The 288,358-nt window shown below is 40.9% G+C and overlaps 6 protein-coding genes across 25 annotated transcripts; 2 read left to right on the top strand and 4 right to left on the bottom strand.

Annotated features, from left to right (window-relative positions):
- Window positions 1-41,148: 41,148 nt before the first annotated feature.
- On the top strand, window positions 41,149-68,883 carry CLDN14 (claudin 14). Of its 8 annotated transcripts, XM_074816863.1 has the most exons (6): window positions 41,149-41,584; window positions 44,126-44,310; window positions 64,573-64,659; window positions 65,979-66,084; window positions 67,198-67,262; window positions 67,390-68,883. In XM_074816863.1, the coding sequence occupies exon 6, from the start codon at window positions 67,498-67,500 to the stop codon at window positions 68,206-68,208; it is 711 nt and encodes a 236-aa protein (XP_074672964.1). In that variant the 5' UTR covers window positions 41,149-41,584; window positions 44,126-44,310; window positions 64,573-64,659; window positions 65,979-66,084; window positions 67,198-67,262; window positions 67,390-67,497; the 3' UTR covers window positions 68,209-68,883. The 8 variants fall into 8 exon arrangements, with proteins under 8 accessions (XP_074672964.1, XP_074672961.1, XP_074672957.1 ...); XM_074816860.1 differs by having other exon boundaries at window positions 41,149-41,372; window positions 66,203-68,883; XM_074816856.1 differs by having other exon boundaries at window positions 66,203-68,883.
- A 25,262-nt stretch (window positions 68,884-94,145) lies between these two features.
- On the bottom strand, window positions 94,146-115,613 carry CHAF1B (chromatin assembly factor 1 subunit B). Of its 3 annotated transcripts, none has more exons than XM_074814331.1 (14): window positions 115,564-115,613; window positions 114,611-114,741; window positions 109,811-109,943; window positions 109,578-109,695; window positions 107,942-108,045; window positions 105,645-105,741; window positions 103,864-103,948; window positions 102,742-102,835; window positions 102,042-102,111; window positions 101,861-101,952; window positions 100,219-100,378; window positions 98,637-99,059; window positions 97,167-97,258; window positions 94,146-96,658 (listed from the first exon to the last, which is right to left on the bottom strand). In XM_074814331.1, the coding sequence occupies exons 2-14, from the start codon at window positions 114,734-114,736 to the stop codon at window positions 96,537-96,539; spliced, it is 1,716 nt and encodes a 571-aa protein (XP_074670432.1). In that variant the 5' UTR covers window positions 114,737-114,741; window positions 115,564-115,613; the 3' UTR covers window positions 94,146-96,536. The 3 variants fall into 3 exon arrangements, with proteins under 3 accessions (XP_074670432.1, XP_074670433.1, XP_074670434.1); XM_074814332.1 differs by lacking the exon at window positions 115,564-115,613 and adding an exon at window positions 115,477-115,546; XM_074814333.1 differs by lacking the exon at window positions 115,564-115,613 and adding an exon at window positions 114,865-114,901.
- A 2,300-nt stretch (window positions 115,614-117,913) lies between these two features.
- Window positions 117,914-148,588, bottom strand: MORC3 (MORC family CW-type zinc finger 3). The gene is made up of 17 exons (XM_074814330.1): window positions 148,447-148,588; window positions 143,418-143,490; window positions 139,601-139,733; window positions 138,263-138,477; window positions 137,841-137,988; window positions 134,796-134,943; window positions 133,711-133,842; window positions 133,329-133,448; window positions 132,803-132,900; window positions 128,410-128,514; window positions 128,177-128,299; window positions 127,967-128,041; window positions 127,087-127,129; window positions 125,622-125,809; window positions 124,202-125,033; window positions 123,581-123,744; window positions 117,914-120,429 (listed from the first exon to the last, which is right to left on the bottom strand). The coding sequence occupies exons 1-17, from the start codon at window positions 148,483-148,485 to the stop codon at window positions 120,276-120,278; spliced, it is 2,790 nt and encodes a 929-aa protein (XP_074670431.1). The 5' UTR covers window positions 148,486-148,588; the 3' UTR covers window positions 117,914-120,275.
- A 3,229-nt stretch (window positions 148,589-151,817) lies between these two features.
- DOP1B (DOP1 leucine zipper like protein B) lies at window positions 151,818-207,620 on the bottom strand. 7 transcript variants are annotated; one of them, XM_074814319.1, is made up of 38 exons: window positions 207,372-207,620; window positions 206,653-206,748; window positions 203,686-203,860; window positions 193,098-193,279; window positions 192,829-192,999; window positions 190,234-190,423; window positions 189,274-189,372; window positions 188,426-188,549; window positions 187,608-187,708; window positions 187,039-187,153; window positions 184,400-184,520; window positions 183,780-183,899; window positions 183,073-183,178; window positions 182,392-182,583; window positions 180,832-181,525; window positions 179,021-179,292; window positions 178,038-178,190; window positions 176,921-177,021; window positions 176,043-176,233; window positions 172,727-174,341; window positions 172,040-172,151; window positions 170,450-170,635; window positions 169,292-169,417; window positions 168,543-168,677; window positions 167,820-167,875; window positions 166,892-166,996; window positions 166,739-166,805; window positions 165,477-165,618; window positions 165,013-165,095; window positions 164,675-164,784; window positions 158,577-158,723; window positions 158,095-158,156; window positions 157,042-157,170; window positions 156,392-156,528; window positions 155,985-156,040; window positions 155,405-155,554; window positions 154,821-154,950; window positions 151,818-154,127 (listed from the first exon to the last, which is right to left on the bottom strand). In XM_074814319.1, the coding sequence occupies exons 3-38, from the start codon at window positions 203,821-203,823 to the stop codon at window positions 153,870-153,872; spliced, it is 6,876 nt and encodes a 2,291-aa protein (XP_074670420.1). In that variant the 5' UTR covers window positions 203,824-203,860; window positions 206,653-206,748; window positions 207,372-207,620; the 3' UTR covers window positions 151,818-153,869. The 7 variants fall into 7 exon arrangements, 6 of the variants coding, with proteins under 6 accessions (XP_074670420.1, XP_074670421.1, XP_074670419.1 ...); XM_074814320.1 differs by lacking the exon at window positions 207,372-207,620 and having other exon boundaries at window positions 179,021-179,289; window positions 206,653-206,921; XM_074814318.1 differs by lacking the exon at window positions 207,372-207,620 and having other exon boundaries at window positions 206,653-206,920.
- Window positions 207,621-213,227: 5,607 nt separating this feature from the next.
- LOC141919211 (carbonyl reductase [NADPH] 1-like) lies at window positions 213,228-221,288 on the bottom strand. 2 transcript variants are annotated; one of them, XM_074814328.1, is made up of 4 exons: window positions 221,172-221,288; window positions 219,893-220,212; window positions 216,638-216,745; window positions 213,228-214,496 (listed from the first exon to the last, which is right to left on the bottom strand). In XM_074814328.1, exons 2-4 carry the CDS (start codon window positions 220,176-220,178, stop codon window positions 214,060-214,062), a joined length of 831 nt encoding a protein of 276 aa, XP_074670429.1. In that variant the 5' UTR covers window positions 220,179-220,212; window positions 221,172-221,288; the 3' UTR covers window positions 213,228-214,059. The 2 variants fall into 2 exon arrangements, with proteins under 2 accessions (XP_074670429.1, XP_074670430.1); XM_074814329.1 differs by having other exon boundaries at window positions 221,156-221,282.
- Window positions 221,289-221,346: 58 nt separating this feature from the next.
- On the top strand, window positions 221,347-233,228 carry SETD4 (SET domain containing 4). 4 transcript variants are annotated; one of them, XM_074814324.1, is made up of 11 exons: window positions 221,347-221,873; window positions 222,383-222,485; window positions 222,949-223,044; window positions 223,997-224,034; window positions 225,568-225,656; window positions 226,180-226,609; window positions 227,332-227,506; window positions 228,165-228,246; window positions 228,489-228,569; window positions 229,574-229,697; window positions 230,623-233,228. In XM_074814324.1, exons 2-11 carry the CDS (start codon window positions 222,416-222,418, stop codon window positions 230,755-230,757), a joined length of 1,320 nt encoding a protein of 439 aa, XP_074670425.1. In that variant the 5' UTR covers window positions 221,347-221,873; window positions 222,383-222,415; the 3' UTR covers window positions 230,758-233,228. The 4 variants fall into 4 exon arrangements, with proteins under 4 accessions (XP_074670425.1, XP_074670428.1, XP_074670426.1 ...); XM_074814325.1 differs by having other exon boundaries at window positions 221,354-221,495; XM_074814326.1 differs by having other exon boundaries at window positions 221,369-221,390.
- Window positions 233,229-288,358: the final 55,130 nt, after the last annotated feature.

The raw sequence follows: 288,358 nt of genomic DNA, 5'->3' as shown, positions 1-288,358 counted from the left end.
AAGGCAGATGGAGAGGTCTGCATTTGCAGAGCAAGAATAGCACAGACAGTCCAAGATTCACCACACTGCACCAGCAAAAAGAACCTGAAGCCTGGCAGAGCAGCCCCACAGCCCCACCACTCCATAGCCAAAATTCTGTGTTTAAACATATTGCACTTATTCTGTTATACTGAGATAGATGGCAGAGATTTTCTCCAGGGGAAAAAAAATATTTAAAAAATAGATAACTCTAGAAGCTAGCCAACAAATTTCTGCTCCATCAGCTGAATACATTTGAAAGTCAACACACTTGGGCTTTGTTGGAGTTAATTCCAACACTTAGGATTTAAGTGCAAATCCCCCTCCCTCACCCATAAATACACACATTTAAATGTGTTCGAGTGTTTCAAGTCATCTCAAATTCCATGGCATCCACAGAAAAAAAGCCAGTCTAAAGTCAACAAAGCCCACAATGACGTTGTAAAAAGTGGTGCTATTGGGAATTCATTTCTGTTTTCTATGTTATATCCACCCCTGTTTGCACGATTGTTAACTGTGAAAACAGTCTTAAAGTTAAATTTGGTTTATCTTTGTTAATCATCATAAGCAGAAATACAGTTTTTCAGATTCAGTAGAGCTCGTCAGGCTAAACAGCTTATGAAAAGCTCTGAAAGAGTTAAATTTGACATAAAACAAGTATTTTGGGTATTTAAGCATGGGTTTTTATCAAAATTTACAATGATTGAAATCCAGATAGTAGCAGCAGACATGAATAAAACCCCAGAACTGCTAAAACCAATGGTAATTTGTCTATTAACTGGAGCAGGATTTTACATGCTGTATCTGCTCCCGCTTCAACATCTTCCATCCAACCTACTAGTTTTATTTCAGTCATATCCCTATTGAATATGGGACAGTTAGCCCACCTCTTTTTCTCTTATAAAGCACATACACAACCTTTGTTACCACAGAATAAGTAATTCATAGACCAGGGCTACTTTCCCACCCTCCTTCCAACCTTCATGCAGAGCAGCAGAGCTCTGAATGGCTTGGTGACTTTCCAAAAACTGCAAAGGGTGACTAAACGAGCAAGAAGGTAAACCTGAGTTCCTCCAAAACATACGTTAGTGCCTGAAACCCCTTTCTTGCCGATCCAGTTCTTGGTGGCTGCACAGTGAACAGATGCCTCAGATAATGCAGGGATGATGCCTGGACCTGAGCCGCATGGCACCCACTTGGAGGTGCAGTAACCAAGCCTGGGCGTCCCAGGGATGGGGGCATGGTGCAGAGCCCAGCCTTGGAGCAGCCTACCGGAGGAGTTGAGTTAAAGTGATGAGACCAACATGGGTTGGGACGAGGAGTGGTACAGCTGTATGTGACTGGTAGAGTTCAAAACACAAACCTCCACAATTGGGTTGCTGTTACTGTCAGCATTTACTATGGGAGGACCAGGGGACCCACCAAAATGACTGATACAGGTCCTATAGTAAAGGTCATGGGATTCTTCAGTCTGATGTTTTAGGGACTCTGACAACCACATGTGGATATTGGAAAATAACCCTCTTCACTTTTGCCCCCGTATATTTAAACAGCCCACTCATCACCAACAGACTTGAACAACTTCCTCTCTACCTGCCCTTTCCTTCCCTTTCCACCTCCTCCCCCTTCATACAAGGGAGTCCAGCTCCACCTGTGTACACAGTTGTATAATTTTTCCCAGGTTAAATATCCTGGAGTTTTACATCTGTTCCTGACATTCCCAGTACTGGGCACCGACAGAGAGAATACTGGGATGGCTAATGATCATTCCCTCAGACATTTTGTTAGATCATTTTGAGTGCAATACTGAGATGATACTTTCAGGTTTAGTACTCTGCTCCTTTTAATAGCTTGCCTCATACAGTCCAAACAAGTTTAGTATTAAAATAAAATAATTATAGTAAAAAAAGAAGCATAGAGGCATTGCCACAAAACTATCTGTTCTAATATCATCAAGAGAGGAAATGCTGCATTTAAAATAATACTTTATACAGTCTGACATTACTGAACAGTCAGGCTTGCCTGCTGAAGCAGGTAGGGCTATTGTTAGAGAATTTTCTTTAAATAAATAAAGATTTTTTTTCAGCTTGTGTGAATGAGCTGAGTCATATTTAGTGGCTTATCTGGTTTATGCCTGAGTTCTTTCAGGACTTGGGTAGAGGCCAGAAGAGAAATAGAGTTATGCCACACTCTTATTTTGTTGAGCATGGCCTTTGTCTAAGAAAAACAATTCTCCACCCTTCTCAGTAAGCACTGAAGTTTTAAATTGTCGTCTTTACATATCTCATGAAACGTTCATCATGTATTTGTATGAAAGCTGAGCTGAAAGAGCACGCCTTCAAACAGATGCTACCAAGAGTCCAGTGTTGTCTTCAGTTTCCATTAAAACCAGAGACTTTGTTTCATTTTCAATTACTGTGCAGAATTGTACATACTCTCCTCTTTTTTATCATCAGAGCTCAGGAAGAAAATAAGAGGTGAAAATATGCTGGCAGCTATAGGATGCCCCAAAATGCTTGACTGCTCCTGCAGGATGGTGCAACTTAAGTCCTGCTTTATAACAGTGAAGCAATTTCCTTGCTAGCATGACCCATTCAGCTGAATTCAGTCTCTCTTGTCTTTGTCAGCACTGGGAAAATAATTCAGATTAAGTGGAGTGTGACTTTGAAATAGCATAGCTAAGCTGGTGCCTTTCGCCCTGTGTGTACATGGGTACGTCAGTCTTGGGTTGGAAGCAAATGGCTCAGTCCTAGGTGGAGGCGAGGGGGACTGTGCAGCGTCTGAGGCGTGGCAGCTCGGCAGGACTGACCTCAGCAGCAGGAACCTCCTCCAGCGATTTCTGTTAGCTTTTGGGAGCTTTGTCCCACATTCGGGTCCTCACACAGAGCCGCCTGCACTCGCCCTCCATCACCAGGTGAGGAAGGAGAGGGTGGCTGACTTGTCCCTCCTATACCACACGCCTGCCTGTGCAGAAAGTGGTCAAGCGCCTTCCCACCACTCAGTGACAGGCATTCATCATCCTGCACTGCAGGTTTGTCCCTTCAGGACAGGCTACGGGAGCACAGCTTGCCATGTGTTTCAGTCTGGCCTGCCCCAAAACATCAGCTATATTATAAGCATCAATACTCTTTCATTTTTTTTTAAAGAAAATAAAAGTGTTTTTATCTAATATATGGGATACTTTTTTCCTCCTGCTGAAGAGGACTAGGATTTGAAGTCACAAAAATACTTAAACATGCTCCAAGTTTTAAATACCACAGGGGATTTATTCAGCACTCAGACGTGTTAATGGATGAGTTTAAATATGTGCCTAAGCACACTGGGGCCTAAACCAGCATATTTTAATTTTATTTCTATTTTTATGAAATTTCTTTAAATACCCATGCAAATAACTCGATGAAACTTGACTTCATTGGAAAAACATTTACTGGAAATTATTCCTTAATTAAAATCTGAAACCATAATTTTTCATCTGCAGATGATGTGCAAGTTTTTTCCAGTGTGAATTTGATGTGGTACAGAATTTTAGGCACAGAGAAGAGAAGGAGGGGGAAAGGCTGGGCAGTCATCTGGAAACTTTAAGGAAATATGACAGAGGCAAGGGAAACCAGCAAGCATGTATAACAAATACTATAGAAAGATATCCACAGGTTTTAATCAACAATTTCTGGGAAGACAATTCCTGGGAAAAATAATTGTTTTGTTGCTTCACACTGAAATTTCTGAACAGATTCAGCAAGGGCTTTTTCAATATAAACTGTCCTTGGAAATTAGAGTTTCAAAATAGATACAGCACAGCGAGCAGCTGGGAAGGAACTCAGTTGATTTCTGTGAGGTGCAGGGCTTGAAATGCTGACTCTGGTTTAACGTCTTGCAGCCCCTGCCTCCTCCACCCTGCCCGGCTATTTCCTGGCTGCCGCTCTCCTGCTTGAATTGGAGCCCAACAAAGCAGACTGTCACAACAATTGTACCTCAAAACCTACATATTTCTCAAAACTGTATTGCACTCTTCCAGGTAACCAGCTTCTTTACTGCCCTGAGCTACAAATGCTGAAGTAGATGTGAAGTATAATTTGATTACCAGACTACAAGAGAGATATGAGGTGCAGTTTTCTGCGTGTTTAAAAGAAGATTCAGAGCAAAGAGTTCCCACCTGTACACTGGGGAAACGCCCATGACACAGCTGAAAAAAAAATAATTACAGGATGAAATCTCTTCACATGCAGACAGTACACTGCCAGTGTCTGACATACCCACAGATGAGTGTTTTGCACCACTTGATAGTGCAAGATATCAGCACCAACTGCCACATTCCTGGTACAGGTGAGATGTTACTTATGGAAAGTATTTAACCCTCCTCTCCAGTGCTTACCTTCAGTGATACAGCAGGAAAAAGGGACCTGCCCTTACAGGTTTTATTACTGCAACTGCCCTGACATCTGCCGGGAGCAGCAGCAGGCACTGGGGTTTGCTGCCGCCGGCAGTGGGTGTGAGCAGAGCCTCACAGCAGCACTGCAGCCAGTCCGGGACAACAAACTCACGTACGAGCTCTGTTTAATACTTCTCCAACAGAGTCACTGCAGAGCTGAACCTAGACCCATAAACACACTTCAGGGGTTAACATCTGCAGAAAACTCAGAGTTTATGGTTAGAGGTGTTTTGGGGTAGGTTAAGGCTTGCCACTTCACAAAATCCTCACACTGCCCTTTTCAAAGCTTGGTGGCGGAGCTGTCATCAACCACAAAAGCCAGCCAAAGAGCACCAGCACTGAGGATACGTTTGCGCACATCATTTTCCCATACTTGGAAAATATGCCGGTGGGGAATTGCTCATGCCAGTACCAAACATGATGGATGCTGTCCCTGGGGCTGCAATCACACCCGGCGCCCCACCAGTGGGAGGTACCCCCGTTTTAGGGCCAGCGCCTCTGAGCTCAGAGGGTCCTTCCTCCTGAAAGGCGAGAGGCATACCTACCCCACACGAGGATGTGTGAGGATTAGCTCTCTGTAAAAACAGATGTCTCCTCTGTGAATTGCAATTTATATTGTGCGAGAGGCCTCGCCCAGGTCAGAGTATTGCTGCCGCCAGCCCTGTGCAAACACACGGGCTGACAGACGGTCTGTGACAAAGGGCTCCCGGCCCGAAAGTGTTGGGACAGGTGATGGAGACAAACACGCGGCTGGGAGAGTGAGAGGAGGAAGGTGATGTATGGAAATACAAAAGTAGCGGGATGTCTTTGTGCTTAATAGCTGCCAAGTACTCCACTAGGGCTATTCGTCCCAAATAAAAAGTCTGTGAACTCTGCAAAAATGAAAGCTAAATACTGTAATTGCAATACAAGAAGCCAGAGACACATACTTATAAGAGAAAATAACATTTAAAGATATTTTTAAACTTTAAGCTATTTTTAAATAACATTTAAACCTTTTAATTTAAAGACAGATGTTTTGGGGAAAAAAAAAAATCCATGTGGACTTTAGCAAATCCTGGGTACTTGCCCTCTACTCTTCTGTGTCCTGGTGGGAGAGCAGAAACTTTGTGAGGACAAAGATCAAACTGTCTGTGAGAGGGCAGCAAATCCCATACAGAAACATCTTCCTCCTTCCCTGAGGTTGCAGATACCTTTCCTTTATCTTTCTAGACAGGATGTGTTGTGGGACCAATGAGGCCAATGAAGAAACTGTCCTCTCCACCATAGCCCAGCAGCAGCACACCACAGGATTTTTCCACAGAAAATACCAATAGGATCAGCACAGAGTTGCCAATTCCCACAGCCTTTGAGGGAGCCAAGGATATTGTGATTCTGAAAGGAAGTTTGCAGCAAGGAGGAAACTAGGGTTATGGAAGAGGGCCAAGGGAGAAGCCTTACAGAGCACATCCTCTAAGGGATTGATTTGAAGACTGTGGGGTTTATGATGGATTTCCCCATGAATCCTTATGCTCCATGTGGCTGGAGGGGCAGATGCAAGCCCTGTACAGTCCACTTCTAGTCCATGCAGAGGGAGCTCTTAACTGAGAAACTGAGAGTTGAATAGGGCAAAAGTTACTTAGAAAGTTTCTTGTGAGAAACAGCAGTGAGACCAAGTAGTTGAGGGATGTGTTGCAGTTAAAATAATACAATTATTCCCTTTCTTCTTTCATTCCACCATTTATTAATCTTTTCTTTCTCCAGTCCCACAGGCCAGTTCTCCTCTTGTGTAGGAAATGAGACTCAGGAAGGGCACCACTGAATTCAGTGATTTGTCTGGATTCCATGCCATAAATGCTGTATTTGATTATTTCTCATTCAATGAATTTCAGTGCAGGAGAAAGTAATAATCTCTTTCGTCTTCTGAAAAAGTACTTGAAATAATCATTCATTTATCTTAATCGGGGTTTTTTTAAATCTTTCCAGAAGAGAGCTTACTTAGAAAAATATTTCTTTTACTTCTTACCTGTGATCATTACTTATGTTTAATGCAACAGCTAATCCCCCATGTCTAATAATTTATGTTCAGTCAAGTTGCCTTTACAGTCATAAGAAAGATTTCTATTGAGTCCAGTGAGAAAAGGCGTTGGACCCCTAATCTACCAGAGACCCTGGCCAAATTGCTGTAGCCTCTACAAAGACCAGAAACAAAGTGAAGAAGATGGGACCTAAAGAAAAAGAGGGAAAGAAAGTAAGTGAGGGAAGGAGGGATGGAGAGAAATTTCCAATGGTGTTTCTGTGGGTCAATGTCAATACTCACACTGGCTCTGTCTGCAGGAACATGCCTTTAAGCAATTGAGCTGAGCTCTGCCTTGGCGTAGGATCAAGCCTCACAGATCTCCATCCAAATCTCCCATCCTATTCTGTGCTAAGCCTGATCTGACAGCAGGTGAGATCCTAGTGTTAACAGTCCACTTCCCCTGCAGTTTCTATCTCCATGGCGAATGACTCACAAGTTCTCCCAGCGGTCTTTGCAAGTAGAAGAAACAAATGCACGGTTGGTTTTTTTAATAGAATACTTTTAAAACAACAGGTACTTAAAACAAATCAAAGGCTACAGCTGTGCATAAAACTGCTACTTGTAAACATTTTCATTCATTATCTAAGTGAATCTAACTATGCAGAACCATTATAACATTTTCTTCTTTTGCCTTGTACAAAGAAGAACATTGGGTGGGATTTCAGTTCTAAATCAAACTGGACTTTTTCACAAATTGTGAAATGGGAGGAAGGAAGAAGAGATGCAAGAAAAAAAGGGGGGGAAAAAAAAGCCAGAATCATTGACCTTTTACTGAACTGCTCAAATCACATTCACTCAGAATAATGTCACACAGAGATGCCCCTGGGTGGTCTTGCTTCTAAAGACACAGCAAGATGTCTGTCTGTTGCATTTTACTGTATTAAGCTTGGGGAAATGAAATATATCTGGAGGTGTGAAGTTGCTTTGCTTGCAGCCATATCCACTGGGCTTTAGGAGCACTTGGGCCCGACACTTGGGAGTTTTCAGTCTTAAACTGTGAAGGCAAAGTCCCACCACTAATGCTGGGGGGTTTAGCTTCATGATTTCACACATTAGGCCAGTCTCCATAAAAGCAAATTCCCTTGCATGAGATGGGGGGCTATCTGAGCTTGCATGTTGCGAGTCTTTTACAGGAGGGTTGGGTTGCATATCTTGCACATAATTCAAGAAGAAACAAAATCTAACTGATGCAGGTATGCAATTTCTGCTGCCTAAGGCCTATTGAAGAGCAAAACTGGAACATGGAAATCCCCAGGGGAACTTGCACACTAATCTATGGTCCCCACTCATATCGTAAGTGCTGCTATTTTCCTTCTCACCAGAGACCTGTTTCTGAAATGAAAAACAGCATTCTGGAAAGCAAGTGTCACTGTCTCACATGTAGAGCTTTGCATATGGAAATCCCATATTTTGGGATCAGCTCTTATACAAACACACAAGCAAAGTGTTTTGACAGAAAAAAGGATGCTTAATATGCTATTCACTTATTAGAAATGTAGGTAGCTATGTCTCTAGTACACTTGATTCCAGATATGCAAAACAATCACTTTCAAAATGGCAGGTGTCAAGTCCAGTCACAGCCTTGTTTTAACATATTTAACACAGGCTTATGGGTACATCACCTCCCTTTTGCCCACTTACACTCCAGATCTCTAAGTGCAAGTAAATTAACATTTTAAAACAAGAAACAGCTATGTGAACTTGTCTGTGTGATGCTACTCTTCATAAGCCTAATTTTTCTAGAATGGGAAGAACAAGCAATGGTCAGTCTGGAAAAATCAATGGATTTTACGCTGAGTGCTGCCTGGGCCAGAAGTCAGTGCTCATTCATCATACTGTAAGTTTCTCTCTCCAACAGGCTGAGGGAAAAAACCATAGGGGTGGTAAATCAAAAGGATCCAATTCACATTACCAGAAAATTTCGGGTATAATTTGCACTAAAAATCTGTGGTGAGCATGGTTCAGTAGCTTTTTACATCTTACAAGCACTTCAGATACCAAAAATCCTCAGTTAGCAGAGCTCCAAAAAGAAAAAGTTCTTCTCTCTTACATACATTTGAGCAACTGAGCAGGTCAGACTGCAAAACAACAATAGGGATTGTGGGAACAGCAATGGGTGTGAGGGCTAATTTTTCTTCCCATGAAAGTTCATTAAAATGAAAGCCAAAGCAGTTGGTCTCCACTGAACTTCATCTTTGGGTTATATGTTTATATGAACAGGCTGTCCCTTTTTGCAATACCCTCTTCTCACCTTCTCCTTTTGTTATCTTGTTTTTTCTCCCCCCCCCCCCCCCCTTTGATTGTCCCTGTTGGCTACAGCTCCAGGCTCTCACTGCTCCTGGTCTTGGGGTACAGGGCAGCACTGGCCAGGATGAGATGGACGAGCTCTGTGCTTCCCGAACCAGTGGCGGTCTGCAAGACATCCTAATGTGTCAGACGCTGGCAAACCCTCTCTCCTGCCACAGCACGGCCTTCCCACACTAGCAAGTGAAATAGGTCTGAGACTGAGAAACACTGAAAGAGGTGTCCTTCTAACATCTTTTCCAGCCTTGTGTTTGGCCAGCTGGCCAAGATAATAATTCAAAAGTGGGCAGTTACTGAAATATTTGCTACAGAGGTTAGGATACACTTAAGTCCACTGCCTGGTTTCCTGATAGGAAGAAGCAAACGCGTATTTGGTGTCATGGCTCCTGCTCTGAAGGAAAAGGAGAGGAAGAAGAGAGACTGTGACAGAGCCAGGCAGAGAGGCTCAATGTTAAACTGTCAGCCCGTTCAGACTTTCAGCATTGCACTGCCTCTTCATGGTGAAAACTTTCACATTTAGACCAGGAACCTTTTATCTGGAGAGCTAATTTCTTTTGTTTGAAATGCCCAGGAAGCCTTACAGCAAAGTGTTTTCACAGGGTTCCCTCCAAGTTTTTACTTTGGTCTTAAGAAGATTTCACCTACAAGTGCTTTCCTTTTCTGATAGATCCAAACAAGGCTCCCCACTTTCTATGAAGATTAATTTAGATTTTCTATTGCGGAGGCATCCACCCCCCAGCCACGTGATTCCCCTCCTTTTGAAAACTAGGTAAAGCCTGTAAAGAGGCAGCTGTGTTTCAAGCTCTTTGAACAGTGTCTCTTATAGAAGAGGAGAATAGATAAGCTGTCTTGCAAACACTGTTAGTAGAGACCAGTAATCAGTGTAGAAGAAGTCTGCACTGGGAATGAATGTATCAATTTACCTCAGGCTGTGCACTTCAGAGATGGGCTTTGCCCTAGATTGGGTACATTTTAAGCTTAGCCTGTAACTAAAATTAAACCACTTTGTTATGACAGGGGTTTGTTTCTAAATTGCAGATTTTCCTCTTTGTATGAAAAGGCACACTGATGACACTCTAAACCTGCCTCTTTGGGGGTTTTGCATCATGAATACATACATTAGGCACACATGCACTTTTTGCTTATATATATATGCACATGTAGATATAGCTATCTATAAATAAATTAAATGAAACGCAATTAAAAACTTGATTTCTCCCCATGCACATAAGCTGGCTATAAAACAGTCATTAAAAATCACACTTTATACAATACATTGATTTCTTAATTTGCACATTCCTATCAGCACTAAGGAAGGAATTCCTGGGAGCTGTAAAGCATCTTTATTTGCATTACACCAATGTTTGCATCTTTTTAGTTTTTTACTCCAGTGCTTGTCAGGTTAAAACCTTAAATTTGTTATATATAAAGCTAAAAGCAGAAGATTGAAAAGTGCTCTCTGCTAATCTAACCCTGTGCAGACTGAGTTAAGATGAGCACTCTAAGAAAGTTAACTAAAAAAATTAAACTCCTGTGATTCCTGCAGAATTGGTGTCTCAACCACTAGCTGGAAACAAAGTCAAGTTGCCTATAGTTGTCTTTCAGAAAAAAAGATTTCACATCCTGGAGGAAGTTAAGCACATCCAGTTCTGGGAGTGCATGGTGAGACACTGAGATGAGGCAACAACTCCATGCGCTTTTTGTTCCATAAAAGAAGGGAAAGCTGAAATATAGGAACAAAACCTTCAAGAAAATAATGGAGATCTTGGCTACATAAAAGATCAATAATTCAAAGCAACTAGCCTGACACTTCAGTTGAAGACCTCTGGAACTTCACTATGGAGGAGGCTTTAAATTTCTTTAAATCAGATATACAAAAAAAAGTGTCCCAAATCTATTCTAATGAAAGGGAAAATGTTCATAAGGATCATCTTCAGACTAAATGGCAAATCAAAAAATTGCTTTGCAGCAGATGCAAATGACTGCAAGGATGGAAAGTAAAGAGCAGAGAGCTGGGGATGAGCCTCTTTAACCAAGTAACAAGCGATAGAACAAGAGGTAATGGCCTCAAATTGCACCAGGGAAGGTTTAGACTGGATATTAGGAAGCATTTTTTTACAGAACGGGTTGTTAGGCTTTGGAATGGGCTGCCCAGGGAGGTGGTGGAGTCCCCATCCCTGGAGGTGTTTAAGAGTCAGGCTGACATAGTGCTTAGGGATATGGTGTAGTTGGGATCTGTCAGTGTTAGGTTAACGGTTGGACTAGATGATCTTCAAGGTCTTTTCCAACCTAGATGATTCTGTGATTCTGTGTGATTCTGTGATTCTCTGAAAAAAGGCTGAGAACTGTGTTCTAAATAAGAAAGTGTAAGCATAAAGTGAGAATTTCCAAGAGTCAAGCTGAGGTAAATTTGTTTGGAAAAAAAAGCAAGTAGCAAAAGATTAATCCAGAATATCTACAAAAAAATCACAAGAAAATCCCTTAAGAACAAGTCAGGCATTAAAGATCATTCATTTGAGATTCAGATGAACTTGAATGTCTTGTTTCATCTTCTGAGAAATGTGCTGTTGTTGATAATGAGAGGCCACATGGGAAGGTGATTATAAAAATGGAATTAACCACCACATTGAAAATTAAATTGCAATTCCAGTGGAAGAAATTTTATTAAATTGATCAAATTAAGAAGTGGGACCACAAAAAAAGGGGGTTGTATTAGTGGCATATGTATTAGAGAAGAGGTGGCAGACCAGGGCATCTTTGAGTCCATTGGTCTAATCTCAATAACACACAAGAGAACAAATGCTGAAAAAAAGAAAATTTAAAAGGAAAGGGCAACAGGATATAAAAATGTGTGACAGAGGTTTATTGAAGAGAGAATTTCAGACATTTTAAACTCTTTGATAACTGATTTTCTAGACAAGAGAAATCTATTATATCTACTCTGTCTGGCCTTTGTAAGGTATCAAACATGCTGACACATGGGTAATCTTTAGAAAGATGGGGATGAATTCAACTATTGAAAGGAAATAAAGAACTATCTGCCAGAGAGGCAAAACCAGGTTGTTATGAAAGCAAGCCAGTTGGGAAACTACTAGGATAATTCTTCAAAGATGGATCTAATATTAATGCGAATAAACTATTTCACAGAAAGTATGAACTTCACCAAAAAGTCAGTATGCGTTGCCAATACATAGAAGGGGCAGAATATCCAGGAAGAAATAGAGCAATGAAACTGCATTAGTAGTACAGAGCAAAACATCTTGTATTGTGGGAGCAGTTTTCTTTTCATTGAATACTGACAGATAAGGAGAAGATACTGTTGCTGAGCAATAGAGAGGGAAAAATATTTTCTTTTATTATTAGCCAAATAACAGAGTTTTATAGCAAAATTACACTCATGATATACGTCAGATGTCTAAAGCATCTTCTAAGAAATAGGCAAGTTTCTGGGAAAGATTTGACATATTTAGTTTCACAACACTTCTGAGAGTTAAGGAAAATATTCCCAACTTCCACAGCAGGACCTGAGGGATGTTCAGCAAGTTCAGGTAGCACCACTGTAAACACTCAAGGCCTGTATGTACTGCCTGTGTGACATAAACTAGATCAGTGCTTCAGATTTAAGAGCTCTTAACAGCCATACAATTGTCCATCACTATCACTGTCACTCCAATGGGGAACTGGGATAAGTCTGTTCTAGAGGAAAAGATAATTTTTCTTTTCTTTTTTTCCCCAAGTGTATGCTTTGGAAAGGCAGTATGCAACTACTGAAGCAGATACTCCCCCATGTGAACAACAAAGCTGAGCAGGTTCCCCATATCATATGAGAAGTTGCTGCTGCAGTTGTGGGTTGCAGAAAGACCCAGTGCTCAGGAAGGCTCCCACCTCCAATAAATCTGTGCTTGCAATTCTGTAACGTTTCAGCAGATGAGGACACAGTTTAGTGATTCAAGCAGTTTAGCAGATTTAAGATCCTCTGGATCAGATTAGAACTGGACCATCTCAACCCCATGAAGATGAACCTGATGAAACATACAGAAATAAACATAGATAGTTTAATATAGGTATGGCTGGGGTTATAGAAGATCCTCTTCCATTCCATGTTCCAGGAGAGAAGAAAGATCTTTGATCTAAGTGATGTCTGTTTTTCAGTCATGCAGATGATGTTTTGTTTTCCACCACAAACACTTCAGTGATACAGTCTGGCGTGGAATCCTTCAGGAGCTAGAAAACACTCTGAAAGTGCTATTTTTAGAGAGTCTGAAACAGTCTTTGCTCTTAGTTCTTTCCACAGGCCAGAGAAATCACTAATTGCAACAAAAGAGCAGACCTGTGTGCAAATCTGGCAATGGAGTACAGGAAGAATCATCAAGGTGACTCAGATTAGTCCTTCTCTGCTTCTGTTATGTTAAAATCAAATTTACCACTGCTTTAAAGAGAAGCATTCAAACTACTGCTTTTGCTTCTGAAAAATCTAACTTTTCCTCTCTGTGTTAGACCTGATTGCAATGTCTGATTCTAGACTGGGAAAGAGCTTCATGGCAGAAAGCCTAAATTTCTTGTAGGCTTAGACTATGGAGCCCTACCAATCCACAAATGTGTTCCAGCTATGCTAATTAGTCTATTAATAACATGCCTTGATAGGGACAATCTGGATTCATTCCAGAGTAATTACTCTTATGTATAAACTTCAGGGTGATTAAAAGATTACACATTTATTTTAAATAATAATTTGAGAGTGCTCTTTGTAATGGTTATACTCAACACAAGGATCATTTGTATTTATGTTGCTGAAAATGGTATCTTAAAAGGACCAGCACTTCATTTAAACACTTCATCACAATAACAGCAATAATGAAGCCTCTAAACTGCTCTCTCACTCTCTCTCTTTCATCCCTTCCACCACAAAATAAAATAGAATGGGACAACTAGGAAGATAAATAAGCTGACCCAGCATACAAGTTCTAGCAGAAAATACACAATATATGAGGTTGCAGCAATGGCCCCAAAGAAAACGTTACAGCTTTTCCCAGAAAAGTTCCCCTGCCATATCCACATTAAGCCCTCAGCCTTCCACGCCTGATCTGGAAAGATTCAAAAACACACACAAAAGATGTAATTTACTGAAATATAACAAAACTGAAAAAGGGAATGATGCATAGATTTATTGCAAGAGAAGAAATACTGAAAACATTTGGCATGCTTTTCAATTCAACTGAAAAGGGAGGCGTTTTTGATAAACCTGACATTTACCCCTTTCACATTGCATCCCTTAAGACAGAGTTCCAAAATAGCTGAAAACATAGATTTTCTTCGAGAAGTCAAGTAACTTGAAATAAATGAAAATGGAGGGTACTAGCAACCACAAATAATTAAAAAGTGCTTTGGAAATATGCTGATAAGAAATGTTGTTAGTGAAATAAAGGAGGAGTTGAACAAGAAGAGAACAGCATAGACGTAAGTGGTGAAAATATTTGCAAAAGACATCCCACTGATAGAAGTCTGTGGAGACAGTGACCATTTTTATCCCACCAAAGGTTTTCTCACTTCTTTAGCATCTACCACCATAAACTAAGAGTCCTTCCCTGGTTACTTAAAGTGAATACCACAGCACACCAGGATGGGTCCTGGGCATTCTCTAGTTTGTTTTGAAAGTGAAAGCTCCCAGCTCAAGTTGAAACATCCTTCCTTCTAACTTAGGTGATCAGCTGTATTTATAGGGCCAAAACATTGAAACATAAAAAAATACTACTTTTTTTTTTGCAAATATTTGTTTAAGATTGCAAAAAAAAATTGATCAAGAAATCATTGAGGATTCTTTAAGAATTTTTGCCAGCTTCAAAATGCCTGGAAGAGCTTTTGAATTATAGACTATATACTTTCAAGATCTTCCTTGTGTGCTTGTGCTTCAAGTCACTTTTAATATCATGGTGATGACTATCTACAATTTCAAAATCCAAGATCTTTACAAGTTATTTTTAGATTTCATTTGCTTAATGTGTTTTTGTCAAGTATTGTTGCTAAAGAATAATTAAAAAGTAAAACTAAAACAATTTTCAGATTATTGCTCATTCCTACCAGAATAGGCTTTATGAATTAAATCCTTTGGACTTTAATGTTATTCTATATGCCCTCTGAAATTGCCACAGGAACATAATGTAATTAGGTAGAAGATTGTTTTATTTAGATTGAAAATTTCATTGCTCCAGAAGAGGAAGCACTGGTCAAAAAATGTACTTAAATATTAGAATTTTGAAAACACCACCCATAGCATTACTATTACTTAAGCATGTCAACTAGCCTCACTGGAAAGAACAACTCTAAGATAAAGATATACATACCTGCGTTTTGTTGATATCACTGTACACACTGATACACTGAGAGCTTAAACAGCTTAGCATGGTAGAATTAAACGACATAGTAAATTTATTTCCATAAAATTTTTTTTATTTATCAGTTGTGAGTCTTAAAATGTTGGTATTTAAAAAGTGCGGTCATGTAAACTATCATGTGTATTTTGAAGCAGCAACTGGAATCAGACTGTAGAGTCGATCACCACAGAGTGCAATGTAAGAAAACTCAGAAGTATAGGGCTTTTGTTCAATAGAAGTTTTACCACAATTTCAAAGGAAGCAAGGTTAGCATCTGTAAATAACATCCCATGGGTTTGTCCCATGATCCTGCCATTTATAAATCACTGCTTTTTTCTCAAGGTTACGCTTGTTACATCACATTACAACTTAAAGTCTCCTCCCCTGCACTCCTTCCACTGAATCCAGTTACAATTCTTCAACTTGTCTTCAAAGAGCTTCATTGTACTGATCCTTGATATTCCAGATGTGACACCCTTACTGTTCCTTCCCTCTGCCCAGGGCTCCCTCTACCTGCAATGTGCATCTCACAAGAGGTCTACATATATGTTAATGTTAATCCAGAGGCAAGTAGTAGTGGTTGGGAACAGTTTTGCAAGATCACCATACTTCAGCCACCATGATAAATAGACCTACATGAAATCTGATCAACTGGCAATAAGCTACGTATTAGAAGAGGCAAGGAGCACTCAACTCAAAACAAGCAAAGACAAAATTTATTTAGGTTGCAAAATGCATTTGTTTGATCACCCCGTGACTACTGCTTGCATGTTAAAATGTTATCTTCCCCATGCCCCTTTTCTGGCTTTCTCTGTTTTCTAATTGAACTTAAGCTAGGGACACTTTCTTCTCCTGTGTTTTGCACTACTGGTAATAGAATCATAGAATAGTTTGGGTTGAAAGGGACCTTTAAAGGTCATCTAGTCCAACCCCCCCTCCAATAAACAGGGACATCATCAACTAGGTCAAGTTTCTCAGAGCCCCATCCAGCCTGACCTTAAATGTTTCCAGAAATGGGGCATCTACAACCTCTCTGGACAACTTGTTTCTGTGTTTCACCACTCTCATTGTAAAATTTCCATCTCTGAAGGGAAATTCATTGCCACCAACATTGCTGCAGATAAAGGAGAACAGACTAGATATAGTCATTGTGTTGCACTGATCATTCAAACCCCCAAATTTTGGCTGTGGAAAATAATTCCTCATTTTCATTTCTTTCTTCACCCCTTACCAAGTACCCTTTCAGCACAGTGAATTTGGTAATCTCTGTCTGGAGGAATCCAATGCTGCAATAAAAACCAATAAAACAACTGAAGCATGGATATTGGACACATTACTTCTTAGATGTTAAACTGGGAAGGAAATTTCATGGAAGAAAATACAAATAAAATTCTAATTTAATTTCTTAAGGCGAGTTCAGCAACACATATTTGACTGCTAGTCTAGATATACCCAGCGGAAAAGGAAATATGTCCAGCACGCCTTTGATTTTAACAGTTTTTTGCATATGTACCTCGATGTAGCATCAACAGAGAAGGAAGACCAATGTTTTCAATTGGTGATGTAAATTCATATTAGATGTATATTATACAGAGCCTATGTGGAATGGAGTTCACATTTCTTCTTCAGTTTACAGGCACTAGGAGTTTCAGCAAGAAATAGAAGATGATAAATTGTACTGCAGAGTTTTGGTCAGAAATGAGAGGTGTTATCCACTTTCCATCAAAAAGTTAAAATAAAAGAATCAGTGGATACATGAATAAATGATCAAATGGATAACTGATTTCTTAGGAAAGAGTCAACATGGCTTTTACAGTGAGAAGTCATGCCCTTGCAGATCTCTTAGAATTACCTGAGCAACAAATCTGGACAAGGGAGATAGAGTTGCTATATACTGCCTGGATTTTCAAAAGGTTTTCAACAAGATTTTTCCCCAAATATTCTTAGAGAAAATCAAATTGCCATGGGACAAGAGGGGAGGTTGTGGCATGTTTACATTACTGATGAAAAGGTGAGGAACACAGATAAAAAAGAAATTATCTTTTTTTTCAAAGGAGGAAGGTCAAGTGTGGATTTCCTCTGATTTCTGTGATAAGGCCTGTGCTCTTCAGAAATCAGCTGAAAGAGGGGATGAAGAGTAAGGTGGCAAAACTGCCATCAGAGCTAAATTATTCAGGATATTAACAAGCAAAGTCAATTGCAGAGCCCCAGAAGGACCTCACTATATTGAGTAACTGGGCAGTAAAATGGCAGATGAAATTTGATGCAGAGAAATGTAAAGTAACACTCTTGGGAAAAAAGACATGCAAGTTTTGCATATAAAATGATATTTTTCAGACTATCTACTACTATTCAGGGAAAAGATTTCTGAGCTCTGATAGTCAGCTCAGTGCTCAATAGTGTTCAAAAAGCAAGTAGTATAGGAAAAGAGGATGATGACAGAATACCATGTCTCTAGATAAACCCACAATGCACCTGCATCTTGATTACAGGGGTAGTGTTGATTTCTAGCCTCTATTTCCAGTCAGATATTTCAGAACTAGAGATGGCTTGGACAAGGTGAGGGTGATATGGGAGAGTCTCCACATGAGGAGTGACCATAATCTAGTTTCAATGAGCGAGGAGTGGAGATTAGGGGAGAAAATAAAAGAATTAAGTTTACACAAACCATATATAAAATTCTAGGTGATGTCAAGATAGTGAATATGGAACATTATTGATTGCCACTGTAATACAAGGAAAAAAGGGTAAAACCAGCTGGGGTTATAATCAGAACAAGGAGGTATTTCTTCACATGACCTGCAGACAAGCTGTGAAACATGCTGCCATGCGGCTTGGTGGGAGTTCACAAACTAACATGGTTTCAGAGATCTTTTAGACAAATAGCAAAGAAAGTTCATCAAGCACAATGCTGGTGCTACCTTTGACTCAGAAAGTCTCTGAGCTGGAGACTTCCTCAGGCTGTGAGAATGGCCCAAGTAGGTGTCCCTCTGGGATTACCCTGCTGCATTACACTTTCTGGATATCTGCTAGTGGCCATTGACAGAGGCAGGAAACTGGGCTGGACAGGTCTCCAGTCTGCAGTGGCTCTTATGTGCCCATAAACAGGTTTCCTGTGAGAAGGTATGTACATTTAGCAAACAAATACGTGTCCTTCAGATTGCAAAGACACTTGGTCAAACCTGTAAGAGAAAATTCTGATTTCCAGAACTGAATTGAAATTGTTTTTCCCTTCAGCTCAGGCTTTGTTTATAGGAATGCTTTTCCCATTGCTTATAAATTTACTAACTAAATGGACAGACTTGATAGTGTCCAGGAATGTTCTCTCATGTGTACTGTTTACACTGCGCAATTTCAAATAACAGGAATTCCATCCATTATACTGAAAATTAGAATGATGCCCTGGTTAAAGTTAAAAATTAAGGTTTAAGTCAGACATAGTAGGAATAAAAACCAGTATTAAATTTTCATGAAAAAGTAACAGTAAATAATGTCACATTATTTCAAATTGATGTGCAGAATATGTGCAGTTGTATGTGTATGCACTATGCATGTATAAACTTTACAAATTTACACGTGTGAATGACAAGAAAATAATTTAAAGCAAAACAACTACGAATGGATTAAAACTTGCCTCTAACTTAATTATGATTTGGGAGTTACAATTAGATAAGGGATTCATAACACCTGAAAAGACATGAATTGCCATTTCTGTATTTTGAAGCAGCATTTAAAAAAAAACTTCCATTGATCTGGCATTGGTGGCTCTCAAAAGAAGTACAGGGTGCCATAAGGGATTCTAGACCTCATCAAAACTGTTTCTCTAGGGTGATTATTGTTAAAAGATGACTTAGGAGAAGAAAGCTTCTCCCTTTCCTTCAGAACGAAGATTATAAATTCTGTTGCAGTATGGATGTGCCTGAATGCAAATCAAAAGATTTGTAATACACACTTACTACAGAAGCAGATCCACTCCCTGGGTTTAGCAGAGACCAACTATTTCAGGCTGTCTCCCCTGCTCCCCTGTCCTTTTCCGTGAGTGTGTTGAAGATGAGGTATTGCGTTTGATGAAATCCAGGACTGTAGATCAATACACCATGGAATCAAGATATGCCTGGAAAATGTAGTTCCTGCATCTTTAATATACTCTATTTCCTTTTATCCTAACCTTCACACTCCCAGGAGCTTAATAGCTCTTAGTCAGCTTGGTGGTTCCAGTGCCCCTCTTCTTCCTGCTGGCAGACACATGCCTTCCGGCTTGAAATGCCGACGCACGTCGGACAATCTAATTTATAATCCTAAATCTTCTGGAAAGGGCTACAGAGGCCAGACCATACAGGGCTTTCCAAATTAATTCTGAAAGTAAAACAGTATATGCAGCAGGCGGGTAACTTTATCTAGATTTCAGAGATTTAGTTACATGAAAGTGAGAATATAAAAACGCTTTCGCATGTAGCAGAATACTGTTGAACACATTTGGAAAGGATCAAGTCAAGACTACCTAAATCATTCAATAAAATCTGCTACATAAAACATCTAATAAATTGTAATGGCAAGGACTTGTGCAGAGAGGCTGAAATTCCAGCTATGCACTGAAAATAAAAGTTTGGTCACATAGTCACTCTCTTTTCTTTTCTTTGCTGACTTTACTAGCCATTGGGCTGGAAGTGTCCAGTTTCACTGGAACACCACAGAAAATGTTTGGCACCAGTCTCAAAGGAGAAATGATTTGGTATGCTGTGATTTGCTTTATGATTTTGGGGATACTTTATTAATCCCTGAAGTTTCAAATCTCTTAAGACCATGATTAAATAAAAAGAAAAAAACTCCCTTGGTGCAAAGACAACTCCTATCATTAAGAAAAACAATCATAAAACTCGAGTGACAAAGCAATAAGGATTTCATAGTAAATTACAGAGTTAAATAATGATAGTATCTAACATGAAAATAAAACTTACTAATTCAGTTAAGCACTCTGTAATTAAAACTGGAATGCTGCTAATACAATAAGATTTTTGTAATCACATTAGTAAGAATAATAGCCTTATGTTCCATATCTTGTTTCTCAAGTTCAGTACCTATAGGATGCAGTGCAAGAAAACAACCCCACAGAATACATATGAGGAATCTGGAAGCATCTATTTCTGTTACTCTTTGTTCTAGCCAATAGGTATGTTCATTAAATTGCATTTATCTGCATTTTTGCTGCTGATCTGCCTTAAAAACACAACAACCAAGTCTAGGAAGCTATTCAACATACGCAATAGCATGTATTGTGTATTGTCTGAACCAAGCTCTCTTAGAGACAGGATATAAGATACTTGTTATTAGTTTCTAGTTGTCATGATCCAGGAATTAAGTTCAGTTTGGGTGGGTTTTAGAAATTGGACATGTTTTCTCTTAGTAATTATTTTTTTAAAGTAACATTGCCCAATATGTTCTCTTCATTTTAAATGTGACTTGTAACATCCCCATAATTTTAACTACTAATTTAAACTAGTTTCAACAAGCACTGCAGAAGTTAGCATGGAGGAACTGGGAGAAATCTTTGATATATCAGTATAGCCTAAGCAGGAGCAAATGTTTCCTCAGAAACAACTTCCTCTACTCTCAAGACTATTTTTGTCAACACTTTTAATTTTAATGTAGATGATGGCCTTGTGCTGCATTTGGACCTGCTAATTTTTTGCTTATTAATGGCTAATGAACTCAGAGAGGCAACAAGTCTGCATGGTCCATGCAAAATGTGGCACACAAGTTCGGTTCACATGTTATGAGCAAGACAGCTCTGCCTGGACTTGAGTTTCCTGGATACAGCTGCAGTGCTAACCATTTCTTTTCTCTGCAGCTTTGCTCCCTTGAGGCCAGGCCAGTGACAGCTTAAAAATAGGGGTCAGATTGTATCTGTACAGTGGGAGAAACTATACAGTGTAAAAGGACTACACAACAGGTCTCCAGCTTGCTGTTTACACTAGCTCCTCCAAATAAGATGAGAGTGGTACAAAGGTAAGACCACAATTCAGCAAAGTTTCAAGTAAAACCAGCTGCCCAATATGGAGGGAATGTAAAACACAAATTTAAAAAAAATCAAAACAAAACAGGTGGCATGACTACTGCAGCACAACAAGCAAAGGAGCTGAAAGCTACAAACCTGTTCTTTTCTAGGTTGTTCTTGTAGTAAGACTGTGACTTCCATGAGCCAATATTTGACATAGTTTTTAGCTCACTAATGTCTGCTTCTCTTTCAATTGGGGCTCAATTCCAAGCACTCTGATATTACTGAAAATACTTATATCGGCTGTAATGGGGATTTGATTGGAACCAGAAATATTAGATAACAAGCAGGGGTTTGGAGAGCCCTTTAATATAGTAGGAGTACCTGAGCAGAGGGGAAGGAAACAAACCGAAAAGTGATAATAAATTACAACAAGGTCAGAATACTAATCTAATGACATCTGTTTAAAGAAGACAGTAAGAGACAAAGTCTTGCCTTGAGTTTTAAAAAATATATCTGACATAGAGAAGTATATGAAAAAAGTCTGCATCACAAGTAACAAAAATGGATTCATAATTACCCGGAGAAAACTGCACATGCAAGTCCCACATATTTCCAATACATGGATGATCTTGTGCATATTACTTGAAATATTCTTTACAACTGTAATTGTGAAGTATGTTGCAAGCTCACTCCCACCCTCTTGGACTAGAAATGGCAGCATAATTTACTAACAGCACAAGATAGGAAGGGTGCAACCTAAAAAGTACCAGTAATTTAAAACTTTCCTCCACTAAAGCAGAACAGACAGAAAACAGCAACATTCCAGATCCCAGTGACCAACAAATGCTGCAATAAGACATACACAGGGTTGTCATCCAAGGAGGTCAACTTTCTGCTTCCATTGCTGGCAGCAATGTGGCAGGGCACAACCGACCATCAGAACAAAAAAAGTGCTTATGGTACAAAGTCTGGATGGAAGTCTGACATTCCTGAAAGAGCAATAGTGAGGGGAAGGAAGGAGAAAGAAGGTGTAATAGAGTGGGTTACTCTAGGGATGGGGATGAGTGATGTCCAATGTGTGGGGTAGCAAACCTTTTTAAGAAGCCAAGACATAACAGACATGAGTTGCAAAAAGGAAAGAGGAAGAAGAAAAATGTGTTTAACTCAAAGACCACCATTTGTGGAGACTCTTGTAATAAACTCTGACTGACTATTCTCTCTTCTAGGACAAGCCTTCAGGTTCTGGCACCTCATTCTCATGATAAATATTCCAGCAGGAAGAGACACAACCTGAGTATGGTTTAACAGCAACTTGTAGACAATAAAATAGGAAATGGTGCATACATGAGATATTTTTATTATCGTTTTAGTTTTTATAACTTTGCATTCTTTCTTGGATGGCTTATTACTAGTCAAAACCTATTCCCGTACCTCTGTTCTATAATTATTATTATTATTATTAACACCACCACCACCACCACTACTACTACTACTTCAACAATAAAGTATTTTTCTCAGCACATGTTTCAGAAATACCTTCTAGTTTTCCTACATTTGGCACAACACAGCAAGTTGCTTACAAGGAACCTCACAACTCCCGGCCAAGTTTTGAAATATATAATCAGTTGCAAATGTTTTGGGGTGGTTGACTGATGAATGCAGTAACTTTACAATTTATCCCATTTTTTTACCATTAGATATTTTCAAGACAGCAGCACTTTCCCTTTTTTTAGGATTAAAACACCTCAAAAACTTTTGAAAATGATCAAACCAGCTGTTTAACACATTGATCGGTCTGCTCCTCATAATAATAAGTACAGTAATGGTATTACAGTGATGAACTTTCATAAGAACTAACAGAATAGGATAATTTCTATTATAATAAAACACAGTATCAAAATACAGTTACCTGCCACTCTATATTTTATAAAAAAACATTTTCTTTCTTGTATTTTCATTTCAGCTTCTTCCCCTCATAATGATACATGTCATCGTTTCAGGAAAAAGTCAGTGACTCACAGAACTATCCCTACACTGCCCTGGGCCAGAAGGCTTTTCATTCATTCACCCTCTTTTTAGTTCCAAACTTGTTTATCACTTAGAGTTGCTAATTTTTTTTTCCATTCAGCACGTCACCTGTGGTTTACATGAATAATAAAAACAGTCAGAGGCGCATTGGTGAGGACTTGCATATTTTGGAAGGTATATAAAGCCTTGTATGTCAGTACATAAGCCAAGGTCTAAGTAATAAGGAGCTGTTATTATATCAACAGCTTGAGCTAGGCTATTTTGCAACTTCTTCATGCTGTTGGCCCCTGACCACTCTCAGAATGAGTATGGACAAGGAGGACCGCTGGTCTGCTCTGACATAGAAATTCCATAAGAGATTATTCAGACAGTTGCAATTTATTTAGGGGGGTGTGTGTTCAAGAATTTCTTTTGCAGCTTGCCAATGAGGTGTGAAAACCAAAATGGCTCTGAAGAACAAATACGTATTGTTGCATCAATGACTCCGACAAGTGCGTTGTGAGACTGCTTCCATGTCAGGGAAAGAAATACCTGGCAGAATACCTGCAGGAATCATTTATCAGGGACCTACTCCTCCAGTTAGTAAAATTATCACACCTTACTTTGAGGAGTGGAAGTCAGAGATTTTTCTCCTCCATGCGTATTTCAACACCAAATACATCTTTCTCATTTTACAGCATTTAAAATACAATTCTTCCACTTCAGGATCTGAGCATGTTCACAATGCATTAACCTGTATTTTCAGAGTTCTTAAATACTGCAGTAATAAAGCAAAACAAAACCATCCTTCAGGCAAATAATTTTGATTCTGTTCCCTCATGTCCCCAGATAATGTAATTTTAACAGCTTGAGGGTTCTAAAATACAACTACCTATGCATTTTTTAATTTGTATCCCAACGGGCTTTGAAACTGTCATAGGCAGTACACAACCTGAGTCCGCAACATGACATGTGAGTGCACCAGCAGTCTACAGACCAGGTGTTACTTTTGGTGTTGATGCTGACCTGCTGCAGAAAAGGGGGAAAGAACTGTGCTTCACTATGTCTCTGCATCTTTCCCATCTTTTGTCTTATATTTAGACTGCAGACTCTTTAGAGCAAAGGCTGTCTCTTTGAGAAACTACAGATACAGGTTAGAAACAGGAATCTTGGTCTGTTTGGGTTTTTGCATACTACCACAATTTAAAAATAGAAAACATCTATTTCTGAGCCCGGATGATTTTTGCAACAGGTTGCTGTAAACAGATTCCATCATCCTCCTGACTTCCACTCTTTGGCATTCCCAAATTTTATACCTCAATATAGGAACTCAAACTCAGCTAATACGGGCTGTCAAAACTTTATTTACTTCACTGGCACCATGACAGTTCACACTAGCTGAAAACCTGCTTTGCACATTCGAGCTTCCATCCTGTAGATGATGTTCCATAGCTTGCATAGCTAAGATAGGGTTTTCGAAGTTATGCATCTCAACCAGGGCAGGAACAAGCCAGAAACAATTACTCTTATCACACTCTCTTTCCCTGTAAATGTGCTGAAACTCCAAGCTTTTAGACAACAAATCTTACAACGACTTTTGTAACTAAATTTCTGAAAGGTGTAGAAGGAAATGATTTGTACTTTTAATTTATAAATCTAGATTAGTACATGCCTGTCTCAGGTTTTTTGCTACTTATTCTTAAAAAAAGAAAAAAAAAATCTTTACTTGGGGAAAAAACCTTCAGAGGCTTCAAGTTCTTAATTCCCCACCTCAACTTGAAAAAGCTGCACTTGCTTAGTGATGTAAGAGAATACACATTAATATAAGTGCTAAGTCTCAACTGTTCTATAGACTTCAAATTTTGAACATGAAGTACTGAAAGTCTATAGCAAATTCTTCAAGAAATTCCATGACTGCAAGAAGCACTAAAATATGTGTTGAGTAAATTAGAACAAGTATTAAGTAATTGCAAATTGCTAATAGTCATTCAGGAACTAGGAAAGCTAATAAACTGAATACATTTTTCATCAAGTTTTATTTGGTTGTTTCTAATGAAGAACTAAGGAATCAGTACTTCTGTTGAGTACAGCACTGCATGCCCTGTAGCATTAAAAATCTTTCACCACCCACACTGCATTGCAAATGTTTAGGAAAAAAAAAAAAAGGGTTTCAGTAGTTTGGGTTGCCTAAATAAATGCAGTTTAGGGGCAGCAGTAGTGGGGAAGAGCTGATAAAAAGCCCATTCTGGGAAGCTGCCTGCAAGAAAATGGCAAATTTGCACATCATCCTAGTCTATACCAAGGCTCTGTGTGCATTATAAAGGCTGTAGAGAAAATACTTACTGCTGTGCTTTGAGGATATATTATTTAATGGTCTTCCTCCCAAGGGACTGAAAAATATATGGACAGAATTAGCGATAAAGGCTATAGTAATAAGACAAGAGTACACATTTTTGGGTGTGTGCCACTACTCCAGGATGTCACTGGCATCCCAGAGAATATTTGTTGGTCTGTGTGGTCTCACCTCTGCTCCTTCAGACACTCTTCCTGCTGCTGCATGATTTTAGAGATACTCCATTTTCCTCTTCCTCCAGCCTTTGTCTGTCTCTCTCAGCTGTGTCCAGTGACTCTTCCTTCTGGCTGTATCTCTGGAGCCTTCCCATTTCCACCACCATGCATGGTGCTCAGTAGCCTTCTGGAGCCTTGCCTTCCCTCCTTTGTGTACAGCTCAGATCTCCACAGGAGAGCAGTTAAAATGACCATCCATCCATTACTGCAAAATCCTTGGACACCATCTGGGAACCCAAAATTTCCAACTGCTCTCTCACATGGAGAAGATGCTTTGTAGTGGAGATGGTTAAATTTTCTTCAACTGACAAAAACAAAAAGCAAGCCCTAAACATTTTTATTAAAACCAGAAGCATGTTCAGGTCCTGGTATTTCACCAAGACACAAAACATATTTCCACAGGAAATTAATTTTTTTCAAAGTTTCCAGCACCCCCATCCCTTAAATCAGCCCTAAACTTCTTTAGCAGCCACATGAACTCTCTGATAACCTCACTGTGCCGTCACTGTGGAAAAGGCAGATGGAAAAAATTCTGACCGACACAAAGAGGAAAGGATGCTTCTCTACCAGGGGCGTCTAACAGTAATTGTCTGGTTAATCCCCCTCTGTGCCTCTGGAAACCTCCCCCCTTCTCACCGCAGAGCTAAACAGACTCTGCAGCGGTCCTGCTTTGCTCAGAGATACAGTACAGAGCGCGTAAAGACAGCCAAAACACTGTGTGTCTCCAAACGATGGCTATCAAGCCCTTGCAATTTTCTCAAGTCAAAATAAATTTTTACCAACACTTCTCATCGGGTGCAACAGCATCTTTGCTGAAGCTTTTATGAGCATGGTGAAGTTGGGCTTGCAAAGGAACTAGCAGTCAGGAGTGTTATGTGTAACAGTGGTTCTCTACCTCTTTTTACAGCCTAAAATTCACTTGAAAGAGTTGGAAACACTCTGAACCTCACCAAGCTCAGCTTTTTCCATTGTCTGCCATCTCTCTCAGTTTCCATCGCCCTACTTCACCTCCCACTTCTTCTGCAAAAAGCTGGTTTTCATGCAGGGATAACTCACAGGACCAGCACATATCCACGCTCCACCTCTCACCTACAGTTTATCCTGTCTTCCTAGTTTGAAACTACCATTGCTTTTAAAAAGGCTGGGGTTTTTTTCATGTCCTAGATCATTGTAACTAATGTTTGTAATTTCTATTTGGAAAGTTAGGTTCAAGCTTTGATCTTCTTTAAGCATATAACTTAGACAAAGTTGTTCTATTGAACTAAAAGAGACTTACATTCCTGAAGTCAAGCATATGCACAAGCGTTTTAAGAATTATGGCTTCAACCTAAGTCAATCCTAAACCTTACATGAATTTTGGATATTAAAAAGAAAAATGTTTTAAAACCCAAATCTCTAAGGAAAGAAATAAATACTTATATATGTCCACTATGTTATGAAAACTACTGTACTTGAATAAGACAGTCATGAATGTTTTTTAGATTTAAGAAAATAATTTTGAAATAAAATATATCCATACATACATGATTAATGTGGCTTCTCTGCTCTCTTCTGCTCGAATTATTTATATTCCTAGTGAGAGAGGAAAAATTCTTTCCAGCTAAAGAAGCAGCCTCTTTTATGAATAAAAATGAGGGTTTTTTTTACAGAGAAGTGGAAAAAGGGTCTTTCAGTTTGATTTTGTGACATCAGAATAGTATGTTGTAACTCTGAATATGATCTTCTCTCTCTTCTTTCTACCATGTCAAATTTTCATAACAGACTTCAGCAACACTTAGAGACTCCAGTAAGACATTTGGTAAAGTACACACAATAAGTAGGTAGTCATGGACCAAAGAACTTATAAGAAGAAGACAGGGATGGAGATAACACAGACGGAAACAATAAAGTAGCACAATTCAGATAGTAAGCAGCAATCATCCCACACCCATTGCCTTGCCATGGTAACAGAACAATTTCCCAGCATATACATTTATCATAAAGACTCTTACAGATAGCTGTGTTCAGCAAGATTCCAAAAATTCAAGTCAAGAAAACTCTAAGTGGCCAGACGCTTAATGAGCAAAGAAAGAAAACTGGATAGAAGTGTAATCCACATGTCAAGTAGCCACATTGCAAAGTAGACATTAGCCAGGGAAGAAATGTTAAAACAAAAGGGTTTTGTAGGATCAGGTTACTAAAAAGTGGAGAGCTCTTGAGATAACCCAGCCATTTGGGCAAGCTCCAGAAAGTGAGGAAGGCTTCCTCCTGTAGGGTTCCCTCCCTCGCTAGCTCAATATATGGTCCGCTTCTTCAGATTATGGAAGCTTTTGCACTTAAAACAGTGTCTTAAGCCATTGGTGATGTCCTCATTCTCTTCTTGGGACACACTGTAGTAGCTGAAGCTGCTGTGGGTCTCTTGTATTTACATATAAAGTTTGCTAAAGGGTCCTGAGGAGCATTTTGGGGATTGCAGTAATTTTTTTTTTGCTCTCCAGACAAAGTGTCTATTTTATGCTTGTTTGTAGCTGTGGGAGACTGGGCTCTGTGATCCCAAGGGTCCAGTCCAGGTTCCTTTCCACTAGCCAGTCCTCGGAGCTGTTACGAACAGATCAAAGACTACTGATTGCTGCAATAGCATCCTTCTTCACTTTGCCAAGGGATGGAGGTCAAATAGTAAAGACAATAGTTTGCAAAACTAGACTGGTATAGAACATAGGTGTAAGAGCCTTCAACCATTGTGAACAGCCCAGAGATGAGAAAACAAGGTCAAACTGGAAATGGTATAGAGACAGAAAAGGAAGAAGCTAGAGGAGTGTGGATTCAAAGGAGAATAACAAGGATAACAGGTACAGAAAACCATCTTTTTGTTTGCCTACAGATACAGCTCCTCCCTCTGCAACTTCTGACAGCACGCAAGCAAGATTATGTTTTGAAACAGCAGTTTTCTGAATGTCTTCTCAAAAGCAGTCTTTTTCCCCTGCCCAATCCATGCTGAAGATCTCTGGTGACAAATAAAATACTGATAGGATACCAGACACAAGAACACCGCGTATCTAAAAAGTCCATTTGTAAAAGCAGCATAATGAAACTCTCCAGTAAAAATAAACTATTCAAAAATCGTGCCTAAATGCTGCCCAGTGGAGACAAAGATAAGTTTGGATTACGTGTTGCCTTCACCTCCCCCCGGCCCAAAAATCACCATAGGCAAGACAACCTCTGTTCCCAGCTGTGTCCCAGTAGCTGAGCAGACAGAGCGAGGTGGTGCCTCCCTGCTGTGGGCACTGCCCCGAGGCGGCTCTTGGTTTCCAGGAGGCTGCCTTGCAGTGGCTGAAACAACACTGACCAGTCACGGAAGCCAAAGGAGAGGGGAGGGAGGTGCCTTGATGTTTAAGAATTGAACAAATAGTACATTTTTCAGAAACAAAGGTCAGCTGTTTATGGCCTCGCAGTTACCTACTACTACTTCTCCCATCTCCACCTGTGGAGCCAGAGGTTTGAAAGTGGTTTCAAATCATAGTGGATTCTTCATGAATTTTTTAAAAATCACTCTTGGGGCAGGTATCCAATTATCTTTTTTGCCAAAACATTTCAGGAACAGCCTTATAAAGCCCAGTTTGTTCTTAAATTATAACAAAGAGAGCAAGTGATTTGCTTCCATATTGTGAACGTCAGTACTGATCCCACTCAGGGTAATAGGAAACTCCTTTCAATTTAACCTCGCTGGGACACTTGGCCACTATCCTTTAGTACAGGTACACAAGTGAGTCAGTCGTAAGTTACACTGAACAGCGAATCAAATTGTATCGTTTTCCATTGGTGAGTAATACACGGGAAATGTGAAATGTCATTACAGGGCTGGTTAACCATCTGGCAAAAGCTCCTGTATGAACAGTGCAGATGAACTACATTGAAATATTAAGGAAACATCAACTGAAGCTATTTAGCCCCTCCAGAGACCTATAGTTCACGCATGGTGGGCAGGTAATAATGTCCAATTATTCTGGAAACAACTAAACAAGTCACTGTAAAATTATCTCATTTGCACTAGATCCAACATTAAGTATTTTTTTAAATATTCATCATTCATTCCAGGTAACAAAACAAAACAACTAATCAATCTCCAAGGAACTGCCCATAAATCAAAAAGCCATACGGAGAAGCTGGCAATTTTTCATTATTCCAGGAGTAATATTTTAAAGCTGACAAGCCAGCGGGGTGGTCCAGGTCTGTGACATTATCACATCTGTGATGAACAACCAAGCTTTACACAATTACAGTAGTAATTGCTAGAGTTACACTAAAAAGTTATCACAGAACTTGTGGAAAGACTAAGACTTCTTTTTCTTAAATCTGAACTGAATTTACTTAGCAGCCAAGTTATTAAAATCAAGCCTTGGCCAAATTAAAGACATCTTGTTATTGATACACAGAGAAAAAGATTTGGTTTTGCAGACCCTTATGACGATTAATCACAGCTTTTCACAAAAGACTCATCTCCTGAACAGAAGTGTATATTCAGCCTCTGTTTATTTCAGAGCAAGTTGATGTGAAATCGTTAAAAATACTTCAGTGAATGGCAAATCAGGTAGTAAATTTGAGGCTATCCTGCTCACAAGTGGTACACATTAATTGATCACCATGATGGGTCATGATAGCACATAAAAACAAATTTGTCCATCGCTTTACATCCCTTTCTGCTGAGGATGTAGGTCAAGACTATCAATGTCATTTAATTGCCTACTGAAACAGGTAAAACCAGGGTCCATAGAGCTCCTGGTGAGCCATGTTGGATGCTCATCTTAACTCTTAAGCTGCTCCTAACTGCTGCCATAACTGAAGGTATGAGCGAGCAAATCCTGAAAGTCTCTTAAGCACATGGCCCAATTCTGCAGTCTGGGGGTGATTGGTTACATACACATGAGGAAGATTTGAAAGAGAACAGGCAAGGCAAAACCACAGAGCCTAAAAGCCTGGTTTAGCAGAGCAATGGTATTCAAGCATATGGGTCTTCTGGTAGACATGCAATTTATCACCTTTTTAAAAAAAATTTTTTCTTTTTTAAACTCAGAGCAAATACCAGCTGTATATACAGATGGTTTGGGAATGGCTTCTGTTTTGGATAGTTCAGTTTAGGAGAAAACTTCATCCAGGCTTGTGCTGCAGCGTAGTTTGCTGTTTAGAGACATAAGCACAGTCGAGTGCGAAACTGCAGAAAGGAGACTTTGAATGTGGACCCTAAGCACACACAGCATCATACATAAGCAGGAGCACCCCACAAGACAAACCAGCTCCCAGCGGGCATGCAGTATCTCTGTAGGACATGTGTTGATCAGGGTATAGTAACAACGTGTTTAGGAAACACCCTTTGCACTTTCTCGGCAAATGACTTGACTATAGCTAAGTATGGGATGGGGAGGGCACAAAAGTTTGGGTGATACAAAGAGAAGGACTGTCTGAATGTCTGAACTACCCACTGTTTTACCCAGTTTGCTTAGTTCATAAACCAGGGAATGTCACATGTACAAGAGCTCAAGATGACGTCTAGTCACATGGGCAGAAAGACTTGACTAATTTGTCCAAAAGCTTCGGTACCCAGTGCCATGTTTAGATTTGACTCTTAACTAGCTCAAATATTTGTTAACAAAAACTGGGGACAGGGCAAGGAGTGTTACTTCTGTTTGCATTCAGACACACACCAAAAAGCCAGCAAAGTACTGCTTTTGCCTCCGATCTTTTTATTTTGCCCCAGTTCTTTTCACTTTAGCAAGTTTACCATAAGATACAAGTGCTTACTTCCTCCATTTTTGTCCACTTTCTTCCCCTGTTTCTCTCCCGCATTGTCTTTTCCCATCCATTGTCCTCGTTTCGGCTGGGATGGGGTTAATTTTCTTCCTGGTAGCTGGTACAGTGCTGTGGTTTTGATTTAGTGTGATGTTGATAACACACTGCTGTTTCTAAGTAGCGCTTATCCTAAGTTAAGGATTTTTCAGTTTCCCATGCTCTGCCAGCAGGTGCACAAGAAGCTGGGAGAGAGCATGGCCAGGAAAGCTGACCTGAACCAGCCAAAGGGATATTCCATACCATAGGATGTCATGGTCAGTATACAGACTGGGGGAGTCAGCTGGGAAGGGCATCGGTCAGCAGGTGATGAGCAATTGCACTGTGCATCACTTGTCTTCTCTTGGGTTTTATTTCTTTCTTTGCTATATTCCTTTTCATTGCAATTATTATTATTATATTTTATTATTGTTATGTTATATTTTAGTTTAGTTATTAAACTGTTGTTATCTCAGCCCATGAGTTTTACTCTTTTTTTCAATTCTCCTCCTCATCGCACTGGGAGAGGTGAGGAGTGAGCTAGTGCCTGCGTGGTGCTTAGTTGCTGGCTGGAGTTAAACCACGACATCCATTAAAATACAAAGGATTTATATGTTTTCACAACTTATCTCTTTCTTTTAAAATACAAGAACACCAGAGGTTTTAGAAATCAAATTGCTATATATTCAGATGTGGCCACTTGCATAACACAACCTCTATGTTTGGAGTTTATCTTCACTATCCAAGCCTTTAAGCTTTGTTTACATACTCAAATCCCGTTGTGCTTCTCAGGCGTCAGCGACAAACCAGAAATCATTAGGTGGCAATATATCATCAATAGTCAAAAAAGACAACTTACAAACTCACACACTCAAACTTCAGATCTGGTTCCTTCAATCTTCAGCATATTCTAAGAATAAATGCCACAGCACAAGTCCAAGTATTTTAAAGACAGCCTTTAAATCTCCAAATGCTCACAAAGGCATATGGTTCCATTGCCAAGAGCTTTGTACTGCTGAATCTGAGGACTCTCAGAAATACTCTCCAAGTGATTTTTGTTAAACTCTCAAACTGAAAATCTAAGGCTACATCTACATTAGCAATCAAGTGATCTGATAAGAGTGGATTTATAGAGTGAAAAAATGGTGTTGAGTATCTGATGTGCAGATGATACATGCTTCAAGGGAATTTACTTCAGGCTAGTTTCAGGCTGGGCCCATGGACTGAATGTGTAGAAATAACTGGAGAGCATTAAGAGCAACACTGGAACACATTGTCTGGTTTCATTTAATCCAAAAGGAAACCAGTTTGTGTACTCAGAGACTGCTGTGTGCTGTGAGCCAAAGCGTGGTAAGTGGCAATGATCAGGAGATCACTAATATAGCCGCACCCTAATTAAGTGTCAGTCTGATCTATCAGGAAGGTTCAAATTCACATTTCCTAAGACAATTATTAGCAAATGTAATTGGAATAGTTGTATTTATGGCCCTAAAGAAATCGCAGTGATAACAGAACTTGCCTCTGAATTGCCAAAACTTTCTTGTCCCATTCTATGGATACTTTGATCAAAAATAAATTGGAAATTCTGGTATGTCCTTGCAAAATTCCTGTATATATCAAACCTAATGACTGAGGACTAGGGAGGGAATTTGAGCCAAGTCATGGTTCATAACTTGATTTTGAGCCTGTTCCAGTAACACCACCCTGCCTCACGCCAGTTTGATTTAGAGATAGGCTTTGTGCCCAGCATCTAATTTTGTATATAATTACGGATTTAATGTTTGTAATATGGTCTTTGTAAAAGGAGGAACCCTCTGAGGAACCTTCAAACTATGCCAACAGTCTGAATAGCTGCTTAGGTTGAGACTCAAATGCTTAAAAAGAAAGACAGAAAAAGTGAAGACAACAAATCAATACAGGTCAAGCACGCTCACGGTCCTTATCTGCTGCAGTATTGGCCCTTGGTCAGTGCAGGAAGCTGTCCTCTATACAGATGTGTGCACAATGTTTAGATGTGGAAGTGGTGGACTGAGATTAGGATCACAATAAACCAGGCTTGATTTCAGCATGTAATGTGAGGATTATTTGCTATACCTCAGAGGTGTGTTTTCTTTTTGTGACTCCTCCATTGGCATATGGATTGCTGAAAAGCAGGAATTAGACCCTGATAGTCAGCAGGACTGATTCTGCAACTACTTTTGCTCCCCTGTTTCCTTCATCCTCAGCAATCTTTAGCCATGCTGCATAGGCTTGTCCTCAGTAACAAACCGGTATGACTGGCAGGCTTCTGTACAAAATCCACAGAAAACGGACAACTATCAATTTTAGACACAGCAATGCAATGATTATTGCATTGTACCTTCACATGTGCCTACATCCCTTTGTGGAAGATTCCTCTGATGATAAAGCTGGCACTACATTTCAAAATTATTCAATAACCCTTAAGAATAACCCAAACAAGAACTTAATTTTTGCCTCAGAAATTACTCACAGAGTAATTCTGCATAATACTGATCACAAACTGTAACCAGATTGGTATTTGTTAAGATAATATAGAAGGCCATAGTGCTCCAATTCTTAGAACTGAAATTAAGAGCAGTGACAACTTTAGTCTCTCATGTTTCTGGGTGATACAATTTGATTGGTTGTGTATTTAACAGGCACTGCTAACCTTAACAGACCTATTAACTTCTGGGAATGATAACATAACATACTTTATTGACTGGGTACTATTCAGGAAGTAAATCAGAAACTCTTGGTTCTACTTTTCAAATAACCCACAAGGAGATCAAATTATTAAAAAATGTAAATAAGATCTTCACCTACAGATTTTTTCATAGTTTTGATACCCTGAGGCAACTCCTACTGATATAAAAGCTATTTTGCTAATAGTCAGCTAGTAGTCAGGCTGCTACTGCGAGTGGAGAGGGGAAATCAGTGGCTTAGTTACCGCATGACTAAATATGCATCACAGTCTGTAAACCCATGTTGCCTCCCAAAACTCAAAACTGTCGTTACTAAAATATTGCTCAGTTTAGCTGCAAATTATATCCCTCCATATTCTCTGAAGTGCCATTTTTTAAGGAATTATGTTCTATAGCAAAGCCAGCATTCAGATATCATCATCCAAGACAACTTTTAATACTGATGCTCCGCTCCTATCAGGAAAAGAAAATGGATCTTTCTTTAAAATGAAACATTTTTGGTAAAGTCCTTCTCTTCATGTTGCTATGACAAAGACCGGATCTCTTTCACACAACATCTTTTAGAGAAAATTGTTGGTGCACTGTACAAGCACAAGGAAACAGGCCATGCAGCTGAGAAGAGATTTGAACTGAGCCATGTAAATTGTTTCTTAGCTGCAGGATTTGGGATTACTCCTAATTTCTGAGTCTAGAGAGCTCCTTGGCTAGGCTTTTACACCATCCAGTAAGACCAAGGTATACATCAGCCTGTCCTGCACCCCACTTCTAGGGGAAGAAAACTTGGTTATAAGCCAAAGGAGAGTCATGGTGCAGTGCAGCCAAGTCACTGGATTAAGGGTGCTGGGCACTGCATGAAGGCACACAGTACAAACACAATGAGAAAAGAATTTTAGGAGTTGTACCTAATAGGAATGGGATAACTGGATGGGGAGATGTCCGTGTACAACTCTAACCTTTCCCTGAGGAAGAAGAGCCTATGGGGAACAAGCGCAGGAAGGTAAAAGCAGAAGAAATATCAAGCAATATTTATCTCGCAGAGCAGTAAATGCTTGAAGCATACAAGATTGCACAAGAAGGCTGGGCAAATTGAATCCGTGAGACGCTTCCTGCCAGTAGTCTCCTGAACAAAAAGCCACCTCCTTGTGCCTCTCCTCTGGTTTCTGATCATCCTACTGACAACTGCCTGCTCTCCCAGATGCTATGCGGTTTCCGTCTGTGTTCCCCAGCAGCCGCCTCGCAGGACCCTGTGCAGGACTAAGTGTTGCTGAAGCCCAGCAGCTGTTTTGCCCCACTCCCTTCCGATGCTGTTTCCAGCCCCAAAACATAAGGAACCACAAGCAAGGAGAAGACAGTACTGCAAAGACAGCACTCCTTATTCTGCAGTAAGGGCAGAGGAAGAGATTACAGAATCATAGCAACTTTGGCACTTCGCAGGTGGAAAAGGACCTCTACTACTCACTCCCTTTGTGAGAACGCTGATTTAAGAGTTTTGCTTTCACAAGATTTGGTGTTCTCCCTCTCCATGTCTGTTACCAATAAATAAATAAATGTCATGGGGGAAACCTGAGTGAAGCTTTCCTGTTCTTACTTTGAAACCTAGAAGAGCCCAAACTTACTAATTTCAAAAGTTTATTCAAAGCATCTGACCAGCTCAACTACTTGACTACTGTCACCCATATGACTGTGACAATGCAGCATGACCAAGGACAGCTGTGGTCACAGGCCACTAATGGCATGTTATAAAAATCCATTTTTGCAACAAAATATGTCTGGTAACAAAATGTTCAGAGTTTATTACATATATGTGGAAAATAAGGGCTTAAACTATATCCCAAAGGAGTTCTACAAAAGGTTAAGTACTGTTTGGTGGAGAAGATGAGCAAGTCTGCAACAAAACAGAGATCTGAAAGGACATACAAGATCACACATTATCATAGAAAAATTATTTCATTCACCTAATGAGCAGAATGACATTTTTTCCTTCTGTTTTCTCTGTCACAAGATGCTTTTCTTTTAGCTAACTAAAAGTAGCTCTGTATTAATAACTTGATCAAATGCAGGTCAGAGGTGACATTAAGAGATAATGTGCAAGTAATGGCTGGAGCCAGCAGAAAAACAAAAGGATTTGGAAGGAGTTTTAAAAATTTTACCTCAATCATCAGACATTTGTGAAGATTATTTGGCTGTTTTAAAGCAACAGAGAAGTCTCAGAGTGAATGCAGCTATCTCTATTCCTCATTAACTGAAGATTGAAACCTATCTGCTACAAACCCCACTGAGCTTGCTTGCTTTATAACTGGATTCATCATTAAAAAAAACCCCTAAAAACTAACAAAAAAATCCCCCCCCCATTTTTTTGTACACATGTGTGAGAGATCCTGCTTCTTCACCTAGAATTCATGTAAGCAAAGATTTTTCAAATCTTCTTGAACTAACTGAAGTGGTAGCTGACAAGAGCAGATTAAAACAGAGTGCTGCACAAGGCTTGTCAAACGTCCTTTCTAAGTACAATATGGTTGTTCAAAGGAGCATTTCAGGGAGAGCATAAGGTGAGGTTAGTCGTGATGCATCAGCTGTCCATTTTAAAGTAAATTCCTTCGAGCCAGAGGGAGGAAAAGCCTGGGGGCAATAAAGAACTGTTAGCTCCTTACAGGGAGTTAGATCCTGGATGAACATCTGAGAACATGAGTAGAAAGTTTATGGGTGAGATCTGCTCCATTTCTTACCTCTTCCCTGCTGATGGCATTCAACACATTGTCTCTCCCATACGCAGTTACTTCAGAGATTTTTGAGAGCACCTGTTTCCACGTGCATGTGCCCTCTCCCTTCCAAAATTCCACAGGCACAGGTGGCACAGTAGTAGAGAAGGCACTCAACTGGAGCTCTTCGGCAAGCTTACCATGAATAACCCTCTATCCTCAGTCAATGGATCCCACTGCAAACCACATGGTTTCAGCTGATTTTGACTTTTCTGGGCTATCATTAAGATTCAAAACAAATAAACTGAATATATTATGGGAGCCTACTGCTCTCTTGCAGTATCTAAGTCCCTCCAGGAGAACGGTTCCTCTAGCAAGTTCTCCAGTCAAAGATGGGCAAAGAGTTTCTAAGAAAATTTCTTCAAACCCAGAATTCACATTTTTGTGCTTCAGCCATTACAGGAGCCACTGCCCTCCAGTAGCTTTCCTGAGCAGACCCATCACTGTCTGACTTGGAACTCCCCAGGGCTGTGAAATTCCTCCATTCTTCATTTTAACCTTCATTCTTGGCAATAGCTGGAATTGGTTTTCAGAAGCAGAAAATTTAATTTTGGCAGCAACCCAAGGGCAATTCCTGAGAAGTCGGCTGAGCTTGGGGCTCAATGCTATCATCACTTACCAGGGTTTAGTGAGTCCGAGCAGGCAATTTGCCTCGGGTCACAAAAGCATTAGTTCTTTCACACAGTGAAAAATACTACTATGCTTTCTCCTGCTTGACTTTGTCCATTCTTGACCTTACTAACAATTATGATTTATTGTTATAATTATTCGTGTTTCAATATCTGCTGTTTCACAGACATTGTAAGTCAACATCTGTAGCCTATATAGTTCATAGGATTCCCCTGCATGAAAATGCCCCCAAAGGAAAATCATGGCACAGCAACACTAGGAACAAGAAATATAATTGTGTTGTATTGATTGTACAGCAATATGACTGTGCATTGCTGTGGTTAGTAACACACACGTACAAAGGGTTTAAGAGTTCAAAAAAATGAACATATCCGTCTTAAGATGGGCAGAAGAAGGTTTCTATGCCTCATGGAAGGAACCAGTTTTAGTGAGAAATGCTAAGGGATTATTCTTTCCTAATGTCCTCTATGTTTCAGAGTACAGTAAGTTGTATGTTTCTAGAAATAGTTGGTCATATACCTCTGCTGTTTTCTGAAACAAAGCTTTTCAATCCAAATTTAGAGATTTTTTTTTTTTTAAAAAAAAGAGAGTTAGATCATCTGGTCCATCCTCTGCCAGCCTAGAACTGTTCCCCAAGTTTGCTAGTAGTTTGTCCGCTGCACTACTCAGTGAGTCAGGCAGTGGGACCTGGTGCATCACCTTGGGGAGACTCTTGCACAGTTCAGTAAGACTAGTCAGCTAAGAAAATTTTCCTAATATTGTTTTAAGTAACGATGAGATCAATAGGGTGGATATCTGGCTTACCCTAGTAAGAGCTGTTGCTGGGTTCCCTGCTGCATTTCAGTTTTAATTTACATCCTCTAATCTGCTTTACATTGAACAGCACTATGCTTCCCTTAAAAAAAATCTCATGCTAGCCCTGTACATCCATCACAGAATAAATAAAACAGATAAATGCTCAAATACCTGACCTACTTGTTCAGGCTTTGTGAAGGATCTGCCAAACTTACAGTTCAGATGGATATCAAACATCTGAAGGAGGCATTCTCTCTTGCCTCATCACTTACAATGGTTTCTTCCAGATTTTTTTGTCAAATACTAAACCTCAGGAATATTAATATTCTTTGCAAGAGACAGTCCCTTGAAACAGTATAGCAAGTAGATTTTTATAGGTCTGCCAAGACGATGATGATATAGTGGCAGTGGGATTTTTTTATTTTTTAAAAATAAATCAAGAGTGAAATGTCTGTGATTGAGATGGGCCCAGAACATGGGATCAGGAAAGCTCCAACAGCTGTGAGCACGGACGGAGAGGCTGGGTGACTCTGAACCCACATCTGGATTCAATGTTGGGCCGGTTCGTCTCTTTGGATTGATTTGCACCAAATGCATCAGGCCAAAACATCCATGACCTTTCCAGGGAGGCAGGGATAGGGAGCTTAATGGCTAATGCAAAGATCTGCCTTCTGCAGACTTGGCATTTCCTAAAGGATCTTTGCTGGTGACAGCATTCACAAAACAGAGTGAAAATTTATAGCCTCGTGCTCAAGAATAATATTGGATAAGTTGTTTAATAAATGCTTTGTGATGATGCGGCCTGGCAGTAAACAAACAAGTTTCCAGTTCAGATACTGATGTCTGCAACATCCCCAAGGCAATTTAACGTTTCAATCCCATTTTCTTTAGGAAGGGGTGCGCATCTACGAGACTCAGCCAGCCAAAGGCATCACCAGGTCTTTACGCTTCCATCCCACAGCCCCAGCGGCTGATTCCCGAAAGGCGCGAGCACACCAACCGCCCAAGTTTCTTTCCTTGAAAACCGGAGGAGCTTCGCGGCGGGAGAGCTCAGCTCTGGGGCATCTCCCAGCCGCCGGGGAGGGCTGAGCCCCGCAGCCCCGGCCCCGGGGAGCGGCGCTCCGGGGCGCTCCGGGGTGCGGGCAGGGCGGCGGGCGGCCCGCGGGCTCTGCGGCAGGAGCCGGGGGCGCTTGAACCGGCAGAGCACACTGACATCTAGTGGGTATTTGGGAAAGTACTTGGGTGTCTCCTGTGCTTGCAACAACCTAAAAAAAGGTACAAAGAAGCGTTTTGCAGGCTACTCGTTTTCAAGCGTCAGGCTGATGTCTGAAAAGGGCGCTTGAAGCCTGCGCTGAGACACTTGGCTTTACTGGTCCAGGTCAGCAATGCACTGCTGTCTGACAAGACAGCATCCATCCCCAACTTCACATGGCTTTCAGGCCAGATGAAATTCTCATCACATTTCCCTCCTTGCCAGTTCGCCTTTCAAGCCCCCAGCAAGCAGAAGTTGTGAGGTTTTCCATATGGGAAGGGAAAGTGTGATTTTCATTGTTTTGAGGATGCAAACTGTCTTCCAAGATGGGAAGTGTTAACCATGTTTACAAGGAGCCATAGCTCCCAGGGAGTCTTCCAATGTTTTTTGGGTTGGGAGCTGTTATGTTCACCAAAGTCCAATCTTACAACACAGGCCATTTTGTCTTCTCCCACTGCAAGTACATACTTAAGAATTAGGGGTTAGAAGAAAAGAAAACCTTTATTCCTCAAGTACATTCTTCATTATACCCATACTGTTTCATAAGTGCTGATGTGGGATTGACGTTCACCACAGTTTCATGCAGAAGCAGCTCCCAAAGGGAGGAAGATTGCCCTATACCACCAAATGATTTTGCAGCCTTTCTCCTCCTGCTACTCCATTCCCATCACGCCCAGCTATCAGAACACCAAGACCAATGGAGGGTCTGGAGAAGAGTATTTATACTTGCCCAAGGTGTACTGTTTCTGAAACAGCTCTGGCATTAGCAGAGAGAAAGGTGATCCTCTTCCTTGCCCCAGCTCTATTTTGGCCTCAGTTTCCACCTGCTTCCCAGCTGCAGTCACCAAGTCCCCTTTTGGGGCCTGAGAGGGAAAAGACAACTCCAAAGGCTATAGCCAACCCAACATACCTTCCTGCAAAGGGAAGTGGATCCTATAGAAGAATGTAGCAAGAGAAAGAGAAAAGGAAAAATAGAGGTAAAATACTTTCAGTTACATAGTCCTCATATGACTTGCTTCCTTAGTTAGCTACATGCCTCCAAGTTCATATTACAGAAAAACAGGGGCTCTGGTGCTGGGTTTGGGGGGGAGTGGGGTAGAAAAGTCAATTACCCATCCTGGTCTGACACTGAAGGCTGAACTCTCACGCTGTAAAGCATACTACTGTAGGTAAAAAAGGGAGTTCATGCTGTATATTAGACTGAAGGGACCCCATATTAACCAGTCATGCCCAGTTGCACTGTTGTGTCCATCTTGGTGACTACCACTCCAAAACTCACAGGCTCCTTGTCTCTAGGAGACTGTAAATAGTCAGCTGAACTCAATGCTCCCATTCCAGCATTGCATCCTTCACTAAACAGTTAGGCATGCTCTGTTTTCTGTCACCTCTCCTCCCATGACAAATTTAGACAGCTTGGGTCATGTGCTACCAGCTGGTTACTGACACAAGACTTCCTAAGCAAAGGATCTGCCTTCAGCATTTATGTGTGACAAGATGTGTTTCTAATTCCTGCTTTCAAGGTCTCCTTGAGAACTGCCTTCTGGTAGTTATTGGGCTTGTCCTCTCCAGTATCTCCTAGTGATCCATGTCAGACGATATGAGAGAGTCCTGTAGGAAACCAGCTGATGCAGACAGCAGATCAACTCTTCACTTAGCATACAGCAGGACAGACTACTGGGTGAGCATGTCACTCACTGCCTGTGGCTTCCCAGCAGCGGGTGTACCGTTTCCCTTCACGACGCAGTACGTCTCAGCTCTAATCAAGTGTGTGATGGTATTACCCTTTAGCACTTGTAGCCCACCAGGGATTATCACCACGAGCTTCTGTGTTGATGTTTCTGAAGCGTGTAGAGGCAAGTTGCCGGGATGTCAGAGAGCTGTACAGAGAGCGTAAGTCACTGCGGTGGAAAACAGGCACTTCTTGTCTTTCCTATTAAATGCGCGGATGAGAGAGAATGAATAGCAAAGCCTGCTTGTCGTGTTTTTCTAAGCAAGGCATATAAAGCTGAGTATTTGTAGAATGAAATATGTAAGTTTAACCTATGTATCTGTCAGGACTTTTTTAATCAGCCAGGTTTTAAAAAATTCCAGCTCCTGCACCAATTGAGTTTATAAGAGTAGTGTATTTATTTAGTGTTGTTCCAAATGAAGATTCCTCTCCCCCCAAGTTATTAATAAGTGGGAACAAAGCTGGGGAAACATCATGTTTTTAGAAGGTCTGAGACTTCAGGGGTGGGGAGGGGAAGTGATTTAGGACGTTTTATTTTCACCTAAGGAAAAAACAGAGTCTATTCTAGCCTGCTGTGAACACAAGGGGCTGTTTTAACTGTTTGGCATTGTTCCTGTTGTTTGTAACTAAATAGCACTAGCAGATGAAATTTTTTTGATACCTTACTGATCGCTTCTGAACAGCTTCCCTTCCATGACTGCAGAAGTCAACAACAGAAGTTTACACTGAATTTTAGGTCCAGCTGTGAAAGGCTCAGACTTTTTAAAGAAGAAATAAAAAAAGCGTACTATACATCAAAATGAAAATCACGCCAAAGATGTACAAATGTGCAAGGTTTAATTTTGTAGTAATTGTCGCATAGTATTTACATTATTTCTGCACAAACTTTACCTTTTAGAGAGCATTTTCTTGTTCACATCATATGCTGCCAAAGGTCAGTGGAGCCTTTCTAGCTTTTGGATGTCTGCAGAGAGTTCTGACTAGCAGAAACTGTTTGAGGGGAGCCAGAAAACCGGTTCACACACTCCTTCTGAATACATATTGAACACATCTTTGCCAAGCACTAACATAAACAGAGCCAGCCTGTAATAAAGCCCAAGAACTTATTAATTCACAGAGTGCAGAAGCAGGTGCTATGAGTCTGCTACTTCTGCAGTTTTGGTTTGTGCTACTCTTGTGATAGTTTTTCCTACTCTCATTTCACTCTTAGGGCAAAACTTACCTTTCCAATACACAGTGATGAAGTGATCTGTAATTAGCAAGAGAACTGAAGAACTGAGGATATTAAATTCACACTCTCGAGCCACAAAAAACTGCCCACCTTTCTACAGTTATTACAGGAACCAGCAAAGGGGAATAGGGACATCTACCTTATTGAGATCCAGTGGCCTACATTCTTGCTTGAGGGAAGTGCTGATGTAGTAACCTGAACCCCATCCCATTATTTTCCTAGCTCTCTGCCAGTGCAGTCTATTCAATATAACATCTCACTGGTGCAGATGGCTCAGCTCACTGCTTGCATTCATGCAGCAATGCACCTCAGAGCAGTGGTGGCATGGTGAGATATGCACAAACCCTTCTCCATTAGGAGAAGTTTCCATTTTTCCTGCCCAGATGGAATTCCACTTGCAGGTGTGGGATGTTTATTTGCAAGAGAGGGCTAGAGAGTAGTAATGTATACTGTATAAAAGGTCAGGCAAAAAGTCTCATATAAGAAGCAAGCAGGATGAGGGAGGATTTAGATACAGGATGAAAATTGTAAAACTGGCTTTAATATTGCTATTAGGCTTCCATGGGAGGGAGAGAATATGTTAGCAATTTTATATTAGAGGTAAACACAATACAAAAGTAAGCCTCTGAGAGATCACTGTGCCTCTCCTTTCTACTCAGGCTATATTTCTTTTTTAAGTAATAATTGAATTTCCTTCACAAGTGAAGTCCTCAGTACTTAAAGAAAATCAGTACACAATGGCATCTCAGTTCCTGAGCCATATATGTAATTATATGATTGAAATAGCAAATGTCATCAATAAGGCTGCATTTGTCTATCACAATCATTGTCTGTTAGATTGTTGTTCAGTACAAACCTAGGACCTGGATGTTACCTCTCCCATATAGTAATGCAGAGCAATTGGGACTGTGTTTGAAATACAGACTGAAGGTTTGTTCCCCTGAGGGTTATGCCATCACTTTGCTTATGCACCACTTTTTCCACAATAATTTTGAATTTATTGGCCAACTCCTACCAGACTTGAGAAAGCAGAAGCTTCTGAGATATTAAGTTTCTAAGCATTTTATGAAAATGAGCAGCTAGGCAGAGAAAACTGTCTTTATGGATGCTTCCAATGGAAGAAAGGCAGCAACAGAACTCCATTTACTAAACAACACAGAGGCACCACAGGGATGCTCATCACTCCACAGGAAAGAAGTGTTTTTGGCCCACTTCTTACTAAAATACAAGTACCTGCAGCTGACCCTATTACAGGCCAGGTGTCCTCTGTAATGTGGGGCTGGGGCCATCCTGGGAGATAGGAGGGTGTGAGAGGTGCAGAAATCCAGCTTCACAGGAGCCCACCAAGAGCCATACAGGACATTCAAAGGGAGATGGGTGCTGAATGTAGGTGCTAAGTCATACACCAGTTATTTTGCTCCAGAAGAGATTAGCTTTTGGGCAGAGCAGAGAAAAATCTTTTCTGTTTCAGGCTTTTCTGGGAAGAACAAAAAGGAGACATTACCCAGCATAAAAGGACCTGAGAACCAAAACCATACTCACATGAGCTTTCACTCCTGCTATGAAGCAGTTGACTATGCTCAGTTAAGGCAGCCACAGGTGGAAAACTGGGGAACTTCAATACTCCTACTTTAATCGGAGCCCTTACAAGGAGAAGTAAGTAAATGGATAATATTTTACACGTGCTACACCCTCCCTCTGCTAATCCTCCCTCCTCCAAATACAGAAAGACTAAGTCTCAGCCTGCTTCTCCCCACTCTTTTCTGCATCTAAATTCCCAATGAGGCAGAGCTGGGGACTCTCCTCTCCAGCTTAGCAACCCAAAAATGTTGGGCACCTCTCTTTCTCTGCTTGTAGCCTTGACCCAAAACTTTTGAAGTCTCTAAGGTCTGTAACAAAGTTAATAACATTTGAACTTCATTTCTGGTGCCTCCCATGCTGCGCCTAATCTTCCTGCAATATTTAACTATTGAAATTCTTGTTGTGGACTAAAAACACCTGCTGCAAAACTTGATGTTTTCTGTTTGGTATCAAATTTTCAAGATTGTGCTAAATTTTGAAGAAGCGGAACATTTGTTCTTCAGTGTACTTACTCAGGCACACACATAAAAGTGGCATGTGATATGAAATGTATGTGGTTAATATTATTCACAAAGATAATGCTAAGGGAACTATTTAACTGGCTATGGTTACATACCTGGATAAAAGGTGGAAGAGGAAAAAAGGCTTGAACCAGTTACATCCTGAGCAGAAGACTTTAATTCCTTTCATTGTTAATCTTAGAAGAAAGTAAGGGGAAATAAAACCCAAACCACTATTTCTGTTCATTCCCCAAAATATAACACATTATGAGCCTGAGTGAGACTTATTATTCCCCACCCCTCCTTTTGCAGGCAGTAGGTGCTGCCATAAATCCCTGTGTCTGACTGATGAGGTAAAGACAGCTTTTCAACCTTCATTCCATATTGCTTGGCTTTTACAGCTTTAAAAATTGTGTCAATATTGCCTTTGCAGTATAATATTTTGGTAGTTCTCCTTGGGTCTATTCTGAGTTTGCTTAAAGATAAAAGAGACGGTAATTAATTCGTGTGAAAGAAAAGGCAGATCCTTAAATCCTTTCCTGTTGGAAAGCAAACTGAAGTGTGTGCTTAGTAGTGGTGGCAGTTAAGGGGTTTCTCATATTCCTCATTTTCCCGAGAGGAAGAAGATGATTTGTAAAAGCCCTTATTATATAGGAAGATCCACTTATGGTGTTTGAGGACATGAATTCAATCCCAGGCTGTGAGTTTTAGCATTCTCATAGAGATTCTCTTATTAGCACTACTTATCAGCACCATGCTGCTAGAATAAGCTGTTTATAAAGAACTGGCTCGAAGTCTCCATTTGTAATATTCAACAACCAACAAAGTATTGCTATTCACACAAACCCCAGAACGATGTTAAATATTCTTCAGCTGGAACATTATCCTTTTGCTACCCATTAAGCCAGACAGAGAGGCAGGCCTCATAGCAGATTGCCCAGTGCTCTTTCCTATGTCTTATTTTTGGATGCTGTACAAATGCCAGTTGTTGAAAACAGAATTGTTCTGAACAAGAAAATTAGATGCTGAAGGCAAGAGTACCTTTCTCATTGGCTTCAGAAAGAACAGACTATATGAAAAAGCTGCTGCTGGAACCTCACTTGACACAGACCACTTCTATTACCCACTTCTGGTGTGTGTCCAGCAGACTCCAGTTTGTGCTATGGTCCTTAGACACATGCAGACATGTGCTGTGCCTACTGCAGCCTTAAGCTTAGCATTTTTGTTTTGTTGGCAGTGAGGCATTTCTTATAACTGTAACAATCTTTGCTGGTCATTGCATTCAAAGTGATTTTCATTATGAAGCAATGGGATTTGCACTTATTTTGACCAGGTGAGATTCTGCCCATCCTCACAGTGAGTAGCATTTTTATTGGAGAATTCACCATGTGATGCTGTTTCACTTAGTTTTGTAAGTTCTTTGTCTTAGTGTACCAGCTTTTCACTGTCTTTAAAGAAAAGCTCTGCAGTCGTCAGTTTTCTGATGCGGTTGTCTTTTGGGGGAGATCCTTCAAAAAGCAAGGGGTCATGTCTTCTGCCTCAGTCTCTTGAGTTAAATGTTGAGCAGATCCACAAAGACTTAACCTGGTGTTTGGGGTGAATTTCCTACCTGTAATCTATTTGTAAACATTTATATAAAACAAGCCATAGAAAGAAAATACTCAGATTCTGTGCCACTGGCTGCCCTTCTTGTTCCCCTCCCACCACCACCTCATCCCCCTGGCAAAAGCTAATCTGGTCACAGAGTAACTACAAGAAAGATACTATGAGTTTCCACCAGCTGGGAGCTGAAGGTGGATCAACTGCTTGTAAGGCAACTCCACTCACCTCTGTAATATCAATGCACACTCCCTCATGGGAGGCCAACCCAGAAGGTCCCAGCTTTTGCTATGTGACCATACTATTTCAGTTAGCTATTTGTATAGTGCAGTATTGGTCAGTAACAACAATTATGGTAGAAGAAATTTCATCTGCTCCTTGTTGAATTAAAATGAGTTTTTTGAATGGACTGCAAAAGGTGGGTTTAGGACAAATGTGGAACATGACAGTATGCAGTGTATGAAATGCAGATCAGTTCAGTCACAGGACTTACATTAGAGAGTAAAACTCTGCTTTCTTGGACTTCATGGTGGGTCCCTTTGACTATTCACATGAGTAAGACAAGAAGACTTGACTCTCCAAACAAATTGTTTAGATCCAAACCACTTAGAAGATTCTTGAAAGGTTTTTTGAACAAGTTGTTAAGAAAGGTACAGTGTAAAATCAGAAGACAACAGTTATACTGCAGGAGAAATATGCTGGATTTGAACTTTTCTACCACACCAGCCTTATCTAACAGAGATTAGCACTTACTATTTCTTCATTGTCATTTTGCAGGATGGTAAACCACTATTTTTCAGGTTCATACAAGTGCCTAATCAAAACACCTTTCTGATAGGGACTGCAGAAATATATGCTGTTGATTCTGAAGTCTGTCTTTTGCATTTCTCTCTACTCAGTTTGATCCATGGCAGTTGTGATACTTTTGGCTCTGTTAGTTTTCAAGATGTTTCAAATTTAGTATGTCATATGAGGAAAAGACCCTGAGACAGAGGCAAAAAGAGATGTGTGAGGCATGGGGAACAACGGCAAAAAGGAACTGGGGAAGAGGGAGAACATCTTTGCAGGCCAAATATCTTTCACGCATCTTGAGCTCCTACCCTTCATTCCCTGTATCACTGCACATCTCCCTTCCCCACCTCTCTGCTTCAGGAACTTCATCCTCTTCCCTTGTAGCAAGGTCTCTATATGTCCTATCACACTGCCTTTTCACTCCCATACAGTAGCTTTTACTACTCCTTATCCCAGCACTGTTTGCTTCATATCTGAGTTCTACAATCCTCCCCTACGAGGAGCTTTGTTTTCTTTTCGTCACTTCTTCTCAGTATGAGGAGTTGTGTGCCTCTATGTGCTCACCCACAACTTCTTCAGTCAAATCTCAAGATATGTGAAAAAGGAGGAAAAAAAAGATTGAATTTAAGGAAAACAAGAATAAAATTTGCTGCATGTACTGGAGTTTTTATGGAGTATTTGCTGCTTAAATATACAGTGAGAGGTACACTCTGAATATTTCTGCTCAATCCTGTGGTACAAACTATTATGGAAAGGATGTATCTCCTACAGTACTTAACCGTTTTGGAAAAAGTTATCCCCTGTCTTCTGGGATCCTTCCACACACAAAGGACTTCTTGTTTTTTTTCTCAGCATGAAGCAGAGAAGCCAAGTAAACTACTGAACGCTCCACAGTGGGGCTGTGAGTCAGCTCCAGGGAGAATCTAATCAACAACCTGTCATCTTGCCCAAGCTTTAGGAGTATGGGGGAGGTTTCAATTACTTTATCTCTTCTCAGGGAAAGTGCCTATCACCTGGTTTCTGATGCCAAGTACATCACGGGGAGATGGGATACTAAGTTCTTGCTTTTAATTAAACCACATTCCTTTTTGAAGTTGTATTCAGCAACTGAGAATGCCTCTTTCCTGTGCATAAGGTCTGTGTGCTTTAGACTCCCAGATTCCTTGCATGTATAAAATCTTCAAAAATGTCCAGGAGATGTAGGAGATCAAGCCACTGCAATGTAAAAAGATAAAGGCTCCTAAATCTCTTTTGGTGCTTTGGAAAATGTTAACTGCTGTCCCTACTGACCATAGTGAGAGGAAGAAGGAAGAAAGATGGACTGTGATCTATGCCTGGGCCATTTTAAGATTTTACAGCTGAAAGACAAGATCGTTGAAGCCCGTTGTTTAACCGGACCAGAGTCCAGAGGGAGTGCAGAGCACTGGTGTGAAGTGCTTTCTTTGGCATGTCCAACTCAGGAGACAAGTCTCATGAACCAGTTATGGGTTCTGAGTGCCTTTTTGTGGTTAACTCCAGCTTGAGAACGTATTGCTTGCAATAGTCTAACCTGAAGGTGATGAAAGCGTAGTTTGCTCAGCCAAGTTCCACATCCAAATGTAAGGGGCACAATTTCCTGGCTAATTTCAGATGAAATTAGGTGTTCCTGTTGTTATTTTGGTTTCCTGAAACAGAAAGAGCAATGGGAAACTTAGGTCCACATCCATCTTAGCTGCAGGAGGGCCAGTCCTTCCAACAGACATGAAACCACAGCTTCTGCAGACCTGTTGGTTTCTCCCCTTTTGCTACACCCAATTGCTTTCTCCAAGTTGTTCTGCAGAAGAGAGTTCTCTGTATCTGGTTTTCAACTTTCTTCAGACTGCAGACAGCTAGGAAAAGTGTTGCTGAGGCATGGGAAAGAGGGCAGACTAAGACTGCTGGGATAGTGGTGGCCCATAACTCATGCAGTCCTGTCCTACTGGTTCATAGTTTGACATAGCCAACAAACAGGAGGAGGGTGATGAGACTCTGAAGAATTTCACAGTTAAAGGTCTGAGAGAAAATCAAGAAGCATAGGAACTACTTTGCCTGAGTCTATTTATTCTGAGACCTCTGAGATGGCTTATATGGTCAGCCCCTGGTACCAGATAGCCCCATTCAGGAAGACACCTGTTTCTCTGGGCCGAGCCACTCCCACCAGCTGGCTTTCTTCTAGTGTCAGCATAGATCTCTTGCTTGTTGCTGAGGTCCTGCTGGCTCCTACAGGCTGCATGTCATAGATCCCTGATAATGCAGCACATTTCAGCAACTTTCCAAATTGTTGATTGCAGATTGTTGTTGGCAGTTTTTCTCTGAAATGAGCCTTACACGGGTTTTGACACTTACAGAAACAGTCATCGCTCAGACAGTTGAGGGTCACTGCAAGGCAGTGCTGATAGATTTGAAATCTGGCCTATTTCTGGCATTTCAGAGTACTTTGTAAAGCCTTTCACTCAGACCATACTAAATATGGAATATCTTATCAACACACTGTTACACTACAGCTGAGCTCTTGTGCTGGAGATTCAAATAATAACCTTTTTGGGGTTCAGAAGACTTGCCATGTTGAAAAGACAGGTAATATAGAGTAAATGCAAATTAGTAGGTGATTAGTGTGTATCTGTGTTGTGTGTATTAGAAGAGAATGCAATTTGAAAGTGTAAATTCTGGTATTATTAACTTGGTTATTTTCAATTCTGAGCTCTTGCTGGGAAGTCATGTATTGAATGGGTCATAAGAGCGGTTTTGATTTCCCTTTTTTTTTTTTATGTCTGTAAAATTTGCAAATGTTGTGTGCACCCTTATTTACTTTGCAATTATCCTGCAAGAGCAGTGCTTGCTCTCTTGGCCACATTTTTCAATTACTATAATTCTCTTTTGGTAGGCTTCCCAGATAGCGAAAGATGTAGCTGCACAGTCTCAAAATGCAATGGGCAGCCACTGTCACAGTACAAAGCCTTGCTTTCCTCATATCTGCTCACTTGGCTGATATCTGAGACCACATCATGGAGCCTGTCCTGAAGACTTGCTGCTAGGATGTGGTCAGGAAGATTTGGGCTTAAATTCATGCCCACAGGAAACAGGAAATGTGGGAGTCTGATCCAAGCACTCCTCCCAATGTGCTGTGTGACCAAATATTGCTGTACCCCCATTTCTCCTTTTGTATGACATGGGTCATACTATCTACCTTCTTCTGCAAATCTCTCTGAGATCCACAATTGGCTGTAGGGAGGTAGTGAGTAAATATTATTGCACTTACTGGGGTGAACACAGAAAGCCTCCCGTACAGAAGCTGTGCCTCAGTTTTCCTTGGGCTGGGGGAGCAGGTATGTACCCCTGTGTTCACACACCCCATGTGCCCAGCCTGACTTACAGTCTTTCCTTTCTACTGCAGGGCAGGAACCGCCCCAGACACATTAGCTAGCATCCATTCAGTATGCTCTTTTCCACACAGTGGCTATCGAAACGTATTTCTACTCACCTGACAATATCATTTTTAAAATGAGTAAGATTGAAGATTTTATATTACCAAACAAACAATGGTAAAAGCTTTTATTGACCTCTTGCCACTTGCTGGAGGACCTGGAAAAGAGCTACAAATTGCATGTCACTCAGTGAGCCATTATAGATTCTGCATCCCCTCTCATGCAGGTGAGAGTTCTCCCATGCTGCTGACAGCAATGGAGGGATTTGTAACTGGGTCCCTGCCACACAGGGCCAGGGGTCACAGCCAGGAGGCAAAACTGGGTCTTGGCTGTCCCCAGGCTTTGCCAAGCTGTTTGCTCCTGGATAGTCTGGTAATTTTTCTTACCTGCTCAGAGAGGGAAAGAAAGAAAGGCCCTAGTGTAGTGGCCTCTCCTTTAGGACCCAGAAAGTGCCCGATGAGACCCCACTCCCATCGATTTCAGCAGGCACTCAACAACTTACAAGTGACTGTGCCTGTTATGACATGAGCCTTACTTAAAGTTTGGTCTCATCCTCAAGTGCATATTCATTTTGTTTAGCTGGTTAAAAAATGGTGCCATTCTGTTGATTTGCTGTGATTTATACCAGCAACAGGTATAACACTTTCTGTGTATGAGTGTCTTTGGATTTGTGTCCTGAAAGCAGCCAGGGATAAGGAGATGTTTGGTTTATTCTCTCGCAGGTGTGCCTCTCTCTGCAGTTTCTCTCTGCGAATGAGCTCCATAGTAATGAAAATCTACTCAAGCAACATCCTTCCTGAGTTCTTGCTTTTAGAATATTTTTAGTATATTTTTTCCCAAAAAGTGACTTCAGCATCTGGTACTCCCAGGACCAAAGTGGATTGCTCTACAGCTGAAATAGAGCGGTATAATAACAGAGGTTTGAAGTTCAGATTGCTTTCATGGTGTGCCCAGAAGCAAGCCTTGCAACTGTAATTATTGTCAGATAATTTTTCATTTTATTGATTTAAGTTTTTTCCCATATCACTGATTGTCAATAAGGACATTTTTCCCCTGGACCATTGGGTGTAAGGCAAAATAACTTTGCAGTCTAGTAAAACAGTAATAATTGAATGGTGATATACACAGATGTGGCTGGTGAGGTTTCAGGGTTATTTTCTCAGTGGAAGTTACACAATTCCAGAAGTCTGAATTTGTCATTTACTTTTTGTTTCAGGAGTTGCATTATTCAGCCTAAGAATACATAGTTTTTACAAACAGAATCTAATAGAAATAACATGTGTCTTTTTAAAAACAACGTTTGGTAATAAACAGAGACCTCCAGTATTTTAAAGATATATGTAAAGCCTTGGTGCCAGCTACTCAAAAATCATTTAGAGACCAGCAACAGAGGATCAGATTCTGCTGCTGTTCCTCAGCATGAGTTGTTTTTTGCTTCTACTCAAGTCTTTTGAGGGTAATTTGCAATCAGATAAAACTCAGTGTGAGAAAGAGCAGCAGAGCTGGACCCCGAGTCACCTGGCACTTAGCAAAAATTGAAAAATACCAGAGGCACCTGAAATTTTCACTGAAGACTGGTGGTCACCAGCAAATAATTATTATTATTATAGTGGTAACAGTGACTCTTGGCTTCACTGGCCTTTTACTACTTTGAGTAAACAGTCACTTGCCAGATTATTATTATCTTGGCACTTGATGCAAAAACCCCATAGTTTTCCATGTTTCTTAAAGCTGAGTATACACTTACTGAATGAGAGCATTTATTAAACATATGGGGACAGATTCTCAACAGGCATTAAATAACTTACCTCCATTTGCCAAGAACTCTTGCTTGCTATGTTTTATTATGTTGAGAACTGCAGGTTGCATAGGTGGGAAATGGTGGAAAATGTAAATAGGTGGAAATGCAGATTTGCTATGAAAAGCCAAATCGTTTTAATATCTCCTGATATCATGTAGATCTAAACTCTGTGGTGTTGGATTGTCCTCAGAGTTGTATCTGTATTACAAGGTCATGAGCAAGAGAGAGACGTTAAATAGGGAGTGCTGTCCTAATACAGGAAGAAAGGGGCATACAATAAAACTAGGATACAGCAGGTTCAAAATATTTAGGAAAAGTGCTTTACCCTCTGCCACAGGACACTTGATATTAAATGCTTACATATGTTCAAAAGTAATTGGGCAGAATAATGAAAGAAAAAGTCATTAAGGTAAAATACTAAGATAACATTTCAGGGTCAAGAAATCTGTGATCATCAGCTTGCAGGGACAGTATTCTGGAATAGCAATGCTATGTGCTTTTCCTATTTTTTCGCTCTTTCCTAAACCTCAGCTATTGGCACTGTTAGGACAGACTACAGGGGTGGATGAGTCTTTGATCTAAGTCAATACCATTTTTTACATTCCTCCATAAAACATATTTTTTGAGCCAAAGAATGAGAAAAACTTGCACAAAGAGACTGTTGTATATGGAGATACACACTTAAGCTATAAATTGATCTAAACCATAACCTAAATATCCTAAATTAGACATCTTCAGACATAGGATTTGGTGTGATCCCATCACCAGACATTGATGGCACACAGAATTACTAGGTGTAGGGATATCCTGACTTCAGAAATCAGGCTGATTAAAATTAGATGGGGTGTTTGCAGTATCTGGTGAAACTTTGTCCATTCCACAGATAATCTCTTTTGATATTCAGGAGAATGGGGCAAAGCTTGAAGCCCTCCTCAGTTTTCCTTACCTTGGCTCAACTTGTACTGAAACAAGTAGGACTTTCGCCCCCATAAAAGCATTTGGACTTTTTCCAGCAATGATAAATATCAGCAGGCACACCATCCTTCTGGTTGAATAAGGGTCAAAACTAAGATGTTGCAATGAAAGACTTAACTGTGTGACAGGAGTTCAGAGCATGAGTTAAGATGGCATGCCTTCCTCAGCTCAGGTAGACATCACCAAACAAAAAGGGCTGAAGATTGATGTTGCTTAACACTACTTTGTATTAAAATCATCTTGTAGCCTGAATTATGTCTTTCATTTGTTCCTCTCTGAGTTTTTCATCAGCTGAGGTCAGCTGGCATTCACCCTACCGATCACATCCTCTGAAAGTTTATTCTTGTCCACATGAGAGAATAATTTGACATCACCCAGAATTAAAACCTCGACCCAGGATTCATTCAAGTGAACGGTAACTTCAGTAGACACTGAATTCAGGACTGGCAGTTTTCTACCTTTGTTTATTTGTTCCATTTGTGTAGTGAAAGAAACCCAGGTAGGTAAGTCAGAAAACATCTAGGGACAGATTCAGATGTTAGTCACATCAAGGTCACACAGATGTCACCAAGAGGGCCTGTAGGTTTTTATTACCTCCTTTCTCTTTTGCAATAACTACTTTTTCAAACAGTTAACCAGCCATACAGCCCACCACACTGCACTGCTTTATCTATCAGCATCCAGATGAACTACTGCTACTGGCCAATCCTGGAGGATGATTATTCCATAGCATTTATTAAGCCCCAGGAAAAGGAAGGTAACTTTGTGTGTGTGGAAACAGGCTTATATCCATATCCTTAATAAGGCTTTAAAGCAGTTGTGGAGACCCAGAGAGTTCTCATGGAGAATCTGATACATAATGTAAAGAAAACTTGACCCTTTTACCATACCTTGCATCCTGGGACCAAGCAGCTGCTGTGATCTTTACAGGATGCACAATATTCCAGTGATACGTGATAGAATGGTGGACAAATAAAACAGAAAGGGTAGGGATTAGATAGCTTAGGTCCAAAAAGCATTAAAGGGCCCTTGATAACTCCTGGGAACTATTTATTGATTCCCTCTATGCATTGCACATTCCCATTAAGTGATTTCATTTCCTTATTTCTCCTAATCACATCACTTGGTTTAGAAGTCTTTTGCTCTCTGAAACCTGGATGTACACAGATAAGTTCAATTTCTTGTGTGGCTATACTTTTTATTACATGTGAAAAGTTGATACCGTAAAAGTAACTCCTTGGAGCCAGCTGGTCTGGAGCTTTCATCATTACAAATCACTGCATCCAGGAAGCACCGGCTAATTGCTGTGTTAGTCTCAGTCAGACTAACATGTAGCTTTTTCCATCTCTGTAGTGGACATAGATAAAGTCCTTGGAAGATGTGGCTGCCTCTCCAAAATGTATTGCTGCCTTGGAAATAGTAGTAAAAGAGATCACTAATAATAATAATAACAATAATAACCATAACAACCACAACAATAATAATAAGGCAGTGATGTTGTAATGGTCAGATCCTTGAGTCATTATTGTAGAGATTCAATTTGCCATTGTAATAGCAGATACTACAAATAACTTCTACCATAAAAAAACATGTTCCATGCTGGGGTACACTGCTGGGAAACAGCAATTTCATTTTGCAGGGTAGGGAGAGACTGGAGAAAGAGAGAAGGATTGCTGTTCTGGTATTTTTCTTTAAAAATTGAGAAGTGGAAGGTCTTCAAATATTTTAGTTTGACAAAATGGAAAAAAAAGCATTCCTTACTCTAGCTGAATCTCACACCTCATCCTGGGCCATTCAGTGCTTTTACTGCCCTTGCCTTAAGGAGCTGCCAATGCCCTAGGCTTCTCACTAGCCAGCCCGATGGCACCTGGAGAGCAGGAGGTTTCTCTTCCTTCCCTGGGAGTGGGCAGAGAGTCACCTCTGCTGCCTCCCAAAGCCCAGCTGACTGGGAGGGAGAGTGAGGAGGGCACTGCTGCTCCCAGGGACAGGATGATCCTGGCCACCACGCACTCCCCTTGCAGACCTTCCAGCCTGCTCAGGGCAGGACTCGCTGTGGGCTACGGCTCACCCAGACCAGCTTTTGGCACCGCTCACCTCCGAGCCAGGAAAAAAATCTGCAGCTACACTGGAACAAGAAAGAAATGAAAACAGAGATACAGAACATCGGGTCTATTTCCATTGGCTCTGGATGCTAGGCGCAGTGTATTAGCAGCCTCTCGTTCCCGAAAGATCCCTCCTTTGCAGATATTTACAGAGGCATCTGCAGCAGTCAACCGGACGGCACCTAAATGAATGAAAAATAAACCTATGAAATGGTATTTCCCATTCTTTGGAACACAGTAAAAGTGTCTCCTGTGCCTTTCAGCATCTAAAGTAGATACATTCATCAGTGCAGGAAAAGATGCTGGCACGTGGTTTGGGGAGACACATATTCAAAGGAAACAAACCCAGTACTTTCCAAATTAAACACCCTCGTCATTGTACATATTTTTAAAAACCAGGCTACCAGCAGTGTGAATCATTTTCTCCTGTAAGATGCTGAGCCCTTTGGAAGACCTTTGCTTCCACAAGATTTTGTGCTCTTTGTAGCACAAATGATTTGCCCTTGTTTAAGAAGATAATGGTTTCCACTGCAACTCTTAGTCATATTTGTATAAGTGACTTCCTGTGGTTAACACATCTGCTCTAAGTGTAAAGCCATGTGTCATTTAAGGTTAGTAATAAAACACGTCATCACAAACAGGCGTAGACTGTCCAGTCCCTTCTTACTTGCAAAGGGAAGAGGACGATGTACTATGTGAGCAGCTGGTGCCTATTGGCAGTGCACTGTGCTGTGGTTCATCCGGGTTGGACTGAGGGACACTGCCTTTCCTTTGCTTTCAGATCTCACGTTCACCTGATGAGGGGAAAAAAACTGTCTCATTGTGGAGAGCCAGCATTAGTCTTCAGACACCACTTAATCCTGTTTAAGGGGGTTTAAATATTGTATGGGTCTGATAAGGCCCCTCACAAGGGGAGAATTTTCACTTAGAAAGACCAGCTAATAAAAGAGCTCCCACCATCTGTTCATCCCTAGAAAACCAGTCAGCTGTGGGCACAGAAAAAAATTCTTAACTTGAGATGCAAAACAATCTGGATACAAACTGAGAATCACCTGTGCTTTGTTTTAAATGAACAGTTTCTCTTACTTATTATGCTACTTTATGATTCCATATAGACAGAAGGGATTAAATTCCCACTCATGTTCAGAGAATGTGCACACTAGCAGTCATTAGATGTAATTCGTCACCTGTTTAAATCCCATATGCATTGATAGGAAAATTAAATTCAATTTCCTTTCAAGTTTAAATATCTCTAAAGATTCTCCCCAATCCAGGAAAGCACTTAAGCAAGTACTTTACCTTAGGCATGTGAGTGGTTCTAGTGATGTCAAGTGCTTTCCTGGACAGGGCTGTGATCCGTAACAGATGTACACCTGCACCATAGAACAAACACCCAGCAAATGCAGAAAAGTTAAGGCACCAGGGTACTAGAAACACACTTGATTATTTTTGAGGTCCTGTGATTTTGCTTCTGTCTGCGAGATTTTCAGTTGGAAAAAAACCCCAACAAAACCAGGGAAATTAGCTACAGAAAGGCAATGTTTCAAAAGCGCATAGTTCTCTTAGTCTCTTGGGCAAAATTTTACACAATCCAAGTTTCAAAATAATGTTAAGGTTGCAAAATTGAGCAATCATAAAAGTCAGGAAATTTAAAAAGTTAGTACGTGTCTTTCAATGTTAGCTCAGCAATAGCAAATATATGTAGTGGGAGAAGTTTATATTTGCAATTTCTGTGTTAAATATAAACTTTAAAGTATTCTTGTTGACCATTAATAAGCAACATAAACTATATTGGTATTTAATATCTATAAGAGGCATCTTAATCATAAGAATTTCCTGGCCTTGGAATTCAGAGGGCTTGGTTTTGAAATATAAAATGTCACTGTTGTGTTGCTGAGTTATTCTGGCTCTTTTCTCACTTATGGGTGAAAGTCATCACTGGGAAAGAAAAGGAATTTCACCTGTGTTATAACACAATTCTCACATCAGAATAGTTTTGTGACGTTTATGAAATGCTGTGATTTATATAGTTAGGGAACTGACTTAATTTTTTGGGTTTTTTTGAGAAGTAAGAACTTCCGTGGTAAAGAGACCGCAGTGCTTCCCCTTTGCTGGCAAGAGAACTAAACCTCCCAAAACAAATGTGCTTTACCTGAATTAATAATACGGAGGTGTTCCACAAAATGTTTAAAATACAGAATAATCTTTCCAGGCCAGATGTATGACTTTCTCAAGTCTATGTGTCATGGTTTAACTTACTGTGAAAATCTAAATACAGTGTGATGGTAGTGTTTAGATAAGACAGATGTAGAGTGCAGCACAGGCTTGGTATTGAAGAAATGCTGATCCTTATAAATGAGCTGTATTGCGCTCTGGGATTTTCCTGGCTGAGTCTTTCAAAACCCAGGATAGATTAAATCATCACAGCTGGGAAGAAAATATCAAGAGTTAAATAACTACTTTATGAGAGTTGTAAGAGTGTGAAAGTTTTAAGAAGTTAAATAATTACAGCACTCTCTAAGAGTTACAGGAAAGACGAATGAGTTTGTGGCCAATGGTCTCATTTATTCCGATGTTGTCCTGAAAGACAAATGAAAGTGTCAAAGATGTGGGGAGAATTTCACACGTGACCAAAGGTGTATCTATCAAAGCAAATACAGGTCAAAGTGAGGCAGTGAGGAGTCCCCCACACGCTCAGTTCAAAGGAAAGATGACACTTTGAACTCAGTGCTCCCACTGATTTTTATGTTACGTTTAGTGCCCCAGGTCTTGTGCAGTAAGTCATGAGCATCTTAAGCTCTCCGCTAGCCAGCTGTCAGCTTTTTTGTTAATGAAACTAAGCCAGCCTGGGAATAAAATATGGCTCCCATTAAGGTATGCAAGTGTGAGGACCTAAAGCTTTACGCTCCATGAGCATGTCACAAGTCCAAAACTAAGGCAAACACCTAAGGAAGAAGATCTTTGTATAGTGTTTGATTCCAATGTATCATCTCCTTAATTGAACAAACTCTGGGGAAGCTGGTCTCTGCTTATACCAACAGGATTGAGCGAGTTCAGACCCGTTCTCAGATATGTCTTCAGTGCACCCAAATGTTGTGTAAGCAAGAATGGGGATGTTTGACCGATCTGGGGCTGTCAAATGTCTGTCCAGAAATGCACTCACATCGCCTGCTGACCCACTGGGTTCTGCCAAACCTGGGCAGGAGGCACCATGTATGTGTGGAGCCCCCAGGCAGTCCAGGTGCCACCAGTCCCCCCGTGCTGCCCACCTATTCAGCCTAGGTGCAGTCTGTGCAACATACACAGGCATATAGGATGTGCTGCTCGGAAATTGCCCACATTTCTATCTGGGATTCTTCCCACCAGGAACATGGGAACCAAAAAAGGCAAACAAATAAAATAAAAAATGTGAGTGGGCTGCGAATGCCCATACAGCTGCAGGCAGTTGGGATGAAAGTTTATCAGGCCAAGAGGCACGCAGAAGGGAGAGGCGAAGCGTGCCCTGAGTCCATGCACATGGAAATCACAGGGAGACGTTCCGCTGACTCTGGGCAGCTTAGCTCAGATCCAGAGAATGGCCCTCCCTTTCCCCCTCCTCCCTCTGCTTTGTGTCTGCTGAGTGAAGCATGGCAGCCCAGATCTTATTTCAGGTTTTGTGATGGCGCATACTTTCTCCCTTAGATCTTTCAACAAGTGAGCACCAGCCTCTCTGTGTGGGACTGTTAACGCTCCTGGGACTGAGTCTGGAGACAGGGGTTGGGAGGGGAGGGCTGGCTGTGCTGCCAGCCATCGCTCCTGGAAAGCCATCAGCAATCCCAGGAACGAGAGTATAACTGAAGATACAGACACCTAGCAGGTTATGCTACCGGTAACCCAGTAAATTTGATTTCAGTCTTTAATGAAGTAATGGTTCAAATATTCCGAAGGAGTTTCTGAAACCACCTGCACCATAGGATAATGCTGAGATCAGTTTATGTAATGGCTGAAGGGGCAAAGACAGCATAAAGTACAATACATCACAGAGCGTTGCAAGAAATGTGGAATTAAATTAGCTTGAAAACTATTTTAAGCACTATTAAGTAATGTAAATAATGTGAGAGTGGAGAGCAGAAGGGGAAGAGGGAGTGAGCCCAGGTGAGACATGGATAATAAAAAAGATATCATAACTCTCGATAGGTATTTGCAGGGCATACACATTAACGAGGTAATTTGTTTAGGCTGATTCAAGGAAATATGGCTGGGAGAAAGAGTACGAGGATTTGGTTTGGCTCTCGGGGTGTATTTCTAAACTACGAAGTGTAGCAGACTGTAGAGCAGTCTGCCACAGGAAATGTTAGAAACTCCAAGGCTTGAGTCATTTAAAAACTGACTGGGCAAAATCACCCAAGAATAATCTGGAGGGAAACGCTTGTGCAACTGGCAGGCTGTGCAAGCACAACGGTCTCCAGTCATAAATTGTAATAACTCGGATACAATAGGTAGCCAGAAATCTGCACACATGTGAACGGGGGGACAGAGCTCAAAACCTCTGCCTCCCAAGGTCCCAGAAGCCAAACTGTGTCAGTGTAAATTGGTGTATCTCCATTCCCTTCACTGAGTGATGGTGCACTTACTTATGCTAGCTGAGAGCCTGGCCCAAGGGCTTCTGACCTTCAGGCTAAAGTAGTTCAATCATCTCATGGTATTCCCAGGTAATAAATACTCTGATTTAGCTGTTAGGCTTTCATAATCTGACTGGGCAGCGATTAATTTACCAGCTCACGCTTGCAGACAGGAATCCTCCAGTGCACACAGAGCCCCTCGTAAGTTCTGCGTCATTCCGGCTGCAACCCTTTCTGCAGATGTGGTGGCCTTTTAATCTGAGGGCCCGATAAAAGGCCAGCCTACGCACAGACTTCCCCCGGTTCCAGCGGATCATGTTCCAAAGATGGATATGGTTGTTTCCAACACGAGGCTACGAGGAGACCCTCTGATGTTGATTTAGCTACTTTTATTCTGGAAGTAAAAGCATCCACAAAGATACTGGTACACAAACAGTTGGAGTATCAGTTCCCACATCTCCTTATTTTGCACAGATTTGTTTGTGCACCAGTACTATGCATAAATACTGAGATGAACTCTTACCTTGCCTTTTTCTTGTATACTAGCTTACAATAAAATTCTATATTAAGTTTAGAGCAATGGCTTTGTGGTCTCACTGTAAAACATCAGTGTTTCAAACACTGAATTTATCCTCAGTTGAAATTATTTCCATTTTGTACGTGGAGAAGAAAAGCCAAAATTATTGGAAATGTCACCCAATATTTAGTGTTTGACAAGTGGAACCATGTACCTGATTTTCATAGTACTGAGTATTTCATAGCACATTACCTTGTCCCATCTCCCACTGAATTTCTTAATTGTCATGTTTGGTACCCCCTGAAAACGAAATCTGGCACCTGTGATTTGCCCCACACTCCCCAGAAGCTTTGGGAATAGTGTGAATAAAGCATCCTCAACAACAGCCTTGTTCATGTCATTTTTCTGACTAAATGAGGGATGGGCTCTAAAGGAAAAAAGGCTGTTTTATCAGGTACATATAGAGGACTTCATAATGTTTGTGTGTTTGCAGATGAATCTAAATTAAGATGACCCAGACAGGTACTAATAACTCAAGCAGAGTTTCTTCCAAAGCCACAGTCAACATGTAAGAAAAGAGCCCATTATTTCTAGTATGTTAAGCTGACCCATCCAGCAGTGTCCCACAGGCAAACAAACGCCTACTAGCTTCAGTAAACCAATTTCAGTGAAAGGATTGACTTTTTTAAAAGAAATGAAGGTTTATAGTGTATATTTGCTACAGTGCTCTTTTAAGACATTAATACTGTAAATAAAGGGCAGAATTAAGTAGCCACATTGCATGTAGAGTGCACTTTACAAATGTACTATTCATCATATCCTCCTCTATGTTACACTTATATGGAGAAGGCCCTACCACATTGTGGATGTTTATTATCATTCAAAACTAACAACTTTGGCTACATTAAGTAAAAAATGAGATCATGTGAGCTGCTAGTGGTCCAAGCACAAGAGCTTTTGTTCATGTGCCAGACAAATAGTTTTATGCATATACCCCTCTGTCTGAACACATCAATCATTTTAAATAATCACAGTTTAGCTCTCAGATAATTTTGTCCTTTGATTCTTTTTTCCATACCACAGATTTTATGGGTGGACATTGGGACCCAGTTATAGATGTGACAAGTGATTTTAAGTTTCCCAGTTCTTGGAGCTTAAATCTGACTACCATAGAGTAGAGCTGAGCATTCAAAGGTTTCTCAAGCTAAGCATCCAAAACCCAAGCTGCTCGGAATCACAACACTCTTTTGAAAGGTCTAGTCCAGATGAACAGTTTCTGAAATACCTCCATGTACAAGTTTGGAAATATATACAGATACATATGCATGTACATATATACAATCTCTGATTAGTGTCCCTTCGTCCCTTAACCCTCTTGCTTACTCACACCGTGCAAACTGCTTCATGTTGCAGTCCTCGTCCCTGAGGCCTGGGATCAGGCACTGCCTGAAGCACCTTGGTGAGGAGACCCACTCCTTCCAGCTGCCCTTACTGACACCTGTTGACCCCCTATTGCCCTTGAGGGCAATTCATACCAGCGGTGATCTAAACCTCTCTCTGAAGGTACCTACCTCTGCCACTGGCTATCTGGAGGGCTGAGGTGACAAGACTCCAAAATCTGGGGAGTAAAATTATGTGGGATTAAAATGGGGTTTTTTTGCAGGCTCTCTAGTTTTTCTATGTCTGTTGACTTTTACATACTTGAAGGGTGAAATGAGTCTTTTGGTTTGCACCTCTAGAAAAACCCCAAGTAACACACCCCAAAAAGTTAAATATTTCTGTGATAGAAAAAATTTGAGGTCCACTCAAGAATATTTCAAAAAGTGAGATAATTTTAAAGCCATCAGTGATTGGCACAGAGATGATGTGTAACTGCTCTCAGGCAGGAACGAGCCATGAAATTAATGGCAGTACCACTGGCAGCTGACAGCACCCATAGCCAAGACAGACACCTGAAAAGCTGGCACAGGCATATCACCACAGCACTCATGAGAAGGATCCCATCCATGCAGAAGGAAAAAACGAGGCAGCACAAGGCCAGTTACAGGCCAATAGTCCCACACAGGGAAAGTCCTGGAGGCTTTGTGGATCTGGGGAGGTGTTCAGGCTTCTCCTGCACATCTGGCAGAGCAGCAGCTGCACTGCAGTGATCAATGTCAGCATTTGCCACGAAGACTTGTTTCACAGAGAAGGGGTGGGAGTAGGTGTAGGAGCAGCGTTGGTTACGGTGTGCCTTTCAAACTTTTATTGATTTCCTAATCTCTTATTTAAAAACATTAAGAGGGAGGGAGAAAGAAAAGAATTTTGCTGTGAACCCAGAGGGCCTTATTGCCCCTCAGATCTACCCACCCTCATCCACTTACATGGAGGGATCTCTTCTTACTGAATGCAAAGTGCCAGTCAATTTTTTCCCTAAAAACACTTCAGCAGGAGTTAGCAATGAAAGGGCCTGGGGAGGTGAAACAGTTGAACTCATGGTGTTGGAGTAACCTGTCTGTCTGGCAAACGTACTACCTGAGCTTGCCTGAAAGCTCTGATCCAGCTGGCACTTAGACATGGGCCCAACCTTAATAATTCAGGCTGTGTGAGATTAAGCAAGCATGTAAAATGAGTGCATATTTAAGGGCCTGGCTCAGCTGAAGTCCACAATAGGGAGTACTTCAGGCCTGACTCTCCACTGGTTTGCAGCTGGTAAGGATATCTGAAAAGGACATCACCACATCGCGCCACTATGCACTCCCAGTGCGGAGGATGAAATGGCCAGGTTTCCAGCATTTTTGAGAGCGAACTGGTGCAGAATTTGAGAGGCTAAAGTGAAAAAATAGGTTGGTAAGGGTGCACAGAGAAATACTAAAATTATTGAATTAAAATTCATTGGCAGAACCAGGGGACGAGAGGCACCACAGCCATAGTCTGCACAAGAAGAAGCAATTCACAGGTCTGGAGAAAGGGCTTGGAAAGAGCAGAAACAAAATGATAAGACTGGTATGGGTAGGGAAATAGTAAAATGAGAAACAATGAAAGAGACAGCAATAAAACATGCATCTGTCATTTAATCCTGGGTAAATACCCAGATTAGTGACATCAGTTTCTGATGTTAATTTGGAGCTTACTTTGGAGCCATGTCTCCCAAGGCTGACACAGCTGTGATACAGCCCAGTGGAAAGCACAACCAAGGGTTTATCCCAGATATGGCTGTTCCTGTACAACACAGGCATTAGACAAAACTAAAGTTTGTATGGAAAAGTTGTGTTTCCAACCCCTGTGCTCATAAAAATAAAGCTGGCATGAGCTGGCAGAGCAAGGAAATTCAAAAGTTTCAGATTCTTATCACAAATTTTCACATCATTTTACAATCACTCAGTGCTTAGATGGGCTTTGAAGGTCATGAAGGCTAAACACTCACACTGTTTCTTGATCGAGTTATTGGGTCTTGACATTGGGCTCCATCACCCCATGTACAGCGGTAAAGTAACAGCCCTCATCAAGCCAGGTCTGCTGCAGGGGTTCAGTTCAGCTGGCTCAAAGCTCCTCGCCAGTACAAGCCAAACTGCACCAAGGGGATGAAGACAAAAAGATTTATCTGATGTGATAGCCTTGGACAAGAACCCAGGAGGTTGCTGGTGTTGCTGCCAGAGGGGGTGCAAACAGACACCACTGTGGCTAAGAGGGACTTCCTCTGAAAGAAGCAGCTTGCATCTCATGTACTCCGCAACAGACAAGATGTGGGTGTTCGGCTGAGTAAGTCAAAGGCAGAGATGAGACATTTCAGGAGTGTGCTTAGTTTGAGAAAGCCGTCCTTGCCTTCTCTGGCAGGTGTACACTGAGCAGTAATGCTACTGCCTCCCCTTAGAAGTAAGCAGCGATTTTACCAACTTTCATTGTTTTGCCACCCCAGACACTGCCCCACAAAGGCTGGCTCTGGTTCGTTCACTTTCTAAAAAAATATTAACAAACACAATCCATGCGGAAAAAATGGCGGTTTTTTTGTTCTTGATTTTAACTAGGTCAGCCCACAAGAAACATCCAACCCTCCGCTCACCTGATCCCGCTGTTGTGTTCCTTGCCTAACCCGTTAGGAACAAAGCTGTAAGGTGAGATATTTTAACAAGGCCGTTGATGTTCTTGGAGATAAATGTGTTAAGTTACTGCTGGTTTTGCCACTTGCAAGCAGGGAGGGGAAGGCTGGTCCATAGCAGTTAAAATGTTACTGAGCACCAGGGGCAGCTGGCATCTGCTGAGAAAGGCACATGGAAAACATGACGCCAAGCAAGCGGGGCTAATTAACACTGGTTTCTTAAATTAGAAGGCTCTTAATGGCTAATGTTTAAAAATAACACCTTAATGACATCTAAAAATAGCTGCTGCCAAGCCCCAGAGTATTTGGACCTCCATTAAATTGGGAGTCCATTTCCCGTGACTGGTGGTGTAAATCACATTTATCTTTTATATCCTGTTCTGCCTGGGATTAGCTGCAAAGACTGATGCCTGACCTTGAAAGCCTATTTGCAAACATGCAAGAGTAACCTAGAGCACTCCTCTGAATGGTGTGCAATATATGAATATAATGTGCGGGCTGAGTAATTGGATAGAGTATAATCTCAGGGTTGCACTCATCTGCAGACATGCACAGGGAAAAATACTGAGGGAGTGGGGGACTATTAGACTAGGCAGAGACCAGGGATGTGAAAGAAGGTGATGGGGTTAGGGCCTGGGCCTGCGACACAGGAGACCCGATCCCCATTTCCAGTTCAGTCACAGATTTTCTGTGACATCTGTATAGGTGCCTCGTCCTCCTGCTGTGCCCCAAAGCCATGTCTAGATCTCCCTGATCCTGAAGGGGTATTACCAGGAAAATTTCTCTAAGGTGCATGGCATGCTTAGATACAACAATGATATACCTCTCAAGAAACAAATAGTAATATAAAAAGAGAAAATACTTCTTAATTTTCCTTATGCTTAATATCTGAACCAAATCTGAATAATCTGGAACGCAAACATATGTTGAGGACTTCTAGAGCTCTTACCCAAGCATGTGGTGGAAACAGAAATGAAATATCTCCGGCACTGCTGGTGATAACCATTTGCTTACTTCTGCTGTGCTTCTCTGTGTTGTGCTTGGCCCTAACCTGTGTCCTGTCATATCACAATACTCTGTGATAGCTGATACAAAGAGAGAATCCCGTGGCATCTACCTGGAACAATGATTTCCGATGTAAAACCCTCTACATTTGTCTTACTATTTGCAAATTAGGCAAATTACTTCAACAACCACATAAACCCAGTTATTTTCATTTAAGCATTATGTAAAGAGTCTCTAAAAGGCCAGAAAGCCCTAACAGTTGGAAAATGCCTTCCTAAAACTAGCCACAATAAAGGAAAGCTGGTCTTTGATTTTTCTTTTCCCTTCCAGTCAGAGGGCTGGGTACTTCTCTGCATATCCTGTCCAACATCGCATTCCTCCCCATCTTATATCTGCACACAGCAGACACACTCCCAACAAAAGAAAAGGAACATGTGTAAGTATAAGACTCTCAGTCTGCATTGCTGTCCTGCCTAGCCCATATAATCCCTGTGCTTTTCAATTTTTTCCTTTCTTTTGGCATAATGTCCAAGGCAGATTCTGGATTGTTTCAGGAAGAGACGCCCCATCTTGTTGTTATACTCAGAAATCGGTGCCTGCTGCGACATGGTCTGGAGATGAAGACGGGCACTGATGCACACCTCAAGCACTCCCGCCTCATTACTGAGATAAGGGAAATATAAACCAGCTTTTACTTTTCTCCCTTTGCGTTATTTTGTTGTTCCAGTGGTCTTCATTAGTTTGGCCAGGTGGTTTTCCTCCCTTTGCCTGCTAAGGCCCAGTCCTGCAAACACTTATGCTTTCTTCCATGAACATGCGTTCAGCACATGCATGGGTCTTTGCAGAATTGGAGCCTAAATTTGTTTCTGTTTCTGAATTCCAAGTTGGATTTTGATGCAACAGTTATTTTATATATTAAAATATCAGGTTTCTGCCCACACACATAATGCATGATGTATAACAGACCTTGCAAGGCAGCCACTGGAAAAGACCACTTAATCTGCGATTTATACAGAAGGAAGAGTTACTATTCCTTGTTTTTCAGCTAGAATTTATACGTGACCAAACTGTGAAGGTGTTGCTGCTCAGAAGCTCCATGATGTACATCTGGTTTCATGTGCTGTCATTTTGCCCACAACCTAAAATCATAAGCTGAAACTCCACAGAGGCTAATGAAAATTATTCCCCTTTGAATTGCTTTATTAAAACGCAACCTCAAGAAATACTGGCAAGTCAGGAAAGAGACTTTAATCCAATACTTGTTATCCTCTTCCACAGGTTTTAAATCACTCTCTTTGCTCCCTACTTTGAGCAAATACACCCTTATTGTTTCCCTAGTCCTGCCATGACCTTCTGGGAATGTTTTCATCATGTAAAGCAACCTGCAGTTCCCTACTTTATAAATCTCATTCATTCCAAGTGTTAACACTAGCTAATTCTCTGCTTTAGAAAGGAAATCATGTTTGTTTTTTTGAAGAGTCTGCTGGGAAGAGGAATATTTGCATTTAAAATATTTTTTTCCATTTCATAAATTGTCTTTTCTTCCCAGTGGACAACAGAAGACTGTTTATATAAGTGAAGAGGGAAGCTTACTTTCCCATTACTTCCACAAAAGTAAGATTAACAGCGATAACTATGCTAATTATTGCACTAACTGCACTTGGACTGCACCTTACTGGCTGGAGAGGTAATGCATTTGGGTAATAATTAACTCCTTTTTTCCTCAATTACCTTTTATTAGGAGAGCAGAAGGTGTCAAAGTAAAACAGCTGCATATCTTCCAAGAAAAGCTCGTGTTTTCCGAAGCGGAGGTGCTTTATTAAGAGAACTAGGCAGGACAAACATTAACATGGCAAGCTCGGCTGTTCAGTTACTTGGCTTCTCTCTAAGCCTGCTTGGCCTAATTGGGACATTAATTGCTACTATTCTGCCACACTGGTGGCGAACGGCACATGTAGGCACCAATATTATAACAGCTGTGGCCTATATGAAAGGGCTTTGGATGGAATGCGTCTGGCACAGCACCGGCATCTACCAGTGCCAGGTCCACCGCTCCCAGCTGGCGCTGCCCCCTGACCTCCAAGCCGCCCGTGCCATGATGGTAATTTCCTGCGTCCTTTCCGCGCTGGCATGCGTGATTGCTGTCATCGGTATGAAGTGCACACAGTGTGCCAAGGGGACTTCTGCCAAAGCCGCCATCGCAGTCTCCGGGGGGATCGTTTTCATTCTGGCTGGTCTTGTTTGCCTGGTACCTGTTTCTTGGACCACTAACAACGTTGTTACAGAGTTCTACAACCCCATGCTTCCCAGTGGGATGAAGTATGAGATAGGTCAAGCTCTTTACCTTGGCTTCGTCTCTGCATCTTTGACTATCCTCGGTGGTGCTCTGCTGTGCACATCGGGCGAGTGTGGTGGGAACGAGACACCTTACCAGACACAGCCCAGCAGCGTAAGAAGGACTGCTCCCTCCTATAGACCACCAACTGTCTACAAGGGAAACCATGCTTCTTCCCTAACATCTGCTTCCCATAGCGGCTACAGATTAAATGACTATGTGTGAGTTCCCTAAGATTTGCCTGCGGGACACAGCTGCTTTATAATTTCTGTGCATGGCATAAAACAAAGCTAAGATGACTTCTAATTTATAAGGGTTACAATACAAAGTTTACCATTGTTCTTTTCATCCGTTCCTTTCTTTCCCGAGGAAGAAAGAATGCAAACACAAAACTGCTTGCTGCAAAACCAGGAAAACAAATACAAAGGAGGTTGTGATATTCCAGAGACAGCACATACCTGCCTACTTTCAATTAGAGTTTTGCAGGCAGGCAGTTCAAGGGCACTTTTGCTAACAGTAATGGTTTGGTTTGTAGTTTCTGCCCTGCAACAAGCACTAAAGTGGAACTAGCCACAACTTGCTGTTTGAACAGTGTTCCAACAAAGGACGCCGTTTTGCCTAAAACAGAGAACTTTATGGTGAGACACAGCGATTTTCAGCAGTCCTGCTAAGCCTGCTAAGTTTCTCATTTCCGTAATGCATGAATGTTTCATTATGACAAGGTATTAGTTTTGCTTTGACTTAAGTTTTTGTTTGTTTTTTTAATAGTCCCTTGAAATATGAATTCCAATAGCATTATGACAGATGTCTTTGACAGCATGTTATAACCAATATTTTAAATTATACTACAATGTTTTGACCTTATCGAAATAAAATTCTAGCATATTTTTGAAACAAAAATGATGTATCATAATGGAAACAAACCATCTCAGAGGTTCAGAATTGGGTTTTTAAAAATGTCGATAATAGAACAAAACTAGACACTTGATGTTGAACTTTTATTTAAAAAATTTTTTTAAAAAGTAGCAGAATTTGTCACAGAATGGACATTTAGCTCTAGCAGATTTAGCATCCTGTACAATCTATGGATTATATAGATCACAAAAACCATTTCTAGAATCCTATCCCCAAATGCCATGTAATGAAATGTACTCATTTCTTAGGCTCAGTCCTGCCATTTTTTGCTGGGGGTCCTGACTGAAGGTGCATTAGGGTTAGTAAGAACATTTCCATCTAGTCCAGTGGCATTTGGGGAACTTGCATTCGGCCAGGCTCCAGCACACAAGTCAGCCTCCATGCCAGCAAAGGTTATGCTCACGGATCATAACCATTGCCTGTCAGGAGGAATATAAAATCAAAACATTTACTTCTAAAATCCTTGCAAAATGCAATCATTCCACAGTGTGTTCAAACAATTTAAAAACAAACTAATGAACAAAGAACTCCAGCCCTCTCCATTTTATGTTACAGTGAAGTCCGGTGCAACATATAATACAGTATAAAACCATCACAAAAAATAAAAACACTAGATTCCTGTTAACCCCAGAAAGCTATAGGTCACTATAGGACCAACACACTGACATTTAATAGGGTTTAATAAAAAAAATACTTCCATGAACTCTGACACAATTGCACTTGCTATACTTCATTTGGCAAAAAGCCTGTTTGCAATTACGTTATCACCTGGTAACACCTCCAGAGCTGGGATCCTTTCAACATTTCCCCTGGTTTCACTCTGAACCTTCCTTTCTGTGGCTGATCACCTAGTCATTTTTTTTCATGTTGATTTGAATTGTGACAGAGGGTTTTTCAGCATTGATGCAAGTTATTATCATCACTATTAAGAAACAAAATGGCATTTCTAAGCAATTTGCTGAGACCAACAATAACAAAAAGGATCTGGGACCAGGCTTTCGTAATTGATCATTAACAACTGACTATAAACTCATGTTTTATTAACTGTAGGTATTACATTGATGTGAAAAAAAAAAATTGTACAGAAACTTCACTGATGCTGCAAACATCTTAATAACAGACTCTGAGGTGCAAGGAATGGACAGAAACTGCTTTGACAATGGCTTCTTAGAAAAGATGGAGTCAAACTGTTCATAGTCCATTACGGATTTTCTGGGATGCCTTTTTAGGACAAAAAGTAGCTTAATGAAGGTGGTCAATTACGTAGGTTTTTTTCTGTATTTACATTACAATAGATCTAGCCAAGTGATTACAATATCAACTTTGAACAAGGGCTTTGGACAGCCATGAATACTGGAACACAAATCCAAGTGCAGGAAATGGGCTTGTGTCTCATTAGGTAGTATGTTTGCTATATACTGATAAATTAATTCACTTGCCAAGATGTTTGTGTGGTGGGAATACTTATGTGTAGTGCTATTCTTACTGCACACTTTTCCAGCCAAGCAGGATACGTGACAGTAGTAAGAACAGTTTATAAAGTCCTGGCAAAAATACCTGGAAGTGCTCTGATGTCAATAAAGAGAGGGAAATGGTTTCTTTCACAGAGGGCTGTGAACCAGTGGATCTTGTTCCATGCTAAAACTGACATAAATTTCTGCTTCCTTCTTTCTTTTTTTAAGCTGCCATTTGAAACAAAAAGCATATCCATTCTAGCAGCCTTAGAGGTCTGACTGCAGCTCCCCCAGACCGCCGTACATGTTGATAACCCAAGGAGCTCCTCCTCTGCCCCCCTTCTGCCCCACAGGCCGGTGGCCAGACCTTGCTTGCTGCTTGTGTGCTGCCTGCCTTGGCAGCCCTGCACAGGCAGAGCAACGAGGTGTTCCTTGGAGACCTTAGCCAAGGAATGAATCCTGACCGCCCTTCCTTTGCTGAGTAATCCCTTGGTCATCAGTGGCACTGATAAGTGACAGAGTGTCAAGGGAAGGGGATGAGTTTCCTGGACTACCAAGGTGCTGTTTATGGGACTGTGCTCTTTGGGCAGCTATAACTCAGCAGCAGAGGCACAGGGCAGGGCAATGGACTAGGGCTGCCATGTGCCTGATTCTGCCCGTGTGCATTCACTGCGTTTTTGCAGAGTCCTGTGGAGGCAGATTATTTCATTATTTATTTTTTAAATAAGTACAGCCTGCGTTTTGCCTCCAACTTGCTAGAGCTGAGGTCCCAGCCTGCCCTCCCTGTGGAGGCACTGCAGGGAGGTGAGGAGGGGATCCAGGACCGGCAGGAACTCCTTGTAGCAGAACAGGCATTGTTTGTGCATGTGACTGTGGTTACACCGTGTTTTAATCAAATTCAGTGCAACATTCCTGAAGGAGCAGGGGTGGGAGACTTGGCAGGGAGGCGTGGGTGGAGGATGGGATTTGGCATCAAGAGGATACTGTGGTTAGATCTGCAACATCAGGAGGGAGTGGGGACTCTGCTGCAGGATCAGGTAGAGATGGAGGCATCTGAGGTAGGGATGGAGGCTGGGCTCAGAGAGGCTGGAAGCTTCTGAGGCTACAAGGAGATCTTTCAAAGACACGTCTAACCAGGACCACCATGTGGGGATGGGATGAGGTCAAGAATGCTGCTCCCCACCTTGGCATCCTCCCTCAGGGCTGGTGGATTATCCATTCTCCAATCACCTTGGATTTTGTCATCTAAAATATAGCAGGCCTTGATATTATCTCACAGAATATGCCAGATGAGTAACTCTGATCCAGGGCATCACAAACAACCAAATACAAATCCAAAGAAATCAAGAGAAGAAAATATTTTAATCACCTCTAATACTGTTGCTATAAAGTGGCTAATAGACTAAAGGAAGAAAATGTGCCATTCTGTTATTATTGAGCCTGTGGGAATAAAATCATGACCTCCCTCGCAAAACAGTATCCCACCAAATCCCTTCATCTGCAGGAAACGGACCTGTCCAACAAGTTGTGAGAAGAGACTGATCTAATGACATGAATGCTAGGTTGAAGGTCAGCACAGATGTAGACCAAGACGTTTCTCAGGTGCAAGGCAGGTGGGTAGAAAAGGTGATCTACCTTTTGGTTTGATGTACAAGAATACATTGATTTTATGCCCTGAAGGAACAAGCCTGCCATTCTGCACAGCAGAAGTCAAAACACTGTAGTGCTGGAGGAATACATAATCCATCTGTGAGTTTTAATGCTGCTCACACTGGAAGTTATGTTAGATCTAAATTTGGTAGGATACAGCAAGAATGCTCATGTCCCTGCAGACCTGAATCACAGGTTTCAACCGTCGTTGAAGCTTCCACCATAATCCATGAGTTGATTCACTGCTACTGAATGGTGAGGTCCCATTTCCCCTGCCCTTGCTGCCCCAGCTCCCAGCCACCACTTTGCACTTTGGTCCTCTCTGTGGACCAGTTTAACCCCTTGAAAAGGCAGAAAACAACTACATCAAAGAATGGGATAATTTTCTAACATTGACATAGCTAACCTAGCTAGCAGAAAGGTTTGAGGAGAGCGACAAAAGGGATGCCCGGGAGGGCAGGAGCAGTGGGAAAGGAAGAGCAAGGATTGGAGTAAGTGTGTAAGGATTTCCCCTTTTGGCAGCAGGGAGTCGGTCAGCCAGCAGATGGGCACAGCTGCCCCGAAAACCAGAACCTGAGATGCACCATGATGGTCACTGTCACAAAACCAGATAGAGCTACTGGCAGACAGAAGCTCTCTGAGTCGTGAACTAGTTGGTGTTTTTGTTGTTTTTTCCACAATGCCTAGTGCAAGTACTGGAGCAAGGTAACTGATAAACCATAGCAAAACGTAAGTCATTTCTTCGAGATGTGTCTGAGTTAACTAATAAGATGAGGAAATGAACTAAATTCAGTAATTAGAAGTTCTGTTGATCTAAGACAAAAGTTATCAGACCATTCCTTTAATTAGCTGGTATTTAAGGTTCTTCACATCAGTGTATTAAGATTAATGGAAATTCTATGTCCACCTGTAAATATCTACTACTAATTTACTGTTTACTTTGCCATATAACCTGCAAGATGGTTTGTGTATATGCAAGGGTAAGGTGTTTCAAGAAGTCCAGGAGCAGTTTAAAGAAGAGCTGAAAGCTCATCCTTTTTTCCTCCCTAGCTCATCTACTAAAAGATATTATCTCTTCCTCACATGTCTTGCTTTGCTGTGCAGCAAGAGATGTTATTTTTCACTTGTTTTCTTAAGAAATTATTCATATAGCTTAGTCCATGTAGTTCGATTATCCGTATTTCCTACTCTTACCACTAAATCAGCACCTGGTCATGTTGATACCCAGTTTAATTTGTATCCTTTCCTATTCTTCTGTCCATGACATCAGAAGACATGTTTGAACCTAGTGAGGCTTGATCCTGACCAAGCATAAATCAGAGGAGTTCATTACCCCTCTTCCTTCACATTAGATCTAGATGAGGTGTCCCCCTTCACTGAGAAACTTGTCAGTTTGTAAAACAGTTTTCCATACTTTTGGAAAGTATGGATGGAAAGGCATCCACTCAGACATCTGAATGGGCTTAAAATGCTCCACAGAGAAGAAAGCCAAGATACACTGACCTCCCTCTTTTTTCCTTTGAAGAAGGTTTCCTGGTGGAAAAGATGGTTAATTTTATTTTATGCTTTAGCATGAGGAAAATACATTCATTTCAATAGCTCACATGTAAAAGATGTTTGGTAAGCAAACTGTTAGAGTGAATAAAAAGAATGAATCAATGCGCAGATTTAATCTGTTAAGAGCATACGTATATACTTCATATATATGTGTGGATATATAAAATGGTGAAATTCTGGCTCAGTTGACCTTACTGAGGTCAGAATTTCACCCATAAGCTTGTTATTATTGTCAATATTTCCAAGTCTATTATAGAGCTTTTAACTAAAAGGCCTCCAGAGCACAGAGAATGAAAGTCCTGGGAGTTTTGCCCCTGTAAGAGAGACAGCAAGGGAAGACTTGCAATGGCCATTTCACAAAGTGTTTCATATTGAGCAGAGCGATTGTAACCGGTGGCATGTATGAGTGAGTCTTCCCTTCCACTCGAGTCAAGGACAATCAATTTTATTTTTAAAATGTCATAATCACTGGTATTGATCAATGTTCCCTAATGGGGGTGCTCTTGAATCCATACTGGCTTGGGCTATCGCCATTTCCCTGGCAATTCAGGCTCAATTAGGCTGTCTTGATAATGCATGTCAGCTTCATTTAATTGCACTCAGGCCCGCAGTGTGAGAAAAGGGCAAGCTGACGGAGTAATCCCACACTTCCACTTTGCAGTGAGCTGCCTATTTGTTTTATTTGTTCACATTTTAAAGGGCTAAGCACTTGTTATATGGAAAACACAGGAGAGCAAAAGTCAAGAAGTATTAATAAGCCTTGGAAAACAGAGTTAGAACTCAATTGCTTGTGCAAAGAATTGCTGATGGTTTCAGTATTTTGAAAATAAGGTGGATTTTGTTGCTAGGGTGCTAATGAGTAGCATTTGTCTCATGGGAAACAGTAAAAATTGGGTGAAAGCAAATGTCTTCTAACAAACAGCTACATTCTAGGGAAAACAATCTGTTTATTCCTTGGTTGGCTGACGATAACATGGCAGAAGCAACCTCTAAAGGAAGCTGCTAATGAGCTGGGGATCATAGGGTTATGGTTTCTTCCATAATATTTAACATGACTGTTAACAAATGTTAATAAATTAGGAGACAGGGGAAGAGAGGGATGGCAGCAAGCCAGCAAAAAGGAAATAGCCATTAAACACCTAAGATCTCCAATCTGTGAAAGAAGTACATGAGTAGCTCGCATTTCCCACAGCAGAGCAGTTGCGAGCTGAAACAAAGAAATTACATGTGAGTACCAAAGTGCTTGACTGCAGACAGAAGCTCTCTGGCCTTTGCCTCTAGATCTGAAACTAAATATTGGAGGAAGAAAAATGCAGGTATGAGAGAAGTGAGGGAAAAGACCTCCAGTGGGGCTCCCTAGAGCACAGTGCCCCCTTTATAGTGAGGCTATATGTTGCCGGGCCACCTTCCCACCTCCTGGCTGAAGGTTAGGTTTGCTGAAGGAATAAAGATGTCAGAGTAGCGCTTGGAAGGTAAAGTGGACTCACTGCCACAAGTTCCGGATTGTCAGCTCCAAAACTCAATGTATATCTTGGGAATCAGACACCGATCCAATCATAAAAGGCAGACTAAGGTTGCATTTCATTTTGTTTCTTTCTAATTTTGTTATTGCAAGCAGTGGATGCTGCTAATCAAATATCTACTTGATATTTGGGTGAGAGGAGGCAAGGCTCATCCAACAGATTTTGGATGCCTTGATTCCTTGGAGCCAGTGGCTCTGCTGAAGTAACAGCGTAGTCTGTCTGGAGGGACCTGTGCTCCAGCTGTGGGCTGGCGTAAACTGCAGGATCCAGCCAAGCTGAGGCTGTCTTTCGGCTGCCAGCTAGGGGCTTTGGAGAATTGTCCTCAGCATCACACCAGTAAGTGGCAGCACCTCATCTCCATCGCTCTGCAGTCTCACTGTCTTTACCTGCAGAGCTGTGCCCTGCGCCGTCTGACAGGACTATAGTAGCAGAGCATTAGAAAAACAATATGAAAATAAACTCACTTCAGTGCTGGAGATGATGTCATTTCTTGCCTCTGTCTTTCTGTTTTTCATCGATTTCTTAAGTTTTCATTTTCTAGCCATGACAACCTCTCTGTTGTTCCAGGTCTCCTCTGCTCCAGACTCTCCAGGTTGCTTAGCTTATGAGTTTACTTCCCTTCTAGTCTTAAACTTGATGAGGGCAGTGCACATGACTCAGTTTATAGCAAATACTGAAACCACCCAAGACAGGCAGGGAAAAAGAAAGATGTAGGTTTCAGTCTGAGATTTTAGTTTAACTGGGCTGAAAACATTCCAGTAGTCCTACAAAGACATACAACTGGTGCATGAAGACTATAAGATGGTAAAAGTGCTTAAAGAGGCCACCTAGAAGTGCTCTAATGTTGTCAGGTAACATTATCTGACTACTACACAAGGTAATAGACTTATCTGACACAGCTATCTCTCACTTGTGTTCCTCTTCTACAATTTATTTTATTAGAGCTATCTTGTATAGCATTTTTTAAGAAGACAAGAACAGTGCTCTTTATTTATTTGTACAATTTAACTGTGATGTTTTGCTCGGCCAGCCTGGTGATCTGGCAAGCAAAAAGGCCCAATTCTGCAACATTATGGCCGACAGAATTTTGGCCAGAACCAAACGGAAAATACCAAAACTATTAATTTTTACTTTTTACATCCAGTTCTGGTTTTTAATTGCCTAACATATGAATCTGTTGGTTTCATCTGCTTTTTATTCTTGTTTTAATTGCCAATAACACAGCTTTTTTCAGTATTCTTTTCACAATGAACACTTAACAAAAAAAGAGCACACACAAACATTACAAAAATTCTCCAAAGCTCTGTTATGTTTTTTTTAAAGTTCTTTTATATATGTATTTATATATTCATTTATTTGTATGTATATATTTCACCAGCTTTAGTTTTCACATTTGAAATAAATGAAGACCTATAATGCCTAAGAATGCTTTACAAAATTTCCTTAAATTGATCACTGTGTACTCTTATATACCTGTTTATGAAATGTACATGCTACGGGTATGGACTACAAATTATTTTTTGTGTTACAGGTTACTAAAGACGGGCCTCTTTAGACATTCAAATGTAGAAAATGCAAACCCAGATGTTGCACTCCCCCCCGCCCCCCAAGATTTTCATCACCCGCACTTGTTTTGAGTATGTTTGAGTTTTAAAAGTTACATTACACAGCAATTTCAATATAATGAAGCAAAGAGAAAATTCATAACTCCGGTAACATGATCACTGATGTCTATGGGCCACATGCCAGAAACACTAAGGCCAGTAATGCACAATTAAATTTAACTACAATTGGTTATTAGCATAATAAATATACACACATGTATCTGGTGAAATCCTCCTGAAATTAGGACTGGCACTGTCAATGTTGTCTGCTTGTAAAAACACTCTATTTTAGAGTAAGAGCACAGTCTGGAGCAGGGAAGAAGTGTCACACAATTCATTATGCATGACTAAATTAGTGAACTTTTGAACAGCAGCTGTCAGTGGGTACAGAGGGAAATCTGCTTCCATTCAGAGTCAGAAGATGCCCCATTCTGCCTGCAAAGCCCCCGGCTAGAGAGAGCACTCCCCCCACATCTCCTCCAGCCACAGGTGGGTGCCGAATGGTGATGACTGACACCTGAAGCCAGCCGCTCCTTCCTTGTGTTGGGCTTCAACAAAGGAGTGGTGTGGTAAGGACTCCAACTCCAATGTATGACCGAAGGAGAGATGCTCACATCTTCTTGTAGAAACCTCAAAAACTGACTGGGTGAGATGCTCCGTGTATTGGCCAACTTCCACCCCCTGTGAAAGCCAGACATAGCAAAATGTTGAGAATTAAGCCAGACCTGGGTGTGTTGGAAAAGCCTCTTCCTAAATGCATGCCATCTTCACCATCATGCCTGCAAACTACAGGACGTTCTTAGAGGGGCCTTGGCAGCACAAGGGAAAGGTACAGGCTGCTGGCTGCCGTGGGATCGGTGTCACACAAGCCAGAGTCATCTCCTTGGTCCTTGCCTCAGTGATGAAACCCAAAGACAATGAGCTTGTTGTTTAGGCTTGCCAGGGCCTTAAAAGAAATCATTCTAAATGAAAAACAAAAGCTCAGTATGTTTCTGGCAATGTACGTATGGTGGTTTGTACTTTCCTTACAGTAATTGTCAGTGATGTGGTGCACTAGGTTTTGTCATGTGTATTCCTGTTTATTTGAAGGACTGTTTTTTAATGTGCATTTATAATGGCAGGCTTTCTGGGCACCTATAAGTTGGGTATTATCTTTTGCTGTACTTTCTCATAAATCCTTCATGTATGAAAGGAGATGTAATAGGTCATTTTGTACCACGGTTGTAAAATCTTCACGATCTTCTTTAGAGACCTTGTCCCTAGGTATCACAGCCCATGTAAAAGTGATTTGGCACAAAAGCACCGTTACTGTAATTTATTTGGTTTCTGTTGGAACATCATGGATTTAAGTTTTTTTTCTAAATTTTTAAAATGTTTGTATCATTCTCAATTATTTGCACAAGCATAGCAACTATTTGAAAGATTTTTTTTTAATAAAGAAAGATCAAGAAATAAAGTACGGTGAGGCTTTCCTTACAAGAATGTAGAGATAATGTTTGCAAAAGAAAAAAACTAGCCAGAACGAAATCTTACTTAAAATTAAAATGTTTGCTGCTGTCAGATAATGAATATCTGGACTAGCCTTCTGATGACTAGCAAGGGTAAGCAATCAAATGGTTATTAAAATGGAGCATGGTTACTTAATGAAAGGCATAAAGGGACATCGCTCCCTTGGACAAAGGGAACTGGACTCAATAAACCAGAAGAGTCCTTCCCATTTCCTTATCTGACAATTAAAGTTTTAAATACAAAACTTGAGGGAGTATAAAAAAATATTTTCACATAGGGAAGAAAAGGTCTTAGTTTTTCTTAGGGAATGGACAGTGTCTGGAGTGATTTGAGAGAAGGGCACAGATAATGAGAAGAATCAATGGCCACACTAAACGAGCAACAGGGGTTAAGGCCTGTAGATGGAAATTTGTCTGCCAAAAAACAAAGGTGGGCTGAATGTAGTAGAATTTTAGGAAGTACTGGCTAGACTTGTTTCCACACATCACAGTGCAGAGTTCTCTAGATGTTTCTTCTTATTCTAATTGCAACAAATATGAAAGCTGCTAGTCAGTATACAATTTCTGTTCACCACACACTATGCCTAGTGGAAATTAAAGATGGAGGAAGAGAAAAACAAGTAAAGAAAAACTCAAAGAATCAAAAAACTCAAAGAAAACACTTTAAAAAGTTCCAAAACAGTTTCAAACTCAAAATCTTTGTAAATGGAGACCCCGCTGCCCCCAGCCACTACTGAATGCTACCAATATACATCTGAAAAGAAAGTGGCTGTATTGGGTTTGCATGGCAAAGTTTTAGTAGCAGGGGGGCTACAGGGGTGGCTTCTGTGAGAAGCTGCTAGAAGCTTCCTCTGTGTCCAATAGAGCCAATGACAGTGGGCTCCAAGATGGACCCATCGCTGGCCAAGGCTGAGCCCATCAGCAACGGTGGTAGCACCTCTGTGATAACATGTTTAAGAAGGGAAAAAAACCACTGCTGCGCAACAGCAATCAGAAGAGAGGAGTGAGAACATGTGAGAGAAACAACTCTGCAGACACTGAGGTCAGTGAAGGAGGAGGGGGAGGAGGTGCTCCAGGCACCAGAGCAGAGGTTCTCCTGCAGCCCATGGTGAAGAGTGTGGTGAGGCAGGCTGTGCCCCTGCACCCATGGAGGTCACTGGTGGAGCAGATATCTGTGAAGGACCCCACACCGGAGCAGGTGGATGTGCCTGAAGGAGGCTGTGACTGTGCTGGAGCAGGTTTGCTGGCAGGACCTGTGACTCTGTGGAAGGTACCCACACTAGAGCAGTTCATGAATAGCTTTAGCCTGCAGGAAGGACTCATGTTGGAGAAGTTTGTGGAGGACTGTCTCCTGTGGGAGGGACCCCATGATGGAGCAGGGGAAGAGTGTGAGGAGGAAGGAGTGGCAGAGACAATGTGTGATGAACTGACTGCAACCTACCATTCCCAATCCCCCTGCACCGCTTGATGGGAGGAGGTAGAGAAATTGGGAGTGAAGTTGAGCCCAGGAAGAAGGGAGGGTTGGGGGGAAGGTGTTTTAAGATTTGGTTTTACTTCTAATTACCCTACTCTGATTTGATTGGCAATAAACTAATTTCCCCAAGTCGAGTCTGTTTTGCCTGTGATGGTAACTGGTGAGTGATCTCCTTGTCCTTATCTCAACACACGAGCCTTTCGTTATATTTTCTCTCCCATGTCCAGCTGAGGAGGGGCATGATAGAGCAGCTTGGTGGGCACCTGGCATCCAGTCAGGGTCAACCCACCACAGTGGCCAAAAATTTTCACCAGGTTTCTAAGATACCACTGACAAGGTAGAGAAATAGAATACAACAATATCTTTGTCAACTGCTCAAAACTGGGAAATAAAATGAAAAAAATGAAAGAACTGATCAGAGTCATCATTCTAAATATCCTTTAGAAAAATGTGTCATCATGACAACATACAAACTATCCAGTCCTCTAGTTCTAATCTGAGAGGAGCAGCTCAGATATTTTCTTGTAACCATCATTGACTAGTTGACATCACATTTGCATCTACCTACCATAAGTAAGGTGAAATACTTACTGAGCATGGATAGGGCTGGACACAAACACAGCACACATTTGCTCAGTAAGAAATCCAACAAAGTAGATTTCACAGAAGAGAGTTGAGAGGTATTTGACAGGTTATTGGTCAAAGACGTCGCCACAGTTTTGCTGAGGATTTGGTCTGATCTAGTTAATAACAGAAAAATGGGACCACACAAGAACAAAAGTTAAAAGAAATATTCAGACAGGTGATGGAAACTTCCACTTACTTACTCAGCATGGCTGAAGTCAACTACAAGAACCTGAGTACAGAAAGAAAGAAGGGAGCAAAAAGTAGTTGTTGGAACATAACTTCAAGGTCTTTTCATTTCTTCAAACTCGTGTGATGTAAAATCCCAGTTCTTACACTAAATCTGTGTTTGTGAAAGAAGCATCACCATTCTTTGTGTTGCTGCAGTCTAGACTATTTCACAAAAAAGACAACTTTATAATCTACTTTTATACTGTTAATCTGAACAGTCGGCTTGCTCTGAGAAGTCTAAAGAACACTGTCATCACAAGCATATATAGAAGGGAAGTACTGTAATGATTCATGTAAACCTTTAACTGCATAAATACTTTCCCATTCTCTTTGTAGATGCATTACTCAAGGGTAATATTACCAACACTGAAGCAATCTCCAAGACAACAAGTAGGAGCTCTCACTTATATTGGGCATTAATCAAGAACATTTGTTTAAGTTGCTTAAATTTATTCAGATTGTTTGAAAGTTTTATTTTAACAGTTAATGTTTATTTTAACACTCAGCTTCCTATTTTTAATACATATTTTTAAACAGAACACAGTAAATAACCTTATTTCAATGTTTTGTTTACAGAATCACTTATACTGTAAAGATCAGATAAAGATATATCAGATTTGGGTTACATCATGAATGCAAAGTTAGATCATCTTAAGTCCCCTCTCTTGAAAGGAAGTTGAAGAGGAACAACCTGGAAACTATGACAGTGTAGCAAAATATTTTCCTTTCACTGAGAACTGTCAGCTCAGTGAGTCAGCTTTACAATTGTTAGTGTTTCCTATAGTTTTACAGAACTGGTATTTGCTTCCTCTACAATGAGGGAAAATCATCACTTTGCAGCTATAGTTATATAAGTTGCCAGCAGCAGAGAAGTGGGAGTGAGGAAAAGGTATTTCCATCCTCAGTAATACACCAGCATTCATTTAGTGACTTGGACACATAACAAACACTGTACTTCCAGATCCACATTCACCTGTAACTCTTGGTACCGTTACCTGACAGATGCTACACCAGAAATGCTGTTCACCTTACCTGTGCAGTGATGCTCGTTGCAGTTCTCAGGCCATCCAGCCTTTGGAGTCTGGGCAGCATCGTCACTGACCTTCATTTGGGATCTCTTGGCATGTTACTGCAATGTAGAGCCTGTGTCCAGTAGCACACCCGAAGCGCTGGAGTACGCAGTGCAACCACCAGTCTCTGGACTCCAGCCATGACACCTCATGTTCCTCCCACAGCTTAAACTCATCCTATCCCAGAATCCCAAAGCAATCAGGAGTCTTCTGGTTTTTAGTTTGCTACCTCATCGCAGAAGTTACATGGCAGACACAAGCAAGCTGACCCATAAAACCAGAAATGGGCTTTGAACAGAACTTCTGAATGTCTCATTGCTTCAAAGGCTGAAATGGGAGAATACTGGTCATTAGAGAAGCTCACACTTCATGGACACAAGATGTTTCACATTAGCCCTCTCTTCCCCTGGAGGTCTTACAGCCTCTAGGCATACAGCTCAGGCTTTCTCTCAACATGACCAGTCCTGTAGCAACTTCTGTTGACCCAATCTGCTGCAAGGTCTGCTTCTCTTTCCTCAGTCCTGTCTAAAGTTTCCTCTATTCATTCTGCAACAGATTTTGAAGATGTGTCTTGGTCACCTGCATTCTTTGTTTTCTCCTTAGTGAGCTTCATAATTTCCTGAGAGGAAGGGAAAAAACCCGTCCCTTTCAGTCCCAGGCAACATCTCAGCAAGCTGTTCAGTTGCTATATTTAACCATCCTCCAACCCCCCTCTGGTCTTTTGACTCCTTTGTAAGCAAGATGAATATGCACTGACTGAGACTCCTAATATATTCATAGTAACAAGTATGTTATAAATACTGAATATCAGCCTATACATTGTACAGTCATTGGACTAGATGATCTTCAAGGTCTTTTCCAACCTAGATGATTCTGTGATTCCAAAACCTTTACGCCTAGAGTGTGTCTGAAATAAACCATTCACTCTTCCTAAATAAGTAACTGAGTTTTAACCTTTAGAGTCTCTGTGATGTTATAGGGTCATCTCACACACTGTTCAGAGACAAAGAATGAAGCTCATGTTTCTGCATCTTTCAGACACTAGCTACTAAACAGAGCACCAAAAAGGCCCTATTAATTTTAGCACACAAACTTATAATCAGATAATGTAAGGGAAATACCAAACATAGGTCACCAAAGACAAGCAGAAGAAAATGAATTTAAAAAGTCAGTTTGCAGTTAGTTCCTTCCTGACTTCCCTAGCTCCTCTCCACATTCCTTCACCGCTCATTTGACAATAGGTCTGTGTTGTTTGTACAGCTTTTTAATGTTCTGGCTGCAAACTCATTTCACATACTAACTATTATTTTTGATCCATCTTTAGCAGTCAGACATCACCAGGGTTAATACTAGTATTGTTCCTTTATTTATGGTTGATAACCACATATCAAATTGTAAATGTTGAAAATGTATGACCTAGATAAAATCATGTGGTTGAATCCATGCTTGCAGGAAGTTGCTACTGCATTTTAAAATATTATTGAATAACAGTCAATTTTAAGAAAAATATACTATGAAACTCCATATTCATCTGTATCTTAATTCTTCCATTCCCTAGATAATTTGTACTCATTTTCCCATTTAATGGTTCATTATTGTTATCACATCATTAACTAGATAATAAACTCTTTAAAGACAAAAAATTATGGATTTATTGGCTTTTGTAAATTGATATCTTATTCCTCACCAGTGAAGCACCCATTCTACATCTACATGCTAAACACTGTAACAACAGCAGGCAAGCAGTGCTGGTTGGGTAAAAAGAAGCTTGAAAGAAGCAACATTTAAAGTCAGATATTGAGGGTGTTTTGGGGCAGAAAACATTATTCAAAAAAATGTGGATTAATCAGTGCTGCATTTTAACAGAGTGCAAATGAGCAGTGAACAGTTGAAGATTTAATCTAGTTGCTGAAGAGTGAACTGGCCAGATTGTAGCTTTTCTTAAAGAACAAAACTCAGAATAAGCAGATATGATGTTTCTGAAGGAAGCCTGGGTAAAAAGTTTGTCACATGCTCTTTACAAATATCCTCTCTTCTGATGGTTCGAGACATCAAAGACAGACAAGTTAATACTCATAACATTTTTACACCATGGGTAGCGTTCTCTCTCTGTCTCTTTATAAATAAAGATCTGCAAAATACAGAATATAGCTTAAACTTCTTGATAATATGTCTGAACTTTACTGTTACTGCACCCTTATATCTGGATTTGTGTGTGGTCTTTGAAAGACTTCTGTGCATCAGGGGACCTAAAACTTTGCCAAACTCATTCAGCCCATCTCTGTGACAGTTATAACTACTATTATAATGGATAGACAAGGAATTAAAAATCTTGCTGATTGGGTCCAATAGAGTAAAAACAAAATAATCAGCTCCTGTGATAAGAACTGAACAGTGTTCTTTCTTAGATTAGAAAAGCTCCTAAGAAGCCCTGTTGAACGGGTTGTCACATCAGTAGCAAATAGGTCTAGTGTCCTACCCAATAAGAGGTTTAGCATCTAGAGCCCTGATGCCTATTGCATTATATTAATAAATGCCTAATGGCTGCTACATTTGTACACAATGTCTGCACTGTCAGCATTTAACTCATTACTCCCAGGAAATCCTATGAGATACCTGGAATATGGAAGGTATTATCCTGTGCTGTGGTATCTACAGGGATATTTATGCGGCCCGCACCACTGGCAGTCTCACAAGCACTAATAAATTCAGCCTCAGAGCACCCTCAGGAGGGATGCAAGGATTGTTATCCCTGCTTTTTTATGATGAGCACTGAGCAAAGGGGAGAGTTAAATGAACACTGGTAAGTTCACTAGAAAGGTTTTAAAAAGTGTTCAGCCTGTTCAGCACTAACCTATGACACCTGCCCCAGCCCCTTGTGGTGCAGAATGAAGCAGGTTTGTGACTGAACCCTATAACCCCCCACATCAGCCTGAGATGACAGAGCTGACTGTTGACAGCTGGGGCCGAACACAGGGCCTCTGGTGCTGGGCACAAACAACTGCTGCCTGGTGTGGGACACTCACGGACAACTATGCTCAAAAGCTGTAGTTCACACCCAGCACCCATGTGCAGATCAGACACCAGCTGGTGGCAGAGCACCACGACACTTACTTCTGAGTGGGGCTAACACACCCCAAGACCGGGACTGAGGCAGGGATTGAATCTGTATCCCAGCTCAATGCCATCTACAGCGAGCCTGTCTTCCATGTACAAAGGAAAGGAGTATTTCAGCAGAGGATGAGCTGAATTATCTGCTACATCTGATTTAAACTTCAATAGATATTCAATGGCAGCCAACTCCAACTCAAGTTTCATTGGAATGCATGTGGAAAAAGCCACCTACAGCTCCCTATAGGTTAATCAGAGTCCCAAAGGATGTAGCCATTAGCTCCTTTCCTATTTAAGTGCAGTCTGAATTGGGTATTAACTACCTGCTGTGTTTGGCAGATCTCTTATTCCTAAAATAAATAACTGTATGAAAAGTCATAAACTCTATATTGGACTTTTTCATTAAAAAAAAAATCAAAGTAATGTCAGGATTTTAGCAGCCTCACTTATTGCAGTAAATCTGGCTTCCACAGCTGTTCATGTTGTACTGTGTGCTTCAGCCAAGTATAGCTGCAGTCCAACATTTCCTTCTTAAGGTATCCCTTACCCAGAGCAAAGCCAAGTGAATGTTGGACAGGACTAGCATGCTAGAAATTATGAATGTGCTCTTATTAGAGCAGGTTGCATGTTTTACATTAAATATTCATTCAAATAACAATCCAGCAAAATGTTTGTCAAGATGATAGTTACTTTGGCTAAAAGAACACATTTTTCCTCCAGTCTCCACCAAAATTCGTCCATATTTATCACTTCAAGAATCTAAGGACATTAATGAAGATCTTGCTTAAACTTGGCTGAGCTCTTTCACTGGTGCCAGATCCTGTTCTCCTGTTTTATAGCTGTACCATTTCAGAAATTGTTTGGTTCTCACCAGGGACAATCCTTTTACAGGTTCCACTGCAGCTCATAAAAGGGAAAAAAGAACAAGAAAAAAAGAAAAAAGGGAGAAAGTAGCATTTTCTCCTCCTGCCTGTTAAAAACCTGCCTGTGTTGAGCTGGGACCCACAAAGCGCCTCATAAAGTGGTTTGATTTCGGTGTCATGGTTTTCTGTGCAGAACCAAGTTTACCTCCACATATCCCTGCTGCTGTCACCCACCCCACTGTTACCACTACTGGCTTGATGTGCCTTTCTCTATCCCCCTTTCTTCAGTAATCAGCTCTCTGTTCTGGTATGTTCTCTCGGGCATGCCTCCATTCATGCAAGAGCCTCTCTTTCCCTGCCCACAGGTGTCTTCTGTTTTTTTTCCCAACCCTCCTCTGAAGACTCTGCCATTAGCCTTTCCACATTGCCCTTATTCGTGCTGGGGACTCTAAAGGCACTTGTGTTTAGCAGTCATTTGTGAACAGTCTGAAGCAGGCCCTGACCCTGCAGTGGGCTATGCAGGGTTGCAGAGGTCTCCCCCAGCCAGGCAGCTGATGGGGTACATACCAACTGTTGCACATTCTTTAACACAGAGAACAAAAATATGGTTATGACACAGTTCATAAAGTAATTGCTCCACAGGGCTTATCAGAAATGAGGGACTGTAAAAAATTCAGTGTCCTCAGTTACAGAGAAAACATCCTTGTTTCATACTTCCTTTCCTCTTTTTGTTACTATCCCACTGTATGGCTAATGTAGGTTTCCAAAGCCTCGCATCATCCACATGCATCGTACAGCACATTCATCGCTACATCGTGTCACACAGATCAAGTGCTACCACTGTTTGCTTTCTTCCCCTAGAGTCAGGGATGTAAATATGGGCCAAATATGCAATGGGTATCATGTATATAAAGTCAAATCATGAAAGAAAGATTTCCTCTAAAAAACGGAGAACTTCAGTATTCTAGTAGAATTACATACCTTATTCTGACTCAAAAACAGAGCTAGCAAGTTGGTTAAACTAATACAGTTAAAGATTAGCAATATTGCCATCATGTGGCTACTATGAGTCGATGCTCAGGCATGATCCTGAATTTATTAAGCATCAGAAAGCAGACTGCATCTGAATTCTGCTGTTAAAACTAAGAGGGAATATTTAAAGTTGCTTGTTACTCTTCTAGAATATAATTATCTCTTTGTTACAGTAATGATTTATGTAGCAAGAATGAGTGTACAATAGATAAGGTTATATTACTCCCTCCACTGTGACCCTTATCCTCATGGATTTATAGCTCATATTTAAGAATTCACTCCAAAAGTAATCTTGAATTATCGAGTCAGAAATTCTGTAAGTGAAAATCACCTCTTACTGCACAAAGCAAGAAGAAAGACAAAAGGACAAGTAGTCAGTTTAGATGCCCTTCATATTTGAAATGGCTTATAAAGTTTTAATGTTCAAATATTTGAATTACTTTATCTTATGACTGCTAAACCCATTTATTATTTTCAGTAATTTTATTATATTTTCTCTCTCCCCCCCTCCCACTCCATTCTCTACACTACCAATCACAACAAGCTCTTCTAAACTAACTAAAAAACATATAAAGAATTTCCACAGCCTACATCAGAAGAGTTATATTTTGCTTTGTTAGCTAGATAGAAAAATAAAATTCCTTACATTACAGCTACCAAAAAGGAAGTCAAACCATGTCACATGCTAAGATATCTCAGGTCCTGACAGGAATTAATATAAACAGCATGATAGATTTGCAAATTTAGTAGAAATAGAAACTGTGAATACACTTGACAATACTCCTAAGTTGTTGCAAACTTCTAATGTCATTTTGAAAATTGCTTCACTATTTCTGGGAATCCGATGAGTGAAACTGAAACAACAGTGTATTTACTACCAGCACCTACTCCAGCAACTAATACATACCAGGTGCTTGCAAGGTACTCCAATTTTCTTGGTTGAAGAATTCTATCTAGGTACAAAGTGCAATTGTTTTATACATGCACACACCTTCCCACTACAGAGCATTCACCATTCCATGAGATATACTGCAATAATCAATAACTCATCTTTGTTACTGTACTGTCTGCTCTAAATTACACACGTTGTATCTAGAGAAAATAATTGCAGCAGAAGACTGTTTTGTGTTATTACTGCATATGCAAGCAAGAAACATTGATTTAGCTTGTTACTGGCTCCAGACGTTGCCTTCTTGTAATAATCGATCATATAGCAGAGATGCAGCATTTTTATGGGGTCAAAGCTCGAATTTAAAATACTGGAGCACACAGCCAACACATTATCTCTCTTCTACTTACTTGCAGAGTAAATCCATAGCTTTGTTCCTGCCCCTCTATTTATTTGTAAGTATATCCAGCTGGTGCAACCCCACTGGTGCCAAGAAAAGGGAAAACAAAAACATCCACAAGGCTCCTGCAGCTCCCGGCATGCAGGAGGCAGCACTCAGCGATTTAGCTCAAACTACCATTTTAAACTAGTTCGATTAAACAGGCTAAGATCACACAGATAGCCATAGCCATTCCTGTTTCAATCTGGCTTATTTCCATTTCCCTTAGCAAACAACATTTAAGAATACCTTATTTCAGCTTTGCTGAAATCAAAACAAAAATGCCTGCCCAGCTTATTTATTTGCTTTTGCTGGCCAAGTACACAGGAGAAGTTTATACTGAGACAAAAATCTGACATTATTTATCATCATCATTGTTGTGCCTCAGAATCATGTGAAGGAAGAATCTACAGAAGAATTTCAGAGAAATAAGGCCCTTCAAAATTAAGCATTCCTGGTTAATGTAACTGATAGCAAGAAAAACATTTTAACTGGAAAATGTCAAAGGACATGCATATAGTAGGCAAGAGAGTGTATGCATGCATATGTGTACTTGATGCATAGAATGAATCTAACATTGCTACAGACATCCAGTTTTAAATAATTGGAGAGCACAAAGAAACTCCAAACACGGAGACTTTGGCGAGTGAAGACAAACACCAATCAGCCCATACCGAAAAGATACGAACAGCTCCCCTGTTAAAAGACAAAAACAGGTTCTTCTCCTTTCAAGAACACCAGGATCAGGTTTTCGCAGTCCCTGGACAAGCCCCGATTTATGACCAGTTTCCAGACAGAAAGAAATCTGTGAACCTTTTTAATTATTCATGCTCTAAGAGGCAAACCCTCTCGGGTTGCAGGCCAAGAGGCCTCAGGGCCGTGGCTTTCTGGGGTATTCAGCTGAGGGAATAAGCAGCCGGATTCTCAGCAATATCACTTGGCTGAAAGTGGCTGTCAGGCTCAAGAAAAACAGCAGCGTACGCTGGTTTGGCACACATGAAAGGGAACCGGCAGGGAAAAAACTGAACTGCTCCCCGTTTGCACATTCCAGCTCTTCTGCTGGTGTTTGAGCACCTGCAGCCCTGGAGCACTCAGGCAGCAGGGCAGGCAGGGGCAGGCCACGCCAGCGGCAGGCAGGCAGGGAGGAAGGCTCAACGGGTCACAGAAAGATCATTAGACCGCATGGAAGACCTTCTTGTGCACGGAAGGGGGAGGAAGGAGGGCAGAAAGAGCACTGGTGGAGAAAAGACCACTCGGTAAAGGCCTGAGCACCAGGTCAGGGCAACCTTAGCACTTACAAGCTGTCTCTCTGCAAGAAGCAGCTCTGCCAGCTCCCTGAAAGAAAGAGCATTGAGAAAATGGCAGTGCCCCAAAACCCCACATGTGAGGAAGAACAGACCAGCTGTGTGGGGCTCTGGGCTAGTTAGGGAGAATGATAATTGGTACCAAATGTGAGGATTTTGCTTCAGAGCTATTGGCAGTGTAAATGCTGCCAAGGAAGGGCTGAGAGATCTGAGCAAGCCTGTCTGGAACAAGGTGGGGAGTGGGAAAAAATACCTGGTACTGTCTTGCACCTTGAATGCTCTTTGCCTGGTAGATTATTCTCAGTACCAAAATACATGTCATTCTCCCCGTTAAGACTGCCAGGACCTTTAGACGGTTGCTCCCACAGCCAGAGGTTCTGCTGGATGGATGTGCAACAAGCCCCCCATGCTCCTGCAACCTGGGGGTATGTGTCACCTCAACCCAGGACATTGCCTAATCAAAGGTCAATTGCTTGGAGAGTTTGTAGTGCTAGCTCCCGCCAGAAAAGCCTTCAGACTTGCCTGACATGCTGCTGCTGAGTGAAGTAGGAGAGGCTGTGTTCTGTTCCACAGCTAGCAGCGTGCAGAAGACCTCTTGATTGAAGTCAGCCTGTTGTATTTTCCTCCTGAAAGAACTCTTTACTCTAGAAGCCTATTCTCAAGTTTTCTTCTTCATCAGGTGGAAAGGAATCAAAAATAATTTTTTAGGGGAAAAAAACATTAAAAAGATACAAAGATGATGGGAAATGTCTTTAAGTAGACGTGAGTTTCTGCTTAGTTTGCTAAATTTCAGGAAATGCTGTCACCTGCTGGCAGGAGACTGCAAAACTAAGAGTTTTGTGGCAAGAAAAGAGCCTTCCCATTCCAGAGGGAATAAAAAGCACTAATACAACTATAACCCAACCTGGAAAACTGGATACTCTTGGGTAAGAAGGATCCTCATCGGGCTGAGAGTCCTGCATAGGAACTCCCAATGATACCAAACTCCCTCCCTGCCACCTACCACTAATCAGGCTTTCTGCACGCTCGGCTTCCCATCCACTTTTTTCCCAAATGCATTTCTTCTCCTTTAGTTACCAACCCTCAAATATCTCTCCACATCCCAGCTCAAAGAACTTAATCAACACCTGTGACTTTGCCTTTCCCAGACCTCTCCATTTCTACCCACATCCTTCTCCTTTTCAACAACTAAGGCCCTTTTCCCACCTCTCCTGTGGTAAAGAGAAAATTGGGAGGTACCACTGGGTAGGAGCACTGTCTCACATCTGCCTGACCATGATTTCCCTTCTGGACTCAGAATGCACAGGGAGCACTTACAGATTTGAGGCTGCTAGAAATGTCTTTCTGCCTATTGTTCTCAGAGCTCTGTCCTCATCCCAGGGAAATGCAGAGGGATAAGAGTCCAGGTGGTAGCTCAATGCCCTATGGGCATTTCCACTTTGTCCAAACAGGAGCTTAAAGTTAGAAGGCGGCACTTGATGGTGTTACTCATTTGTCAAACGAGATCTGAAGTAGCACATCTCCTATATTTGCCCAGGCATACTTGTATGTTAGTAAAAAACATGATAAAGTCAGAAGCAGACAGGAGATTCTGTTTGTGAGACATACTCATTGATCTAGGAGGGGAGTCAGAAGTGGACTGGTAAAACAACCATTGTTTCCATATAACTCTTCATATTAAAAAGCTTTACCCTCTTTTTCTAGGAGCTTTTAGATACTGACAAAACAGTACTGCTCAACACATCAGTCCACAGCCTCTGCTTATCTTAGAATCATAGAACAGTTTAGGTTGGGAGTGACCTTTAAGGATCAACTAGTCCAACCCCTGCCATGAGCTCTAGTACTTCTGAAAATCTGGCCCTTGTATGCTATGTTTGGGAATGACCTCCCTCCAGTTTCATATGTGCTTGTAATACTGATTTGTCTACATAAATTTCACAATAAAATTTGCTATTGCCATGTAGCAATGATCTACAGCCTTTGAACTGCAACAGGAAAATCATTTATAGCAGCATGAAGAAGAGAGCGGTGTGAAAAGTAGATAGGTTTCATATAGCAAATCCTGTTACCATGTAAATTATGATACCATGCATTATCATGTAACTCTGGTTTGCCTCTTCATGATCCTGCAACTGCTACAGCAGAAAACACACATACAATATAGTTAGTTGGTAGGCCTGTTTTCCTTTATAAGAAAGGTTTATGCAAACATAGAGAATGTGCATACACAATACAGAGATTCTGTTTTGAATCCATAGGCAAATATCAACAAAATTTTGATAAAAAGGCAGTGGTTAAATAATTACAAGATGTATTTGGATAGAAGAAAAATTAACATCAGTAGCACAGGAGCATGATGCCTAGCTGTCTAAAAATTAAACATTATTACACACGAGAAAGTCTTCCCAGGAGCAAGACAGTTGTGAATCCTCCCCCATCTAAAAAGCTGCAAAATCTATTTGAAACCCCTTAGTGCAATTAGCTATATATCCACATCAAACAAGGCTGTCCTAGTTCAGTGGCTCACAGAAGTATTTGGTTTTTAAGGTGGTGTGTGCACGTTTTTGCTGAGGAGCAAGAGATCCTCGTGATTTTAACTAGCAGTAACTCAACAATGGAAAAGACCTATCACTGACTGCGCAGCACTAGCCTGACACATGGCGGAAGCAGCAAGAAGTGCCTTGCCAGGTCAGAATAAAAAATGACACATAAGTTATATGTCTTCTTGCTTTTGCACACAGAACACATTTCATGCATAACAGTTGACTGTATATTGCCCTTACACCTGTCACCCTCCATGGCCACTCTCTCCTAGGTTCCAGCAGCTTTGTGTGACTCTGCCCCCACCTTTTTCATTTCCTTTTAATGGGCTGGAAGACCAGTAACATGGCAGTGCAACCTTTTAAAGCAGATTAGGACAGATAAGATGGTATTGTTATATGGACATGCATGATTGTTTTTTGACTTACGGGTGGGACATACAATTTTCTCTTCCTTTTTGCCAGCTACCATGCAGAGCAGTAGGTGCTAGCACTGCTGGTGGCAGCACCAGGTCCTGGATGTTGAAAGACTTTGTGTACCTGTAGCAAACCATATCACACACAACTTGGTAACTCACGGCAAGACAATCAAAAGCTGGCTGGAGTGTCCACATATGGTCCATGTGCCTTCCAGATCCCTCCCATTACCTCTTCAAAGAGCTTTTCAACAGAAATTATGCTTAAGACATTCTTGGAAAGTTTGGGGCTGCATGTGGCATTTCAGGTTTATCATTTTATATCTCCTAACAGAGGAAAGCTATCATGGTATGGACTTACTTTCCTTAGTCAATTATAAAATGTAATTTCTAAGAAAGCAAACCCTGTTGTTTTAGAAGCTTTTAGAAACAATAGAAACAATTTCTTCCGTAATAACTTACATTTGTGATATAGATTCACCTACAGCTTGTTTTAAAATAAATAACCATTTTCTTTCTACTCCTCGCTGCTGTAGCATTTTTCCCCCATAGCCCCAGGAGGAGGAATCCTGTTAGAAGAGTGACATCCAGCGGTGCCTCTACACTTTGTTTTTAACACAGAAGTCTCACGCTTCGCGCTTCTGCAGTCAGGGCTTTTTCAGCCCTTCACTGAACTTATAAAAAATGGCACATGGTTTAAGGAAACGAACAAACCATTTTTCTGACATGGAAAAATGATTATGCATACAGACAGGCACATACTTAAATAAGAAAGTATGCAGAATGGGGACATAAAGATGATATTTTAAAAGATCTATTATCAAGCCAGAGAAGTACATGTGTAATACATCTAAGGCATGCAAGAAAATCAATCTGAAAAAGGGAGATCACTTGCCTGTAACTTGAACTCTGAGATACACAGCCCACATACATATTTACACTGTGAGACAGAGCAGAAGACTTTATCTGTGCAGTAACCATAGTGCATATGTTTATTCCCCATCTTTCATTATGATTCGTGCTACCTATACAAAATCCATGTGATTCTGAGGAAGATGGGAAGAAATGGCACATGAAGACCACGTATCTCAATGGATTCCCATGACTGGTAACTTCTCCATCTTAAGTGTGAAACCACTTGTTTGTTCAAACTACGCCAAACTGGAAATGGCAGCAGAATCACAAAATGAGTGAGGTTGGACGGGACCTCTGGAGGTCATCTGGTCCAACCGCCCTGCTCAAGCAGTCCCTTGTGCCAGCCTAGAACCTGGGGAAAGGACTTCGTGTGACTTGTTTGTTTTTTCCGGGGATGGGCCTGTGGGACATTGACACACACCAGTACTAAATGTGCTGATGGGAGCAGGACTTGGACACCCCAAATGAAGAATTCCATGGTTCCCTGAATGTGACAGTAATTTGCCGCCTCTTACAGAAGTTAATTCTATGAGTTCAGCTCCCTCTTCTTACTGCTACAAGGTAAAAAGATGTAGATAGGGCATTTTTCCATAATGCTATCTCATCAAAACAGTAGAAGCAGGATAACAGTCCTTAAGACTGGACAAGAACCTTACATAAGGCACCAAACAGAATGTGACTTAAGAAGACAACAGCTACACCACATTCACAGCTGGAGTATGAACTCAGGGTCCATCTGAAGTACAAACAATTCAGCTGGCAATTTAAAAATAACATTTAAGTCAAACCTGGACTACAGGGTACCCTTAAAAGAATTATGTCTATGCAATACATCACCTTATAAAGTAGTCAAGAAAGAACTGAAATAGCACTGGGCATGTTCTGCCTTGGAGCAGTCTAGCACATGACTGAACAAAACATGAATTCACTTTCTATAAACAGTGTGACAATACTTTTTGTGTCTTAAGTATGAATGTCATGTGGGGATGGCCCCTTAGAAACTTTAACAGGGATCACAAAAGGCAGGAATCTACAGTTCTGACTGTCAGTGTTTAAGATAGTAATTTATTATACAAATGATGACATCCATGTAAAGAAAAAGGTAAAAAACCTAGTGCCATATAAATTTGACAAAGTAGTATGGAACAGAATCAACAAAAGAGAAGTAGGAAACCATAGTGACAATAGACAACTAGAACTAAAGGGAAAAAAATTCCTGTTAGGGAAGACAAAAATATCAGGTAGAGTGTTCTGACAGAGCTCATGATGTGAAAATAGTCTCCAAATGGCAGCAGTGAAGGCCACATTAACTTTGCAGCTCCAATTAGATTGTAAGAGAGTGAAAATAAGTTGAGGAACCATATAAACCAATGTGGATGTCACCGGAATGGTTATGGTAGGAAATAAAGATGAATACTCTAGCAATTAATTGCATCTGAAGACTGAAGACCACAGAGACCAGGTATGTCAATAACACTAAAATAATACACCCAACCTACCAGTTTTCAACAGAAAGAGTAGCTTACATTGCAATACACTGTGTAAAAACCAAAAAAAATAGTTAAAAACACCCATCAGGATAGCTTTGCAATTAGTATTTAGAAGTGTAAGTTTGAATTGAAAGGATCCTTTGCAGTGCCCAAAACAAAACACTGCAGTGCTGTACTAAGTGGGTCACTGTCTCACAGAAGGATGAAATACCAATATTATTATAGCTCAAACTGGACAAAACATAAAATAGCAAGTCCAGCAATGCGTGTTAGTTACAGATATCTGCTTTAGCTATCAACTCAAATCTCTACAAAGTTTAGTTTAGATACCTCAGTAAACTTCTGGGGAAAAAACAGTTTTAGATGTGCCTTTGCTTGGTAATTAAATCTTTATATTCCTTACTAGAAAAAAACCCAGCCTTGGGTAAGTCTAATGAAGCTCCATCCTCATCTCAGTGGTTGAAAGCAAAGATGCAGTTAGTTTCCTACAACTCTTTGCTTATTGATTTATGTTGAAATTTAATTGTAGGCAACATACTTCATTTGCCTGAAACACTGACATAGGTATTGTTAATATTTCCTATGAAATTTTTATGCATCACTTGTGAAACATCTGTATTTCTGCTTTTCTACGTATTAGTTCACTTTCTTAGAAACTGGCAGAAAACAAATACTAAGTAAATTACACACCTTAAAAACAACTAAATCCAGGGAAGAATGAAGGTCAAAGAGTTTTAATATGAATTGCAGCTTTACGCTCCTGTGTGCTGTGGAACTTCACATGATAGACTAGCTTGAATCACGAGAGAAAAATTCTCTTTAAAACTTCTGTATGTTATCATCTGCTAGAACAACTATTCACATTTTAAGAATTATCTTACTTCTAAAAATCAAGTCCATGATGTTGAACAAAATGAAGTGGAGAGCTCAGAATACTGTGGCTGAGCATTCTACTTTTGGAGACTAAGCCTGCACACCATAGCAAATCCAGTGTAGTGATTTTCAAGTATTTTGGTCTCATTGTTTTCTATCTGCAGGTCTTAGATAAATTATTAAATGTTAAATGCTTAGTGCAAGTATTAAATGCTAAAAAGAAATCAACTTTTAGAAGTTTAACATAATCTGGATTTGTATTATATTTTATTGGCTAAAGGAGTTAAGAATTGGAGAGACGGGAGAAACTTCTAATGTATATGCTCGAATCCTGATGCCCCAGGAAAATCTCTGCATTTTTTCTAAAAAATACAGAAACTAAACAATTAAGAACTTTCTTCTGCTGTTTAATGCTTGTAACAGGTCAGAGGGTTTCTTCCTTTTGCTTTCTGTTTCTTGCAGTTACAAGTTCTGATTTATATTTCAATCACATAAGTCACATTGTAAGATGCTGTATTCACATCACGTGAACATCAGCTTCCATTCCACATGTACTGGAGAGCATGAATTACTTTGCACATTGCTAAATATATAAGTCAAGATGCTCAAATGAAATGGTTTCTCTTTTTTTTGTGGTCTTAAACCACATCATATCATTATGAATGCATTTAAGTCCTCAGAAATTCTATTCTTTTGCCAGACAGGTTACTTGAAGACATTAATACTTTATAAACAACAACTTTGGGATTCTGATGGAGACTCTTACATTACCGTATGGCTGCTCAATACCCAGACTTCCCTGATTTCCTTAAGCTGGCATTTTTTGAAGAATGTGGTCTTTAAGAAGTAGAAATGCACTTAGAAGTCACTTCACAGCTATTTCCTCTTCTGCAAAGCTACATTCCTGAAATCTGTGTCTTCTACTGCCAGTCTCTTTCTTCATAGCACTACATCAAATACGCATATGGTACTTTAATCAGGAATTGAGGATTTAACATTTGCAGAAAGAAATGCGCTCAGATACAGCTGCATCACCTTCAGACTGTGAAGAGTCTACTAAAAGCTTAGCCTTTATTTGTTTGAATCACAGCTGATTTGATCTTCACCAGATGTAGAAAGAGACATTTCCTCAGTTCTAGGACGTTTTGATGCTGGGGGATTTTGAAGACTGTCATCAGATGGTAACGGCCTCTCTGAAACACACAGATAGGAATATCATTTAAGATAAATAAATCCAGATTAAGAAAGTAAATTGGTTTGCTGAATTCACAAACAATTCGGCACTCGCTGAAAAAAAAAACACCAAAAACCCTGGTTTGAGAGACTCCAACATCTGAAACAATGATGTTCTGAAAGTACAAGGGTCTTTAAAACCCACCTGTAGGACCTGGAGAACATTACATCCAAGTGAATTTACTCTTCTTCATTACAGTGTCAGCTAATGCACCCATTACTATAAAAACTGTAGTGACATATTGTCAAATAAGCACCTGTCCAAGAGCCACCACAGTGAGAACACATTTCATACTGTCAAAAATACCTTTCAAACACACCAAGACAAAGAAGCAGTTTTAGAATCTGCAACTAGGTTTAGGTTTGTGCTTGGTTGTGCTTGTGTTATAAGCTTATAACAGAAGTCTATGATGGAAAGGACTGATTGGCAAAAGACTTTGCTGGATATTAATAGCCACAAAAGCTTACCATGTTCCTGTTCTGAGGAAGGAGGTATAGGAACTGTATCTGTATATGGAGAGGTTGGTGTATCTGGCTTCAGTGGAACCAAGTTTACTCTCCTTTAAAAGAGCAGAAACCATTCAATTGCTTTATAGCCATCATTTCCACAAACAATTTATTTAAAGATTTACTTCAGATAGAATCAGTTAAATTTAAATGTAGTTCAGATATATTTTACTGTGCATTTTTTCTTCTTGTTATATATTGAATAGAGCATTTTTTAGAAGTACTTTAAATACCACTAGCGATCTTTTCCACTAGAAAGTACTTTTGTGTATGTTGTATGTGGCACAATGCTTGATATCCACCTTCAGAGCACAATATCTGGGTCAAGTATTTTAAAATTAAGACTGGCTGCACTTGCTATTCCCTAGCCCCATCCATGTTAACACTTCAGATTCATAAAACTCTAGTGAATTCTTTTGCTCACTGAGGTCCACTAACTATTACTGTACATCTATTTTCTTCTGCTCTCTTCTGGATTGCACTTAAAGTGACAGAGGATTGAACCATAAAAATAGTCTTACAAGTAGCACCATGCATGATACTACAGGATAACACTCATGACCTAATCAGTTGATATGATTAATACAGTTTCTCTCATTCTCAAAAATAAAAAGATTAATTAGTTCCATCAGTCACTCCACCCTCCAGGCAGAAGTCACTTTCAACTACCTACAACCCTTTGACTTGTTAGTTCCAGTACAGATGAACACTGGTGTGTAGAAAGCTGTCATCTCCAAGATTTTTCTCTGCTGTTGTTGATGAAATCCACTACCTTGCCTTCTTATTCACCACTTCCTCCCTAGCCACCTACTAAATAAAACAGTCATACAAGAAGTTAATAGCCTTGTTTTGCTAACAAGGTCTAGATCTCCTCTAATTGCATGGTTGTCTGCTTACTGTTACACACCAGCTCAGGGTCTTCTATTGAAGGTTATTTGACAATCAATACATGGATTACAGGCAATTTCTAAAAATCTTGATCTTCACCTTAGGAAATAACCTCAATCAATGCATTAACTCCCACACTCATGGCTATGCACACTGAGGGTCTGTCTAGAATTGCACTCTTAAAATATTTCTTGTCAGAAGGGGCTTTAAATTGTTCTTGTCAGCTGAAGGCTTCACGTACAGAAGATGGGACCTGAAGACAGACACCCATTGCTGCCCTATGGACAAGGTATAATGGTCAGGTTAACTCTGCTACTGCCTCACATTTCAGACAGAAATATAAAAGCTATCTCCTGAATCCCAAATGTAAATTTTGACCTTTCAGTTGCAGTACAACTGGAACAAAAAGTTTCATGTCAAGACAGCTACCACCAAGACACAGGGCTGGGAATTTATGTCTAAACCTCAACCTTTCAATGTAGCAAAAGCATAGCTTGTCTTGGCCTTCATATTTATGACTGGAAATGGCAACATAAATCTCACCTTGGCGTCATGCTCCATGCTTGTAAAGTGTTGAAAGTAATCCTCCTGGGCTGGTTTACTTTAGTTTGCTGGCTGGCTGGCTGGCTGATTTTCCTCTCATCTGAGGATGAGACTGGAACATTTTTTATGCCAACAGGTGTGGAAGGCAAGTCCTTATTTGCAGCTGTGGGTGTTCTAGGTTGGAGGGTAGGAGTGCTGGGATCAGTGACCCTGCTGGGAGGAGTCCCCTCTGCCAGCCTAGAGCCTGGGGAAATGACTTTGTGCGACTGGCTCTTTTTCACTTTCTTCTCTGTTGCACCAGAAGTCCTGACATTTATCTGTGGCTTCTCCTTGAGTGGCATTCCCAGTTCGTCCTTCTCAAAGGTAACAAATGAACAGTATCCATCGGTGGAAGAAATAGCAAGAAAGGCTCCATCGCTGGACCTATTTGTGATATTTTTTTTTTCCATTAAGAGTAAAGGTCAGAACTTTTCTTCAACCCTCACCCTGTCCATCTATAACACATGCTGTACCTGTCTTTTCCTCCTCCCTTCCCCAAGTACATGTATACCTTTAAATAAAACTGCAGTCAAGTGAAAGACATCCAAATCAAATGAACAAAAGATCTTCAATTATGGCCTTTGCATCTGATTTAATCTCTCTGGTGTTGTCTGTGATCACTTGAATATGCTGCTGCCAGCACCTGCATGCATTTAAGCTGGCACAAAGTATGGTTCAATTGCAGGTACACAAACCTTCAGCCACAGTTTCTGAAATACTGCTGAACTCTCCTCATTCAGACCAGCAGAGCACTTCAAGCTCTCTGACTGCGCTCCTTGTGCTAAGTAGAGGCAATGCTCAGAATCACTGTGGTGCTCACCTGAACAGGCTCTTCATGCTCATTTCACCAAGTAATGTCTATCTCTCTTGATTTTCTGTTCTCTTCCACTCCCCTCCTCCTGACACACAATGGTTTTTTCCCCAGTGACTCAGCATCAATTATAACTTCTGAAAGAGGCCTCCATGTGGTCCTTAGCTTAGGTATACTGGCTAGAAAGGCATGAGAGAAGAAGCCTTGTCCACCAGAGGATTGTATCCTGATTGCAAGACTTGGGTTTAATTTTCCACTCCACTTCTGACTCCCCACATCAAGTCAGATAAATTACTTTGTCCCATATATAAAAAAAACACTAATCAGAATTGTGCAGATAAAGCAGAATTTGGCCAGGATACAGACACCTGAATTCAGAAAGATGACTTCCAAAACCTCCACATATCTTCATTATTACCAGTTACACTGCCTGAACAATAAGTAATTTTCATGGGCATCTAATACATTAGTTTTCACAAAAATTTCCATCTGCTTGTCCCCAGGGTGCTTGCACCTTGTTTCCCAACCAATAAAGAACCATAATTCTCCGGTTTACAGGGCAAAAAAGAGGTGGCTTGCTGTTCAGACACTATGATGACAGTGACCACATGTGTGTCAAAAACAGAACATAAAAAAAATAAACCAAGACACAAGATTTTGTGCAGAACTTCAACATGTAAAAAGGACATTTCCCCCATCACAACAAATCTTAAGAAAGTAACAATCACCTACCACGAAATGTCACTCAGGGTGTGATAATGTATGTTAGAAACATAACCGAAGGGGAAGGACTGCTCAGTATCATAAAAAAGCACAGAATCTTCTGAAGCAACAGCAAACACCAATCGATAGGGCAGATTAAATAGAGCAGATGATTTCTGACTGATTTCATCTAGAATGCAAAGAAGTGAACACATTGAGAATTCTCCCTTGCATTCACTGGAAGGTAATAACTGCACCAGCTTAGTCATGAATCTAAATAAAGATTACATTATCAATCAGTATCAAGATAACGGCTAAGAAGATAGCACTTCTATAAAAAGTAAAGTTTAATGTCAAGCACTAACATTTCTGTTGCCTAAAGTCTGCCCTCTATTGTATTAGCTGTAGAGAAAAATTGGCAGAAGCTTTGTCCATCTGGATTGCTGTTATTTTGTTTTGTAAAGTTTGTCATATATTCTCCAGTTGAAATTTTTCAGCATATTTATATGAACTTTAGTATTGAAGTCCAAACACACACACCTTAGGATACAGTGTAAATCAAGGTCACGACAAATTTATACCACCATGTTATATTCTGTATTACTCAGTCAAAATAATGGATTCAGCTCCATTTGTGTTATCTTGGGTTCAGCTCCTAGCTAGTCTTTCCATTGCAACATTAGCTCTTAGTAAGGGCAGATTATTCCAACTTTCACTGGAAGCTGAGTGCTAGCTAGCTGCTTTCTGAAATTCCTAGCATATAGAGCTCCAGTTCTATGATTATGAAAGCTGTGCACTCAAACTGACAGGCCATTAACATAATGTGAGGTACTCACATTTATAGATTTCTAGACTATCCTAGATTTTCACTTTTCTAGATGTATGTTGCAGAAACTAAACACTCAGTTTAGAGGAGCTACAGAGACCAACAGCAGACACTCATCTCCTTACTCTGGATTACAATGGATCTGAAGATATGATAAAAATACAGAACACAACAGGTAATTTCTAAATCCTGTAAAGAATACTACAAATTGACCCTCTAAAGAAAGGAGCAAAGCTCTGCCTCTTCACCAGAGTAAGACCAGTCTTGTTAAAATATAAACACTCGCAGACCCACTAGGATCACAGTAAGGCTGGATTTCAATCTCCAGGTAAGTTCTCATGCAATTTCATACAATCCCTTCCCCACCTCAGAACTCCTGTTCTGGCCAGCACTGCTTCAGGTGTGGCTTCCTTGAATAAAGATCAACAGTTGTTGCAAACTACACCAACTCTGGTGCTTCTGTGATGTGGGTAGTTGAGACTAACAGCAAATATTTCACTGGGTTGCTCCTTTAGTGCCAAGCCAAGTTTATTTACTTTTACGGGTTTTTTTTTAGGCTTTACTTACTCTTACTCACACAAAACGATTAAAAGTTAAAGAAAGATATTAAATGGTGTTTCTGTAGCCTAAAAGGCCAAATAAGAACATTTATCCGTTATATCAAAAGCTACTCACAAGATACTTAAGGTGAATTCAGGGTTTTAGAATCAGGAAACAGCTTCTAAGATGTGGTACAACACTATCTTAATGGAATGTGAAAAGGCTAGGGCATAAAACAGTCAACAGCCACATTGGCCTTTTCACATATTTGCTGTAAAATCATACTCCCTGAAGGATTTACAGTACCTTTATTAAATGCTCGTCTCAACTCAAAGTAGACTGGGCAGCAGCGAACAGCAAGAGTTGCCTTTCCAGGACATGGCAGGTGACCCACAGGCCTTTTATAAAGAATCAGTATTTCAGAAAACAGCATTTTTTTTTTTTTTTAAAATAAAAAGATATTTTGATCTTTAATATTAAACTCTACCTTTTAAGATTGTTTCTGGAGAAAACATACGTCGTGTTTGTTACGTTTTCTCCTGATTCAACACAGCCAGCTGCAAAAATAAAGGTTAAAACATTACTCATCAACTCAAAAAGGTACTGAGTACACACTTTATATCCATAAACATTCTATTTCTCAGGAATTAGGCTTGTCAGCTGGTCAAGAGCTGTGCAACCTGAACACAACCTAAAAAGGCATCCCAAATATTTATTTAGCACTGGTTTTGTTTCCCTTATATATTTTCCCCTCAAAGCTTCTTTTTGATGTTGCCAGACATCTATAAAAGCAGTGCTTATATGGGCAAACTGATCCCCTCCTTGCAATGTTATTTTTACTATGACTGCAGAATGTTCTTAAGAAAGGATACAAACAAAGAGAGACCAGGCAAAAGAAACCACTCATTCTTCTTCAGTTCTATTTTAACAGAGCTGTATTGTTGCAATTTACATGTTTCAGGTCAGAAAAGTGCCATTAATATAATTTTTATCACAGAAGAAAGTTGATGTTCTGGACTGCTAACGGAAGAGTATTGTGGAGTCTCTATTTTCTTCAACAGGAAGAAAAAGGAATGGCACAATTAAGATAAATAAGCATCCCTCAGCAGTTTGAAAGCAATCCTGATGCACAATCAAACCAGAGCTTAACAGATACAATGTAAGTTATAGTACACATTCTTACATACCTGGAGTGAGTAAATAGGAGCCATCAGGAGTAAAACTGAGCCTGCGGAAAAATGACTTCATGCTGTCATCATGAAACATCCGATAGCTCCTAGCCTGTAACATTGAAAATGTGATTGTGTAAAGTGCCATGAATATGTCAACTGAGATTCAAGGGAGAAAAAACATCCAGTTGTACAATCCAACCTGATGGAACTTTTAAAATAAAATGTAAATGTTTTAAAAACCATGGCTCCTTCAAACCCACTTTCTGCTGTGCTATAAATTCTTCACAGCTAAGAAAAATAGTCCTTGATCCCTCTTCAGCTACTAATCAAAACACTCCAAGAGCAGTCACATTAGACCAGTAACCAAAAAATAGTAATAACCTGGAGAACATTATTTAACAGTCAACATAAAGCCTGTTCCTTAGGCATTTAATTTTAACTCTAGTATTAGAGGTTTAAAGAGAACTTCTATAATGGCAAAACACCCTCTCTCAGGCCTGTTCTTTAGTCTCTACAAAACTGTTACAAATGTTTTCATAAAAAAAGAAAAGGAATAGAAAGAATTAAAAAGGTTATAGCCAGCTTGGAGGTGTTATTTTACTATCACTCAGAACTGTTTGGGGGAAAAAAAAAAAGCTCTTTGTTTTCCCTCTTAGGGTTGGAATTTCCTAAATTTTCCCTATTTCCTATTTTTCCTAAAATTCAGGCAACCTTTTTGAAAATTTCAGGCTGCTGACTTTAAAATATTATTGCTATGTCATATTCATTAATAAACTTACAGCTACTGACAGACATGTCTGAAGTTCTTCCTATTAAGAATTCACTATACATACTATTTTTTCCACACTATTTTTAACATTTACAACCAAAGACATTGTGCTACTACTTTAATCAGCTGAACTTGCAAGAGATCAACAGTAGCAGGCAGTGTTCGTTCTTAGTCACTACTGTCATGTTCAAGGAAACCTGAAGTGGTCTGTATTTACAAAATGCAAAAATGAGATAGAGACAAAACTATCTGATATACAGATTACTTGAATGGAAAATATTTGCCCATTTGGTTTTATAGAATAGAACAACTCATATTAACTAGCATCCAGCACATTCCCCAGTACCATTAGTAGCAGAACAACATACCTCTCCTTCGGCTCCTGATCCAGATGGCATTTTGGTAACATTGAATGCTACACGCTTAGTTTGTGTGTTGTATACCCGCAGGATCCTACATGGTGGAGAGCACAGTTAGCTATGAACAGCTTCCTTTCACTCCAAGTTTCACATAACACGACATGACCTCACTTCTGAGTCAGGACCGCCAAATATAAATGACAATTACACCTTAATTATAACTCTCTTCACGAGACACCACCGGGAGAACATGTTTTGATGGCTAAATAACCAATGAATCACTGATAATTATTTGACTCAATAAGGTTTGTGAAGTACCAGCATATGCATTCATGGAGGAATTAGTGGACAGCAAATGGCCACACCATTCCTACCTGTGCTGTAGTAGCCAGCATGTTCCTGTGGAGTGGGAACTCACCTCAAAGACAATTCACTACATCTCTATGCGTTGGTTTTCTTTGGAATAAATGAAAACTGGAGAACACCTCTGTACAGAACTTTGGAACTTCCCTGACTTCATCTCACTAAAACAGCAGATAGCTGAAGCAAACTCAACTGCTTGTCCCACCACCTCCTCCTTTCTGTCACCTCTAACCTTCACTGAGTTATGTTGGTTTGTTAGGTTGGCAGAAAACCAACCTAACACAAAAACCAGACAGCCTTCTGATGATTTAATGTGCTAAAACAGCTCCACAAAGAATCCTGGACAGAGCTAGGAAGAGAAAATAGAAAGTGATGCTGTTGCAGACAGTTTGAGACAGTTGTGGAACTTCTGGCTCTGGATGTCACACAGCTAAGCTGGTCTGCCAAAATGGGAAAGAGGTCTCCCCATCCCAGGCTGGCAACTGCCCAGTCCCGGCAACTGGCCTGGCTCCTGTTAGACCCTCACTGAGCTGATGCTATTCACTAACCTTGCAGTAAAACATCTGAAACCTGAGGGGGTGGGATATTTCCCCTCTTCAGATTAGTTCATGCTCTTGCTTGTGACTTCACTCCAAGAAAAACTTGTGCATCATTCTATTACTTGTGTTTCAGTGGTTCATTTTAATAAAATCACAAAAATCTCTCATAACCGATTATCAGAAGACGGAGGCTCATAATGACCTAGTCACCAATAACTTACCATTTTTCTGAGACTATTGCAAATCTTAAATCAAAACTACTTTTCCACTATTACAGCAATTTTCTTTGCAGTGGGTGCCAGATGACATGCATTTATTAGCCATCTGCAAACCCCTTCAGAGCAGCACACATGCCCTAAACAGTTTAAGCTCACTCAAAGTTCTGACAAGGGCCAAGTTTATGAAGTGTGTGTTTAGCTTTCCCAATGACATCACTTACAAAACTGTTGGAGATGGAGGGAGCAAGAGGGTAAAAGGAAGATATTAGTGGAAACACATTTTAACTGATTTCTTAACCTGTTTATAACTTTCTGTAAAATGACAAGGATGAACTTATTAGCTCATTAACAACCAGAGCATGCAGCACTCTCTTAAGATGTATTTGGTATCTCTAATGACCAATACCATGAAAACTTATTTCCTGAAGAAAAATTTCTACAAAAGTTTATGTAAGCTTATTTGATGCTTAGAGAGGACACTCAGACTTCAGGAATCATTTACCACAAGCAAAAGATTAACTAAAGTATCATTTTACTTTCACATCAACCTTCTTACACAACAATCAGAATAAAACTAAAAGAAAAGTCACATTTATCCTGTACACTTGTTTTTAATTCATCCTCAAGTACAGAAGAATACTAAGGCAAAACACTTAAACCAACAGCTCACCTATCACAACTCAGAGTTGCAATGTACTGGCCTAGAGGATCCCAGGTTATTCCTTGGACGTAACTCTTGTGTTCATTTAATATTGAAACCTTCTGTCCTAAAATTACAACAGTTTTCAGATTGTAAATTCAAATGTGCTTTAAAACATTTCTTCATTTCAGAAATAAAGACAAAGCGTTTCAAAATGTAGAGAAATCGTTTTTTTAAACATACAAACTGTTACAGTGATGGTACCGGTAAGAATATCAGAAATAGTTGCTTTATTTTTAGAATCTTCACAAGTACAGGAAATAGTGACATGCCAATTTAAGGCTTGTTTCCCTACAAACTAACTCTGATAAGCAGCTTGGCTTAGGCATCAAACATGCAAGATGAGTATATTTCAAAACCGAAGTATTTCAAAACCTTTGTGATTTAGAAACAACTTTTCAGGCAGGTCTAGAATACTGTTCAACAGCTAACTGAATTTGGCTGAATACCGAGCCAGAAATTCCAGTGTTAAAACATAACTTCCAGCTGCATAAACTCACCTACTCTGCTGAGCAGGCACTGAAAAAAATACACTACACATGCTGAGTGACGCTTACACATGGGCAGCTTTCACAAACAATTCTATAGCAGTGCTAACTCATGTTCTTCCACAGCTTATTCTGTCATGAAGATCCCTCAAAGGCAGGAGCTCTCTCATGTTCCACAGTTGGATGTCTCAGATTCAAAGTATTGTGATGAGGCAAAGTTACAGATAATTCTCATTAGATACTCTCTTTTGAATACTAGTGACAGATGGGCTTTTTCCTATTAGTTAAGTGTTGTTTTGTTGTAAAGAAACACTATATAAGATTACAAGTTTCAAAGACAATCACTCTTCGAAAGGATTATACAAGGCCATGATGCATAATACCGAAAAGTCCTTCTGGTGCAGTATTCTGTCTCTGACTGTGGCCAAGAACAGACACCTAAGGAAGTGTGTAAGAACAGACCAAACGCATAATGATATTTCTACAGGATACCCTGTAAGCTGCCAACAGTTTGTACCTCAAGGACTTAAGCCATTGATGTTCTCTTTGTACTGAACAGCCCTATGGATTTTTACTATTCATATTCTTCCAGCCATTTTTTAAAAAAACATGCAAACTTTTAGCCTGGCTATTACTGTAAGCTATCCTTGAAACTCTTTCCTCTCATGTACCTACAACTTCGATCACAGAGCCTGTATTTTCCAGTAACAGCTTCTTACTTCCAATTTACTAGTTGTGTCTCTGCCTAGAAGACACAAAATGCCCTCTATGGAATTGTTTGCTAAAAGCAAGCAGTGAGAATGGGAGACATTACACATAAGTAACATATCACCTTAAGAGGCCATACAGGTTTTTTTAGTAATAATTCTAATAGATACATCCCTCTAAAGCCGTTACAAGCAGTCCGAGATGCAAGAGACATTTGGTCACAATGCCCCTATACATACTTACGCTCTAAGCACACACACTCTTAATTGAGCATTCATGTATTTATGGTAAAGCCTTTCGGAATGAGTATATGTGACAGTTCGGGTGGGAGAGGCATTAAGCACCCAAACCAAGAACACAAAAAATGTCAGCAGCAGAACATTTGTATTTTTGTGTGTGCGTGCACTGAAAAATTAACCTAGATTCTACCTTATTTTTTTTAATTAGACACTAAATATTAGAAATGTGAGATAAAAGGTTAACTTTAGACAAAGTTAGGTACTTCCACATTAAATTAAAAGTGAAAGTAATGATTACACTGCTAATAAGAAAACATCAAGTCATTGTAAAGCAACCTAACCTACTGGTTACTATGAGAACTTCTATAGATGCGCCTTTCTTGGAGAATGCAAGCAATCCCACTGCAGTGGGATGAGAATGAACACAAGTGTTTTGACTAATGGAGCCTAAAGAAAGGTCACATCTTGCAAAACAGAGCCTGTATCCCATACTTGCTTCCCATTTTTTACCTAGGTAGTCAGTTACGTGATACCAGTCAAGTTTTGTTTGTTTGCTGGGGTGTAGGGTGGAGTAAGTCATATGCAAGCTGCTTGTGCAGGAGTTTGAGGGAAAAAAAGTTGGGTGAAGTTTATTGCCTGAATATTCCAAGGTGAAGGGATTACTTATGTGTAAATTTTGCTGGCCTGAGGGTATCTTTATATGCTGGGCTATTTGCCTCACAATCCCAGAAATCTAGCCATCACCAACAAAAAATGCTTTCAACTCTGTTGGCAAACACCATGAGGCACTTCCACCAGGGCTGGAGACACAAGTGATAAACATAGCATTTACCTTTATTGACATCCCACATTATAGCTGTGTTATCTACAGAAGCAGATGCCATGTAATTTCCATCTGAGGTCCAACAAATATCATAGACATCTTCTAAGTGGCCTCTAGAAGCCAGAAGAGAAGAAACCAATTATTAATTTAAAAATTAACAGCTACATGTAAACACAAGTTTTCTGCATTCTTAGGTTAAAAAAAAAAAAGAGGCAAATACAATATCACCAAAGTAAAATGAACAGCATGAATTTCAGCTTTTAAAAAAAACCTTTCATGTTCAGAAGATAGTAGAACATTTTAAAAAAGGACATCCTGCTTATATTTAAAATAAGCCTGCCTTTTCAACAGGTCTTTTTCAGACAACGAAAACCCCACATTTGAAGTAATTTATGAATTAGTATCCAGAGATCCGGAAACCAACATTTCTAGGATTTGTAGAAAGAGAAAATAAAACACTACACCAAAGTAATTAGGAAGTGTCACTATTCAAGAAAACTTTCTTGCATATTTATGGGTTTCATGAAAGCAGTAAACAAACATGCATACTCAGCAGAACCACATGAAACACAGAAAATTAAGGTGGATTTAGATACAGTTGAACAAACACTGCAAGATATTCAGAATCACCTAGAAGGGCTTCATCAAAAAAATTTTTATTGTTTGTCATTTGAAGACTTAGCATACAGGGTGGTAACTTTAATAATAAATATTTGCAACATCTAGTTTAGGGAAGAGGGATCAGGTTTGTTTGTTTGCTTTAAGAGATTAACTCTAAATGTTCCTAAAGGATCATGCTGGTTCTTCAAGAAATCCCCTAGCACTTTTGAAACTGTTCTCACAAACCTCAGCAGCTGAAAGGAATATATCAGTTACAGACAGACTTATTCTTTTTGTAAACAAATTTAAATTCTTGATGTTTTTATTAGCATACAGACAGAGACCAAAACTTTTAACAGATACTACACAGAAGGTGAGGCAGTTATATATACTGCACATTCAAAATGCATTTCCGAGTCCAGAACCACTAATTTCTTTCAGTCTTCAGCTGAGAGTGAGAACAGAACACTGTTGTAGTTCAACTGCCAGTGGTGGTTTGATGCCTCAGCCACTATCAGCTAATACTTACTTAGTCTTAGCAGGCACAGTATGCATATTTTATCTTACGCTTGAAACAAGAGCTGTATAATGTGGTAGCTTTTTGACTATTAAAACGCACTAGTTGAAAAAGACTGGTCAAGCCTCACAGCTATCATCTGGCAAAAGTGCCTAAATCATTTTATCTACTGATGCTTTTTCCTTTAATAATGATCAAAACTTCCACTATAAACCTAGTAAATAAAACATCACATTTACTTTATATATCTCTGTGCTAAACTTTAAGTGACTGCAAATCTAGGAACCAATTTCAATGCACATCAGTTATGTGACATAAATGCCCAATCTTCTGCCTTAACAGAAGATGTAAGTTGGCACTGTATCAAAAAAAAGTTAAATACAATAAACGGATGAGTATCAAAGCAAACAAATTTTAGAGAGCATTGAAGTTTTACATACACTGAACAGAAGACTGTACCAGATGATAAAAGCCACTGGGGAACCAAAAACACTGAACAGAAAACAAACTCATAAAATATTAAGCTACCTTAGAGTTTTAACGACTGTCCAGTTCTCCTTGTTGAGCTGAGCTTCATCTTCATCCTGAAAAACTAACGGTTCCAACTCTTTGCTGTCATTCAGCTTCCACAATAAAATAACAGCATCTGTAGAAGAAATCATATGAAGCTTCTTTCTTTCCCATCACTGTTTTGTTAATGCATTACATTTAGTTCAACATTATAATTATCTTGTGTAAGACGCAAGAAAAGCAGTTCTCACCATCTCCTCCAGATGCTAGGATCTCACCACTTGGAGAGAAGCGCACAACATTTACTGCTTTGGTATGGCGGGCGAGGTTGGACAAAAATTCCACAATTGCTTTTCCATCTGGTCCTTTTTCCACTTTCCATATCTAGTTACAAAAGCATTACAGACAGTTTTCAGGACCAAGATGTAATATATATGCACCACTTCGGTAATATACAATTTGCTCCTTGGGCAGTCATTCTGAACTTATTATCTGAAACTTTCAGAGCTAAAGCTGCAGTTGCACCACAACTCCCTCTGTGAGGTACAGCTGTGTACTGGGTCTATGTGGCAAGGTTTTGGTAGCTGGGGGAAGCTTCAGGGGTGGCTTCTCTGAGAAGACACCAGAAGCTGCCCCCATGTTGGACAGAGCCAGTTCCAGCCAGCTCCAAGGCTGTCCTGCTGCTGGCCAAATGTGAGCCCATCAGTGATGCTCATGGCGCCTCTGTGATAACTTATTTAAGTAAAGGTAAAAAACACTGCATGGCAGCTGTGAGAGAGGAGTAAGAAAAACGTGAGAGAAACAGCCCTGCAGACACCAAGGGCAATGAAGGAAGGAAGAAGGTCTCCAGGTGCTGGAGCTGAGATTCCCCTGCAGCCCCTGGAGAAGATCATGGTGACACAGGTTTTCCCTCTGAGCCAATGGAAGTCCATGCTGGAGCAGACATCCACACTGCAGCCTGTGGAGGACCCCATGCTGGAGTAGGTGGATGTGCCCAAAGGAGGCTGCAGCCTGTGGACAATCCATGCTGGAACAAGCTCCTGGCAGGACCTGTGAAGAGGAGCCCATGCAGAAGCAGTTTTCGGGCAGGAACTGTGACCCAGTGGGGAACCCACACTAGAGCAGTCCATTCCTGAAGGACTGCACGCCATGGAAAAGACCCATGGTGGAGCAGTTTGTGAAGAACTGCAGCCTGTGGGAAGGACCATATTGGAGAAGCTTGTAAAAGACTGTCTGCTGTGGGAGGGACCCCACACTGCAGCAGGGGCAGAGCATGAGGTGGAAGGAGTGGCAGAGACAATGTGTGATGAACTGACCACAACCCCCATTCCCTATTGCCCGCGCCACTGGATGGGAGGAGGTAGAAGAGTCAGGAGTGAAGTTGAGCCTGGGAGGAAGGGAGGGATGAGAGGAAGCTGGTTTTAGTTTTGTTCTTATTTCGCACTATCCTACTCTGTTATTAACCGGCAATAAATTAAATTAATTTCCCTAAGTTGAGTCTGTTTTGCCCATGACAGTAATTAGTAAGTGATCTCCCTACCCCTCGATCCATGAGCTTTTCCATTGTATTTTCTCCCCATCCAGCTGAAGAGGGGGAGTGATAGAGCAGCTTGGTGGGCACCTGGTGGCCAGCCAAGGTCAACTCACCACAAGTTGTAATCATACGGCAGTATTTTTTTAGTCTGATGAAATATATTACTGAGTATTTCCAATAAATTAAAAAAACCTCAACCAAACACATAACACTTCTCTCTTCATTCACTGACAACCTCTAGCTTCAAAGGTATTCAACAAGCCTATAAATACAATTATTCAATAGCATGGAATTAACAGCATCTTGTTAGCAAATCTGTCAACCAAAAACTGTAACAGTGATTACTATAGGAGAAAAAAAAAACATATTAGCTCTCTTCAGAAGTCTGAGCAATTTGAAGAGTTTTGCAGTATACCCTAAACATCAATAGATTTACTCATTTCAAACAGATGGTATGAGCAAGAATTATAACAACTCCAGTTCCCCACTGATCATAACCATAGCATTAAGATAGTTGCATGGTATGGATATTTTTCCAGAAATGCTGGCTTAAGGAATTCCTGATCCCACATGTTCTTGATTTTGCAGCGCTTAATGATGCCACTACTACTGCTCTACTTGTACACTGGTTCAGCCATGAGAACAGCACTGTTATGTCCCTATATAGCAGGACTAATGCCACAAGATAGCTAACTCCCATTATATGTTTGCTGTGGTTTAAGCCCAAAGGGCAACTGAGCACCATGCAGCTGCTCGCTCACTCCTCCCCTCCCAGTGGGATGGGGGAAAAATATAACAAAAGGCTCAGGGATCGAAACAAGGACAGGGAGGGATGACTTACCTGTTATGGTCATGGGCAAAAGACCGACTTGACTTGGGAAGAAAGAATATCAGTTTAATTTGAACACCACCACCACCAATTCATCAATCAGAGTAGGACACTGAGAAATACAACCATGTCTTAAAAACACCTTCCCCTACTCCTCCCTTCTTCCTGAGTCCGGTTTTGCTCCCGATTTCTCTACCTCCTGCCCGCAAGGGTGCAGGGGATGGTGGTAGTGGTCAGTTCATCACATGTTGTCTCTGCTGCTCCTTCTTTCTCAGGGGAGGACTCCTCACACTCTTCCCCTGCTCCACCATGGGGTCCCTCTCATGGGAGCCAGTCCTCCATGAACTTCTCCAACATGAGTCCTTCCCACGGGCTGCAGCTCTTCCCAAACTGCTCCAGCGTGGGTCCCTGCCGCAGGCTGCAGTCCTCCCAGCAACTGACTGCTCCAGCATGAGCTTCCCTCACAGTCCCGGCCTTCTTTGGGCACAGCCACCTGCTCCTGTGTGGGGTCCTTCATGGGCTGCAGGTGGGCATCTGCTCCACCGGTGACCTCCAAGGGCTGCAGGGGACAGCCTGCCCTCTCGCCACGGGCTGCAGGGGGGGTCTCTGCTCTGGCACACCTCCCTCCCCTCCTCCTTTTCCTCTTCTTCAACTGACCTGGGTGTTAGCATAGGTATCTCCCTCACCACTCCTCCTCCTCTCAGTTCCCCTTCTTAAATGTTATCACAGAAGCACAGCCACTGTTGCTAACTGGCTCAGCCTTGGCCAGAGGCAGGTCTGACTTGGAGCCAGGGAGCTTCGAGAAGCTTCTTACAGGAGCCACCCCCATAGCCCCCTCCCCTGCTACCAAAACCCTGCCACACACAAACCAAATACAGTGTTTCAATAATCTGTTCTCTTATGTCAAAGATGAATGAAATTTTTCTGGTCCTAAAATATGTGTATGTATAAATATGACTTAAATTCAGTAAAATTCAGTAACCTATATATACAGCCAAAATCCCTGAAATGCATACACCATCAGGTAAGAAGACAATTTGCCAGTAAGGAAGGGAAACGTTTTGGCTGAGGCTACTGGAATAAACCCCTCATTTTTATATGACGTTTATCCCATTCACCATCTCCAAAAGAAAGAGGTATTCTAACCCTGCACATATAACAGCAGCTACCATTCATAATAATTTGCTAATACATTAAGAAATATTGTCATATTTCACAAAATACTGCGCTGAGAATCCTGAGGAAATCTGAATCCAATCCAAGCATTCCAAATTTAAGTATAAATCTGAGCTTTACAACTCAATTATCTGCTAAAACGGAGCATTTCCCTATTCAGAAGAAAATGCAGCAGTAATACAAAAGAAAACCTTATTCTTTTTCTGTGCCTATTGCACTGGTAGTAAAACCTTATTACAATATTTATTTCTTCTTCAAATAGATGATGGAAGCCTGACAGGACATAAGCAGGCTGAAAAGATAATTAAAATGTAAGATTACCATGCAAAGACAGATAAATAGACAGACAGATGCATACACACATAGCAGAGAACCTACATGAATTCTTTGCATTGGAGTTCATTACTAAGGAGCACAAGGAGGATCCCAGGTTGGAACCCTTCTTTATTGCAGGATAAGTTTGAGGAACTGTCTCACATTGTAGATATTTTAGTAAACAAGCAAAAAAAGCTTTTTAGAGGAAATGACCAGGCCAATATACTGAAGTAACCTACAGGAACTCAAAGATAAAAAGGACAGCCCAGCAGTGATGGGTAAGCTACTCTGTTTCACTCTCATCTCCAAAAAACAGGGGAGGTAAATGTGTCAGTTTTTCAGAAGTGCTCTAATGGTGACCCAGGAAAACTCTGACCCCCATGTCTACCTTCCATACAGAGAAGCTGTTAAATAAATAAATAAATAAATTCACTTTATTTCTCTGCAAAGGAAATTGTGCCTCACTTGGTCGTTAACTTTATTTGACTAATATCCAGATAAAAAGAATATGGTTCACCCAGTGCACTCAATTTCCCAGAGCTTTACAACTAAGGCTAAGGCTTTTAGAGAAACCAAGAGATCACTGAACAATGGGGACGGTCCTCACGTATATTAAGAACTTAGAAGATAATAAACAACTGCCTGATTTTGCAAAGGTGAATCCTATAGCTGTATCTTTTGGGGCTTGTGCTATTCAACATTTTCATAAGTGACTCTCAAAAGGATGAGCAACTGATTAACAAAGTTTGCTAGCACCAATACAAAATTGCTTAGGAGAGATGTATCTGAAGCTGAGTGAAAAGGACTGTAGGAAGACCTCATACTGTTGAGTGACTACTTATGAAATGGCAGGTAAAATTCAACTTTGATAAACATAAAGAAACTAAACCCAGTTGTTTCTCACTAACCCACGAGACTGTGCCCTAAATTAGCAGTTACTACTCAGGAATATCACCCAACAGTCAATGAAGATAATTTCCTAAAAATAACAGTTCAACACTCAGCAGCAGGACTCAAGGACAGTATGCAAGAAGAACAGTCATTCTGTGTATAGCTGTACAATCTCATACTCTTTCCCTAAACCATCCACCACAAGCGTCATGTACTGACTGGCCAATAGTCTAATACCGTGGATAACAGGCCATTCCATGCTCTGCACAGTGCTAAAAAACCAAAACAAACAGGTTTGAAACTTACTCGAACAGCTGTGTCCACACCTGCTGAGGCCAGTCGATTGATCTTCCCATCAGCTCCATGTTGGAAGTCTAAGCTGTACACAGGCTCCTTATTATGCCACGCTATTTCACAAGTGATGACCTTCATGTTTGCTGAAGAAAAAAGAGCAAATACCAGATAAATTCTTGTTTCTTATGACAAAGGCAATCAAAGTAAATGCAGATTTCACAAGCACCGCAGACAGATCCCAGAACAACTTCACTGCAGAAACTGACCGGATGGTTTAAGGAAGACCACTTCTAAACACTATGATTTATTATGGCTGAAACGTCTCTCAGTGGAATTAAATGTCGTGACAGAAGCACAGGACAGGTTACGATAAACAGCAAATCCCGGGGGGCAGACGCCGCAGCTTTTCCCTCCCAGCCCCCGGGGGGCGCCTGCACCGCCTCGGCCCCCCCGGCCCTGCCCCGGCCCAGCTCCTGACGGGACGAGCCCCCGCCGGGCCGCGCCACACCGGCGCGACCCGCATCCCCCAGCCCTCGGGACAGCGGCTGCTGCCGTACCAACGGCGAGGCGCCGAGAAGCCGGAACAACGGAAAGGCACGAAGGCCCCGGCGGGGGCAGGAGGAAGGCAGAGGCGCCGCTGCCCGCAGCCGCCCCCGGGACGGCACCGCTACCGGGGCCCGCTGCCCCAAAGCCCCGGGGGCCCCGAAAACCGACCCCGGGCCGCAGCGGCCCGGCGATGCCCGACGCCCCGAGAGGACCAGCCACGCGAACCCCAACGCGCTCGCTAGCGACAGCCCCGCCAGCCCCGAAGCGAGCTCCCCGCCACTTCGTACCCCCCCTTCCCGCCCACAGACAGACCGACCGACCGACCGACCGACCGGCTCCCGCTGCGGCTCCTCTCCCCGCGGCACGGCGGGGCCCCGGCCGCCCCCACTAACAGCCGGGGGGCGCCCCCCAGCCCCTACCTGGGGCGCCGTGCGGCCTGGCCCGGCTCCAGCGCGGGCGCCCGTTTCCCGCCCCGGCCCGCCCCCGCGCCTGCGCGCGGCCTCCCCGCCTCCCGCTGAGGCGCGACCGGCGACGCGGCAGCGCCCCCTGCCGGAGGCGGGAGTGTCCACAGGCGGTTCCCGAGTCGGCCCCCCCCGCCAGGGGCAGCCCGGTGGGACGGGGGCCAGCGGACTCGTTCCCTTCCCCCCCCTTCCCCCCCCGGTTTCGGGTCTCGGTTTGTTGCAGGCGGGTGGTTGGTGAAGGTGCCTGCGCCGCCAGAGAAGCACCTGGCAGCCCGCCTCCCCTCCCCGGAACAGCAAAAACGGGTCCTGGGGTGTCGTGAGGGGAAGCGCCCGAGCTCTGCCGTGTTGCCCTCTTGGCTAGGATGTTCGCCTGCGTTTGCTGCTGGCTAGGAGGTGTTTGCCTTGCCTGCCCTAAGCTTGCTTCCAATTAAAAAACCTCACAGAGCCAACAAAACCAAACCTAAGAAAGCCCAATGCTCTCCCACTTCCCCAAAGAAAAAAGGCCTTGCAGTGCTTGAGATGTTTTTACATTTAGCCTGATCAAAGGGCAACCAATCCCCCAAATTCCACTTTCTTTCAAATGCAAACCTTTCCCTTTGAAATAACAGTTAAGAACTTACATCTTAGTAGAAACTGGCATCTGCTTTTCCTTCTTCCCACCCCACCTATGGCCATGCTGCCTCTCGCCCTCTCCCCAACACCAACAGGCAAAACCACTGCTGGCCGTGTGGTTAAAGCCAAAATTTGTACTCTTAAGACTTTACAGTTGTTACACTGCCTAACACAATAGGTGAGAACAAATGAAAATTAATTTTATTTTTTAAAGAGAACATCTAAGTAGAGGGCAACGAGGATTTCCATGCTAGCATGACTAGGCTTAGAAAGGACAGTGTAAGTCCTCGTGCTTGATTTGACATGACACTCGCGCAGCAGAAAGCACAGAAGTACACCTGTGCATTATAACTTCCATGAAATTCAGTTAACACATACCCTGGGCTTATACGAGCGCTGCTTTTTCTGTATCCAGAACATTTCCACACCAGCTGCAACCCTCTCCACAACAATACCTTGCGCACTGCTGTCACCAAATGGGATAAAAAGACCTTATCAACACCAATGTGATGTAGATAAGCAGACACTTCTTTATTAATGGCTGGGTGCATAGGGGAGTCGTCTCACCAACACCACACACCTAACTCGTGTAGCATGCTGAGTATATAGGGTATAATGATGCATAATGAACAGATTCTCATACACAGTCATATCAATTCTTGTAATTAATTTCCTTAATCCCACCCCTTTCTGGTCACGCGCATTTTGTTTTTAAATTAAGTCGAAGGTCTGCTTTTATGAGTACCACGGACCACCGACTCAAAAGAAAGACCCTCCAATGTCCTTGTCTCAAGGACTTTTGCTCGCATTACAATTTTAACATGCCTCAAGCTCCCTACACAATGTATCCTTTAGAACATCCTGGTCGACAAGTCAATAAATCGTCCATACAAACAGCCTAACAATAGTACCTGGTCCTGAATCTTACTCTTTCAATAGAAATCTGGTTAAAGATTATTACAGACCTACACTGCCTTAGCCTGGGACAAGGACTTTGTAGCAGCATGACTGGTTGTATGGTTACTCTAATACAGTGTTTCTATGGCTACTTAAACCATTACACAACTATCTTTTTCTATTATAAAACTGATACTCCTGTAAAATTCCATTTAATTGATTGGGCCTAATCATTCCTTATTTAAATAAAAATCACCAAAAGTCATTAAAATCAGCTCAAATTAATAACAAATCAGTAACACTGTCATCTCTTTGTCATCTCTATTGGACAATGAAGTACTGGTCAGGGAAGAACAGTCTGTCTCAGCCCCAAAAATATATGAAAACTTGAGCTTGTCATCCTGGGGAACTGATCGAGTAGCCTAAGGGCTAGTTTTCACAAGAAGAACTGATCTGATCTGATCCAGGAGCTTGCCGCCCGTAGGTGGTCCCATCGCCCTAACTCTTGCCTTTGCATTCCTGTCCCTTCTGCCAGAACACCACAAGGACAACAGCTCTCTAACAAGGCCTTGAAAAACAGTTTTGTCCCAAATCCTATTACAGTAACAGTCTTGTAATTGGGTTGCAGAATTCCCCGTATGAAACCAACCGTCTGAAGAAGCACGGCCAGCCAGCTGGTCTGGGGCTTACAGGATGCCTACCCGGTCTGAGGGCATGCTTGGTCTGCCAAGTCTTCTGCTCAAAACCAGACTGAGCCAGCTTTCTTTTAAGACCAAATACTTAAAATAAGCCAGAAACATTAGCCATTCTGCATAGTATTTATTTATAAACAAAAACATTGCATTTGATCACATACAAGTTTTGATCCAGCAAACTCAGATTTATATTTTGTTTATTTTTATTTTTTACAAAAAATACATTTTAACAAGTAAATAAAAACCATTTCCATTAGTTCACTGTTCTCCAAAGTGTAAATGTACAGGGTAAATTTGCCATTTTTAATATAGACATATGCTATATTTTGCCAGTTGTCCATAAGAAATTCAACTACAGAGTCTGATGAAACATAATAAATAATGATTAAGAAATGGAAAACTACACAACAATAAATGGAAAATATAAACTTTTTAAAAGTCATACAGTTATATTACAGCCACCTCTTCAAAAATCAAACATTCAATTTATCCATTACAAAGTACAACAGTATTGCATTACCCTTATTGGCATACTAGAATAGATAGCATCCTAAAACTGAAATTCTGTCCATCGAAAGAAACTGACTGAACTACAACTAAAAGGAGCATAATCTAATTAAATCAGGACAGTAGCAGTGCAAAAGCCAAAAATGCTGGCTTTATAAAAAAAAGACACTTTCTAGGAATGAACATATTGAATGTTATTTCATGATTTTTTAAAAGCAAGAACCATTTTTCTTGATGACTGTTTGGATGACAAATACCACCCCAGAGTAAAAGGTGGATTTGCCATCTTTGCCACCTCTCTTCTCACTCCTGATGACTTCAAAAGAAAAGCATGCAATTGGCTGAGAATACTGTCATCACTGTAACAACAATTTTTCTCGGTACCATTTCTTCCAGGAAGTTTTTGCATGAGCATTAGAGCACAGAACCAGTGGCTTAAGAGTCACTATAAAACATCCACTCCCTCCTCTCCCACAAAAAAAGAGAGCAGGGAAAAGCAGGGCTCCCCTGTCTTGCCTATAATAAAAGATGTCTAAACTTTAAGATAGCATAAACAAGTTATATTTGAACATTTTCAGCTTTAGCTTGCTCTGTAGTAGTTAACACCACAGATAAGCAAACACGCCTCCTTTTCAAAGTACTTCCATTCAACTAGTTAATCAAGGACTTAGTAGTCTGACTCATTCATACTCAGCATGGTACATTCTGACAGGAAGGTAAGTTTCAGAGATGAATCTCACCACCCTCGCATCTCAGTCTGGAAGATTCCAAGGCAGACTATATGTTTAATACAGCAACGATTTGTTTTTTTGAGATTATGTATATAAGCATTTGTATGCATCACGGAACCTCTATGCTGATCCTGCTCAGCACTGCGCTTCCCTGAAAAAAGGCCTTCAGGTCTCAAGAGGTGGTGTTTGATGCAGAGCAGAGGTTTGCTTTGGATATACCATCCCAGCTTGTTCTCTCCAATGGTCCACCAGGACCTTTCTCATTCCACCGGATGCCTTTGACTTGGAAAAAAGTAAAGAGCTGTGTGTGAAATCTGACCACTGAAGCTGTGTACTGGCACATACCTGGACTTGTAAACCAGCACTGCTGTGTTCAAATGGGAACTGTTGAGTAGAACTGAAGATCCCTCTTACTGCGCTAAAATACAGACAGGTTCTTGGACATAAGAAACAACAGTCAAGTAGCAAGGGCAGGATACCAACAGGCATGTAGTTTCCATCACTGAAAAGGCTGAAATATCCTAGCCATATCCCATGAAGATGTTTATGCTGCAAAACTATGTACAGATAATGTTCTTTAGTGACAAAAAAAACAACCAAGAGGGAGTAAAAGATCATCAGTTTCCAGGATAAAACCCTTAAAAGAGTTTTTCTTCTTTTGGTAGTAAAACACAAATATTACCCATATGGCCAAAATTTTAATCTACTAGTTACATTTCTATCCTATTAATGCAACATACAAGTTTGCTGATAGCAATGAAACAATACTGTAGTATACAACAACACTACTAAAGTTTGTTCTGAGAAGGAAATCAAGGAAGGTTCTTCTCTGCATTTTGAATAGATTCCACTACTTAGATTTTAGAAGAGGAAGTAATTACAAGTATTAATGCTTATATAAGATCAAAAGTCAACAAAAAAAGCTTTTGTAGAAAAGTATTAAGATTCCTAATAATAAAAATATTTGCAAATTTAATTACAAATACATTTTAAAAGCAAAATCCTTAATTAAGTACATCAGGGTTGGTCAATATTGACAGTGTTCCTTTAAGAGGAAGTGAAGATAACACCCACTGCATCTGTGGGAACACCTAAACGTGTAGAGTATATACACTTATTGATCAAACTATGTCAAATATATAAAGTGAAGAAGCAGTATATACATTTTTGAACCTACTCAAAGGTTATAATGGAAGATCAAGTAAGAGTCTGCTAAAATCTTAAGATATTAAGTACTACTGATTTCATGCATTTGTTCTACAACTTGTCCTAAAATTTCATCTACTACATCAATATCATAATTTACTTGCTGCAAGTCTAGATCAGGCATGATTGTAGCCAGAAGTTGTCCAACATTCACTCGAAGAGAGCGTAGTTTCAGGCTGTGAAGAAATTAAATTAGATACGATTAGATGAAGTTTTACATTTAAATATACAGTACTTTATTTAACAAAGCTGGACTACTACTCTATACTGGAAAGGCTCCATACATGACCTCCATAAACCAACAAAAAACTGGTGCAGTTAAAGCTGCATCAAGATAACTTCAAAATCTACCAGTTTTTCAAGGCTGAGCCTCTGACCTTCTAATTTTGAAGGTGTATATTCCCTTAGTTTCAAACAAATACTAAGGGCTAAACTGAATTCTGCCTTTCCCAAAACAGATCAGAAATATTTCTGAATGCTTTTAGTTAGCAAATAAGCACTGGCAAAATTCTTTATCTGACAACACCTTTTTATTTCTCAAAACAATATTAAGCCCCAAAACTTTTAGAAGCACAAACTGCTACCGCCTGTGGGAACAAAAGGGAAAAAGAAGAGAGAAGAAAAGGCAAGAAAGAGTAATTTGTCCAAAGGCTTTAAGATATAAAGAGAAAAGAAGGTAACAGTTATAGTACAGGGAAAATGCTATGCCTCCTCCTTTTGCTTTCTTTCCTGGATCCCCTTCCTGATCGAATTATTTCCAAATCACCCATCCCTTCTCTTGAGCATTTATTTCTACCATCAGTTCCTTTATCATCTTCAGTAGCCAGTCTTCACAGTGCCATCATATCCAACAGGACTTGTGGAAGTTACTTAGAAGTCCTGCATGTATTTGCTAGCACGTCAGATGCTGTAAGAAAATGAAACGCTGACAGATAAAGGGGAGATTTAACCACAGAAAAAAATTATATTGAAAGGGGTCTCTGGAAATCATCCAGTCCATTGTCCCCTGCCCGCCCAACACACATTCAAAGCAGGGCTAACTCAGGTCAGGTTGCTTAGGACCTTCTTGTGTTTTGAAAATCTCTGAAGATGGAGATTCCACAATGTCCCTGGGTTTCAGGGTTTGACTACCCTTGCTGTGAACACATTTTTTTCCTCTAATATTTAAACAGAATTTCCCTTATTGCAACTTGTGTCTATTGCCTCTCATCCAATCGCTGTGCTCATGAGAAGAGACTGGCTCCATCTTTTCTACACCCTCTCATTAGGCAGCAGCAGAGAGCAAAAGGATTTCAAGGTAACCCACTCTTTGTAAGGCGATTTCCTTCAGCTTTCCCTTCTATATCAGATGCTCCAGGCCCCTACCCATCTTGGTGGCCCTTCAGTAGACTTGCTCCAATATGCCAGTGTCATTCATACACTGGAGAGTCCAAAACTGGACACAATACTCCATGTTTCATAATGCCCAATAGTAGGGAAGACTGATTTCTCTCAAAACTGCTGGCTGAACTCTTGCCAATACAGCCCAGTAGGCACTGGGTTCTCCCACCACAAGAGTGCACTGCTGACTCACATTCAACTTTTAGTCCACCAGCATCACAGGCCATCTTCTTCCAAGCTGCTTTCCTATGAGTAGTTTTCAGCTTGTTCAGCTGCATGGGGTATTTCCAACACAGGTGCAGAACTTTGCAGTTGCCTTTGTAGAATTTCCAGGTTTCTTTCAGCCCATTCTTCCAATTTGTCAGGGTCCCTCAAGAGCCCTACCCTCCAGAGTACCAGTGATTCCCTCCAATTCGATGTCATCGTGAATCTACAAAGTTAATTTTGCTCTGTCACCTAGGCCATTAATGAAGACCTTAACCATCACTGGCTTCGATTTTGATCCATGAGCTCAGCAGTCTGGCCAATTTTACAACCCACCTTCTAGTCCACCTATCCAAACCATACTTCACAAACTTCACTATCATGGTATTACAGCAGCCCACATTGAAGTTTTGCTAAAATGAAGGTCCACAGAGTTGCTCATCTCATTGTAAACGGCAGTGAGGCTGCGAAGGCAGGATTTGCCTTCAGTAAGTCTATGCTGGTTGTTCCTAATCACCTTGACTATCATGGGGCTTCAGGTGGCTTCCAGGTAGATTTGCTTCATGGTCTTCCCAGGGACTGAGGCTACACTGCCAGCCTGTAGTTCTGTCTGTCCTAAATATGGGCATGCCCTTTTCCAGGCATCAGGAACATCAGGACTGCCTCAATCTTTTGGAGATACCATTGCAAGGTCAACTCTCCATCAACCAGCCAGCTCCCTCTGATGCATCTCATCTGGTCCCATGGGCTTGCGTATGTTGAATTTGCTTAAATGGTCCCTTCATTCAGTCACCTTTTATTACAGGTAATGTTTCACTCCCTAAGATTACTACTTGGCTCAGAGACCTGTGCGGCCAGAGGGCAGACCTTTACCAGTGAAAATCAAGGTAAAGATGATACTGGGTACCTCAGTAATTTGTGCCTCATGCACCTCATGTCCTTTGCTACTAAGCACCTGTCCCACTGAGCAGCAGGCCCACTTTTTTCTTGGTTCTCCTGTTGTTGCTGCTGTGCTTACAGAAGCCCTTCTGGTTGCTCTTCACAGGCCTTGCCAGTTTAACCTCCAGCTGAGCTCTGGCCTTCAATTCCATCCTACAAACCCAGGCAGTGTGCCTATACTCCCGCTGGACTGCTCATTCTTGCTTCCATCTGGTATGTGTACTTTTTTTCTGTGTCTGCTATTTCGATTAACTGAGAGCTGCAAGCTCTCTATTTGTAAGTTTAAACCCTCATTTAGTTCAAAGATACACTCTGGACACAACCTAGTTCCATAGGATGGGTCCGCAGCAAGAAGCTTTTAAAGGAAAGGTAACTTTCAAAACCAAACGCAAATTCTTTTCAGTAGAGTACTACTGATCCAAGAAAGAGAAATAGAATGCAGAAGTGCAGTTCATCTACACAGCATAAGCTAATGATCACTCTCTTTCCTGCCTCCTTTCTCTCTCCTTGTTCTGCAAGTCGTGTCTAGAAATTATATAACATTTTTGATATTTTAAGAAGTGTCAGTATGGCATTCTATTGTGCAGTGGCCAATCCTGCTCTCACAAATATCTAAATAATAAAAAAAATTAAATAACTTACTTGATAAAGGAAAATGTTACTTAGTTAGGAGTCACAAGAGTCAGTAGAAAAGAATTCAAAAAAAATCACATTTTATTATATGATTATCAGACATGACCTTCATCAAGATGCTTCAGATACAATCAGCCAGTAAATTTTTGCTAGAAAGAACAAAATTGATACCTTTCTCCATCAGAAAAATTTACAGAGTCTTCTACATTACTGGTGGTAGAATCATTTGCACGTGCTACTGCTTCTGGAATTGAAGCTTTTAACTGTGCGATTTCTGCTTTGAGTTCTTCACATTGACAGGCAATTTGACTTTTTTCCACTTCTAGCAGTTCAATCTGGCAAGTAAATAAAAATAGTTTTATGTATCAAATAAAATCGTGGTGGATTAAAATAAAGACAACTTACACAAATTTAAATCATTTAACTTTGACTGCTCTTAATTAACATTTCAGTTCGATTTTAAGCTATGACAACCTAAACAAACTGCTTTAAAATAGCCAGCTGTCAGCTGAACCACTGTATGTGTGCTCCCTCTAAGCCTGCTCAGTCTCTCATCTTGCAGTCAGAGCCACTCAGAGCCTTGCAGTGTCTCTCAAGTTTGCTTATTTCTATCTATGGAAGCAAAAACCCAGAAACTCCTAGGCTAATTTAGTATTTCTTCCTCCTTTTAGGTGGCTTGATTAGTTAGTGGACTGAACTATATATACAACACATTGTGTACTAGAACTGCTATGAAACACCCATTAAAGAAGTAATCTAATTGTTAATTAGTTGTTAACTTAACAAACATACCTCACTTTTGTATCTGTCTCTCTCAATGCTGCACTTGTCCAGTTGCCTGAAAACATCATCCAGCTGCACAGCAATTTCATCTACTTCACTCTTATTTTCACCATCAGCACACTTGTTGCATTCAGTTTTTAAGTTCTGCAGGGTACTGCATTGTTCCTTTAGTTTTGCTATTTCTTCTAAGGCCTGTTCATAGAGAATGGTCACTTCTGCCAAACTTCTTTCATGAATGTTTTCTTCTTCAAATGAAGAAACTGTCTCAGTTGACTGATGGCACATTTCTTTTTTTACACACTTATTATTCATTTCTAAAATCCTCTGTTCCAGTGTTTCTACATGTTTGGTTAATACTTCACATTTGTTTTGGTACATTTCTTTTTCTTTATTTAATAATTGCAGCTGATTTTTCAGTTCATTTCCAAGATCTACAGATGTTTCAGAAACGCCATTAACGCTGTGTTGTTTAGTTTCCATCTCTGCCCCGGGAACTTGAATATCAGTGTCATCTTCCACCTCTTCCTTTTTAACAACCAAGTTTGGGAGCTCTGTCTGTGTGGCTGAGGTCAACTGTTCACTTCTTGATTCTGAAGTAGCTGCACTGCGAGGTTCTCCGACATCACAGTTTTCTTCCTGCTTGTCCTCTTGATCCAAATTAATACATTCAGTTTTTACTACAGGAACATCAGAATCTGCTGAAGGCTTTGGAGTACTGCTCTCCTCTAAAATAATGACATCTTCGTCATCATCATCATCATGGTTGTTGAATGTTTTGTCATTTAATCGAGGTGTCTTTAAAGACACAGGTGTCAAGCAACTAAGTGTCTTCCGTTTAAGACTGAGAAGCAAAATATTAAACTCATTATTGTATTGCTCAAATACTACGAAGTCATTTGTTTCAAACTACGTTTAGTGTTTCTGTAAGTACTATTAAAAACTACCACTCAATAACTAGAAAGGGATGTCTCCCTCCATAGTATTTTAAGATGTGCAACCCAAGTAAAATCCTTTTCCTGTAAAAACCAAGGGGCTAACATCCACACACTAAATTATTACCTTCACACATTATTTTGAAACAGACTCAGCATTTGTGGGAACAGTGCCCCACACCTGTTCCTTAACCAACAGAGGTTAAGGAAAACATACTGCGGAATGCGGTTAACACAATACAGGCTTTTCCTAAACAGGCAAACCACTAAGCAATTTTCCTTGCCAGCACACAGTATCTTTTGCTGCATTCACTTTTGTAATTCACAAGGTTTCTAGGTACCTTTAATCAACCTGCTACTTCCTATGCTCCAAGAAGCAACATATGAATTTTGGCAGCTATAACCTGAAGATGGGACTACACCCAACACATCATTTTCATTAACAAGTTATTAATTTTAGAAATAAACAGGTATCTACTTTGTACAGGTTCACTAACCTGTTATCAGAATCAGAATGAGGTGAAGATACTGATCTATTTAAAATAAGCAGAGGTCTTTTGACAGAAGCATTTGATGTTTCTGCTAAAAGTGATCTTGGAACAGCTTCCTTTCCACTCACAGCTGAGAATGTTTTGAAGTCTTTACTTGAAGAAACAGGTGTTTTTAAAAACATTTCATTATTGATCTACAAGATAATATTAGTTAAGAATGAAAAGAAACAGACATTAGTAGATTTTTCAGAATAGGTTTAAGCAGTTATCCTATCTGCCAACGCCTAGAATTCTGACCGACATTTCTTACGTATCGTACAAGGACCTCCTTGAACCAAGGCTCAGTATTTTGCAATAAGAAAGGCTAAGTAGACTCCACGTTGCAAACTCCAGTTTTCTTAACTTAATGATCGCACAAGCCCTCCCAAACCCTACTGATGCACATGAAATATTTCCTTCATGTTGGCTGAAGACACACAACATACTAGAAAGTTCTATATTGCAATTACAGGCTTCTGGCAGATTTCTCACAGGACTCTCTGAATGCTCTACACCAGCTGCACACTCCTCTCCATGCACAGATTTATTGTTCTCAGAAAGCAGCTTTCTGATCTTACAAGTCTTTCTCTAAATGCAGCTATTTTAAAGAACTGTGTAGAATCTCAGGCAAGAGCTTTTCCCAAGCTGTAGCTCTGTCTGAAGTCTGACCATCATACACAAAGTATGAGAGCGCCATCTCTGTTAAAGCTGCTCATAATTTAGCCACTTTGTCTAAAATGAATAATACTTCTAGAATTACTTTTGTACTTGGGTAATGGATGAAAAATTAATACAATGAAGTATATAGGTTAAAACAGCAAATGCAAAATCTATTCTCTAGAAATAGAGTGATCCTCAGTTGGCCCTTTACTTTGAGAGCAACTTAAGCTATATCACACTTGGGAAATTAGATTCTGAGTTACAATCTACACATTCAGATCACTCAGCCACATTGATTTGGATCTGAATTTGAATGCCTCCTTGCAAAAGTGCAGCTACTGCAAGTCTGTCCATCCCCACCCCCTGCCTCAGTTTTACGGGCATCTTTACTTTCATATCCTCATTGCATCGCTCTACAACAAATCTACTTTCAATAATTAGATGTCATGCCATAAAAACAGGTATGAGCGACTGACATATTTTCTAGTACTATTTTGTGGGAGGGCTTTGTCCCTCAAACTCTTAAGTATTACATAGAAAGCAATGGTGTATTTTCCATCACTGGACAGCAAAGATGGGCGATTTTTGGTTTACTAATAGTGAGCATAACCTGTTCAGCCATCAAAACAAGACAGGATGTCGAACCAGTTGGCCACCAGCTAAAGCGAACTCTAACTCAGAGCCTGGCCTGTTCGATCAAACTGCATAGTACTGTTGCCACCAAGAACAACTCTGCTACCAAGCTCAGTTTCCTATCAACTTCAAGAGTTACCTGGTGGCTGTACTCTAGTCGTTTCTTCAGTTTTTCCTTGTCTCTGCACAGCAGCAAGGAAATAAAAAAATTAAGAGCTTAGATTCAAAATGTTAATTCATTATAAACCAAAACAGTCTCAAAATCTAAAGGCAAACACATTACTCCTTATATCAGCTAGATACAATTAAGTTCTAATGAACATATTCTGGTTTATTGAATGGAAATTTTCTGCATGAACTCAGAAGCTAGTATAGCTTAAAGTTAGCTTTACTTCAAACAAGTTCTCAGATTAAGATTTATTTTTAAAAACTGAAAAAAACCCAAACTCCCACTTCTAGTATGCTAGCCAGCATTAGTTAAAATTACCCACATCGATTTTTTTCCATACACCTTAGCTAAGAATCGTCTTATACTTAAATAAATGTATCGAGGTATTCAGCTGCTTCAACGTGGACTGTGAGAATAAGTTACCTAGAGAAGGTCTCCTAACAGTCCTAGTAGCTTGCTTCTCTAACATCCCAAACTATCCTCACACTGCTTGCTACTGTGAAACAGCTGTACTTGAACACCAACTGCTGCACCGCTCTCCTCAATAATTATTAAATGAGAGAGGCCCCTTTTGTTATGATGTTCCTAATTTTGATTTAGGAGGGCAAAACGGGTATTAAGTCAAAATGAGAAACTTGAATGTAATGCCAACATGCTAATAACAGAGAAAAGAACAGTGCTATTCATCTATTCACTGCTACGATCAAGTTTTGATTTCAAGGCACTATTTTCCGGCTGGATATGTTCCCAGAAGAGTTGGAATTATACCATAGGTGAGAGAAAAGGGCATTTACTTTTCACATTCCTTTTCTAGTGTTGAGACACTTGTAAGAAAGTCTCTAGTACTCACTTTTTCTTGTAAGTTTTCTCATATGTAGGATGTATTAAGTCATCGTCTTCTGGTTCTTCTGGCACATTACAATTCCTGAGTTAAGCAGGGGAAAAAAAAAACAAAACAAAACAAAAAGGCAACAGAAAGATCTTAATATCCATGTTTGTAACAGGTGATAAAATAAGAACTAAAAGCAGTATTTAGATATTCATCGAAATCTAATTTTACCGGAATTGTGGGTCAGGGTTCAGTGAGCAGTACCACTTTTCTGGCAAGTGCTCTATTCCATCTGGCAGCTTCCGCCATTTCAGACATGCATCACATTGTACCCATGTCTGATCAGGCTGTTTTCTGTAATGGGAAAAATATCAGAACTTTCACATGAAAAACTCATTTTCATGACTGAGTGTAAAACGGTAATAACAGTATGTAAAATTCTTCTATTTAGAAGTGATACTCACTGTATCTCCTCAACTGGCAAAGCTAATGGATATTCTTCATTCTTCTTCGTTTTCATTTCATTCCAGTAATCATTAAGCTTTTCTCCTAATGCTGCTATTGTAAGTCTAAAAAGAAAGTTTTTTTGAAAGACCACCTTAAATAGTAAAATCCTAGCAGAAAAAGAACCTTTATAAACTACAGTGAAAGAACAGACATATGAACCACTCTAATATTTCTACTTGCACAACACTAAGTTTTTTATTTTTGGAAAACCCTAGAAATTAGCAATTGTGTGAAGCCACATTCGTCAGCAAAGAAATTACTGGAAATACGAGTTGGAGCACAAAGATTGAAATCAAGAGTGCTCAATTCAGAAGCACTATGAATGTACAGTGCAAGCCCTGAAGCTACCTCACCAGTTCAACCTCAATCATAGAAGAAACTAGTACAAACCCACTTCCGTCAAACCAGTACCTAGCTGTGTATTTGGCTGATGTTTCTGTACATCCATTAACTGCAGGTTCATGACTACTCTACATTGACATACAACAATACTAACATGGAGATTGCAAACGTATGATCACTTTAATGTAGTATAAAGTCTACATGCTGCTAAGAAGAGCAGGTTAGTCTTACTCTAGGTTAATTTTTAGCTGGATTAGATTCCTGATCAGGGATCATCGTGCAGCTCAATGACTACTAGAGCTGTCACACACAGGAGGGAGTGGTGTGGAAGAACAACAACAAGCCCTACAGGAGAGGGAGAGGTAAGACTGCCTCTTGCCAGCATGCTGAATTTACATCAGAGTAAAGTGGCTGGGTAACCAGAGCCTGAAAGTCAGTCCCTCCTTGCCTGGCTTATTGTAATGCCTACACCACCCTGTCCCTTGAACTAACAAATGTTTGTGCTGTGAACTAGTTTGACCTAGAGAGTTTTGATCTAGATCACCTCTGAACCCAAGTCATTAATTTCTGTGCCAAAGAAATGAAGTACCACAAGGGCAGAAATGGGCAGCATTGCATGTATGGGATCACATCTCTCTTCTGGAGAGGGAAGAAGGGAGGTCAGCTTACACTAATGAAAATACAGCATCAGTTTTATGTTTCTGTTTTGGGCTGGAAAGTTACCTTTTGAAAACTGTAGCACTTGTTGCAGAAAAACCTTTATAAAAGATCTGTCGAGTGTAGTACCTCTGTGCCCATTTCACAAGTGTTTTTAAAAAGAAACAAGTAAAAAGCATTCAGTGCTCACTGTGCCAGCCTGTGGGAACATAGTGTAAACCTTGGTCCACACAAATGACTATCCTATGGCATTCCTAGTTCTTTTCCCACTGCTAAGGGAACTGTTAGTGCCACCGCACAGGAAATGGTTCAGGGAACATCTCTATTAAAAGAACTAAACATGAGCTACCTTCCAGTTTGACTGATTCCCTTATCTGCTTTACCATGTGTTCTCATTAATGGTTTTGCTAGCACCATGGTGGTAGAAACAGGGAAACTGCTTAAAGCTGGCAGTATCACTGCAAAGAGCAGGACAAACTGCAGGTACCATTTAAAGACACAGGTAGATTGAACTGTAGTGGCGTAGCAGCTATCAGGCTTGCTGCTTCTCCTCCCAAGGAGTGCTGTTTCAACAGCAGGAACAACCAGATCTATCTTGCTATAGCCCCTCAATTGTTGCAATTAACAGCTCTGTTTATTATAGCACTCTGGTGTGGTTTCTGGGTTATCTTTATATGCAGAGCTGCGTATAAATCAGCAATTCAGGAAAGACACTGTGAACAGTTCAGGTTGCCAGTGGAAGCTGAACCACAACTGGCTGAAGGGCAAAACATGCAGCTTGAAAAAGGTAATGACTTCTCCTGCCAAAGTTTACCCCACCTATGTTTGCAAGTCAATACCCTGAATTTCTAAGTCCACACTGAAAGTAAGGGTTAGGGCAGAGAAGGAAAGTGCCTACTCCTTTAAAGGCATGTGGTCAAAGAAGCCATAAACAAGAACATAGAGACAAACCTGACTGACAAGGGAGGTAGTGATAACAACAAACCTGGTCAGTCACACTAATTGGTAAGGAGACATGGAGCGTGAGAAGGTTTATTTTTTTCAGTTGGGAGGATAAGGAAAGGGAGGAAGACAAACACAGAGAGTCATAAAACCTGACCAATTAGTGTTAAAGACAATAATCAGAAACAAACCTGGTCAGTCACACTAATTGATGGGCTATCAAGAAACTGCAGGCAAACTAGGATTTTGCAACTGATAAGGATGCAAAACTGAGGGTCCAAGATGTTTGGAGGGGGTCAGTGGAACTGTGCCAATGGATGAGGCAAGGTGCCTGGGAAAGTGGGAAGCAGGGAAGAACAAAGAGGGGGTTAGATACAAAAGGGTACAAAGGGAGCTGGCTGCATGTAAAACAGGTTCGGTCAGTACAGTTGTCTGGCTGAGCCCTGTGCCTGATCACTGCAGTCTGTCCTATCTTCTTCTATCTTCTTATTTAATAATTTCTTAACTCCCTACATAATCTCACTCTTTATCCCATGTGTATGTGTATGGCAATGACTAAGTGCTAGCTACTGGTGAGAGCTCTGCGTGTGAGAGTGGATTTGGTGCCAGATCCTGGAGTCAAGACAGGATGTGTGGTGTGAGCTACTGGAGCAAGTGGGTGTTAACAGCTGCCACCAACTGAGGCAGGAATGGTGTCTCCCAAAAACCAGCTCCTGGGGTGGACCAGCATGAGTGAGGGGCTTGGTGCTGGCAGCTGGAGCAGGACTGTGGGTGCCTGGTGCTGGCTGCTGATGGGGGAACAAGTGTCTGCATCTTCCCCAGTGCCAGTGCCCTGGTGTGCATGGAGCGTGCACATGTTATTTCCTAGCAAACTCCAAACTAGACTCAGCAGTGAATAGCAGGCCCCAGGTCTGGGGCAGGGGTATCAGGCAGGCAAGGGTTTGTGCTGGTATAACCAGGGGGACTTGCGAATATGGAGTGTCTGTGGTACGAGTGTGAGAGTGAGCATGTTTGCATCAAGCTGCACTAGCCCACACGTAGGGGACCTGTGAGGCAGGTAAGAGGGCCTGGGATCCAGGCAGGGGTACCAAGACGACAAGAGAGGCCGTGCCGGTACCCAGGGGATCCACAAATGTATGTGCACTTGTAAACCTAGTGTCACGTGTGTCTTCACTAGTGAGCTTCTATCTCTGCCAGCCAACAAGGAGGAAGAGGACTTGGCTGTCTACACTTTATGAGAGTCCTGTACGCGGGTGCACCTTGTCTGTGGCAGTCTGTGTAACCAGTCATGTCAGTGTCCTGCGTCTGTGCCCCTGGGACACGTGCTCAGCTTTGCTACTGGTTGAACCTGCAAACTGAAGGCTGGCAGTCACGTCCCTCAGCCTGGGCAGAAAGCCTGGGTCCCCGGGTCGGGCAGAAGGGAGTCCTGGGACAGAGCTGCTGGAGGAGGTGGCCACTCCTAACACCCCTTAACACGAAGCAGCACAGAAAACAGCCTTGTCATCACAAAAGGAAATAAAGTAATACAGAATGGCATAATTCTCAAGGTTTGTATTGTAATTTTTCCTGGACAGTTTTTCCACCTCAGCCTGCAAATTGCTTAGGTAACTCATCCCCCTCTAGCCTTTCATCCGCTACATGCCTCCTTCCACAATGCTAGCACAACTGATTCATAGCAAAGCAGTGTAAACAGACTAGGAAATTCACTTGCCTTAAAAACAATTATCATCTCTGAAAATCAGAATTAGATTCCCAATCTGATTCACAGTTTAACTACAGGAAATATCACACTAGATACTGATTGATGGGATGGATGCAGATATGTGAAAAAGTGGCAACCCTGAGTTAGAAATAAAAACTGAAACAAAGCAATGTCTCAAATCACTGCTACTTTCAGGATGTCAGGTATTAAAAATGCTCTATCAGGGAGCAGAGGATTCGAGGGCATTCAAGTCCACTCTTAGGGAAGAAGTTGAAAAGAAGGGCTCAAAAATATCCAACAAAGCTTTTCCAAAAAAGCCCAAACAAAAATTGTTATGAAAAAAGTTAATAGTGTGGGATTCATGTATCACAGTTTTAGTGTGCCATACAAATATTCACATCTCAGCGAGTTATTTTGTACTCATTTTACAATCAGTGAGGGGCAGAACTGCAACCAATCACTTTTAGGGCACTTGCTTTAAAATGACGTGTAGGATACCGCATTCATTGTGCAGTCAGTGAAGTCTAGAGTATGACCAATGCAGATGTAAACATCCCACCCCTACTGTTCAGAACAGTCATGCAGTTTAACCGTGGAACATAAGCTTTAATTCTTACTACTTAGAAAAGAAGCAGCCTTTTGTTGTCAAGCATTTCACAGTGAGCAATGCTATTTGACAGAAAGTCTACATAAAAATATACACTTACCTGTATTCGTTTGTGTAGTCAAAGTCTTGTTTGTTATGAGTTGGTTTTAGGAAGTTGCATTCAATAATCCCAATTACACCAACACCCATGTTGTTCGCCTGTAAGAAAATAAGATCTATCAGGAAAAACAATATATATTCCATGGCAATACTGCAAGAGTTTGTCAGAGCTAATTATAAGCCATATATACTAGATAACAACAATTTTCTGGCTTACAACTCCTCTCCAAAAAGAAACTCTCAACACAAACCCCCTAAATAAAACAATCCTCTGTTCCATCCCTCTTTGTGCTAAAAGATATGCCCAAACCCGTGTTTTGCGTATCAAGCTTAGTTTCAAAAACAAACATTAAAACAACTGCATACAATTTAAAACAATTTTTAACTGCCGCACAAACTAAAAAAAGGGGGTTTTATATAGGATACATCAATATCCTAGTTTCCATCCATATTCTTTTTTAAAATCAGCACTGGAGTGACAATGATTTCTAAAGATGTTAAAATATTTTTGAGCTTTAATTTCTTACCTTTAACTGACAGCCAACTCTTTCATAAGCTTTGATGAGTCTGTTTTTATGGTACATCATTATCCCATAATGATCTTTGTTTCTGCAGTTAAATCCAAAAGTAATTCTTACTGCTTTAGCCTTTTACCAGATATTAAGGAAAAATCTGGTTAATCTCATGTAACACAAAAATACAGTTACTTTGAAAAAATAGTTACTAAACTGGGTCCTGGAACTTTCTTCTTTTTTATATTAATATAATTCCTTCAGTACTTCTTCACAAAAAAAAAAATGTAATCACACGAGTATAACTGCAACATATCTTGAAGAATCCAGACAGCTTACATGAAAATTCACATCAATAAATTCATCGTGTAGTGATGTAAATATTAGCAAAGGATACATTCAAAAATTTTGGCCTATATATATCATGTTCAATGAAGGCAAGGCTTTTGGAAACCAGCTGTGTTTTCACTTTTTGTCCTCGCAGAATGATCTGCATTGTTGGCTTCAGATACAAAATACTGCAATAAGCCTACAAAACATACAGTAACTCCTGTTATTAAAAAAATCCCAAAACCTCAAGATATGAGCATTGCACAATATACATTATGTTTAGGAAGACAAACACAAGTTTTAATTAAATTTTATGAAACGTGGTTTTTTCCCAACTTGAATCCAGAAAAATAGGAAATGCAGGTGTGCATAATAAGCATACATATATCACAAATTAAATGAACAGCAATTGAGAAACAACTTTTGTGAATATGACAAGTTAATCAGGTGTCTGAAGATGCAGTTTCACCACTAAGCGGTCTCAAACACACAAGCCTCTCTTCTTATCCCCCATTGAGAGCTTCAAAACTCTACTACAAACTTCAAAATAACAAAAGCAAGTGTGTTAACTTTGTTCTAAACGACTGCATACTATCATAGCTTGACAATTGCTATGCAATCTTCTTATGAAAGTATAGATCTATGAATTTTAATTTGCATTTAATTTGCTGCTTCCCAATTCCTTTATCTTTTTTTGAAACCTAGAAATGACACTTTGCCAACTGAAACCCATCTGTTTTAAAAGATCCCCATGGGCGTAGCATCAGTACTATATGCATGTATACCTGCACTACAATGAAATGTTTACTCTGACAACCACACACATGCCTATTTAATTTCTGAAACTACTGATTGCATTTCCTTCTTCCTCCTTAGTGGATACTGATGGCTGCATTTAACAGGAAAAGTTATTTGCAAGACTACATAAAACCCAGTAATTTTCTTCTCAATAAACAGCAAATGGTCACACAAGCTCACAAATACATTCCACTTTCAATTTTTAAAATTAATGTTGACATATTGGCCTAACATTTAAATTCTGACATTCATCCTCCCCACCATCAATCCTTCTGCAGTATAGCACATTATATTAAAACAAAAACATACACCCTTCAGCTTCCAAAAATAAACAAATTAAAAAGTTATACATACTCGAAGTGAATAGTCACTTTCTGGAACAATCTGGTCCAGTCTCTCCTGTTTTTTATATCCCCTTTTGCCTGTTTCATCTAAGTCTTCTGGAATTCTGATGTCATATTTATCCTTGTCAAAGTCAAACTCTGTTTTTTCATTTTTATCTCTGTGGAATAAGATTTTTAAAAAAACCAAACCTAATTATGGGGGAAGAAAAAGCCAACACAAGATAAAGATATTGTGGTAGACCCATGAGGTATCACAAAGATGCAACAGCCATGCTGGTTTTCCTCACAGATTTACTAGAATTCACATAAACAAAGTTTACCAGTTCCTTTCTGATATCCAAGGAGTACAAGAGAAGTGATAGCACTCACGAATTCCAACTTAATTCTAAACAGGTCACACTTCAAAAATAAAAGCAGTCAGTATCAGCTTTAAATTCTGGATAGACCGAGACACGTGCATTACTTTTTGTCCTGGTTTTTGCCCAGTGGGCAACTGAGCGCCACCCAGCCCTTCATCACCCCTTCCCCCTCCAGCACGGGGAAGGAGAAAATGAATCAAAAGGCTCAGGAATGGAGATGAGGACAGTGAGAGGTGGCTCACCCATTATGGCCACAAGCAGAGGACAGGCTCGTTAGGGGAAGAAAAGCACATTGCTAATTCAAACACTAACAAAACCCAACACTTAACAGACAGAATGGGACAGTGAGAAGCGTTACCACATCTTAAAAAAAAACAACCACCTTCCCCCACCCCTCCTTTCTTTCACAGCTCAGTTTTGTTCCCGATATCTCTACCTCCTTGGCACAGAGGCAGGGAGTGGGGGGTGCAGTCAGTCTGCCACTTCTTCCTGCAAAGAGAAGGGGGGGGAAAACAGTCTTCTGCATTCTTCCCCCTGCTCCACATGGCATCTCTCTCGCAGGAGACAGTCCTTCATGGACTTTCTCCATCATGAGTGCTCCCCACGGGATGCATTCTTCTCGAGATGATCCAGTATGGGTCACCCCTACAGGCTGTGGTCCTCCCAGCGCCGAACTACAACAGTGGGGGCTGCTTCTTCCCTCAGAGTCCTGGCCTTCTTCGGGCACAGCCACCTGCTCCAGTGTGGGGGCCCCCACAGGCCGCAGGGTGGCTTCTGCTCCAGCAGTGACCTCCATGGGTGGCAGGGGTCAGCCCTGCCATCTCGCCACGGACTGCAAGGGGGGTGCACTGGCACACGCTTCCCCCCTTCCTCCTCCTTTCTTCCACTGACCTTGGTGTTCACATAGGTGTTCTCCTCACAACTCCCACTCCTCCTTTCAGGTTTCACTTCTTAAATATATTATCACAGAGGCACAGACACCGTTAATGACTGGCTCAGCCTTGGCCAGATGTGGGTCTGACTTGGAGCTAAGGGAGCTTCAAGAAGCTTCTCACAGAGGGCCACCGTGGTAGCCCCCTCCCCAGCTACCAAAAACCCACCACACAAACCCAGCACACTTCTAAATGTAAAATTTCTGAACCCTACAAATTGCTGTCCTAAGATTTTTAATGGTGCAAAAATGACACTCACCACAGCTTTCTGACTCAATTATCACAATTTCTTATTGGACAACCCACCAGATGTTTGCAATATGTTTGCACAACACTGAGATATATCAAAGTTGGTAAAAATATCCCAGAAATAATAAAGTTTTTTAATACTGAAACAGCTCTGTTGTGGTTTTTTTTTTTTTTAAAGTAGATTTGATTATAACATACCAGAAACAACATGAACACCCCCCAAAGTGTTCTCTCCCACAACTTCCCATGAATACACACCAAAATTCAGGACATGAAAGTTATCCTGCCCAGTCAGCTGAGGTCACTGTATTTTTTTTTTTTGCTCAAGCAATGGAAGTGATGCACACTCCTAAAAATATTCATACCTAAAAATAAATTAAAGTCTACCTGTGTAATGCAAATTAGTTTCTGAAGTGTAAAGGAGGTGAAGTTTTTCTTATGGAGCAGGTGGCAAGGGGAAACAACCAGAATCAGTAATACATTTGTTACCTCCAGTTTTCTTGTATTAAAATCTCCTAAGCTAAAAGTGATTCAGGGCTCTAATACTCACAGGAAATTAACGAAATAAAAACCCCCCAAACTTTTCACCTGCTATAACTGAGATGTTTTTTGTCCTGTAACATTTAAGCCATATGCATCCAGGTGTGTTTTCCTGCCTCTCCCTGGCCCTTCTTCTGATGGGCAACAATAAAGGTAAGAAACCGAAAACCAAGATAGTTCCTTGCCAAATCCACAGGACTGAAACAGTTCAAAACTGCTTCCTGTGGATACCTTGTTATTTCAGGTATTTTAAACTACAATAAGCTAAACACTTAAGAACATAGTACAAGGCAACATCTTCCCAACCAATTAGTGCCATCACAGTTAAAGGCATGGTAAAGCTTTTCTGGACAGACCATCAGACAGGTTCCCTGCTAGTAAAGCAGCAGCAAAGGTGTGAAGGCAAGGGAAAGAACATGGGAAGTAATGACACCCATCTGCCACTGCAACAGCTGTTTTAAAAGAAAAACACCAAACAATCCCACAGAGGCAAGTAGATAAATAAGATAAATACAAACAACTGTATTTATTTACTTGGATGTTTCTTTATTTTACAAAAAACAAGAAGTTTAGAAAGGTCTAGATCCCTCTAGAAGGATACTGCCAACTCCGTAATACTTATCTGTACACACAAACACTTTTTGTTTGAATTTTCACATTCAGAATTTTTAAGTCTGAAATTTATAATTTATCTATTTCAATTTTCCTTCTGGCAAAAGCAATAGTATCTTATCAAAGGAAAATATGAAGGCCTTTACATTCTCCTTCCTTCTGCTTTGTTACTTATTAGTAACAGTTCTCATGCAACATTACAGCCCTTCAATCGTGCGAGTTTGAGTCTAGTTTCCCCGTTACAGCTAACTGCCCACAGTCTTTTGGAATTATTCCACAAAAAAAACCCACTTTGCATGTTAGCATACACCAAAAGGTAACAGAAACTAAATGAGAGATATAAGAGACTGGACTTCATCTTACCTTCTAAGATTCCAAATGATAATTCTTGTTCCTTTTTTTGCTATTATAGCATCTAGCTCTGCCAGTAATTTCTCCTCAGTAGTAAACAAAGAATGTGTTAGTATGGCCTTCAGGCTGTTTTTGGATTCTGTTGGATCACTTATGTGCCGTAAGCATTACGTTAAGGAGTGTAACTTTGAATGAAGTAAGCTTTCAGAAGATGAGGAAACTTCTGCAACAGTTTTACTGACTTCACAGATTCCTATTGTACATCTCAAGAGCTCCTACAAATTTAAAGGCTTTAACAAATTATAGCCTTCCTTGGACTTTACAATTTATTTAGTGTATCCATAAGACTAGAAAGGAGATTTCCTTTACTGATATTATCATCCAAATTTTGCACGTACCCACAACTTTTCACTCAGAAGTTGTTGAAAGGATATGTTGGTTGTCGAATGTCACTATAGGAACCATGACATGTTCTGCTTTTGTGACTTCAAGGAAAGTCTGAGATAACAGGCCCACACTCATGGTTTCTCCATTCTTGGTGAAGACTATTGCATCTTTTCCCAGGCGCATGGACCCCGATTTAAACCCATTTCCATACAGTCCCACTGGAACACGGCCATTCATCACAGATTTCTCACTGAAGCCGAAGCTGAAACATAGGAAAACATTAGAAGAGTGTAAAAAGCCCTATAAAACTTGAAAACCCAAAAGCTGCATGCAAGACTTGCCAAATTAGACTTAAACACAATGAGTTAATCTCTCATTTTAGAGACCAGGGACTACGGTACAATTAATGTACAGTTAAGCAAATGCTAAAAGTTACCCGTGTAACATTGCTAAAACCACACTGCAAGAATTCAGGGAAATTTAGTTTCATCTTTAAGTATGGAAAAGAAATACCATCCATCTGGAATTATGCAGTAAGCATTTTTACAGGATTGTAATAGTTATCCTGTGGCTTCACAATAAATACTAAGAAAAGCCCCTAAAGCTTTTTTTTTTCCCCTTTACTTGCTTGAAAATGCGTGACCTACAGATTCTCCATTAGCAACTACACATTACTTCTGAAGTAGACCAGGTAACTGTATATGGAACACAGAATTTAGCAAGCAAGCTATTAATTATGGTATCTAACAGACAAAGAAAAATAACAAGTTTGAATTCAAGTTTGCTCAAGATTAAACCCAGAGATTTATCTGCAGGCAGAGCAATCTTTCATACTAAAAGAGCAACAGAACAGCAAGCTCTTTGCTAACTGTAGAAACAAAAGTTGCAGAAAGATCAGTTCAGACCCTATAAAGATAAATAGACAAACCACACCAATATAAATATCATTCCCTTAAGTTTCCCTCAATACCTTCTATTTTCAGCATTCCAAAGGGTTTGAACTAAACCTCCCTTTTCCTCTTGCTTGCTAACTTAAACTAAAGCAATCGTGAATTAAAAAAAAATAAATTCTCCTTAGCTCCCCTAAAGAGCACTACAGAGAGTTTACACAGCACAACCACTGCACAGAAAGTTAAATGGGAAGGTTGACAGAAACGATAAAAGGAAATTACAAGATAAAAAAAATACACTGACAAAGTTTTGTGAAAGTTTTACTAGTATCTGTCTATTCTAGAGTTTCACTTGCATAATTTCTCACTTTCAGAAATGTTAAGTTTATGAACAAAATTAGTCAGTTACATTTAAGAAAAAGGAATAAGCTGAGCAATAACAGAACTAGAAGCTGGAATTTTTACAAGAAAAAAGTTGCAAGAGAGGTTATCCACCTTAGCATTTTGTGCAGCTTCTCTGTGTTCATACCATTTCCATTATCAGTGAACGTCAAGCATATATTGTCGTTTATCACTGTTTTGTCTATCCATATCTGTTTAGCACTCACATCTGGATCATAAGCATTATCTGAAGGGAAAGAAAGCAAACAAGGGTGGGATACTAAAAATCAAAAATTAAACAGTTTAGGTGTGAACATATTTTAAAGTGTTTAATTCCAGTGAAGATATCAGATAGTAAATCTTCCAAAGTTACTTAAATCCATATGCAGCAGGCAAAAAAGCCTTAGCCAGCAGAAATACATATATAATCAATCAAGCTATAAGGAATAGCTGTTCCTAACTTTATCACGGTGCTATGCTTGCACATATGTTTATTTGGTGAATATGGCAGCTTAAGGTAGGTCCCTAATAATGGGCCTATGACCCTGAAGAGTCACATGCTAAAGTAATGGAGCTCTAAAATTGCAGACATTTTTCAGCTCCACAGTTAGGTATTTAATATAGTTGCAGAAGTTTTGTGCTGGCACAGATATAAATTTCTCAGCTAAGTCACTGAATATTAGTCAACTTTTGCACAGAAGTAAGAAACCATAGTTTTTAAATAAAGTAAGTATTATGCTAAAACCCAAGTCTCCTAAAACATTATCTTTTTTATAGATGACAACACTAAATCAAAACATTACAATGAAACAGCTGCATCAAAACCTGGCAAACCTTGCCTGAAAACATTACACAATTTTCCACTTATTACAGATGACAGTAATATATAGGCAAAAAGTTAGGTGGAGATGAGTGGCTCAAACTTGAGAATAGAAAACAAAACAAAGACAAGTTTCTACTTTCATTTCCTGTCTCCCAAGCAGCTGTTTACTTTAAAAAAAAAAAAAAAAAATCAGTATTTACTTTCTCCCAGCCATGCAAACATCTCTTCTGACTGGCTCTCAGGAGGCTAGGCTATTGTTTATAATGCAGACAATGACACATCACCAATATACACAGCTGCAACAGTATCTTACCTGCTGCAGGCCTGTGGGTTTTCTAATTAGGAAATCAGATTTGAAATACTATCACAATTTCAGAAAATAAAATTTAAGATATTAAAAAAAGCAAGCAAAAAAACTGAAGCCCAGCTCCTCACATCCCAGATAGTTCTGTGAAATATAGAATGTTGACTCTACAGGTGCAGGAGATTTAGGTGAAAAAATGTTGCTGCTCTGCCACCACATCACTTCCATATTAACAGAGCTAAGTGTCACAAATACATATTTTGCTAGTGCAAAAGTTGTTCAAATCTAAGAAGGCATGTCTTTCACAGAATGGAAGTTCAAAATGCTTTAGACTAAACTTTCTATTTACAGGATTTGAAAGAGCCTGCAGCATACGTTACTGCAAGTGAAAGGGAAACCATGGCTCCACAAACATTTCTTGGCAGCAAAGCTAGTTTAAACCTCATCTGCCCTAACACCACTTTCTCACATCTCTTTTCCCCCCTTCCCCAGCACTGTGCTACTCATGGAGTTTGTGAGGGGGGAAAGCACAGGGAGGAGGAGGGGTGGGATGTGATGGCACAGCAGGAGGCAGTGCCCCTGCTTCACTGCCTGTTTTGCAGGTTCAACTGAGGGCCATAAATAAATAGCTCAAGCCAACATCGCAGCCTATAAAAAGGAATCACAGCCTGGTAGCTTGCTTTCTATAAGCATAAAGTATAAGTTGCATCCACAGTGAAAAAGTCCATAAAATGTATTTCAGCACCAACAAAAGAGGACATTTCAAGTACAATTGAGAGTTTGGAAATATTCTTCTAAGGCCAGGATTTGTGGAAGTCTTCAGATTTGCTAGCTCACCAATTCTCTTTAGATGTCTCATTTATCCTCTCTCAAGCGTCACCATTAGTTCACCTAAATTCAATCTGATTAAGGACTAAGGGGAGAAGCCAGCAATATAACCACCAAAAAGTTGGCAGGAGGGACCAGAGCTCCTAAGGCAAATTTTAGCATACAGACCATTAAAGTTTTTGGTAAGTTCGCATAAACTAAAAGTCAGGCCTCCATAATACAACCCTGGTTACATTATTTGATATTTTGTATATGGTATAGCCTTCCACAGCATGCAAAAGATTACAAAACTTATTTAAATCAACATGACTAACTTGAAGCCTTTACAACATGTTGCTACTATGCTTTTGAAGCTTTGTTAAAGCAACACATATAACAAACCAGAGGCAAAAGAAGACGACAAGTCTGCATGCCTTGCACAGCACATATACATCATTCCAGACAAGTATGGCATGGGGTGATAAAACAGCTGAAACGACTTAACACACTGTTACCCCCAAAACAGCCAGCCCTTCCTGCAGCCATGTGGTTCTGGTTTCCTCCTTTAATGACAGCTCTGGTCTTATCTAGCTGAAAAGTTCCTATTTTCTTTTGTTAGGCTAATTTTCTGGATTAGCAATAGCAAAACTTGTGCACAGGAAGTGAAGGAATGCGTGACCAGAAGAGTTGCTCCCTTTGGCAGCAGCAAACTACGAGGTAAGCTTGGCAAGTCTTTCCAAACCACACCTTTATTTTGAGGAACCAGTTAAGGAAAGTCTGCTAATCATTACCTAACTCAGGAAACAAGCAACTCTGAAGATACCCACTTAACCGCTATTCAAAATCAAAGGCAAGATGATCAACAGGAGCTAATAAATTAAACAGATACACAAGGCCCAGCTAACAGACACTAACAAAGAGCAGAACTCTTAGGACACTGATGGATGGACCATTAAAAGGAACCACTCAAGCATAACCCTGAAGATCTTCAGCCAGAAACTTGGTAATTCAAAAGAAGAAAATTAGGATGTTTGAGGAGTATTGTGATAATGTGCAAAAATTACCATTGGATGTTTTGAGGAAGTATTGAAGAAAAGGGAAAGGTCAAAGTGGATGGGAGAAGAATGGTATAATGGGCGGGGAGGGGGGGAATAACACAGGCTGATTGTGTGCAAGCTGGCTGCTAGTCAGTATGCTTGTATGGTTGGACCCTGTGCCACTCTGTTGTAAACACTATTCTTACTAAACACTATTTCTAATGATTTCCTGTGTGAGTGTGCTCTCTATTCTCAGTGTGTGCCTGTACCCATTTGTTCTGCTAGCAAACTCAAGTTGGACAAGCCAACAAGTTGGAAGAAACAAGCAACTGTTGAGATCCAAGGTCTAAGACAGAGACTAGTAAAAAGCCCAGGACACAGGTACTGGAAGGGCTCCCAGGTCTTGGCAAAACACCCAGAAACATGTGTAAGCACACGTGATAAGTGAGTGAGAGTACGCGTACGTGCCACTACTGAACTTTAAACCTGGTTAGCCAGGAAGCAGGAATAGGGTAAGGCAATTTGTGCTGTTCACGTTTCGAGCACTGCTTGTGCTTTATGCGGGTTCTTACAAAGTCACTGTCCTCCTGTCTGTGCTAATCTGGCTGTGGCCAGCTGTGTCTGTACAGGATGCAAGTGTGCACGCACTCAGCCTTACTACACTTTGGGCCTGGGAAGAGCAAAAAGCAGTAGACTTGCATTTGGTGGATGAGAAGAGAAGGAATTCACTTGGTCCCACAGTCTTCTATATTTGGGAAACCTTAATAAACTCAGTAAAAAGAAACCAGCAAATCCTACAAGGCCCCTGCAACTGATGTCAGGTAGTACATATGCTGTTAAGAAAGGAAAAAGTCAATCTGACTGAACCAAAAAAATACATTGTAAGATTCTGAATGGTAGTTTTATAACAAGAAAAAACTATTACAATCAAGTACTCAGGCAAACTATGGATCGACATACCTATAAGTTCTGCAATTGCACTGAAAGGCCAGGTGTGACTGGTAGAGTTGGTATGCAAGAACTTTGGACAAAGCTGAAATAAACCACAAACAATGGCATTAGTTTGTGCTTTTCAATGATACCAAGCCAGAAAACAGTATGTTAAAGTAACATTAAATGAAGCTGTTTTGTACAACACTACCAAAAGGCTGTAATTTACTTTTAGATATTGGCATACTAACACCTTTTACAGGGAACATTAATACAGCTATTGAAGACAAAAGAGCAATACAGAATTCAGCACAGTATCATACTATATTCTGAGCATGGGTTATATTGTCATCCTATCAAACTCTATAAAAATGTAAGGAACTATTGCTATATACTGATGCTAGAGGTTACAGAACCCATCAAAGCCTTAGTTCAAATCTAGAAACAGAAGCACACACTCTCAAATGTTAAAAACATACATCTTAAACCATGAGTATTAAACTTCATCCAAAAAGTGAGCAGCACCTAATATACTCCGTGGCTTACTGTCTGATGTCATTGCTTCTTTTGCCCATATTGATCAAAATCACATGTCAGATTCTCTCAACTAGTGATTTGTGCTTTTAGCAATTTCATCTCATACATTGTATCCTCACTTATGGTAAGATGTAACCAGATGAACGTAGCCACTACTAGGATTAGCTGAGAACATGCAAATAAAGTACCTATTTAGGGGACATTATCTTATAGATGTCAGCACAAAAGTATTTTCAAGTAATTTATGAAAGCCTGGGTTCCTATATATTCACCTAGATCAAAAGACTAGGAAGACCAGAACTATATATCCATATAACTTAAGGATTTGTCAATGCAATGTTTGGCGAAATTTAACTGCTGAAACTGATACAGCTGCATTTGCATTACCACAGAGAATATCTGCAATTATACTTTTACAAGGCCTTTAACACAAAACCTTGCTAGCACAGTTATGCTGATGGCATAAAAAGCAGCACCTATGAGTACATAACGCTGGAAACAGTCCTCATACAGTGCAGTTATATCAAAAAACACAATATAATCCACATTATTATATACATAAAAGCAGAAAAACATTTGAGTAGTGTATATCCATACTTATGAAGTATAGCCATACTTCAAAAATTTTACAGAACTACTACACTGACAAGCACTTTTATATAGTTAGTAAAGTCCAAATAAAAGGAAGCAATCACTTCAAGTCTCCAAGTTCATTTATCAGCGAAAACGAATAACGCTTTGAGCAAGTTCGAGAGTGGTGAGCCAGGTACCAGAGAGGGAGTAAGGCAGTGGCAGCAGCAGCCGCCCTAGTTCAGATCAAAATAAATTGTCAAGAAACCTCACCTTGATTCTGAGGTCATAACAACACAGGACACAGCTTCTGACTGCAACTTAATCCTCCATTTCTCCATCAAGCTAGAGTACAAGTATGAATAGGCATCACATTCTTCATTGCCATCTGTGCTTTACAAATCCAATTTTATAAAATCTGGTAAATTGAGTCAAGCTAAGTCACTGTGTCCCTTTCAAATTCCTAGCAGATACTTACAAATAATTTAGAATCCAAGAAGAAAATTACATCAAGCCTATTAATGGAAACCTCACATATTCCATGGCACACAGTTAAAAGGTTCTTTCGGTTTCTTCCTCTGCCATACAGTAACTCAGTGGATCTTAAGGTCTGTATCATTCTTTTCATTTCAACCTTTTACAGTGCTGGCAGCATTTGTTCCTTTGCTTCCTAAGCTTCATGATTAAAAAATACACAAGAAACAACTGGGGTTTTTTGTCTGCCTGAAATCCCTCCTTGTCAAAACACAAACACTAACACTTAAGAAAAACCCCACCACACAGATGCACATTCAAGCATTCAGCATCTGCTCAGCTCACTGCTAAAATATTTCTCTGCTGCTAGCCTGTGAAAAACTCCAACCATACACAAGGTAGACTGGGATCTCTGGAGCTACTGCTGGCATTGTAATCTCAGTAATACAGACTTGGCAAAAAGTCCTGACTGTAGTTTTGATAAAGGCATGAACTCACAGTTGTGAGCCTCCCCTGATCACCAGACAATGCTGATGAAGGAAGGAACCTCAGCGTCACCCAACACTGACATAATCACAAATAATGTCCTTTTTTCTGCGAAACAAAGCGTACATGTGCACAGCAAGAAAATCTCTTCAGGTGTTGCCTGTGTAAAGCAACGCTTCTCCATCCTTCATTTCACTGCTGCATACTAGTGATTAACTTTGAAAACAGCATCTTAAAGAAACAGCATCTTCTAAAAACAAACACCAGAATTACGCTGACCTTCTCTGGATCACTGTTTCAAGTGGTAAGGTTTTGAGACAGGCTGGAAGGTGGTACACAGAACCGGGAACTTGTGAACAGGTATATCAAATGAGAAGATATGGGTCGGAACATAGGGACTGTAACAAATTGGTCCTTGGCTCTAATATCTCCCCCCACAGCAAAAGGCAAGCGAGTATCCCGCAGGGTAGCTGATGGGACAGTACCTCAGAGCAGACAGCACCATGCTCCTGTAAGGCATTGAAACAAGGGCACACAACAAAACCAGATTAAAAAAATGGAGAATGGTGGTTTAAGGCCATTACCTTTTGCTTCAGAGCTTACCCAGCTGTCAACAACAACTCATCACTTCCCAATGACCTCACCAGGGAATATTTAAGCCCATTTTGTCCCCTTACACTTCATTTCATCCAAGCACCACTTTAATTGGCTCATGAATAATTGAGGTTCACTAAGTACAGTAAGAAAGAGTTAGTCCCCTGGTGAACAGCCACTTTTGGCTACGTTAGCATGACTGTAGCTGAGACGATCCAGTTGCTTTGTTCACTGGGCCTAATATATTTTGTTACTAAGTGGGTTTTGCTGAGCAGTTTCATTTTTTCTCCTGAGACCAAGTGTAGCCAAATTCCTTTTGGAGATACAACCAAACCTCCCGCTCCTTCGGAGTACTAAACTGCATTAAGAGAAGCATCTCCTACAATTATGACCAGCAAATATTTAAGAATAAAGCAGCTTATCCCTCAAAAATGACAAACAGCTTCGGGAATTCAAGTTTTCCAAGAAAAGCAGAACTCTTCCACCCCTTGCAGATCATAAGGCATGCACAAATTGAATTACCACTGAACAATCTGTCTTATCTTAAAAAAGTATTTCACAACTTCTTAGGGAACAACCCCATTGCCATTTCCCTCCTCTCCCTCCCAGTTATGCTAGTCCAGTTACACGTCTGTCATGAACCACATCAGGGAGCTGATCCAAATTAACAACCATTTTTAAAATCTTATTTTTAACCTGGATCACTTCCCTGATCTGTCTCATCATGCAACTGAGCAAAAATTTCACCAGAGCAACAGAAGGAGATAAATGCCAGTGTGGGATGAGTTACCAGGCCTGCTCATACTGCCTGTGTTGTTTATACATGCTTCTGAAACTCATGGAAATATTTTGGTGAAACCCAACATACTTCCAAAGAACAGCTGCTGACAGAAGAGACTATGACCATGTATCTGTATCAGTGCATTCTTTGTATCTGTAAGAGTTCAGCTTGTCAACGTGATTTCAACTTGAGAATAATTTTAAACTCCGCAGTCTGACTTGTGATATGCAGGTTTTTTGCAAAGGCTGATTATTAACACTGATGTATTTTTTCCCCTCAAGAAGACTAATAACGCAATAAAACCAAAGGGAGACCTCCCTCCTTTTTTTTAAAAAAACACTGTTATCTAAAGAACGAAAACACTTCTCTAATAAAATATATCAAACTGTGGATTTCAAACACAAGAATTAAAGACCTGAAATGAAAGTGTAATTCTTGAACTTCAAGTAGATGACATTTATACCTAACCCCTACAATCATGGCAATTTACATTAAGGTAATTTAAGCAGTGCTGAGAATATACTAACATGCTTTTCACTCAAATGTTTTATAAGTTACTTGCTGTAATGATTCAGCTTCTTTCCACTATTCTATAAGTAACGTTAGAACCAGCTGTTTGTAACTGTAAGTGTGACTTAGATAGCTGAAGTCAGAAAGGCTTAAAAAAACATCATTTGTATTACCACAAACAAGGAAACGACCAATTAATTACAACAAAAGGACAGCAACTGCGGGCAATACTGTGACTGAAAAGCACAATGCAGCAGTGGATTTAACTGCATACACATTCATCACCCTTGTTAAAACGTAATTAGGCCTCTTGCAAAAAGTAGTCAAGATTCTGAGTTACAAGCTTCCAATTAGAGGTCACTACCTTATCAAATAGCTCCATCACCACAACAGACTGTGAAATTCCCCTCCCCCAACAACCAACCCAACCCACCCACAGACTGTAACTTCCCCTCCCGCGCAGCCTGAGCCAAACTAGCTACTGCTTTTGTGCCCAGATCGACGACGGGGAGCCCCCACGGCCCGCCACCCACCCCACCCTGGAGCTGGTGACCGCGGCCCCCCGGGGGCTCCTGCTCTTCCCGCCCCGCACGGCCGGTGGCTGCCGGTACCCGCGGCTTCTCCCCTCAGGAGAGCGGCCAAGGCGCGGCGCGCCCAGGGCTGGCTAAGGGCGCTGCCGGACACAGCACACGACGAGAGAAAAGTCTGAGGCCAGGAAGGGGGTGCTGGTTTATTTTAGGCGAAGGGCTCCGGAGCCCGCCCCTCCCAACGCTCGGCCAACAACTTTTTTTACCCGCGGACCGGCGAGGCGTCGCCCCCAGCCCGGGCAGGCTCCGCTCCCCGCTTTCACTGAGGGAAAGCAACGAGCGGTTCAAGGGGCGGCGGCGGCACGGCAGCTCCCGCGTCCCCTGCCCCCAGGCCGCTGCCTGCCCCTCAGCTGCCGCGGGCCTCGCACAGGCAGGCACCCCCGCTCCACTCAGCTGCCAGGCAGCGCCCACCCCGCGCCGCCCCCGCCGGGGGGGCGGAGGGCGGGCATGGTGGGACAGAGAGAGCGAACATCCCCTCAGGGGCTCCCCCGCCGCCGCGCGGGAACCCGCCGCCACTCACCGCGCTGAGGCGGATGCCGCCCTGTGTTTTCGCCGCCATCTTTTGTGCCGCAGCGAGCGCCGGAGCGGGGAGCGCGGAGCGCCCGTACTTCCGCCTCGCCCCCTCCCCGCACGCTTCCGGCGCCGAGCGCGCCCGCTCCCGGGGAGGGGCGGGCCTTGGCGCCCAGGCCGCGCCCCCGGCGGCGGCGCGGGGAGGAGGAGGCGCCGGCGGACCGGAGGCGGGGGTTTGCTGCCATCGCCAAACCTGAAGGGGCAGCCCTGCTGTTCTCTAGGCAGCCCCCCGGGGGACAGGCAGCGCTTTCGTGGTGCTGCCTGCCGTGCCGCGGTATGTCCCAGCACAGGTGCAGCAGGTGCCCGTGATTTTCCGCACACGCCGTGTAATCAAACGTGAGCAGCTTCTGAGGTGCAGGGTGCAGCACACAGCATCGCAAAGGACGGGCAGACCACAGAGAAGGGATGAAATCTGGAAAGCGGCTCTCACAAAGTCATTGAAACCGTGGGTCGGGGCAATCCCAAGCACAAATACAGGCTGGGCAAAGAGTGGGTTGAGAGCAGCCCTGTGGAGAAAGACTTGGGGGTATTAGTGGGTGGAAAACTGGCTGTGACCCAGCAATGTGCGCTCACAGCCCAGAAAGCCAACTGTATCCTGGGCTGCATCAAGAGAAGTGTGGCCAGCAGGTCGAGGGAGGGGATTCTCTCCCTCTACTCCGCTCTGGTGAGACCCCACCTGCAGTGCTGTGTCCAGCTCTGGGGCCCCCAACATAAGAAGGACATGGACCTGCTGGAACAGGTCCAGAGGAGGCCACGAAGATTATCAGGGAGCTGGAGCACCTCCCTTATGAGGACAGGCTGAGAGAGTTGGGGTTGTTCAGCCTGGAGAAGAGAAGGATCCAGGGAGACCTTATAGCACCTTCCAGTACTTAAAGGGGGCTACAGGAAAGGTGGGGAGGGACACATTATCAGGGAGTGTCGGGATAGGACGAGGGGCAACAGCTTTAAGATGACAGAGCATAGATTTACATTAGATATAAGGAAGAAATTTTTTCCTGTGAAGGTGGTCAGACACTGGCACAGGTTGCCCAGAGAAGCTGTGGCTGCCCCCGCCCTGACAGTGTTCAAGGCCAGGTTGGACGGGGCTTTGAGCAACCTGGTCTAGTGGAAGGTGTCCCTGCCCATGGCAGGGGGGTTGGAACTATGTGATTGTTAAGGTCTGTGTGAGCCAACACAGGCAGGATGCAGGAATTCCCACATAACCACGGATGAAATGCAAAGAGTAAATTTATTCTTGTTACCTCACGACTTGGGGAATCCCTGCAGCAGCACCTGGGCAGAGGCATGCAAAGCAGGGACACAGGCACCACAGAGTTTGGTCCTTGCTAGCCAGGAAGAGGAGAAGAAAGAAAAGATCTTGAACCTGCTGCTTTCGCCTGTATGTATCGGGGATTTTCACAGGAGTAGTTTTCCACCGTGCTTTGATCTTTCCCACAGGAGGCCAGGAATCTCAAGGATGTTTGATAAGGTGCCTCTGAGTCTATCACAGGCCTAGGTTATCTAAACGCAGACATTCTACCCATCAAGCACACAAAGCCGAACAACAATTAGTATGATATATGTGTTTTTTGACATCCCAGCTGCAAGTTACTTCAGCATGTTTACAATCCTCCTTGCCAATCTTCCTTTGTATTCCCACAAGGCCCCTTCCAACCCAAACCATTCTATGATTCTATGAAGCCATACTTCTCTCACTTTAGATGTTCAAGCTCAGTTGTACGGAATTTTTCTTCCTCCCAACTAAAAAGGTAGTACTTTCAGGGCATTTGCCCTGAACATAAAAATGTACAGACTGAAGTTTGGAAAGCTCTGGTACACAGAGGAAGCATTATGCAACAGCACTCCCTAATTTGCTGGGGAGAGGTGCTTTCTCCATAAGGGGATCAGTGCCTGTCGGTCCATCAGAGATCTCCTGACACTGCAGCGGCAGCTTCCTCCATCTGCTCCATGTGGTTCTTCCAGACACACAAATCCAGAAAAGTTTTCCCAAGACCACAGGACTGGGATCTCAGGGTGGAAAGTTTAGGAATGCAAAAGATAGGGACGTAAGAGCTGGAGCAATAGGGGCTGGTGAGGAGGGGGTTAGTGAGGTGGTGGCGCAGTTGTTCCCTAGGCGTGTGTAGGAGCTAGCACAGACTAGCACTGAGCCGCTGCTGCTGGGATCTAAACTGAGGTCTATGGAGTTCTGTACAGTGCCCTCACCCATTGAAAGTGAATTTGAGAGCTTTTACAGAATCAGGTAAAAATTACAGTTGGTGAGTGAGCAGTAAAGGTAGTCTGAAAAATGATAATTGCATGTTAAAAGGTATTTCAAAATAACATTTAATATCATTAGAATTGCATTCAAATATAGTATCGAATACACTTAATCATTACTTAATGCCCTGTATTTTAAGTTCTGCTGTTCTTTGGCAGTTATCTTGGTTGCACCTACTATGATTTTCCTTCAGGAAAATGAAATCCTTCTGAGTATTTAAATATGTCTCCCTCTGTGTATCATTCACTGTGACTATGCTATCTCAAAGGTGAAGTATCCGAAAGAGAAAACTAAGCTTGGTTATTTTGAAAACAAGCAAAGAACTATACAGTAAAGCAAAGGCATTTTCTCTCTTGTTTTTGATACTGAGTTCTAGGTAAAAGTTTGTCAGATTCATCTACAGTTAACTTATTCTGCTTTGGCAGTACCAGTGTTAGAGCAGTACAATCCTCCTTCACGTGGATTTAACAGCAGTAGCATAAGTAAAATGACTACAGTTAGCCCCATATAGAAAAGGAATAAAGTTACATTGCTAGAGGTACCATTAGGCCTATGTAACTGTGCCCCTCCACCACCCAAGTAGGATTTTTTTTAGTTAGAGCCCTTTACCTCCTTATTCACATGCTATTTATAATGATAGATCTGCTTATATACTAAATTTTAAAGAACTTTTTTCTTCTTAAGATTTAGATTCTGCAAGTCATAAATATCCGAGGCCATTTCAAGCAGCCATCTGCAGAACCACAGGACAAAGGTAAGTGTATGAAGGCAGAAGTTAGAAGCAAGTGGTATTTTTGTAGAAGGTAAGATCATCCTCGAGACTTATACAGATCTAAGTTACAGATTTCTGTTTTTAAAGTTCACCACCACAGCTGAGGAGGAAGTGACTGATGTCCGATCCCCCGCACATCTGACGTACAGGCAGCCAGAATGGGACATACCCTTTTTCAAGGGGAAGGATGACAAAACCCTCAATCTAAATAACTGGTTCACCACCTCCAGTTAGCGATGAACCTATGTGAAGACACAGGTTTGTAGCTTGTGGGAGAATGTAAAACAAAAGGTTTGATGTCCAAAAGTTGTCTTAGATTTTAATAGCCTGTTTGACAGCATATCATCAAGATTTTAAGGGAAATAACCAAGTATGGAATGCAACCACCAGAAAACTGAAAGTAAAACTACCAAATCATCTTGAGTATAGCAATAGTCTCTTTAAAAATTACTGAAGATATATAAGTAATGAACACAAACATTTTAAAAATATCCTGTTTCAGTCTTCCAGTAATGCTCTAAAAGGATAACTTTTCACTTATGCTCATTCCAACAGCATTAGAGATCATTAATAAATTATATCAATACAAATAATTCTTAGTGACTACACAATATTACACTTCAGTCTATCACTTTCCTTAACTGTAAAAATGCAGAGAAGCTATTTAAGTTTAGCATAACTATTATACTATTACCTTCATAGAGCATTACAGTACTATCATAATAAAGCAATTTTTCAGTGTTTCATTATTTTAGTTTATAATGCAAAGATGAAAACTTCATATATCTGTAGGTAAAAACCACTGCAGAGTAGCCTTCCATGTTTGTCGTGTGAGTTTTGAAAAAAATTAATCCCTGACCTTGCAACCTGGTGACATTAAACCACACATTTTGTATGTCCTTTTTAATTAGCAAAAAACAAGAGTGGTGAATTCCAGTACCCAGAACATTTGCCTCAGTTGTGATGTTCCATAACTCAAGCACATACCAGCCTACAGGTATATCTTACAAAACCAATTTTTCTGGAGGCAAAGGTGTTTAAGAAAAACCAGAACAGACAAAACTTTTTACCATGAAAAATAAGATAAACCTCCCCTCCCAGACAAATTGGCATTGCAAATTCAGTCAGATAATCCACTAAATATGAAAATTCAATGGAGTCCATCTCCTCATTTAAAAAACATTCTACTATGCCTTTTGTTGTATGTGTTGCTACAATGGTGCTTAACCGCTGGCCATCAGAAGCCTCCTTCAGACATGCAGCTGTGCTGTTTGGTGGTAGAACTAATTAATCCCTGTCTCCCACCTCCTGGGCGGTGGTAGCAGTGCCGTTCTGAAATAAGCTGCACCTTGAGCATTACTGTAGTCATGGCGCTGTGATGATCTCCCTACCTCTTTTAACACCTTGGAACAGCCAAATATATTATTTTCTATAAAAAGTGTTCTTTAAAAAAAAGAATTTTATTTTCATTTTAATTGGGCTGTTGGTATACAGTAATTTATATCTTTACAGAATTATCTTCATTTAGTTGCATTTCAGAAGTTGCAAAGTGACCTTAGTCACTGAAAGAAGTTTTTTAAATAAAAAAAATCAATTAGAGTATTTTTAGTCAATTAATTAAAATAAGAACCCCTCAAATAATGTAAATTACAAAATGTTAGTGCATAGGTATGTCTTTTATGCATGTTTTGTCTTTTATTTAGGAATCACTAATCCTGAAGAATGCTGTTATAGTACAGAGTTGAAATTACAAACATGGTAAGTCTGCAGTTATTTGCACAATGCTAAGACTTATAAAATACATCTGTTTGAAGTTTAGGTGATTTGTATAGAAGTTGGTAAGTTTTAGGACAAGTTAAAGAAAGGAGAAGTAGAAGCAGGCTTTAACCTCAGGAAATGGCTTATATGCAAACTGACTGTACACTGACATGCAATATTAGCTTTTTCTTAAATTTACTTTTAGAACATAGTTCCAAAAGCAGTTTAAAATACATACTTGAGAAGTTACTGGATAAATGGTACAGTTGCTACTTTCACCAAGTCAAAAATATTCTTCCTTTATTTACAAAATCTCTTTAATCCTTCACATTGAAAACAAGTAAAAGAATACAGTAACTATGATAAATTACCACTAAACTGTACTTTTTTGTTTCTCCCACAGGAACTGAAGAATCCTGCTTTTTAACACCAACTCAGAAGCTTGGATTATTGAAGAGCACTCCACAACTGCAGGAAGAAAACCCAAAATGTAGTTTCAAAACTGGGGAAAAAAGAAGAGAATTTCAGTAAAGTTTTCCCTTTTTTCGCTATTTATTCACCGCGAGCCAAGTGTCCAACGTGTGGCTTAACTTTCCATGTTTTCAAGGAAGTCACATTCAACACTCTCTTCAAGCTGTTGCAAGATCTTTATGCCATTACTGCCAACATAGTCCACAGAGAGAGATGCAGAAGTATGTGAATTCTGGGATTCACTCCTGCTTGTTGTAAACGCGCAACAGAGAGTCTTGAAGAAGGGCATAAGCTGGGTGATGCTAGATACAGAGCGGAAGTTCAAAAGAGGAAATTTGTGCTTCTTGGAAATTCCCTCAGTGTTGTTTGTTTCCTGTAAACAAACAAACAGGGATTTACTGAAGGTTTTGCATGAAGAAACAATGTTGTTATGGCTTGTCTGAACCCTGTACTATACACTTTTTTCATACTAAGAGATCCACAACCTACAACGGTATCACAATATAAATGGTAGAGATGGTATACTGAGTTACTTCCGTATTTGGATTCAAGGTTCCATTAAATGAAAGTCTCAGAAGTTCAGAACACTGCAAATTTGAACTAGCCTTCAGAATTAGATATCAAACAACAACAGAATACAGAGATATCTCTGATAAACACTAATGCCCCTATTTCCTTTTCTGGAAGAATTAATATGAAACTTTAATGGTAATTTAAAATGCTATTATGGTAAACTTTTTTGACGAAGCAAGCATGCTCTTTTTTATAAATACTGGTCCTGTCTGAGATAAATTGTTTTCACTGGGTGGTTGTGGGCAGATTTAAGGGAACAACAGGAAAACTGTCTGTTGTTCCCTTGCACTCAAAAGCAATCTGACACCTTCAAGACATATATGTGAAAGCAGGCAGATAATTTCTAAAAGCCTCTAATTTCTAAAAGCCTCATTAATTTTATTAGAATATCTAAAAACCTCTTGCCTAACTTAATATCTTGTCACTTGTTTAGAAAAGTAAGTTAATGGATTAAAAAAAAAAAAAAGATTCAAGTGAAACATTCTTTCTTTACCCCATATCTCATCTTCAGCAGATCCATGATTCTTATAATGTGTGGTTTGCATTCCTGGTGATTTTCTACCAGATGAGAGGTCACAGTAGATGACTCTGTGTCCACCTCTGGGACAAATGCCCATTTGTACCTGAAACAAATGGATTACTTGATAGGAAGACAGGGAATAAAAATCCTTGTTTGGATCATACATAGTTTAGTAGAGCTCTGGTTTGTTTACAGAAAGAGCTGTCATAACTATAATTTTATGCTACTACCAGAGCCAAACTTAATGAACAAGGACGTTACTATCATGTCAGTATTTCAGTGCAGCTGGCTCCAAAATAATCCCGAGTGTGTGCAAAAGGAAAACAAAGAACAGTCTCCATCTTCCTCTTCTCCCAGTTTCTCCAGGTTAGAGAACCTCCTAATGAGGATGGTGAAATCCTCCTACACTGACAAATGCCCCAAATTACATTTGTCTAAGTATCAACATTTGCACTTCTGATGGCAAAATTAAGTCTAGAAGAAAATCAATCTGGAATTACTTTAAAGGATAAGAATGGTAACAACCTGGAGAACAGGTAAGTAATTAGAGGACTTACATTTGAAACAACTGCATCCTGTCAGGTGGAAATGAAAGTGCTGTGTCCAAAAACTTACAAGCTGATAAGTACAAGGAAAGCTCATTCTGCTGTATGTCAGATCCACTGCCATCACCTGAAACTTTCTGTTTGCTTATTTTGCTGTTGCTCCTGTGTTAGTTACAATTAAGAAACATACCATTAAAACATAAAACCACTAAATGTTTTTCATTCAGCAAAAGAGAAATGTACACATTTACACAAATGAGCACTTGCACTTATGCACAAGAAAACCTATTTTTATTCTGCATGAGTACTATGATTAATATAAAAGGCTGTTAGAAGAAAAAGTAATCTAAAATATTTTTTAAAAATGGCAACATGTTAAAATATTCAAATGCTGACTTAGCACCTCTTCTATTTTTGTATGCAACTAATAAGTGGTACTTAAGTTTTTTGAACATATTGCTATTTTAGCTATCCTGTTGTCTCCTCCCTATCCCAGAGAATTAATTAATTAATTAAAAAATTGCAGATAGTGAACAAGCACAATCATTATCAGGTTTCCCAAGTTTTCTATCAGACAAATGGTAATTCTTACTTTGATGGTTCATCTTCCTCAGTTAAATCTTCTTCCAGCTGTAGAAATGTCTGAATCTTTAAAGAAATAAATTATTTATGGGATGCTGAAATGTTCATACAACTCAATCACAAAAAAGATATGCTTCATGTAGTATAAGGAACTTAATACATAAGGACTCTTAATGTACTCTTATGACTTGCTACAAATTAACAAATCATGCAAGAGATTACAGTAGCAACAACAACAAAGTTAATCAACAAGGTATTTCCTAATGACAATGTTAATTCTTTTCCCAAATTATAAGCCTACTGCGAAACTATGAAAACATTTCCTTTTTCAAACAAGGGGTGTATTTGGGAGGAAGAAAAAGGTGAAAAGGGACAAAACACAAACTAATTAGTTTCAAATAACTATTTATTCCTTACCAATTCAGTTACCATAATTGGCCACAATGAGGTTAGATGCTGAGGAGAAATCCTTAACAAAAGAACCCTGAAGAAGAGAAACATCTGTGCAGCAACTATAGAAGTCTGCCCAACACGGAGGTTCTCGGTCAATCGTTCTGAAATAAACATTAAAAAGGTAAAAAACCAACCAACCAAAAAAGAGTAGTATTTTCCTAAACATGTGTTGTTTCAGAAAATAAAAAATGTAGAAGCTGGCAAAACAAAATTTGTGCTTTATCACCGGTTTGGGGTTGAGTCCCTTGCACTCTATTAACAAAACTGTGATTCAGAAAAAGTCCGTAGACATGGTGGTTTTATACTGGGCAAAATTTTGTCAAAACTGACATTTAAGGAGAACAACAACAGTCCAAGAGTGTCTGGAAGATTGCCACAAAATAATCATGTTTCCAGTTATATTTCCAGACCAAAGGCTTTGAAACCTGGATTCCTGTCTCCCTCTTAATGAGATTATTTATTTGTTAGAATTCAGAGATTCACAGCATCGTAAATTTTGTTAAAAACTTTTTAAAAATTGAAGTATGTGTTGGAAAATCGGTGACATTCCTTTCTTACACAATTTATGTATGTGTTACAGCTGAAAAAAAAATAGGTGAAATTAAAAATCTTACCTTGTATTAAGGGAAGATAGAGATGATACTGATCAATCTCTCCACTAAAGACAGCAAAAGCTTGCCGCTTTAACAACATTGCTTTTTGCTCAAAACTTGGGTACAGTTTTAAGGCGCTGCTCTGCATATCTGTAACAGAGATAAGTATTACCTACCCTATAAAGACTTCTTGTGTTTTGGGCTGAAAACAATTCCTATGTTCAGAAATATTTTGAAAAGAAAAACTCTCTTTAGGTCTACTAATTGGAATAATAAATTGGTGTTGATCCAGATCTGCTCACGCTAGCAGAAAAATTATATATGAAAGAAGCACTGCAGCTCCAATGAGGCCATCCAGTATTTTGAACCCCTGTTTCTGCCCTTATGTTCATGAATCTTCCCCTCTTTTCAGTCTCCTAAATCCATAGATCTCAGAGCTTTAAGACTTACTGAGAAAAAAAAGGAGAAAGTTTAAAAATACATATTGTTAAAATAAAGTGCATTATGAATTAATCTTGCACTGTAACCCTTCAAATATTGTTTTAAAAGACCTGAAAAAGAGACTAAAGCTGCTTTTTCTTTTGAAGCTTCATACAAATTTAAGGGGCTCTATCCCACCCCTTCACCCACTTTCTTCTATACTCTCCTCAAGCCTGAATTAGAGGCCAAAGCATGTTGCTCAAAGGTTTGCTGTACTGGTGCATCACATTCCTACACCTCGATGCCAATATACACACACCTGAAAAGTTAGCCAAAGTCTCCTTGCTTTCTAACAGGGAACAGCTGCAAAAGGTCACAGTTCAGTAACTTAAAATTATAGCAAAATGTGAATGCAGGAGTTCAATTAGCATTTCTAGAACAAAAATACTTATGGGGTGTTTTAGATGTGACCAAAATACAGAATTAACTTAGCACAGCTTTTAGCTGTGAATAAAGTTGACAACATACTCAATTATGCAAATACATTGTCTGCATTTTATCGATACTTTAGTATATTAAAAATGTACCCAATAGCTCAAATGCAAATAGATTTCAAATTAATGTAGAAATAAGTTATCAGTAGCTGATACTTACTCATCAAATCTTTAAACATAGTTTTCTCGTGTGTTAGAAGATGATCAATAATGGATCTCCAACTGAATAAGATATAGAAGGAATTAGGTAACCAGAGAAAGCTTTGGTATAGATTCACCTCAAAAAATATTTTGGTCAAACATTTCGTACAAGGAAACAGTTTCCAAATGGTATTCAATATGCAGACTCTTATCTGGTTTAACTCACACTGCATTCTAGGTCCTCCAGCTCTACTGTATGCAGCTCCCTAACCACTAAAGGGAATATCAGCATGAGACAAGTTTATTCTTCTGCAGTATAATGAAAACTTCAGTGCTTATAATGCATTAGTAGAGTTAGTTGTTGAGACCCATTTTTATCATTATTACATTCTGTAAGAAAGTGCTAAACAGAATTTTCTTTCCAATACTAGCCATTCTCCTTTAAAGCCTTTCTTTGCAAATTAAGATAGAATCTTGGAGTGCTGCAATCTCATGTCTTACTGAGTGCATGAAGTGTCCATCTGGAAGAAAGCTGGATCCATATACAACTCGACAACTTCCTTTTTCCACGCTCGCTTGGTATAGGCATATCCACTCAATGAGCTGAGCAACTGAGCACCAGCACGAAAACTCGGAATGTTGTAGGCACTGGGGGAAGAGAACAATAGTGATAAATATATATATTTTTTAAGTGAAGTTTATGTAACCAGAAAATTAACTCTGGGGTTCCCCAGAACTTCTAACCAAATTCTCTCAGTAACAGGCTATGTCAACATTAGCTCATAACTTGGAGCAGCAGCAGAGCAGTAGATCAAAAGAGTTTGTGCAGAAACTCCTCCCATTTCCAGTGTACCTGGTTTGGAGAGATATTTTCAGATTAGATGTATCACAGTACTGCCTGTCTCCACTACAGACGTGGTTCAAAACTTCCTCAAAAGTTTCCAATAAGCTTTGAATTCTTGTCAGCAGCCCCCTTTGGAAGGTACTACACTAGACTTCATCTGTCACCCAGGTAACATGCATCAGTTCTCATGTCATCACCTGTATAAAAATCTCACACATAAGCCTTTTTCTCCTTCTGCTGCCCTATGCACCATGCCACCACAAATCTGGACACCATGCTCTACAAGGCGCAGTAGGAAAGGAGCATGGGGCTCAGGTCGAAACTGGTAGGAGCAAGGTGAAGAGACTGCATGAACTGTTGCTTGTCCTCTGGCACCTCAGTTTCACTGAAGACACAGATGCCAAGCAGCATCCTGCTACAAATCCTTGCTACGGTAACTGCTTTGCCCACAGCTGAAAAAAGGTTTCGGATTGGTGAGGTGGTGCTCAAACTGGCAGGAATGTGACTTTTGGTTGAGAAGGGATGCTGTCAAGGTCCTCTGTTGTGAGGTGGCACCACACCTTCACAGAAGGCTTCAGCAGCCCCTGTGTTTTCAAGGGGGAGGCTATTGCTTTTTTGTGGAGCCCTGCAACCAAGCTCCTGCCAAGCTGGGGAGGACAGGGGCATGAAGACAGTCTTGGAGGTTATAGTCCAACTGCTGAGCAGCACATAAGAGCAACATGAAAATCATCCAGCACATCTTTGGGCCTGATGGAGGCTTCACATTCTTAACTAGTAACCATCTCACTATGGTTATGGCTATACAGCTGAGATGGACTGCTGGCCTTGCCAGGCTGACACTGGAGAATCATCAAGGGACATCTGTAGGCATCTCAGCAACTTCATCAGGACTCTGAGGCTTATGTCTTTTGAACCATCTGTCAGATCAAAGGGGATGGTAGTATAATCCTTTCAAGTTAAAAAAAAAAAAAAAGCCAGCTGACTCCTGGCGTTCAGATCTCCATTTGCATTGCAGAAGTCATTATTTATCCCCTGTACCAGTTCACATCCTGACAGCAGTGCTGTCCATGCCAATTTTAACTGTGCATTTCCACACACAGGGCAGAGATGGAACGAGTGTTTGGCTTGCAGCCGCTGGCTCACAGCAGGCCCAGCACAGCAGGGTGACAACAGCATTCCAGAAACAGTTTCAGTGGTGTCTGTATGCAGTCTTTTCAATATCTTCTGCAAATGGTGAGGGTATCAGATATGTGTGCATGATGGTATATGCCCTGGTCAACAAGAGTGACATACACTCAATAGATCAAGAATCTGACTGACTTGGTTAGGGTTGAAGTAGGTAGAAGACATTGCAGTAGATACAATGAAAAATGCACAAATATAATGAATAGAAAAGAATAGCTTCCCAGAATTTCTCTGCATCATTTTTAATCAATCCCCCTTGAGAGGGAGCATGGAAATGTCTTCCACCCCTGCTGCACCCTGAGGCTTGCTGACTTTACTTGCTCAGTTCCCAGCGACACTCAACCCATCATCCCCTTTAGGCATGCTTGATTACTCTGGTTATATCTTCCCTGACTCTCTACACCTTTTTTTTTTCTCTTTGCTGTATATCAGCTCATGGTTTTGATTGTGACCTAATAACGCTTGAGACAATCTCCCTTCCCTCCCTGACCCCTGCGAGCTGTGGGTGATGCTCTCCCACACCTCAGTATAGATTGTTCTGCTCAGAAAAACGTAGTAGCCAAAAGGTGGCAGCCAGGAGGAGGGGAAGCCTGACACCTGCTACAGCAGGAGCAGCTGCAACTCAGATAAGCAGAACTGGGGGCAAGCAGGGAAGGGAAGAAGAGGGTTGCTTCCTGCCACAAAGGAGGATTTGCCTTCTAAGAGATCTGTGAATAGCACTGGGAGAAACGGGGTGGGGAGGGGATGCCTGAGAAAGGCTGAGGAAGCAGGACCAGCTGATAAGGCCCTGGAAGATAGAAGGAAACCCACACAGAAAGGAAACATTCTCCTCTCCCTCCTCCTGTCCCTGTGGGAAAGGGGTTATACTGTTCAGCTGACAGAGGATATCATCCATCTCTCCCATACCTATGCTTTTGGCTGAAAAAAAATGCAGAGTGTAGGGAGATATTGTACTCTTTCTACTTCATGATGGGTCCTGTGACCTGTCCAGTGTTCTGCGGCCCCATCCCACAGCCTCTTTCCATTACCTAACATACACAGAAAGGGGAGCTTTAAGTTAAGGCCAAAAACCTAGATGGGAGAAACACCTATAGCTAAACAGAAACAGCTGTCACAAAGCCCAAACAACAGATTTCAGTTCCTGGGGGAAATACAGCTCATACCTTACCAGAATGGAAAAAGAGGAGAGGACAAACACAACCATGTATGTTCCCCTGTGGGCCAACAGGGTCCATACAGACACATAATTAACAGAATTCGGCCAACAAGGCCAAACTAGCACAATGCTGGTGGGAATGGAGAGGGCAGGAAAGGGCCTTATAGTCTCCATGCCTCTTACTAGATCTCACCCTTCCAACCTGACTTGCACACATGGATGGGGGCTCTGCTGTCCGCACAGCCATCAGCCATGCAGCAGGCAGAGCTGCTTCTTCCAGCAAGTGCCCAACAACCACCACTGCCAGGGAAGATAGTTCAGTGGTCCTCCTGCTGGGGCTGTCCTTCTCCCATCTCTTCAGAGCCTCCTGCTCCCAGGCTTTTGCCAGTCTGGTATCATGTGAGCCATGTCAGTCATGCTCAGCATCCTGCAGATGCCTTTCCACTACAGCTTCCATCATCTTCCTCTCTCTGCAGCACCATCTTGGCCTCTGGGTGCTCAAAGGTAGCCCCGTGGGGTGCGTACTGCCTCCTGCCCACAGTGGCATGGGAACAAGGAGGAGTGACATCCACTGCAACTCCCTCCTCGCAGGACTCTGTGGAGGAGAGAAGAGCAAACTCATCAGTCCCCGAGTGCCTTTTAGGATACATGATAGTTTCTTGTCTGTGGCCTTCCTCCTCCTAGCTTCTGGTTTTCTTCAAGGAGCCAAGATTAAGGCTTTTGAGCACAGAGAGGACCTCCTGTCAGTGTGTGCTCTCAATGTGCTCCATGCCATGCTCCTGCCTGCCCAGACCAAGGAATAACCTAGGGCTGTGTGCTTGAGGGGACATGCAACAGTATGGGATGTCCCTCTACCTGCAATCAATACTCAGAATCCTCAACACAGACGTTTGCTGGATAAGGTTAGGACATGCCATGGATTCAGAGCTCTGTGAGCAGCAATGACATGTCAGTAGACGTGACAGTGTCCCTTTTACTCCTAAAACCATGGGAGATGCATGGCCCCAGCTGAGTGCCCGCAGCAGGCTGTCTGCCACAACCAGGGACAAGGGCAGTACCATGCTTTGTGCCCTGTGGAGTCGAAGCCTCGCAGGTGAGGCTGCATTACTGATGCCCACTGCCAGTGCCTGGGCAACGGTGGGACAGACAGTGATATTTGTGGCTTATTTGTATGCAAAGCAAATTGAGTGTCACCACAACACTCCATGGCTCCTCAGTTAAGAGACTGCTTTATGCTCTGAATAAACGCTGCCGGCACCAGACCATCAGCCTGCCCTGCCTGGTGGGGAAAAGACCCTGGCAGCATGCTCTTACCGCAGGAGCCTGGAGGGGGCTGCATTATCCCCAGGTGCTGTGCACACAGCTGAGCCCCAGCCTGGCCCGAGGCAGGCCCACGGGCAGAACCCATGGTTTCTGAAACAGGTGACTGATACATGGAAGATTTATATCACATCTCATGGTTCCAGGGCAACTTCTTCTAAAGACAAAGCAACCTTTGCGGTCAAAGCAATGATTCATAGAGCTACGCTACTGGTCTGAACAAAATACCTTAATTTCCACCAAAAATGAAAGCATTAATTAATTCACTCACAAAGTCACCATTAAAATGAACATCTGTACACATACCTGGGTTTTAACCAACAGCTCTCCTGAAGCCAGCTGTGGTGTGGAAAGGAGTCTGTGGATGAAAAGGGTCCACGGATGTGCCCCTGGCCAGATTGTCCTGTAGGGTTCAGGGACAGTATGCACCCCTCTAGATACTACTGCATGGTGATCCTCAGACTTGAGTTGAAATGGGCTGCAGGCTTGGCGGTGAGCAGGTACTCGAAGATTTCTTCCAGCTTTCTGCAGTGGACACATGTCTGCTGTGCTGTTCCTCATCTCTGATTGCTGTTCTGGTCTTCATCCAGACTACCAACAAACTTTTGATCACTTCACAGGAAAGACTCAGCAGTGGCACTGTTTCCTTGTCACCCTTCTTCCCCAACAGGCAGAAAAGGTTGGCAGAATTGGCAGAAATTGAAAAGCAATGATAGTAAAGGACAATAAAAGCAATAGCATTCAGCAGTGGAGAAAGGCAACAGGGCAGATAAAATAGCAAGGGATGACATGTCAGAAGAAACCCAGAAGGATAAGGAAGAAGCAGCAGAAAGACAGGTATCAGTTGCAGTGAACAGCTAAGGGCCCGCAGTAGACAGAAGCAGTAGGGCAGGATAACTTGGCTCACAAGAACAGCTTCAGGATGTCCCAAGTTTGACAGCCTTCTGCTGGCACATCTGGTACGTATGAGCAAGATCTCCTCACAGCAGTGCAGTCAGGAATTAGCGAGCCTTGATGGGTCACTTTTGTATAGCAGCTTCTATTAGTTTCCTCCAAAAGGAATTTAGTTCATGCACTAAAACTGCTTGGCATACCGATCCAGCTTTTCATAAATGGAGACAAATCAAGAGATTCACTTCAAAACTACACTACTGCTCTAATTAAATTGCTAATGTTAACGTAGTCACCAAGTATTATCCTGAATTCTGATCACCCATTGCAGGAAAAAGAATGGTCAGGAAAAACACTCTAAAAGCACAAAACCACAATTTAATGCAGAACATGGCAATGTCTCTAATGCTGCAAACATGTGGTATGGCAGGGTTGACAGACTACTCTTAGATGTCTATGATAAGAAGGGATTTAGCATTATTAGCATAAACTTATTGGAAATGTAAGATAATCCTCCCAAAAGGGAAGTTTTGTATTACCCTACTGCGGAGGACGGGTCATCATTCAAGCTGTAAGATCACCAGAAAACTAAGGCACAGAGAATTTAGAACAGCTGACAGGCTCAGTGACTCTTCAGCTAGCAACTTGGCAAAATAATTGTTACAAAATCCTACCGGCCCAAATACCAATTAGTTATGCTCATTACCTGTGCTCTTCCAGTTGGGAGGCACGTGTGTGTGAACAGCAGGAAGAGGGTGGTGAAACATATTCCAGAGGTTTATTTTAACTAACTGTGCCTCACTCCTTAGGTCTTCCACAGTGAGTGGAGAGAGAAGCTCTTCTGTTGTGTGATTCAGGACAGCAGTGTCTGAGCACAGGAGCTTTACAGGGCTAAGGTTTGTAAAGGAAGTTGCCCTTCCTTGAGGAAAATTTCACTTGTTAATGAGAATAAAATGAGACTTTTTTCCTAGGGCAAAAGATCAACTGTATGGTACAGGAAGGGGAGAACATACTTCTCTGTCCTATACAGTTAGCAACTAAATTAGAAAATTATTTATGTGAGATTTTGTATCTCAGGTCTCCAACTCTTACAATTCCCCTTGGCTATTAAGCACTCCTGAGAAGAAGAAAAAACAAAAGTCTTACAGTGTGGTCAAAAAAATCAGATGTAAGAAAAAGAACATGTGCAGAGAGAGAAGTCACCTGTGATTGCGTAGATAAGGAAACACATAATAAAGCAAACGTGAAATCAATGGCACAGCTTTCTCCTTCTCGTCGCTCCGGTAAACCATGTCCAAAAGAGAAGCAAGAACCTTAAAAATGAAAAGAATGTCTCTTACAACCTTTAGTTGGTATTTCTGACAAAAGGGGAAAGCATGCCATACTTCAGGCTAGAATGTGTGTGCACATGGGATGCCTCAATAAAGATATAAGCTCCCATTTAATCTACCAGACAAACCTATGTATTACTCTGCTCAATAATATCAATAAACAACCATCTCACAGATGAGAGCAACAACTACAAAACTGTTCCTACTTACTTCCGCAAGGAGAGAAAGAGCTTGGACACTGTATATTGAAGGAGCAGAGGCAGAAACCATTGAGGATGGCGCCACTGAGGTATCTAAAAGAGGCAAAATCATTTAGTTTTCCCTTTGGACAAGACATGTTTAAATTTTGCTGTTTGCTAATTTTCTTTCCAAACAGAACTGTTATTTGCATATTGGTATTACAGTGAAATGCTTCTGGGCATGTTGCCACAATGACATACCTCATGCCCCATGCTGTTCTGTCGCATGTATTGCATGCACCTGCAATATGTTTTCCTCTGTATAATACACAACCTGCTTAGGTTGACATTGGAGGATAATGCACACTTTCGGTTTTACATTTTGTCTGTATTACTCCCTTCTTATGCAAACCACACACTATCAAACACCTTGTAATCCTCACTGACTTAAGCAGAAGAGAAAAAGCGGTGGAAAGTCAGACAAAACCACATTACCGTTCACATCTTCAATGCTGAAGTCATCTGGTAAAATCTGAGGCTGAGCTTTCACTTCTAAGTTCCGGCTCAGCCAGCTAGTCTGTTCCAGAGAAGAACCAGCAACAGTCCCTACAGCCTCCAAGATTTTTTGAGTCACCTCCTATAACATAACAAGACAATGTGGCATCAGTTGAAAGCCATCACCACTCATCCAATACACCGAAGTCCTCTTTATATGGAACATGTCAGGAGGATCAGAAGTAGGCGCTTCTATCTCTTAGAAACATAAATACTTCTCTGATTTAACTATCTGTGCTCTCAAGATAACCAACTACTGCTCACTTCAAATAAGAACAGACAAGAGAATGAGAAGGAAAAACTTTAAATTAGCTTATCATAGAGGTTTTAGTCATGATTTCCCATGTAAGCCATTACCGTTAACAGAGTGTCAATTGGGCATCAGTCCTGCCACACTTTACACATAAGCTGTCATCTGTCAAAGACACGATCAGCCAGTCACTCTAAGGAAACCAAACCCCAAGTATCCAAAGCAAAGCAGAAGACACTTGTGAAGAGGCTGTAAGGTGATAACATGGCAAAACTGTCTTTTAATTATTATTATTATAATTTTGCTGGCCAGTCTCTGAAGCAGAAGTGAAGACTTAATTTCTCTGTTGGCACACTAAAGTAACCATAACACCGCCTCACCTCATAGGTAGCAATTACATTGGCTCAGAGCCAAAACCACCCATGTGGGTAGTGCTTAAACTGTTCTGGTGAAATCACAGTCAGCATAGGAAGAGAATCCTGCTCTACTCCACCCCTTCTTTACCCAAAAGGTGAGCTGACAGTAATTTATGTTGCCAAATGCAGCTATGAGCTTCAAGGGTAATTAAGCTACTAATTTTCCTAGATAGCTTTGAGATTTCAATACTTACACACATGATATGAACTCATGACATCACACTTGTGTTATGATTTAAATTCTAAGAAAAATCATAAAATTACCCAAGGAAAACAACTTTGAAAAGTCCATAGTTACCACTGTGATTTCATGCATTTTTGACAAAATTTTGTTAGAGACATTCTGTGCATCACGTCTCTCATATTTGAGTCTCCCATATTTACCAGGCCTAGGCCACAATGTGTGGATGCACATTTACACATTCTAAAAGCACAGGTAAATTCAGATACAAAGTATAGATCAGGCCATCTCCACTTTTACTTAGATGTACAGTGCCATATTTATGAACTAAAAGGTATACATGTATATACCGTACCTGTAAGTCTTTTTGGTCTTTTTTGTTTTCTATAGTAGGTGTCCTAGTCACAAAGTCATTCAGAGTACTGTGGAAAAATGAATTCACTCCAAGTTAGTAATTGGACAGGTCTACTCAATGACTCTATAAACCTTCTTCTTTCTTATGCAGTACCTGAGAAGGAGAAAGTGTCCAGGAGGAGCCAAGTTCAACTGCACAGACTCTTTGAGAAGTCCTAATAAGGACTGGAAGTTCTCCTGCAAGGCTGAGACAGGCAGTCTGCCAAAAAAAAAAAACCCAACCCAAAACACACCCAAGTCTGAAGTTAGAGTTAAGGAAGAAACAAAAAAAACCCCATACATGGGTAACTTAGTGGCCTAAAAGCTTCCACCGAGATCAGTCCTTTAGAACCTGCCCCGTCCTAACTGATCCAACAACATGGTATAAATATCCGGCAGCACAAGCAATGTGCATACAGCAGTAAATGCCAGCAGCACATGCAGTATGCCAGCCAGCACTGTAAGAGTGCTGGGTCTTAAGGGGATGTAAAGGAATAGTTTAGCTAACCACTCCACTGCATGCCAGCTTACTTTATCTCCATAGCTTATCACATACAGTATATTGTACAGTCTCATATAAGGCTTCCATATGAGAAAAGCCAAGTATGTGAAGAAGAGTTTTGATCAAAGGAATATTTCTAATCAGCTGCCTGACCACTGCCTGTCCAGCACAGACTGCAACCATAGCAGTTTATTAATTTAGAACTTCTCTATCCATTCATCTGGCAACACAGAACAGATACAGAGAAAGATCATAAGAAATTATGTAAGTATCTTGCTCATGAGATGCCTGAAGTATGTTGCGCTATTAGTATAAAATAAGGCTTTCAGACTGGCATTATCAACAGATCAATGGAACATAATGTCATAGCCCAGTTATTTTGTGTCTATCTGTTACTTAACAACGAAGTGGCAATAACCATTTCCTACATGAAGATGTTCTGTGACGTTGTGACATGAAGATCAAAGTAAAGCAGAAATAGTGATGCTGGCTGTTATCCTAGAGTCAAACAGAAAATTCTCTTTTATAATGACTGAATTACCTTTGAATGAAAGCATAACTGAACTGCAGCACTGGAATATCTACAAGAGAAGATTTCTGAAAAATAAAAGCAAAACGGCCATTATCTGCCATCAGAAAAAAAAGAAGATCCAAGCTGTTGAACACTTGTGTTCAATGGTTAGCACACCCTTCTTAGAAGCCAATAGGTACTCCTGTACTCAAACAGGTGACCAACTATGACAAAACTATCTATACAGCAGTATGAGGGAATTCTAGTACAGGACTCTTGTCCAGAAGCAGGCACATTACTTTGGAATATCTGCTACGGTTTATTCAGAGCTGTAGGAGCTCCTACAATGGTGTGCATGGTAGCAAAACTGGTTTCCTTGAAAGCCAGTTGGAAGATAGTAGACTCAGTGTGAACTATTTCTAACTGATCAGGTAAGGGGAGAGAGAGAAATGCATCACTGTGTTGTATATCTGCAGCAGCTTTACAAAAATTGTCATCACCTTTGGTACTGGAGGACCTCATACCTTTTCATTACCAGCAACTTCTCTAGCAAAATATTCTGAAGAACTTACTTACATTGTTGGCTCAAAACACAGAAACCCACATTCTAAAAACATAACTTATTCAGGAGCAAAAGAGAATCATGCTCTTTCAAAAAAACCCCAAACTTTCCTTCTAACAATATTTAGAAAACACATTGGAATAGATCCTGAATAGAATATATTAAGAAAATTGAATTATCTTCATGGTTACCTCTTCGCCCTTGATTTGTGATGGTTTCTTGACTACCTCTTTGACTAGGTGTAGTACAGTGTCAATTTTCAATGTGTTAAGCGCACATGTTAAGTCCACAAGAATAAGCTGAGATGCACTAGCCACTGGAAGAATCTGAAAAACCAAACCAAAACAAAAGACACGCCCCTCAGATCACTGTACCAGGCAAAACATGAAGTTGAAAAAACAGCTTTTTTGTGTGATTATTCAAGTATCAATATTTATACAAAGCATAAAGTAGACAAGTTAAATCAAGCATGCAACAATTGTCATACACAGATCTTCTCCTAACACCTTCATGAAATCAGCTTCATCATGCTTAAATGAAAGCAGAAAAGAAAGGTGTTCTACTGAGAATAAATGCTTTGTTCCAGACAATAACTCTAACCTTTCTCTGGAAATGGTGCTGATCCAAGTTTTTTAAAATATAATTGGCAAGTTGCAATCCTAAGATTACAATCCAATATTGAATAAATAATGGCTATTACTATAAGTCTTAAACTGCCACACATCCCTTTTTATTTGATGACTTAATTAGGTTTAATCGTAGTCCTGATGCTTTGTGGAATTACATATAAATAAGAGCATTTCAGATTTTTCAGTGGTTTGACATTGTCATATGTAAAGAATCCCAAAGAATCTATAAACAAGCCCAGAGTTTAGAACTGATCATACACATGTAATTGCCTTTACACTGGAAAAGTAAAGGTGCCTTTCTTTAGTTTCACCTTGATTTTATTTTGATTCCTATGAGGTTTCTTGCTATTCCATACTGCTGCAATTGCTGCCATCAACTGGATTCCAAGTTGTGCTGTCAATGGATTCATGAAGTCCAGTATTTTAGTTCTTAATGTCTACATAGGGGAGAAAAGTAACTGTCAATGCTAAACTTTGAGATAGCCTTTGCCTTGCATAGTCTGTAAAACATTCTTCCTTTTCCCAAGATGTTCAGAAAATACACAACAACAAAATAATCCCTTTATATACTTGGCTGTCAGACTAGTTTTGATAATTTATTTATGAGTTAGTGTATCCTTCTTACAGACGGAAGGCACATTTGTTGGAAAACAGATTGCAAAATAGAAAAAAATAACTTCTTGTGTTACATTCTCTCTTCTCCTACAGATATTTTTCACTACTGTGATTCACCAGTATCCACAGAAGAAGGGAAAAGTCTAGTATTTCTATTTCTTCAGGTACACGTTCTACTGCCTGCGGAAGGTGCAGACAATTCAGGGGCAGTTGGCTCTACAGAAGCTATGTCCTGGTTTAACCAGGATAGGGTTAAGTTTCCCCAGCAGTGGGGGGGAGCTCTAGCTGGGTTATTCAGATACCATGCGGACGTCACATCCTGGCAGGTCACATTTTTTCCTGGCGCGGGAGCGCGGTGCACTCGTGGTTTTGTACATCGTGCTTCCCACTGCTGTATTTGGTAGCTATTTTGCTCTGTTCATTGCTATCACTATTACTGTTATTGTTATTGTTGTTGTTGGTTGTGTTGCTATTGCATTATTGTATTAAACCTTTCCTTATTTCAGTCTTGGGGCTTTGTATTTCACTCCCTTTGTGGGAGAGGGGCAGCGGCCGCGTGGTCTCAGACCCCGGCAGGGGCTAAACCACCACAAGCTATTAACAGAAGCTCACAGAAAAAGCAAAACATTAAACAGATCAGGTAAGGGTGCAGGTGGGCAAAAGAACAGGAAAAAATCTACTTTTGTAGGTAGGTACTGTGCAAGTCTGTAGCTCATGAGAGTTCTTAAATTTTTTGTGGCCCAGTATAATTCTAGGAATGGCAAACTATTCCTATGAACTCTATGTGCAATACACTGCTGAGGAAGGGGATGATAAGGATGAAGAGATACACAGCAGTTTAAAAGAACTCCTACTTTGGTTGCTTTAAAGTAGACTGAAGAAGAGCCTTTAGTCGTTCCAAAGAAGTCTGTTGGTCTTTTTTGAGAGTCTTCCCTCTTTATAATGCTCCAAAGAAGGGACATGGTATTAATAATGCGAGGCAATTCTTCCAAAATGGCATTCCTAGCATTTCTCAGGTTTGCAGGTTCAGCTAAAGATGACTAGAAAAACAAAAAATATGATTATTAAATTACACTATATTATGCACCACAGAGTGACTGCTCTTATTCAGTAATTAGGAGAGTTATAGTCAACTTTTGTAATGAAAACTTTAAAAATAATTCAACCATTCTATTTCTGAAATATATTGCTGCTATGAGAGTCTACTGAATTTGGTGTTCACTATTTTGGCACAGAGAGAATTGATTTGTCTAGGAAATTGTTAGGATAATATCCTCTTCTGATAAATGTTATAGGAATAAAAATTGTAGAGAACACATTAGCATGTTATCAATGCAAAAGAAAATAGAAGACTTTGTTAATGACAGAGCAACTGTAGACAAGCTACACAGGACTAATATTTGCATAGCCAAGATCATCATGAACATTGCTGGAAATTAACCTTCCTGTCTTCAAATAGAGAGATTAAGTTCAATTTCCCTCCATTGCACTTTTAGTTAGTTCACTTCTTCTGGTGTGCTCTGAGGTTTCTCTAAGGTTATCTTCTCGTACAAGCACCACTTCACCACTTATAGTCACCTCTGAATGAAAAAGGGATGCATACTTTGACAAACTGGTGCTGAGGTGTCACCGAAAAGCAGGATAAGAAACTTATCGACACCAATTTGATGCAGATAAGCAGACACTTCATTGACGGCCGGGTGCGCGGGTGAGTGCTCTCACCAACGACGCACACCAAGCTCAAAAATCATACAGATTATATAGGATTCAATCATAGATATTAATTAAATGCTCATACATAAACATAATAATTCCTGGAAATCATTTCCATATTCCCACCTACTTCCGATTCTGCGTACTAGAGTTTAGAAATGTATAGAAATGAGTCTGGGGTATACTGCGAGTAGGTGGTCAATGAGTCAGTGGTCGCGATCTCCCCCTGCCGGAATTACCTTTTACCTAGTTTCACTGTTTCTTGGCAGAGAATTGCAAGTTGTTACAGTTTGTTTTCCCCAGTTCTCATTAATTCTAAATTCTGACATCTCTGGACGTTCCTAACAATGTATTCTAGGTAATAAACTACTCTTTGTTTAGACATTTCTATAGTAACTTCAAACAAAATCATTTTTTTAATCATAAATCTAATTAGCTAAGCAGTACCTAGGTGTATCTAGTAGATGATTACTGACCAATTCTTCGGCCCTGGTATGGGTCTGTACAGAGGAGTTCGTAGTAGCATTGGTTGCTGTGTAATGTGCAAATGCAAATGTAAACATTTGACTCTGCTATAAAAATATTACAATTTCTTAAAATATTTGATTATCATTCTTCATAACTCTTGATTCATATATCTATCTATTGATTTCAATATTTATCAATTTAATCAATTTAGTAGTAAATCAGCAACAGAGGCATCAAGTGAGTGGTAGGCATTAAGCACTTACCTTTTTGGTTTGGTTGGGGTGATCCAGAAGGCAGTAGTGACCAATGGTTGTCAGACCTTCCAAAAGGGTTAGCGGGTAATCAGGTGTAACATTTTCTCTTTTAGAAGTTAAGCTTTGGAGGAAGAAAAAAAGAAAAGAAAAAAAGGTTAACAGGCCAAGTAGTATTTCCTTAATTAAAAATTCCAGTAGAAATCTGTTTCTATTCAGTGGTTAAAAGAACACTGGAACAACCAGACAGGAATATCAAATCAAAGGATTCACAGACTATGCTTGGACAACCCTGTTTCCTTGTCTAGATCTTTTAGAATATTACTCCCCACCAGTCCTTTCACTTACTGCCTGTTCTGAACAGTATCACTGTATTTTTCTTCTCCAGGGTGTCTCTCCCCAATTAGTCCTCCAAAATCCTCAGTTTTTTTCAAAACTGGGAACTTCCTTTTACTTGGATGGCAGGCAGAGGGGAACAGGAAGTATCACAGCTGCTGGTCATTCTTGCAACCGCAGTGAGCCCTGCTGCAACAATACTGCCTCCACCGCACCTGGGCTCAAGGGACAGATGCCTGCATGTGCAGCAAGGTTTGAGGATCAGACTCTGGGAGCCACAGTGCTAAAACAGTAAATTACTATGCACTACACTCTAGTAAGAGGAACTTTAAAAATTTTCAGCACCCTGCAGACTCTTCTTACCTTGCATATGTTTTTGCAGGTGTCTTCACAGCTTCATTTTCATACTGCTTGACAAGCTCATCGAGGTTTTTACATATCTGTACAACAAATGGTGCCACAGTCCAGCCTAAAGACTTCCCAAAATAGGGCAGAGAACATGTGACTAAGCCTACCCAAGTGGGATGCATCCCATAGCCATACTCTGGTTGCAGACCTCTAACCACAGCAGAGACGAATAATCCCTGTGAAGTTATTGGGTGTGGATAGACATATTGCATTGCACCAATAGCCTGCTGGAAATTAAGAGCCTGCTGCCATTCCTTAGAGAGGTCTGGCTGATTCTCCTGCTCCTCATGAGTCTGTCCAAGATGGTGCTCCAAGACAATCAATACCTGCAAGAGCTTCAGCAACTCAATCTGGAGTGGGTGTTCGCTCCATATTTGATCATGCCCAAAATTGATTAGGCTCTCTTCAAAGAGCTCTTCTTCAGGAACATTATTAACTCCATCTGCCATAAGCAGTTCATACCGTTTCTGACTTGTATACATAGATGCAGACAAAGAAAGAAGAACAAACTCCTGAATTTTGCATCTTCCTAGCAAATTGCGTATGAACTCTATGTTCTTATTCTCTGCTGCCTTTGCCATGGTAGCTAGCTGGGTCATCATTCTAATCAGGACTTCCACACTTTTTACCTGAACATCTCTGTTGCCAAGCACATCTCTGTGTGTGACCTTCAAGTAGCATGGATAATATGAACGCAGAAAACTGAGACAGAGGTAAGTGAGCAATTCTATTAGAAGAGAATGGGGACACATGGTTGGGGACTGAGTCTGAAGCTTGCCATAAAAACTCTGCCCTACAAGAGCTTCCTGATGGCGAGCTAAGAGATTGTAAATAAGATTCAAATGTGCTGTGGAGCTGGTATCCATGCTTGTACTAGCTACAGCTTCAATAAATTCTTTAGGGTTTGTTTTAAGCACTGCCTCCAGAACAGAAAAAGCATACAATACCCTCTTAGAATCATAAGGCTGCAAATATAGCAGCATGTGTTTGAACAGAGCCTCAATCATCTCCTGTTTTTCCTTCTGCTGCTTGAGCAACTTAGAATGGGTAATTTCCTGGAGCTCCAAGTCCACCTCTTCATCACTTGACAGAGACTCTGATGCTTGAGTCCTCTCAGAATCAGCACGCACAAGGTTTAGTGCTACGCTGGATTTGGAGCTTTCAGGAAGGAATGCATTGAGACAACTCACATGGTTTGTGGTTTCTTTGCCATCAGTTGCAGCACTGTCATTGTCCTCATTGCTCACTTCTTGCAGCTCCAAAGAAGGAGAAAAAGAGGATGTATTTTCACTGTCATGGCCTGTGCTGGTGTCTGCTGATTCTGTGTGCTCACTATTATCTTGGTCACCATCTGCTTCATGTGATGTTACTGGATTACAAGAGTCATCATTTTCAGACTGTTCTGTTTTTAACTCCAGCTTCTCTGGATCTTTTTCCACTTCTGCCCAAATTGCTTCTCTATCCACAGTAGTAAACTGGCTCAATGGAAGGTTTTCCTCAGAATTGCTCTCAGAGATGCCAGACTCTTTCAAAGAGGTCTTTTTCTTGCAAAGCCAATCATGTATATCTTCTGAAAAAAAAAAATTTAAAAAAGAGCGCATAATCATCTATTTCATACAACATGCTTTATACTGAACAATTCATTGTAAGAAAAAAAAGGTTAAAAAGTTACTCTTCTCTAGTCTACTATTAATTGTAACAAGTGGAGCTAAAAAAAACCTGGGTTAAGGCAAGAATTATCTTTTTTTTAAAGTAGTAGAGCAGTCCTAATCTACTGGAAGCACAAGAGAATAGGATCAAAACATAAAGAACATGCTGTTTCTCTTATGCTATAACTCCTGGGATGTGACAATTTTTTTTTTATGCTTCCTGAGCATAAAATGTTTGTTGAGATCAGGAGGGAAATGAGAAGGATAACAACAGAGGATTTTTTTTTTTTTTTTGAAGAGCTAATATTTTACTTGATCACATGCTGTGGAACAAGGAAGGAATAGATTAGCTCTGTGTTTGTATAGCATCTAATAAACAGGTCCCTTTGGATGCTATAAATGTCTGCCATCTAACTATTTGCCAATCAAGACAGAAAAACAATTATGCAAGCCTACAGCTAACAGTAGTGAGACAGACAGGTGACACGGAAGTTTCTTAACACAAAACTACCAGACACTTCTCCACTGTCTTCCTGCTCTGCTCCAGGAAACAACCTTGGCTACTTGGGCCAAATGGTGCAGAGTGCCTCATATCCATACCACTCCCAGCAACGCCAAACCTGAACAGACTGCCAGCCAGCCTTCGCAGGACTCCACACTTGGAGCGAACCCTGGCTCCATCCCTGTCTCAGTCTTCCTCAGCTGCTCCCCACAAGTCTCTATCACACTTGTCTGTTCCACATTTGACTCACAGATCACATGTGGTTCACAATGGTTCTCATTACAGGTCTTAAAATGGACATCTTGCAGCTGTCAAATTTAGCCTGTCAAGGTAAAGACGCTCCACCACATTCCTAAATTTGGGTGGCTGGAGGTCATCTTCAATTCCAAACAGCTCTCTTTGCTTCTACATCCTAGCTCTGGGATACCTCAAGTTGTGTGCTACAAGGGCTCAGCTCTCCTCTTGAATCAAGACAGATCTTTTTTTGAAAAACACATTTTAGTTTTTAGAATTTAGCAGAATTAGGAATTTTTTAGTGTGGTGTGCCCTAAACAGTAAGATGTTCCTCACAACCTGTCCGATTATTTTAAGATGATGCTGAAGGAATCATTAACAAAAAATATTCTGAATAAAGAAGCCTAGTATGAGGGTGCATGGTGTGCTGGGGCAAGACTGGGTGGAGAGCGTGAGATTTGCCTGTCCATCCTGCCTACTTGAACAGTTCCTGGACTGACATCATCACCAAACTGCTCCTGGATTTCATTTGGTTGCAGACCTAGTTTTGCTCAAGTAGGGATCCTGTGAACAGTGAACACACATGCGGTGTGGATCATCCAGGAATGGCAATGAGAAGCGTGGGACAAGATCCCAGAGCAAAGCAGGGAGCAATCCAAACCAACAATGTAGGTGCAGTCACTGTAATAGAAATTATCACTAAGCCTTCAACTAGCATGACTCTGTTGTAGGCATCACTAGAGGTACCTGGATGAGGAGGAATCTATGGAACTGATACAACTTAGGGTAATAGGATACCATTGCACTTCAGAGACTAACTTCAGTAGGTGTTCAGGAGTATGCAATGCTGTTAGCACTTACAGTTTCAGTCCAAGAACAGTTTTACCTGCTGAATTTTTCTGTTTGATGTAGTGGATGGATGTGCGTTGTGTCTTTGGATGAAGCAACAGCAGCAGGACTGGTTCAAGAATCCTTGCAACATCATTAAGTGAAAGAGCACGGATCAGCCAGCCCTGTGCTGCAGCACCAATTGCACCATCTGAACAATTGAGACTGTCCAGTACCACAAACAGAGACCTGAGTGGAGAAATCAGAATGAAGAAGTACAATTGAAATCCCTAAAAAAGTTAATGCAAACAACAAAATAGCGGCAGGGTGGCACCAGACACAGTGCATGTTTAAGTAAGCACCAGCCAATAGCTCACGTCTGCTAACAATATCTTGATCATGCACATTTTCCCAAGTTGAGGTCAAGTACACATGTGTTTGTAGAAGCAAGGCCATATGTATACTCACACTCTAGAAGAGCAGCATACTTTAAAGTTCTTTCACATATTTATTTAGAAAGACTCTTAATGCTTTTGTCTCATTTTATACAAAGGTTATGATCTCTTAATAGGAAGTAAAACTAGAATAAGGTAATTGGTTTTTTTGCACAAGTAGCTGGTTCTATTTTCTTTGGAAAAATATCTAACCAGCTCCAAGATAAAAAATGTCTGACATGCAGAAATTTGTCTTCAAGCTATTCTTCATATATGAAGCTCTTTCTATTTTTACAGAAACTTCCTTCACAAAGGAAATGCACCATGCACACTGAGTGCTTTGCAAAGGTAATAGTGCGAGAAAGTTGAAGATCTTCCTTTTGCTCATTTTTTTGTTCTCTCTACAGAGAACTTTTTCCCACTTCAAGAAAAAAGAACAGAACAAAGCATGGTATAGTTAAATATATAAATGTAAGTCTAAGCCAGTGGAAATGGAAAATACCTATCAAAGGACCGATTGTGAGAAGTCACTCTGCTGCCTTGGATCTCTCTGGTCAGATGCCACATGACAGAGAATCTGAACAGTGCTTCCAGCCTTGTCCCCTTTGCAAGGAAACAAGACAGATACGTATTTTTTGCAGCATTTGTCTCCAAGTAAATTTTTAGTGATTTTTAAATCTCTAGCAGAACAACAGTTATTGTGTAAATGACTGCTAATCCTTCTCAGGTAGTTTGAGAGCATTTTTCTATTTTGCAATAGACTAAACCAAAATGCCATGTATCCATGCATGCACAACCAAAACTTAACAGCCACAGTGTTTGTAGGAGCAAGGTAAGATGTGCCAATACACCAAAAATGTATTGCAGGGCTCTTGTGTATAAATATTTTAGTCTTGGTTTGGTATTATGGAGGTTTACAAGTTGGATGATGAACAGGAAGACATTGGTATGTTAGGTAGTGTTTATTATTGGGTAATTTTGTTTGAAAGCTTTTAAAAGATTTCCAAACTTCTAAGTTTCAAAATTGCAAGAGCAAAGATATGAAAACAGTACCAAAGACTGAAGGTGGCTGTTTTAAGTTTTATTGTGAAAGGCACTTCTCACAAATATACTGCAAGTTATTAAAGAACTGTTCTGTCATTAAACTAGAAGTGGCTCACTTAAAATACAGCTTACTTATTATGAGATCTAAATAGTAAGGTGGACACAGGGTCAACATTATGTTGACATACACTTACTTACAAAGTAATAAAGTCTTTTGTTGGAATATGAAGTTTACAAAATCAACACAAAGTAAAATGATTTTAGAGTTATTGGTGGAGCTGGGTCAGTTTGGAAATACTGACAACAAGTTTTTAGATACTACATGATTTGGGCTAAAACTAGAAAAGCTCCAGCATTGACTGATAGACCTTGTATCCAGGGACTAAGTTTAGCAGTAGTCCCATGATGAATAAATCCCAGGTTATTGTAAAGGCACAGACAGAGTCTATCAGACTCTTGGAAGCCAGAGGGACCATGGGAGTGGAGATGTGGGGTGGAAGGGAACTGAAGGCACTCTGGGAAGCACTGGAACAACTCTACAGTGATGAAGGGGCTTCAGTGAATACAGGACTTACTTTATCACGATCCAAAAGTGCGTGGCAGATAATGTCTTCACAGATATTTGCTGATGGTGCTAAGCAGTGCAGCCTGTAGAACAGTTCCACACAGGCAATATGATGCTCCCGTGTCTCTTTGTTCAGCTGATTCCAGAGAACACAGGCTACTCTCTAGGGAAAAATAGCAAATAATAACAATAATAATAACAACAACAACAATAATAATAATGATGTAGTGCCATTTCTTCCCTGACTTAAAAGCTTTCCATTGCATATTGCATATTGCATATTGCATAAATTCAATATTACCAAAATGGATTTCCAAATTGTCTTAGTTTAGCAAAGAGCAAGAATTCAGGTCATACACTCAGACCTAAAGGAATGCAACTTCCCTACCCTAGTAGGACACGTAATTGAAATATACGTGCACCAGAAGTTAAGAAAAGCATTTCTGCTTTTATTTTCTGGGTCAGAACTCAACAGATTTTACATGTGTCAGGCACAGCAATTGGAAACACAGTAATTAAGAAGAAGATCTTGTAACCAACCCTCATACCAACACTAATATCAATAAATGGTCAGGAAAAGGAAAGCATCTTTGAAATATACTCAAAACAAAGGGGATGAAATGTTTTCATTATTATTCACCCACTAACATTTTCTCTTATCTGAAAACTTAAAGTGGTATCAAAGTTCTCTATAAGTGTAGCTTTCAAACTAATGATACCAAACCCTTCATGTCAGAAATCAACTATACCTACCCAAGAATTTGGGCACAAAACCAACTAGCAATTTGAAAATAATCTGCCACTTTTGAACATCCTGTTGGGAAGCACACAAAGAAGAATGTGATTGCTTTCAAATGCTTGTGGAAGCAAGAAACAGCAGTGTGTCATTGTAACACAAACATGCTGCCCCCAAACATCCCTTCAAGTAACATTTCCCCATCCTTAGAGGTTCAGTGTAGGTTAGGCAGTAAAAAATAAAAAGGAAATTGACACCTGGTAGAAATCTGTTTTCTCTGAGATGATCTTTAGAACTCCAGGAGCAATGGGAGGCAGGGTGACCATCTGTAGCTTTCCAAAGAAGGGGTTGTGGCCAGATACTTTGTACCGCTTCATTCTGTCTTCTATCACAAGCGCCAGTGACTGGGAATGGTTGATCACCTCCAGCAGCGTGAAGATGGACACGTTCTGAACATAGCAGTCATTCACACAACAGCATATTGTCATTAAGGACTTCAGCCACAGAGGGAAGGTGGCATCACAACCTCCTCAGAAGATAAATGAGAAAAAAAGTTTTGGAATAATCCCAAGGTTATAGCCATATTTTCAAGAATTCTTCAATCAAGCTCACAGGACAAAGAGACAAAAATGACTGCCCAAATCCAACTGTCATGCTATCATCAAGTCCCTTACTTCAGAAGGAACTTGCTTCAAAGCAAGTTACATTCTCTTCCCTGTTTCTCCCAGCAGAAAGCTCTTGCAGGACCTCAGTAACCCAGTAACTAGTGGATTCCTGCTTTCCAGTTTATGTTTATTTATAACTAGTTTTCAAAGCTGCTGTTTTCCAGCTGTCATTATCAAAAACAACAACAGAGGTCTGCTGATCCAAGGATGCTCTTTTGGGTAGCACTGAGGCATATAATTTCAGAAACCATGAAGCACACAAGGAACTGATATGACTAACATCAAGTCAAGCCATCCTTGCCTCTCTTGACTGAACAATCAGATAAACTTTTATTAAGGCTTGACTGGAATTCAGTCTGAAGTTTGAGTTCACATCTCTGGCTTCAAAACCAAATGTTTTAACTGCTTTACTACCCCAACAAAATGACTTTTACTTCTCCGCATCAGATAACTTCTGCATCACAGGCAACCTAGACCTTCATTAACAGAGGTTCTCCTTTCGGCTTTAAACCTTCCTGTATTCTCCAGGGTGTGCAGTTTAAAAGAATTTGAAAATAAACTTCTATAATCCTAGACTGATATTCCAAAGAAACACAATTATAAACACAACCCTTCTAAGTTCAGCTACATTGCTGACCACATGGAATATGTGGAAGTGTCCATGTCAAGCAGACAGCTCACCCATGTAGATGATGGGCATATCATCACTTTGCTAAGGAAGATAGCAGAAATTGGTACTGAAGTGAGGAAAAGAACCCAATTTTCCAGTTTTTCACCTCTACATTCACAAACCTATCTTGTCAATTAGCCTTCAGGCCAATAACTGCTCCTGCTAAAGCTAATGAACTTGAATTCCCAGAACAAACAGGCCCTCCAATTATACAAGATTATTATTGTATGTTAGCTTATATTGAACTCCTTTGAATTCTGAGGGTTATGAAAAGAGCTGGTTTTGCTTCTGTTACGGTTTAGAGCTCCAGTTTTCCATCTACACCCATCTTCCTCTAACACATCCTTTTTTTTTGGGGGGGGGGGGGGGGGTGGGGAGGATGGGGGGTGATGTACACATGGATGTCAGGGGGACAGATTTCCTGAAAATCCTGAACCATGCCACAAGGCTCTACAGGCCAGAAGGTCTTTTCATCCCTTCAACTACAAGTTTTGTAGTGAAAGCTTTCAAAAGAATGTGAATTTGAAAAGTGTGGTAAAAATTGTCCCTCAGCGACAAGACACAGAACACATGCTGATGTGGGTAAAGTCTTTAACTCACATGGAACTTGCCTTCAGCCCTGTCAAAAGGCATTGCTACCAGCCCTGGTCACAGGTCTTGCAAATAGCCAAGATCACACGGCTATTTGCATTCTCAAATGCTCAAGTTGCCCAGTAAAGGAATCTTTTCTTACCAGGGACTTGAAACAGAGAGAGATACAACTGTTCCATTTCCTCCTCTGAAAGATAGACTGGGAATGTGGTACAATCCAACAAAAGGTGACAAGCTGCAGCAAACGCTTCCTTGCAGTCACCTCTAAGGGGTCCCAAGACAAGCATCACTTGTTCTAAGTCCCACTCTTCTTCCTCCTTTTCCTTTTTATTACCAGAGTTGTGGTCAGAAGGAAGAGGATTAGAGCTCTTGTTCTTGAATGGTGACCCTCGAACTGAGAACAAGTCTGAAAGCATTTGTTTAAACTGAGGTACAGTGATTTGCTTTGCATCCCATGGGCTCTTTTTCTTGCTAGCACTTTCAGGTAACCTGTAGCCATTCTCTTTTTTCTCTTTTCCGCTCAGATTCATTGCTGAGATGCTTTCGTTACTTGTTTCTTGAAATTGCACCCCAAAAATGTATTTACTGGAAAACTTGGCAACCAGCTCTTGGATGCAATACAAAGTCTTCTGAATGCTCCCCCCTTTCTTCCAGACATCATCTCTCTCAAGGGTCACAGTTGGCACCCCCAAGTGCTGATAGAGTTCTGGGGAGGAAGCACTTAGACCAATGCCACTGTCTTCTGACTTCAGGGGAGGGAAGGGAGTCTCATCCTCCTCCTGCAGCACAGACTTAGTCTCCAAGGTTATGTCCACATTTTCCTTTTTCGCTGGGCTCTAAAACAGAAATGTTAATGTGGTTAATGTGACATTGTGTAGATAATTTTAAACTATGTAGATCTGTGGCAGGCACAGGGGAACAGCAATGACAGAAAAACCCCCTAGTATTTGCAATTTTCAGATAGAGATTACTTTTACAAAATCATGAGACATAGTTATTTCTAAGCAGACCAATTCAATTGCATTTAAAACCCAACACGTTTGTATAATCCTCACACCTTGACTCATCAAATACCAACAGGTCCATAGCTACAGGTACTTAGCAAATGGAAATGTTTCCTTAAAATCAGTTCACCACTAGAACAGTATTACTTATGCTGGATTATTTCTAGTCAAATGCATGCATTTGTTCTACTGCAAAACTCTGGCAGGCTGTGCTTGTGTGATTGCTTTATGCCATCGATTCCTCATTCCCTGTCATGGTCTCTTGCACACAAATAATACCACATTGTATTAAACTAAAATATTAATTGAAATCCTTGCAGACCTAACCAGCTGTAAAGTGAGGCTTGATTTGGCACCTCAAATCTTTAGCAACTGCATGATCCTGAGTGCCTTTTCAAAACCATTAAGATCCCATTCTTCCCCAGAGGTAGAATTCCCCAGATTCAAAAAAGAGTATAGTCTTGTCACTATGTCACAAATAATTGTGTCACTGTCACAAATAATTCAAACAAGTCAGAACTGAATACTCAGTGAGAATAACAAGGCATCAGGCAGCTCTGGAATGGGCCAAAGAAGATAAGTTTCCAATATCTTTATTGCTAGTTATCATCTAGGTTTAAGGTAGGAGAATTAGCATTTTAAAATAACTTATGTCACTAACAATTTTAAACATCTATGAGGAGTTGAAAAACACCTACCCCATTTCCACTTCCTGTCTCAATGTCCAAATAGGAAGGGGGCATTTGCACTTTGCTAAGCACCTTAAAACAGGTCTTTAAGGCATGAGTGAGTTCTGGTAAACCTAATACTTCCATATTTTCCAGGAGAGACTGCACCATATAACTGAGCATCTGTGGAAGATACTGAGTCTGCACTTCAGAGTAGAGTTCCTAAAATAAATAAGAATTTTTTAAAATAGTTATATTATTATTCAGCTGTCTAGCAACACTGCTCAATGACTGATGAAGTCAATTCACAAATGTTTAAGCTGTACAAACTTGCTTCAGTGCTATTCCTTCTTTCTTCATTCTACATGATGAACACTGAGTCATACCCTAAAAATCTTATGATAGTCAGCCAGCTACTAAGAGACCAAAAATTTCTAGGAAATTATTTACCCAAGAAGAAAAAGGTACACTTTTTCATTCCTTTGATAGAATCACCATATTTCAAAAGGCAAACAATTTTTATTTTGCTAGGCAATAGCAGGGGTAGCCATCCATATATGAGTCAGCACATAAAACTATACTTTGCAGGACATATCGTGCATATGCACATGTATGTCAATTTGTCTGTTTTCTTTTTAGGTAATCACAATATGTATTATTTGACTTTAAGTTTCTTAAGACTTTGAAACAGTTAACTTCAGGTTGCCTTACCAAAGGAATCACATCAAGAAGAAACACCAATAGTGTGCAGAGCTCTGAAATTGTAGGAGGAGTGCTAATATTTTCAAGAGGATATCTCATCTGTGTGGATTTGTTTCTGGATTGAGAGAAACATTATTTTGTAAGCTTTTTTCCTGTCAAAATTCTTGTTACAATAAAAAAGCTTCACGAAAACCAGCACAAAATACTGAACAGTTAGGCTTTCTGAAGCCAAGTAAAATGGGACTTCTAATACAGCAGGATAAAACATTCTGTCAAAACCACCTAAACTGTAGCATGTAGGATGCTAAAGTGCTTCTAAATTTCAGATTGAATCTCTGTACATGATCTTACTACTTAAAGTATAATCTTCTCTCTTACATTTAGAAAGAGATAAAATGATAGAGTTCTTTATTCTTCTTCAACAAACATTTGTTCTTCCAAGGAAGACTTCTTCACCTCCCCTCCCAAGCCCCTTCCTCCTTCAGCTGTCATTTTGAAAGTAATTTCTTTCGTTCTCATGTTGCTAGTTTCCATCTAATTGTTTATCTGTTTGCGTTCTTGAATTATTTTATGATGCAACTTACATATCTGTCTGATTCTAACATATATTATGTCCCTTCTAGAATTTAAATGCTTCAGTAAACTTTATTATCTTACACAGATAGCTCTTAAGCGGTATTTTTAAGAGGAGCACTATTGTTTAACAACATAAACACCTGAAACAATCTTCAAAACATTTGGTCATGTAATCCCAAAGAAAATCCGTGCTTAAGGATGTGATCAACAAATTGACTGTTTTGACAATTTCCGAAGCATTTTTGTTCTCTTTGATTGCACTGTGTGAAAGGGGAAAAAAAGGAAAAAAAAAAAGAAACAGATATCAGTGAAGATTCTGAAAGCATGCACATCACAGTGTTAACTGATGAGTTCTAAAATCCTTTTCTCCCTTTCTCTACAAGCTAAAAGACATTGATTGTTTTGAGTCAAGCATTAAGTCATTCTGGAATAGCTAGAGTTTGAGCATCTTTCTCCCAGATTAAAGAAACTGAGCCTTCAAATTTGAAAATCTAAAAAGGCTAAGAGTTCTCCGACCAGACTGATTCTTGGCCAATATAACTGAATTTAACCAACACCAATCATATCCAGTGTACTTCATTTTCTTCTCTGCCAATCAAAGAGAAATCAAGCATGTGTGGAGAAAAGGGAAAATCGCGTCTTCTATACAGAAGGTCACTTTATTAAAAACCTAACCTTCCTTAAATTGGTTAGATTTTAATAAATTATCTCAATATAAAAGATACAGTTTCAGTTCACAGTTGAAAACTTTTAGTTATACCTTGCAAGAGTGTTGCCACTTTGATTGTAGCTAAGTTTGAGATCAGAACCAAGTGCATCTTTGCAGTGGGAATAAAAGGCTCTAATAACTTCAAGGAATAGATCTCCAACAACCTGTGGACCTGCAATTTGAAGGAAAAAAAGACTCCAGTAGTTGCACCAAAGGCAGCTCAGTTACAGACTCGTATAGACTTAAGTTAGGGGTAGCTAGACTAAAAAAACCACAATCATCCAAGTAGGAAGAAAATGCTTATGTGGCTTTTTAAAATGTCAGATTTTCCAGTTAAAATAAGATTAAATATGTAGTTAAATATTTGTTTGGGTTTTTTTTTTGCTTGTTTGTTTTTTAAAAATCAAGTTAAATACCACCTGTTGTTCATTTTATGTAGTACTTGGAAAGCCATAGCACTGGCTCTACATTTACTTAAGTCACTCCCATAAGGCACCTACACCGCAATAATTTATATATGGGCATAATCATAACCATGGACCTGCAGTTCACATGCCAGAAATAATCACCATGTCTGGATCCATAAGGAAAACAAGCCGTTTCCCAATACACATTTAACATAGTAGCCTTGATTAAATTTTGAGGGACAGAAACTGGAAAAATCTTCAAATTGAAAAGTTCAACTGCCTAAATATATTTTAAAAATGCATAATTTATAAACAGTTTTAAGAAGTAAATGTAAGTTAGATGTGTGCTGACAACTGCACAATAGCACTTTTTTGTTTTAGCTAAAATTGTCTATAGAGGCGGCAAACAAATAATAAGTACAACACCCTAAACATGGAACTGTGTTTAAAAAAGTAGTGTATAAAGCATTTCAATGAATGCTTCTAAAAAGTAGGAAAAAAAAAGTCAAAGTCACTAAAAGTAGCAAAGAAGGTCAAAGATTCTTGTTACATTTTAGATTGCTAACTTTAAAAAAAAAGTTGCATTGCTGAATTCATTTCAAAAGGAAATGAAAATCATATTGGCTTAAGGCTCAAGAAGTTATATTTGGGTGCTGACTGGAACAGAAAGATTAATCTGAATAATGCAGTTCAGCTAAATAACTTATTGTAGTTCAGATTAAGACTGATTGTCAGCCAAATAAAACATACAATAGGGTAGTACCTGTCATCTACTTTCTAAATTAGATTTAATGAAGAAATTTATAATGTAACCACCTTAGTCAACTGTCCCTTCTTCAGCCTTTCTGTCAGGAAATAAAAATGCTTTATATAAGAGGCTTTAATCATGACAGTTTTTTTAAAACCAGCTAAAACCCAGCTAAAACCAGTAGAAGGAAACATTAGCACCACTGTTCTATAAACAGACTAACAACTGCTTCTACTAAGGTAGCATTTATTTGTTAGACAAGCAATATAGAATCCTCAGTTTTCCTGGCAGTGCTTCGATAATTCTTTCACAGGAAATGTGCTTAAAAGGACTCCTGACCCATGAAAGAGGATAAGCTTACCAGAATACAGGAGCCTGCAAAACCAACTGTCACCCAAGTGTTTAGTCTTAGTACATGAGTTTTATTCTAAGTCTGCAGGCTTGCTCAATGGTAACATCACTCTCCTACCCAGGATAGTACCTAGAACAACACTTTGGGAGAGTCAGCCATTAAGACTCTAATAGCTGCTAACAAATACCAGTTAACCAGTCCATAGGCTTCTCATACCTGTCAGATTAACAGAACATAATTTCAAAGATTTATCTGTACATGGTTCTTACAGAATACTATAAAATCCTAAAAATCTGTCAAGTTACTTTGGCTTATTTTTTGATGCAGAAAGGAGAACTTGCTCTTTAAAATAAGGGCTGGCAGGGCCTCACCCTTCTGGTGCTGGCAACTTCATGTATACAACAGAATAAACATATGACAGTCAGGGAAGAGGAGGAAATTATTCACGGCTCAGTCACAAAGTCTCAAACTATAGCTCCCACAGCAGTGTCAGGCCAGCACAGGCTGGAAGTGCCTCTGACAGAGGCACCCCTACCTCCCCACACCCGTAACAGGTTATTTCCAGCTGGACCACCTGCAGGTAAGGGGTACTGCCCACTCTGGCAGCAGTACTACCACAGGCTGGCTGCCTGTAGGACTACAGTGTCTGGAAAAGCAGCATGGTCATGAAAGTCCGATTCAAGTATATAGGAAGGCCTGCAAGCACAGCCAAGCACTGGAAACAAACCCAGGCAAGAGTAGTACCGGTGGTTTTCCAGATAGAAACTGCTTTCTAAGACACAACAAAAAGAGAGCTGACAGTATTTTAGAGAATGAACTCCAAGGAATGAATTGAGCAGAATACTGAGACTAGGGCAGAAGTGGTTCTTTTTAACTGACCCCTCAGATTGCAGTTCTGGGCACGGAAGAGAGTTAACCTCACTGGGATACGTCCATGCTACACAGTGGAGTGCTCTGCAGAAGAGCCAGAGATAACCTGGAGAGAGCGCTTGCTCCAGAGCACTGTTCTGAACCATGTCCAGGGCAAGGAACACAGCCCCCTGCACACTAATACACAACACACACACATTCAGAATTAGGAAGAACTGTATAGGGTGTTGTCTTGAGTCCTACTGTCAAAGGCAATGAACACCAAGTTGTGACAGTTGTTAGCACTCGTAATAGAAGTGACAAGCAACATTACCTATTTCAGGTTTGTCAAGGAGACTGATTAGGATCCGGAAGGGTTTCAAATAAGCTTGATGCTGTTCCTCTGTATCAGACTCTGGGAATTTCTGATGTAAAATTTCAGTCAAACTCTAGTAAAAAGAAAACATCAAAATGTTATACATAAAAGAGAGATTGCCATTTTATTAAGACCTGAAGTGTTTCTAAATTTGATTTTGTTTAGTACTGACTACAACTGAACTTTAATTTTCCATACAGAGTAGACAAAGCAATGACATCTTATCATCATCTGTACTGAAAAGCTGATCTTATTCAGGGAAGCATTTTTAAATAATTCAGCTAGTTCATCAAAGACACTACCCTTTGGTTTCATTAGATTACATTTGTATTGTAAGCACATACAATATTGGGATAAATACAGCACAGCAGGCATTCAGATAGGTGAAAATATAAGCACCAAAAGGATGTTATTTTTAGGGAAAAAAAGCAAAGGACAAACCAAGTGGCACAGTGAACAATTCTAGATGCAGTTTGCACTAACATTGAAAAGGATCATAAATACATCTGTATACAATGAACACCAACCTCAACCAAAAGATCTTTAGAATATTTTCCAAAGAAATAAATAGCATGGTCTTCAGAAGTTGTTGAGTCTGGAGCAAAAGTACCACCTTTAATATCAGAGCCTACAAGATAAACAGAGACATCAGAAGTACAAACACTACAGTACAGAGCACTACACAGATGTCATTTATACAAATATTGAAATTACGCTGCATTTTTAACCTTTGTCATTTCAACACTTTGCTTGAACTTAGCTCACGTACTGCCCAAGGGCAGCCCACATATCACAGTTTGAGGCACCCAGATGTGCTATACTGAACATAAACCAAAACCAAGGCCAGATCCAGACATGGAGTCAGGAAGAGCAGCCTTCATGAAACTACATAGCTGCAGCTCATGCCCTGTCAGTTTTAGCCTCCTCTTATGCTGTTAAAACAAGGCAGATGGGGAGAAATTATAGCTCTCTTATAGCCCCTCCTTGACAATTAAGCCCACATGGGAATTAATAGACTATTACTTCCAGAAGAACAAGGTTAAAATAGCACTCCACTCCTTTCGGTCCACTGAACCACTTCAGAATGAACTGTGGATGGGACCAGAAATAACTCATCAGATACCCTGTGCAATGGACAGTGCAGTGAATTCACCTCTGAAGAGAACTGTTTACCAAATGAATGCTTAATTTTATTAAACAGGTACTTAATAAATGGCAACTAAACAACACTTTATCATCATTCATTAACTGCTGAAAGAGCATATTACATTTTCAAGCACTGATTTTTTTTTTTTTTTCTCTTGGGTATTCATAATATTGAGTATCACTGTATGTTTTACATTACCTAGCAACCATGCGTATAATCTTCTATTGAGTGACATGTCTCTCCTCAACAATGTCTGTGTAGCTGCTGACAGAATATAGACTAAATCAGTCCTGCGCAATAGAATAGTGCTTTCCTTGCAGTCCTAGGATGAAAAACAAAGATACTTTAGCTGTTTATGAACACTGAAACAAGTCAAATTAGTAATGAGGGGTTTTTTTAACTGGTAATATTAATGTTTTGAAAAAAAAAGGCAACAAATCATCAACAACAAAATATTTTGTATATGGAAAATCTCAAGAAAGAGAATCTGGCACAATTGTGATCATTTTCATATTTAAGGTACAGAGCTACATTTAAGCTAAAAATACTAAAGATGACATTATGTTATGCCTTAAGACTTAAAATTACTTGCTACTTTCAAAATACTGACTATACTACTGGGTAAATTAGGAAATGATGGGGAACAGCTCTTGTTTCAAGTAGTATTTTCTTTCCTAGTCTTTAATAGAAGCATCTTCATTTAGCGCAGACAATTCGAAATGCTGAAATCCCATTTGAAAAAGGAGCTTGATATTTTTTCCATATGCAGTTTCTCAGGCCTGAATACTTCCAAACACATTTCAAAATTCACGCAATATTCACTGTGAAAGCACATCTTCATTTGAAGCTCTAAGTAGTCTGAGAAGCAGCAGAGTCTCCTCTACTATTAAAATTGATGGGGGGACAAGAAACTGCAAAATCTGGTCATTGATTTTGAAGGTACAAAATTCAGACATTTGGCAATAACAGAGGTAGCAGCTGGATTTCACAGAAGACACTGTCCTGCACAAAGTGTGCATGTGACAATACCAAAATAGTCCTCTTACCAAAGCTGTATAAAATGGGAAAAAGAAGAGAATCACTTCTAGAGTGTTTCTTTGCACAAGGACATTTGAATCCAATACTGATACACACAAAGACTTTACCTGTAAAAGGAAAAGAAAGCACAATGGTGTTTTACTTCATGATAACATTTAAACTACAATCACTGTTAATAATCACAAGAATGAAAGAAAGCAAACTTGGTTACATGTGAACAATATCTTTTTAAATAAGAGGATAATTATTCAGCCATTTAACTCCTGCCCCCAAAATGACTTAAAAAACTTTTGTGGAATACTGTTAAAAGAATCGTTAATACTTACAAAATACTTGGTTTTGTAACAATACAGAATGTCACAGCGTGACATCACCAGACAGAATGTGAAGGCTCACAAAATGCAGATACTAAAGTACTCTAACTAGCATTACAGTTATTCCATCACTCAAGTGTAACATAAATTACTACCTACTGAAGATTTCCATTTTACTGAAAGATACTAAATTTCAGAATTGTCTTCCAGGACTGCAAGCACTTTGAGAGATCCACATTAAACATTTGTATATACTGTACTATAGAAAAGCTGGTCTTTAACTTTAAATGCAAATTCAGAACAAGTAGAAAAAAGACGTCAGGTTTATCTTCTGATTTGAAACAGAGTCAGTCTTTTAAGACTGCATGCAGTACCAATTACCAAAAACTGCAGAAGCTTCAGAAGATGCATTCTGCAGGCTAACCAAAATCAGTATGGGAGATTCTCTTCTATATTTCAGGTAAGATGCTCCCATGAAGCAACTGTATTAAGCGATTCCATCAGACTCTCTTTCTCTCTCTCCAAAATATTTTTAAGAGCGTGTCAGAGACGGCACAATCTGCTAGTATGCAGGAATACAGAGAAGGCACAATCTGCTAGTATGCAGGAATCATGGTAGATAAGACTGCTCTACGAGGAGTGTGATGAACTTACTGTGAGCTTATAATCAATGCCAAGCATGTACTTCTGCTGTTTTCCAGACAGCTCTCTGTTGATATGGCTGACAACAAAAAGAGAAGCAGGCAGCCTGATGGATGGGCTGACCAGGACGCTGCCCCAGAGTGCTCCATAGAACATTTCTTGGCCCATCAATAAGGAGAGCTTCACAAGCAGAGCATCTGTTCTGTATAGAGATATATTTGGTATGAGAAAATAGATTTTTTGCTAGTTCAGTTATACCATAAAAAGGCAATTATACATAGAATTAGTATTGTAGTTGACATTATTTATATAATTTCCTCATCTTTGTATTATCAGTATTGCCCTTTTCATGTGAAGATGGCTAGCATCTGATTGTATGAAAACAATCAAACAACATTCAATCCTTTGTCATTGTGCACATTCACTGAAACAAAGTGTCTGTGCATACTTTGGAAACTTCTCCAGTGAAGATATGGATATATAATTGGAAATAATTTAAGTTGATGCTAGACTCTGAAAGTCAATGTTATCAGTCTGGAAGCTGGAAGATATCCTACATATTTGTATTTACAAATCAATGGGCTCAATTTGTAAGTCATTCAATGAAAAAGCCCATAAAATAAAATGGCACACTGTCAGTTATTGCACACAGGACTGGTACCCTGAAATTAGTTTAAAAGCAATTACACTGGAGGTACTATGACTGAAGGCACGTTCTCTGCTTTGGCAATTCTGTCAGTACTCCGGTATTTTACTATAATGTAGGAATTAAGAGTTTACATGAGGAATGTAAAAGTGAGAAAAGAAGTCGTCCAGCATAGAAGAGGGACACCTCCCCTCCCCCAGTCTGCTGTTCTTTTCCATTTCTTTGTAAAGTAGCCCTCAAACCGTTTTTCTTTTCCATTTTGCGTGTGTGTGTGTGAAAACTCATGCATACGTGTGTGTTTAAGAAGGAAATAGTTTCTAGGGTGAAGCACAATCTGATCTAGTACTTCTGCCACTTTCAGGAACAGCAGGGGATGTATTAGTGTTAGTCCTCAATATTGAAATTCTGAAAACATTCAGTGGACAGTGTCTCATGAAGCTGAATTTAAAATTAATCTGATCTAACACATCTTCCAACAAGATATCTTGGTCTGTATTTCTTGCACCAGAATCATTACGATGAGTAAACTAAAGAGAGTCTTTCTCATGTAATTTTTTAATTTCATGAAATAGCATTCAATTAATTTTAGCATAAGTCTTTCACAGTGAAATATATGGTCAGTTCCTGTCTGTGATCCTGTTTGTTCAAGGCAAAGAGGAAAACAATGTCATCAAGAACAGGGAAAAAAGGTGTAAAACCAGAAGCCAAATCTTGGAAGTTATTCTGCTGTTCCCATTAACTCACTACTTCAAATTTAGTCAGTTTCAAAATAAGTTCAGTCTCCCTAAAAAGTCTTCAGATAGACATGAGATTTAGTTCCAAGGGATCTCCTTTCTCCCCCAAGTCCCCAGCACGTAGTACTATAGGAAAAAGAAAACTAAACACCATCACTTCTAAGCCTGCCTGACAAAAAGTACACACTAAAATTCATGTTTCTACAGCAGATGTATAAGAGGTTAATACTTGTCCACAGACCTGATGTTCTGGAATTGGCAACTGAATGCTACTCACCAAGTTGGGAATGCAGGCAATCTACTCTTAGCTGCTCCAGCAATTGATATGAGGCTTCAATTTAATACTTGTTTTTTAAAAGAGGCATTAGACGTAGAAGTATTTTGCTAATCAACTGCAATCTATGCAGCCTAGCATATCTCACTCTCTTTTTTTTTTTTTTTTTCTTTTTCTCCAAGTGTACACGCAGCTATCTAAGAGTTAAAAAGGGCAGAGAGAACAGCTAACTCATCCAGACTGGTAACACAGAAGGAAGTACATTACCAATGCAATGTTTAGTGACTCTTTAAGCAAAGAAACCTACATTTGGATGAAACCTACAGTGGTTGAGTTCTTATAAGATCTTACAAAACAGTTCTGGTAACTGAAGTAAAAACACTACACAAATGGGTGCTGAGCTGCTCTTCTCAGCACACTTCCTGATTCTGACTTTATCATACTGAATGTCATTGCCATTACTGCCAGGGGCACCCAAGAGTGAGAGATACCTTTTTCCACAATAGATTTTATATGAGTTGGCTCTTGCTCATGTTTTCAAAACCTGAGGGTAAATATCTTGTATAGAAAGACTGGACAGAATTCAGCTGCTCTCTCTTGTTACAATATTTAAAGAGAATTTATTGACAAAGCAGTGGTTTGGGGAGTCAGGTTAATGATTTAGGAATTCAGAGGAACTTTAAGAAAGAGTTTTTATTCCCTTCTCTCAGTACATCTATTTTTAACCCTCCTTTTCCTCTTCTCTCCTCTTCTCCTCCTGAGACGAAAACAGAAGGGGAAAGGATTTTTCTACTTTAGCACTATTTGTTGTATCTTTCAGGGACTTACCATTCTTCCACCCTCAGCAGTTCTTTTATCAAGCCTTCTATATAGAGACCTGACAGAAATTTCTTGAGAACTCCCTAGGAAAGCAAAATACTGTATATTGCTTTTAAATTAATATTAGTTCTCACCTGTCATAAATTTCTGATCCTTCTTCCAATCCAGGCAGCAGTCCAATTACGAAGGCTTGAAGACCAGGCAGGAGGGACTTTTGGAGAGGAAGAAAGTATTTCTCATACAAACCAAGGAGAACAGGCCTCACTGACATTGCAGCATTTGCCAGAAGAGGAAACAAACCAGAGCTTTTTTTAAAAAAAGAAGGAAAAAAAAAAGATAAGAAAAAAAAATTAGTTAATTACAATAGACTGTGAAATGCATGCACCTTTAAAGAAAAGTTTACCTGTATAAGAATAAATCCTTGGCAAGCCATTTTGTCCCAATAATTTTAAAGATTATTTCATAGGTTTCTAGTGCCTTTAAATGCACTCCACTAGGTAGTGCTGGATGCAAACACTGAGATAATCTTTTACTGATGATCAGCCGTCTTGGCAATAGAGAATACTTCAGGTTACTCTGAAGAGCCTGTGGGAGAAAGGAGATGAGAATAAATAGCTATAATGTAAAAGATGATGTATATGATGACAGCATGTCAAAGGTTTCCTACTAGCACACTGAGAAGAACTAACTGCATGGAGTTTTCTCTCATAAATGCATTTTGTGACACTGAAACAGCAGAATTCTGCAACTGAATTTTCATATGGAATCAGCCATGAACAATCTAGAAAAGTGTGGTCCTACTTTGCTTAGAGGCTGGAAATAGAACTCAAAAGGACAGGACAGGGACAGGGTACCCTTACCCTATCTCCAGTGGAAGTAGGGAAGTGACAAGAGCAGTGTCTCAGCTTTTAAGGATAGTGAATAAAGTAAGAATTAAATAACTATCTTTCTTCAAAAATTTTCATTTCACCTATAGCTGAAATATAAACAAAACCCCTTTCAACCAAAGCAGGCATGATTAAATGGGACAATAACATCTTAGAAGTTACTTGTAATTCTGTGTGGCTACATTCAGTAAGCTTTATTAACTATACGCACTGTATTGATGCATAAGTAAAAGATCTTCAGGACAGAAAACAGTTAACTAAGTATTGCAGACAGGCCAGGCCTCTGGAAAAAACAAACTGTAGCACATTTCTTTAGAAAGATTACTCTTGTCCTTGAACCATGCATGCATTTCATCAGGGTAATTAAGTATGTCTCTCCAATTCAGAGACAATTAAAAAAAGCAGTTGCAAGTAAATGGCACTTTAGCCTTTAATCACTCTCTGGTAAGGCAAACAGATGTTTTCACTGCAGATTGACATTTGGGATGTTTTCAGGATTAGGCAAATTCTTGACTCTCCCAAAGATTATGTCATGGTCTTATCCTACATAATTGTTTTAAATTTGAGGTTCTTCTGTCCTGCCTGAAAAAAGGTTTTGAAAAAGCAGCAGACAAATGAACTAACCTTTCCTTGCTCATTTTCAAGAAAAAAACCCAAAACAGTTCCACAATGATCACGGCATTCACTTCAATGCTGAATACTCTTGTCAGCAGTAAAAGGAAGAGACAAAACCCATCATCTTCGAAAGGAATGTACATCTTACCATTTAAGAATGCAGTTGGTGGGCATGAGAAGCTAGAATCTGTGAGACTACTATTGCATTATTTCTCCCATTTGCTACCCTGCCTAAACTGAGAGACCAGCTGTTAGTAAAGAGCTTCTAGTAAATAAAATTTACTCAAGAAGAAAAAGGCTGAGAGTTTGTAACAACAGTAAATAGAAAGGTCACACCATTCTTAAATACACACAGTACAGATGCCACTTAGAGACAATTCATTTCCTTCCTTCCCTCCCCCACCATGAGCATGAGATCTGCATTTTGATAGCTACTAAAAACAGAATCCAAGAACACAGCAATATTTCACACATGAAACTAAATCAGGTTATATTTGTGGAGTTATCTTTTATATTTGAGACATCTAGTCATATATTACATGAGTAGTATCATTTTAATATTAACAATTGAAATCTTTAATACACATCATAACTTTGAAGACTGCTTGAAAGCTGGACTTTGAAACACTCTGTTTATATTGGTTGATATCTATTTGCCCACACCCTCTCTCTATATGACAGAAGGCAATTATAAAAAAATAAGTCAGTGATAAATATTTTTCCCCTCAATTTTAAGATTGAAAAAATACCATCTTAATATTCTATCAGTTAAAATCTAGGTATCAACTAGGTAGAAAATGAAAACATTCACTGTTTATTACACAGAGAATCTGATCCATTACAGAAATAATGCCATCTCATAAAAAAAGTCTTGTTTGGCTTATTTAATTTCCTAAGGATGTAAAGTAATCTCCACCAGCAAATAAGAACTCCCCTTCCCCAAACATCAGAGATAGCTAAGCAAAACATTTAGTCAGGAGAGGAAAAAACACTCCAGTCATCTTAGGAGTTGACTAGTGGATATTCAGGGATAACTCATTGTTAAGTATCTCTTCTGGGTAACTCTGAAATCTTCGTATGTCCAAATTCCAGCAGGTGAGACTAACTTGAAACAAGACTACATTCATATACATGTGCCAACTATACTGCTTCACCTAAAGAATCTGAAGACATCTCTGTGCAGGAAGCAAGATTTGAAGACATTTATTATGGTCCTCATACACAAGCTGAGAAGACTTTCTGCCCATCACATCAGAACAATTTGGAGACGAAACTCCCTTCTCAAAAGCATGTAGTCTATTTTTCTGACTTGGGTTGAAGAAATACACAGTTGGACACAATTTGTCTCAAGAGTGGGTGTTCCTGGTTAACAGTTGTCTCTGATCTTCCAGCAAATGAAAGAGATTTTAAATCACACTGCAATATATTAGAAGACTGTGGTTGCATCAAGAGCCAATCCAGCAGAGGTGGGCTGGCTGCTACTTCAGAAACCTTCAGATTCTTAATAGCTTCCCCAGAATTGCAGGGTTCAAAGAACTTTAAAAGAGTTGAAAGACTTTCATTGCTGATGGATCTAAAACTGTTCACTGAAATAAGTGACATGATAATATACATATTTCCAAATGCTAATTAGTTTCTGTGAGCCAACAGACAAAGCTTAGAAGCTTGATTTTTAAATACCCTGAGCTCCCACAACTGAAAAAAAAAATCAGTTGTCTGTGAGATCTTGGACTGCTCAAAAGCCATTATAATTTCAGCTGTTACAGGTAGTTAAATGTTGTGGTAGTAAGCATGGTATCACTGGCACTGTATGCAGATGAAGATCCCATCCCAAACCATTGCTTCCACATTCAGAATCCAACACTAATGACTGCAAGTGGACAACTCCACTCACAGGTTTTGACATCTATTAATTACTCATTCTTTTGATTTTTGTGAGCTTAATTTGACTGCCTTCAGTTACATATGGGCTGAAGTCCACCCATGATCTACTCTTCCCCTTTGTCTCCAACTGCTCTCCACATGAGCAGTTATGGTGGCAGAAGTGTTAAATATCACTGGAACTCCTAGCAAGGGGTTGGCTTGAGAAGCCTGAACTGCCAGCAAGCACTCCACGCTTAATACGTCATCCCAGGGTTTGGTTTTCACAGATCAGTGAGAAATCAACAATCCCAGAAAACCACAAAGTATTTGACCTAACACTGGCTTTTAAAATAGAGACTTTAATCAGTAAGTCAGGAAGAAATGAGACATGCAAGCTAATGACTTGTGTCCACGTGCACATCCAGTTTTCAGCTTTTTACAGGTTATTCTTCTTTATGGCTGACTAAAGAACACATTATACACACTTAACATTTTATAATGCATAAGCATGCTCAGAGTTTCTTTGAATGTGGACTACAAAGGGTAGAAAGGGAAGACTATCTATTCTTTGCAGCAGTGTGTACATGTGCCTTAAAACAAAACACAGACACACACACAGAGGAATATTCGCATTTCCACAGCTACAGGTTTAAGTCATTCTGCACTGCTTTATAGCACCACTAGAGTTTGCTTAGACATAAAAAACCCCAAGCAAATCAAGTAAATATTTTTATTTACACAACTAGAATTTCAGAAAAATGCAGAGTGTACATCAATTTGTAAGATTATCTTCAACTAGGAAATACTATAACTCTTGTTTTAGACCACAGTGGTTGGGAGGAGAGAGGAAGGAGAGCCTGTGATTCCATTTTCCACTGATTCATTTTCCAAGTAAGTAAAAAAAATTCTAAAGAGAGCTCCAGCTTCCATAAAAATAGCATCATGAAGTTCAAAGATAGTTGTGAGGAAACTGTAAACTAGGAGCTGGAGTTATATTAAAAAAGGGGGGGGGGGAAAGATGTATAAAATATCCCTAGTCCTGCACATTGTATTTGTGCATTGGGTGTGGTGAAGTTCCACGAAGCAATTAGGAAGCAAAGACACAAGGCTTGCCTTCAACAGAAGGCAAGTGGTGCTTGTGTTTGTAATTCAGCCAACAGTTATAAAGCTGTGGCAGTCAGAGTTCTGCTACGAAGCAACTGGTGTAAATGGCTATGGCTCATTAAATCATGTCAGAAGAATCCTTCTCTTCTCTCCCCTCAAGAACAGACATATTGTAACATTATGTGTTACTACTGAAGCAAACAATAGTTGTGCAGCTGCAATGATTTTTGTGCTCTTTCTCCTTCCCCTCTAAACAGATCAAGTGTTTGGTTGAGATCTTATTCACCTTCAAGTTTTTGAAGCAGGAAAAGCCCACAGAAACAAAAAGTAACATATTTATTTTCTACTGAAAGTCAAATTAAAAGAAATACTTTGAAATTGCAGACTAAAGACTAAAAACTAGTATTGTAAGAATTTATAATCTGTGCATTTACACACTTGTGTTATGTCCAAGGATAAAAAGCAGTTTGAAAGTGCTCTTTTAGAGCAAACATTGCTATAATTACTGAGCAGTTCAACCATGTTGTAAGCATAAAATAAATCCCTCCTAGAACAACTGGTTTTCCAAAGGTTATGTGCTGGTTTTGGCTGAGATAGTTAATTTTCTTCGTAGTAGCCAGTATGAGGCTGTGTTTTGGATTTGTGCTGAAAATACTTGATAATACAGGGGCATTTTAGCTACTACTGTACTTACACAGAGTCAAGGCCTTTTCTGCACCTCACCCCACCCCACCAGCGAGGAGGCTGGAGGTGCACAAGAAGTTGTGAGGGGACACAGCCAGGACAGCTGACCCCAACTGACCAAAGGGATATCCCATATTATATGGTGTCATGCTCAGCATATAAAGCTGGGGGAAGGAGGAGGAAGGGGGGGAATGATTGGAGTGATGGCATTTGTCTTCTCAAGTCACTGTTACACATGACAGAGCCCTGCTTTCCTGGAGATGGCTGAGCACCTGCCTGCCAATGGGAAGTGGTGAATTAGTTCCTTGTTTTGCTTTGCCTGTGTGTGCAGCTTTTGCTTTACTGTCTATCTCAACCCACAAGTTTTCTCACTTTTACCCTTCCGATTTTCTCCTGTATCCCATGGGGCGGGGGGAGTAGGAGAGCAGCTGTGTGGTGCTTGGTTGCTGGTTAGGGTTAAACCACAACAGTTATATTTTGTTTTCATGTTGAATAATAACTATAAATTAACATCTTGCTCTGAAAAGGGACACTGCCTGCCAGCCAGGCTCAGTGACAACAGTCACTGATAAAGCTTCTGTGCAAGTTCCATACCACTGATATCCAAATAACGTTGAAAAATTGTTGATGGAGGTATTTCTGCCAATATGCATGGCAAAATCCCGACCATCATTCTTGTCAAACAGATGCAGGTTGGGTTTTTTTTGGTAGGTTGGCTGGGTTTTTTTGTTTGGGTTTGTTGTTGTTGTTTGTTAATATATCTGAATTAAATGAACAAACAGGGGAGTTTAAATATTCACTTGCCAAAAACCCAGTCAGATTTTGTGTTCTTCTGTGAGTCAGTAGGTTTCAGAGACTTTTTTGAAAACGTCCTTTCATAGTTTCCTTACAAAATCAGGCTGTGGAATCTAGCATTTACTACTGCTCAGTTCTTCATTTTGCAAACTGTGTCACTCATCTGATGTTTGCCTGCACCCAGAGTTAAAATTTCTAGAAAATATATGCCTATAATCTGGATTAAAAACGGTAATGCAAACTATGCACTTGGATTTTCCTAATTTCATAATATTTTTAGCCTGCTTGAAGTTCCCCCTACATGAATACTTTCATATATATTTTATATAATATACGTATCTGTTTATACTCTGAAAAGACACTGACAAGCATTTTGGATATGAAAATGATGTTAAAAGCACCTGTTTCACTGACAAACCCGCATATGCTGAACCATCACCTATTTCTAGGTTTAAAAAGACAACACTCCTCCCATCCAGCATTTTTTTCTATCAAAGTATTGAAGTGATTTCGCAGAGTTGTATTCTTTTAAAACATTGGAACAAGCTGGAAAAATCTGCAATAGCACAAGCACATTTTAGCACCAAGACAATTGAAAAGGATTACTGTATTCTGGATGCAGCAATCTGTACCGAACATCTGAAAACCTTAATCACAAAACAGTGCTTTCCAAACAGTGAATATATGCAGATTTGCAAAACAATAAAAGCATGGTTCAAAGCTGTATCTATGAACAGTACTGAGGAGAGAACAATCCTGTTTCTTGAAGCATGGAGCAGCCTATGCTGCAACTACTAAACGACTGGTTATAGTAACTAGCGCTTGAACAGAAGCAAAGCACAGAGAGAGAGAGAGAGAGAGAGAGAGAGATTTAGAAGTGGAATATGAGAAAGTTTCAGGACAAATCTGAAGCCCCTCTTTAAAATGTCTGTATTTACTGCCTGTTTAATTCACCTGTTTGCATCTGTCCGTTTATATTCTTCTATAAGTATTTATAAACATTACTTTCCACTGTTTTTCTTTCACCGTGATGATGCATAACACCCACACTATACAAATTAAAACCCAAAAATCTTTCCCTTACAAACTCAGTGTACATCATAAGTTAGCAAATTCTGCCAACTCTAGCTTTTGTTAGAAAATGTAGTTTCTCTCCATGCTCACACCTGGTACCTGCAGTTCTGTTCACTGCATGGGAGATTCACCTTGCCTAACCTTAGAAGCCTAGGTCAGCTAAAAACCATGGGCAAAACTGTAGTAAATCGCCTCAGGCTCCCTACAAAACCAGTGAGGAACACAGGCAATTTTAGGACAGCATTCATCTGACCTACTTTAAATAGCATGAGATGAGTCACAACAACAACAAAAAATAAACCCCCTTATTGCACTCCCTGCCTAAAAGTGAGTCGAGGTGAAGCTGTCCACACCAAAGTCATCTGAAGTTAGATGAGGCGCATCTCCCTTAAGCGCCAAAAAATAATCTTTCTGGATCTACAAACTGACCCGTTTGGCTGACCGTTCAGATTAGTCAACTGGTTTCTCTGTTGCTTCCCTGGTTCTACAAGTCACTGTGAAACATCAGAACCAGGGAAGCAACAGAGAAACTGTTAAAAACAACCTTCAGTTTAACCTTGGTAGCTAAGAAGTAATGGAAAGAAGTAGCAGAGCTGTCTTTTCACAAGGAGTAACAGCAGTAAGAGTTCCAAGATCACTTGTTTCAGCGAAGGTCAAAGGGATCTGGATCAGCTCTGTCCATTTTTTTCCCCTGTCTTTAAGCAGGAAGAGCCTGTGCTGCTTCCTTCCCCCAGACCTTGTATTGAAAGGGTAAATGCCACCGAGCTTCTGTAAGAAGTGCATGTGTGTGCGTTAACTTGGGGGACTTAATAGTGCAAAGTACTGCTGAAGACTGCCTACAGGAGAAAAAGCCCCAGAAAATATTACACCTATATAAGCAAGAACACCCACAATTAAAGTCAACAATACAAAGATCCTTAAGAAACATATGTTTAAGAGAGATCTTCCATGCTACTCCAGAAGCATGAGAAGTACTTCCAAAACTCCTTGATTTACTCATCCTCTTCTGTCTCTCCCCTTCTCAGCATTTTTATGTTTGCTTACTAGACATCACCGCACAATGATTACTGACACTCTGAATTACTGAATAAAACCATGTGCAGTGTTTAAAAACATTATTATCATTGAGATACTGTTGATCTCCTCCCTCCTGCCCATTCTCTTCCTGCTCATTCATTCACTCTCAGAACTGACTGGAGAAGAAATTACGCTCTTATGTTAGAAACACCTCCCTCCAACACTAACAGAACTCAACAACAATATTTATGTTTTAGGAGGTAAGAGACCAAGTAATCATAGGAGTTAAGAGAATAGATATTGACATGTTATTTCACAATCTTCATTTTGGCGGCACATTCCCCTGACATATCATCCTTATTTTCATGTAACAGATAGAAGCAGATGAGCACTGGGGATAATTTGCTCTACCCATTCTTAAGCTCCTAAAACGAGTAAGTCCATAAACTACCACAGCGGATGAACTGATGCAACAGCTAAAAGCTTCTTTGTTTGGTTTCTACTATGCTGCCACACATTCTGGCAATTCTGTACCTGAATAAGGGTTTCAGATAGGTGTTAATCAGTTTAATGTGTTAATCTAGGTCAAGACAAAAGATCAAAGCCTACCTCTTGTCACAGGTAGGAAATCTCTCACTAATTATTTCTTACTTTCCCTTTTGAGAGAAGGATTCTGAAGGCCTCTAGCTCTCCTTATTGACTCAACAGGAATCAGGATAAACAGTGAAGGCAGAAATGTGTAACTCCTATCGCCAGAGCAATATCCATCTTTTGTCCTCTGAAGAGGAAAGAACATGGCTGCCCTTAAAAAAACCCTCAATTTGGCAAACATCCCAATTTTCAAGAAGGGTAAGAAGGAAGACCCTGGTAATTACAGGCCTGTCAGTCTCACCTCAGTGTCTGGTAAAATTATGGATGAAGTTATTCTGGAAGTTACTGAAAAACACTTGAGAGAATGCAGTCATTGGTCATAGCCAGCACAGGTTCACAAGGGGAAAGTCCTGCATAACCAACTTAATTTCCTTTTATGACAAGGTCACCTATCTCGTTGACCAAAGGAAACCAGTAGATGTGGGGTTTTTTGACTTTAGCAAAGCTTTTGATATTGTCTCTCACAGCATCCTTGTGGATAAACTGTCCAGCACACAGCTAGACAAATCCATAATACGCTGGGTGAGCAACTGGCTAACAGGTTGGGCTCAAAGGGTTATAGCAAATGGAGTTACATGAGGCTGGTGGCCAGTCACCAGTGGGGTTCCTCACTGCTCAATTTTAGGGCCAGCGCTCTTTAATGCTTTTATAAATGATCTGGATGCAGGAATCAAAAGTACGTTAAGTAAGTTTGCCAACGATACCAAACTAGGAGAAGCTGTGGACTCCCTCAAGGGTAGAGAGAAGTTACAGAGAGATCTGGATAGACTAGAGAGCTGAGCAGCTGCCAACCATATGAAATTTAACAAGAGCAAGTACCAGATTCTCCACCTGGGACGGGGTAATCCTGGTTACACATACAAACTAGGGGACGAGAGGCTGAAGGGCAGCCCCACAGAAAGAGATCTGGGGGTTTGGGTTAATGGCAAGTTGAGTATGAGTCAATAGTGTGCCCTGGCAGCCAAAAGCATCAACTGTATCCTGGGGTGCACCAAGCAGAGCGTAGCCAGCAGGCCAAGGGAGGCGATTGTCCCACTCTACACCACACTGGTGCAGCCCCACCTCAAGCACTGTGTGCAGTTTTGGGCACCTCAATGCAAGAAGGACATCAAGAGTGTGTCCAGAGGAGAGTGACCAAGGTGATGAAAGGCCTCAAGGGCAAGACTTCCAAGGAGCAGCTGAGGTCACTTGGTTTGTTCAGCTTGGAGAAGAGAAGGCTGATGGGGGACCTCATTGTAGTCTACAACTTCCTCAAGGGGGGCAGCGGAGAAGGAGGTGCTGATCTCTTCTCTCTGGTGACCAGTAATAGAACATGAGGAAATGAAATGAAGTTGCATCAAGGACATTAGGAAAAGGTTCTTTTCTGACAGGGTGGTCGGTCACTGCAATGCTCCCCAGGGAAGTGGTCACAGCATCAAGCCTGTCAGAGTTCAAGGAGTGTCTGGATGATGCTCTTAGTCATACGGTTTAGTTTAGGTAGTCCTGCAAGGAGCAGGGAATTGGACTTGATGACCCTTATAGGTCCCTTCCAACTTGAGATACTCTGTGATTCTATAGATTCTCTTCCCCTTTGACAACTTCATAGAATTGAGGCTTAGCAACAACAATAAAGGCATGTGAGGTATCTATCGGGTAACAACAGATGTTTCCTTATGAATTCTGCAGGAGTTGCCTCCTCCCACCCCTATTTCCTTAATGACTGTAACTACTCTTGACCCACGCACACTCGCAAAGAGCTTTATGTTAAAAGAGACCAAGTGGGACACAAACAATGTACACCCTGTTTCTTGTGCAGGAGGAGAGGACACACTTCCTAGGTGTTTTCCTGTAAAAGTCTTCTTCTTTCTTCCTATATGCAGCCATATTTTCCATTGTCATACAAAAGACACCACCAGCAGCAAATCAATTATTTCCCCAAATACAAGGGAAGGGCATGGTCAAGTAAATGTGATCTTTAAATATAAACTCAGAATATACACTAAAACTTGTGACGTCTTGTTCTATATAAACTTTTTTATCTGCTCTAGAGTGAGTAACCAGCATCCTGAGTGTTTCTTTGATGCAAAACCAAAATTGACTCAGCTGCATAAACAAATACCATTTGAAGGTAACCTCTGTTGGTTTTACCAAAATTTCTCATATTTATATAAAAGATACTGACTTAGTTGCTTCCATTAACACTCCTTTAGAAACTAGTATTTTTGAGTGAATTTTCAATGTTGTTAAATACTGTAACTTACAGAAAAGTTAATAATACAAAGATAATAAACAAATGAAAAAAATATTCCTGTGACACTGTACCTTATTGAGTTTGCCAAGGGAAGATATAAGATCTGCCCATTCACTTGATGACTCGAAGTTTCTCAAAGCTTTCTCAATTGCTGAAGAATAATTTCTGTATCTGTAATCGCCAAGTAACTCCTGCTCTTCTGGATCCATCTTCGGTTCTCATAGCAAGGTGAAATTTCCTGGTAAACTAAAACATGCACACAGTTACAAAAGATAACCTGCATTTAAATTCTGGCAAACCTAAAGTACTGTAAAATACCAATAAATATGTAGAAGCACTGACAGATCACAATAAACAGGTTATCTGATCAAGTTTCAACACAAAGTTAAAAATAATTTAACAGGCATGACTCCAACTCCCCACTGCCTATTTTAGAAGTTTTGCAATCACATTTTCCTGTTTATGAAAGATGTTTTTTCCTTCCACAATAAGAAAGGAAAGGAATATAAAGTCTCATAAACAGTTGAAGTGCTGACAAGGAGTTAGGAAGAAGTAAATAGTTTTCATAACTTATCACCTGTGCAGTGTTTCAAAAGGTTACCTGTAGCCATGGAATGTGAAACATTTCATATCAAAATTCAGCTTTCCAGAGGAATCCCATTAAAGGGCCTCTCAGACCACGCCAGAAGGAGCCCTCAGAACTCTGCATCTCAACTTGTCAGCAGCAGACGTGGAAGTACAAGACTAAGCTGCTGTGCCAAAGCGTCAAGGCACACATTCAGATATTCCTTTATTTCACCAAAAAGTATCCATCTATTTTTACTGAGGAAAAATAAGCTATTCAGACCTGATTTTCTCATATTCTGTAACACATTTAGATTAAAAAAGCAAAACACACCTGTTCTAGAAAAACAGGAAACTGGCATGGCTGGATTTTATGTACTGAAAAATCATACCTTCACTCCTATGCTGGCTATGACACTAGTTCTCCTGTTAGCTAATATATAAGTATTATTCTAGAGAGATGCTTAGATTTAGGAATACCAGGTTTAGGTTAATCCATACTATACCACTGATACAGAAAAGAAAGCATAGTCCTGTAACAAAACATTATAAAATGTTTCTAAAAGACATCTGCTTTCATTTTCCTACTGTTAGGACACAAAAATAATTCTAAGTAGTATTCTATATTCTTTTAAAGCAGCTAATCTCTCACAGCACTTTGAAAAAAATAACCAGCTGGGCAACCGTGTATTGTCCATTAACTTCAATAAGCAACAATAACTACATCAAGATTTTGGTAGCAAACTCTCAGAAACAGAAAAATGCTGGAAGCACCCACAAAAGATAAAGGATTTTAAAGGCAGGTTTAAGCCACTTTGGCACTCCCTGATAGTAGGATTCAGCCATTGCAGATACAACCACTCCATCCAACCTAGATCCACCTCTATGGAGAAAAAAAAAAAAAGTATTCTCACACAGTGTCATCAGGTCCATGGTTGGTTCGTTTGTTTGTTTTGCTACAGTAAATGTTTGATTTTCTGTTGCCACCAGAATGTATGCAGTGCTTCTCACAGCAGACAGAGTAAAAAAATCCCCACTGCCTTGCCGGGCATAACATTAATCGGAGACACAACTACCCTTGCTCCAACAAAGATTTTTAAAAATAAAAAACGTCAACACTCCTACAAAACCTATCAAAGTGGCAAACTTGCAGTGTACTGTCAGCAAAAATTACAAGTAATCTGATACAAACACTGCTTCAAAACAAGCAGAGCAAGAAATTTTCCCTCATCTCACATAAGTACCTTAATCACTGGACTACTGGACTGTATTCATACTCCCTAGAACAAAGCACAAGCTAGGAAGTATCCTAGCAGCTCTCTGCCAAGCCAAGAGTGCTGCCGCTTCCATAAATAAGAGATTTGTCTGGATCATTTAGAACAGGGCAGCAGTTTTGCTGACAGAACACATCAAATTTCTTCATTTGCAAATGCAATATACCCGCATGAATCCACTTAGAGAAGAGGAATCAATCAAATTACCAACAGCACTTAGAGATGTTCTAAATATTCTATGAAAATCATGTCTTAAAGCATTCTCATAGCATTAAAACCTGGTCTATTTAAGTAAAATCTGATTAGCTTCCAAAAGTAAAACAGAACGTACTACTCAAGGAAAAAAAAACAACCTAATAAAACTTCAGCTGGGGGAAAAATCGTCTTATTCAGTTCTTAAGACACTTTCTTTGGACTTTGCTGTGAAAAGACAGGTGAATAGTGTATTCCCCCCCCAGAAAAGCAGCGATGGACTTAATGATTTAGTTTGCATTGATGTTCACGTACCTACGCTGTTAGATGTCAGCAAGGTTTGAAAAAAACCCAATAATCTAAATATGGCCAATAGAGCATGTTTGTGCTTATACAAAATGCAGGAAGATTAAAAAAGTCAAATCAGAAGCCACTTGCCGGTGACCTTCAGGCACATCTTCCAAATGCCGGGTCACGAACTTCCTTAGTCAGTGGAGACGTTCACGGTTACTCGTCCACTTTCAGCATCGCCTTAAGACAGGGCAACGAGGCGGGCGCTGCGCCGCCGACCCCAGGGGACGAGGCGCTGCCTCCCCGAGCTGCGGGGCCTCCGCGGGCAGCCCGCGCCCCGCCGCCGGCTGCTGGCCGCTCCAGAGCCCGGCTGCGGCTCCGCAGGCCGGCGGGGGGGGGGGTCGCAGCCCCGCGCCAGGCCCGGCGGCGGCGGGACCGGGGCCCCGCTCAGGGCCCGCCCTGCGGGGACGGGCGCCCCCGGACACCCCCCTCCGCGGCGAGGCTCCGCCGCGGCTGCCCCCCAGCCTCACCTGCCGGGCAGCGGCCGCGCCGGCTGCGGCAGCGGCGGTGACGGGGCGGGCTCCCCCCCGGCCGGGCCGCCAACGGCCCCCGCCGCGAAACGGCCCCCGGCGGGTCACCCCTCCATGCCCGCGCGTCTCCCCCCACCCCACGCACCCCCCGGCCGCGGCGGCACTCTCCTCCCCGCCACCCCCGTACCTGGGAAGGGCCCCGCAGACCTCCTGGGCCGGCGGCGGCGACGTGTCCCAGCCCGGCGCGGGACGGAACGGGAGGGGGGGCGGCACCCCGCAGTCTCTATGGCAACCGGAGGGAGAGGGAAAAAAAAATTAAAATAAAAAACCACAACCCTCCCGCTCCGCGACGGCCGCACCGCAGTCGGCAGCTGGGGCGATACCACTGAATACAGCGCGGGGGGGGCGGATGCCCGCAGACCGGCGCAGGAGGGCTCCGGGTGTCCCCGTCCAGCGGCGGCCGCTCTCCTCTTTACCCGCTGCCGAGCCGCGGCAGGAGGCTGCCGGCGCCGGTGAGCGCGACGGCCCGGGGAGGGTCACCGCTGCGCCCCCCCCCCCCTCCGCGGGGACATGGTACACCCCGGCGGCCGGGCCCGGGCGCCGAGCGCCCCCTGGCGGCGCGGGTCGGGCGGCTCCGCGCTCCCCCCGCCGCGCCCCGCAGCCGTTCCCCGCCCGGCAGCCCGGCGGGGAGGCGGCGCCCGGCCGGCGGGTCGCGCCCGGGCCGCTCCCTTCGCTTGGTGCCGCAGCTTCGGCTGGTCTGGAAACAAGGCGGCGGCTGCGCGGAGCCGCAACCCCGCGTGTCGCGTGTGTCCCGTCCCCGTCCCCCCTCTCCAAACGCTGGGGCGTCGCCCCGCCGGCCGCGGGTGGGCGCGTCCCTGCGCGGAGCTGGGCAGTGAGGGCTGTTACCTGCTCCTGCAGGCAGAGCAAGTTCCAGCGCCTCCCTTCGCCAAGGCCAGTAAAGGCACGTTTAACAGTTTTGCTTCTGTTCCAGCTGGTTTTAGACACGAAGCGCTTTTGACGAATTTTGTAGACACAGCTTTCGCGGGGGTTCAGTTGTCGCGCTTATAGTAGGCTCAAGTTCAATATAAGAAGCCCTCTGCTCTTTACAAAAGGCTTGAAAGAAAGTTAATGTGCTAGATTTTTAGTACTCTTAACAGAAAAAAAAAAAAAAAGGAACTAGCAAAATACCCAAGGAAAGTAAAATGCATGATCATGCCAGACAAGGGTTTATACACTGTGAAGACATATTATTTAACCTCAACTTTTTATCCTTTTTTTTTTTTTTTAACATGCAGGCAGAACGTAATCCTAATATTCAAATTAGCCAAAAAAAATCTAGGAAAATCCACCTGTTCAGTTATTCAAGATGAGAGCATCGAAACTGTTAAAGATTTTGATGGATACTGTTTCAGCAATGATCTGCAGCAAGTTTTATGTTAATATAATCTTTCACTTTCTTGAGACCACCTGCCCTTCCCTTTCCTTGCTAGATTTTAGCAGTATAATTTGGTATGTTGTTCTTCTAGCAAATAAAAGCTATGGTTACTGGCAGCTAATGAGACTGCTTTATGGAAGCACGTGCTGGAAGGACGGAAGGCAGGAAGGCTTCCACACATGCTTTCTCTCCCCAGTTGTACACATCTCCAAAATCTGGACCAGGTACCAAAAAAGCACTGCTGGCCAACTGCAGCATGCGTTACCTCACTATAAAATCTGAGCAGTTGTTCACAAGCTTTCATACAGCCCACGTGGCTCTTGCACATTCCATCCATTTGGGAAAGTCAGCATCTGCCCACAGTGCCGAGGTCAGCGTGAATGCCTGAAAGGCTGGGTAACCTCAGAGAAATGTGTAACAGATGTGGGAAATTAGTATGACAAAATATTAAAACATTTTGCAGTGATTTACAGCGTTATTACAGATCTGTCATAATTTTGAAAGTCAAATCTTCAGAAATGGGGTGGTATTAGAGCACACAGTGAATCAGGTTCTAAATTTAGATGGGGCTGTTCCCTAATACAGTAAATACAGATTTAATCATTTGAAATAACATTTTTTCCTTAGGTATACATGGCTGTAGGTATATATTCAGTACCACGGGTATCAGCATAGCTTATCTTTCTAAACTGCAATGCCATCAATTTAAGTTTCAATTTCTAAATTTTACAGTTTTGTAACTTTCAAATGTAGCGTAGCTTAGTTATTGGAAATGAAGGTCAGTTCTTCTGAATACATGCCCGACAGAGCAAAGAACTCGTATCTTTGATGATGTCTTTAACACAAGACATTTATGTCCTAAAATATAGCACGTTACTTAAGATATATTTAAATTAGTTTCTGAGGGTTTGCTGTCTTTGTAGAAGTTCTTTTTCTTGCAAATTTGTGTTCCTTGACTGCACCAGTTGCATGTGGGTGCCCAACTATAGTCGTTTCATTCCGATTTCCACCTAACTTTTGAACCCACTTGCCATTTCTACCACTAGACAGAGCTCCTCCAGCGTTTCAAAGAACCAGGCAGTCAGGTGGAGGAGAGAGATGCTCCTGGGCTCCCACTGTGCCAGGTCAGGTGCTGGCAGGCACCAGAGCATCTCCCGATGGAGAGGCCACGGAAGTGCTCAGTCTGCGAAGAAGCTTTGATCAGAACATGCTCCAAACCCAACCAACCTCCAGACCAATCCCTTTCCTCTGCTCTGGTGCTTACAAATCTGCTGGTTATCATTTAAAAAGGAACTCTGAAGGCTGTTTTTTCTATCAGAGGTTATGCTAATTCAAAGCATGCCTATCATACTAACTATTCAGGATTCTTTTCAGGAAAGGCCATAAATCAGTTTGTTATGTGCACCATGGCAGCACTGCCCATGCTAAATCCTGGCCCTCGGGATGGGATCAAGTAATAGATTTACTGAAGTAATCACTTCTGGAGGCAGCCAAGCTGCACTTCAATCTAATGAATGTTCACATTAGCTTCCACATGATGTTGACATAAATCTGTTTGGTTTGTACTGGAAAAGTCTACTCCAATCATATATCACTTGTCAGATTTTATTTTTTTTAATTATTTTTTAGAAATATCCCTTGTAATTTAAAATACAAAATTTCTACCATGAAACTATATAGCATTTCTAATTTACTGAGGGAAGTTTAACAAGTTGCTTGCTTTCAGAATTTATCTCCCTAGTAGAGTCTAAAACAATACATTCACAAATAAAACACCACCAGAGCCACTACTGCCATATGTCCTCTAAATACTGTGTAACTTCAATCAAACAAAACAGACAATGCCCAACAGATCAGGGTGCCCGAGTACGTGGGTACATACCTGAAGAGAATGTAGGATTTTAAGAGTGCTGAGTAACCACAACGCTGTATCAGTGAGCAGGGTCCAAAGACAAGACAACAATCCAAACTGGGACATGTGAAGCTGGGTATTGTCCATTCAGATACAAGTGCTATGAACAGCTAACCTTGTGAAGAGATCTATAGACGATGAAAACTGGCCTCCAAGACCAGAACTTTGTCCAGATGACAGTTTCCTTCACTGTCAGCTCCGAAATGAAGTCTTTGCAGAACAAAAATGAATGCTGAAGAATTTCCATTGTAAAATATCATTGCTCTTCCTTCTCTTTTTTCATTATTTGAGATTAAAAAGCTAAACACATTCCTATACTAACATGAGACAGGAGTTTGAATTATATTCTGCATTTAAGTGTTTTAAGTAATACTGAGTGGCATATATAACCTAAATTTTCTTGACACATCTTTAGGCTGAGAGGAACACCCCAGCATTCAAAGTCAGGACATTGCCTACATGTTGGGTTATACTGCTGTAAGAGATGGGTTCAGTTAAAATTATCTATGGACATAAATGAATTCTCAAGAGTTCTTGTCATCTTCATTATTTATATAGGAAAACACTTAAATGGAAAATATAAGGAAACAACATGTTAAGTTATGTCTATTCTCTTCATCTTTTTAGGTAAACTGACCTCAAACTCTCTAGGCATGCCTGTGGTGCAGTTTTGAAAACCAAATGCACTGCACTACACAGCACTGGAACCATCATGGATACAACAGTCTGGCCCACACTATAGTTATCAGCGTTGCAGGGGATCCAGATAGAAATGACCTGGTTGTAATCGCCTTCAAAAAGGTTTAGAGCAGACCGGTCTCCTTACCCATACCTTCAGATCACTGGATTTCCAAAGCAAAGCTCTGCCTAACAGCTGGCCTGCTACAGCCTTTGAAAGTGATTGTTAACCAGCACACTGGGATGTCTGTAGCTTCTCCTTCAGAAAGTCCCAGAGGCCCTGCACATTGTTTATACCCAGCTGAGGCAGCAGCAGGTACAGCTCCTACTCCCAGAGTTTTGCCACTGCTGCCTGACTGTGTCCTGCATAAGCTACAGCATCCCCAAGAACCTGCCTCCACTGAGCTCTCACAATTGTGAATCCAATTTCTTTATTGTCCCATGTCACCAGAGCTACTGCATTGGCAGGTATTTTTTTTTGCCTAATAAATTCCAAAGTAAAAGTGGTAGTGACACACTGTAAAAAGAAAAACTGTAAATCACACGTGAAAGTTTTATACAGTAGAACAGATCATTATTATTTCATCCCTTTCCTAACCCTTAAACTTTACACAATAACCACTCAGCAAGCATGCCAGAAGCTGAAAGCAACAAAATACTTCACATACAGCGGACATGGGAGATAAGCAGGGAGGTAACTTTAAAAAAAAAAAAAAACATAAAAAGGAAATTTGTTTGAACAATGCAAGCCCTGTCCAAAGATCCAGCCTGCCGCACACACTGTACAGCCTGTCCTCTGATTCTGCTCTCAGCGAACAGCCCTGCCCTAGCAGTCTGCCCCAGGCAGTCCCAGCTCTCTTCCTGGGACACAGTCCTCCCACCAGTGTCACTGGGGCATGTGCTTCTCCTGCACAAGCTTCTTCCCGGCCCTGACTGGTCCTGTGAACAGCCAGTGCTTTCTGCCTCCTGTTTCCACCTCCTGCAGCTGAGGTTGTATCCATCCACGCAGCTGATTCTTCTTCCTCAAGTACCACACCACAGCTGCAAAGCCTGTGAAAAGATCTGTCCTCTGTTCTTCTGGTATGAACAGAAAGAAGAAACTGTCTGTATTATAATCAATTTCACCACGAGAAATGACATTTCTGATGATGACTACTTAGCCATCATCTTCCACTTTGCTTCCTTACCCTGCAACGTGGTAAGGAGGTTTAACAAAGCTTGATACAAGACTTTGAAATACATCTTTTGTAAAACTTTCAAACTTATAATTTGTTTGGCTTGAATGTAAAAAAAACCCCAGATCCTCAGTTAGATATTTAAGAATGAGCTTTATGGAGCAAAGGGGATACTTAGAAACTAATCTGTATTTAACAATGGATACTATCCAGCTACAGTAAAGAGAGCTAGGACTTTGCACAAACCATAGGAAAGCTGGGTCAAGGTTTGTTTGGAAAGTTTGTGCGTGCCAACTGGAAGGGCACGCAACTTTTGAAACTTAATGACTCAAGCAGCATTTTGCATATGAAGAACTAGGTACAATTCTCCACTGTTGGATTACATGCCTTAAAATTGTATGCAAATTATTACTAAATTGGAATGGCCATGTTTTATTTTGCTGAGATACCATTAGCACAACTAGAAGAGCATACACAAACCATGGTTCTTTGCTGCACATCAGAACAATAGTCAAGTTACTGTATTAACTGGATGGCTTTTAGAGCTATCATACCATAGGCAGTCTGTCGGTAGTACACAAAATGCATTAAAAACTTTATACAGGTATTTTGTAACTGATCTGTTGCCCTTAAACTAAAGGCCTCAGATCTTTTTCTTCACTGAGAATAGATTAACATGAGAACTTTTGGGCCAGCACTCATCCTGCTCTTCAGTGAGCTCTGGGGCATAACTCATTTGGCAATACTTGCATCTTCTAAAAACAATAGCTACTGTATCCTTAAAAGACCAACAAATAATCACAGCTTTGCTCTGTGCTGATAAGTGATTACCAAAATCACATGTATTATTTATGTCCAACGTCTTTTGATGCAAGGCTTTCCTGAACACAAACCGTACCAGGGGAGCCAATGTCAAATCCAGTCACCTAAGCCCCTTTGGCACCGTCTTGCTAACTCCTGATTAAGAATTAACACGTCTGTTGACAATTTGTCATTACTAATGACAGGTTTATAGTCAATTGTTTCCAGCTCCTTCAGCCTCTCCCAGCACAATGAAGAGGGCCGCAGCCTCCCCCTGCAGAGCACACCCTGCCCTCCACAGAAGACTGAGCAGGGCCCCTGAGCCCCCACCACTGCTTCTGTGCTGGCTGGCATGACCTGCTGGTGGTGAAGAGCTGCAGGGTTAGAGCCTGGGGGTGACCAAACCCCACCCCGGCACTCCAGCCCCCTGCAGCCAGCTGCCCCAGAGCCTGGGGCTGCCTCTGCTGCCACCCAGCTCCACCTCTACAGCTTGAAATGCCCTGGCAACCGTTTAAGATCAGACATTCGAAATGCAATAAACATTTAAAATGTGTAAACAAATTTGGTGTTCTCCATGTCACTGCTTCCTCTTTTTGCTCAGATGACCTGTTTTGGATACCATGATAATTATGTATTTCAGTTCTATCCTGTAATAGTACGTAACACAGTTCATTTTCTCTATGACATGGAGAGCACTTAATCCAGGTTTTTAATAGGGAAACTTCTGTCTGTGCAATAAATGAACTGGAAGTCCTGAGGAATAGTTTGCTGTATCAGTTTTGTAGTTTATTTTCTCTTTATATAGTCCAAACTTCAAACATTCCAGTTACAAACTTAGATGCAGAAAATGAAAGTGTATTTTTAAAAATTATAATTTTTTCGTATCAGAATAAACCCATTGGATGAATACAAATCAGTAATGATTATTGACATACATGTGAATATAAGCCAACTGATTAAGTTCTATTGATGGTATGTCACTGCTAATTTTATTTTCACCTAACTCCATTTTGTACTGATAATAAGGAATCTCTATGCAGCAGTGATTTGGTTCTGGTCTTACTAGCCTCCCCCCCAAACTGGTCAGACTGTGAAACTCAGAACAACCCCCTTCCCCTTTAAGAAACGGTGCACAACCTCAGGATGCAATTATGATCCCTAGAAAGATCTATTGTGCTGAGAAAGCATAAGGCATCTGCTTCCTTATCCCAACTCCATGTCAGAGATCTGTCTCAGGGGAGTGGGAGAAGGGCTGGCAATGATTTAATTAAGAGTAAATTCAGGTAAACAAGGTCAGGCACCTATACATTAGGGCACCACCAAATTAGCCTGTGACATCTGGGTTAGAACACCCACAAATCAGATTCTGGGCTACACAGTCAATGCTGTGAGCAGGCTAGTGGAGACTGTTAAGAAGTGTACTCTAGTGTAGACTTAATCCTAGAGGAGTACCATAACTGTAACCCTTATTGTAATGACAAAGGACCCTGCTGCTGCTGTGGACAGGATGAGACTGCTCTGGCTAAACGCCCTACCAGGGCACAGGCTAATCCACAGTCAGATTACCGCTTGCACGGGTCCACATACATAAGCTCACCAGGTTCGAACAGTTTTGTTACTAAGAAACTGGCCATGAGGACCATCAGCATCAGAAGGCAAAAGGGCCAAATAAACTGGGGTCTCAGCCCCTTCATCTGGTGATTTAGTGGCTTTAGGACCTGCCATGTCTGTTCTTACCCATCCGGGACAGCAGGCATTGAGGAGGATGTGGTCACCTTTTCTTTTCTCATTTAACATCCGGGCTTGAATCCTGGACAAGACCGTGACACCAATTTTGGATACCCCATAGGCAGTATTTGGCCAGCCTTCTTTCTCATGCACACTTTTCTTGGTATCTTCCACAAATTTAGTCATGAGTTCCACTAACTCATCCTCGGTGATAGTGTCACTGCGAAACTTTTCCTGTAGTTCTCGGCTGCAGCCTCCCAGTGCTGAGCTACTTACCATACTAGAGACATTCACCACTCTGCCTGGTGAAGGAAAATAAAGACCGATTACTTTTACACAACTTAAACAAGCCCAGACACCAAAGTGGGCTTGCTCTACAGTTATCCACTACTTAGATGAATGCCTGTAAAATATTTTGTGTAGGCTATTTTGCAGAGTTTCTGGAAGATCACAGTTAACTTAATGTCAAGTGTTTCCAGTGACTTCTATTACAGAGGGTAATTTAAGGTGTGAACCTGCAAAAGCTCTCTATCAAACTTCAGGTATGCTTCCAGGAAATAGCCTGTTACAATCTGTAGGCATATTCATAGTAGTAAGTAGTTTTCTCAGTAATGGCAGCCAGACTCTACTCTCAAAGTTCTGGTGGAAAACATTCTCACTTCTGCAACAGCTAAAGCACCGTGAGAATGTACCTTAAAAGCCAGAATAATACAGAATTCAACAAAAGCCATCTAGTTCTCAACGCACTGATACCATCAGCTTGTTTACAGAATACCTGAAGACTTACAAATCCCAGCATACAAAACTGCAGTAAACAATTTATCTCCCACCACTTCAGTACCAAGGAACAAGTCAGCTGAATAAGTAATTCACTCATTTTCTCCAAAATAATGTTATACTGTTTCCCTCTTTCTTGCTAGTTCACAACCATTCAGGCAATGAACTAGAGCAGTGGTTCTCAACCTGTGGTCCACAGACCCCTGGGGTGGGCTGCGATGTCATCACAGGGGGTCCGCGAAGACTTAAAGCAGGAGTGGAAGAGTGTTGATGCTATTATTTCAAATTTATATGGAATCATTGCAATAAAGATATTATAATCCATAAATGTGTGCATTTACAGATTAATTTATTTCCCCTTCTCTCTAAATTTGAAGACCCTTTATGAGAAAATTGAAATAAATATCTGATGCAGTCTAGTGCTTTAAATCTTGAATTAAGTCTTGGTGGTCCACAGCCACAAAAGTTATTTAAAGGGGATCCGTGGTGAAGGAAAGGTTGAGAACCCCTGAACTAGGGAATCAACATAAGACTTTAGATCTTAAAAGCCACAAAAATTGATCTGTTAATGACTTTAATAAAACACACTTGTCCTTCACCCTCAGTACAAGAGGACTAGATTCCAATTTTGGCACTGTTTACTCTCTCCCTTATTTGCCCCCAAAATTCATTTACTCTGTCCTTTTCTTCCTCCCTAGGGACTAACAGTTCCCAACTTCTCTCTCATCTACTTGACTACTTTTCTCTTAAAACCCTAGATGTATTTAAATGTTAGTATAGACTACATTTCATTTATAGCAGCAAGCTTTATTCAAATATCCATGAAAACTTCTAGTGATCACAAGTCTTGAAAAGAATTGTATTTAAAAAACCCCTTAGATTTGGTGTGGGTATTAAATCCAAATACCCTCCTTTCAAATCATCCATGATATGTCAGTAGCATTCCAGGGCACTTTCAGTGCTTCAGGTTTTGAGAACAGGCACATTCTGCACAGGACAGTCATCCAAGGCGTACAGATTATTTGCATGTTGCTAACACCTCTTTATTATCAATGTATCTATTTTCTTTGACCCTTGTCCATTCTATTTACCCTTTTCTGGTAAAGTGTTTTCTTCCAGCTCCTCCTAACATCACCAAATCACAGTAACTTAATGTACATCTTCAAGTGCTATTTTTAACTATTATCACTAGACACTTGCAAATACACCAAAGGCTGTGATCCATCTAGAGACAGACGAACAGCCTATTGAGGTTTCTTCAGCAGTAACAAGAACAGGTATGTCACATCAAACTCCACTGAAACACTGTTTTTAGGTACTTCCTTATCCTAGTTGTATCATCAAAACATCCTTTCTGAAGCAAGAACAATTTATGTAGGCAGATACCATGGACAGAATGTGGGTAAATTTTCTAAGTCTTCTTGAGGGCACCATGAGAATACCACTTTAATCCGTAATAGAAGAATGTGACCAGCTTGAAAGTAGATTTAAATATACACAGCAGAGACATTTTGAGGGTCAAGAGAGGCCATCTGTTCTCTTACCTACAGTACAGCAAGGTACACACCTCTTGCTATGGGACATCTGAGGCTGGACAGGATTTTCCCATTTAATGAGGATCAAAATTCATATGAAAGTATTTCTCTACTTGTTGTGTCACACTCACCATAAGGCTTCACAAGAGGCAACAATTCTGTGCAAACATTCCTTGTTCCAAAAAAGTTTGTCTTCAGTGTAACCTCTGCTTGGACTGCAAATGGAGTTGTGTCATGAACTTTTCATAAGAGGTGGTAGTGAGGGAGGGAAAAATAAATAAAAAAATATCAGAATAGTACTACTGTTTTAAAGGAAGTTACCAAACTACCAAAACCCAAAAGTTTATCTTACTTATTTTTTCCTTTTATAACTAGCAAACAGGCATATGATCAATCAAAATATATAAGAAAAAAACCCAACATCATTAAGACTCACATTCTTATTAATGAAAAGACTTATCTCTACAATATTACATTAATAATGCGCTAATTATGTTTTCTATATGTTTATGTTTTCTGCTTCTACATCCTGACTCTTATGTTGTCCTGTCTTGGGTTCTTAGCTAGGGCTTGAAATCAGAGCAGTGCTGAACTGCAACAAACACTGTAAAAGTTTCTATAAAGAATGCAGGGATAAGATTTGGTGCAGTCTGAAAAAAAGCAAAACAAAAAACCCCAATTGACCCCAAAACTGATAGATACTTGTGTCATAAATCACCCCTGAACTGACAGATCTGTGCTAACACAAGGAAAAGAGGGGGAATTAGCAGCTAGGAAAGGGAGCTGATGTAGGTAAGCATAAGCAGACCATGGAACTGCACTGTAAAGGTATGATTTCTTTAGACAGAATTGACAGCTTGCCACCACCAAAAGTGGGGTAGGATGTGCCATCAGCTGACAATTTGGCTCAGCAATAAGCCATATGTTATGCATCCTCCACTTTGAGGGGGAAGTAAGAGTTTAAGTAACAGCATTCCTCCTCTTCTGCTACAGGCTCTCCCTCTGCAGTGATGAAGGCCACCTACACAGGTTAGGCAAGTCTTCACTTGTTTCCATAGCCCAGAACTATGTCAGCTCAAAAGAGAAGCAGTAACAGGTCATTTAGTATTTAATGTAGTTGTGTTTTTATTGAAAAACACAGCTTTAGTGACTCACTCATTTATACTCTCAAGCAATGGGCACCGATGACATCAAGTTTTGCAAATCGCTTGCATTTAAATCTGAGACATCAAGCCAGATCATGACCTATTGCAAGAGTTACGACAGTGGGAGAAGAAACTGAAAACCTACACAACTCCAAACTCCCGCTTCCACACACACCTTGCAAGAGAGAAGCTTCCCTACACCCCAAAGCCCGTTCATTTGTCTAACAAGATCTATTACTTGTAACATCTGATATATACATGTTCCCTTGATTTAACAAGCATTACTAGAAGAAATGTTTTCACAGAAGCTCATCTAGAAGGCAACCCACAGGTACATAATAATTTCAAACATGAACAGTTTTTGGTGGACTAAGGACTTTGCTGGACTCTCTGTAGTGCAGCACAAAACCAGAACAATAAATTTAACGGCAAATCTAATCTTTGACAGAGAGCCATAACACATAATACTACAATAAAGAAAGGAAAGCATAAATTCAAGGAGGGTAGCAGAAACCTGGCGAGGCAAGAAGCAAAGTTGGGTGGAAATGCCAATCTCAGAAGCAAGAATTAAAATCCAAAATATGAGATAAACATCATAGCAAGTTCTTACACAGGTGTTAAACCCTCTAGCCTCTGCATTAGATACTTGTACAACAGTTACAGCTGGCTTCTTTACCACATTTCTTAATTGTGTTACCTATTGCTGACTATAAGTTGTCCGCTTGAAAAAAATCTAAGCTAAACATCTGGAAGCAACTTCTGAATAGAAAAATCTATGATGTAGTAAAGGAAGTAACAGAAACTCCACTGCTCATGCTACTTCAGCTGTTTATTTGTTCAGTGGTTTCACCATAATAAATCCAAGATCTCTCACAGATGACCTCTAGCAAATCTTGCTGCAATTTGAGGAGTTTTTATTTCACCTGCTCAGGTACCCACCTTGAGGGAGGCTACAGCTGCTGCACAGTCAGCCACAGGAAACACACACTGCACTTCAGCTGCTGTAGTTGCAGCCCAGTCTTGCTCAAACTCACTGTCACTAGTAGGTTGAGCTAAGGCCCTGATTATGAATTGAAGAAATACTGGTCTGAGCACCTGCAGGCTTTATCATTTATAAGTGTGGACAGAGATACAACCTTTTAACTGTCACTGCAAGGTTTTAACACCTATCTTGAGCACATCCTGAAGCTCAGACAATTATATTAAGAGTTGCCTCCTATTAAGCTGTTCTTGAACACAAGCAATTTTCCTGCAAAGTACCATGCAAAAGATACAGTGATTTGATTTCAGAACACTGTTGCTGCACTACCACTTCACGAGAAGCTTCATCGTCAGCAGCAGGTGAAGTTTGATTCATACTACCTGACAGGCCTCCTTAACTCATGCTGTGAACAGAGGAGTCAGCACAACACTGTGCTTGAACAGCTACATATCCTAACTGGAGATCAGGCACAGAGATTAAAAGAAAACTCCACAAAACCAACAACCCAGAAAATATGAGAAGAACAAGTTTGTATGGCAGGGAAATGAACTAGTAGTCATGCTTGTGATTTGCTCTATCTGGAGCTAACATGATTCTCAACTTGTTTTTATAAACACTACAATGAAAATGCACTTTCTACCTTACAACTGCTGTGTCTTCCTCTCTTCCCCACCTTCCTTCCCACTTGAAGATGAAAGGGTTAAATTCTTGCTCAGCAGAGCAGGATTTAGGTTAACTGTTCTATAGGTAACTGAAGGGCCTGAGAGGGTTTAAAGGTAAGTAAAGATGACAAAATCACCCAGGGCCAAAGGTTCTTTTTCATCAGCTGAAATCCTTGAGCAGGTAATGCATAGAACAATGTATGAGGCTTGCAGAAAAGAGAAAGCAAATCCCCAAGGAACATGGCTGATCTTCACACAGATGATGATCTCCCATGGGCCGGGTGAAACTCAGGGGCACTGAGGCAGTAAACCCAACTCTGCCCACGTGCACTGTGTGCCTAAAATATTTTCATGCTCTCTATGTGATGCAAATACAATACTCCAGGGAAGCATCTTTACATGCACACTTAGCTCAACCAGATGCCATTTCACATTGCCCTCTTGTCATGTTTAAGAGGGTAGACAGCTTGCCCAGCCAAAGAAGCAGCATGTCATTGGCACATAAGTCCCCTACAAGAAGCTCTAAAATCCCTGATTTTATCCTCCTCCACACAGCTTTGTAGCACATAGGACTATGCCAGACAGTCTGCTTCCTACCTTTGAAAGCAATCCCTGCGTTGTTAACCAGCACGTTCAGCCCTCCATATTTCTCCTTTAGGAAGTCACGGAGAGCTCTGATGCTCTGCAGATCATCGATATCCAACTGATGGAAGAGTATGTGCAGCCCTTCCTCCTGGAGCTTTGCCACTGCTTCCCGGCCACGGCTGGGGTCTCGGGCTGTCAGGTACACGTCCCCTGGGAACTGCTTGCACAGAGCCCGCACAATTGCAAAACCAATCCCTTTGTTGGACCCGGTCACCACAGCCACCTGCACGTTGGACATTGTCCTCTCTGAATGTATGCTAAAGTGACAGTAACTGCAAACACCAAATGAGAGAATTTCACACTCAGATGGACAAAGACAGCTATCTGAAAATGAATTAAAGTGTTTTTTCTTTAAAATCCTATTTAGAATTTACTCTGAATTATGTAAACTACATGAAAGTGCACACTAACTGTAACTTAATAAAGTAGCATTAAGTATTTGCAGAGAAATACATGTTTGGTGTTAATGTTTTGAAGAAAGTCCAAACAGCGATTGGGGTAAAAAAACCACAAAACCAAAAGAAAGCTAGTCAATGACTAATCTCTTTAGTACTAAATTAACTTTTGATGGGATTAAGCTCTTCTGCACAAACACTTTACAGGAATACCACTTTCTTCTTCTGAGGATATTCAACTGGTTCAGTTCAAGCACTGATGCAGTCAAAGTTGGAAAAACTCAGGCTCAAAAAAAGGGGAGGAGCAGCTTGATCGTCAAGTGTCAGGCAGGAGAACCAATTCTAGCGTTTTTAGAGGAAAACAGCAGACCATAGATTGACCACAATGCTTCTTCTGTTTAACACACCAGTCAGCTCTAGACAAAAAACCTGCTTGCTGTTTTTTTTCGCAAACATAGCATATTTAAAGGTGTACTTCCCCCATAAAAGCAAATTTAACTGCCACTACCCTTCCAAATTAGTTTGTAACCACGAGCAGGCATCTAGCGAGGATGAAATCCTACCAAGCTCCCAAAGGCCTGCCCAGCTACTGACCGACTTCACCAGGGCCAGGAGCCGAGGCGCCACCCCGCTGCAACCCGGCACACGTTACTACCACCTCCCCAGAGCCGGTTCTTCTCTTTAACGGGGACGTGAAGCAAACGACGAAGCCCGACGCCTCAGGGGACACCCCACTCCCCGCGGGACCATCCCGGCCGTGACGCGCCCCTCGCCACAGGGCAGGCCCGGCAGGGCAGCCGGCGCTCCCTCACCCACCCACTTCCAGCACGACGAACCTTTCCCGCTCGCTCCCCAGCGCTGCGCGGCGATGAGAGGACGAGCCGCCACCGGCCGCAGGCGATCACGCACAGTAGAGGGGCGGGAGACGCAAACGCTCCTAAAATGGCGGCGGGGGAGCCCCGCCTCCCGTGGCGCGCAGGGGCGGTGCGGACCGGCGGCGGGCGGTGTGGCGGTCCCTGCGGCGGTCCGTGCGGCTCCTCCCGCCCCTCCGGCAGGTGGGCTGGCGGCGGGTTGGACGGCCGTGTCCGCCTTTGCCCTCTCCCGCGATTTCAGCCCGGGAGGGACTCGGGAGCCGGAGCCGCTGCCCAGGGGGAGATGGGGTTGGTCTTGACCGCCTGAAGATGCGAGGGGGCCCAGGCGGTCCGAAGCCGTGTTCGCTTCGCTCGGGCGAGCCGGGGTTTTGTTTGTCAGGCCGGAAGCGGGGAGCGGCCTAGTTTATGTCGAGCTGAAGAGGGAGGTGATGTGAAAACAGCCTCCCCGGCCCGTGGGGGCAGGGAGCTTGTGAGCCTCCTGGCCAGCACCCTCAGGCAGCTGAGGGCGGGGCGTTCCTCGGCTGGAGGTGCCGGTGTGCCGGGCTTCCTTGGCGCGCCCCCATTTCGGGCAAAGCCCGCGCTTCTGAGGTTCAGTTGAAGGCGGTATGGGCGAGGGGAAGTGAGATACACGTTTCAACGACAGATTGAAGTAGAAGGACTAATAAGGTTGATGCAGTTTATCTCTCATGCACGGTGGGGGGTTGAGCTGAGGTGTAGCGTCACGGTGTGGTATGGGGCTGGGGTTTTTGGTGGTGTTGGTGTGGGGTAAGGTTGTTTTCTGCTGGTATATGTGATCAGAGAGCTCCATTCTGCTCTTGTTATTGGAAGAAATAAACTGCAGAGGCTGTTCATGCCAGTTAATTTTCTGTAATTGTAATACATTTGCCGTTTGAAAACTTCTAGTTCTGTGCATGTAAACACCAGTGTCTCATTTTCTTTAGAGGATTATGGCTATACCTTGGCCAAGATGATATTTGCAGATCAAGGCTTCCTGTCTTCCCTCATCCCTATCACCCACCCTCGTTTAGGGGTTTGCTTGTACTACATTTTCTAAACTTTAAAGAGGCAGCTTGTTAAACAGGCTCTGATTTCTCTTGCTGAGATAAAATAAACATGCAGTATTTGAAAGTGACTTTAAATATTTTTAAGTAACTTTTTTTCTTTTTTAAATTCAGGTTGTCTAAATAAGACAAAATCTTTTACTTAATATGAAGAAAAGCAGAGGTCGGACAGGTCGAAAGAGAAGAAGAAAACATTTCCAGAGTTTTATGGATGGAGGTACTATCCCTGGAAGTATTGCTCGATAATAAAATAACCAATTGTTTGTCAAGATGTCATTTTATTGTGTATATTTGTCAAACACCTTTGTGCTTTGACAATAGCATTCATAAATGTTAGCTTTTTCTATGCAAATATTCTAGCTTTACTTTACAGTCCCAAGCAGAGCATGGTGAACTATTGTAAACTCTCTTTTCTGGCTAATGGGAATCACTATGTTATTCTTAAATTCCTTGACCCGTGAATATGCTGAATAACTTCTGCATTTCTGAGAGCTCCTGGTGCCCAGAGGCCCAGAATTTAGTGAGCTAGTTCAAGGGGAGCCTTTCTTGCTATTCTATTATGCTATACTAAAATGTCCAAAACACAGTTTTTTCTGACTATACAGTAAAATTTTTCAATTTCCTTTCTTTTCCAACAGAGTGTTATTTTATAGCATTAATCCCCTATTTTTTATTTTTAGTAAACTGCAGTCACAAGCTGGAATACATTAAACTTAAGAAGTGGCTGAAAGACAGAGGATTTGAAGACAATAATTTAAGGCCAGCAGAGTTCAGGGGTAATGTTTTAATTATTGGTGGTACAAATTTCCGATTCTTCTAAGAATGTTGATTCCTGCTTTCATTTTGAATCACACGGCTGACATCAGAAAAAAAGCCAGTTACTGTTAGTCTTTTAAAGACTTGTGGCAAATGCACGTGAATGTAATTTAACATAAACAAGTAGATATGGCGGCCTGAAGTAGTGTAAACAGTTTCTTATGTAAAAATGATCTCATGTAAAACTCTTGTATAAGAATACTCTGGTGTGCTGCAAAATATGCACACCTATGCTGAATTCCTTGTAGAAATCGAGATTTTAAGTGTTAGTAGCACAGTTTTAAAGAAGAAAGTAATAGCTCTATAAGTGTTCCTAGTATTGGAACCTAACCTTGTTAGCATTTCTTCATCTTTTTTTCCCTGTGCAAGTTCAGTAGCTCTAGTGATACAGATAAGTAAAAGTTTTTAGAGCTGCGATTCACTTACTTAGTACTCTTTACAGTAAAGGTTTATACTTGTATTTTTTCTCTTTAAGTAGATTATGTTTCAAAAACTTTTGCAGTATTAGAGAGTAGAGAGAATAGGATGAATCAGGAAAATATTGTGAATAGAAATTGTAAAGTTTAGTTAAAACTCTGAAACCAAGGAGAGCAGCCAGTGTTGAAAGATGTGTTTAAAGAAAAAACTGGGAAAAAGAAGTTGAGTAATTGCTAGAACTGGACAGCAAGTATTACAGGGGATACGGGGGAAGGGCTTTCACAGGGTCCTGAAAAATAAAAAGAGAATCAGAGAACAAAGAAATGAGGTATATATCTGGAAAAATCCATAATTGGCTTTTGTGATTTATAAGAGATAATGTATGTTCTTTTAGCACTTTTCCTTGCTAGCCTGTTGATTTATTGCAGCTTATCATAATCTCCTGTATTTTACATATACACAAGTATTTAAGCATCCTCTTTGTTCCTACTTCAGATACAGGAAGAGGACTGATGACGACAAAAACTCTTCAGGTTAGTAATGTTGATTCTAATGCAAGAACTCCTCAGGTTCTTTTGTGATATAATGACTTTTGCAACAAGCAAAGCTCAAAATTCCAGACAAAGTCTTCACAGTCCCTGTTGTGAATGTAATTGCTGCTCTAATACCAGAATTTTCAGTGTTGGCATATTTGTAAGATGATATCCTATGAACCCTGAGGGCTTGTTGGATGAAGGCATTCTGGTACTCATTTATAGAGATTTAGTATGTAGTCTCGTGTTTCAGTTTAAGGCAATTAGTGGCTAACTGAAGCCAGAAGGAGCATGCCCCTTTCCTCCTGTTTGCCTTCTCCCTCAGCCACTGGCTCCCACAGCTTCCTTTGCACTGGTTATAGCAGTCTTCCCCATTCGTGTGGCAAGTTGCATCGGGAAGCTAAACTAACAGAAAACTCTCTTCAAAAAAATTATTAGCTTTGATAGCTTTGCTGCTTGAAATCTCCTGCCTTGGTCAGACCAGTACTGGTACAAAGGGAGGAATGGCATATCAATGTGGGGGGTGGAGGAAAGGGATGGGGCTTTTTAAGCAGCATTTGGCTTTCGATTATCTTAGCCATAATGTGAAACCACAGCTTCAACCTCACTTTGGTGGCCACCTTCTTTGTTGGTAGACCAGCTAATAGAAACATAATTTCTCAGATACTTCCAGCAGAAAAGGGGAATAATAGAAAAAATACCTTGCCCTTCAGGTATTGGCACAGAAAGACTGAACTCTGACTGAAAAGTGCCTCTCAGAAAATAGCCTTGTTGGAGAAGTTTCCTAACTGGTATGAGAATAGTATATCAAATAATGGGGAATCAGACCCAGAACCTTTTGTAAAATAGAGTAGAACAAGAGGTAGGAAGGAGGTGCAGTGGAGAACTCATGTGTAGAGAACAGTGTACGTTCTCATGCTGGTTCAGGGTTAGAGCCAGCAGTTGGAAGACAGAGGCTCAGGTTATCTACAGTGCTGGGAGTCTGCAGTAAGTGAAATGAGAGGTAGACTCAACTGGGCTTGAGCAGGGTAGGAAAACTCATGAGAGGAGTCGGAAGGGGAGAGTATTGACTTGATTCATGTCCTCTCCCTACAGGCATGGACACATATGGCTCAAGCCAGGCACAAAAGCTAATTTACACACAGAGCAGCTTGGCAAACAAGGTCAGGGTAGACATGACCTAAAATATCCCTACCCCATACTGCTATGATGATAGAAATTCAGCTATTTGTGAGATCTAATCTGAAATATATCTCAGTACAAAGTGTGTAGCCAGGCACCAAACTTTCCATGAACAGCTAACTTCCTGCAGATCACAGTTCCCAATGACTGCAATCGTATTCATTCCCTAGACTGTGACTGTCTTAAAACCATGCAAGTTTCCATCAAGTTCAACATCACATCTGTTTGCTTCCTGACATTAGTGTTCTCTGGGGAATGTCTCTCTGTTCAGAAATTGTGTAGTAGATGAGTCATTTACACTTGACCTTTACTATTCTTTGTGTGTGATTGTTTTTTTTTCCTCCCTCAAAGGCAGGGGATCTGATTATTTCGTTGCCTGAGAAATGCTTACTCACCACGGGCACTGTCCTTAGTAGCTACTTGGGAGAATACATTATGAAGTGAGTGAAAAGTGACACTTTATGGGCATGTTGGCATTTACTGTGGGTTGCTTGTTAGATTAATCATCTGAAGTGGTGGTAGGGCTTTAAACTGTTAAACAACCCCAACTTGTATGAGTATTTCTTGTGGACTTTGATGCATGTGGAATGCTCAGATAAGTAAGGTTTGGATGCAGTGCATCCTCTTAGCTAAGCAGAGTTGGAAGGATGGTACAGGCTTGAACTTGACCTGTGTCTAGAGTCAGCTTGGACCTAAATGCGAGTTATGAATGGTTTCTTGGGAATTTGTGAGTATGCTTCAAAAAACAACCCAAGAGGTGAGCCTGTTGTTACCACAAACCAGCTTTTATAGCCCCTTTGAAATCATCAAAAGGACTTGGAGATGAACTACAAAGAAGTTTATAATAGAAGCTATTTATAACATTTAAAAGAACTAGAAGAGAGATAAAATACTGCTACATCCATTTCCTATCTCACCTCTGTGTGTCTGCTGTGTTGATATTTTTATTTTATTTTCTAATAGATGGAAGCCTCCTGTATCTCCTTTGATAGCATTGTGCACATTTTTAATAGCAGAGAAGCATGCTGGTGAGAAATCTCTGTGGAAGCCATATCTTGATGTTTTACCCAAGACATACACTTGCCCCGTTTGTTTGGAACACGATGTAGTAAGCTTTCTTCCTGAACCTTTAAGAAAGAAGTCTCAGGAGCAGAGAACGACGGTCCATGAGTTGTACATGTCTTCCAAGGCTTTTTTCTCTTCCCTGCAACCTGTGTTTGCTGAGAACACAGGAACTATTTTTAACTACAGTGCTCTAGAGTGGGCTTGGTGCACTATTAATACCAGGACAATATACATGAAACATTCACAGAGGGAATGTTTTTCTCTTGAGCCAGATGTTTATGCGTTGGCACCATATTTAGATCTGCTAAACCACAGTCCAAATGTTCAGGTAAGAAACTAAGAATAGATCAGTGAATTTCTTTATTTGTGGAAGCACTATCTCAATACGGTATGCATTTATGTGATGGATTAGGAGTGTCTGGAAGTCAGTGAGAGATCCCATAGTGGGAAAAATGTCTATTGAGGACACGTGCAGGCCAAGTACTCACAGTTCATATATATCCTGGAGCTTGTTATTCAGCCCAAGGCAGCTGAGTAAAGATGATTTAAATGTTTCAGTTTATGTAGCAAAGCAAAGTTACAAGGAGGGCCCACAATGGCTGGGTGAGATTTGTATCCAGGGTAGCTATTTACAAGTGCCACTTGTATATATAAACATACTTTGCTCTCCCGAAAGGCTCAGCTCCCTGTGTTACTTCACCTCTGGCTGAAACTTCTGAGCAGCCTTAGGAAAGTGTGTAGAGCAGTTCGCCAAGACAGAACTGGGACAGAACAAAAGCAGCCAACTCTGCATGAAGCCATCTTTATTTGCAGATTTGGGACCTCTGTAATAAGTCTACACACTGGGTGGCACATCCTGTGGACTAAGGTTTTGATGTTTGTTCTTCATACTAATGGGTTGCCTTTTCAGACATCTGTAACACTATCTGTTTTCTTCCAGTGTTAAAGAAGTGCTCAATACTGTTGGATTTTAATGTTCAAGGTCTGATTCCTTTTTCACCCTGTCTTCCTGTCAAGAGTAAAATTTTTTTCATTTTTAACTTCTTGAAGGTAAAAGCAGCATTTAATGAACAGACAAGAAGATATGAAATTCGGACAAATTCACAGTGCAGAAAATATGAAGAAGTATTTATCTGCTATGGGCCTCATGATAATCAGCGACTGCTACTAGAATATGGATTTGTTGCCATGGATAACCCTCACAGCAGTGTTTATGTCTCATCAGGTTGGATTTGTAGATTGTCTTGACATTGAAAGGCACAATAGTAGAGAACAGAACATCTGAGTATGTTAATGTCAGTAAAAGGGATAACTAAAGGATGCTGAAGAAGTTCACACACGTGCATATACATATATGCCCAATGCACAGCATGCAAAATGCATACTAAAGCATTATAATTTTTTTCTTTAGTACCATCAAAACATTTGTATGTATTTCCAAGAAGTGGAATAGGGTTTGATACAACTTTGAATTGCATAGAATTTAAGGTTTAAATTTGGCAGTGTTCTTCGGTAACTTTTCCTTTTGTAAAATTTGGATTCTTTTAGCAGCATATATGTAGACATTCCAACTGGATGTCTTAGATTGTACCATTGTCTTCAGGCTTGCAGTCCTGATCCCCACAAACTGACGTTGCCAAGAGTGGTTCGTGACTTCAATTTGAGTCAGAATTTCCATTATAAGGATACAATCCTAGAGATTACTGATAGCTTTTGAGAAGTAGATGCATTTCTGATTACATTAAAGTTCACCAAAATATGGCAGGATTTATCTTTCTCCTGTAGCTACTTGAAAAGTTGGTTGAAATGTCATTTTGGAATTGAGGATTGTAGTTTCTTCTACATACCATTTATTTAAATATCTAAAATGTGTTTTTATGCAGATACTCTCCTCAAATATTTTCCACCACTGGACAAGCAGAGGAATGCAAAACTTTCCATTCTAAAGGATCATGATTTCTTACAGTAGGTATATGGAGTTTTTTGTTTCCCTGTGAGCTTTTTTTTCAGTTTTTCTGAGAGTCAGATTTTGCTTCTAGTATCAAAACCAGCATAAAGTAATTATTTGTTTTTTTAACAAACCGATTTGCTTGCTGTTTGCTCTGGTTCCAAAGAGCAGATCTTTCCTTGTTGACACTTGTCAGGAAGCTATCACGCTGTAAAAGGCCACCTATACTTTCTGCATCTCATCACTTCTGACTTTTTAGAAACCTGACCTTTGGATGGGATGGACCATCGTGGAGACTCCTCACAGCCCTCAAGTTGTTAAGTCTCAGAGCAGATGAATTGTAAGTTTCAGTCCTCTGAATATTTAGACAGTGTGCATGTGCTGTTTTCCTTTATTTGCTCTTTGCTGGCTGTGTGTGAGATACTGGAATAATTATTTTGGATCTCCTGTGTCTATCTCATTGAGTCCACTTGAGAAGTGAAAAGAAGAAAGGCAGAGAACACCATATAATGCAAAGTCGTTGCCTATTTGCTGCTTTGGTCTTTTGCTTTCTTGTATTAAACACTAGACACACCCCACTGTTTTCCCTTTCTATTTCAAGAACCAGATATTACTTTAAGATTCAGACTCCAGACCTTTTTCCTGTTGGTTTGATGGGACTTTAAATGCTATTGACCTTTGTTGATTTCTTTGAAGCATGTGTTCCACAGGCTGCTTCTGAAATTCTAGGGCCAAGTAAGTTGCTGAAATTCATCTTCAGTGACTGTCAACACAGGTTTGATCATTTGTTCCAAATGGCAAATCTACCTCAAACAGCATTAATAGAAAATGGTTACCTGGGCTTTGCTTGTAATAGTAAATTAAAAAAAAAAAAGTTTTCTCTTCTTCAAAGCTGTTTATGCTTTGAAGATTCATTGCCGAGTGGAATAAGTTGATTATAAGAACTAAAAATAAATCCCCATGATACAGGTTTCAAGCCCAGGTGAGGTGACGTTTAGCAGAAGCCATGCTAGTAAGTTCAGAGTGAACTTTTACTCCTCACTGGTGCTGCTGAAGTTGGTGGCAGCATGGCAGAGCAATAAAGAGCAGAAGCATTGGTCTAAGCGTGGCCTGTGTCTTTGGCTGAAAGGGTAGGGGTGCAGGTCTGGAGCTCCAGACCATTAAATCTCTCTTCTCTTTTGCTTGCCTTATCAGTCTCATGTCTGAATGCCCTGTGCCTTTTTCACGTACGCTAACCTTACTTGCCTTACACCACCGATGTTATTCTTAGCGTAACCATATGTTTATCATTCAGCTGGGCAATACAGCAAATGATTGTGTGTTGTTCAAACGTTTTGGTTCTAGTACTTGCTGGAGGAGAACGCTTCTTGGAGATGTAATTTCAGCCAGAAATGAACAGCAGACTTTGAATATAACAGCAAAAATATGCCATTTTTTAATAGAGGAGACACAGCATGTCCTTCTCCAGGTAATTTGACTGAAAGAACAAGGTGGCCCAGATTCCTTTCTCTCCTAGCATAAATGTACAGCAGTGTAATTTTCTGGGGTGAGAACAGAGTGATGGAGGGAATTGACTACACTGGGGTGGTGTAGAATTTTTTTCAAGGGTGACTGACAGCACTGAATTGCTCAGCAGGATTTGTGACTGCAGCAAAGAAAGGAACCATGTTACAGAGCTTATATGAAGCTCTGTAAACAAGTGAGAAGTATTTAACCTTTCTCTACCTACAGTACCAATGTGTTTGTTGAGGTTACCTCTTAAAAGAAAATGCAGATTTGTATGAGGTGGGTGCATAAGATGTTGCAGACCTGCCATGAGTGCCTTGTTGCAGAAAGAACAAGGCACTTGACTGTGTGTGTTCATTAAAGCCAGTCAAGTCAAATGAACTACCCATGTCAGCCAGTTGCCTGTGAGGGAGGTCTGTGCTCTTAGAAAAACAAACTCTCCTTTCTTTCTGAATTTTGGCAAGCAAATGTGTGCTTAATGTCAAGTTGAATAGCTATCATGGAAAAGGGTTATTAAACCCACGCTTTTGCAAAGGAAACACATATATGCACAGAGTATGAGGTGAATCTGGTCTTGAGCAACATCTTGCATATAATATAGACTTAGGAGCCTGATATCAGGTAAACATTTCCCTACCCTTCCTCTCCTTGTTTTTGGTCTCCTTCCTATCCACATGATGATTTTTTTCCTTTTTTTCCCTCCCCCCCCCCTTTTTTTTTTTTCTTTTACAATTACAGTTTCTCTTGTGGAAGATTAAAATAAATAGTATTTTGACATAGTTCATGGAATCCCTACCACAGATAAGCTTTGCACAAATTTTATGTTCACGTCCTATATTAAATAATCTAAATTTTGAGTAATTTCATCCTGCTTGTGTACACTTCAGATTTCCCAGTTGAAAAGGAACAAAGAGAACCTCAAAAAACACCTGGCTTTGGTAGAAGCACTACGCTTGGAAGATTTGAGGATACTACAAAAATCAGCTGAGATTGTTTGCAACTTGAATATTGCAACAACTTGACGTATCTGGAGCTGTGATAGCTGTGGCGGATTGGAGCTCTTTTGTCATGGATGTGCCTTGCTCAACTGTTTTAGTGGACCTGACAGCAAAGAATAATATAAAAAGTCATCAGAATATGCCTTGTTTTATTTATGGGGTCACCCAGGACCCAGAGTCTTATTTTGGTCTTTGCTGACCTTCTTCAGTAATACAGAAGGTTAGCCCAAATGGTGGGGGGAGCACAGGTGACTTTCATCACATCTCACTGAAACCACGGCTGCTGTGAGCAAAACAGCTTCTGGGGTAATTTGAGCAGCGCCAGGACTGTGGGCTCCAGCAGTCCTAGACTTTACAGCTACCTGTGTGGCTAAAGTGTGAATTGTAGGGTCAAGCAGATACTCCTCAGCATGTATTTGAACTCTGGCACTTGGTGGAGAGGAAGAGGACAGAACTGCTTGTATTTGCCCTGTATCGATCCTTTACTTTTTCCCTGAGATCTGTACATGTCTCCAAGTTTTAGCAGTTCATGTAATGCCTGTTCATTGTTGGAGTAATAAATGCGGACTAGAGCACAGATCAGCCCTGTTGTGACCAACTCCAAATCATTCCCTTCGCAGTTTCAGCCCAAGTGTTTCTTGAATGTAAGGAAGTGTGAATTTCCCTCCTTTACTCTCAAAGCTCCCTTCAGACACACTAGTTTGTGTTCTGACTCCTCCTGGTGGGAATGAGAGCTGTAAGGATATATCACTTTGAACTCTGTTTCTTGTTTGGAAGACTACCCAGGCAGTTAATTGTGTTTCCATTCAGTTCGGGTGATTACATTGAGAAATGTTCCTATCCTGTCTACAGGGGGATAGTCTCATGAGCAGCCTTTCAGTATTAGTTCTACTTAAGTTCAGAGCTTGAGCTCTCTCTGTTGTTTAGAGAAGAGAGAGACTTCTTCAAAGGGCATTTCAGGGCAGGACCCTTACTTAAGCTCTACAAACTTAATTGTGATTATGTTGTGATTATTTTCCATTCTGTAGGGAATCACATTTCATAGAATTTTTCATTACTATTTTTAGCATTTTTTAAGAACTGTATTTTTAAAAAGTTTATTTTTGTAAACATATTGCTTCATGTTCTACAAGACTTCTCTTTGAAATAAATGAAAATGTATACAGCAGTAAAGGCATTCTAGCTAATACTATAATTTAAGGAAAAAATGCAACAAGTGAAAACCGTGAAGTATTCAAGCTCAAATGCACTTTCAGACTTTCTTTGGTACCTTGTGAACAAGAATGTTATTGTGTAAACTGGCTTGGATTTGAGGATTCCAGGGTTTTTTCCTGCTTTCTTTTTTTTTTTTTCTGCCTCAGTCTATTTGGGACAGGAAGTGTCTTGATACCTGGAGCTCTGAGAAGGGCTCTTCCTTACACAGAAGGGTATGTTGGTTTATGTTCAAAAGACTGGGGGAGCTGAGAAATGTATCTGTTGTTACACAGTTTCCAAAAACAAAAATTCTTGGTTTCGAGGTGCCATCTTCATAACCTCTTCCGAGGATTAGGAGATTCTGAAAATAAGTTTTTTTTCTGCCTTGTTTACCCTAATGCACTGAGACTTTTGTACTCTTGGGCTTTCTGTATTATTCACGTGGAGATGCTGACGGTGTGTTGTTACTCTACATTTCAGAGCAGAGGGCAGGGTGAATGGGGTGGGAGAGGAGCAAGTGCCTTCTGGAGCTAGAAGCACATTTATTACAACCTTTATGCCAACTTACTTTCATATTTGCCTAAACTGTGGTTTTAACCCTTGCAAGTCACTTGGCACCATATTTTATACTCTACTCAGTTCCATTATGAAGTACCTCCTGGGATGAGATGACTGTCTGGATTTGGGAATGCAATCTCATCTCACCAAGGGCAATTCTCATCAGCTCACGTAAGGGTCCTTCTGTACCGCTGAATCTGGCTACAGCAGAGATAAGCGGGGCTGAGCCCCTGACCCTGCGGCTGTAGCCCATTCATTTTGATCAGGTCTGCAAAAAGGTCTACAGAAGTCATGGGTGACATGAAGAGGGTGGCTGGTGACTGAGCATTCATTCACAGTGCAAGAAGGAAGGGCTTTGAAAGGAAACTTGAATAAGTCAGGCTTGAAACTAACAGAAAATGGTAACGAATCTATTGATGTTACTAAGGAATATGGATACAAAAGTTGACATGGGTGCAGAGCACATACACAGGGAAGACAGAGCTGTCAGCAGTTCCCAGCCAGCCAAACAACTTTGGTCTTACGTAGTCCCTCGATCTCAAAATACTTGAAGGTTGAGAGGGTATTGATGGCAAGTACTGTATACATTCGCCCTGTGCTTGCTCTTTCAGGGTGTTGGTGGACACTGTGGGAAACTGTACTGGGCTAGAGGGATTCTTGCTTTGAACATGTCCTGCAATTTTGACGATTACAGTTGAACTGTTTGACCTCTTTCTTTTAATAAAAACTTTTTCATTCTCTAAGCACAGATGTGTTTCTCATGTTATAATTTTATAATGAGATGGTACCAGAGTTAAAGAAGATAAGGATGGTTTTGTTTGTTTGGGGGTTTTTTGGTGTTTGTTTATTTGTTTTTTCTGGAGATGGCTATTTTAAAAACAACTTCTGTACGATGTGTCTTGCAAAGATGGATACTAGGTTGACAGAAGTTTATTTGCTTCAGTATTGCACTATGGACTACACATTTATACCAGGTGGTTTGAATATGGGCTCTCCTTCTGTAACTCCTACACACCCTCCAGAGAGTGTAGGAAGGGGATCTGGCAGGGCAGGAGAGTAGGCAGTATGAATTGCTTGTCTGTCTCTTGCATGTAAGCACAGCAGTAAGCCCCTAGCTTTACCTTAAGCACTGTAGCAAGTGTTCTAAATAGAGCCATGTGTCTAATGTCAGAGACAAAATCCTGCCTGAATAAACTATGGAATTGGAACTAGTGCTTTTGTGGCACACATCAATAGCAACAGATTTTTAACAGGAATAAAACAGTGTAATACAGGTCATGATTTACCATTTATATATCTATATATATGCCTAGTCAGCAAAAGCTTAAGTTCTTTTTTGAATCAAACCTAAACTATGTGCAAGATCGGGCATCCTAAGCTGGGCTGAGAGCTTGGGTAAGAAGAAGTAACTGCTCTGTGAGTGCTCTCCAGCTGTCTTACAGAACACTAAATCAAGTTTTCAAAGAGTGAAGATGCTGACTTTCAGCCTCTGCTTTAGAGTCCCTTTGAGCTACAAACATCTTAATCACTTTGCTTTAGTGACGTGCTGTTAACATTTGCTCTGTCTCTGTTACTCTAAGAAGAGATTTAGCTGAGATCTTAGTGTGGAAAGACTGCATTTCCCTCTTCGTATAAATTTCCTTTCAGATTGTATCTGCAAATCTCAGCAACAGTAGCAATAAACCCCAGCTTTTTACTGTTAGCAATGCAAACCTTATATAGATCATGGCAGTGAGCTAGGTTCTCTTCCAGCTTGTGCAGTATTACTCAAAGAGAGCTAAAGTAGGACTGCATTCTGTGACTGCAGTGAAGACACTGGCTTTGGGTAGGTGTAATGAGGGAAGCTTTATTTCTTGTGATAACAGTGTGAGACACAAATAGCACAGCTTGATTTTTTTTTTTCTTCTTTGAGAGGAGGGAGTTGATTCAGTGCAGTCTGAAGTCACTGAGAAATGGTAAACATGAAACATCATGACAGTATCTTTCCTGTGTCAATTTATGTAAATACAACATGTATTTTCTTTGATCTTCTACAGAGAGTGGCTTCTAGTTTACACTTTTCTTCAGCTGTAATGTGTGGAGATCATCCATCATTGCTAAGTGCCTTTAGACCTGTCTGTTTCAGGACAAGATAAGGGAGTATCAACTCTCATACCCTAATAATTAAAGCTTTTAGGTACACTATGAAAACATTTCAAAGATGACATTCCCAAAGAAAGAGCTTTTAAAAGTGATGTCTGCCAGGGTATGTAGCCCCTCCCCACCTAGAAGGTAAAGAATACCCCTTTAAAAGTGTCACACTTCAGCATAATTTGAAGTGTTTGTTTGCACTCAGCACATCTATGACTACAGTGATGAAGATAATGAACTGTAGGACAGGGAAATTGTCCCAACAGAACTTTATGGGTTTGTTTATACAGTAAATATGAACTAAAGTTGTTAAAAGGTTTACAAATTTTCCCTCAATTTGGACCAGCAGTTGGATCTGAACCATGTGAAATTCAGGGGTTATATTGTTTCAGTATAAAAGCAGGGAAATCACAGTTCAGTGGCTGAATTCAACTAGAAGAACTTGATTTTATCCTTATCTAACAAAGCTTAAGGTGGCATCAGTCTGCTGCAGGTTGGAGTGGAAGCAAAAAAATACATTTTCTGAATAAACAATGGAATGTTTTAGTGGATATCTATAATTGAATGTTTTGGTGGATATCTATAATTCTAGAGTTAAGTTTTAGGAAGCACTACAATGAGTTACATTCAGTGGAAAAGCAAAGATACTTAATTAACCCCAAACTAAGTTGTGTAAACCTAGCCTAAAATTAATGCAATCTCTGTGTTGTCCACTAGATGATGCAACTGTACTACAGAGAAATAAGAAATTACAGTATATCCACATGCAATTATAATCCTTTTTACTGTGTTATATTTTTAGTAGTAAAAAGAGTTGTCTTCAATGATACACCATGGTTGGTATTAGATAAATAGTTAAAAATGTAGTTTTCTTTCTGCTGGTTTCAAGTGAAACTTGAAGCTTCATAATCTTTAATCTTTTCTCAGTTTTACTGTATTTTAGCTTTGTTGGAGTTGCTCCTCTCTCAGACTGAATCGTATCATTCTTCCCTGAAACTATTACCCACGACATAACTAATAGTTCAAATCATCTTTGTTACGTTAACTTGACCCTAATGGTTTAGCTAGTGGGGTTTCAGTGGAGAACTGTCTGCTTGTGTGTTTTTTCTTCAGAGATTAGGGGCCAGATTCATCTTTTGCACAAATCTCTTTCAACAACGTCCTTTGCTGTGGCTGATTGAACTGTGATTGAAACATTTCCTCTGTGCAGGGAGATTTCGTGCACTCTCCCTTGTGTCAATTCTCCAGTGTCTAATAGTAATAAGTGGATTGGCCCTTTCCTTCACTGGGGGTTTCTTCACTGCCCATTTTCGTGACTTGTGTCTGCTCATTACTTTTGATATGTGTTTGTTGCCTTGCTCGGTTTCCCAGGGGTTTCCAAAACAGACAGTGTGTATCTACTTGGCATGTCCTGGGAACCCCTTCAGATTGTCCCAGTTGCCCTATAGCTAAAAAGGGGAGGAATGGAGGGATCTGCTTTTTGCAAAGCTACTGTTTTCTCCTGAAGCCCTCTCTCCTTTCTTAACTCTTTACCCCTGCCTCCACTACTGGACCATACTGCGACATGCCAGTCTTGAGGACACTGAAGCGAATTGGGCTCTAGTACCAGGTATTTGCAGTGCACTTTTAACGTAAGAAAGTTTTTCCTCTTTACATACATGTGTACTTGTTCCAAGTCTGGCAAGGCCAGCTGTGTCCAGTGCTTTAACCTCTCTGCTAGGATGCCAGAGTTGGGCTAAAGAAATTGTTAGATGAGGACTGTATCCCTTGCAGATACATCCAACAAACACTGGATGTGCTATTTTAGTAGCTCCCTCCTGCTGGGGCTGCTCTGGAAGGAGCTGGCAGTGACAGTTTGGCTCTTTTGACCCTTGGCAGGCAATGATGACTATGGAGAGGACAGAGGGACATTCTCAGCATGAGGTTGGTGCCATGCCTGTCTGTACCACCCTGCCTGGGCCTCCAGAGCCGGTATCTCTATCCATAAGAAGCCAGCCCTCTTTGCAGCAAGAAAGTGCCAGTGAATTTGTGTATCCTTCCCACGAAATGGACTTTGCGTGGACAGAGATTCCTGGTTGTGGGTGGGCTGGCCTGCAGAGGATGTTGGCGAGAGATCAGAAGGGACCATGCCATCTTGAGCTGACTCATGCTTCTCTAAACTGTTTCTGATGAGTACTTAGATGCTGGGCTAGCCAGTCCCTGTCTTAGGAGTGGGAAAACACTTTGTAGGTCATGGGAGACTCCTAAAGGCCTGCTAGAAGTGCAGTGTGGGCTGGGCTGAGGAGATGGAAGGGGAAGGGTGGGCTAGGACAGGAGGGGCAGATTGGTACCAGTGAAGAGGGGATGTTTTGTACACTAATAAAGAGCACACACACCTCTTCAGCTTTTCTCTGCCTGTAAGTTTGTGTAGATAACTGGACAGTCCTGCTGCTCTGTCAGAAATGGTGTGGTGGCCAGGGTGGCCATTTCTGTGCAGAGTGGGAAGGAGAGGGGAAGGTGAAAGGGATAAATATATAGTCTTTGCAGTAACCCTGAGAAAATTTTAGTGTCAGGCAAGTATGTATGTGTGTGTCTGTGTGTGCCATGCTGTGTCTAGCCAGTGCTACCCTAGCTTCCTGAGAGCAGGGCTGTTTGGTTTACTTGGATGTGTAACTCTGGTTTGGCATTTTTCTGCAGTATCACAACAGGGGCCCTAGGCTGAAGGACAGAGGAGAAAGAACGCTGTCTGGGCCAGAGCTGCAGTGCCAGAGGAAGCCTTTTGGTTGTGCTGGTCCATCCTGGTGTCTTGCTGCTCCATGCTGTTGTGCACAGATGGAGATAGGTGTGGATCCCTCAGTGTTGCCAGGTGGGAAATCTCTCATGTCAGGCTTCTGGTATGGCAGTGTAGTCAGCCTCTCTGTCACGGAGAGACATGTAATGCCTCCCACAGTCACTCACTGGTGGGTTTGCCCTGATGTATGGAATAGGAGTTGGAGGATATGAGCTGCTCTGGCGGGGATGCCCTTGGGTGTGGAGCTGCCTAGTGAGGTAGGGAAAGTGTAATGGAGGAAATAGAAAGCAATGAGCAGTCCCCAGATTTCCTCTGGCATTTCAAATGGGGTGCTCTCATGGTCACCCCTTTGAATGTACTCCAAGGCTAAGACAATGTGAATGGTCAGAGAACTGGGCTTTAAGCATACAGCCAACAGCATTCACAAAGACAGCATAGGTGTGGCATTTGAGACTGCTCTTTTATGTCACATTTGATAGAAATTGGATAATGTGTTCAGAAAATACGTGAAAGTGGAAGCAGAGAGTAGCATATTGAGATATACAGATACTTGTTTCTTATCCATCCAGGCTAAAATCCCAATAGAAAGTCAGATCTTTTGAACCCAACCTTAAGCTTAACTATGTTGGAGACAATGGTAACGATGGGTCCTTGTACTCCTCAAAAAAAGTCCCTGCCTATGGGAATGACCATTCCCTTTTTAGATACAGGTAGAGAACCACATATGCTTGGCACAGGCCCCGAGGTGCACAGCAGATCAGTGTGGTCTGAACCTCAGGAGACTCGACATTGTCTCTGTCCCTGACTGCTTCCAGCAAAAACTGTGAAAAATCAGTTCCTCCCATGTCTATTTTATGCTGATTTAATTCCACTTGGCTTGAATGGAGTTAGACCTTGCCTTTGATACCTGGCCTCAGGGCTTCATTAGGCATAGTTGTGGTCCAAAGCTTGCTGGCAGAAATCAGTTTATGTAGGTTCAAGGTTTTCCTTTTTTTTTTTTTTTCTCCCCCAAGAAAAGAACAAAATGCACTGCAATTACAGGGAAGTTACTACAGCCTGATAGGAGGATCAGATAGTATGACTCCTCTTCCAACCTACTCTGGAAGCACCAGGGTGTAGGCTGAACTCTTGCACTTGGAGAAAGCTGAGTGTGTGTGTGTGTGAGCTCAAATTCCCCTCTGTGCAGTGTGGCTGGACAGAGTAAGAGGTGGCCAGGTATGGTACTGCTCAGTCTGTCAGCAGACATATACTCCAGCATTGGCTCCCTTGAAGTGCATTACACTTGAGTCATGACTGGGATAACATCCTGCAGTGTGGGTGGAAGTCTCACAGTCACCGGGTTTGCACCACTTCAATCTGCTCTTGAGGTAGCTCTTAATCTCCTCCATTGCAAGCACAGAGGCAAAGCCATAGAGGAACAGCACTTGGCACAGCTCAGGTGCCATGATTAGGCTGCCACATGCCTGAGATTTTACTGAAAGGAGTGTTGTTCGGGTGGAAAAAACAGTATTTGGTTCTTAACTCTGGGACTTTCAGAAGGCAGAGAGCTCCTTTGGCACAGTTTAAGTGGAGTGTGCCTGAACAACCACCTCTATGCAGTTGAGCAGCGCAAGAAAGGCTTTTTATGTAGAATGAGACCTGCACATGCTGGTCTTAATGTATATGTGCCAGGCAATCAGTCTGCCCCTGTGCACAGTCTGATACATGTCACCTGTACATGCTTGGGCCACCTGGGCCTTATAAATAAAGCCACATGTGCACAATAAAGCCACAACATTCATGCTTGTGGGGCTTGTTGGCGAGTGAGTCCCTCGTTTATGCCTCCCTGAGAATAATCAGGGAGCCTGAGGCAGGAGTCCTTTCCTGAAGTCTGAAGGAATATCCCTGCTGAAGTTTTGAGCTGTGACATCAAAAGTAGGTGGAAACTCATGCCACAGCATTGATTATTTTTATTAACATATTTTTCAAAATTCTTGGGAGAATCACCTGATGAGGAAAAAACACTCCCCCTCACCTTAAAAAAAAGAGAAGCAGCACTGGGAAAACAATGGGTTAAGCATTCCTAATTTCAAAACAAAATATTTTTGTTAAAGAAAACCTGCAGAGAATTGTGAAACAAAGAAACCCCAGACCATTGCAAAATGAAACAACACAAAAAATGTTCTTAATGTACCTACATTTTCTGGAGTTTCCCCCCCTGCTTTCCTCATTGGTTCAAGATGAAAGTAAGATTTGAATCTAAGTCAATAATAAGATGCAACTGTTAAATGTCAAATAGGAAGGAAAAAGTGAGCATTACTTGGATAATTCAGAAAACAGCTGCTGCAGTTATGCAGCGTTGTACTAGTTAGAAAACGATGCTACTCCCCTTGGTATGAAGAGGCAAATTTGTGGTGGCTTGGTATCCTGGGGGCAACAGGCAATATGGTTGTGATGCTGTGTAAGCCCAGGCCAGGCAAAGATTGGGGTGGGGGTACCTCTGAGGCTTTGAGCTTTGGGGTCTCTGTTCCACGCTTACTCCCTCCTAAACTCCTGCATCTGGTGGGGTGTAGAGTTAGAGACGGTGCAGCGAGCAGATATCATGATACAAGGACATGAGACAAATACTCTTGACAGTCTTAGGTAGTAAATGTAGAGCTAAATGGGCCACAATCCTGTGTTTAAAAGGAGAAAAGCTCAAAAGAGGACTAACAGTTATTTAAATAATTCTTTAAACACCTCTTCCAGTCATATATCTTGAGCTATTTTTACTTGTCTCGAAGCTCTCCATGACAAATATTTAAAAAAATACGGTATATGCTGGTTGTTACTGGTTGCAGGTTGCAACTTATATGTAAATCAAGTGCCGCTGACAGAAAGCTCCACTGTAAGCCCTGTTTGCACTCCGACCACTTCAATATTAGAGAATCATTCTCTCCATTAGTGCACTTATATTATGAAGAATGATGTGGAACAGAGGTACTAGCAACTCCTCTTGTTTATAGCTAGAAAATATCTGACTACTTAAAAGAACATGAAAATGAGTTTTGTCTTCCTTTCCTATTACTGTCAAACAAACTTCACCTCCGCGCTCAACATCACATGGAATTTGTCACTGGCAGGAAGCGTAAACCTTACCTTGTGAATATATAACTTACAGTCACTTCAGAGGGAGAAAAAAAAAATCCTTTCATCATGTTCAGTATTCTTCACTGTTTTATTTCACTTAAAACATCACTCACTACCAAATGGTATTTGTCAGTAGTAATTGGCAAATGCTGGAGGCGGTTTTCAGGGCTGTCTGAATGGAAAATCTCAAAGCAGTTGTCTGCACTGAAAGAAAATATTACATTTGATCTTTTTATGATTCTTGCAGACATGATGTATGTCTGCATTCCTTAGCTTGAAGAATTCTTGGTGTTTGGGTTTCTTTTCCTTTAAATGACAGGAAGTAACACTTCACTCTTATTTTGCAGTATTGTCTGAGAATTAACCACAACATAATGGTAATGTACATTTTTTTATGCTTTACAGAGATTCGTTTTTATTAGCCATTTATTGCGGTTTTGCTTGTTGGCGAGATTCAGATCCTCTTAATGATAACTGTAGCTATGGCATTTCATCTGCGTTTGTATTTAGATGTGTATTTCTTCCGATGTCTTCTTTCTAAATAATGTCTCCCTCACAGATTGCCTTTCAATAAATCAGCCTTCCCCTAATGTACAAATATATTATTGCTCTTGTCACCTCTGCCCCTGTGCTTTTTGGTCATCAAGACAGGATAGATAGCATGTTACACTAACACCGTGGTTCAAGTCTGCAGAGCTGGGATGTTCCTAGTGCCAAGTAAAGCCCAATACCAGGGAGTGGAGGAAAGAGTAGCAGGTGAATAGTAACTCTCAGAGCCCTTGACAGCCTCAAACACTGCTTAAAAATGCCACTGCTGAGCTACTCAGCATCTTGAAACCTAATGGCATGTAAAGTGTAACTGATTCCCATCTTTTAATAATTTAACTTTGGTTTTATATATAACAAAATGCTGGTTGAGAGGTTCTTTTACCTCCAGTGTTGGTGATGGCTAATTCTGCAGCTTACTAACAGACTGGTAGCACAGATAAGGGATGAAAAATGTCCCTCTGTCCCAGAGGTCAGCATGTTATTACTGGCTGCAGACCTACCGCCTTGAGTCTAGAAAACTCACTAATGCCCTGGCCCAGTGATTTGCAAGCGTCTGAAATCCCCAGGTGATGCCTGAGCTCCCTCAGCCCTGGTGCAAAGCCCTGAGGACAGAAGTTCTCTGCAGTAAATGAGACCTCTTCCAGCCACCTGACACACGGCAATGACTTGGTGTTCTCAACGAAAAAGGAAAAAAGACTCAAGTGAGCATGTGGCTTTCCGTGGGATGCTGCTCCAGTGGAGGATGGCTGCCTGGCTCCTTTCTGCCACTGCCAGCCTGTTGAGGGAAACCCCTCTGTGCCCTGGCATGCCGTGGGGATGACTTCTTCCTTCTGCGACAAGGCAGAAAGAAGGGCTGGCCTCTGCCTTCAAGGTCTGCATGACAGGCAAAGCTCTTCTGCCATCTCCTGCTGGCTGCTGGACCAGAGAAAATTAACACTGCTTGGGGGTCTTTCTAGAAAAGCCAAAATTGCTGAAAACTTCTTCAGAGAGCACCTTTACTGTCCCCTAAGGGCCTGACATCTGCCTCTCCCTTCCATCATAAGGCTGGTCTGAAAATGCCAAGATTACATGAAAAAAAAGTCTGCTGATTTTTGGTAGTGTTTTACTTGCCTTCTGGTTTCCAGCTGTACTAAACTCAAATGTTCTTTACAATAATCATAAGCAAAGCATGATTCTTCCATGCAAGCTAGAAGCTTGATTCCACAAACGGAGGCTTTGAGCTCTGAAACAGAGTCTGTGGGCAGCTCCGAGGTGTTGCATCTTGGTTATGTCACCAGAAACGTATGAAATACTAAAATCCTGGCTATCTCCTGCAAGAAAACTGTGCTGTGGTGCTTTGTTTGCTACAGTTAAAACAAAATGCGGTCATTCATATAGATGATGCTCTGAGAAACAGTGCTCATAGTGAGATGGGGGTGTGTGTACAATATATACACAAACACATATGCATATACATACAATTTCCTTTTAAATGTCAACACACCCTTCAAAACTTAGTGTAAACCCATGGGAGTGAAATGACAGCTCATTTGCAAACAATGCTGTATTTGTTTTATTTTGTACCAGAAATGAATTAAGTTATTTTCCCTCCATGAAGGGTTGTGGATTTTGCACTGAGTCATTGTGGGTCTGTTGGCCAGAGGAGTTCAGATAAGGCTTGTGTGTTTGCAACCAGAGACTTTGTAAGCTAAATTAGATGTTTTGGGCCTGATAGGGACCCCTCTTGGGGTGCCTGTGGGGTATGCAGGGGGCTGCAAGTGGGCAGAGTCAGCTCACAAGTTGGAATTGGGGAGCGAAGGCACTAACTGGGTCATGGCTGTTCCTTAAAGTGCTAGAAAGGCTGCTGGGGGCTCAGGGGGGGTGGGGGGGTGCCACCTTCCAACCACATTGCCTCTGCCCACACCCCTCCAGGTACCAGCGCCCTGGGGTGCTGCCACCCTGCTCCCCCCGCGCTGCAGCCCGAAGCCTGGCACACAGAGAGCCCGGCTGCCTCCAACCCAGCGGGGCCATTCCCCCTGTGTGGGGAGCACTGGGCTGCTGAGAATAGCGGATGCAGACCCATAGGAAATGAGGGTTGTTAATTTTGCTGCCTACGGAATAACTTGGTTTTAGTGCAGTGTTTTCTTTCTCTTGTTTGGCTGTGATGGGAGATCACTCTCTCCTGTGTGCAGGGATGGGCTCCCGCTCTTCTTGGGCAGAATTCAATAAGAAATACCAATTTTTTCTGTAGCCTGTGACTTGAACTATTCAGCCACATCTGCTGTGGCTCTGATGATTGTCACTTTCCCACAGTTCCCAAATTAATGCCACATCAGAGATTCCTAAGCCAATAGCACAATTAGTTAACAAAACTCTGCAAGATCATGAGCAAAATTAAAGACAAGCTGTGACAGTCTTCTATCCTCAAAAGTTTTGTGGGCCTTGTTTAATTATTATCCTCAGGCAGTTACTGTTGTCTTCTTGTAAATCTTGTGTGAGAGTACTCAGGAATGTTTTGCTTTATTTTTGTCACCAATCAGCAGAACAATAAATGCATAGAAAACCCTTCATCTTTCTCCCCTCTGTTGACACATGGAGCTGAGGACTCGGTGATGTGTGTGAAAAATGATGAGTCTTTTACAAAAAAGTGCCAGTCAAATGTTTTCACTAGGAGAGAGTGTGATGCCAGACCCACCAGAATAGCTCTGCCTTATGTCACTTAAGTTCTTACTTCATGTGCAGCGTGTTCAGGGTTGCGTGGTCAGTGAAAAGATGTGAGGAACCACAGAGACCTATGGAGACGTTAGAGCATTGTTCAGATGTAGAAGGGTGCAGCAGCGATGAATCCAAATAAGGGCTCTGGGTCTAAAACCTGAAGATTTTGGGGTGTTTCAAGTCAGTCTAGATTCACTAGTCTGGGTCCATTTCTAGGTGATGACTTGGGAACAGCCTTGTGCCAATGAACCTGGCAGTGCTGAAAGGTGCACCCTAGTGTGTCAGATATGCGAGGAAGGAAGGAAGGAAGGAAGGAAGGAAGGAAGGAAGGAAGGAAGGAAGGAAGGAAGGAAGGAAGGAAGGAAGGAAGGAAGGAAGGAAGGAAGGAAGGAAGGAAGGAAGGAAGGAAGGAAGGAAGGAAGGAAGGAAAAGAAAGAGAGAAAGGGAAAGAAAAACAGAGAGAGAGAAAGGAGAGAGCAAAAGAGACAAGGAAAGAAAGAGAGAGAGAAAGAATCATGGAATCATCTAGGTTGGAAAAGACCTTGAAGATCATCCAGTCCAACCATTAACCTAACACTGACCATTCTCAACTACACCATATCCCTCGGCGCTATGTCAACGTGACTCTTAAACACCTCCAGCGATGGGGACTCCACCGCTGCCCTGGGCAGCCCATTCCAATGCCTGACTACCTGTTCTGTAAAGAAATGCTTCCTAATATCCAGCCTAAACTTTCCCTGGTGCAACTTGAGGCCATTACCTCTTGTCCTATCGCTTGTTACTTCGTTAAAGAGACTCATCCCCATCTCTCTGCAACCTCCTTTCAGGTAGTTGTAGAGGGTGATGAGGTCTCCCCTCAGCCTCCTCTTCTCCAGACTGAACAACCCCAGTTCCCTCAGCCGCTCCTCGTATGACATGTGCTCCAGACCCTTCACCAGCTTCGTTGCCCTTCTTTGAGAAAAAGAAGAAAGAGAGAAGGAAGAGGAAGAGGGAAAGAGAGAAAGGAAAGGAAAGGAAAGGAAAGGAAAGGAAAGGAAAGGAAAGGAAAGGAAAGGAAAGGAAAGGAAAGGAAAGGAAAGGAAAGGAAAGGAAAGGAAAGGAAAGGAAAGGAAAGGAAAGGAAAGGAAAGGAAAGGAAAGGAAAGGAAAGGAAAGGAAAGGAAAGGAAAGGAAAGGAAAGGAAAGGAGAAGAAAATAGAGAACGAATCACTATGCTGAAAACATGGGCAGCACAGGAACACAACCTGGTTCTCCATACTGAGAAATATACAGATGTGACTGCAAGGCAAATAGGAAAGAGAAGAGTGAATGCAATAATCACAAGGGTTTCAGAAGCATTAGTCTTAGATTTCACACAAGTGATCACTTCTGAGTATGTGATGTACTTTTTCACAGCAGAAGCATTCTGCAGAAATGATGGGCTGCTTTTGTGTAGGGCAATATCAAAGTTTGCTATGTAGCTTTCCCCAGCTGCCAGCTGATTTGGTATGTTTTTAAACAGCCTTTTAAATAAAACCGGTAACCTGGGCTCTGATTATTTGATTCAATATATTTGAGAGTACATTGAACTTCCAACCAAGATCAAGACTTCTTTGATTTGAGGCAATCATTAGAATTTGTTTTTTCTTTAAGTCAGTTGCTCTAATTTGTACATAATGTTTTAGAGCTTAGAAGTTCTACAACTACATATTTTTACTTGCTTTAATAATTCTTAATATGCTTTAATAGCTAAAATATAGTTTTTTATCATTAAGTATGTGGAATTTTAAGATTATTTTAGGGTCCGCTTCCAAATGTTCATCTCCCTAGCACGATGCATACAACAGAACTCAGATTGAAATATTTTATTGATTGAATTCGTCTTTATGCCCCTCTCAGACAGTATATGTCCATGCTCTGCAGTATAATTTCTGTGTTCAAGAGCCATGAGATCTGCACAAAGCCATCAGGAACAGAAAAAATGGAGGTAGGGAGTGCTTCCTCCTTTCCTAGAACAGTTTGTTTATGGTCAGAATGAGCAAAAAGCATTTATATCTGCCAAATGTGCATTGTTTCTGACCTTTTAAGGTTAAATAAATGAATCAGAGTCTTTCTTGCTGAATTCATGCCAACTAGAACTAGCTGGCAGTTCAAACTATTTGGGGTTAAATTCAGTTCTATGCAAAATAGCTGTTCTTCCACTTACTAACACAAGCTATTTGGATAGGAGATAAGAGATGTGCAGGCCATATTTTGGCCCTTTCTTCAGGAATAGATTCACTCCACTGCACATTTGTTTTTTGGTTGAGACACTTTGAAGTCAATGGGATATTTAAATTTGGGATTTGACTGCCTTCAGGATACTGGCGTCACTTTGTGACTGTTGAGTTGTGCTGTGTGAAAATATGGGCTCAGTGCTTAGCAGCAGTCAAAAAGTCAAATAGGCTATTAGAGATTACTGGGAAAGGGACAGGGAATGAATGGAGCATTTTTTGCCATCTGGATAACTCACGAGTGTACCTCCTCTTAGATAGGAATAATATAGCATAGTATAGTATGGTATGATACAATATAATGCAATATAATATAAATAATATAACACACCCTTCTTTAGTTATCACTTCTTGACTACAGCAAAACTAGCAAAGGTAGAGAGAAGAGCAGAGACTGAAATGATCCCTGCAGAAAGTAAGTTTAAACATCCCAATTTTCATAAGTTTGGGAAAACAGACAAATGGGATAGGAAAGGGTTATGATAGGAGACTATAAAATCCTGAATAACATGGGGAAGGCAGATAGGGAAAGATTAAATATTCTTTCTCAAAACAGAAGCAGTAGGGGGTGCCTAGTGGGATTATAAAGCAAAAAACAAAAGGGAAAAGTTTTTCACAGTAGTGCGTAATTGGTTTGAGCTTATTGCCGCAAGATGTCCTGGAGGCCAAAAGGAGAAATCATTTCCAAAAGGGCTGGGACAAGGACAGAGCTGATGGTCTGAATGCAAACTGGAACAAGACCATCATGCTTGTTCTCTGTCTTATGCTTTTCCCTTGAGCATCTGTCCTGGCTGCTGTCAGAGTGACATTGGGAGAAATTATCCTAGTTCCCATACAGAATTGCTGTTTATTTCTGTGTTTTCATATTCAGAAACTGCCAGATGGTAACCTCACCAATGTATGTTTTGCTACTCACTCTTCCCTAGTTCTATAACCATGAAAGGTGCGTTATATACCCGTAAGCCACCAACTGGACACAGGAGGTGATTTCTACTTCCTGAATGGATAATTTGTGTGCTAAACTCTTATCCAAAGCAGCTGAAAATGTGAGCATGCCGTTATATTTATCAGTAATGCATCTCACAATAGAGCTAGTTCATCACAGCTAATTTCTGAAAGATGCCCGTGGAGTTGGACTAGCATAGTGCTGGAGGAGCATGCTGTTTGAGACCAGTAAAATAGCTTGTTTCTGATTGTGCAGAGTATTAACTTGAGAGAGAACTCTGACTAACAAACCAAATTATTCATGACAATGAAAGGAAATGATAATATAGCTTCCCAGAATGATGAACTAATACTGTGGTAGTGCAATAAATTTGAGAAAGTTGAAACAAAAGGAGGAATTGGCACTGATCTGCAGTTGTTTCCAAAGGACCAAAAATGCAGTGCAGAGCCCACACTTTAGCAGGTGATAGGGTTGCAGTTTGGAAACTTGTGGTGTCTACTCTTTTATCTAGACAAGTGTGTTTATTAAAATGTACAAGTCTCCTGTGTCTGCTCTAAGTTGTCTAACTGTGACTTAAGAACAGACTTAAGAATTGCTCAAGATTTTTATTATTTAAGTCTTAAGAAGCCTTTCTCTCTTTGGCAAGTCCTTTCTGGGTTAAAAATTTTATTTAGTCAGGATAAGCTTTCAAGTGAAAAGCGCTGACACTCTAACAATGTCCTACTCCTTCTTAAACTGCACGCAATTTAAATCCTATAATGTTTAAAAGAGAAATATGACCTGCTTAGTAGATTTCAGCAGAATTTCAGGACCTTAGGATCATGAAAGTCCATCTCAAAACAAAATGGTGGTTTATTTCTGCCTTATAGTTCTCCTCCAGATGTATTGAGAACTAAATGCAAGTTTTTAAAAATTGTATTAGTAACCTTGGCTCAGTGTGTCTCTTACTCAAATGTTTATGTCTTAATTTAAAATTATTTAAAATAGTAAGTGCCAATGAATAGTTGGTTTAAGATTCTTGGTGTGTATGGCTTGGATTTGGTGCTCCATCACTTAGCTGCAGACAAGCATATTTTTAAGAAGCTCTTGTAAGGCTTGCAGGAAATATATATGAGATTTAAATGTCAGGTCTCAAGGGAGCTGAGAGCTATGCGCAATTGTTTTTAGGTTTAGACTTGTGTGATTCTACCAATGACGTGAATGATGTTTTTTGTCTTTTTCTGCTCTTTCCAGGATGCCTTTGCAATGAGATCCTTCTCTGAAATAAGATTCTCCTGTTTGTGTAGTCCATGCATTATTTCAGGAAGAAATCAAATGAACAGTTACGGAAATGTAAATCTGGGGTGCTAGTGACAAGGAGGATAGGGTGCCCCTGTAAAACAGGGAACAAGAATGAGAAAAACTGACTTCTATGTCTACCACTATGTGCAATTTACCTGTCTTTTGTCTGGTTACTTGCCTGTGAGAACTGGAGAAAAAACAGTAAAGGATCCTCTGGATGCTATTTTGGCTGTAGGGAGAACAGACCCTCACTCTCTGGCCCCAGCAATCTCTGCATGAGATTCACTCACAGTCGTTCATATTTGTTGTTCATTTTGGGGAGGAATAAAAGCACTTGCAACACCTGTTCTGGTGTAGTGATTACTCTGCTGAGTATTCAGCAGTGAGGTATGAATCACAACATTACACATTGCTGTTTGCTTTCGTAAAATATACATGATGCAAGAGGGGTCACATCAGATATTTGCTTATCTTTCAGCTTGTTTGAAGACCAAACCACAGCCATGTTGGGATAACACAACTGAGGTTAGATAGTGCCAGTAGCATGCTGTTAACTCCTCTCCCAGCTTACCACGAAAACCTCAGAGCTGATACACTTTTGCAATGTGTACAGACGAGCAGAGTAATTAAAAAAGGTAGCTTACTGTAACGTCACAGTTGGCTCTCACTGAGCAGTGTAAGGGAACTGCAAGCCTGTGCAGGGAGACAGCGAGAGGTGTAACTCCAGTGCCTTTCCTAGAATGGTCACACTCCAAGGGGGACACATCAGCTTGGAAAAGCACAACAGCTGGGGTTTCCAAAGGTGTGTGAGGTGTGCCCAAAGGAAATCAACGTGTGTCAAGTACCTGATTGCCCTAGGCACCTTTGAGAGTCCAAAGAAAAGCTGACATCACAGCTCATTCTTCCAACGTATGTATGGAGCCAAAGATACGTCTTAAAGACAAGAATTTTACAGCTTTTTCAGTATAATAATGTTTTTTTATTATACTTCTGACTGATTTATAGAGGGTTGTATCGAGGAAACAAGACATGGGATATGTGTTGTGAACGCTCCTGCAAACATACCTGAGCTGGTGCAGCGCTGGCTCCAGTGCTGACAGGAGTGCGGGGAAGCAGCCTGCAGCACTGCTCTGATTGGAGATATTAACGATCTCATAGATTCACAGATGATTAGAGCTCCATCCTGCTTAACCATCCAGTTAATCAGAACTGGATTTAGTGATCTGACAGTTATCTTGGTTATGCCTACAACAAGGCATAGACAGATCTTCTGACTGCACTATCAATGCACTTACCGTAAGTTGTGCTGGCACAAGCTGCTGCATTTTGGCCAGCCCTGCCTTGGGCCTCATGCTGCCTTGTGTAACCTGCGCAGGGTTAAAGTCTACCAGATGAGGATGGCTGCATTTCATTCCTGTGTTGCACACACCTAGAGGTCTGCATGAATCACATGTAGGATTTGGTCACTCTCTAGATTCACCTGGCAGCTGAGCACCGCTCAGTCTGCAGTGTTAGTCCACAGTGCAGTTATGTGTTGCAGCTGGATGCTAACATAGCAAATTTCTGGATGAAACTTTATAACTCAGTGGAACAAATGCCATTTTACTGTGTCCTGACTTTGAACCACTAAATGGTGAGAGACAGACCCCTGACCAGTAATAGAGTTACAGTGCAGTTTTTTTTTGTCTTAGCTCTGCTTACACAGAGGATATTTCGAACCTGCTAGTCTCCTGAGCCTCTTATGCCACATGCAGAATGCAACAGCAACGTGACAGATACCTGCCACAGGCCCTAAGATGTGTATGGTGTGGATCTTAATCAGGTTTTTTAGCATCTGCAAGGGTTCTGTAGCCCATTTCTACAGAGCCCATTCTTTCTGTGAAGAGAAGACGCTGTGCTTTTCAGGGTGTCATTAGGAGTAGCATTGACCGTGGGACCCTAAAATGTGAACTTCTTCATTCTGAGCTAACAGAAAAAAATCCTAACTCTTGAAATAGTAGCAGCCAGTCATGTGGCCCACCCACTGTTTAATGCCACTGGAGCACCACACTGAACATGTGCGTCTGGATGAGAAAAAGCCACTCTGGCAAGCGCGCCTCTTCCCGTGTTGAGGTTTCCATCTGTTTTCACTCGTTCTGAAGGGATGTGGGCAACACGCCTCTTGAATATTTGAGGATAACTGCACACTTCCGCTCTGAAGAGCAAACAACTCCTTGATGATAAGATCTTTGACGACATATTGCGGTTTTCTGCAATGAAGGATTGCTCGTGTCCTGTGCTATCAGGCGCTGCACATGGAAGAGCTGGTGCCCTGGCTGATAACAGGCTCACTGGATATGGCATGCCAATGCAACAGTGGCAAGCTGTACATCCCAGTGCTGAGGAACATGGCAGCAGGTGTCAGGGAAGACAATCAGGACCAAGAGTGAGTTTATACGCTGAGATACTAGCTGCATTTTGGCAACAGTGTTATTCATTTAAAAGGGCAGTGCACTTTTTTTTTTTTTTTGGTATTGTAATGTTAAATTTACCACAGCACTTTCCAAAACAAACACACCCTCCCTTTTGCGTCATATGAATTTTCTGTACCTGCTGCAATATAAAACATGATAAAGAATTAGCTCAAACAGATCGTGGGGAAAATAAGTGGCAGGGTTAAGTAGGATAGCTGCTGCTGTTTTGCTGAAGTTTTCTTTGGGCTGGATGTACTACTGTAGCCAGATTTTCAGAATTTTACTCACTTTGAACGTTAGACTCCTACCCCACAAATAATTCTGGAGTCTGTGAAATCATAGAATCATAGAATCACAGAATGGTTTGGGTTGGAAAGGAAATTAAAGATCACCTAGTTCTAACCCCCCTGCCATGGGCAGAGGTAACCTTCCTCTGGACCAGGTTGTTCAAGGTCCTGTCCAACCTGGACTTGAACATGTCCAGGGAGGGGGCAGCCACAGCTTCTCTGGACAACCTGTTCCAGTGTGTCACCACCCACACAGTGAAGAATTTCTTCCTAATATCTAATCTAAATCTACCCTCTTTCAGTTTAAAACCATTACCCCTTGTCCTATCACTACATGCCTTTGTAAAAAGTCCCTCTCCAGCTTTCTTGTAGGTGCCCTTTAAGTAGTGGAGGGTCACTATAAGGTCTCCCCAGAGCCTTCTCTTCTCCAGGCTGAACAACCCCAACTCTCTCAGCCTGTCCTCACAGGAGAGGTGCTCCAGCCCCCTGGTCATCTTCATGGCCCTCCTCTGAATTTGTTCCAACAGGTCTGTGTCCTTCTTATACTGGAGGCCCCAGAGCTGGACGCAGCACTGCAGGTGGGGTCTCATGAGAGCAGAGTAGAGGGGGAGAATCCCCTCCCTCAGCCTGCTGGTCACGCTTCTTTTGATGCAGCCCAGGATATGGTTGGCTTTCTGGGCTGTGAGCACACATTGCTGGGTCATGGTGAGCTTCTCATCAGCCAACACCCCAAAGCCCTTCTCCTCAGGGTTGCCTTCAATCCATTCTCCTCCCAGCCTGTATTTGTGCTTGGGATTGCCCTGATCCATGTGCAGGACCTTGTACTTGGCCTTATTTAACTTCATGAGGTTTGCACAGGCCCATCTCTCAAGCCTGTCAAGGTCTGCCTGGACGGCATCCCTATGATCTTCTACATCTTCTCCTAGGATAATCTCACTTGTAAACACAATGTTAATCTTCATGCTGCTGAGTCAGAGGTATACTTCTCTAATCGAGGTCATCACCTTCTGTCCAAACAAAAATCTTGTTGCCCCTTGGCAATCTCCTTATGGGTGTCTAACTGTCAGCTCAACAACAGCATGACTGCAAATGTACAACAACATCATCTTGCCTGTCATTCAGTTTATAATCTGCATATTGATATGGGGCCAATTTCTTGTCCAATTGAAACAACAGCAAAATCCTCCCCCAAATAAAAACCAAAAAGCCCCAGAAATATTCAGGAACAACTTCAGTACCTTACCCTGGCTTTAATAGTTCTTTGTCTATTAACTGCAAGCTAGATTACACACAGGATGAGATGTCTATATCTGCCGAGCCACCTCATTATTGCTCCTTTGTCTTGCTGCTTACAAATAATTGCATTTGTTTCCTTGTGCTTCTTGCCTGCATATCTATTGTTTTGTACTTCAGCTGTAAACCTGTAGGAGCATGGGAGTATTCTGTGTGCTAAGGTTGTACAGTACTGAGAATGTTTGGGTCTTAGTCCAAGAGGAAGGCTTGAGAGCACTTAAAAACCAAAAACCACGCAAAGTCCATAAAAAGCACTGTGGAGTATAGTCTATTAAAGAACAGTACAGGGTCAGAGCCGGGTCATTTTTAACTTGCTGATTTTTTCCAAGTGTGTAAAAAAATGGCCTTGTGTCCTTAATTCAGTTCTCATTCATGCAAAAAGTTACTACATAGATTGAAGGACTGGGTCTTCTGTGTGGACACAGTGCTGCTATGAAGCACTCTGAGGTTTCTTGGCATTGCTGGCACAGGCTGTGTCTGAAAATGTTTAACCGCTTCAATCTACAGTGCTTAATATGTCTCTGAAATTTATCTGGAAAACTGTTTTAAAAAATAATCTTTCAGGTTGGTTTTCAACCTAGGGCATTTTTCCTCTGTTCCAAGGCACAGCTGCAAGAAAAGGGCCACTTAATGCTTTTGCTGATGCTTGTAGTTTGCAAGAGATCCACTCGGCAAGATATCGCTACCATTTCATTATTCAGAAGGCAGACAGCAAAGGCAATCTTCTTTACAAAGCAGGTGACCATGTCAACAAATGTATGTACAACATCACAACTCAGACCTCAGCCACACTCTGGACAGCCAAAACTGTTGTGATAGGCATCAACCTTTGAATCCTATATGATTTATAGTAAACTGGGCTTGGATATTGACTGGTCAATATGTGCCCTTGCTCTGGGCCATCACTGAGCTTCTTTATGTGCCTGGTACCTCTCCTGGGCAGTGTGTCTCTGTTATCTAGCTACTGAGTTGCTCAAGTATGTAGTTTTAGGCTTTCCAAACATCTTTTATTAAGATGCTTTCTATGTCTGAGGCAGGTCAGACATTGCATTTGTATCCTCCTGAGTTCAAGTGACAAGGAATAGTTAGCCTTATTAAAAAATTTCTTGATGCATTCACTGTTGAAAATCAGAAGAGATAGAGACACAAGAGAAATAATGAACCCCCTGAATGCAATTCTGCAAATTCTCCTCTGATAACCATAATGGTTTAATCTGAGTCTCTTTCTGCATGGCTGCCTTGCTCTCTCCCTTGTCCTGTCTTAGCAGGGTACAGTCCTGTTTCTTGGCAGCAGTGACTGCTGTCTCCATCCATGTGCTTTGCACAATTTCCAGGCTTCTTTTCTCCTTCACTCTTATGCTTGCATTAAAAGATGTTTCAGGTCACTGTGGATTAAAAACTTGGCTCCTCTGCTGGACTGAAGCCTCCAGCATTGCTTGACTCCTCTGCCACCCTTTCCTGGTCTTAAGTTAGGTGTTACCTCCCTGTTATGAAATGTATGCTGTAACATCACACTGAAGGTGACTTTTTAAAAGAGGCTGTTATGGCTTTCTGTAATAAGGGTGGCACCCATAATCCGTCACAATCATTTTCTTAATTCTTAATGTGGGAATAGCATAACCACATTGTCTTATCAGAGAGTCAACCTCAAGGCCACAGGAAGATGTGGTCACAGAAAACTTACTGGAGGCTTGATGTTGCTGTTTGGACCATTTCTCATGTTCATTTGACATTTAGGAAAACATCCCTTAAACCACAGTCTGCTGCTGTGGATTTCAAAATGCAGCTTCTGCTTGGGCACATAAAAGAGTTCAAAGGAAGGGAGTCTCCTCTTGTGGTTGGTGTACACGATCTCTTTCTGGAAGCTCTGGGGTTTAGGTGGAGGAAGAAACCAGTCAGGTTTATTTTCACTGTTGAGAATGAGTTGTGGTAGCTCAGCAACAAAAGCTGGAAACACCAAAGATAGGAGGGCTGCCCGCCCACTTTGTAAACTCAGCACAGGTGGCTGAAAATAATACCTGTGCAAATATCACCAGTCACTTCTGAAACTTTCATTGTAAGAACATTTGCTGTAGGTGGTTCACACATCTATTGGTGTTTGCTTGGCAAACAACCCGCGTTGGAACAAAAGAAAAGGGCTTCCAAAGAACAATTATGCATTAATTAACCTTATAGATAATGTTATCGGCGTTACTTTTTCTGCCATTATGAACTGTAATGCTGTTCTCCATTTTAATTTTAACATTGACACTGCTTCAGTAACTTCAGTGTTTAAAGGTGGTGAATTTTTTGGCCTGCAGGTTTTGGAAACCTCTTAATAGCTTTCCCTTGTCCCCAAGACTGCATTTTGCAAGGGAGGAAGAGTCCAGTTGATCAGGTAGCAAACTGTGCAGTGTTTGTTCAGCTCTCTGATTCTCCACCATGGATGTGGGCAACCTTTTAATATTTGTGGGTCTCAGTTTTCCTCTATAAAACTGGAAAATTCCATTGTCCTATCTTCTGAGGACTATAGAATTATCCATAGAAAGATATATATATTGTGGATTGATATTTCTCCCTGTAGGTAAGTTTTATTCAAATGGGGAATTCACATTTTTGCAAGCTCCATTTTAAATAAAGATTCATTAACATTAAGTGAAGCAATCTACAGGGTGGTCTGGGGGAAGCTTTCTGTAACTGAAGAATCTGGCCTTCAGAGTCACCATTGATAGGGTGGGTGTTTGGAGAAGGAATTATCAATTGCATTTTTCCATAAAGAAAGGTGCCACAGCCTATTTTTTAGGTTGTTGCATCTTTCCCTGTTCAAGTTCAGCCTTGAGTTATCAGGTCTGGAGTTTAAGTGAGGGCCTGTCTGACATATTAATTAGCTCAGAATATTTAATTAACGTTTTCAGGAAGAAAACTGTTTGCTGCTTGATTTTGAGGAGCCCACAACAATTTCTTTTAGCCTTCATAGTACAGCACAAAAGACTCTTGACCCCTGAATAAGGCTATGGCTACTTTAGGACATGGAAAGAATAGGGAGATAATTTGAAATATGTCATTTAATTAGTTTTGGTAAAGATATGGCAGATGCTTCAGAACATTTAAAAACAATATACATTTCCTTATACTGCCCTTCAAGGTACTGCATTTTTGGGCCTGCCTGAAGTGACAAAGATCCCTGTAGGATCAAACCTCCCAGTCTCCCTCCCTCTTTGCCTCCTATACCAGAGGAAAGGTGTTGTCCGTGTTTGAGTGCCTGTGGCTGTACCCAGGCTCTGAAGAGGCAGGTGTCTTCCTCCTCCTGTGCCCATGGCTGCAGCCCTCCAGCCCCCCCCCCCCCCCCCCCCCATCACACCAGGGTTGTGTCTGCCCCTCTCTTGACTACTGCATCCAGCAAGATTAAGAAAGGACACAGCCAAGGCTCCCTGGTGCCCAGGTTGTAAAGTAATGAAAATGCGAACCTTTCCCTCCTGCTCTGACTAGTGCTGCATAGCGATATTCTCACAAGATGGTGTTTTGCCTTTAAAATAACTTCGTTACTCATCTGCCAAATAGCCAGAGCTTCATGCTCACAGATGTGAAAAGCAAGGTTTTTTTCGTAGGAGAAATACAGCTCCTCTGGGGATAATTCCATCTCCATTGGCTGAAGCACTGCCTGTGCCAGTGTTTAGAGATGCCCTCACTCCCTTTTTTAGATGAAGAAAAACTGCCTCCTCAGGCCCCTTCCCCCAAGGCTGAAAGCACTTGGGACCACAGGGCTCATCTTCTCTAACTGATAAATATTTTAAGGTTTGAGCTTCCTTTCAAAAACACATTCACAGAAGAAAAGGTAGAGCTCCAAACACAGTGAATCTCATTTCTGCTGCAAGCTTCCTGCTTTGCTCTGGTGCTTGGTGCTCTGGGATGAGTGAGAGCCCAAAATGGTGGGCATGGCCCGTGACGCTGGTCAGCAGCTTCAGCCTGTAGACAGTCCTGTGCCCTCAGCATGGGTCATGTCAGCACAGTGGAGAACACAGGGGCTCCAACGCATCGGTCTGTACTTGCACAGGTACGATGCTGGCAGCAGCAACAGCCCCCAGAACTTTAGTATCTCCATGAGGTTCTAGGAAGCTGTTGACCACCATTACACTCATTAGTGGAATAAAACCCCAACAACACAACAAGAAACAGTTCTAGCTCCACAGAATTGTGATTTTTAAAAATGTAATTGTTAAAAAGACACTGGGTAGTTTTAATTTATTGGTTAATTAGAGGTCAGATGTTTGCACTTTGCATTGATATTTGTCTTGATTGGTAAAGCCCTAGAACATAAGAGTTTATCTTTCTCTTTAAGCATATGTCTCCGTGACTACTGGAAATGCTCACTCTGGTAAACCTCATCCATAAAAGAAACCTTCTAGGAGTCCTCAGGAGGGGAGTAGTGTGAATTTTGAGACAATTGCTAGTGGATGTTCCCTTTTCTTTGGAGGCCAAATGTATATGGACTTTGTTGCACCATCAGCTTTTCCTAGAAAATCATATGCTAATAATGATGAAGTAACTTTTTCAGTGGAAATCATTACCTGACCTCACCGTTATGTTTTTCTAATGTTTTTGCTCTTGTTGTCTGATCCACAGCAGCCACCTGCGCGAAGAGGACTGTGTTTGCTATGGTCAACCCAAAGGCATCACAGCAAACCTGGGTCCAGCGCCACACATTGCTTCAGCAGTGGAAATTGGACCTCAGCTCTGCAGACCCCGTGTGTCCTTCCTTCCCGAGGCCCTCCCTACAAAGCTGCCTTCCTTTGGCTGTAGGTGGGGTTTGTGCCACTGCATTGTTCCCAAAGTCCCAAGACCTATTTACCCAGCTGGTGTCAGTTCAGAGCGCTGTTTGGATTGCTCTGTAGAAAGATTTGCCTGAAAGGTTTGCATATTCCAAGAAACCACAATGATTAAGTACACATGAAAGAAAGCATTATGATGAATAATCAGGACATAATCAATGATACCCTTTTTGCATTATAAATGATGACGCTTATACTTAACAGCTTTTAGGCAGAGTGTGGGTGTGACAGTTTGAAAAACAGCGTATAGCATGACATGAGACCTGTCAACTCTTAAATGAAGTAATTAATAACCTGCTAAGCATGCAGATTTTAAATGTCAGTTATTTTTTTGAAATATCTCAAGAGTAAAAAATTATTTGCAATTTATCATTTGTGTTAGTAAAAACTCAGAATAAGAATACACAAGTGCAATGAAAAATAACACTAACTGTTATGACAAAAACACTTTATACTTTTACCACTAAAAAAGTAAAATCAAACCTCCCTCTGAGATTCCTCTCAGTCAACATCCTTTTCAGTGTATCACTTTAGAGATAGACAGCTTCATTTCTGTATATAAGGACTGGTTATATTTTAGGACATTGTCCTCAAGGCCAGAACCAGCTGCTTAAAATGGAGGATCAAAAGAAAACCATGGATTAATTTATTCTGCCAAATGTCTGGTTCTAATTCTGAAATATCTGAATTAGTGTAACCCTTCTTCCAGGGCTTGACTGGTATCAAAAAAAGGACAGGTTTAAATTTTAAAGGAATTTTGCGAGGCATCAGTTTTCAGGTGTTTGTCAAGTCTTGTAGGGAACCAAGGCACAGATCTACCAATGTCTCCTTGCTCTGCTCCAGGCTGCACCTTGTTCTGCTATCTGTGGCTCACTAGCCATTGCAGCTCTGTAATATTTTTTTTGGCAATAATGCATACAAGATGCAAATAGGACAAATTTCTTCTCCACAGAAGACCTCTAGGTATCTTCTACTTCATGGATTAAACAGGGATTTAGCAAAACTCCACATTATGGGATATGGTGCTTGTACCCAGTGCTGGAAGCTGATGGTGTGGGAACTACTGACCCCAGACATGCTCAGGGGCAGTTTGTCAACTCAAACTTTCATCTGTTGATACAATCCACTTTCTGGTGTGTGTCCCCTTCTAACAGAAATCCCTCTGAACATAAATCAAATGTCTCTAAAGCCTGTCTCCTGGTCCCCTTTCTCCACCAGACATTAACAAAGTCTTCCTCCTTTTCAGATGTTTTTCCCTTCTGCCATGCCTTGAAGATTGCTATGGGGGATGTTGGATAGATGGTGGGAAGCTGTGGGTGTCACCTCAGCCTCTACACTTACATTTGGCCTAAAATACCATGTAAACCATTTTCCAGAATTTATTAGCATTAGCTGTCTCAAGTCTGGCTGTTTACAACATGCCTATTCTTATGAGACAATTCTCTACAAACCTCATTGCCCATTTTGTTTGAGTCCTTGTTCAGGTGGTTGTTCTGGTTGTATCACTTAATAATAATGGATGCTGCATCTGGTGTATGCATGTCCCTTTCCTGGGAAGCCTGTACAATAAGGAGATCTCAGAGCCTCAACATTGCATAAACAGTGCCTGGGTAGGTGTAATACAAAGTCCTCATCCAATGCTGATTTACTCTGCCTGGGGATATGACTATTGACCTTGAATGAATTAATCCATTCCCGAAAATAGTCACTCCTTAGACCTTGGTTCACTGAGCATTACTGTCCTTCTTTCTTTCTCTTTTTTTTTTTTTTTTTTTTTTTAATGCATATATTCTCCTTCATATCTTTCAGCTTTATTTGTTTAATCTTTTCTTGCCTTTCTCCAATCTTCCATAATATTTGGGTCCTCATTATTCAGCCTATCCTTACCCATAGATTCTCAATGCTTTTTTTGCTTTTTCCTTTTCTGCCTGTCATCTTTCTCCTTTCTTTAAGCTCATTCTTAGTTTTCCCTCACATCCCGATAGCAGTGTGGACTTTGGCATCTTTAGTGTCTTTCTGCTTTGGTAGCCAGACCTCTTGCTGCTGTACATCCCCCTGCAGAGGGTACCGGGGCTGTGTGTCTCTGCCAGTGTGTGGACACTCATGGTGCCCGCCTTGCCAACACCATTAGAAAGGGAGCAGGGGGAGCTGCAAGATTGCAGCACCTGTGAAGGGAGTGAGGATATGGGGGGACCTGGAGAGTTTGAAATGACCCATGAGAGCACATGGTGGGACCAAGTGCAGATCCCTGGTGGGAGGGCAGCACTGGTGAGCTGAGGGAAATGAACATCATGCTGATAATATCAGATGCACCAGGAAAGCTGGATGATTTCCTTGCACAGGGGAACACATATGAACTCTTCCAGGGTTTGTGCACAGCTGTTTTCCCTTAGTGGTAGCCCAGAAAATTGCACACTGAGCAATGTGCGTGACCCGTGCTTGCAGGCCAGTGGTGTCCCAGTGTGTCTGCAGGGCACTGTCTCCTCCTGGGTGCTTTGAAGAGAGGCTGTGAGGCTGAGGTGTCCAAGGGCAGTCACGGGGATACCTGATCTCCCCACAAACTCATGGGGCCACCTCTGCGGGTTGGCATGGGCTGCCCACAGGCAGAGGGGAACCAGAGAAGGTCCCCTTGGTCTGTGCTGATGTCAGAGCAAAGGGTGTGGGTAGTCCCCCAGAAGAGGAGATAGAAGTGGTGTCTTGAAGTATGAGGACCAGGCTGGGATCAGATCATCTTTCTGCCATGACGTCGAAGCACTGTTCTTGGTTGCTGCGCTGCTCACATTGGTGACTGTAGCCAGTACCTTCTGTGTCTGAATGTATGGCTAAACTCTGATCTTGCACCCCCCCAAAAAAAGAAAGAAAAAAGCTATATAACAAGTGAACTGTAACTGTTCCTGTAAATTAAGAAGGCTTTTGATGGCTGAAATAAACACATGGGATACTTCCAAACTGGGGTTAATGTATCAGTGGCAGCATATACAGAGACTTTCATTGTCTCCCTCAAACAACACTATGCATTTATGTTTTGGTACAGTAAATCTTACCTATTATATAATTTTGAATCCTGAATGTTTAAAATAAACAAGTCACAGAAAAGGTACACTTTAATCCTTCTAATGACAGCTGGAATACAGAGTGAAGCTCAAGAGATCACAATTTAACAAAGACCATTTCCTAAGTGCTATCTTAAGATTGTGTTTACCCTATGCATGCATGATGAAATCTCATTTAGATGCTTTAATAAATAAAAGGAAAGAAAGAAACATGCTGATATGGTGTTTGGAACACTTTGTGCCAGGATTTGTAATCACTGAAAACTAACTTTAATACTGGTTTAAAAATCAAAATGTCCAATTTTGTGTAGATGTCTGTCTTGTAATGTTCATGCGACCAATAATAGCAGCTTTGTCAACTCATTGTAATAAGATTTCCATAAAGGTTAGCACCCACATCTTGCAAGGCTAGATGGATATTTTCTTCTCAGGGAAGAAGAAAGGATGTAGATGTGCTTCTTTGGTCTTCTTCCATAAGTACTGTCTGGGGGGGGCAGTGCTGCCCTGATCCATCAGAACAGTGTGCTGATGGGGTGCCTCTGACTTCCAGCTTTTATATTACCAGCATGGCAGTTAGTTTATTAGTTTGAGTCATACTGAAGAAAAAGACATCCGTAGTAAAATAAAACACAAAAAATATGAAAGCAGTGGTGTCATAGCAAAGATATGATTTGATAAATATATTTCAGGGGGTTGGTGTTGGCTGCTCATTGTGGAAATATATGAATCTTTAACTATGTCAGTGCATAATATTAATGCGGTCTAAATTCCTGTCATCTACAGACTGATCCAGAGCTCCACTGAGATGAATAAGGGCCTTCCTACGAATTTCATCAGGCCTTGTATCAGAATCCATATATCTGCACACAAATGGGTGGGTGTGTGCCTTACACAGCAGAGAGCAAAACTAATTTCTTTGGGTGTTGGAAGACAGGTTATATCATATAGTGTGTGAGCCAGAAGGCTGTCAGCTCCAGCTAGTGCATTATGACCAGCTCCTCAAGTTCATAACTCTACATATTAGTAAGTATTGTCTTTTATCTAGTTAGTATGAGCGCTGGAGAGCCTTATCAGGCTAATAAAATAACGTTAAGCTGGTGGATACATCTAACCTAACTTTTTCTTTTTTTTTTAATACCTTTTATTGTTACTTCATCTGTTACTTTTACTTCAGTTTATATATCCTCTTGCAACTGCAATTTGAAAAATAATCTTCCAAAGGAGCATACCATGTAGTTTAAAATAAAAACAGTTTTCTCCTATAATGCCAGTGGAGTAATTTTACTTCAAATGCTTTTCACTGCACTGCATATTCAGATAAACTCACTTTATGCAGCATAACTTGCACCTCTTAAGTTAGATCCAAGCTTCCCACTGATTTCAGCCATGTACAGTCATGAAAGACTAGATTGTTGTCTTACTGCTTTGAGTGGGCTTTGATTGAAGCCCAGAATCACTCTCCTTTCCCCCTTTTCAGATGCATGATCCGTTCTCCAGTGTCTTGTAAATAATACAGTTTATCTACTATAATGCAAGATTAAGTAGACTTCAGGCCTTCCTTTAGATGACTATGGTAGCACTCATTAATTAACATCTGGGAAAGTCAGGGTACTTCTTTCCAAAGCTCCTAAGTTTCTGGTGTCAGTATGTGCAGTTATTGGCATGAGTGTCTGCACTGATATTAATATGACACTGCTCTCATCAAGAGGCAGTGTTTGAGTCTTCATCTTATTTAGTACTTTCCAAAATCACAACCTTGAGCTCTTGGTTGAACACAGTTGTGTTGTGTTTCTTTGCCCTCTATTCAACATAAATATCTATGGCTTTTCTCAACTATCCAGGTTCACATTTGTTTTCCCATGTTAAACCATAGACAAGTCAAGAGTAAAGTTCTCTTCATGATCCTGGTTCTCTCCAGGGCTGACAGGGTCATGCTCATTGGGATATATATTTCATATTTCCTTAGAAAGTGTAGGAGCCAAGCATCGAGATCTGAGTGAAAATCCCATGTGCTTGCTTGAAAGATTGAGTTCAATGGAACTTCATTATTTTTTTCTTGCTCAGTGCTTGCAAATTGAAAAACAACAGCAAGTCCTTCTGGGAATTGGAGAATTCAGTGGGAATTCTGTACTGTGCTATGCTGTGCTAGCCTAGACTAGCTTAATACTTCCCCACATATTTTTCCATGTATTTAATTGCAGAGCTATGTTGTTTTGACTCATTCTGGTCTCTTTTGCAGAGTGCTGCTCTGTGGCAAAGATTAGTCTCTGTACTGACCAAAGAATCCTGTACTGGTTTCTGCGTCCAGCCTGATCTCTAAGCAACAGGTTGAACTGGAAGCTTCCAAGGTCCTTCTAACCTGAGTTATTCTAGGAGGTTCTCTTTTTTTTACCCCAGCAGTATTGCAGCAGAACATACTTAACAGCATAATTAGCTGTAAAATATGGCCACATTAACAACTAAATCTTGATCCTGTTGTAGACTAAAAGGACTTAGCAGCAGTCTAGGCTGTCTCATAATTGTTCCAAAAACAGCTGAACTTTGAGGAAGAACCAGTGATTTTTGCACAATGGATTCCCCTTGCTCTTTGGTGAGGAAAGAATGAAATGAAATATATCTTTCATTGCAAACCTTGTCAATGACATGTCAAACTGTAACCACAGTGGTATAATAACTGGAACATCATGGGCTGAGTCTCTGCTGAGCTCATTTAGAGCCTATTTAGAGCCTGTCAGTCCCCAATGACAGTACCAAGAGGATCCGAGGGAGACTAGCTTTCTAACTTTGTCACCTAGCTGAGGTCTAACTCTTTGCTACAATGCCCAGAGCAATGTTTTCTGAAAAACAATGCTCTGGAGCAGCTCCCAAATGTTGGTGAGAATATCCTTTATCCCCTATTTGGACTCAAGCATTTGGGAAGTAGTTTGGGCCCCACCAGGTGTTTTCCATTAGAAACTGAGGCTTGAATCAATGTCTTATGTCTTTGGATCAAGCAAGAGTAGCATCTTTGCAACAGATTCAAGACTTTTCTGACAGTGCTTGCCTTAAAAACTCACTCTCTCAACTTTTTCTCTGCACCATGCTGCCACAGCTCCTGTGTTTGGTGCTTCCTTTCTGTCTTCTTTGTCAGCTTTTCTGATTTTTTCTGCTATTGCTTCCTTGAAATTCCTAGCAAAAGAGCAGAAGAAAAACCAGCTCCGTTGATCAGTAGCCTAACCTCTCCTTTTTCTGTATTGAAACCAAATGCCTTTAAGCCAGATGGTTTCTACTCAGGACTAGCTCTATGCCAATGCTTTGATCAACAGTGGGTGCTCTCACTCTTCCAGTTGCCTGATTCCATAAAAGAGCTTAATAGCTTCTTTACATACCTTTGCATCAAACCTGGGCATTAATTACTCTTATCACTGATTTAATCTATAACACCATTTTTTGGCATGTCATGGATTTAAAATGGAGTACATTTTCTCTTGCACTAATTGCTTTCTAATGTACAAACTGTTGGTGAGCCATTTCGTATCAATATTTCATACACACCAAATTCTGAGTCTGTTTTTGCAGACATACCAGGGCTGTGGTTGTCTGCGCTGCTGTCAGCATAAAAGTTGTTGTGTAAAGTGCACCTCTTGCACCACCAACACTGTCTAGAGAAGGCTGTGCAGTACAGCTCTGCTGTGCAAAGGGAAATATAGTCACCTGAGGGGCTTTGACAGAAAGTCAGTACTCCAGGAAAAAGCATACTTCTATGTTCTTGCCCTCTAGCTTGCACAGTTTTGTTGTCCTAGTAGGAAACAAATATTCTCCAGAGGGCTGCTGAGATGACGCGACAGCACACTGGCTGGCATGGAGGTGGGGTGGGAGCTCTGTCCAGAGCAACGGGAGTGACTATTCATGCAAATTGATTTTGATTTCCAGACTGGATGTGAACGGGTTTTAATGCCCAGGCTGGTGATGCCATGGAGTGCATTTTGGACCCCACACTTCAAAGTGTGTTGGTTGAAATACTTTCTTCTGCTGTTTAGGTGAACTACAAATTAGATGTGTGACGAGTGTTGGTTAAAAATAGAGACTATCGCAACAGCATTACAGCAGTGGATTTTCTAGAATGACTTAGTTTGCCAACACAATACTGTTTTGCATCTGCTGTGAGCAGCAGTAACCCAAGTGTGGAAAACAACGCAACACCCTTGAAAAACCCAATGAGGCCTCTTTCTTCTGAAGATGACAGTTGAGTCTATTTTTTTATGATGTCTTTTAAGGCTGCTAAATTGTTGTCTAATCCTTACCTCAGGGCTAAAAGCCTTTCAAGAGAACAAACACATGTAATATCAAAAAGGAAAGGTCTGTGCTGCACACTCTCCAAAGCAGCTTGTGTGCAGATAACTCCTCAGAGGTTGCATTCAGATGAGCAAATGTGACAGAATGCATTCAGTAATAACAATATCCTCAATCAAAGGCATCAGCTGCACTCATATGCACTAAGCCTGACTTCTGAAGCCTTTGAAAGAACAAAAATTGGCACATGTGGATACTGCACGGCATTTGCAAGGAGGTTTGTGAATATCCTCACGATATCAGAAAAGCATCTGTCTGGGAGAATTTGACATGTTTCACCTTCCTGCCCCCCAGAATTACAATAATTAACTCATTTTTTTCTTTTCCATGTGGCTGGATTATACCATTTTGTGGCAGATGTATTATTTAAAAAGGTAGATTAACAGAGCCACTTTTTCTCAATATATATAGTAATAGTTAGATTCATAGATCTCAGATACTTCTTTTACCTGATTTTTTTTTTTTTTTTTTTTTTTTTGGAGCCTGCTTTTTATAGTGAACTACTCAGCAGAATCTTTCCACTCTCCAAAACTGGAGTTTCATCTGTTCTGGCAGACTAGTCAGCCTTTGGTTTTGAGTAATTTCTGGGCAAAATCACAACAGAAATGCCATATTTAGAAATTTCTGGAAACTGAGGGAGCTTGGATCCCTCATCAGATGTGCAAAGATGTGCAGAAGGAACCTCTAGGGCTCACTTTCGAGGCTGGACATCAAGGGTGTAAAATCAGCTGGGATATCCAAGCAGAAAGTGTACATGAAAGGACCTATAGAGCTGTGAAAAGGCACTGGAGACAATGGGGACAGCTCCTGGTGCATCAAGTGTGCCATCAAAGCCCTGTGGTCCCACACAATGACTCCCCCAGATCTCCATTGAGGGCCCTCCACCCATAGCTGTGGAGGATGGCCCCGTGTAGGGTTGGTGGACACTTTTGCAAGTGTTTTGAGTTGATCAGAGGCTCCGCTGCTGTCAAAAGGACAGCAGTCCTGTGTTGCCCACACCAAAGGCTGCTCCTTGCGAAGCACATGCAGGTCCACGATGATCTGTGAGATGGGATTCCTGCTGTGATATGAGGGACTGGGTGTGCAGAAGGTGACCTGGTCTCTCAATCAGGGATTGTGAGGAGAAATGTGGGTTGTCCCTCCAGGATCAGATGAACAGACTCCAAACCTGAAGTTGTACCTGATTTGACCAAGCATGGTGTGTGTTTGGACTCCTGCATCCACTTACTTCCTCTTAGTGATGGGTTCCTGGTTCAGGCACTCTTGACTGTGGATGCAGTTTTGCTTTCTGATATATCTCACAGCATTCACAGGAGAGTTGCTGTCTTGGTGAGCATTTTTCCAGCAAAATTATTTATGAGAACATGTTTTCAAAAGGTCGTAGGAAACTAATTTAAAAAGTCAAATGAATTTGAATGGAAATTTTCTATTTCATTCACTCAGAATTTAAAAGATCAATAACTATTTAATGAGTTGCCCCATATGTCTGGGAAGGAAAACTTACCCATGAAATAGGTGATAATTAGATTACACATTTCTCTTTTGAAACACATATAGCACACATCATTTGGGAAAATCTGCACTTCACCCATGGTGGATGGAGGGTAATGTGAGTCTTTGAAACAGACCCTAAATACTTTCCCTGACTGTCTGTTGCCAAGACAGTGCCTGAGTTTAAGGATATCCAGTGCTCTGGCATAAGGTGTCTTTGACCTCAACTCATCTACACAACACTGACAAAGTGACCTGAGACCACTTTCCAATTAATTTTTCTCCCAGGCTGTCATTTTTTACACCCAGATAAAGAAAAAGATGACACAAATGAACAAGATGTATTTCTAGCAACAAAGCTGTGGAGAAGTCCACGTAGCAGAAACTATTTTGGATAGCAATGAATGGGTTGCTTAGTTCTTGGGGGGGATCTTCCCTGTGGCTGACCAGGCCATTTTAGATGGTTTTGGAAGCTTGGGGCTGGACTGCAGGTGACCGATGGATGGGAGGAAGGCTAGACAGAAAATCTCTCCTGTACCCCACTGGGGTAGCAATCTTTTGATGTCAGGTTTGTTACTACCAAGTGGTTTGGTTATACTTTCTGCAGAACAATAAAAAATACCACGGTCAAAACATTTTGGGCTCCTTTTGTCAGCTTTCTGCAGCTACACGATTTGTGTGGCCTATTGTCAAGCTTATCTGAAGAGGGGGGGAATCAGAAAATTTCTTTTAAAACAGTACTTTCCTTTCTCTCCTTTGGCTTGTCTTTCAGGGAAGAGTGTGAAATGGCCCGTACTGCTGGCCCATCCTCTGCTGTTTTTATCTGCTTTCCCTGCCATTACTGGGATGCCGGGTTTTGTTGGGTGCAGACCTGCATGGTTTGGGTCATTAGACATTTGTTCTTGCCCAATGATATTGGGGCCACTTGAGCTTTTAATGCTGTTAGTGTAACCCTGTGTAACTCCGGTGTGTATTTGCCATGCAGGCAAGTAGGTCCCACATGGGTGATGGACAGAAAGGTGGCTCTGCCCCTTCTGACTGACGATTTGAGAGTCATTCGTATCATTCCTCTCCTAAATAAAAGTAAAACTCTTCCAAAGTAGGCTCCTACTGGGAGCCGTGCCGTGTTTATACTGTGGAGAAATCAGCTTGTCTTCTAGATTCTTTGCACAGAAACATGACTGAGAAATGAATTATGCAGGACAGAAGCATGATAAACTCACCAAAGGCCAGTAAAAGAAAACCTGAGTGGAGCATTACCCACACTAGGAAACTGCTTTGCTCAGCATGTTTGAATCGAGCCCCCATTTCTAATTTTTTCATACCAAAAAAGCAAAAAACTCCCAAGACCCTCTTTGTCTGCCTGTGCCTGTCCACCTTTTTGAGTAACTCGACTCCATATGTTCTTCCTGCCCCACATTTTGGGATTGATTTGACAGAAAAAAAAGGCAGGGAAAAGCCAGCAGAGAAGCTGTGCTCATTTAATTGCAGTTTCTAAGCACAGGTAAGAAGCAGTTGTCCCTGGGGGTAATTGCACCTGACATGGAGGCTTGGGAAGAGGCTTAGAAATTTGTATCACCCAGAAGAAGCTTTGGCTTTGTGGAGCAAAGCTGTGTCAGGGGCCTTTTATGTATCTCAGGGGCTGAACTGTATTTGTGGTCAGACCTCCAACATCCAGGAGTGCAAAGGGGCAACCAAGCTGGGAGGGAAGGATTTGCACATGCTGGGAGGAGATATTCCCAGTCTGACTCCCTGTGGCTTCCCCCTGTGATTTTAGTTCAGTCTGTCCCAGAGGAATTGCTGCTTGTGTTCGGGTTCCTTCTGGGAGACCCATTCTTGGAAGGTTATTGTCATCTGAAAACCACTAATTCATCCAGAACAAGGCACTGTTATTCTGAGCTAAGAGTTGTATACTTGGGGTGGTATCCAAGAAGGCCTATTTTGCTTTAAATTTGCATCCTATATTAGTTGGGATTAATTTTTTACAGTTGACAAGCTCTTAGGTTAGTGGATGTGTAACAAATTCAGAATTAAGCCCCAGAGATTTATAGCTGAAATTGCTGACGTACACAGTCACAAATTTGCCACTTTTGTCTTCTTGCTGGTAATTTGTTTACCCAAGGAATTGCACATTTTTCCCCATGGGTCTCTGATAAAGTTAATATGGGAAACAGCTGGTCAGTGGAACTGGTTAAAAAAAGCAGAAGAAAGTTTTCTGCCTTCGTTTACCTTTTCCATCAAATAAAAGCAATATCTAAAAAGTAAAATAAAAAAAAAAAAAAAGAAAAAAAGGAGTTCTGCTGCTTACATATAACTCCAGCACCCATACACTCAGTCAGGGTAGCCACCATCTGTTAAACATATTGCTTAAAACATCTCATTGCCTATGTTTTAATAGGTTATATATTAAATTCTGAACCTCTAAATAAAGATACAGCATAGTTCTCAGTCCATATCATGGAGATCTCAGTGGGTCTACACCAGCACTGCTGATTAAAAGCAGGGTATGATATGCAGATTTTTTATTAATACAGCAACAATTTCCAGTAATTTCACATTCCTTTTTTGACCTATTCAGTTGTGTGGGATTTGAGAAACTTTTTCTTTTAGGGAAAGAGAATTTAAATCTAGTGCTTTTTATGCAGGAATGAATTGATTTTTGGCTAGAGCAAAACTTTGATGAAGCAAGAGCATAAAATCAGCCTTAGCCTACCCTCAGCCTCAGACCTAACATGTGTTTGTGTAGATCTCATTCCTAATATTTTCCTGCATTAGCCGGATCTGGTCACTAGATGTTGCTACGTATCTATGTTAGTCGTCGTTTTGGCTTATTTAACTATAAGGCTTTATAGGCGTAAGAAGAGAACATTGCTATCTGTAACAACTTAAAGAGTTATTTCACTCAGTTTATAAATGTTATCAATAAAAAAATCCCCCACTTTCCTCATTTCATGATAAAGCTGTGTCCTTCTGTATTAATGGACTCTACTGAGCAAAGCAGATTTCCCCATCGCCCCAAACTTGAATTTAACTTTTAACGCTTCAGATGTTTTGGGAAATGTTATTTTCCCTGTAGAAGCAAGGATTTAGGCAAACAACTTTGATGCTTAGGACCTTAGTGCAGCCCATGAGGAACAATGGGCATGACCTTACTCTGGCTCTGCAATGTGACCAGGGGACCTCTTGCCTTCCCCCCAGGCTGCTGGAGAGTCATTTATTCCTCATGAGACCTTTCTCCTCAGTGGCTTCCCAAGTAAAACATGTTTAATATTCCCAGTATGTGACTGCTTCCCAGTACTGCTGGATAAAAGCACTTAAATATATATAAACTAGATGTACTGAACAGTCTCTGTAATTCCCGATTGTTACTGTTTCAGAAAAGGGATTTTGCAAGAATATCAGAGTTGTTTGTGTATCAGGAGGATTTGGGGCTAATGTGTTATGGTCACATAAGGAAGATGAGCTGGCTGTCATCTTTCATCTGACTAGTCCTTAGGAAAGGCAAAGGGATGGTCACTGTTCTCTGCCTTGAAGACACCAGACACCTGTGGTGCTAATATTCAGCTGCTCCCTAAACAAATGTGCTTCTTAAATCTTAGTCAAAGCTTGAAAGCTTAGTCAAAGTTTAAGCAAAGCTTAGTCTCTCAATTGGTAACTCCCATACCATTGGACTTATGCATAACAAACTTTTTTTTTTTTTAACTGCTGAGACATGCCCTTTTCTTGAAATATTTCCTGTATCAACAGTTTGTATACAAATGACATGTCTTGAAATGAGTGGAGTACTTCAGTGAATAATAATTAATCAATGGATCTGTGCAAAAGTAATTTTTTTTTCACCCAAAATGCTGAATTCTTAACTTTAAATTTAATTTTGAATTTGAGATGAAGACATTACAATTTCAGGAAAAATTACAGAACAATTTTTAAAAATTAGGAAATGTGGAATAGAGCACTTATGTAAGTAATTTTGGATTAAATATAGAAACAAAGACTTACCAGTTAAAATGCCCACATGCTTTGTTTAAATGTACTTGAATGTTTTGTGTCAAAAACAGTGATATTTTTCATAATGTGTATATTCACTGTGGGTAGAAATCCTCCAGCCAAACTTTGGCTGTCTTAAGGTTCAGATCTTAATCTAAGCCAGCAGTTCAGCCTCCCTGGCTCTAGCAAATGTGATTCATCCCATCCTAGGAGAGGTGACTAAGATCAGGAGGATGAATTCACCTGGGCACATGCCTGTCTCTGTTGACTATAGAGGAAGCTCAAATGGCTGGCTCACTAAATGTCTAACTTCTGGAAGGCTGAAATTAGTTGAAGTGAGGCTGAGTCTTTCTATAAAAAAAATGTCAAATCATGGCAGTTAGTGCTTTTCTTTCATTCTTACATGTTCTCATGTTGAAAATATTGAAACAAAAGGTTTTGCTCTTTTTCAATTAGTATATTTCCTAAACCAAGAAATACCTGAGTGGTCATTTACTCTCAGGGGTCAGGGAAAGGATAGAAGAAAAAGAATAAACATTTCTGCCCAGGGCAAACTGTGATAGGCAGCAAGGAATTTTGAAAAAAGTGGAAAAGAGAAGAACTCAGAAACCTTGAGAATAAGCAGAAAATACCCAGAATAAATCTGAAAACTTCGAATGAAATGCACTTTTTCAATTAAATTCTGTCTGATGAAAACCAGATTCTCTATTTTTCTAAAAACCAGCTATCATCAGAAAGAGCTTGCTGAATTGGGATGTCTGAATCTTTTAATTTATCACTGTTCTTTACCTTAGAAATACCATTTGTCTCTTCTCTCCTGCACTAGAAAGATAATTTATTTGAATCAGTCTGAAAGGCAAGAAAAATCTGAAACCATGTTCTTTTATTTATTTATTTATTTTAAAGTCTGTGATGTATAGAAGTGCTAAAGACCAGGAGACTAGAAAAAAGTATGTATTATAGAGCTGGTAATCTCAGCATCCGTAGGACTGGTAACCCCAGCATTTAAACACCAGTATGATTCTCTTCACAGGATTTGGTAATACGCACTCACATTGCTCTCCTTTTCTAAGGGGACTGTAAGTAAATGTGCTTTGCATCCCTCCTGGGAATCTCAGGCTCTCTCTTGTAATTGAGTCTGAGACCATATTCAGCAAAAGATCCCCTAAAAAATAAGTACTTTACTTTGGGATTTAATCTGGAGGTAACTGTTTCTCTTCCATTGCTGGGAGAAAGGGAAGCAATATTGACTGGCAATTGCTTTTAGCCTGTAATCTGTGGGCTTCTGGTCTTTATTTAAGAGGTCTGCTAAAGGTAACAGAATCCATCAAGCACAAACAACTGAAAAACATTTGCCTATCACGTTTGTATGCTAGTGAGCAAAGTAAGGAAACATTATCTCTCCTATTTCATTTTCCCCCAAGCCAATAAAGAGCCTATAAAGGCAGGGTTTATTATGTATTTTGTATAGTTCTTATATACATTAGTCAACAGTAGGGTGCGTGATGTTTTGCAAAGATAATGTTGCTCTTTTTATTTTACAGGTGAAGTGACTGAAGCACAGAGGTGTACTATGACTTACCAAGCAATGCAAAAGTCATTTTGCATCTCAAGTATGCGTAATTGCCTCTGTTCAAGGATAGTTTTGGTTCAAAACAGGCAAAACTGGCTAACCTGAGCTCCCCTGCTGGTTTTTGGTGCCCAGAGTACCTTGCCAAGGAGGAGGTGGGGAGGCAGCATAAGCACAGGGGTTAGTCCCAGATGGAAGCCTGGCCCAGGATCATTCTGGCTGCTGGACCACGGGGTGCTGTGGTGCAGGTGGATGGGGCACCACAGGGAGCCAACCCGCTCCTTCCCACCGTAATGCCAGCAGGTTTCTGGTTTCTCCTCTGCCCAGGCTCCCCACACACTTGGTCACTCCTCCAGGTGCTCCCTCTCAGGCTTTGCCTGACCCTTTCCAAGACAGATGGGAGGATGGGGGATTCAAGGGGACACTCCAGGGAAATGTCACAATTTTCCACTTTGCTTTCTCTGCCTGTCCTGACGCTTGGCTGCCCAGTGACTGTCCCTTGCCTGCATTTCCAGACCTCAAATTTCCCTGCCTCTGAGCATGGGGAGGAAGAGCTCAGCAGTTTGGGTAGATGGTGCTGCTGGGAGGCCTGTGCAGTCACCGGTACCTGCTTGTAAAGGCTCACCATTTCCTACAATACAGCTGACAGGTTTTCTGCTCTACCCTTCAAGGGTATGCTTCTCAAAATTTCTGACCATAATACTTTTTCCTTGACCTGATGACTTGTTGATGCACACATCTTTGCAAAGCCGCCTTTCTGCAATAAGTATGCTGTGTGAATCTATGTGCATGTGATATTTATACTGCTCTTTTTTTTTTTTTTCAATTCAAAGAAGGAGAAGGAAAAAAGAAAACTTCCATTTGTAACTAAATTTTGCATGTATGGAGAGAAGTCTACAGATTCAAATGTGTTAAGTATCCACACAGTTAACAACATGTCACTTCGTGAGAGAATTTTCATAATTAATGAACTGGTTCAATTTGCTCTGCCGCTTGACTTTGATTAATACATTTTTGAGTGTTCCCACTGGGACTCTGTCCAGTTTGTTTAGTAAGCTCTTATGTCTATATCCAGTTCATGTGTATGGATCAAAGTGTTGGCACCAAATACTGGCAATATTAGGCTATGGTACAGCCATTCTGACTCCACTTAAAAAGAAGATAGCAATATATCTTAAATCAAGCTCTTTGTGACTTATTAAAAAAAAAAAAAAGGAAAGAAATTTCACACTGTATTGTGTGGAAATGCTGTGATTTAAAAGTTCATCTCACGCAAGCTTTTCCAATTAAAGAGGTATTTATCAATCCAGACAGTAATTGTGCAGACCCAAGCTGGCATTTTGTTCAATATTAAGCACTGAGCTGCAAAACTTCCATAATTAACAAACCTAATAAACGTTAGCCTTCTTTGCCCAGCTGCTGCGATGGCATTGCACACCTACCTCACACTTAAAGCTTTTCCCCCACCTCTGAATCCTCCATACAGCACAAGGTTGTGCACCAAGTTTTAAAAAGGGGTTGAACCCCGAACTGATTCAAGGCATCACAGTGCGCATTGCCCGGGGCGGGGTCTGCAGCAGTGGTGCAGGGGGCTGCCTGCAGGGGTGTCCCAAAGGGGGTGGTGGAAGGAGGTGGCTGCCCCCGAGTGCTCCCATGGCCCTGTCCAGGGTTGCCCCTTCCCTCTGCGGCTGTCCCCTGGCCACTGCTGGGCAGTCTCCAGCCAGCTGGGGCCAAGGCACTCTCATTTCATGAGACCATGTCTGTCTGAACAGGATGGTCTGACTAAGGAGAAGGAACTCATGGCTTTGGGGCATTAATTTACTTCTAGCTTGGTCAGGTTACAAATAACCTGTTTCTGTTTGGAGCAACATTTAGCACTAGTATGATCCCAACAGGGTGCAAAGGGGTCACAAGTTGCAGGTGTGAAAGTTTCTTTTTTAGCGAAAGCTCCAGTGTTCACCAGGAAGAAATCACTTCTTTTAGTTTTTGTCTTAAAGGAGATGATTGCTAAATATCATTTGCCTCACAAATGTCATGGGGCATATTCTGTGCTTGGTGTAGGTGTACAAATATTGCTGTGCCTGATTAGCATTAATGTGTATGTTAGGGAAAGGAGAGGTTTTGCCATGTAGTGCAGATGGCCATTGCCAGTCTGTATGTTAGCTCAGGACTACCCTAGCCTTATTCTGAAGGCTGACATGTAGTGCTGAAGTACTTCTCTGGCTCTGTTTCCCGGGGTAAATGTTGTCCCCAGAGAGCTGGAGGCATGAAGAGGATCAATGATGGTGTCAGAAAGCCCCCAGAGAAATCCTTTGTAGTAAGAAAATATGAGAAGGCTCAAACCAAGTTTTCAGTGAATGCTATGTATATATATCCACATCGGCTCAGGGCTCCCAGCTCTGTGCCCTTGGCTCACGGCACTGTGCTTCCAAATGATGGCAGTTGGAGAAGCATATCTTAAGCCTATAGGGTTTAAATTAATTAGAGAAATTCCCCTGAGCTCAATCTCCACTTTCCCTGGGGGTGACGGGGACCAGGCAGTTAATCACCAGCAGTAACAAATTGTCATGCCTGCTGCCCTGGTTTTGTTCAGATGTTATAAGGCTGAATGATATTGGATAATGAACAATGGGAGACAAGCTGATGGAAACACAGAAAACACTGGCAGATTTAAGTGCACATTGTTTAGCTACTAGTAGGAGAACAGCCTCAGAAAAAATGTATTCTTTTCAACTTTTCCCATGGGGTTCCTGCTCCCATAATACTCCAGGGGGTTTTATAGCTGTTTATTCCCGCTCTGTGAGGATGCCAAAGCAGTGTTTGTATCTAGCAGCTCCATCGGCAGCATTTGTCTTACAATTTATGTCTTGTCATTTAAGCGCTTGCAAGCACATTTTGGCCCAGCAAAAAGAATGCATGCAACATGCTGCACATAGCAAATAAACTCCGCAAATATCTTGCAAGGATGCATCCTTGTACATTTGGTGCTTTTAGTCATGTGGTTATTTTCATTACATATTGTTACAGGTGACTTGTCAGCAAATTACTAGTTGCTTAATGACCATTTTCCTCTACCCTATACTGAAAAAACTGTAAAACCAAACCACTCATTAAACTAAGCACTCTGTCTAGCACTGTATCCACACAGATTTGTCTACCAGTAGCTTACACATTTGAAGGACTCCCTCCACTTTAAACCCTTGTCTGTAAGCACTTATTCTTCTGAAAGAACTGGAGAAAGTCTGATAACTAAGAGTGAGATATAGCTCCCTATTTTCAAAATAGTGTACAATATAAAGAAGCCTATTTAGCCTGTGCTGATTTTTTAAACCTCCTTATATATGGAGTATATATGAGTACTGAAACAGAGTGCACAAAAAGTGCTTTCTCTTTTTCAGTTTATTTAATTTATGTGTTTAGCAGATGTTTTTCAGTGGTTCATTTTAATCTTTGCACTGACTATTGATCAGCCAGTTGGTTTCTCTTCTATGTCTACCTTTCAGTAGTAATGATACAGGATCTTTAAAAAATGAGAAAAAGAAAACTGAGAAAAATATAGTGCTGACAGGAAGACTCAGAATCAGGTGTGAGAGGCAAAAGAAGTTAAAACTATGACTTCTTTCTCACTAATTGGCTAGATTTGAAATGGATAGTCTGCCTTTAGCAAATCATCTCAATAGTGCAGCATTGCTAACGACTGGCAGCTGATCCAGCACCAGAGCCAGAGCTGCTAATTTGGGCTGCCATTTCTCGGTTGTTACTTTTCTTCTCCAGCTACTGCAGAATAACATATCACAACATTGTTTGGTCTGGTTGCAGTGGAAACTATACTTTGGGAAGGATGTTACCTTTTTGTTTATCAGTATTTCCTCTCCCCAGCAGATTTTTTCAGTGTTTTGGCCAATGACAACCCAATTTGGCAGTGGAGATGTTTCAATGGGGACAGTTAACTCCTTGCCCTTATGCTTTAGCTCATTAGAAAACCATAAGTAAACCCAAAGATTGCTTTGCTGCTGTTGAGTATGTAGGAACTATTGCTTACCTGATGACCTTTGGGATACATATGTGGCCCCTGGGGGGAACAGGGGCTGTGAGGAGCCCAATTTAGGGGCTGTACCATGTGTTCTCCATGAGGTCCACGTTAAGTGCATGAAAATTTGATGGTTCCACATTCCAGGTCTTGTCTTGCTGTAAATCTGTTATGGTTGCTTTACTTGGATTCTTTTGTGGCATTTACCACAAATCCTACACCCTTTACATCCCCTCACTCCAGGCACACCAAAGGCCCAGCTCTGCTCACAGCATGGTCAGTGGCCAGCCCCCTTCCCAATGTGGACTGGTGTTGGATCTGTCTTGGTCAAGTTTTGTTCTGTATTTTTTACACCAGGATACATTCACATCTGACTTTTGTCCTTCCGAGAATTAAAATGTTGAGAGAAGCTTCTAGTCGGGAAAATGGTTTACCTTCCAAAAAAATCTGATGTTGGTTTCAGTGTTATTGTCACCTTTATTTAGGCTCCTGTTCCAACAGAAAACATGAGGGGTCAGAGGAGATAAGGTTTTAAAAGGGGGAAATACCACGATATTTAAGAGAAGAGGAAAATTGGCATCATTGACTGGAAAAGCCAATGAAGACCTGGAAAGAAAATTAACAAGGCTGCTGTCTCTTCTGATACAAGAAGCAGGGAGGGACGAGGGGAGCACAAATTAAACTAGCAGATGTAGGTTTTATAGTCAACAAAAACATCCCAGTGCAGTGTGGGGTGAAGCTGTAGGTCTCACTGTCGCAAAGCAGGAATTTGCTGTGTTCAAAAAGACAAATGGGATGCACAGGCAGCACCTCCATCCCAGCCCCAAGATGAGATCCTTCTCACCCATAGAAAGAAACACTTGCTGGATGTGTTAAAAAGGGGTTCTTCCTTGTCTGAGGCAGGAGGATTTAAAATTCTTTGTGCATCTCTGCATTTGGGCCCCAGCTGTGAAGCATCCTAACTAATTTGGATGATTGATCTTTTTTTTGTAATTAATTCAAGTGTTTATGTAGTGTCATTGCTTACATCATAATATGATATTACTGTAATGCTTACGCACCTTTGTTATGAACCCCAGTGGATTTGGCAGTGTGAAAACAGAGGAAAAAAGATAGTTCTTGCCCCCAGAAGCACAGTTTCCAGTTCAATCTAGTAATCTTACTGCTTCAGGGAAAGCACTGTGTTAACTTAGAAAATGCTGTGCTAACTTTTCTGGACAGAGAAGCATGTGCGGAAAAAGTAATACTTGATCAAAACAGGATCTGTCACTGTCATCTGCTAATGAAACACTGTAATTGTCATTCTGTGTTTCCAAGAATAAAGGAGAAGGACCGGTGCTATTTCCCTCCTTCTTACAGAACACAAAGGTCAGTGACATGCAGAAAATGGCATTTCATTAACTAGACATTTGTATTATAAACATTATTTCCAGACAAGCAGGAAAGTCCCCCAAATCTGAGTCACTGGTGTTTGAATAGATGTTTTGTAAGGCCAAGTGCAGACCTTTATAAATAAAGCATTGATGAAATAAACAGTCACTTTGTATCAAAACCGGAAAGTTTTCTATATACACATGCAGTTTTCATAAAACAGTGCCATGATTTAGAAGCTTTTTAAAAAAGATGTGTAATCCTATCAGGAGATTTATTCTGTCTAACCGGCATCTTAACTGGTTGCTAGACTAAGATGAGTATTTTTTACTGAGCATGTGTCTGCCTCGGCTCATACTTGTGCCCAATTTATAACTTCTTAATTTTCCTTCCTCTTGATCTTAGTTATGATCATGACCCTTAAACGATAATTTTGAGCTACTGCAATGATTCAACATGTGTCTGCCGTATGAGAAGAAAAGTAGCTGAATATCAGGTCTTTAAAATCTGAAACCAGTATTTGCTGCTTGGAAAGTCACACTGGCCTGTGCCCTCTGACTCCAGGCAAGTTATTTCCCATGCAAGGCTTCCCTGAAGACACTTTTTATTGAACACTAGGATAACATGACTCAAAAGCACCGCAGGTGCAAACAGGGGACTCTCAGATGTATGTTCTACCCCACCAGGGTAAGTAGGGCACAGGACTGGGCAGATCTAGCTGCCGTTACAACCTGCTCAGCAGCTGGCCTGCTGAAGTACCTTAGGTTGGGCTCCTTCAGCAGCTCTGCTTGGCTTCCTGCTCCTTCATCTCTCTTGCTCTTGCTGTGAATTCAAGCAGAACCTCTGCCCATGCATTTGTGCAGCACCTGGTGCCTTACTGCTGAAGGTGTGCTTGAGTGAGGCTTACTCCAAAGAATAAAAAGCGAAAAAGGATTGGAAAAGTTTCTCTTGCTTCATTTTTTACAGTGTCTTTGTTTTCCCTTGTGCCTATACCCTGATGAAATTGGGCTGATTGTCTGCTGCCTTGCACAGTACTCTCTGGTTATGGAAAAGGAGCACCAGGAAAGCTATAGTGTAAAGAGGATTTTGTTGTGGACAGATGGGCTGTAGCAGTAGTAGTAGTAGGGATTTCTGCCTTCTCCTGCAAGATGTATTAGTGAAAATTTCTTAATATTTCGTTGAGAGTAGGTGAATGCTTCCCCTACTGAAATCACTAGGACTCACTCATGAGTCCAATGCTGCTCTCATTTGAGACCTGAGAAAAGGATCAGAGGGAGGAGCAGCAGCACTGGGAATGAAAGATATTTGCAACTGCAAAACAGCTGACAGTAGCAGATGAAAATGTGTGAAGAGGTAAAAGAACATTAGGTTATAAAAGCTGGATTTAATGTTGGAGAGCTTAAAGTAAGCTGCATTTCACCATTATGATTTCTTCCCTTTCATTTATGTACCCAGGAGAGTAGATGACAGAGGTATTGCAAGAACAATTAGTATCTCTGGTAGATCAAATAGGAAGAGTAATTCCTGCAGGGAAACCAAGAGTAGTATGTGCACATATGATTCCTGTATTGGGACTTTAAATGTCAAGGGTTTGCCTACCCACCTGCCAGAGCATCAGGAGGTTTGGGGGAAGCATCCTGAAAACAAGCAAGTTCTGTTTTCTCTGTCACAGGAGAGTGTCTCTTCTTTCCTGTTGTTTACTTCTTTAATTAATCTTTAATGATAGCAGATGTTTTGCTTTTGTATATAAAGCTAAAGCATGTAAAAAGTTATTGGAGTCATGCAGAGATATAAACAGATCCTTGCCTGTCAATCTACCTATCTTTCTTTCTTACATGTTTATACTATTTAGGAACAAAACAAATAACACCAGGCCCACAAGTGACTGCTAAAAAGACTTTTTCCCAACACTGCTAATGGGAAAGTTTGCTATGGGATGTGGTAACAACCCAAATAATAACAAACAAGAATAGCCTATTTGCATGGATTTCATTTGCTTGCCTTTTTCTTGATTGGGTAATTTGGGGCTGAGATTTTAGGCACAACTTCAATCAGCTAAGAATAAATATAAAAACTCCTATCCAGAGGGCATGAGCAATTAAAGACAACTGTGGGAAATGTCATTTGCAGAAGAACATTTCCTTTCTTTATAAAGTGTGCTGGAGATGTGAAAGGGCACCGTGAGAAAAGACAAAAGAGTCATGACTAGAGACTCAGGATACGTGCTTCCTCCTCCAGGTGAATAGCCTCTCTGGGCTTCCCAGGGCTCGCTCCTTGTTTTCCTTGGTACTCTTGGGTGCTGGCCCTCATCATGATGCATCTTGGCTGTGTCAGCAGAAACCCAGAAGCAAAGAGGCTGGTGAAGATAGTCTTCAGCTACCTTTACAGCTTTCTAGCTTGTAAATACCTGGCAGGAGCTTGAACATTGCAAGGGTCTGCATTTCAGGGCATTTCCCCCATATCACAAAGCAGTTTTGACAAGATGATGCCCTATCCATCTGCCTTTCTTCCCAAGAGGAGAGGGCATTGATAATGTCACATCCCTCCCTCCCTAAGTGGGGAGACTTGTCCTTGCTGCTGGGGACAGGGCACCCACTGCTGGGCCCTGCAACAGCTCCTCTTGCAGGGGTCTGTCTCCTTTCCTGAAGGCAGAAGATGTAGACGTGGCCTGGGCACATGCCAACTATTCCTCGTGCCTCTTCTGAGCCTTTGGGAAGCCTTTACTCCCCTCTGCTTTTACCTCAAGATCTGTCATGCATACTACATGTTAGGGAAGAGATTCAGTTTATTCTGAGGTGCTGAGAGATGAAGGAGATTTGCAAAACACTGTGTGGTCAAAAGAGGAACAAAGCCAAAGACACTCCAAACATCCAAAGGGAGGCAGCCTGGAGAGGGAAAAACAGGAATGTGGAAATCCTGTCTGCAGCTCCCTGAAACAGCAGCTGGCTGAAGGGGAGAGCTGATGTAGGTGTTAACCAAATGTACTCTCGTTCAAAGAATGAGGCAAAAAGTGGATGTCAGAAAGCTGTGGAGCCCATGAGGCTGATGTCCCATTGTGGAGAGTGGTGTCTGGCACACGAGAATCCTGCAGTTTTGCAGTGCTGTGGTTCCAGGATGCAGCTCTATTCACTGGGATGGTTGGCAGGCTTCTGTGCTGTTTTGATAGGACTGGCAAAATAACACATCTCTGCTGATCTCACTAGACATGCACACCTGTCCAGGGTGCCTTGCTGCCCACAGATGAGTTATTGCACATCTCTGCTCAACTCAAATCCTGAGAGTGCTACGTTTCATTCCTTACCTTGCAACATTTGCACACCACATGAGTGGATGAACATATGATTTTAAGGAATTAACGTTTATTTCAGAGTGGCCTAATGCTGTGTTTTAAAGACTTTTGATGGATGTAAGCAGGTGAGCTTTCATAACATGTCTAGAAAGAAAGAAGCTGAGTTAACTAGCACATTGTGAAAAGGGATCAATGATGGCAACCTTGTGATCACCCACAAGAGTGTAGATAAGCTGTGAATTGCTATGGAGTGAGAAAAATCATCCATCTCATATGAAATAAACCTCTGCGTTCCTTGATGGAAAGACCACAAATACCTCCTATCTGTGCTAGGCACTAGCTGTTCAGCTTGACTGCTTTGCCATGAACATCCACAACATACATGCCTGGTACATGCTTTGCTGGCATCAGCCTCAGCCCTGCAGCAGGGGATCGGATGGTGCCCAGACCTTCTCTTGCTCCTCATGTCTGCTCATGTCTTGCCTCAGGGATGTTTACTTGGATTACCACTTTCTAAAATGAGCACTGGGAAACAATCCCCCTGATATTTATGCACTCTTTATGCTTTCTGGTGGGATGGAGCTTTTGGAGCTACTGCTGTGATATGAGATGGTACCCACATTCTATAATAACAAGAAGGTAGCTAAAGCTGGACCCTCTTAGCTCTGCTGTGTAGACTGCTCAGCACAGGGGCTGTTTCAGGCAGCAGGAACCCTCTTTGTCACAGAGTGAAAGAAGTGATTCACTTGTACTCTACTGCAAATTGTTTTAGAGGAAAGGCTGGGCTGTATGGAAAAGACTAGCTTTGTATGAAGACCGAGGCTAAATGCAGATCTTCCACTAAAGTCAGCTCACTCCACTGTTGTAATTCTATGAATGAAGTTGTCCTGGGAATTAAGTTACCCTTTGAATATACGTAAGGAAACATGGCTTGAGAACCTTCTTACGATATTGAAGTGAAAAGAATTGCTTTGCTATTGAAAGTATTGCTTCAGGAAGAAGAGAACAATGTCTCCTTGAGTAAAGAATATGTCCTCCAGGTAGGTCTGTCTTGTCATTAGATTAGCTCGTTGGAATGGCATTTCTCTCTGAACTTGGATTCCTCCTAGTGTTGCAAGGGGAGAAGTTTTATTCCTCTGTGAGATAAAATTAATTCTTTCCATCACAAGTGTTTTTATTTGTTTGGAGAAAAAGGTCTTTGGAAAGGTTTAAGGCAAAACAGTGACATATCACCCATGATATGGGCTGAAATTGTGTGCTCAGTATGGAGAAACTGGTTTGTACAGAATAAAGCCATGGTATGTTCCTCCATAGACTTCATAACTTCAGACTAAACCTAAACTTGTTTTGAAAGCTTCTGCCACTTTGTCTTCCACTTTCTTCTCTCTCTGAATCCTGCCTGTGAGTTGAAACCTATGCCATGCTGAAGGAAAGGGGGATGTCACAGCACCTCTGGGACATCTTCAGGGAAAAGTCTCACAGGAGAAAGTGTGTCTATGAGATCTTCAGCCTTCCTTTCATTCACATAAGAAACTAGGGTAGCTGCAGTAAAACTTTGAGCTTTTCCCACATTACTGTTTCCCCTATTTAAAAAAGAATAGCTGAAAAAGAACTCTCTGAGCTGAACCCAGGCAACATGGATGTTGTGCTGGTGGTGCCTTCCTTGCAGAGGAAAGGAGCTGATGAACAGTTTGCAGTTTCCTTTGGTCAAAATGACTTACCTCTGTTAACGTAGGAGTGTTCTTGATTTTCTGATTCATTGCTTCTACGCATGAGGTAGAAACTTTGTAGGAGGTTTCAAAGATGAACACTAAGTCAAATTTAATGCTTCTGCCTTTATCTTCAGGGCACTCACTGACCTGAACAAAGGTTTTCCAAGTGTTTGCTTAAACCTCCAAGAGGCAAACAGCTATGAAGTTCTTTGTGAAGATGGAGACTTTTGCCATAAATTGTGATTTATGTTTTTTGGGGGGCCTGGTCTGAGACTTCAGGACAAACCCCCGCAAGGACTGAGAATGATCCTGGGGTTTGCTATGTTTAGTTCCAATTATCTCTAATTGCCTTCCCTAACTTAAATCTAAGGTTTGTTGATATTAAGAGCAATTTAACCCCAATAAATCATTGTAGTAGGTGTACAGCTTTTCTGTGTAGAGATAATAAGAGCAAGAACAAGCTATACATGTCAGATGTTAGACATGACACAAAATGCTCTATGTGTTCTACTACCTTGGTTGCAAAGGTAGATACAAACACTTATATAGAATAAAGCCAAATATGCACACTACAGGATGAAAGGTACTGGACTTTAGGTAAGCATTTTCTATTAAATGAAAGTATTAAAATGACAATAAATATGAATTTTCAAGTTAGTATTTAGAAACATGGGAAAAGATTAAGGTGTTCTGCATTTAATATTAACCTGAGGCTGCAAAAGGTATTCTGATTTGATTAGCTAAACTTATAATGCCTGTGTAATGAGGAATTATTGCTTTAGTTCTATTTTCTGTCTTTCTTTCTCAAGGACGGCTCCTGTAACCGTGCTGTCTACCCATACTGATTTTGGTTAAACCACAGTACTGGTTTAAAACTGGATGAATTTCACCTAAATTCATGAAGGAAGTTAGCATCTCCAACAGATGATGTTCTGTGGGTATTTGTGAAAAATTAAGGTTGGGTGGAGGAGAGAGATCTGCATTAATACCCCACTGAGAAGACAGACACAGCACAAACTCTACTGCTTTGTTTGGATTACCAGATACCCACTCAGCACAGTTAAGGCTATGGCCCCTGCCATGTTGCTGTCAACCAGCAATTATATCCTAGGGAGAGCAGATGAATCTAATGTTTGCTGGCATGGAGGGAAGTTACAGGTGTGGCAAAAGGAGTAAAGTCAAGGAAAAAAGTGAATGCAATGAGAAATTGTGGGAAGGTATAGGGATGGAGGGCACACACCTATAAGAAAACATGTTTTATTAGTTCCTCTGCTCAAAACATGGCTTGTAAAATTAAATGGTAAGGCTACAAACCTTGCATCTGAGATGTTCAAAGGACCCTAAAGGAACTGAGTATCATAAACTCATCGAAATTCATTGAATTTGTGAACTTTCCAGTCAACAAAAGTGTTGTTGGGCTAGCATTGAAGGAGCTTGCTGAAGACATTACTACAGATGATTCTTTGGGTAGCATTTTAGAAGATGACTTCTCAAACTTGGTGAAGTAAAAAAAAAATCAGAAGGTGAAAACTCTGAGGGATTAAATAAGATTAAATAAAACATGATTCAGGTCCCATTAAACCATCAGAAAGACTCCCAGTATTTCCCTAGAAGATGGCTAACCTGGACAGGCAAAACAATTTATAGCAGCTCTTCTGCAATTTTTTTGCAACGTTACTGATTCTAGTCATGTGTGCTCTGCTGATCATTATGAGCCACTTTAAAAAGGAGAGGAGAGGAATCTCTGCTACCTTCCTATGGATTATGGTGGATCACGGCCACTTCCACTTGCATGCATGACAGCAGCCCACTCAGGAGTTGGTCTTGCACTGTCACTCTGACTGTCCCAGACTGCTTCTTCTACAGCTTTAGTTGTGAGACTAGAGGGAGACAATTGTTTTTTCATTTTCTTATTCCTCCAATTGCCTGTAAATGAGGGACCATGAAAGGAAAGTGGAATGCAATAGTGATATTTTGCTATTACCAGTAAAAGCAAGACAATAGAGAATCAGGCCTTGCAATATCCTGATATGAATAACTATGAGAGAAGTAAAAAAAAAAAAAAAAGTTATTGAGCCAGAATTTCAGGATGTGCAAATCATGAAAGCTTTGTTGTAGTCAACAGATCTTCATTCTTTTCAACTCCTTTCAAGTGATTTATATAGCAGAAAAACAGACACAGCGGCACGCAGAACTTTCTGGCCTATCTCTGAAATATTTAACTTGCCCTAGAGTTGTCTGAAACCAGAGATATCAAGAGCTGCCAGGTCTGGAATTTGGATTATGTTAAATCCTGTATTGTTCCCCTTGCAGGGTGGTGTGTTTGCTACATGCTTCTATTTCTTTTACACACCAACAAACTGTAAATCAGCCTGCACAGGAATGGTGAGTTTAGCTGTAGCCCTAAATCGGAAAAATTGTTTCTGCTCAAGCAGTTGCATTCACTTCCAAAAACCTGTGCATCTTTGCCTCTGTCCATGCCTCCAATCTGATTTACCACGCCTCCCCTTGTGCCTGCCAGACTGCCAGCACCAAGTGGTGTGACGGCACCAACATGTCCCTCTCTGCTCCTTCTGCCTGGCTGTCATCTATGAGGTTTTCCATAAAACTCCCATATGTTCCTATGGCTCCTTACATTCTCCATGTTCAAATCCATCCCAGAGGTCTACTACTGCTCCTGTTAGCGATTCACTGCTCATTTTTTTCTCTCTTGTTTCTCTGGTTGTTTTGATGTCTGTGAGGTAATCTACATTGGCGAAAGGGTCACTGGAGAAACATAGAAAACATATATCTGCTTCTTAAGGGCAGAGCATAAAGTGAAATACTGAAGATGAAAAATCATCTAGAAAAATACATTCTGGAAAATAAAGTTCAGATTCTCAAACTGATTTTGTGCTGACGTTTCTCCAGAGAAAACTGCTGTTAGAAACTTGGCCCACTTGCATGTAATTTTATGATCTACTGATGTTTATCATCTGCTAATACTGTAATTCTGAGACTTATTATCCACTACTCAGTGTTATTTGTTTGGTTAAGGTAAAGAGAAGTCAGGATCCCATGAAGTGAGAGTTAGTATGATTTGATGGAAAGACTCCTGGTGTCCCTGGTACATGGATTTTCTACTTGGATATGAAATGAAAAAAAGAGGACTGTTTGTAAAACGGGTCAGCAGTATTCCTTACACAATGCAATGCTGGTGTTAACATATCTCACAGGCTATGTTTCTGAATTTCCCTGAGGTAATGCTGATAGGAAATTTCTGTTAAAAAACTAGAGGCTTCTCTGTATTTATCAAGGTGCTATTTAATCCAAGTTATTAACTTCCAAAGGCTAAAAACTTTCCAAAACCATCAGAATGAGCTTGATTTCTTTTCCTCTCTCTTCTTTTCTTTTCTCCATTGGGCATTGAAATTAATTAGGTTTCAGTGACCAGCACAGACAGAAGTAATCTTTTATCACAAAACATTATTTATTAATTCAACAGTTACTTTAACGTGTCTCAGAAATCTATATAATCTATATAATTCATATAATCTATATAATTCATAAGTAATGCTATGACAGTTTTTATTCTCTTTTAAAAAAAAATACAAAGATTGAAAAACATTTTAAAGTTGTTATGCTGGTCTTTTCCCTGGAAAATAAAATATTTTGAAGAAAGTCTAATATAACAGTATTGAGGATGGCCGTTTTCCTCTGTAATAGAAAAAATACAGTTTCTAGCACTGCTAACTCCTTGTATCTGTATCTTAACATTCATTTGATGTGTATTATAAGTTAGAGACTGCAATTAAAGAATCATCTATCACAGAATCATCTACGTTGGAAAAGACCTTGAAGATCATCTAGTCCAACCATAAATTAGATGGTCTTGGCCCTAGTCGCATGATATAAGTTTAGAAAACACTGAGTTTTCATATTCCTAATAAAATCCTAGATATGTTTATTAGTGTGTGCACTTAAAGTATAGAACACCTGAAAATGGTTTGTCATTTTACAAAACCAGGCTATATGATCAGTGGGAAGAATAACCTATTTATGTTTTATAGTCTTAAAACTGTGGTTTTGTTACCAGATATTTTTATATGTTGATTGAACTGAGGTTTTGTTCTGAAAAATAATTGTTACTACTTCATAACATTCCCGGGTTTATGCAAGCAGTAATTTCATACTGAAGGGGATCAGCAAAAGTGTTTTCATATGATATTTCTTGGGGTGTACCACAATTTTCTTAAAGTTAATATGTAAAGACAGAGAAACAGTTGTACTGTATCTGTCCCTGGGGCCCAATGTTCTAAAAAGAGAGAGAGAGAGAGATTTCATGGTAAAGTTACCATGTGAAATTCCCACCCCCGTACACGTTAAGCTTTCCAGTCATTTGGGCAATATGGGGAAGCCTGAGATACAAAGCCCGTGAAAAAAAATTAATGTGTAGTATTTAGAATTGCCTTTACAAAAACTATTAATTTTGACAATGTCAGTGTTGCAGGCATGGTGGGAGAAGGAGGAAGAAAGTGGTCTTCCAGTATTTTCACCCATCAGTGTTTTTCCTCCAAAATTGTTGCCATGTGTGGGAGAATAATGGTAGAGATACATTCATATCTTGAAGAAATAGGTGCACACATTAGTGATGTGATCCGTGACATCTTAAGAATTGCTTTTAGTCATAAGTAACCTTTAAAAATGAAATCTAGCAATTGATTTAGAACAATGCTCTTCATTGCTTGAAAAGTATTTGAGTAGATTCCCTCTTGTTTCTGCAAATTCAAGTTTTCCAGTGCAGTTTGGGTCAGAACACATTGATCTACCTTTTTAGTGTTAAATTAATTGTTAACTAAGATACTGATAAAACAGCTAACTGCCTTCCTAGCAAACTAGAGGTTCTACATCATCAGATTTGGAATAAGGCTGACTAAGCTGGTAGAGGGAAATTATTTACATCAGTAAAAAGGTGGGAAATTATGGGATATAATGTGAAAATATGGGCAAAATAGGAGTTTGAGTTGAAATAATTTACCTTGAAAGGGAATAAACATGTGGAATAACTTAGCAGAGAAAATAATTTCACAAGTGTAAATGAGTTTAAGGGGTTGCCTTGATTTGTTTCTGAAACAAAGTAAAAGTTAAAAAGCATAGCAATAGACTAAGGAAGCTGACTTAAGATATTCAGAGCATGGCTTCTCATCCTTGTGCCAGCCTGGGCACAACTGGCTTGTGTTTTTAACCATATGTGTACAGTACACATTCACCTTATGCAAAATGATGAATCTTTGCAGAATACTACTGGCTTAATTATTCAGTGAACAAATGTTATCTAAATTGTGTGACTGGTTAGCTAAGCTAGGTTGTCATATCACTCTAAGGCTGTGAAATCAATGGTCCAGCTTTCAGAAATTAATTCTCTTGCCAATTGAAATGAATTATATTTTGATAAATGAGCCTCCATTTATTATTACATACATCTGAAAGATGCTTTCTGTAAACTTTCAGGTGAGCAAACTGGGAAGTTCATGAAAATCAAACAACTACTACCTGTATCAATATCAGTTTGAATGTGCAAATAATGTTAAAAAATACTTTTCCCTCTTAAAAGCTTGACCCAAAATGTTTTGATATGTTTGATTTTCTCTCCAGATCAACAGATGTGTTTCCCGTTGGCTTCAAGAGGCTTTGGGTAGGGCCTTTGCATGCTCAGTTTTCATTTCCTAGATTGTGTAAAGGGTTTGGTGAAATGTGGTCCTTCTCCCTTCCTGGTTTGCGGTAGTGCTGATGATCAGAAAGTGAAGCCTTCCCTGATACTGTTCAGCCTTTGACACCTTTTCCCACAGCATTCTCCCGACGAAACTGACTACTCGCGGCTTGGATGGGCACACGCTTCGCTGGGTAAAAAACTGACTGGATGGCCGGGCCCAAAGAGTTGTGGTGAACGGAGTTAAATCCAGTTGGCGGCCGGTCACGAGTGGTGTCCCCCAGGGCTTGTTTTTGGGACCTCTCCTGTTTGACATCTTTATTGATGATCTAGATGAGGGGATCGAGTGCACCCTCAGTAAGTTTGCAGATGACCCCAGGTTGGGTGGGAGTGTTGATCTGCTTGAGGGTAGGGAGGCTCTGCAGAGGGATTTGGACAGGCTGGAGCGATGGGCTAAGGCCAACTGTAGGAGTTTCAATAAGGCCAAATGCCGGGTGCTGCACTTCAGCCACAACAACCCCCAGCAGCGCTACAGGCTTGGGGAGGAGTGGCTGGAGAGCTGCCAGTCAGAGAGAGACCTGGGGGTGTTGATTGACAGCCAGCTGAACATGAGCCAGCAGTGTGCTCAGGTGGCCAAGAAGGCCAATGGCATCCTGGCTTGTATCAGAAATAGCGTGGCCAGCAGGGACAGGGAAGTGATCTTGCCCCTGTACTCGGCACTGGTGAGGCCGCACCTCGATGACTGTGTTCAGTTTTGGGCCCCTCACTACAAAAAGGAC

The sequence above is a fragment of the Strix aluco genome, chromosome 2, assembly GCF_031877795.1.
Source record: "Strix aluco isolate bStrAlu1 chromosome 2, bStrAlu1.hap1, whole genome shotgun sequence".
Classification (NCBI taxonomy): domain Eukaryota; kingdom Metazoa; phylum Chordata; class Aves; order Strigiformes; family Strigidae; genus Strix; species Strix aluco.
The sequence above is the reverse complement of the archived record's forward strand: the minus strand, read 5'-3'. Positions and strand labels throughout refer to the sequence as shown.

What these genes read in the sequence shown, in the direction of transcription:
- CLDN14 (XM_074816860.1), top strand. Translation starts at nt 67,498, where the DNA reads ATGGCAAGCTCGGCTGTTCAGTTACTTGGCTTCTCTCTAAGCCTGCTT.
- CHAF1B (XM_074814331.1), bottom strand. Translation starts at nt 114,736, where the DNA reads ATGAAGGTCATCACTTGTGAAATAGCGTGGCATAATAAGGAGCCTGTG. An exon ending in GATCAGGAGCCGAAGGAGAG is followed by an intron (nt 102,836 to 103,863) that starts GTATGTTGTTCT and finishes TCAATGTTACAG; the next exon opens with GCTAGGAGCTATCGGATGTT. An exon ending in TCCAGAAACAATCTTAAAAG is followed by an intron (nt 101,953 to 102,041) that starts GTAGAGTTTAAT and finishes TCTTTATAAAAG; the next exon opens with GCCTGTGGGTCACCTGCCAT.
- MORC3 (XM_074814330.1), bottom strand. Translation starts at nt 148,485, where the DNA reads ATGGCGGCGAAAACACAGGGCGGCATCCGCCTCAGCGCG. An exon ending in AAGCTGCACAAAATGCTAAG is followed by an intron (nt 138,478 to 139,600) that starts GTGGATAACCTC and finishes CCTATGTTTCAG; the next exon opens with CTTCGGCTTCAGTGAGAAAT. An exon ending in AACCCTGACCCACAATTCCG is followed by an intron (nt 128,042 to 128,176) that starts GTAAAATTAGAT and finishes TGCTTAACTCAG; the next exon opens with GAATTGTAATGTGCCAGAAG.
- DOP1B (XM_074814319.1), bottom strand. Translation starts at nt 203,823, where the DNA reads ATGGATCCAGAAGAGCAGGAGTTACTTGGCGATTACAGATACAGAAAT. An exon ending in CCTGCAAAAACATATGCAAG is followed by an intron (nt 172,152 to 172,726) that starts GTAAGAAGAGTC and finishes CTTCCTCCAAAG; the next exon opens with CTTAACTTCTAAAAGAGAAA. An exon ending in CTATCTTCCCTTAATACAAG is followed by an intron (nt 156,529 to 157,041) that starts GTAAGATTTTTA and finishes TGTTTATTTCAG; the next exon opens with AACGATTGACCGAGAACCTC.
- LOC141919211 (XM_074814328.1), bottom strand. Translation starts at nt 220,178, where the DNA reads ATGTCCAACGTGCAGGTGGCTGTGGTGACCGGGTCCAACAAAGGGATT. An exon ending in CGCAGGGATTGCTTTCAAAG is followed by an intron (nt 216,746 to 219,892) that starts GTAGGAAGCAGA and finishes TCTTATGAAAAG; the next exon opens with TTCATGACACAACTCCATTT. An exon ending in GCCTCTTGTGAAGCCTTATG is followed by an intron (nt 214,497 to 216,637) that starts GTGAGTGTGACA and finishes TTCCTTCACCAG; the next exon opens with GCAGAGTGGTGAATGTCTCT.
- SETD4 (XM_074814324.1), top strand. Translation starts at nt 222,416, where the DNA reads ATGAAGAAAAGCAGAGGTCGGACAGGTCGAAAGAGAAGAAGAAAACAT. An exon ending in TGACGACAAAAACTCTTCAG is followed by an intron (nt 224,035 to 225,567) that starts GTTAGTAATGTT and finishes CCTCCCTCAAAG; the next exon opens with GCAGGGGATCTGATTATTTC. An exon ending in ACCACAGTCCAAATGTTCAG is followed by an intron (nt 226,610 to 227,331) that starts GTAAGAAACTAA and finishes AACTTCTTGAAG; the next exon opens with GTAAAAGCAGCATTTAATGA.